Source organism: Fringilla coelebs (genome assembly GCF_963513975.1).
Source record: "Fringilla coelebs genome assembly, chromosome: 19".
NCBI lineage: Eukaryota > Metazoa > Chordata > Aves > Passeriformes > Fringillidae > Fringilla > Fringilla coelebs.
Window position 1 is genome coordinate 13,593,231 of NC_140045.1, and position 241,069 is coordinate 13,834,299.

Here is a 241,069-nt window from a genome sequence, read left to right on the forward strand (position 1 = left end):
AATTCACTAAGGAGGAGCTGACTCCTTTCTTCCAGGAGCTGAAACTCTTCCTGAACAAAGAGCCATGGTGGGATGTGATGGGCCTCCCTGGGCAGTGGGTGGCCTTTGTGCAGAGCTGGGGGCTGCAGGCTGTGCCAGGATGAGATTAGGGACCCTGGGCAGGGAAAGGGAGCTCCTGCAGGTGTTCTTACAGCTGGGTTTGCACGGTGCTGTCCTTGCCCCTCTGCTCTCAGCCCCTCTCACCTCTCCAGTGCTCTGCTCAGCTCAGCCCTGGAGATGGGCACTGGGCTTTGGGAGCTCCTCTATTCCAGCCCAGCATCCTGTGGTGCTGCTGTGACCGTGACTGGTGCTCAGTGAGAGCCAGGACAGTGACATCCATGGCCTGGCTGAGGAAATGCCCCTGGAGCTGTGGTCAGTGAGAGCAGGACAGTGACATCCATGGCTGAGCAAATGCTCCAGGAGCTGGTGGTCAGTGAGAGCAGGACAGTGCCCAAAGGTCCTGCTTGTCCCCTTGACACAGCCTGTGCTGGAGCCCAGAAATCCCCCGGGAAGGAGAAAGCAGCAGAGTGTTTCTGTCTTTATTCACAGAGAGCCAATATCAGTGAAACCTGCTTGACAAACTGCCCCCTCAGGACTGCAGAAATACCTTTTCCATCTGCAAATGGGCTGTTAATGGGAGAAGATTTAGAGGCTCCAAATGCACTCCTGGAGCATTTGATAAAAGTGTGTGGGAGCCAAGTCCAGAGCCTGAGCTAATGCTGCTCTGCCGGATCAGAAACACTGTCTGGGCTCTGCAGGATGCAGAGAGTGCCAGAGCTGCTGCTGGGGAGGCTCAGGGAGCTGCTGGCCACTGCCCCAGAGCTGCTGCCTCTGTTGTGGGGCTCTTTCTACCCACTGGGGGCTTCTCTGAAGCTTGGGGATTCATAAGACAAAAATATGGTCTAGAGGAGAGATGGTGTTTCTTCAGCGCTGGAAAATCTAAGATAAAGGCCAGAAATATTTTAAACTGAACTCCAGCAAGTGCAGAGATAGGGAAGGACATCAGGGCTCCTTGCATGTGCCAAAAATAGAGCACATCAAGGAAAACAGCCTGGAACAATGGTGCAGGAAAGGCTTATCTCCAGGAGCAAAGTAGCACAGGTTTCTTTAGAGGGCCTGAAAAAAGCCCAACAAAACAAAACAAAACGATGGCCTTGTTCTTGATCCTGATTCTCAGCTTTCCCAACTCTCTCCCAGACCCAGCAGAGCTGGGGGATGCAAAGCACTGAGGGTGGAGGTGGCTCACCTCACCTGGCCAGGCAGGGCTGGCCCACACTCAGGGCTGGCGTAGCTCAGTAGTGAACAGTGGAAATGCAGAATTTAATCTTCATTACAGCCACAGCTCCATAAACGGGAGCAAGCTGAGGAGCCCCGTGGTGAAATCTGTCCTGGGGCCAGAGCAGGCAGCTCCCAGCTGCCAGGGAGGTGCCAGGGCTGGTGCCAGGGCAGGGTGAGGTGTGTGAGTGTCAGCACAGGCAAAGCAAGGCGCTGGTCCAGCCTCAGAGTCTGCCAGGGGCTCCTGGGAGATCTCTGGTCACATCTCCCTGCTCGCCGTGATGTCCCTCTGCAGGGTGCTGCAGGAGCCCCCCTTGCTCACTGCCCTGGCTGGGGGTGAGCTCTGCCATCACTTGTGTCTGTCAGAGTGGGCAGAGGAGGGAGGGACAGGCAGGCACTGCCAGGGGACACTGCCAGGGGACACTGCCAGGGGACACTGCCAGGGGACACTGCCAGGGGACACTGCCCAGCTCCACCCCCGGCTAGGTGCCACTGCAGGGCACCCACAGCCCTGGGCCAGGTGACCCAGGGAGCCTCTGGCTCTGGGGTGTGCAGGAGCAGGTCCAGCCCCCCCTGGGGCCCCCAGCACCATGCTGGGCACTGCAGGGTCCAGCAGGCTCTGTCCTGTCCAGTGCTGACAGGGCTGCAGGCTGGAACCTGCCTGGCCTTTAGCTGCTCTGGCCCAGACAGGCGAGTGAGAGCTCTCCCTCCCAACCCCAACTCCATGGGTGTACAAATTTCCATGGGTGTACAAAACTCCACGGGTGTACAAACTTCCACGGGTGTACAAGGGTTCCATGGGTGTACAAGGGTTCCATGGGTGTACAAGGGTTCCATGGGTGTACAAACTTCCACTTGTGTACAAATCTTCCATGGGTGTACAAAGTTCCATGGGTGTACAGACTTCCATGGGTGTACAAATGTCCATGGATGCACAAAACTTCCAGGGATATACAAACTTCCATGGGTGTACAAGGGTTCTATGGGTGTACAAACTTCCAGGGATGTACAAACTTCCATGGGTGTACAAAGCTCCATGGATGTACAAAACTCCATGGGTGTACAAAACTCCATGGGTGTACAAAACTTCCAGGGATATATAAATTTCTATGGGTGTACAAAACTCCACGGGTGTACAAGGGTTCCATGGGTGTACAAACTTCTAGGGATGTACAAACTTCCATGGGTGTACAAAGCTCCATGGGTGTACAGACTTCCATGGGTGTACAAAACTTCCAGGGATGTACAAACTTCTATGAGTGTACAAACTTCCATGGGTGTACAAAACTTCCATGGGTGTACAAAACTCCATGGGTGTACAAAGCTCCACGGGTGTACAAAACTCCATGGGTGTACAAAACTCCATGGGTGTACAAACTTCCATGGGTGTACAAAGCTCCATGGGTGTACAAAGCTCCATGGGTGTACAAATTTCCCATGGGTGTACAAATTTCCCATGGGTGTACAAAGCCTCCATGGGTGTACAGAAGGCACACAGGTGCAATGCATGCACATCAGGGGTGTAGCAGGCTGGGCTAAAGAGGAAGAAGTGCAGCTACTTGCAGCCCTCAGAAGTGATGTGGTGCTGCTCTGTAGGGGTTGAAGCTTTCTGAAATTGCGTGGTGACACTCTGGTACCGTGGCTGTCTCAGCTGTGGCGTGTGCTGTGACACCCCTGGGCACCAGGGCTGCAGACACAAGCTCAGGATTTGCTCCCCTGGGCTGGGGTGATGCTCCAGGGGCACCTGCTGCAATCAGGACACCACCAAAACCCTGGTGAGTGCACTATGGTGAGGATTGTGTAAATATTTTGATTAACTTCACCTTGAATCTACATGAAGGGCAGATTTTTATCACATTTACTGACAAAACAGCTTTTTTTTTTTTTTTTCAGGAGGGAGGAGGAGGATGAGTAAGTGCTAGAAGAGAATTCCTGCAGTGATTTCACAGCAGATGAAAGCAGCCAGACAGGAGCTGCTGCTGCCTGGAGCAAGGGGACAGCCACCCCCAGAGCACGGGGGCTCACAGTTCCTGGTGATGGGACACGTTTGGCATTCCTGTCTGTCTGACAGGAGCGTGCCCAGCCCCATGGGCAGCTCCAGGCTCTGGCTGGCTCCTCCAGCAGCCCCTGCCCTGTTGCAGGACTCTGCTGATTGCCACACTGGGAACCCCCCACCCTCACCTCGGGGCTCCCTGCTCCCACCCTGGCACAGGTGATGTGCTCTGGGGGGCACAACCAGCACCCCAGGCTCAGCTGTGCCCCAGCCCTGGCCCTGCACCCCCTCAGAGCCTGGCTGCTCCCCAGTTCTGCTGCACAGCAGCTCCAGAGGCCAGCCCTGCTCCCCTGCCCTGCTCCCAGAGCATCCCTCACTCTGTCCCCCCTGCACCCCCAAGGAAAGAATGCAGCTCTGCAAAAGCAAGGCAGGAACAAAGCAGAAAAAGAGCAGTTTGGTATTATTTTCTTTTCTGGGCCATTTTGAATTAATTAAGGAATGTGATCTAAACTATAAATACCCTCCTTCACGTATGATTTATGGCCTGTTTGTTCTGGATTGGTATGTGCTTAATCTCTAATTGTGAGCCCACCATCTGTTTTTATTGATCTGCTTGCCAGGAGAGTTATTGCTCTCCTTGGCCTTATATGGGAAAATTAGGTATGAGCTGAGGGAGGAGAGCCAGGGCTGCCCTGACGTCAGCCCTGGAGCCGCTCGCTCAGGGCTGCGCTTCCCAGCTTCGCCCCAGCCTCCTGCTCCTGCCAGGCTCCCTCCCCGTGTGAAACTGCAGCCCAGGGCCCCCAGAGCCCCCTTATCTGCAGCTCAGGGCCCCCAGAGCCCCCTTATCTGCAGCTCAGGGCCCCCAGAGCCCCGTTATCTGCACAGCCCCCCAGCCCATCCCAGCCCCCTCGGCATCCATCCCCTCGCTGCCCACGCTGGGTTTGCTCTTCAGGGGAAAAAAATGGTGAGAAGAAGAGGCTGGCGTGGCTTTGGTGTTTTTGGCCGTCAGTCAGGATCCTGCCAGCCCAGCCTGAGTGCTCTCAGTGGTGGGAGTGTCTCCATGGGAAAAGAGGGTTTGTCCATGGGACCTGGAGGGCCCGGCTGTGTTATTGAGTGCAGAGATAACAGAGCCCAGCCCGTGTGCCCTGCTTGGCCAGAGCAGGGAGGGGAGGACAAGAGCTCTCAGGAAGGTTTGGAGGTTTAAATGAACCTTTGGAGGCCTGAAGAAAGCCCGTGGATTTGAAGGAAATGTCGTTTATCTGCCAAGCTGGGAAGCAGAGAAAGGCAGTGCCGGTGCCACTTCCCCAAAGGGAAGGGGTCTCTGTCCCCTCCACCCACCGCTCCCAGCGGGGCCAGGGGATCCCTCTGGCTCCCAGACCTGCCTGGAGTGTGGTGGGAGCCCCTGGGAGGGGTGGGGTGAGGCTCCCTGGGGCACTGCAGGCACCCAGAGCTGCTGTGGCACAGCTGGTGGGGATGTGGTGATGCCCAGGACCCCCAGTCCCTGCCTGGGGTCTGCGGGGACATCCAGGAGATTCAGGGGCAGAATGGGGACCCTTCCTCCCCATCCCCTGGCTTGTGTGGGTGAGACCCTTCCCCTCCTGGGGAGCCCCAGGGATGGGGGTGACACCGAGCCCCTGGCTCTGCATTCGTGTATGCACCACAAAATGCCTCAAATGCATTTGCAGCCAGGAAGGAGCTGCTGTAATTTGCTCAGTCTCCCACATCCTCCTGTGGTTATTATTTTAAGCCATTTCCCTGATTTCTGGGCCCGGTCTGGAGATCCCCATTCCCAGACTGACTGATGCCTGCGATGACAGCATTTCTGCTCTTGGGCAAATTAATTTCCCATGGGATTGTGGCCTAATATATAAATATAAAACTGACACATTTTTACTGGGTTGAAAGGAAAATAGCTCCAGCTCGCATGAGATAAGGCTTGCAGGAGATAAGGCAGCAGTTGGAGTGTGAATTGCCATGAGGATCCCACTTTTCCCACAGATCCCTGGTGATGTTTGCTGGCCTGGCCGTGCAAGCCCTTGATAAACGTCAGCAGCGTTAATGCAACCTTTGGTTCTGCTCCATCTCACCCTCACCTGCCTTCTCCTGGGCACAGCCAAGAGCTGCAGGGTGGGAAGGGGGAGCTCTGCGCCCTGGGTGCTCAGGATTCACCCAGGGATCTGCCTGGGGCTGGGGATGAGGGGCAGCCCCAGCCCTGGATGGACAAACAGCCAAGGTCCAGCTGGACAGGAGGGATGGGGATGTCCTGTGCCCTCCTCCAGGAGGGAGCCACGGTGAAAGCACCTGGGAGTGGAATTCCCATGGCTCTGGGCAGGGCTGTGCTCTGGGCACTGGAGCTGCTCTGAGCCAGCACTGCCCACCTTGTACGGGAGCAGGAGGAGCAGAACCCGGGCTGGGGGCTCCTGGGGACCAGGGACCAGGCTGTGGGACCAGGGACCAGGCTGTGGGACCAGGCTGTGGGACCAGGCTGCATGTCCAGGCTGTGGGACCAGGCTGTTTGTCCAGTCTGTATGTCCAGGCTGTGGGACCAGGCTGTTTGTCCAGGCTGTATGTCCAGGCTGTGGGACCAGGCTGTATGTCCAGGCTGTTTGTCCAGGCTGCATGTCCAGGCTGTTTGTCCAGGCTGTATGTCCAGGCTGTTTGTCCAGGCTGCATGTCCAGGCTGTATGTCCAGGCTGTATGTCCAGGCTGTGGGACCAGGCTGCATGTCCAGGCTGTATGTCCAGGCTGTATGTCCAGGCTGTTTGTCCAGGCTGCATGTCCAGGCTGTATGTCCTGGCTGTATGTCCAGGCTGTTTGTCCAGGCTGCATGTCCTGGCTGTATGTCCTGGCTGCATGTCCAGGCTGCATGTCCAGGCTGCATGTCCAGGCTGTATGTCCAGGCTGTTTGTCCAGGCTGCATGTCCAGGCTGTATGTCCTGGCTGTATGTCCAGGCTGCATGTCCAGGCTGTTTGTCCTGGCTGTTTGTCCAGGCTGTATGTCCAGGCTGTATGTCCAGCTGTGGGTCCAGGCTGTATTTGGAGGTTGATCTCAGAGCCCTGGAGCCGTTTGCTCACGCAGCAGAGCTGAGGGTGTTTGCTCCTGACCTCAGCCCTTATAAATAACCCAGCTGAGGCCATGCAGGCACCCAAAACAATTTGTCCCTCTCCTTTCCCCTCCTCTCTTCCCAGCTCCCTCGCTGCCCCGGGAATGTCCCCTCACCCCCAGGATGATTAAATCCCAAAGAAAGTGCTGGGAGCTCTGCAGGGGCACACACACAGGGTGTGGGGGCTGGAATAAGCAGGAGGATTTACCTGCCCTCTGTGACCCAGGCATGGCCAGAGCCCTTGGCCAGCTCCTGTGCCCCGGCAGAGCCATCCCATCCATGCATGGATGCAGTGTGCTGGGAAATGGGGCTGTGGGCAGGCAGCTCCTGAAAAGCAGATCTGAGCAGAAAACGCCAGACCTGGAAGGATTTGTGCTTTTCCTGCCTGCCAAGCACGAGCAATACTTAGAAAGAGCTCTGGAGTGGATTGCAAAGTCTACCCCGTTAGGAGTGGGTCTGAACACTTCAATCCCTCTTTAATGACACTGCCCAGGAAATGACAAAGCTTTGGGAAAACAGCCGGGCTGGATTCTGGATTCTGCCTTGGGACATTTCAAATCCTTGCACACATTTTTTTTGTGTGGCTCAGCAAAACCCTACAACATCCTGCCCCAGCTTTCCTTGTTTCCCTGACACTTCTGGCACCACAACTGGACACTGCAGCAGATTCCAAGGCTCAGTGCCATGCAGGTTTGTCCTGTGCTGATTTGGATCACTCTACTTTCAGGTTTGTGGGAGACAGCTCGGTGGTGATTTCAGAAAGGAGCTGCCCTGACAGCTGCTTGGTGTTTTCTCCCCTGCTGCCCCTGCAGTGGTGCCTGTGCATGGATACTGCCAGGGATGCTGCAGGGAAAAGATTTGCCTAAATCCCACAGCCCCGTGCAGTGGCACTGCCCAGGGAGTGCCTGGCAGGAATTTCTGGGTGCCCAGTGTTCCACGGGGACCCTCCCAGCTGTGAGCTCAGGGCAGGGAACTCTCAGACCTGAGCAGACTGCACTGGGGAAAGGAAATAAAATAAAATAAAACATTGGTGTTCTTCCAGTGGTTAATGAGTAAATATTAAGCTGTTTTGAGGTTTTGTTACAGGAGATGTTTATGGGGTTATAGCTTTTAAAGCAGAACATTGTGCTGAGTCCAGGTCATTCACAAGAGGAGGTCACACTCGAAAAAATCCACATTCGATGTAATAGTGTTTGCTTGAGGCCACAGCAAGAAGGGAGACCCAGGGAGAGAATCAGAGGCATCTCCAGAGATCACTTTGGTCCAGCTAAAGTGGAAACAGTGCAAACAACGAAATGCCAGCTTTGGGCTTGGGTAGGGTTTTTGTGACCATCTCCACTGTGACATGGGCTGTGACAATCCAGCTCAGCCTGAGGGCAGCTGGGGTGGGCAGGGTCCTGCTCTGAGCCAGCCCAGCCCAGCCCAGGCCTCACTGCCCTGCCCTGGGCACTTCCCTGGGATGTCACAGCTCCTGCAGGGCTGGGGCAGGGTTTGAGTGCTGCCCCTCTGCACAGAGCCAGGGAGCTGCTGCACATCCCCACAGCTGGCTGCAGCTTCCTTTGCTCTTTCCTTGTGGATTTCACCCAAAAATGCTGCCATGCTTTGTCCCCCCATCACCTGATGGAAAAGAACTGTCATTCCTCATCCCTGGAATCAGTGGTGCAGCAGCAGAGCTTTGGGCTCAGGAGCCTTCAGTGGGCTTAGAAACCTGTGTGCAGAAAACTGGAGGCACAAATGTGGGAATTCCTCCCTGGGAGGCAGGTGGGAAGGGGCTGCCAGTTCCTATCAGCCATCAGCTGTCAGGGCCATGAGCAGCAGATTCTGATTTCCTCCAGGACCTTCAGACATCAGCCTGAGTGAAGCAGCTCATTAAGAGCAGCTAATTGCTGCAGTCATTTGTGAAATGAATTTTTCAAGGTTAATTTAGTTTAGCACTGAGAGGCCTCCATTTGGCTCTGGAGAGGGTGAGCTGCATGTGCCACACACCCCTCCCTCCTCTATGGCCAGAGCATCCAGGCTGGGGAGCTCAGATCTGGGGCATCCTCAGGGCTGGCTGAGGGAGAGTCCTGAGCTGGGACGGGGGAGCCCAGGGGATGCCAACACTGGTCCCAGCATGGCAAGGTGAGCAGCAGGGCCTGTGCTTGCTGCAGACACCAGCTTTGCTTTGTCAGGAGATGAGCAGTCCCTTCAAAAGCTATCCCGTGGAAGGAGTCAGCTGCAGAGCCCAAACTTGCCCAGAGCTGCTCCAGAGCTGCTGGGGCTGGGGAGGAGCTGGGGAGGAGCTGATGGAGCTGGAGAGGAACTGATGGAGCTGGAGAGGAACTGATGGAGCTGGAGAGGAGCTGATGGAGCTGGAGAGGAGCTGATGGAGCTGGAGCAGAGCTGGTGGAGCTGGGGAGGAGCTGATGGAGCTGGGGAGGAGCTGATGGAGCTGGAGAGGAGCTGATGGAGCTGGAGCAGAGCTGGTGGAGCTGGGGAGGAGCTGATGGAGCTGGAGAGGAGCTGATGGAGCTGGAGAGGAGCTGATGGAGCTGGAGAGGAGCTGGTGGAGCTGGAGAGGAGCTGATGGAGCTGGGGAGGAGCTGATGGAGCTGGAGAGGAGCTGATGGAGCTGGAGCAGAGCTGGTGGAGCTGGGGAGGAGCTGATGGAGCTGGAGAGGAGCTGATGGAGCTGGAGCAGAGCTGATGGAGCTGGAGCAGAGCTGGTGGAGCTGGAGAGGAGCTGGAGCAGCTGGAGCAGAGCTGGTGGAGCTGCACAGCTCCCACCTGAGCACAGCCCACCTCGGCACCGGCCTGGGGAAATCGGCTGTTTAAGGGTCACATCCTGTGTTTGCAGAGCACCCGGCAGCTGTGACAATGCAGAGGTTTCCTGTCTCCCTGGAGCTGCTGAGAGCCTTTTCCCAGCTGGGAGCCGTTCCTGCATTCGGGCTGGTCTGGGGGATCACACAGGCCTGGCCTCGGGCAGCGGGACGTGCCCGGCAGTGCCTGGCAGCGCCTGGCAGCGCCCGTCCCCCCTGCCCGCTCAGCCCCAGCTCCAGGAGCCAAGCCCAGCTCCAAGGGCAGTGCAGGGATGCTGCCCCAGCCCCCCGGAGAGGAGCAGGACGTGGGGTCTGCAGGTGGGCAGGAAGATCCCACGTGTGAGCAGGATGGAGGATGTGACTCTATTGACTGTCCTGCCTTGTTGAGTCTCCGTCTTTTCCTCGTCTGGACCCCTGGAGCTGAGTCTTGCCACATCCTGTGGCTTGAGACTGCATTTGGGAAGCAGATAAAGCCAGGTTCACCCCCTTTTCTGCTGGGGCAGACTGCAGCTGGTGCAGCCCTCACAGGCAGCTTTTGCTTTCCAGAGGGATGGAGCCAGCCTGCCTCTCCTCCCTGCACAGCTTTTGGGGCTCCACAGCTGGACCAGCCTGCCTCTCCTCCCTGCACAGCTTTTGGGGCTCCACAGCTGGACCAGCCTGCCTCTCCTCCCTGCACAGCTTTTGGGGCTCCACAGCTGGACCAGCCTGCCTCTCCCCCCTGCACAGCTTTTGGGGTTCCACAGCTGGACCAGCCTGCCTCTCCCCCCTGCACAGCTTTTGGGGTTCCACAGCTGGACCAGCCTGCCTCTCCTCCCTGCACAGCTTTTGGGGCTCCACGGCAGAGCTGAGCTGAGCTGAGCTGAGCTGAGCTGAGCTGAGCTGAGCTGAGGGGGTTTAGCTCTGAGTTTTCCTCCGGAGCTGCAGCGAGCCCTGTCCTGACTCTGGTTTCCCTCCCCAAGGCCTGGAGCTGCAGTGCCTGGGCATGACCACGGCCTCACCCGGGCTGACCTGAGCGCTTTTCCTGTTTCCTGGGCTCTCATGCACGCAGAGCTGGGACAGGCCCTGGGTGAGGATGCCACCCTCCGTGAGGATTTCTACCTGCACCGTTCCCGATGCATTCCCTTCCTCCCAGCACGGAACGTGCGGCGAATTCCTTCCCGTCAGCCTGCAGCTGTTCGTGGAGCAGGGATGCTCCCTGTCGGAGCAGCCGGGCCAGGCTGTCCGGGCACGGGGACAGCTGCGTTGGCACCGCTGTCACCTCAGACAGCCCCTCCCCTCCTCTTTGCCTGCCTTCTGCAGCCCCCGCGTTCAGAGCAGGGCGCATCCCCCCAGCAGTCCCGGGGGAGGCACGGGGGTGCTTGGGGACAGGTTCGAGCTGTGCCTGAGCTCAGGGGAGCTCCTTGTCCTTGCAGGGCACGCAGGACCCTGGACAGGGATGCAGGAGCACGGGCTGCTCCGTCCCTCGGTGTCCTGCGGTGACACAGCCCCGGGATCCTTCCCGCCGAGCGGCTCCGGGACAGCTGTGGGGCATCTGCGGCTCTGGAGCTGCAAACTCTGCCTGGATGCTGCACGGAGGGGGCAGGAATTGTGTCCCAAATCATTCCTTTTCCTACCAAGCTGCGGGGCAGGCTCGCTGAGCTGCAGCCCTCCCTGCCTGCCCCCCATCCTCCGGAGCAGCGCTGGGGGCAGAGCCCTCACCCTGCCTGGGGCTGGAGCAGCCACGGGAGCCCAGAGGGTTCCCAAAGGCCTCCAAACCACAGGAGGTGAAAAACCCGCGGGAATTGCAGCCAAAACGGGACAATTCCACTGCTGTTGCTGGAAATGCCACGTCAGAGGCAGAGCACTCGGCACCCACCTGCATTTCCCAGCCTCGGCGTGCAGTCCATGGGATGTGCACTCCATCCCACACAATGCAGCCCTGGGATGTGCAGTCCATGGGATGTGCACTCCATCCCACACAATGCAGTCCTGGGATGTGCCCTCCATCCCAGCCAGGGACGGGAGCAGGGCAGAGGGGGCTCTGCGAGGGCGCTGCTGACGCACCCCTGACCAAACCGGGCTGAATTCCCGGCAAAGGCCGCGGGGAAGCGAAGGGGAGAGGAGGAACGGGACGCAAAAGCACAAGCAGAGCGCCTCGGTCTGGCAGCCGCAGTGCCGTGCTGGGAAAACCCTCTGCTCTACTGCGAGAGTTCTGGCAGACGAGGAAAGAAGGGAGCAGAGTTTCTAACAAGTCACAGCTCCCTGAGTCTTTTCCTTTCTTCCCTGGCCAGCTCCGCAAAGCTGCTTTGGACATTCAGCGGGTTTGGGGGTAACTGCTGGGTCCTGGTGCCCATCCCGGCAGGTCTGCAGGGCTTTCCACCCGAGCTGTTACCCGGTCTCCACCCCAGGAAGCCCATGCGGGAGGAGCAGCTGTGTGTAAATCCCAGCGGGAATTGGTGTCCGGCGGGAATTCCCACGAGGATCAGGACGGGAGGCCTTGGGAAGGGTCTGAGCTGCACCCGGCGCACTGCTGCGTGCGGCACAGCCCTGCCCAGGGCAAACCCGCTGCTGTTTCTCCCGGCGCCGGGGGATGGCATCAGCTCCTCACTGCTCGGGATGCCAGGTGAGGAGCCGGAGGCTTTCCCCATCCCCTGCGCCCTGCCGGGCGTGGGTGAGGCTGGGCTGGGTGGAAAACTGAGATGCCACATTAAAAGCCGAGCTCTTCACGCAGTTCCAGCCTCAGGTCCCCGGAGCTCCTGTCCCCAGGGCCGTGTCCTGCTGCCACCCGGCTGCCGCGGGGACACGGGCAGGGCTGGCCCGGCCCCGGCTCGTTCTCGGTGGGCAACGGCAGCTCCCGCCCGAGCCCAGCGGTTCCTGCTGGTATTTCCCTGAGCAGGAGCTGGGGGTTCCACAAAAGGCTCCCTGCTCATCATAGCTTGGCACTATTTACACATTTTAACAAACAAGGACATCAGCCTCCACTAACTGCCGATCACATCGCTTTATTAATGTTTACTTTTTATTAATTGGCACCCCAGCCCTGTTTGCTGGGTGTATCCTGATCAGTCACAGGAGCACTTCCCACTGCTGGAATTCCTTTCCCCAGCTATTTCTCATTCCTGCTGATCCCTCTCCTGGTGGCTCTGGCTCAGACACCCCATTCCTGGTGTGCCTGGATACCCTGTGGAAGCTCTGAGCCATTCCTGGTGTGCCTGGATACCCTGTGGAGGCTCCCAGCCATTCCTGGTGTGCCCATGCCCAGCCCCCTGGGAGCTCTGCCATTCCTGCTCCTGCTGTGCCCTCCTGCCAGTGCTGGCACAGCCCCGGGGCAGCCACAGCTCCTGCCCCGAGCAGCTGCAGGGCTGGGATGGATGGGAGGTGACCCCACCTGGGAAAGCATGTTTGGGGCGGGAGAGGTTCTCCTGCTGCAGCCAGAGGGTTCCCTGTGGCCTCCAACCCTGCCGTGTCTGACAGAGAACAACAAACGTTGCCATTCCACATTAAAATGGCCCATCCTGGTGATCCCATTGGGGATCTCCTCTGTGTCCAGCCCTGCAGTCCCATGCCAGCCCTGGGCTGGGGACAGAGCAAAGGGCTCAGCCCCAAACGTGGGGTCCCCCCGGGGCTGTCACTGCGCCCACAAACTGCGGCAGGCTTTGCCATCCGATCCAATCCGGTCTGATCCGATCCAATCCGGTCTGATCCGATCTGATCCAGGCTGATCCGTTCTGCTCTGCTCTGCTCCGTTCTGCTCTGCTCTGCTCCGTTCTGGCCGTGGAGGGACCACGGAGAGCGGAGCAGCCGCCCAGGCAGCCCCAGCCCGGCCGGGGGTGCCAGCGCGGGGAGGGCCCCGTGCCCGTGCCCGTGCCGGGGGTGGCACACGGCGGTGTCCCCACGGCACCTACGCTCTTTGAAAGCCCCACACCTCCAAGAGCTGCACCTGGAAGTTCTCCCGGCAGAGCGGCGGGTTGTCGAAGGTCTCGCAGTGCTCCGTGCGTCCCCGCAGCAGGCTGGCGTCCAGGGACAGCGCTTGGCCTCCGCCTCCGCCTGCAAGGGCAGCGCGGCTCGGGCCGGCCCTGCCGGGCCGGTGCCACCCTCGGCCCCGGGGCCCCGCACGGAGGGAGGGAAGGGCTGGGCAGGGGCGCTCCCGCCCCGGGCAGCGAGCCCCGGCAGGGTTCGGGCTGTGGGGCCCTCCTGGGGCTCTCGGGAGGAGCTCCCTGGGCTGGGGAAGGGGAGCTGCCCTCGCCTGCCCGGACTTCAACCCGATAGCCCCAACCGGAGCTCCTGGGAGCCGATAGGGATCCCCCCTTATCGATAGGGATCCGCCCTTAATGATAGGGATCCCCCCTTATCGATAGGGATCCCCCCTTACTGATAGGGATCCCCCCTTATCGATAGGGATCCCCCCTTAATGATAGGGATCCCCCCTTATCCATATCAATCCTCCCTTATCCATAGGGATCCCCCCCTCACCGATATCGATCCCCCCTCACCAATATCGATCCCCCCTCACCGATATCGATCCCCCCTCACCGATATTGACCCCCCCTCACCGATATCAATCCCCCCTCACCGATATCGACCCCCCCCTCACTGATATCGATCCCCCTTCACCGATATCAATCCCCCCTCACCGATACCGACCCCCCCTCACCGATATCGATCCTCCCCTCACCGATATCGATCCCCCTTACCGATATCAATCCCCCCTCACCGATACAGACCCCCCCTCACCGATAACGATGCCGTCCCGGGAGCCGGACATGAACATGGAGGCCGTTTTGGAGGGCAGCAGGAAGTGCCTGATGGCCAGGAACGGGGACAGGCGGCCTCTGCCCTGCGGCGAGGGCACGGCCAGGTGGTTGGGGCTGGAGCTGCGGCCGTCCCGGGAGGAGCCCAGCAGGGATTCGGCAGCGGGGGAAGGCGAGCGCTGCCGGGAGCGCGGCACGGCCTTGGCCAGCTCCGGCTTCTTGATGAGCACCCACTCGTACCTCTCTGCCTCGGGGCGCACCTGGGCAGCGGGACACACCTGTGACCCCTGGGGCACCGCGCCACCCTGGGGGAAGGCGCCGCTGCTGCTCCGCCTCTGCACCCGGGGCAGGGAAGGGACGGCGTGTCCTGGCAGGACAGCAACGAAGGGACAGAGCCGGCCACAAAGCGGGACTTACAGTGAACACAAAGCACTCCCCCGTCCCAAAAAAGCCCGATGTGGCTCCGCTCTTCTTCCTTTCGGCCCAGTCGGAGGAGAGGAAGGCCCCACACACCTTGGGAGAGAGCCCAGGGAGCCCCGGGGATGGATCAGTCTCACCCGTGGCCCCTCTCCCCCTCACCCTCTCCTCCTGGTTCCCCGGCACCCCCGGCTGAGGGGCGTCCTGGCGGCCAAGGCGCAGTTTGTTCTGCTCTGGAAGCTGGGACAGACCCAGGGCGGGGCAGGACAGGAACCACACAGCCCCTGGCTGCTCCCAGAAGTGCCAGGGGGGTCACCCAGCCCGTCCCCTTCCCCAGCCCTGCCTGGAAACGCTCACCTCCCCCTCGGTGGTTTTGATGAGCAGCACCGTGGGCTCGTAGCCTTCACAGCACGTGTAGAACCTGCAGAGATGGACGAGGGTGGGCTCGGGGGCAGCTGGAGCCCTGGGCAGGGTGTGCTGGCCGTCCCTGGCCGCTCACAGCATGCCTGGCACAGCGTGGCACTCGGGGACATCCCTGCCTGGCACAGCCACAGGGCTCCCTGTGCCCCGGGCGGTGTCCAGGCGTCGGTGGCCATCTGGGCCAGCCTCTGCCCTGTGCCCTAAGCCACCCTCAGGACCCCGAATCGAGCCCGGGAGGGTCCCCAGCAGCCCCAGAGGTGGCCCAGGTCACTTGTGCTGCTCCTCCCTCCAGCACCCAGCCCTGCCCAGGTTTCCCCCGTGCCCGGCCCCGGGGCAGGCGAGGCTTCACCTCTGCAGGCTGCAGCCGTCCTCGGAGGTGGAGAAGAGCAGCAGCGGGGGGAAGAGCGAGAAGCGCTCGGGGAGCCAGGACCAGACGAGGCGCATCTCCTGCGCCGTGACAGTGCTGGAGCTGAACTTCTGCATGTCCACGGCCAGGTGGAAGGACGGCCTGGGGGGAGGGACATCAGGCCGGGCTGGGCCCTCTGCTTCTCGGGGCACAGCCCCTGCAGCAGGTTCTGCCCTGCCCTGAGCACCGTGAGCTCTGTGCCAACACACGCAGGCCTGGCTGTGCCTTGTCCCTGACTCTGGCTGTGCCGTGTCCCCTGACAGGGTCCCCCAGGGGCTGCGAGGGCCCAGCACAGCCACAGCTGTGGGAGGCTCCTGCAGCTCCCCCGAGGGCTCTCCACAGGAGCTCCCATTTTGCCAGCTCAGCCCCAGAGCTGGGGAACGCAGAGCTCTGCTCACCTCCTCTGCACCACGGTGATGCCCCTCTCCACCAAGGCCTTCCTGTTGGCCATGTGGAGCAGCCAGATCTCCTTGCGGGAGAAGAGGCGGATGCCGAAGGCTCTCTCCAGGAGTTTGTCCACGCTGACGTGCTCGGCGATGTTCCTGACGAAAGCCTGCAGCTCGGCCTTGACGTCGGAGCCCTGCGGGGCCGCCGAGAGCCTGAACTGCTTCAGCAGGGCCAGGGCGATGCGGTACAGGACCTTCTGGCCCTCCAGCAGGAACACGTCCAGCACGCGCACGGCGTAGCCGAAGGGCAGCCCGGGGAAGAGCCACGACAGCCACTCCGAGTAGACCTCGAGGACGTTGTCGGCGGCGCCGGCGATGAGCTTGTGAGCCGCCGGGCAGTGCTTGCTGGCCAGGTCCCCGAAGGTCATGCAGGAGGCCTGGTGGGCCAGGAAGGACTGGTCGATGTAGGCGGCGTGGGGAGCGTTGCTGGCGATGAGGCGCGAGAGGCTCTCGAAGCACTGCGCCTCGTCCTCGCTGTAGTGCAGCAGCAGCGCCGCCAGCGCCGGCAGCAGCGGGCTGTGCGTGATGTCGGGGAACAGGGCGCCCACGCAGATGAGGATCTTCTTCAGGGCCGTGACCCCGTGCGGGCTCAGGCAGTAGGTGGGCACGGGGCAGCCCTCCAGGAACTCGGGCAGGGGGTGCGAGCTCACGCTGGGCTTCCCGAAGAGCCGGCCGGCCACGTCCCGGTACACGAGCGCGTCGGGGGTGACGAGGCGGCAGGAGACGCGCTGGATGAGCCGCGGGTAGAGCCGGGCCCGGCCCGCGTGGCTCCCGGCCCAGCAGCCTTCCCTCGCCAGCCGCTTCAGCTCCTTCGGGGGCCGGCCCAGCACGTCCCGCGGCACCTGCGCCGGCCCCTGCGGCTCCGGCATCCTGTCCCAGTCCACGAAGGGCCCGCAGCCCCGGCCCGCCGAGGTGTCGATGTCCCAGGTGTCGGCCTCGGACGTGACCACGATGGTGACCGGGGATGAGCCGAGCGCCTCTGCGGGACAAAGAGCTTTTACTGATCGCCGCTCACCGCCCCGCCAGCAGCGCTCCACCCGCCTCGGGGCGCTCTCAATCTCACAGCCACGTCCTGCCTTTCTCTGCTCTACCCCGCAAAGGGAAGCGTTTCGGGCTTTGTCCTCTCCCGCTCCCATCAGCTCAAGGCCCCGGAGAAGTGTGGGGCCAGGTCCCAGCTGGGTGTCAGGGCTGCTTCTCACACCGTGAGGGGCTTTTCGCCGCTCCCAACGCTCCCGGCCCCGGGACAGGGCTCGGGCAGCCGCCGGCCCGGCGCTGGGCAGAGCAGGCTCCGAGCTCCGCCGGGGGAGACGGGAGCGGCATTTCCCCGGGGCTCGGGAGAGCTGAGCCGAGCCCTGCCGGGGCGGGGAGCTGTCCCCGCGTGGGTGAGCTCCGCTGGGCACTCACCAACGGCCGGGGACACCGCCAATTAGCGCACTCATTAACTCTCGGATGTCTGTACCGCGCCTGTGCTCGGCTGCTGGGGGTCAGGGATGGATTCGCACTGAGCCAAGGGGACGCGGGGGACAGCCCGTGGCGGCACATCGGGAGGGTCCCGGGCCGGGCCCGGCTCCGGCTCTCTCTCTCCAGCTCAGTTTGGCGCTTGCCCGAGGCCAGCAGGAGCAGCGGGCCGGGCTCAGCCCGGTTCAGGGCAGGAGCTGCTGGATCCGGAGCCGCTCGGGCCGACTCCTGTCCCGGACACAGCCTGAGCCCGGCACAGTCACGGGGGCTCCTGGCCACAGAAGCCAGGCTGAGACATCACCGGGGGTCGGTCAGGGGCGGTTTGCAGCCCAAATTCACCCCAGATTCCTCTCTCGGGGCGCTGCCCTGCCCGGGCACCGAGGAGCATCAGCCCGAGCCCACCCGAGCGCCGGTGCCCCGGCCCCGGGCGCTGAACGGAGGCTCCGGCTCTGCCCGGCCCGGGAGGAGCCGGGGGGCTCGGGGCAGGAACCCGGCCGTGCCCCGGCCCCCGCGCCCCCCGGCCGTGGCCCGGCACGGGCGGGTCCCGCTCGGCGCACTCACCTGGCCCGGTGCCCGGCTCCTCGCCCGCGGCCGCCTCGGCCATGGCCAAGGCGGCGGCCGCGCCCCCGGGGCAGCGGGGCGGGCTGAGCCCCACCTGCAGCATGTGCCAGCTCGGCCACCCCTGCCGGGTCCCCTCTGGCCCCGCACCTGCCCGCGATTTTAAGGTGCGGGCCGGCCCCGGCCCCGCGGTTTATTTGGGGTAAACACGGCGAGGGGTGGAGCAGCTCCGCGCCCGCATCGCCCCTTCCTGCCCCGATTCCGCGCCGGGCCCGGCCGGGGGCTGTAAACACCCCGTGGGCCGAGATAGCATCAAACAGCAACACGGGCAGTAAATGAGCCCTTCATTTTCCCAGCACAAAGAACCTTCGTGCTCCCGCTCGGGCTGCGGCTGCTGCGGCCCGGCCGCGGGGCTCCAGCGTTCCCGGTGCCCCCGGGAAATGCCCGGTACCGATCGGTTCCAGCCTCTGAACGCGCTGCAGAGCTGCAGAATGAGCGCTGTGCTCTCGGGCAGAGGAGCTGGGCTGGAGGAAAAGCGGCCTCCAGCAGCTGGGAGAGGCTCCCGGGACACCGCCCCGGTCCCGCAGCGCTGCTCTCAGCTCGGGCTGCACTTAGCGGGCACTTTTATAGGCACCCTAACCTTTGAAAGGATGTTTATTTGCCTTTAGAATCCGATTGTTTCTGCTGCGATAAGAGCAGCTCCAGGTTGTTCCTGACTTGCCTCCCTGTCTGCGAAATATGAATATGCGGGGCTCGGGCTGAACAGCGCAGCCCAAGGCCATGAATGTTTGATGGCCGCGGCTGCGGGAGCATCTCCGGCCGTGCGGAGAGCCGGACCAGGGGACAGAGCCCACCCCGGGGCCAGCGGGGGGCTCAGCTGGCCCTGGGCACTCCTGGGCAGGAGCGGGACGTGTCCCCAGCCCTGCCCGGCCTGAGGGACAGCCCCGGGGGAATCCCGGGAGCAGAGCGGGGAGCAGCCCCGGGAATGCGAAGGTGCTGACGAGATGCGCTGTTTCTCGTTATCAATATCGTTATCACCATTGTTGTGATTGTCCTTATCGCTGCCGTCATCGCTGCCGTTATCAGCAGGCCCAGCAGCCCCGTAACGAGGGCGATAAAGCCTCGCTGGCAGCGCCCCGACGCTGCTCCTCAGGTTTGCGCCCGACTTGCGTCACCGATCGCATCCAAAAACAAAGGGAGAGGCCAAATCCCGGCGGATCAGGGCCGGGAAGGGCTTGGAGCGAGGGGCTGAGCCCACCGCGGCCAAAACAGCGCCAGCAGCGCCAGTGTCACCGGGACCGGGGCGGGGACAGGGAGAGCAGCGCTGTCACTACGGAGGGGCAGGGACAGGCACAGGGCTGGGGTTTGGAGAAGGGAACCGCTGCCACCGCTCAGCGTTGGGTTCATGCGGCAGCAGGGAGGGGTGCGGACAGCTCTGGTTCTGTGCTGTGCACATCTGCACACATCTGCACCTTGTACCACGCACCTCTACACCCGAACACTGCACCTCTGCCCCTTGTACCGCACAGCTCCGTGCCCGCCCTCCGTGCACCGAACATCTGCCCCTCTACACCCCGAACACTGCATCTGCCCCGCACATCTGCCCCTCTACACCCCGAACACTGCATCTGCCCCGCACATCTGCCCCGCTACACCCCGAACACTGCATCTGTCCCTGCGCCCCGCACATCTGCCCCTCTGCCCCCAACAGCCCGTGCTCCCCTCTGCCCCCCAACACCTGATCCTGCCCCTCTGTCCCCCAACACCTGCCCCTGCCCCCTGCCCCGCACAGCACAGCCGCTGCGCCATCGGCCCCGCTCCCCGCACTGCCGCGCCCCTGGGGCCGGCTGCGCTCCCCCGGGCCCGTACCCGGTACGTCTCTCCATCTCTCTCCCCTCTCTCCTCTCCCTTCTCCATCTCCCCTTTCCCAGCTCCTCTCCCATTTCCCTTTCCCCTCCGTCCCCTCCCGGCGCCTGCGCGCGGCGCGTCCGGGCGGATCCGGCGGAAGCACCGCGAAGGTTCCGGGGCCGCGATGGCTCCGGACCCCTGGTGAGCGCTGCCGGGCCGGGCCGGGCCGGGCCGGGCCGGGCCGGGGGCTGCGGGTCGGGGCCGGGCCGGGACCGGCCCTGCCGGGGCTGCACAGCGTGCGGAGCCTGCGGGGCCCGGCACGGGCGGGAGCGGGGCCGGGCGGGCCGGGCTGTGCGGGGTGTGCCTTCCCAAAGCCCGGTGTGTGCGTGTGTGTTTGGGGATGTCCGTGTGTTTGGGGGTGCTGTGTGTCCTTTTCCAAAACCTATCCCAGGTTTTGGGGCTGTGTGTTTGGGGCTGTTGTGCCTTCCCCTCCCGAGGTTTATACCGGTGGGTCCCATCAGATCCCATCCCATCCCATCCCCATCCCCATCCCCGCGGCCCCGGGCTCAGCCGCTGGCTCCCGCAGGCTCCCGCTGCTCGCCGCCGCTCGCCAGCTCGCCCAGGACATCGCCGAGAAGCTGCAGGAGCGGAGCCGCTGCCAGCGGAGCGGGGAGAGCTCGGCCAAGGTGCCCCGGCAGGGACGGGCTCGGGGGCTGGGGCCGGCTGCGGTGTGCCGGAGGGCGGAACCCGGGATAAGGGCGGAACTCCCGGGATATGGGGTGGAACTCCGGGATAAGGGCGGAATTCCCGGGATGCGGGGCGGAACCCCGGGATAAGGGCGGAACTCCCGGGATAAGGGCGGGATTCCCGGGATGCGGGGCGGAACCCGGGATAAGGGCGGGATTCCCGGGATATGGGGCGGGATTGCGGGGATGCGGGGCGGAACCCCGGGATAAGGGCGGAATTCCCGGGATGCGGGGCGGGATTGCGGGGATGCGGGGCGGGATTGCGGGGATGCGGGACCGAACTCCCGGTATAGGAAGCGGAATTCCCCGGATGCGGGGACGGAATTCCGGGGATGCGGGGCGGGATTGCGGGGATGCGGGGCGGGATTCCGGGGATGCGGGACCGAACTCCCGGTATAGGAAGCGGAATTCCCGGGATGCGGGACGGAATTCCCGGGATGCGGGGCGGGATTCCGGGGATGCGGGACGGAACTCCCGGTAGAGGAAGCGGAATTCCCGGGATGCGGGCGGAAGGAGGAGCGGATCGGGGCCGGGGCTGTGCCGCTGCCGCTGCCCGCAGGGGGAAGGCTGTGTTCCATGAAGGTGTCTGTCCATGAAGGGCTCTGTACGGGGAACGAGAAGGGAGTTCGGGAATGAGCCGCGGCTCCCCGGGGTCACCGAGGGTTGGGTCGGCGGCGGTGAATCCGCCTGCAGCAGCGCTGGTTCGGGGAGGAGCGGCGGCCGGGCTGGGCACGCCCCGCTGCCCGCTCCGGGTGTCCCGGCGGGATGGAGCCGCTCCAGAGAGTCAGGGATGCTGGGATGGAGCTGTCCCTGCGGCTCAGGGATTCTCAGGGATGGAGCTGTCCCTGCGGCTCAGGGATTCTCAGGGATGGAGCTGTCCCTGAGGCTCAGGGATTCTCGGAGATGCTGGGATGGAGCTGTCCATGAGGCTCAGGGATGCTGGGATGGAGCTGTCCCTGAGGCCCAGGGATTCTCAGGGATGGAGCTGTCCCTGAGGCCCAGGGATTCTCAGGGATGGAGCTGTCCCTGAGGTTCAGGGATTCTCAGGGATGCTGGGATGGAGCTGTCCCTGAGGCCCAGGGATTCTCAGGGATGGAGCTGTCCCTGCGGCTCAGGGATTCTCAGGGATGCTGGGATGGAGCTGTCCCTGAGGCTCAAGGATTCTCAAGGATGCTGGGCTGGAGCTGTCAATTCAAATGTCATTTTTGAAACGTTTCCTTGCAAGAAGTTCTGAGGAAGAGTGTGTAGGTGCACAATAATCAGTGCTGCTGAATGGCTGCCTCAGTTCAGCAGCAGTTGAGAAGGGGTCTCAGAAACCCCAAATAAGTGGGGCTTGAGCAGTATTTTCTCTGCCTTTGTAGTGTTTGGAGGTGCAGATTAAATTCCTGCTTTCAGGATGGTGAAGTATCAGAATTGCACAGATACACCTCAACAACAGCAGACCAATAAAAAGATTGCTGCTCAATCTGTCTGTATTTATAAGGGCAAAGTTCTCTGCTGCCATCAGTGCCACCTCTGAGGAGCCCAAAGCCCAGTGAAACGTGGGGCTGCTGCTGTTTGGAGCCTTCTGGGGCTGGAACTCTCCGGGCTTGTGTTTTATGGAAACATTGCTCACGTGGCTGACATCTCCATAAAACCATTTGTCCCATGCCCTGTGTTTTCCAGCTTCCCTTAATCCATTAACAGGTAAAGGGGAATATTTGGCAGCGTTTGATTCTACTCTAAACAAGGTTCCCACAAGGAGAGAGGTGTTTCCATAACAGAAATGCCTGTTGAGAAACCCACGGCCGAGCAGTCGCGTGTCCTGTGCCTCCTGAGTGCTGAAATGCAGGGAAATGTCTTTGTGCAGTGCTGGCCTTTCAGGGAGAATGTAAACAGGGTTTTATTTTTGTAGTATTTTGCAATTAGCACGGCTGACAAACTTCTTGCTTGTTGCTGAGCCAAAAATAGAGCACAAAATCTAAAATGGAAAAAGAAACTGAGGAAGGATTTTAATCCAGCACTTACCATCCGTGAACTCTGCTCTGTTCAGCTGATCATAAAACTTCCATTGGTCTTTTGGTTTTTTTTCTCCCTACTTTTCTTCTACCTTAGTTTTCTGTACAGGAGGGGAAATTTTTTGTTCTCTCACTGCAGTTTCTGGCCAGGCTGCTGCATTTGGTGACTTTTTTGTCTGTGTCACCTTTGTGCTCTGTTGCTGTTCTGGGTCAGTCAAATGCAGCATTCTCCACCTGGAGCTGAGAACAAACGAAATTAATTACCTTTAATTACCTGTCTGCAGAGCTGGAGGCCATGCAGAGGCTTCAGCACTCCCCAAATCCCTGATCCCCTGTGCTGGTTTGGATCTGCTGCCGTGGTGGTGTTGGGTGCTTTGGTCCAGAGGTGGATTTTGGCTGCATCTGCTGTGTCTGGTGGTGTTTGAGGGCAAACCCCAGCCAGTCAGGCAGGTTCAGTCTCCTGAGGCTCTCCTGCTCCATCCCAGACAGGTTCAGTCTCTCCTGCTCCATCCCAGACAGGTTCAGTCTCCTGAGGCTCCCCTGCTCCATCCCAGACAGGTTCAGGCTCTCCTGCTCCATCCCAGGCAGGTTCACTCTCCCAGGCTCTCCTGCTCCATCCCAGACAGGTTCAGTCTCTCCTGTTCCATCCCAGACAGGTTCAGTCTCCCAGGCTCTTGTGCTCCATCCCAGGCAGGTTCAGTCTCCTAGGCTCTCCTGCTCCATCCCAGACAGGTTCAGTCTCTCCTGCTCCATCCCAGACAGGTTCAGGCTCTCCTGCTCCATCCCAGGCAGGTTCAGCCTCCCAGGCTCTCCTGTTCCATCCCAGACAGGTTCAGTCTCTCCTGCTCCATCCCAGACAGGTTCAGTCTCTCCTGTTCCATCCCAGACAGGTTCAGGCTCTCCTGTTCCATCCCAGGCAGGTTCAGGCTCTCCTGCTCCATCCCAGGCAGGTTCACTCTCCCAGGCTCTCCTGCTCCATCCCAGGCAGGTTCAGTCTCTCCTGCTCCATCCCAGGCAGGTTCAGTCTCTCCTGCTCCATCCCAGACAGGTTCAGTCTCTCCTGCTCCATCCCAGGCAGATTCAGGCTCTCAGGCTCTCCTGCTCCATCCCAGACAGGTTCAGTCTCTCCTGCTCCATCCCAGGCAGGTTCAGTCTCTCCTGCTCCATCCCAGGCAGGTTCAGTCTCTCCTGCTCCATCCCAGGCAGGTTCAGTCTCTCCTGCTCCATCCCAGGCAGGTTCAGTCTCTCCTGCTCCATCCCAGGCAGGTTCAGCCTCCCAGGCTCTCCTGCTCCATCCTAGGCTGGTTCAGGCTCTCAGGCTCCCCTGCTCCATCCTTAAGAGGTTCAGCCTCCCAGGCTCTCGTGCTCCATCCCAGGCAGGTTCAGTCTCTCCTGCTCCATCCCAGGCAGGTTCAGCCTCCCAGGCTCTCCTGCTCCATCCCAGACAGGTTCAGTCTCTCCTGCTCCATCCCAGGCAGGTTCAGCCTCCCAGGCTCTCCTGCTCCATCCCTGAGCACTCAGGCAGGGTCTGCAGCACTGTCCCTGCAGAGGGCTGCTGCTGCTGCTGCCTCTGGGGCTCCAGGAGGGCAGGGCTGAGAGTGAGAGCAGATTTTCCTCTCTGGTTCCAGTTCCCCACAGAGCAGCTGGGGTTGCTGCCCGTTGTAAGCCACAGCTTCCAAACAAGAGGCACAGCGAGTCTTAATTAGCATGACTTGCATTGTTAATTGCAAGTCATTGCAGAAAAAACTGTTAATTTTTTCTGCATAATTGGAATGAAAAGAAATAATATCTGAGGAAGAAAAGCTCAGAGGATAATGTGAGTTTGAGTTGGGAAGGGGGGGAAAGCAGGAGGGTTCTTGCAAGCCTGGGGTTTGCTTGCAGCAGGGAAGAATGGCTGAATTACATTTTTACTGAGAGCAGACACATCTGGGGCTTGGGTCAGTGGTGAGAAAGGACTGGGGAGCTGAGAAGGGAAATGGAACAGTCTGGATTTCTTTGGGGTCTGGAGGAGTTCAGTGCAGGGAATGTGTGAGCCTATAGCAGCCTTCTCTCTGGTCCTGCTAGCTGGGGAAGAAACCCAGTGGCAAAAGAAGCTGGTGCCTGTATTTTTACTGAAGATCAGAGGAAAGAGCTGGAAATTTATCTGGAAAATATTAAAATGTGCTGAAATGTTTTGCCCATATAAAGAAGTGTGTTTATAGAGACTTGAAAGACAGCTTTCCATATTCATCAGCATTAATGCTTTAGAGTTGTTTGTGAAACTGTTCCATTGTTTTGTAAGCAGCGACTCCTGGCTCTGAAAGGGCTCTCTGGGCTTGCAGTGGAGCCCTTCACACCTGTGCAGTGAAAGTTAAATATATATGTCAGATCCCAGGACGTTCCTCTGACTACCCTGGAGGACTCCAGACCCTGGCAGGGGGCTCAGAGAGCTTGGCACAGAGTCAAACACACCTGAGCCTTGGATTTCAGCCCATGGAAACAATTCCCAACTTTGTGTGAGGAGTTACAAGCCACAAGGGTCTGAGTAGAATGACAGTGAATTTGTCACAGGGTGAAAATGTAGAATTTTGGGGATTTAGAATGGGGGTTCAGGAGGGAAGATGGAGGAATCTGGGCATGTCCTGTCCTTCTTCTTGCCCTCCATCTTCTGCTGTGATGGTGGCACTGCTGGGTTGGTTTAGAGTAGGGACAGACTGTCTAACATAGGTGAGAGGTATTGGGAAATTATTGTCAATAAAGCACACGTAGCTGTACTTTAGCATACCGTTAGTATAAAAAGCCAACACCACCCCAAGGGTGGTCAGTGTGCCACAGCCCGACCTGCTGGACAGATCTCAGCAGGCCAGAGAAATAATGGAATAGATGAGAGAAAATAAACAGCCTTGAGAAGCAGAGCTGAGGAATCCTGACTGCTTCTTCTGTCACGGGGCTGGGAAAAAAGAGACTTTGTAATAGCTGGGGAGCCATTTCAGCAACAAACCCGAGATACATCTACATGAAATGTGGTGCAATGTGCCAGAGCAGGCCAGTGACCATGTCTGTGTTCCCCCAGGTCAACGTGGCCATCAGGTCCTCGCTGCAGAGCCTCAGGGAGAAGATTGAGCAGCTGAGGGAGCAGCTGCTGCGGGCGGTGTCCACACGGCAGATGTATCTGTGCCCAGCAGCTGCCCCTGCACCGGGGCATCTGTGAAGGGCAAAGTGGGCAGGACGTGCTGTGCAGAGTGTGCTGGGCAAAGTATGTGCAAAGTGTGCAGGACGTGCTGTGCAAAGTGTGCTGGGCAAAGTGTGTGCAAAGTGTGCAGGACGTGCTGTGCAGAGTGTGCTGGGCAAAATGTGTGCAGAGTGTGCTGGGCAAAGTGTGCTGTGCAAAGTGTGCTGTGTAAAATGTGTGCAAAGTGTGCTGTGCAAAGTGTGCTGTGTAAAATGTGTGCAGAGTGTGCAGGACGTGCTGTGCAAAGTGTGCTGGGCAAAATGTGTGCAGAGTGTGCTGGGCAAAATGTGTGCAAAGTGTGCAGGACGTGCTGTGCAAAGTGTGCTGTGTAAAATGTGTGCAGAGTGTGCTGGGCAAACTGTGTGCAAAGTGTGCAGGATGTGCTGGGCAAAGTGTTCTGTGTAAAATGTGTGCAAAGTGTTCTGTGTAAAATGTGTGCAAAGTGTGCTGTGCAAAGTGTGCTGGGCAAAATGTTCTGTGTAAAATGTGTGCAATGTGTGCTGGGCAAAGTCTGCTGGGCAAAATGTTCTGTGCAGGATGTTCTGTGCTAAGTGTGCTGGGCAAAGTGTGCTGGGAGAATGTGCTGTGTAAAATGTGTGCAAGACGTGCTGTGCAAAATGTTCTGTGTAAAATGTGTGCAAAGTTTGCTGGGCAAAGTGTGCTGTGCAAAATGTGTGCTGTGCAGAATGTGCTGTGTAAAATGTGTGCCGTGCAGAATGTGTGCTGTGCAGAATATGTGCAGAATGTGTGCTGTGCAGGGTGTGCTGTGCAGAATGTGTGCAGAATGTGTGCTGTGCAGAATGTGCTGTGTAAAATGTGTGCTGTGCAGGATGTGCTGTGCAGGATGTGCTGTGCAGGATGTGCTGTCCCCCCTGCCACACACTCTGGCTCTCCCTCGTTCCCCCTGCAGCACACTTGGGCACAGAAGGGTCTCTGGGCTGCTGGGACAGAGCCTGTCTCTGGTCACCTCCGTGTCCCCATCCTTGACAGGATGGGCTGAGAGGAGCTTGAGGAGAGTTCTGAGCCTTGTGAGTTTGGTCCTTAACCCAGAGCCGCCAGCACGCAGCTGGAGGGGGACAGGAGGCAGAACTTGGTGGACGAGCTCCTGACGCGGCACAGGCAGCTGGAGGCATCCTACAGGAATGAGGGCCCCGAGGCAGACGTGAGCAGGTATGGCCCTGTGCCCTGACATCCCGGGGATCTGGGCTTTGGGGGCACCTGGGGTGACACGGACTCCTCTGCCCCTGCAGGTGCTGGAGGGAGGCATTGCTCAGAAATGGGGGGGTTTGTCAGTGACAGCACATTCCTGGCAGCTCTCTGGATGCCTGGAGAGGCTCCTGGAGCAGAGGCTGGGCAGAGTTAATGGAATAAAGTTTATTAAATTCATTAAAAGGCCCCAAAGGATCCAGCTGGGGCAGTGCAGGAGCCCAGCCAGGGCTGCACCCAGCACGGAGCCAGGATGGACTCAGGCTCAGGAGTTCTCAGCCTTTGCTGAGTTCTGCTCCATTTCCATCCTGGGGCTCAGTGTCCAGTCCCACTGCAGGGGATGCAGTCCCACCCTGCCAGGCTGCTCTCCTCCATTCCCTGCTGTTGGCACTTTGTGGGGCTGGAGCTGCAGCGGTGTCCTTGGTTCTGGGGCTGGGGAAGGATTGTTCTGTGTGCCTGAGCTGTGAGCAGACCTTGCTGACCCTGCCTGGGGAGCTCAGAGTTATTTACCAGTGCACTGCACAGTCTGGGAAATATGAAAGATAAAACTTAAGGCAAACAAGAGGAAAATACCAAAATCCCTTGATAATTTCAAGCCCCATTAGAAATGCTCAGGGATTCCAGTATTTTCCAGCAGAAGATAACATCAGAGAGTATTTATTTGCTAGTGCTACAAGGCTTGATGTTTTATAGTTCTCTTTTAACTTCTTTTATAAAAAATGGATAAAATTTTGCCAGCTATTCCGTCTGGTGAATTCCCACCCGTTCCCAAATGTCCCTGTGGCTCTGGTTTTCAGGGCTGCAGGCAGAGACACCTCAGGGCCTGGATCTTGGGCCAGCAAATCCAACTTTGCTCTCCTGCCTGAGCCTGGGCTGGGAGTGGGTCTGTAGGGAAGGGGCTTGGAGAGAGCTTGGAAGGAGTTTGGAAGGAGTTTGGGGGGATCTCGGAAGGAATTTGGAAGGAGCTTGGGGGGATCTTGGAAGGAGCTTGGGGGGATCTCAGAAGGAATTTGGAAGGAGCTTGGGGGGATCTTGGAAGGAGCTTGGAAGGAGCTTGGGGGGATCTCAGAAGAATCTTGGGGGGATCTTGGAAGGTCTTTGGAGGGATCTCGGCAGGATCTCAGGAGGATCTTGGCAGGATCTCAGGAGGATCTTGGCAGGATCTCAGGAGGATCTTGGCAGGATTTCAGGAGGATCTTGACAGGATCTCAGCAGGATCTTGGCAGGATCTTGGCAGGATCTCAGGAGGATCTTGGCAGGATCTTGGCAGGATCTCAGGAGGATCTTGGCAGGATCTCAGGAGGATCTTGGCAGGAGCTGGTGCCAGGCACGGAGCCCTGGGCTCTGCAGGGCTCAGCTGCCGTTCCCAGCTCGGGGTCCCTCTGCAATCCTGGCAGATCCTGGCCCAGCTTTGGGATCCTGGAGGTGGCAGAGCCCCCTGGGATGTGCCTGGGGCTGGCACTCAGCTCTCCCCTGCATTAGAACAATCAGCACCTGGGGTTTGATGGGGCTGAGCGCTGACACTTGCCTGGCTTGTGCTGCTTTTCCAGATCTAATCCAGGCCTGATGTGACAGCCCACGGTGCCCAGGCCCTGCTCTTGCCAGCAGCCCTTCCTTTCATTAACCTTCCTGCACCACTGATCACATGTTTGCTGTCCGGGGCCTGGGCTGGGAGCTCTGCCCTGGAATTAAGCTGCTTTACGTCTGCTCAGCACTCAGGGAGTTCCACATCCTGTGGGAGCTGCTCTGAAGCTGTTTCTGGGCTGCAGGGCTGGGCTTTAACGCTCCCAGGGCTGATCCCAAGTGACAACTGCTGCAGGACTCTCCCTGGCCGGGGACAGCACTCCTGCCCCTCCGGCCCCAATTAAGGAGCCCCTGGAATTGCCAGGGCAGGGCTGGGCTGTTTGTGTGCCCCCCTGGAGCAGGGCCAGCTCCATTTCCTTTGGGGGCATTTCCTGGCAATTTCAGTGTCTCCTGCCCCTTCTCCTCCTCGGGAGGATCTGTGCAGGCTGGCAGAGCAGGGGCTGCAGGGGGGCAGAATTCCCAGGGTCTGGCTCTGTTCCCAGGGCAGGAGAAAGCAGCCAGGAATGGTGACTCTGGGTGCCACAGGTCAGACTTTTAGAGTGTTTAAACATTTGTGGAGACAGAGGGATGGGAATAGTCCCACTCCTGTCTGGCCAGGCTGGAGAAGTCCGTGTCAGCCACCAGAAAATCAGGGAATTACCTGCCCTTCCTTGGTGTCTCTTGGAATTCCTCAAAAGCAGAGACAACTCCTGGTGCCTGTGGGGCACCAAGCCCCTTCAGTCAGAGCCACCCCAGGTACGTTTACAAGAGTCCATGATCTTGTTTCTCCTCAGTGTGGGTCTCCATTTTCCTGGTTGAACCCTCTCCTGGCAGATGGAAGGGATTTCAGCCTGCATCCAGACAGGAATTTCACTTCAGTCCATGAGTGCCCAGCTTCAGGTGTCAGATCCTTTGGGAGTCTGGCTCTTGTTTGTGGGGGGCAAATAAGAAAAGAAGGAAATAAGGAAATGAGGCCAGCAGGAGTTGTTTAGGTGCCTGGAAGCCCTTCCTGTGTCCTCCCTCCCAGTTGTGCTGGAGCCTCCTGGCTGTAGCATCGTGGCGTGGGGATGGCTCAGGTGGGTGGAACAGAGGGAATTGTCCCCCCAGGAGAGCCCCTGAGTGCCAGGATCAGAGCTGGGCTGGGGCTTCCCAGGGCTGGAGTGGCTCTGTGGCCAGGGGTGCCCAGCACCTGCAGCTCCCAGGCCTTGGGGCAGTGGGAGCAGAGAACCCCAGGGAGATGCTGGCCAGGGATTCCCTGGGATGGGAGCAGCAGCTCTGGTGCTGCTGGGCTGGAAATCCTCTGCCAGCTGCAGGACTGCTGCAGGCTCCCATCAGGAAAGGTTCTTGTGAGGAGATCTCCACCTGGATGGTGCCTGGAGGGCACTGGGAGCTGCCTGTGCTCGTGTGGCCTCTCAGGGGTTTTTGGAGAGATGGAGAGGGTTTCTGTTTCATCCAGAACATTTGTTTTTATTAGGAAATTGTTATATAGAAAATTTGTATAGTTTTTTGTTTTTTACAGATTTCTGTATTACTCATTAGCTTGGAGCTTCCTAAAAATACAGAGTGAGCACTGTAAGTGAGAGCATGCCCCAGCCCTGCTGCTCCCCTGTGGAGGGTGACCCCTGAAGCCAGGCTGGGGTGCCCTGGGCGCTTCAAAGAGCCCCTCTGTAGTTCAGGGAATGTTCAAGTGATCATCCACCCAGCTGTCAGATGACCCAGGTTTTGTTTAAGACTCAGTCTTGCAAAGCCCTAAGCCTCGATGTGTGGCCTGAAGTAAGTGCTGGTTGAGTAATCTAAGTTACTTGGGAGGTGTTCTCAGAATTATCAGTGAAACAAAAGACAAGCCCTCCCTTGTTAGGCAGTGGCGGAGCTCCCTGATTTTACACCCCATCACCTTTTGATGCTGGGGCACATCGCTGAGCCCTGTAATTAGTTAAATCTGCTCCCCTCATCAAAAGCCATCCCCACACTGCGTGCTCTGTGAGGCTCCCCAGATTTGCCTGATTAACTCGTGGAGGCAGTGGGTGGCTAATTGGATAAGCTTTAATCTTCACACCAGGCAGGCCGGGAGGAAGTGGGGCTGTGTGCAGGGGAAGGCAGTTACCAAACATGTCACAAAGATTACTGTGAGCAGCACACCCTGGGCATGACCCAGCTCCAGGAGCGGGGCAGGCGCTGCTGGCAGGGACAGAGCCACAAATTATTGCAGATTTGCTTGCCTTGGCTGGTTTTGAGCAGGCAGGAAGGGCTGTGCTGGTTTTAGCAGGCAGAGAGTTTCTGCTCCCTTTGCTTTGGTTAAACACCTCTGGCAGAAGTTGTTACCTGGGGTGTGTGTCCCTCTGGCTGGGGGGAATTGGCTGAGCTGCAGTGCTGGTTCCACCTTGAGCAGAGCAGTGTTTCTGTCCTGCTCACAAACTGCTGGGCCTGGGAGATAAAGGAGCCCCTTTAACCCCCCAGAGCAGGGAGGAGAGCTGGACAGTGTGGAAACTGCATCCCAGGTGTGGGATCCAGCCTGTGAGATCCAGCCTGACTGATCCAGCCTGACTGCAGCCCTGAGAAATGCACAGGGATTTCATGGAGGGCATGGCTGGGATGCAGAATTCAATGCCAGCTCCTCTCTGGGGCTGCCCTCAACACCCAGCTGGTCCTGGCACAGCAGGGCTGCCTCTGCTTTGGGCTTCAGCAGTGCTGGGCTGGGGAAGGGAGATGCTGAGATTCAGAAAAAGTGCTCTTTAGCCACTTGCACCAAAAAAGGGATTTTCTGTATTTTTTCCATATTTCTTTCCTTTTTTTTTCATATTTTTCCATATTTTTTCAATATTTATTTTTTCTTTATTTTCCCCTATATTTGGTTTTTTTCTATATTTGTTTTTTTTTCTATTTTTCCCCCCACATTTGCTTGTTTCCCCCCACATTTGCTTGTTTCATTTCCCCCCACATTTGTTTATTTCCCCCCATATTTGTTTATTTCTCTATATTTATTCCCCCATATTTGTTTGTTTCCCCCATATTTGGTTTGTTATTTCCCCCCCCCCCATATTTGGTTTATTATTATTTCCCCCACCCCACATTTGGTTATTTATTCCCCCCCCCATTTGGTTATTTATTCCCCCCCCCCCCCATATTTGGGCTTTTCCCCCCCCCATATTTGGGCTTTTTCCCCCCCCATATTTGGTATTTTCCCCCCCCATATTTGTTTTTTCCTATTTATTTTCCTATTTATTTTCCTGTTTATTTTCCCCGTTCCTGGCTCTGCCTTGCCCGGAGCCGGAGCGCAGTGCCCGCGCTGCCGCGGCCAGGGAGAGGAGCTGCAGGCTCTGCTCTGGGTGGTTCCCGCAGCGCTGCTCCATCCCACGGCCAGGAGATGTCCCCAGCGTCCCGGGATTGCTGCAGGAGCCCCGGCCGGGCCGGGCCGGGCTGGGCTCGGAGCCCCTGCGGTGCCCCCAGGGCCCCCTTGGCCACAGAGGGGTGCCCAGCACAGATCAGAGCAGCTCCATAAAACTCCATTGGAAACACCAAAACACCTGCAGTGGGCTCACCTAGCTCTGGGTGGGACTGAAATCATCACCAAGGGGTAATAATGGGGCACTGGAGAGATCCTAAAGCCCTCCCTGTTCTGGGGCTGTTTGTGGAAGTGCTTTGGAAGAGCAGGGAGAAGGTGAAATGGGGATGAGGTACAGAGTGATAGAGATGCAGGTGAAAGAAAGGAAAGCAGAAGGCAGAAGCTCCAACTTGTGAACATTTGGGGGAAGCAGCCTCCCCATGCCTCCCCCCAAAGCTGAGCTGCAGTTCAGGGCTCAGGGACTCTCAGTCTGCTCTGAGGTTTGTCCTGTAGGAGAAACCCGTGAAGAGCTGAAGGCAGAAAGCAGGAATCTGCTGCTGAGGAAATATTTGAGTGGGGTTTCGTTTTACTGCTTGGATTTATGTGCCCTGGACGTGGAAATCTTGTTTTCTCTGGTCACCAGGGAGGTGTCTGTAATGTGAACAATCTCGAGTCATAATTCTTTGCAAAGAAAACCCATTATTTAATTACTCTTTCATTTAGGAGTGTGTGCTCCTGACTTCTGGTTCAGGTTGATGCCAGACTAGGAAATGCAGGAAGGGAGCTGTATCCATCTGCAGCTCCCAAAATCCAGGGATGTTCCTGCTTAGGTTTGGTCAGGATTGCAGGGGGTTCAGTCTCACCTGATTTGCATCTCTATTAGCAAGTGCATCCTTTTGCTGTTTGGGGCTGTAGCAGTGTTTCCATGTGCTTTGGTCAGGTAGCAAATCCAGGAATAATGTGTACTCCCAGGAATGCTGTGTGCTCTACATGCAAACAGCATTTTGTATGGATTTATTATCCAACCTGTGGGGATTTACACAGTCTGTTTGTCCCTGTAAGATCAATTCTGGCCTTCCTTGCCATTTCTAGCCTGTGGGGTGGGATTGTTTTGGCTGGGCTGCACGGAGGGCTCAGCCTGGGGTGCTGCTGTGTGCCGGGGCAGAGCAGGGCTGGGGATCACCCTCTGGGACCCTGGGTGCTGTGTGCCAGGGGATGGATGGACAGACACCCAGCCAGGGGACAGACAGACAGACACCCAGCCAGGGTGGGAATCACTCACTGGGGCCCTGTGTGCCAGGGGACAGACAGACACCCAGCCGGGGTGGGAATCACCCACTGGGACCCTGGGTGCTGTGTGCCAGGGGACAGACGGACAGACACCCAGCCAGGGTGGGAATCACTCACTGGGACCCTGTGTGCCAGGGGACAGACGGACAGACACCCAGCCAGGGGTGGGAATCACCCTCTGGGACCCTGGGTGCCAGGGGACAGACAGACACCCAGCTGGGGTGGGAATCACTCACTGGGACCCTGTGTGCTGTGTGCCAGGGGACAGACAGACAGACACCCATCCAGGGTGGGGATCACTGACTGGGGCCCTGTGTGCCATGGGATGGACAGACACCCAGCCAGGGGATAGACAGACAGACAGACACCCAGCCAGGGTGGGAATCACCCACTGGGACCCTGTGTGCTGTGTGCCAGGGGATGGACAGACACCCAGCCAGGGGACAGACACCCAGCCGGGGTGGGAATCACTCACTGGGACCCTGTGTGCTGTGTGCCAGGGGATGGACAGACACCCAGCCAGGGGACAGACACCCAGCCGGGGTGGGAATCACTCACTGGGACCCTGTGTGCTGTGTGCCAGGGGACAGATGGACAGACACCCAGCCAGGGGACAGACAGACACCATCCAGGGTGGGGATCACTGACTGGTACCCTGTGTGCCAGGGGACAGACAGACAGACACCATCCAGGGTGGGGATCACTGACTGGTACCCTGTGTGCCAGGGGACAGACAGACAGACACCATCCAGGGTGGGGATCACTGACTGGTACCCTGTGTGCCAGGGGACAGACAGACAGACACCATCCAGGGTGGGGATCACTCACTGGTACCCTGTGTGCCAGGGGACAGACAGACAGACACCATCCAGGCTGGGGATCACTCCCTGGGGCCCTGTGTGCCAGGGGACGGACAGACACCATCCAGGGGACAGACGGACAGACACCATCCAGGGGACAGGCGGACAGACACCATCCAGGGGACAGACAGACAGACACCGTCCAGGCTGGGGATCACTCCCTGGGGCCCTGTGTGCCAGGGGACAGACAGACAGACAGACACCATCCAGGCTGGGGATCACTCCCTGGGACCCTGTGTGCCAGGGGACAGACAGACAGACAGACACCATCCAGGCTGGGGATCACTCCCTGGTACCCTGTGTGCCAGGGGACAGACAGACAGACACCATGCAGGCTGGGGATCACTCCCTGGTACCCTGTGTGCCAGGGGACAGACAGACAGACACCATCCAGGGGACAGACAGACAGACACCATGCAGGCTGGGGATCACTCCCGGGCTCTTTCCAGGTCCAGCCTGATGGCAGGAGGCGCCCGGCGGGGCGTGCCCAACCCCTGGCTCCTGGAGGAATCGGAGCAGACCCGAGGACTCGGCTTCGAAGAGCTCCGGCAGCAGCAGAGGAGGATCCTGGAAGGTACAGGAGCCTTTCTGGTTGCTCTGAGCATCTCTGGGTCTCTGAGAGCAGCCTTGGTTTGAGCCTCAGTGCACCAGCCTGGGCTGAAGTTGTATTCTTCACAGATGTCAAGCCCAGCGGCTCCAGGCAGCTGCTCTCTGTGTTTGCAGGGGCAGCCCTGTGCTTGCAGTGCTCTTTCCTGCATGCTACTTCTTAAATTAAATTTTGGAAGTCCTGATTTTGCCCGTATTCCTGGTTTTGGTGTGCAGTGTGATCACAGAACTGCACTGGCTGGAGGGGTCTTGCTGGGTGCGTTAAATGTCCTGTTGAACTGGGACAAGGCAAGAATTAACTCGTCCACAAAGGGTCCCAGATTTTGGCCCTCGGCAGCCCTGAGGAGTCCCTGACTTTGGGAGTGCTGGGAGAGCTCAGCCTGGGGAGGTCAGGTGCTGCATGAGGTCACTGCCAGGCAGTTCAGGTCCTGGAAGTGATGCAGTGAAATCAGTCTCAGGAAAAGCCTGGGAACAACGGCTGTGCAGCTCAGGAGGGTGTCTGATGGTCCAGGAGGGGCCTCAGCTGCCTTTTTAATTACACTGTGGGTAATTAAGCTGCAGCAGGGTGTCCTGGGCAGCCCTTCTGGGCATCACTGCTGTGCCCTGGGCACTGACCCTCTGCAGCTCCTCCTGTGCCACCCTGGCAGCTCTGGGCAGGGGGAGCCCCTCGTTTTTGTGAGGGGCTCAGGGGATGGGGCTCTTCCCCCAGGAGCTCTGGGAGCACCTCACACTGTCCCTGCCCTCATCCCCTCAGCTCTCCCCACCCTCTGTGTCCTCTCGCAGCTCTCAAAATCTCTTTGAATTCTTTGGTGTTTGCATCACCTGTTTTCTTTTATTCATATTAGAAGTTGCTTGGAAAATTTAAAAAGGCTAATCTGGAGCTCGCTGTGTGTGCCAGAAAATCCCCTGCATTTATGATTGAGTAACAGCTAAATGTTAAATTCTTGGATTTTTTTTTTTTTTTTTGGATCCTCAGCAAAACGTCCCAGCCAGAGCAGAGAAATTATTTACCCATCATTCACGTTATTTCAAGGGTACTGTTGCCATAAGGATTCATTTTCATGTTGTGTTCATGTGTTTTTCTTAATACATTTTAGCCCTTTAAGCACAGAGTAGATTTTTTCCCTTCACTTCTACCTATTTTATGTAGCCTGGCATTTCAGCAGCTTTTGGAAGTAATTTAATATATTTTCCTGGTGCAGAACAAGATGCTGGACTCGATGCTCTTTCTTCAATCATATCCAGGCAGAAACAAATGGGGCAGGAAATTGGGAACGAGCTGGACGAGCAGAACGGTAAGGACAAGGTCGTGCCTCACTTTTCTGTAAATCTGGGATTTGCAGAGAAATTTGCAGTTTTCTCTCCTCACACAGCTGCTCCCCTGCCCACAGAGCAGGCAGCTGGCACTAAGGTTGGTGTCCAGGCTGTGCCCTCTCCTCTCCTGGTGTTACTGTGGCACTGAGGTTGGTGTGCAGGCTGTGCCCTCTCCTCTCCTGGTGTTACTGTGGCACTAAGGTTGGTGTCCAGGCTGTGCCCACTCCCCTCCTGGTGTTTCTGTGGCACTGAGGTTGGTGTGCAGGCTGTGCCCACTCCTCTCCTGGTGTTTCTGTGGCACTGAGGTTTGTGTCCAGGCATTCAGGCTGTGCCCTCTCCTCTCCTGGTGTTTCTGAGCACTCAGGATGTTTCCCCCAGCCTGGACAGAGGCATTGCTGATTGCTGCTCCAGAGCACAGTGTGGATTTTTGCTCCATCCTCTGCCTTTTTCTGGTTTGTGACGGTTTTTGTGTGTTGCAGGGCTCCGCTGGAGCCTTCTCATTCTGTGTCTTTCCTGATTAGAGAATGGAGAAGTCTTGAGGCAGCAATTAAAGGAGCAGCAGTGCATTGTTTGCTGCAGTGACTGGCTTGGGGAGGGATTGTGGCAGGGAGTGGAGCTCAGATTCGGTGTCACACTGAACCAGGAGAGCTCCTGGCTCAGTATCACCCTGGCCCAGTGCAGTTGCTCTCCTGCAATAACAAATAAACAAAAGTGCTTCGTTACTCACCTCACCGAGGCATGGGCTGGCTCTGGCAGAGCGGATCCTCCAGGGCTCCCCATTCCTGCCCCCTCAACATCCATCCCTGGGCAGGGCAGTGTCCTTTTCCTGGCTGGGAGCCTGGAGCCAGCCCTGATTGCTGCTCCTCCTGGGGTGCTGTTTGCCCTCTGCAGCCTCGGGGAGTTTGTGTCCCCTCTGCTGAGAGCGAGGGGCTCCAGAGCCCCATCTGTGCCAGGGGTGCTGCAGGGCAGCTCTGCTCCCTGCACAGGAGGGGGATTGCTCCTGTCTGCCAGCTGAACCCAGGAGGGATGGGAAGTGCCTGGAATAGCAGGGGAAGTGCCCAGAGTGTGTCTCTGTTTATTACTCTCAGGGTTGTTAAGGGAGGGTTTGTGCAGCTGGGGCAGACCATGCTCGGTGCTCTTGTCACGTTTGGATCCTCTCCCTCCTGTGAGGAAAGGCATTTTCAATTAGGGGTCTCATCTCATAGGTTCCTTTATTAATTGTTGCTTTAAAAAAGTCATATTAATTGGTTTGGTTTTTTTTTTTTTGTTCTAAATAGGAAACAGGTGGGAAGCATGAGCATGTTTATGGGTTCTCTGTGAAACTTTGGTTTCTCCTCAGGAAAAGACACAACCTGTGTCCCATTTCCCTGTTGGGGGTTGGGGATGGTTCCCCAAATTCTTGCATTTTTGGGACCCTGAAGGTTCTGTGTTTTGTGCCACTGCAATTTCGCCAAACTTTTAGCAATGAGACCTGGAAATACCTGCGAAATGGAATGTATTTAACCCTTCTTTTTACAAACACTGCAGATAGTGCTGGTGCTGTTTGTCTTAGAGGCAGTTACGAAGCCTTGAGCAAATTCCTGTGTCTCCTTGGAGCTCTGCCTTGAGCTAAGGCAGCTCTTCCAGCAGAGGGGAGCTTTGTGGGTGCTCTGAGCAGGGAGAGGTGAGGATGTGTGCTGCTCCTGGGGCTGCTCAGAGCTGCCAGCCCTGCAGGCAGTGTCAGCAGCAGAGGCTGCAGCTGCCCAGAGGAGCTGGGAGCAGCCCGACTCTCCAGATGTGGGGCAGATCACTCAGCACTTCCTCCATCCCTGCCAGGCCGGTGGAACTCCCCTGTTTCCTCTGACTCGCTGCAATCCCCTTTTCTGGGCTTTCTTGGCAGATATGGGGGGGATAAGGTCAGACACTGTGTTGCCACTGGCACCCTGGAAAGGCTGGAGTCCTTAGCAATATTTTCCAGGGGCTGTTTTCCCTGTGCACATCTTACTTCATGCCCCTGCCTAACCAAGAGCAGACTTTGCTCAGGCTCTGTGCCAAGCTCTGTCACTGCTGCTGGCCCAGGTTGATGAGGATAACTGCCCTGCAATTTCCCCTTCCCCGGAATCCCTTTCCTTCCTGGTGCTGAGTGATAATGGCATCGTCTGCCTTGTGGGGAGGCAGGGGAAGTTCATCTTCATTAAGTGCTGCTTCAACATTTCTCTTTCCTGCAGTCAGACTTTCCATCAGAGAGCCCCTTTCTGCGGGAAGCTTCGCTTCCCCTGCCCTGGCTGCTGGGGATGTTCCCACCTTCTGCAGCTCGTGCTGCTGTGAAAGTGAAGCCTGGCTTCGTTCAGGAGCAGCTGATAATGTGCATTAATTAATGAATTAGCCTCTGGGGAGCTGGGCACCGCTTTTCCAGGCTGGTTCCTCAGGTCTGTTCTTTCTGCAGGGCTCCCTGGAGGTGTTTGCAGCCCTGGCTCTCCGGGGTGCCCGGAGGCATTTGGGCACTGTCCCCTGGTGCCAGCTGGTGCCAGCTGTGCCCCTGCAGATGAGGCATTCCTTGTGCAAAGTTTGCTCCTCACTGCAGGCTGCTTTGTGGCTGTTCAGTGACTGCAAGGTGGCTAAAGCCCTTGGGGAGGGAGGAAGGTGCCTGGTGCTGCTCAGGGGCAGGGCTGGGGCTTTGCCCCGGGCATCCCTGGGGCAGCTGTGCCCACGCACCCGGGTGACACCAGGTGACACCAGCCTGCCCGAGCCCCACCTGTCTCTGCAGGAACCCCTGGAGGCAGCAGGGGCTGCTCAGGTGGGATCCCTGCATCACAGAATGTTCTGGAAGAGCCCGTTCCCCCGGGGTGCAGCCGGGGTGGATGCTGGGGTGGCTGAGCCCCATCCTTGGCTCTTGCTGTGCAGCACCCACAGTTTAGTGGGGGTCTCGTGTGGTTCTGTGCTCAGGTTTGCACTGCAGCCCTGTCCTGCAGGTTTTATGGCTCTGCTGGAGGCTGATTTTGGGCCTTTGCAAACCTCCTGAGCCGGGCATGTTGCACTGATGAGCAGAAGAGGAGCTGGGTACCAGGAGACATTGTTTTTTTTCCAGCCTCAGGAGTCTGCTAGCAGTGGGGATTAGCAAAAGAATTTTCCCATCATTAGCTCCAAATTTGGCCCCAGAAAACTTTCTGTAATCCTTTCATCTGTTCCATAAAAAAAATAAAAAAGAAAGAAAATAGTGTAAATGGCCTCTGGCCCTGGTGATGAGGCAATCTAATCTAGTGCAATAATTGTGGAAGAATGCTTTCAGAAATTGTGAATGCTGTTTGTTTTACCCTTATAGAGATGTTGTTTTCTCATTGTGACATGCTTGCATGAGAATGGAGTACTCTGGGATGGATGGTAAATATTGGGAGCTTGCAAAACTCGCCCTGGTTGGCATTTTTCCCTGCCAGGGTCATTCCTTTGCTCTTTTGAGGAGGGGCTCTTGTGCTTCCGGCTCCTCTGAGCCTCATGGCAGAGCATAAATAAATTCATGGATAGATAAGCTGCAGAATCAGACCCTTCATGTCCTTCTCCTGGTCAGGGGAGTGCTGTGCCCAGTCAGGATGCTCCTGCCTAGAATGGATCATTTTAAGTAAACTACCCCTCATCATAACCCTTTAATTATATGGTTATGTAACATTTTGAATTTCTTGTCAAAATCAAGTTTCTGAAACCGACCAGAAATTGTGGCATGATGTTTTTGTTTACAATAGCTTTGCAAAGCAAGGTTGCAGTGTCACCTCTGGCCACAGTGGGTGGCACAAAATCCTGCAGGGGGGCTCAGCCCAGCCTGTGGGAGCTTTTGGATCCCCTGATCCCCGTGGTATTTGCTGCCATCCAAGTGTGTGAGCCTGCAGCCTGCTCTGAGCACACCTGGAGAATTGTCCTGGCACCATCAGTAAAGGAGTGAGAGCATCCCTGGTGCTGCTGGAGGAGTGAGAGCATCCCTGGTGCTGCTGAAGGAGTGAGGGCATCCCTGGTGCTGCAGAAGGAGTGAGAGCATCCCTGGTGCTGCTGGAGGAGTGAGAGCATCCCTGGTGCTGCTGAAGGAGTGAGGGCATCCCTGGTGCTGCAGAAGGAGTGAGAGCATCCCTGGTGCTGCTGGAGGAGTGAGAGCATCCCTGGTGCTGCTGAGGGAGTGAGAGCATCCCTGGTGCTGCTGGAGGAGTGAGAGCATCCCTGGTGCTGCTGAGGGAGTGAGAGCATCCCTGGTGCTGCTGAGGGAGTGAGAGCATCCCTGGTGCTGCTGAGGGAGTGAGAGCATCCCTGGTGCTGCTGCAGGAGTGAGAGCATCCCTGGTGCTGCTGCAGGAGTGAGAGCATCCCTGGTGCTGCAGAAGGAGTGAGGGCATCCCTGGTGCTGCAGAAGGAGTGAGAGCATCCCTGGTGCTGCTGGAGGAGTGAGAGCATCCCTGGTGCTGCTGGAGGAGTGAGAGCATCCCTGGTGCTGCTGAGGGAGTGAGAGCACCCCTGGTGCTGCTGGAGGAGTGAGAGCATCCCTGGTGCTGCTGAGGGAGTGAGAGCATCCCTGGTGCTGCTGAGGGAGTGAGAGCATCCCTGGTGCTGCTGCAGGAGTGAGAGCATCCCTGGTGCTGCAGAAGGAGTGAGGGCATCCCTGGTGCTGCAGAAGGAGTGAGGGCATCCCTGGTGCTGCTGAGGGAGTGAGAGCATCCCTGGTGCTGCTGGAGGAGTGAGAGCATCCCTGGTGCTGCTGAAGGAGTGAGGGCATCCCTGGTGCTGCAGAAGGAGTGGGAGCATCCCTGGTGCTGCTGGAGGAGTGAGAGCATCCCTGGTGCTGCTGAAGGAGTGAGGGCATCCCTGGTGCTGCAGAAGGAGTGGGAGCATCCCTGGTGCTGCCAGCGCTCACTGAGGCAGCAGCAGAGGGAGATTCCCCTCCCCAGGGCAGAGCTCAGCCCCTGGGGCAGCCCAGGCAGGGCATGGGCAGCAAAGGGCTTCCCCTGAAGATTCTTTACGTGGCTGTTGCAGAATGCTGAGGCCCTTTCCCATTTCTGTTTATTGAGTGTTTCTGCTGTCATACAAACGAACCAGCGCTGTGTAGGGGCTGTGCTGCAGTGATCAGCCTCGAGCAGGGGCTGGGCTGCATTGCATCATTGTTAGGATTAGCTTGTAAATCAGGGATGATTAAAGATCGGAGTTTCAGAAATGTTCATCATCTTGTCCAAACAATATCTGTTTCCAGCCCATGGAGTGGCAGCCCTGCCTGCTGGGACCCCTTGGAGGTGGCTCCCTCCTGCCTGCTGGGCTCTGGAGGGGTTCAGCATTCCCTGGAAAGGCTGAGCACCAGCAGGTTCAGCTTTGCTGGGAGCCTCGTGGAGGGCCATGTGTTTCTAATATTCAGATTTAAAGTAACCATCCCTAGCCCCGGTGACCTCAGAGCGTGCAGATAGATTTTAATTTTGCTTCCTGAGCTTATTGTATGGAATAGAAACAAGTTCAGTGTTGCTGGGGCACGGCTCTGTCTTTATTGCGCATTGTAAGTGGATTTAACCCTTCCTAGGGGAAAAATTAACTTTGCTTTTGTCTTGAGTAGTCTGAATAGTGCAATACTTGGGCTGGATGTGAGCACTGAGGAGCTGGGAGGTGCCAAACCTGGGGTTCCACGGCACTTCTTGGGTCTGGTTTTAGTCCTAAAGCCCTTGCATTCTGTTTTCTTGCCTCATTTTCTGCATGGGACTCGATCTCTTCTGGGGCTGAGCTGTGCATTTGTGGTGACAAGGACTGTTTGTAAGGTCCCTGCCTGGCTCCTTCCAGGTGTGGGAAAGCGTTTAGAGAGTGAGGCCAGGCTTGTGAGAGGGTTTGTGGCAGCAGCAGCAGATAAATGTGGCCCCAGAGCACAAAACCGTCTGTGCTGCTGCCCAGGGGCTGGGGCTGAGGGGTTTTACCCATCCTGAGCTCTCCAGGAGCTGGGCTGCAGGGAGTCAGGGAATGGCTGGGCTGGGCAGGAGCTCTGGGGATCCCCTGGGTCACCCCAGGAGGGACTGGGGATGTGGAATCATTTCCTGGTGAAAGATCTTTAACACCACCGAGTCCAGCTGTAAACCTGGCACTGCCAGCTCCACCATGAACCCATGGCCCTGGAATAGATCAGAATACCTTGGAAAGGCAGATGAGGTTTGGTTTGCATGGGGTCTTGAAAAAGAGAGCTTCAAAACTCTCTTTGACATCCAAACGAAACCTTCACTCTCAGTTTTCCCGTTTTCCATCTGAGTGTTTATCTCCCAGGGAAGCTGCCAGGGTCAGAGCACACTCAGACCTGCTGTCAGGAGGGCCATGGTGGGAAGGTCTGTGGGGAGCTCCAGCTCCAGAGCAGAGCTGGAGCTGTGTGCAGTCCGTGAGGAATGCAGCCTCGTGCTGGGTGATGAGGATAAAACAAATTATTTGCTATCTGTCAAGGAAGTAACCCTGCCTGGGCTGCCTGCTGGGTGATGGAAACCAAGGTTACACTGAATTTGCATTGCTTTGAGAAAGGTAGCTGCACAAAAAAGTGTTTCTAGTGTTTCCTAACCTTTAAACTGCGAGACTTTGCTGCTCCAGTATTTCCAGTGTTTATTTGCCTGTGAAATTTCCTGGTATTCTTAAAAGGAAGGTGGAAAAAGCAGGGAAGGCACTGCATAATGGATCTGTCTCCAAGCCTGGCCCAGCAGCCAGATGGGAACCTGCACAGGGAGCTCTGGAGCTCAGGCTCAGGCAATTTCAGCAGTGTTGGATGATTGGAGCAGCAGGAGGAGGTGTGAGGTGTCCTGGCCATGGCTTCACAGAGGGCTGCTGACAGCACGGGGAGGAACTGGGAGCAATCATCCCTGTGCAGCCTGTCAGGCTCTGCTAGGCTGGGTTTGCATCCCTGTGCAGCCTGTCAGGCTCAGCTGGGCTGGGTTTGCATCCCTGTGCAGCCTGTCAGGCTCAGCTGGGCTGGGTCTGCATCCCTGTGCAGCCTGTCAGGCTCTGCTGGGCTGGGTTTGCATCCCTGTGCAGCCTGTCAGGCTCTGCTAGGCTGGGTTTCCATCCCTGTGCTGCCTCTCAGGCTCTGCTAGGCTGGGTCTGCATCCCTGTGCAGCCTGTCAGGCTCTGCTGGGCTGGGTTTCCATCCCTGTGCTGCCTCTCAGGCTCTGCTAGGCTGGGTCTGCATCCCTGTGCAGCCTGTCAGGCTCTGCTGGGCTGGGTTTGCATCCCTGTGCAGCCTGTCAGGCTCTGCTGGGCTGGGTCTGCATCCCTGTGCAGCCTGTCAGGCTCTGCTAGGCTGGGTTTGCATCCTGCAGCCTGTCAGGCTCTGCTGGGCTGGGCTTCCATCCCTGTGCAGCCTGTCAGGCTCAGCTGGGCTGGGCTTCCATCCCTGTGCAGCCTGTCAGGCTCTGCTAGGCTGGGTCTGCATCCCTGTGCAGCCTGTCAGGCTCTGCTGGGCTGGGTTTGCATCCCTGTGCAGCCTGTCAGGCTCTGCTAGGCTGGGTCTGCATCCCTGTGCAGCGTGTCAGGCTCTGCTGAGCTGGGTTTGCATCCCTGTGCAGCCTGTCCGGCTCTGCTGAGCTGGGTTTGCATCCCTGTGCAGCCTGTCAGGCTCTGCTAGGCTGGGTTTCCATCCCTGTGCAGCCTGTCAGGCTCTGCTAGGCTGGGTTTCCATCCCTGTGCTGCCTCTCAGGCTCTGCTAGGCTGGGTTTGCCTCCTTGTGCAGCCTGTCCGGCTCTGCTGGGCTGGGTTTCCATCCCTGTGCAGCGTGTCAGGCTCTGCTGAGCTGGGTCTGCATCCCTGTGCAGCCTGTCAGGCTCTGCTAGGCTGGGTTTGCATCCTGCAGCCTGTCAGGCTCTGCTAGGCTGGGTCTGCATCCCTGTGCAGCCTGTCAGGCTCTGCTGGGCTGGGTTTGCATCCCTGTGCAGCCTGTCAGGCTCAGCTGGGCTGGGCTTCCATCCCTGTGCAGCCTGTCAGGCTCAGCTGGGCTGGGTTTGCATCCCTGTGCAGCCTGTCAGGCTCTGCTAGGCTGGGTTTGCATCCTACAGCCTGTCAGGCTCTGCTAGGCTGGGCTTCCATCCCTGTGCAGCCTGTCAGGCTCTGCTGAGCTGGGTTTGCATCCCTGTGCAGCCTGTCAGGCTCTGCTAGGCTGGGTTTGCATCCCTGTGCAGCCTGTCAGGCTCTGCTGGGCTGGGTTTACATCCCTGTGCAGCCTGTCAGGCTCTGCTGCTGCTGCTCCCAGGGGTGTTTTTTTGCTGCTGCTGCTCCCAGGGGTGTTTTTTTGCTGCTGCTGCTCCCAGGGGTGTTTTTTTGCTGCTGCTGCTCCCAGGGGTGTTTTTTTGCTGCTGCTCCCAGGGGTGTTTTTTTTCTGCTGCTCCCAGGGGTGTTTTTTTTCTGCTGCTCCCAGGGGTGTTTTTTGCTGCTCCCAGGGGTGTTTTTTTGCTGCTCCCAGGGGTGTTTTTTTGCTGCTCCCAGGGGTGTTTTTTTGCTGCTCCCAGGGGTGTTGTGGGTGTTTGCAGCCCTGCAGCTGCACCTGGCAGGGATGAAAGCGCCGCTGCTGCCCGGGGCTGCTCACACACAATGAGCCTGGCTGGCCCCTTGGCACGGGCAGCCTTTTTCCTTGAATAGTTCAGGCTGTAAAATAACTGTTCAACATTTGTCTTCTCAATTATGTGGATTTTTCCACAGTTAGTCAATCCCTACCTCACCCAGCCCGTGCTGGGGAGGGGGAAGCTGTCTCCCTCCATCTGTCTGACCAGGGACCAGAGCTGCTGGGGAAATGAGCTTCCAACGGTTTTAAGCCTTTCAGGATTTTTTGATAAGAATTATGATCTCAAACATCTTCTTTGTTAAGCCTTGTCTTTAGTTGCCTAATGGAGAGCTCTGGTAGAAGCCTCAGCTCGTAGCACACGAGAGTTTCCCATCTGCTTCTTCAGGCATTTGATTTAAACTGTTTAAAAAGAAAACAAAACCTAGCTGTAATTGTAGATATTTCAAAACGCTGATGATTTTTTTCCATGTTAATTTAGCTTTTCCTCCGTTCAAGAAAATCTCCAGTTGGGACTGGGGAAGGGGATTTATTTTCCCAGCCTGCTTTCTCAGGATGTCTGTCATGTGTCAGAGAGGAGCAGGGAGGGACAGGCCTGGTCTGTTCTCCTTTCCAGCCCCTTTTTGGCCGGTCCCCACCTGTGTGGGAGCAGCTGGAATCCCACATCCTGCCCTTCCACCCTGCTTGTGGCAGGGGATGGGGTGCCCTGTGCAGGGCAGCCTTTGCTGGAGGGTCTGAGTGAGTTTCTGTGGGATTGTATTTATTTTACCTTGTACATACACTGAGGTGTTGTACCTGACTCATCCTTCTCTGCTTTTGGCTGAGTTGGGAAGGTCTGGCTGGATCAGGGAGGGTTTTAGGTCTGAGCCAGGATCCTGATGCTTTCTGTGTGCCCTGAGCTGGTGCTCAGCAGCAGGACAGGGCTGCTTCAGCCTTTTCCCATGATGGCATTTCCCTGTCTCTGGGCAATGTTTTATTCTCCAGTCCTTAAGCACCACTTAGGCTAAAAATAATGTTTTATTTTTAAATATTTGCTATTTGTGGCAGTGAAATACAGCTTGATGGTTTCTACCTCAGTGTGTACATTAAAGACTCTGACTCCAGCGCTTCCTCTGTGCCTTGCCCTTCTCAGAGGGATTTTGGGGGGTTTATGGGGGAGGTTTTAGGGTGGCTGCTCTGTCCCACACCCCTGGCTGTGGGACACCCACAGGAGGAGCTGGAGAGGAGGTGATCTCCAGCCCTTGGAGGGGAGGCAGGTGCTCCTGTGTGGTGGTGATTTCACTCAGGGCTGCTGGGCACTTCAGGGGCTTTAATAGATTTCCCAGAAAACCTGCAGGGCTGGAGGTTTGCTGCACAGTCACAGCTCAGGAGAGGAGGAGAAACCACGTTCCTGGGCACGCTGTGCTCCCGAGGTATTGCTGGAATCTGAGGAGTGCTTTCAACTGGCCTCACTCAGCCCGAGCTGCTCAGGGCTCTCCAGAACATTCTCCTGCTTTTCCCATTACCTCCAGGAGCTCATCCCTCCTCCCATCTCCTCTGCCACCTCTCCTCTTCTCCTGGGCACAATTTATTGCTTCTCTGGCTCTTGTGTGCAGTGCCTGGAGATGCTGCCCTGACTCTTGGGGTGCCTGGAGTGCCCAGCTCAGCCCCAGTCTGTCCTTCCCAGGAGCTGGGAGTCTGTCCTTCCCAGGAGCTGGGAGTCTGTCCTTCCCAGGCAGCAGAACCATCCATGGTACAGCACTGGGCTGGATGTGCCATGCAATTTTAAGTGTTAAGTTGAAGGGTCAGGTTGTGCCCGCAGTGCTGGTGGGAGCTGATTTTTCAGGGAGGTTTTGGCCTGTGCTGTGTCAGATTTTCCTGCTGGATGCCAGGGTGGTTTGATGGAGGCAGAGGGAAGGCTGGGAGCAGTTGCTTCCTCAGAGCTGTGTGTCAGTCAGAAACAAACTTCATGTGACATAAAGGTGGCATTCTGCTAAAATGGTGACATTGGTGTCTTAGAGCATCCCTCTAGCTCTTAAAAACTGATCAAATGATGATGCTGGAACTGTTTCTATAAATTAAAGTAACTGCCCTGCAGCTTGGGTGTAACCTCTTTGCTGGAATGGCCGGTGTATTAAATGTGTTTCACCCCTGTGCATCCCAAACCAGGCTGGTGTGGGTGTTCTCCTGTTTGTGCCATGGATTGTGAAAAACTCTGCCTGCTGCCTGCCTCCAGCCTTCCCTGTGAGCCCTGGAGCTCTGGGAGCCAGGGGCTGTACTTGTTGTTCCCACTGAACTGCTCTTTCCAGACATCAATAACTGGAATAATCCTGCAGCACAACAGTAGTACAACTCTTGGATGTGGAGGCAGACAAAATTCCACTTTCCTTTCTCCCAGCAGTTTTACAAGGAACGCTTCAGCGTGAGGGGAATAAATCACACGAGGTACACGAGGTCCCATGCCATGAAGTGTCTGGCATCAAAGTGCAGGGGCACAATCAAATCTGGCTTTTGGCTCCTGGATCACTGTGCTGAAACAGCTCCAGGGCTGTTTGATCTCAGAATTTTGTTGGAAATTCCCTTACAGGACCAAGTTTGCTGAAAAATGCTGGTTTGGGGCCAGTCCTTAGCGTGAAACATGTGTGCCTGACAGCCTTTTTCCAAGCTCAGGGTAGGAATTCAAGGGATACCTTTGTGATAAAAACTGATGGCCTGGGCTCTGAGACACCGAGGCCACAGGTCCCAGTTTGGGCCAGTACAGCCTGGGCTGAGCTGGGGTTCCCAGTTTGAGCAGGACAGCCTGGGCTGAGCTGGGGTTCTCAGTTTCTCTGCCCTCCAGGTGCATGCACAGGGTGCCCAGGAGCTTTCTCTGCCCTCCAGGTGCCTGCACAGAGTGCCCAGGAGCTTTCTCTGCCCTCCAGGTGCATGCACAGAGTGCCCAGGCGCTTTCTCTGCCCTCCAGGTGCATGCACAGGATGCCCAGGAGCTTTCTCTGCCCTCCAGGTCCCTGCACTGAGTGCCCAGGAGCTTTCTCTGCCCTCCAGGTGCAAGCACAGAGTGCCCAGGAGCTTTCTCTGCCCTCCAGGTGCAAGCACAGAGTGCCCAGGAGCTTTCTCTGCCCTCCAGGTGCCTGCACAGGGTGCCCAGGAGCTTTCTCTGCCCTCCAGGTGCAAGCACAGAGTGCCCAGGAGCTTTTTCTGCCCTCCAGGTGCATGCACAGGATGCCCAGGAGCTTTCTCTGCCCTCCAGGTGCATGCACAGAGTGCCCAGGCGCTTTCTCTGCCCTCCAGGTCCCTGCACAGGATGCCCAGGAGCTTTCTCTGCCCTCCAGGTGCCTGCACAGAGTGCCCAGGCGCTTTCTCTGCCCTCCAGGTCCCTGCACTGAGTGCCCAGGAGCTTTCTCTGCCCTCCAGGTGCAAGCACAGAGTGCCCAGGAGCTTTTTCTGCCCTCCAGGTGCCTGCACAGAGTGCCCAGGAGCTTTTTCTGCCCTCCAGGTGCCTGCACAGAGTGCCCAGGAGCTTTTTCTGCCCTCCAGGTCCTGCTGCTCACTTGGTGCCATCCCCCTCCTGGTGAGGAAGGACCCTAATTAGCAGATCTCAGTCTGTGTGCTGGAAGGTGCTTGGCTCTCCTGCAGGACCTGGGGACCCCTGCTCTGTCAGAGCTCCTCAGGTGACCTTGCTGGGGTGAGGGCAGAGGGAACTGGAGTGGGACTCTGGGGTTTCTGTGGCCTGGCTGCTCCTCCAGCCCGTGAGCATCTCCCACACTGGGACATGGTGACAGCTGAGCAGTTTATCCCCTGAAGTTAGCAGGGATATTAAGGAAAACTCTCATTTCAGAGTTGCCAGGAGCCTTTACAAGGGATGTGTTTTAAACAAGCCTCCCAGCAGTGTTTAAAGAAATTGGAAGGGGAAAACCAGTTTTAACAGGGATTAAATAGAGCAGCTGGGCATTAAAGGCAGCAGATGTTGTCTGCCTAAAATCATCCCAAAGTGCAGACACTGCCAGGCACAAACACAGCCAAACCCCATCCCTCAGCCCGGGATAAAAACATCTCATAAACGGGCGGGCACCGCTGGCCTCAGAGAGAGGTTTGGGCTTTGGAAGGGGAAGCTCTCCAGAAGTTCTCACCAACAGGAATTGTGTGAAAGTCAGCCACAGCCACAGCTCCGTCCTGCCCCGGGCTCCTTGGCTGCCCAGGGCTGCTGCAGCGAAGCTCCAGCACATCCTCTGGTGTTCTGCATCAAAGCAATGGTGACAAACACCGAATCCTCCAGATTTAGCTTTGCTCAGGAGATCCTGGGTAAAATGTGTCATCGCTGGCAGCAGCTCTTCCTGCCCAAAGCTGCGAGCTGAGGAGCTGCTGACGCAGCCAGAGCTGTCCCCGGGGCTGCAGGGCCACTGGCTCTGTGCTCCCTCCTGCAGAGGATGCTCTTCCCCTTGCTGCCAAGGCAGAAATGGTTTGAGCACCAGCTGAGGGTGGGAGTCGAGCTGGTGCTGGCTGCTGTGAGGGTGAGGTGGCTCCTGTGTGGTGCTCACAGGGTTTGGTCCGTGGTTTGGTGCTGCTCTTCCCTTGCACTCTGCTCTTCTGGGCTGTCCTAGGGGTTGGAAGACTCCCTTCTTCTGGGAGGAGTGGGGGGAAGAGAAATTCAGCAGTTTAATCTGTCTCAGTGTTCCTGCGTGTCCTTCCCCACATCCTAAACATGAAAAATGTCAGAGAGCTTCCCTCTGGCCCTGGGGGAAGAAAAAGGAGTCTCCAGCTGGAACTGATGAAGGTCTGCTGGAGGAAGGAGCAGAGTCCTGGGCCTGGGGTGATCCCACAAGTGCTGTGCTGGGAGCGAGCAGCCGGCTCATGCACACTTAAACTGTCCTCAGCCACCACCTCCCCAGCATTGCTTCATCCCTTCCACGTGGGAGAGCAGCACAGGAAAAAAAACCACAGAACACTGAGAAAGGAGAGCTAGAAACCCCAAGGTACATTTTGTCCTTCCTAAAAAGAGGGCACTGCTCTTCTTGCTTCAGCACTGCCTGAAATAATGGCTGTATTTTATTTTCAAGGTGCTTTTTAAGCACGGGGTCAGCAGCAAGGCTGCATGGTGCTGCAGCCCTAGGCCTGGCAGTGATGCTGTTTCACAGGAATGTGTTTTTCCCCTCTTACACTTCTCCAGACAATTGCCCAACTGTTGGAAGACAAGGTAGTGCTGCTGAGGGGAGGAGGAGGAGGAGGAGGTGCTGCTGCCCAGCCTGGTGCTGCATGCCAGGGGAGCTCAGCAGGTCCAGCACACCCAGCTCCTCGGGGAGGAAGGGTCCCTGTCCTGTCCTGGGAGAGGATCTGGCTCCTGCTGTTTCTCCATGCCAGCCCTGAGGTGCCCTGGTGCCCTGGGGTGGCTCTGCCAGGTGCTGAGCCCACGTTGGGATCATCCCATCCCTGCCCATCCCTGGGGCTCTGCTCTCTGCCTGCTCCTGCTCCTGCAGCAGCCCTGAGTGTTTGGGTCACTCCTCAGCTCCTGACAGTCACTGGGAGCATGCAGGGAGGTAAATCAGGGCAGGACTTGGGTTCTGCTCCCTCTTCTGAGCTGCTCAGCTCCAGGTGCTGCTGGGCAGGAGGGGCTGCTGGCCATGGCATTCCCCTTGTTCCTGCCCCTTTCAGGCAGGACCCTGAGCTCCTGGGGGCTGTGCCTCAGTTTCCCTGGGGAAGCTGTCCTGAAGCTCTTCCTGTGCTCCCTTTGTGCTGAGGTCCCAGGACAGCTTTGACCCATCTGGCTCCTCACTGTGCCTCCTGCCCCATGTCTCTGGCATTTCTCTAATTTATTTTAGTTGTCTCCAGTTGTGCTGAATTCCTAGGTGAATGGGAGGGAAGTTAGTGTTTTAATTTTCCCTGGGAATAAGTTCCTCTTGTGGCACTTGTGCAGTAATAAAACATGTGTATATCACCTCCATTTCTCTTGGAGAACAAGAGAAAATATTTCCTGTGGGTTTCTGCACTGAGTGACCAAACAGCTCTGGCTCTTGGGTTTGCTATTTTCAGCTGTTGAATTCCTTGCAGGAGCACTACAGGCAGGGTCTGTGAGGGCTCCAGGACCCTGCTCTGGTCAGGGCACTGAGCAGCCCCTGGTGCCTGCAGGGAGGCAGCTCCTTTGGGGCTGCTGAGCCCTGGCCAGGCTGGAAGTGATGCCTCAAGTCTGAGCTTTCATTTTTCAGGTCTCTGCTGCCTTAGTGTGTGACTCTGAACTGCCCAGGAAGGGTCAGCAAGGTCTGCTCACAGCTCAGGCACACAGAACAATCCTTCCCCAGCCCCAGAACCAAGGACACCGCTGCAGCTCCAGCCCCACAAAGTGCCAACAGCAGGGAATGGAGGAGAGCAGCCTGGCAGGGTGGGACTGCATCCCCTGCAGTGGGACTGGACACTGAGCCCCAGGATGGAAATGGAGCAGAACTCAGCAAAGGCTGAGAACTCCTGAGCCTGAGTCCATCCTGGCTCCGTGCTGGGTGCAGCCCTGGCTGGGCTCCTGCACTGCCCCAGCTGGATCCTTTGGGGCCTTTTAATGAATTTAATAAACTTTATTCCATTAACTCTGCCCAGCCTCTGCTCCAGGAGCCTCTGCAGGCAGCAGCAGAGGTGAACTCCTCTCTGAGGGCTCTGCTGTGCACAGGAAGGGAGGCTGCCCTGGGCCGGTGCATTCCTGCAGCTGCTCCCCAAGGGCCTGGGGGATGATGGATATCTCAGCATCTTTGTTCCTTGTTTTCCTCCTGACACTGGCAGAGCTTAAATCACAGCAGAGAGGGCCTGACAGGTCTCCAGTTACACAAACAAGTGCTGCAGAGACAGGAGTGTGAGGGTGCTGCTCCTCCAAGGCTCTCTCAGAGTCAGGGCTGTGAGCCTTGGAGGCACTGCAGGATGGGGATGTGAGTGCAGGGCTGGGATGCTGTCCAGGAGCAGCTCCCCAGGAGCTTATCGCTGTGTGCCTGTGGGATGGATCCTGACACGTGTGCTCTGTGTTGTCAGACGCCTCACTGAAAGAAAATAGAAGTGCTGGCTTACCTTTGTGCTTCTGCTGCTGCTTTCTCTTAAAATAATAATTCTCAGGGCAGTATGAATTTGTTCCAGCTTCCACGGAGCAATCCCCTGTCTCCCCAAACCTCAACAGGAGTAAATACGAGTGTGTAGGTGCAGCTTCAGCACAGGAGCAGATCTCAAGTTGCACATTAATGTCAGTTCTCAGCAGCAGCTTGTGAATGCAGAGGAATCAGGCTGTGCTGTGGAAGGTGCTCTCTCCTGTTTGTGGGAATCCATACAATCAGAGGGTTTGGGAAAGCTGCAAAAGGCCTCAGAGGCAGCAGAACTGTGGTTAGAGCTCAGCAGCAGCCATGAGATTGGTCAGCAGAAAAATTGTGTAAGAAGGAGAAAAGTAAGGACAACTGGAACAATGGTCTGTGCATTAATGCTTGTCTGGAATAACTCCCTGAGCTGCAGGAAAGTTTATCTAGGGAGATATTGGGGAGTTCTGCCCTTAATAATGGAGCTGTGTGCATTGTGTTTGAAGGCTCACAGGCAGGGATTGTGTTTGAAATGAGCAGGGATTGTTTAACCAAAGGTACCTGTGCTCACAGTGCTTGGATGGAACTGCTGTCAATATAGAATATATACTGTACTGACATAAATACTGTCAATACAGAATATATACTGTACTGATAGAAATACTGTCAATACAGAATATATACTGTACTGATAGAAATACTGTCAATACAGAATATATACTGTACTGATATAAATACTGTCAATACAGAATATATACTGTACTGATAGAAATACTGTCAATATAGAATATACACTGTACTGATAGAAATACTGTCAATATAGAATATATACTGTAGTGATATAAATACTGTCAATATAGAATATATACTGTAGTGATAGAAATACTGTCAATATAGAATATATACTGTACTGATAGAAATACTGTCAATACAGAATATATACTGTACTGATAGAAATACTGTCAATACAGAATATATACTGTACTGATATAAATACTGTCAATATAGAATATATACTGTACTGATATAAATACTGTCAATACAGAATATATACTGTAGTGATATAAATACTGTCAATATAGAATATATACTGTACTGATATAAATACTGTCAATATAGAATATATACTGTACTGATATCAATACAGAATATATACTGTACTGATAGAAATACTGTCAATACAGAATATATACTGTACTGATAGAAATACTGTCAATACAGAATATATACTGTACTGATATAAATACTGTCAATATAGAATATATTCTATACTGATATAAATACTGCCAATGTGCTTCTGCTTGGTGTGATTGGGCAGAAAGCTTTTAAAGTGAGCTGTAACACTGAGTTCTGTGTCTGCTGCCTGGGATGTGAGCTGCTGGCACCTTCCCATTGCCATGCCCATGGAATGAGGCTGGTGCTGGAGAATGAACCAGCTCCAGGCACGCTCCCAGCAGCCCTGTCCTGTTGGTGATTTGCCCACCCAGGAGCCTCTGCTGTGCTCTGCTCTGCTGCTCCCATTCCTGGCTTGCCCAGGGACTCCCTGGCTGGCTTTGGGCAGGGTTTTCACCTTGCCCTTTGTTTCTGGCCCCCCAAAAGGTATTTATTTCCCCTGGGGTGGTGCTGGTGAGCCCGAGCTGCTCTTTGAAAGCTGGTTTGCTGGCAGCTGAGGATCTCAGGTGTGCCATGAGGTTCCTCTTGCCAGATCCTTCCTTCTTTCCTCAGGGTGGGGCTCCTGACATGCTGTGAGGATGGAGCTTTGAGTTTGCTCTTGCTCCTCTGAGCTGCAGCAATGGCCTGGCCAGTCCTGAGCTCGTCCCAGACCTTTGCTGGTTTGATGGGGAGGGAGGATGAGGTGGAGCAGGTGGCACTTGTGCCTGGGGCCAGGACAAACCACAGCACCTGGACACAGCTTTGGGAAAAATGCTCTCTGAACCTTCTGCTGCTGCTTTCAGAAGAACAAACTGGAGGAGAGGTGAGGCTGTGGAGGTCAGTGGGAAAGCACAGAGAGGGCTCTGATGGCTCTGTGCAGGCTGGCCAGCTGGGGATGGATTGCAGATAATGGTTTGCTTTCTGTTCGTGTTTTGGCAGTAAAACATTGGGGAGGGAAAAAACTAGTGAGGCTGAAGAGGGATATTGGTTCAAGAAAAAATGGGATTGAATTGACCATAAATAGTACAGATGAGAAAATTACTTTTCTTTTTTCTTTTTTTAACTGAGAGATGAAAAATTCCAAAGGAGCTTCCAGAAAAAATGGGCAAAAAAATGATCAGTTTTTCAAGTGGAGTTCAGATGAGTTAAAAGTTTGTGATAGGGAGGGAACTGGCCTGGATCTGCAGATCTTTCTGGGGTTTCTATCTGTGAATATGTGCTGCTATTTCAGAGTCATAAAACCAGCTAAACCATGTTTGAAACTGATTGTTTAACGTATAATACACCAGCAATGAAAAGCCAGCTGTATTTGGAATCTAGAGAGTGGCAAACCCAAGTATCAATTATTTTCATTCTTTCATTTGTGGAAAGATCTTATTGTCAAAAAATCATCAGAAAAATCTCGGTGTATTCTGAGCAAGCCACTGGATTGTGTGAGGCACAAAGATGCAGCAGGGAAGGGACCTGCAGTCCAGGAGAAGGAAGAAATCTGCTCAGGCTGGTCACCAGCCCTGGGAGAGTGAGGGAGATTACCATTAATAATTTCTAACCTTTGTGAGCATACATTATGCTGCTAATTTTTTCCTGCTGCTGAATTCATGTCAATGTTGAAAGTATAAACAATCCCCTGAATAAAATTGTGTTTGGTTTGCCTTGTCCCACGGATTAACAAATCTGATTACTGCATTTAAATTTAATGCCCCAAAAATTCCCTAAATGAATGATTCAGTGTGGGGCCATGAGCAGATGTAATTATCTATGAAAACTAATGAATCATGTCGTTAGGAGAGTTCTCCTTGCAGCTGTCTCCAATTAATCCGTCCGTCAGAGCCGGATAACGAGGCTGTACCCAGGGCAAGGTGCTGCCCCTGCTCTGCCCAGCCACAGCCCCTCTGGGCAGGAGCACTCTTCCCCCTCTTCTGGGGCTGGTTTTGGGGAGTGCAAGCCCTGAGCCTGTGTTCTGCCAGTCCTCTGTGGTGGGCTGGTGGTGGATGTGTCTGCGTCCCTTTCCTCTCTCCCTGAACAGGGAAGTGTGTGCAGAGGTGGCTTTTGGGGAGGATTCAAAGCTTTTCCCTGCTGATTTTGTCTGGCAGTGTTCTGAGCTGGGGTCAGGGTGTCTTCTTCTGCTGGGCAGCCCCTTTTTCTGAGGAAGGCCAGTCTCAGTTTGCTCAGGGAGCCCTGGTGCTGCAGGAGCGGATCCAGGAGCTTCTCCCCTCTCCAGACGAGTGGCACAGGATGCTGAGTCTTCAACAAACAGCTCAAATGTCCTGGAAACAGCTGAGTGAAAGGAGTTTGGTATTCAAGGAGGCTTCCAAAGGCCTGGGGAGGAAGGACTTCCTCCTGCCCAAGTTTCAGTGTTTGGTGCCCCTGTGGCAGCTGGCGGGTGCCTCTCCCCCAGGTTGGTGTGCTCAATAATAATGTCCACGTTCATCATTTTCTTTGTCAGTAGTCACAGTTTTCCCAGGCTGGGGTAACCCAAGGAGAGGCTCCGTGCCAGCTGTAGGTGTGGAGCAGTGGTCAGTCAGGATCCCGGGTTCCTGAGGAGCTGGGTGTGCTCACAGGGTTTGCTCACAAGGTTTGCTGTGTGTTCCTGGGGTTCCTGGGGTGCAGGGTTTGCTCACAGGGTTTGCTGTGTGTTCCTGGGGTGCAGGGTTTGCTCACAGGGTTTGCTGTGTGTTCCTGGGGTTCCTGGGGTGCAGGGTTTGCTCACACAGTTTGCTCACAGGGTTTGCTCACAGGGTTTCCTGTGTGTTTCTGGGGTTCAGGGTTTGCTCACACAGTTTGCTCACAAGGTTTGCTGTGTGTTCCTGGGGTGCAGGGTTTGCTCACACAGTTTTCTCACAGGGTTTGCTGTGTGTTCCTGGGGTTCAGGGTTTGCTCACACAGTTTGCTGTGTGTTCCTGGGGTTCAGGGTTTGCTCACACAGTTTGCTCACAGGGTTTGCTCACAGGGTTTGCTGTGTGTTCCTGGGGTTCCTGGGGTTCAGGGTTTGCTCACAGGGTTTGCTGTATGTTCCTGGGGTTCCTGGGGTGCAGGGTTTGCTCACACAGTTTTGTCACAGGGTTTGCTCACAGGGTTTCCTGTGTGTTTCTGGGGTTCAGGGTTTGCTCACACAGTTTGCTCACAAGGTTTGCTATGTGTTCCTGGGGTGCAGGGTTTGCTCACACAGTTTGCTCACAGGGTTTGCTATGTGTTCCTGGGGTTCAGGGTTTGCTCACAGAGTTTGCTGTGTGTTCCTGGGGTTCCTGAGGAGCTGGGTGTGCTCACAGGGTTTGCTCACAAGGTTTGCTATGTGTTCCTGGGGTGCAGGGTTTGCTCACACAGTTTGCTCACAGGGTTTGCTCACAGGGTTTCCTGTGTGTTTCTGGGGTTCAGGGTTTGCTCACACAGTTTGCTCACAGGGTTTGCTATGTGTTCCTGGGGTTCAGGGTTTGCTCACAGAGTTTGCTGTGTGTTCCTGGGGTTCCTGAGGAGCTGGGTGTGCTCACAGGGTTTGCTCACAAGGTTTGCTGTGTGTTCCTGGGGTGCAGGGTTTGCTCACACAGTTTGCTCACAGGGTTTGCTCACAGGGTTTGCTGTGTGTTCCTGGGGTTCAGGGTTTGCTCACACAGTTTGCTCACACAGTTTTCTCACAGGGTTTGCTCCTGGGCACGCACAGCCCCAGCACAGCGCTGCCATTTCACACGTGAGATCTGTCGGCCTTTGGGACACCTGTAATTGCAATTAGCAGCCAGGAAACACAAAGCCACGGGGCTGGAGGAAGGGGGAGAGCTGGAGGGGATGTTCTGGAGCGGGGAGGTGGCTGTGAGCAGCGTGGCCTCTCCTCAGCACAGCAGCAGCCTTGTACAAACAGCCCGGCGTCCTGCGCCTGTCCTGCTGATCAAAGGCAGGCAAAAGGGGATTTTCCTCCTCACTTGGGGGCACTTCCTATCAAGGGCTGCCTGAGGTTTGTTTGTGAAGGTGCAGGCGTTGCAGAGAGCAGGAGCTGACAGGGAGAAGCAGCTCCTGCTTTTCCCAGTGCGAGTGCGCTGGCGGATCCACGCACGGCGTGACCCCAAAGCAGCGCAGGGAGAGGAGCTGCTGTGCTCTGCCACCTGTACTGCACTCTGCTCTCCCAGCTATTTTAATAGCTAATTAATCTTGATTTGCTGGGATTTAAGAGGGTTTTTTTTTTCACTTTTGGCACATATGTGCAACCTATTATGTCATAAATCCCCCACGTTTCAGCAAATGTCATCCTGATTGTTCCCTCCAGCACAGCGTCCTGCTAGGGAAACATTCAGGGTCAGGAACTTGGATTCTTTACCCACTGTATTCGAGGAAGCCGATTTATTGTTCTTTCCCAGCAGAACAGGGTGATTTCTTTTGGACCTATATCACATTGGCAGCCAATCTGGAGAGGTCACAGTTGCCTTACGGCTGGAGGGTCTGTGGGCACATTAATCTGTCCTCATAAATTAACTGTTGCACCCCACAGATGCCAGCACAGGGCACTCCTGAGTGTTTAGTGCCTTTCTGTTCCTCTAGAAGCAGGAATTATTTTTGTGCACTCGCTGTTTGACCCGTATCTCCTATCCCAAAATCGATACAAGTGCTCCTTGTCCTTTTTCTTTGTGTCTTTTAAAGGCTTTGAAGGAGTTTCTTCGGGGCTGGAGGAAGTGACCTTCATATCAAATAATCCTGACTTGGCGAGTTGGGGCTCTGGGTGGCTTTCTTGTGGCTATTTGTGCTGTGAAAGCTGAATAAAAAATTTGCAACTGGAACTCTTAAAAAGTGAATTAGGGGAGTGTTGAGTGGGAAGGGCCATTAGCGTGTCCTGGGCGTGGGATGTGCCTTGTTTTCCTTGCTGCTTCGTGTAGAGCTGTGTCTGACCTTTCCCCCGGCTTGTTTTGGTGGGCCTGTGAAGGAGATGTCAGAAGGAAAATGTGAATTAAAACATCTTGTGTAAGGAAATGACTTTCCTGCTCTTCTCCAAAAGGGAAAAACCTCTGAAAATAAAAGAGGAGGGAGAGTCTCTCTTAGTGTGCCATCTCTAACACTTTCAGTTCTGTTTCCCCTCGCTGTGCTGGCAGTGTTGGATGTTTTCAGGGTGTGCTGCTGGGGGCAGTGTGTCCGTGTGTCCGTGTGTCCTGCAGGAGCCCTGGGGGTGCTGCCACTGCCCAGCTGCTCTGAGCAGCATCACACCAGGGCTGGGTTCTCTGAAAACTCCTTCAGCCCCGCAGCTGCGTGTTCCCTGAGGTGGCACTCCCTTCCCAGGTAGAACACAGCTTATTTCACATTTTGTAGCCATTCCAGTTCTCCAATCTCTCCCTGTGGCTGGAGCTCTGGGGTTTGGTTTTTTTTTCTTTTTCAGCAATCTCTGGAGTGTTCTCCCTTCCTGCTGCTCTGTATCAGGTTTTTGAGAGCACAATGCTGCTCAGTGCTTTCCTGCCCAGCACTGCTGGGTTTGGGGCTCCTGGCTGCAGAGGCTCTCCCAGCCCAGCCCTTTCACAACCAGAGTGGGCTTGTGGTCATGTTGACAGCCTGACACTGTCACAGCAGTGATTTGCTGAATTTCCCTGCTGTGTCAGAGCAGCCCTGTGAGCAGGGCAGACAAAGGGGAGGCATGGGCAGGACCTCCCAGAACGAATGGGGGTCTGAGGGAGGCTGGGCTGGGGGATCCCCAGGCTCTGGGCTGAGGGAGGCGTGCTTGGCACAGCCCCATGTGCAACAGGGACACGGATCCAGCTTGGCTCTGGGCTGCAAAACAAACTGGGGAGGCTGGGTTTGTCCTGGAGAGAGGAATCCTGGCGGGACAGGGCAGAGAGCAGCCGGACTGTGGGCTGGCAGGAGGCTTAGGGAAGAGTCCCTGTCCCCAGGCAGAGGGACAGGATGAGCCCAGAGGGACGGGATCCTTCCCCAGGGTGGGCTGAGCTGCTGGGGCAGCACCTGGGGCTGGCTCACCTGGGGCCACGGGGTGGGGAATGCCCCAGCTGAAACCTGAAATGCTGAAATGTGTCAGTGCTGCTCTGGAGCTGCAGGCAGGAGCCCTGCAGGAGCTGTGCAGGGGGGTCAGGGCTGTCCCAGGGCATTCCTCCAGCAGGGATCCTCGGGGGTCTGTGAGCTCCAGGGAAATGCCAGCCCTGCAGGAAGGAGCAGCTTGGTGCTCTGTGTTCTGCAGGGCAGGCGGTGCTCTCAGGGCTCTGCCCTGGTTCACTGCTCCCTTGGGGGCAGAGAAGCTTTGGGGTGAGCTGATGGCAGTTTACAGCACCTGAAGGGAACCCACAGGAAGGATGGGGAGTGATGGAGGGACAGGACCAGGGATGGCTTCAGTGACCCAGGGCAGGGCTGGACGGGATCTTGGGAATTGGGAATTGCTCCTGGCAGGGTGGGCAGGCCCTGGCACAGGGTGCCCAGAGCAGCTGGGGCTGCCCCTGGATCCCTGGCAGTGCCCAAAGCCAGGCTGGACACTGGGGCTGGGAGCACCTGGGGCAGGGGAAGGGGTCCCTGGGGCAGGGGAAGGTGTCCCTGGGGCAGGGCGAGGGGTCCCTGGGGCAGGGGAAGGGGTCCCTGGGGCAGGGGAAGGTGTCCCTGGCATGGCAGGGGTGGCACTGGAGGGGCTCTGAGGTCCTTTCCAGCCCAAACCATTCTGGGATTCTCCTTCCCATCAAATGCCCACCCTGTGCTTTCTGCTGCTCCCCAAAGTGAGCACTCCAGGATCTCTCCCATCCCTGGTTTCAATCAGGAGGAGAGGCAGAGAGCGCCTGAGGAATAAATTCTACCTCAGATGAAACTTAATCTGTTTTTAAAGAACTCCCTCCCACTGAAATAGAGGATTTCTTTCCTTGCTTTTTAACAGTCCTCCCCTGAAAAGCTTCTCTTGGGGTGTCTCTCATCCTCACTCAATGATGTTGAGGTTTTTTCCTTTTTTATTCCGAGTTTCTGGAAGCTCTGTGGTTTTCCCTGTTACACGTTTTTAATTCAGAATGCCTCAGTGAGCCTTTCCTGTTCTGAATCTCCAGAGTACTCCATGGGGGAAAATTTAAAAAATAACATGTAAGCTTTACATAATTTACTATGAGAGTAATTGGGTTTATACAGCAGTTCATAAACCTTTAGCTGGTAAAAATCAAAGTACCTTAATCTCAAAAGCAGATGGGGGGATGTCACGGTGAAGGCTTAGAGAGTTTTCAAAGACAAATTGTTTAATTCCATCACTGCTAGGAAAATAAATAGTTCTGCTGCTGGATTGAAAACAGAAACATCCCAGAAATGAGACTTTCCTCGCTTTCAAGCATTGTTAGCTTGACGACAAAGAAATCCAAAGGAGCTCGGTGGAGAGATGTGCTGGGGTTCCAGTTTATGAGAAATGAAAGGCAAGAGCCTCTAAACCTCATTTTATCATTCTTGGGGAATTCTCAAGTGCCTTTCCTGGCTGCTCTCAGGCCCTGCCCCGTGTCCCAGGCAGTGTTTGGTGGGAATCAGGCAGGCATGTGATGTCTGCAGGTCATTTCCTTCTATCCTGGGAGGTGGCAGGGCCGGCCCTGCTCCGTGCCTGTGCTGGGAGCTGCTCCCAAACCCACTTTTCAATGTGTGTGCGGGGCTGGATTGAAAGCTGGGAGCCATGCCTTGCCTGTGTAATGAAGGCTGCATTTGTGGCCCCACAGAAATGCTGCTCGCAGGCCAATCAGGGCTATCTGGCCAGCACATCCCCTCCAAGTGATGGTCTTGCTTTAGTCCTAATGGCCTGATGAGATCACCTCTAATTTGTGTATCAAGCTGGTTTGTATCACATCGTTCAGAAAAAAAAAAAGAAAGGGGGTAAAAAACCCCACGCAAGCCCAACAAAACCCTCTTTATTTTATTTTCCTCTTGCTGGACTTCAAAAGGTTGCATTGTACCCAGTGTGCAGCGCCTGTGAAAGCTCAGAGCCATTACCTCAGCCCCCAGCCAGCAGCAGACCAGCTCCCCTGTCGTTGGGGCTGCTCTGCTCAGGATGGTGACAGTGCTGTCACCCCTGGGGGAGATGCTGCTCTGGTGGCTCCCTGGGCTGGGGCTCAGCTGGCCCTGATTCCTCCTGCATCCTCCTCCTCCTGGGGCCAAGGGATGGGGCAGCCTTGGAGAGGGGAGCGTGAGAGGCTGGTGGTGCAGAGAAGGAGCAGAGGAAGGTGCTGATGGCAGAGTGGGGGGACTGAAGGTGCTCCCACCCGGCGGTTTGTCTGTCCAGGTGCAGACACACAGCCTGGAGAGAGCCTTGCTGTGCCCTCCTGCTCGCCGAGGAAGCAGCCAGGAGGGGCTGGGGGAGGACTGAGCGCCCCTGTGCCAGCAGGCTGGGTGCCAGGTGTGCCCCTGCCAGGTGAGGGCACCTCCTGCAGCAGCAGGGCCTGCTGGTGATGCTGTGAGCTCGGCAGAGCTGCTCGTGAAGGGGTTCTGCAGCTTGGGAATCCTGGATGGACCAGCTGTGATGGATCCTGGTGGGCTGAGAGCGGGGAGACCCCGGGAGGCAGAGCTGGGGGAGCCCAGCGATGCTCAGAGCCCTGCACGGCGTGTTCGGGAGGAGGAGAGGTTTCATAAAGGGCTCTGGTAGAAACCAGAGTATGAGAAATAAAGGAGCTGGGCTGTTGGGTGTTTGGGATTGAGTGCTGACAGGGCAGTGAACCAAGCACAGCCTGGTGCTCTGCATCTCCTGAGCACCAGCCAGGCCTTTCTTCCAGCTTCTTCCAGGGCTGGATTAACCTCAGCTTGTCTTCTTCCAAAACTGCCCTCCCTCTAAAGGAAACAAATTATTGGCAGAAATTGATTTCTTCTTAGCAGCTAACTTCTAAATCTAAAAGCCTAACAAATATATGCTGCAATAATCAAAAAATGTTACATTCACACCTTTGCTGAGACACTTGGTAACGTGCTGTGGTCCTGGGTGATTTTGTTACTTTTATTTTTTGTTATTTTCACTGTTCTGCACCCTTTTGTCTCTGAATCAGTTTTGCATATTGCAGCACTGGCATTTGGATTTCTCTTGCAATCTGGCTGGAGGAATGGAAGCCTTTGGAGCTCAGCTTGTTGCTTTCTGCCTCCCTGCTTGTGTCCTTTGTCCCCACACTGGTACACGGCAGGGTGGGAGCGCAGGGGAGCTGACAGCACTCAGCTCTCACGTTTGGAAACTTCACTCTGCTCACCAAATCAGGGGCTGGCTGTAGAAAATGGGGCAAAATTCCACTGTGTGGGCTGCCCTCAGTGGGCTCTAGGTGTCTGTTTGGGGTGCAGCCCAGGTGGGTGAGCTGCTGCAGCCTGAGGTGCTGGGTGAGGCTGGTGGATCCATTTCCTCAGCTGTCTCAGGGCTGCCTGCATTGCTCTGGCTTTCTGAGCTGGCCTTCTGGCTGAGCTGGGCCCACAGTTAATGCTTGCTGAGGTTCCATTTCCATGACAAGTTCTCTGCTGGGAGATTTACAGCTCAGCTGCTTTGGTTTGCCAGGCTAATGCTCTGGAATGCAGGTTGACAGTCCAGATGTGAAACCTTTCTCCTCGGAAAGAAAACAAAGGATTAAATGCGTTTTAAGAGGGTTTGAAAAAAATAATTTAAGGCTGAGGCCCCAAACCCAACATCTGAAGTCTTGAAATACTGCTGGGGATGTGAGACTTCAAAATCAGGACACTTGGAAGAGCAGGCAGGCTGTGAGTTCCCTGTGGCTTTTGGAGCACCTGGCACTGCCTGTGCTGGGGCTTCCTAAGGTTTTACAGGATTTCAATAATCAAATTCTGCTTTTCCCTGCCAGCAGTGCAGGGTAGAGCCTGGTTTGGGTCTTGCTCCTGCTGGAACCTGGGGAGCTGGGCACAGCTGCAGGCCCTCCTGGGAGGTGAGCACGTTTCCCAGATGTTCACAGCTGAGGATGGAGGCTCCTGCTTTCTGACCTGGCAAACTGACAGTTTTCCTGGAATGATCCCAGTTCCCAGGGGGATGCAGGAAGGCCCAGGTGGGGCAGGTTTGTTCAGCAGCATCCCCATTGCAGGGGGAAAGGTCTGAGCAGGCTCCAAGGTCATGACTGGCCTGGAGAAGGGTTTAATAGTGGTGTTTAATGTCCAAGCCATCATTTTAACGAGAGAAGCACAATGGCCCCAGCCAGGCCATTGAATGTGATCCTTTGTGCTGGTGAGGGTTTGTACAATGCATCTAGCCCTGAATGCCCATTTGGGTTTCAGAATTACTTGGGTTGGAAACAATGCAGCAAGAGTTCATTGTCCTCTCAGAGAAATGATGGAAACATCCAGAACTTTCTCCCTGCCCATTTGGGAAGAGCAAACATGAGGAGTCTGTACTACCAGATGTCCTAAAGGTGAGACCACATCCCCAAAGGTAGGAAGGGCAGACCTTGCAGGGCAGGTCATTCTCAAGCTGCCTTGGGAAATATCGTGGGGTTTGTTGGATTTATTAAAACTGGGGTTGCAAAAAGCTTGTGGCTCTTCATTTGGGACTGACAATCCTGGTGGTGTTCTGTGATCAGGCTCAGGGAGCCTCTGCAGAGCAGTGACTTTGCTGGAGCACAGGCACGTTCTGTACACTCAGATATTTGGAATTTGTTCTGTTCAGAAAGGTCTCTGCCTTTATTCCAGGTTGTGGAACAACAGATGAGTACAAGTGTGCTAAAAAAGCAGGTTTGACAAATGACAAAATGGCTATGTTTTTCCTAGGTAAAAAGCAGGAAAAAAAAATAAAACCTTTGGGCTAAAGCTGCCCTTTGTAGTATCAGTGTATCTTTTTTTAAAGCAGGATGCCCTAAACTGAGTCATCAGAACAAACAACTTTAAGATTACACTCCCAGAACGAGGAGTTAATTTTTTGCCATGTATATATTCATTTTCAAACTAATTTCTCCCTGGAAGCCATGTCTTTTGTGCAGTAAGGTGTTGGTTGGTGTTGCATCTGCTGCTGCAGCCGGGTGCTGTGCTCAGTGCTTCCCAAGCACGGAGAGCCACGGAGGCAGCCCTGGCAGCAGAGGCACAAGGAGCCCCAGCAATCTCTGCCTTTGATAAACCCCATGTTTGTGCAGCTCGATAAAGGCAGGGTTCCTTCCTGCCCTGGGCTGTGTCACAGCGCAGCTCAGGACGGCAGGGTGGGGATCAGAGCAGGGCTCAGGCACACGGGTGTCCAAGCCCTGGGCTGGGTCATTCACCCTGGGCTGGGTAATTAATTCACCCTGGGCTGGGTCATTAATTCACCCTCTGCTGGGTGATTAATTCACCCTCAGCCCTGAATCCCTCGGGGTCTTTGCCCTGCAGGAAGGGGAAGATCGCAGAGCAGCCGTGGCAGGGTCCTCTCTGTGCAGCATGCTGCCTCCTCCTGCCCTGCAGAACCCACGGGCACACAGCCACCCCAAACAGCCCGTGTTCAGCCACCTCTGCAGAAAATCCGTGGGAGGGCATGTGGAAAGTTGGCCCAGCTCGTGGTGGAAGGAAGTGGGAAGAAAGAAAATCATTAGCTAAGGCTGCCGGGGATGCGTGGACTCGAGGTCGTGTTATCTGTGGAAGTTCTCCTCGCACCCTTTCTGTTGTTTTAGCCACTTCCCCGAGCAATCAGGACTTTTTCCGTGCCTGCAGACTGGGAATGGAACATTTCTGAGCTGTATTTTTGAGCTCTGGAGACGTGCCTCTCTGCTTTTGGCCTGCCAGTCTCCCGGGCAGGTGGCTGGGCAGGCAGGACACTGATGGCAGCGAGATCCGAGGAGTGCCATCCCTGCAGGGCATCCAGCTCCCGCTGCGTGCCCAGCTCTGAGCGTGCTGGAAGGTGATCTATTCCTCTTGCTAATTTACTCAATTTATCACTGATTCCAGCAGGGCTTGATGAGGGATGTCAGCTGGAGATTAGTCCCAGATGCCTGGGCTGACCTTAGCTTTATCAGCTGCTTTCAATACTGTAACCATGAAGCACTTGCAAGTTTTCTGGTTCCTCCCATGATTGATAGCCCAATTCTGAAGTGGCTTTCCTCCTCCTCTGTGATCCAAGAGGATAATGCCCTGCAGCTGTCCACAGCGTGAAGCTCTTGTGCTGAGCACTCTGCTGCTCTGCTGGCTCCTTCCCAAGGCCAGTGTTTATTAAAATGGCACTTGTGTTCTGCAGGCCTGCCCTCCCACTGCTCCAGAGCAGAGTGGGGCAGCCCCTTGGTGCCCAGGTGAGGCTGAGGTGTTTGAGGTTTAGCCCTGGGTGTGCAGGGAGGATGGGCAGAGCTGCAGGGCTGTCCGGGCTGGCTGTCTGTCTGTCTCTGCCCAGACAAGGGTGAGATGGGTTTGCTCCTATCGGGCTCCAAAGGACCAGGCTGGACTCTCAGGTTTGGTCTTCAAGGTTGTTTATTATTTCTTATCCACAAAGTTTTCTTTCTGACCAGCAAGGCAGCCAAAGGCACTCTGACCACCTGCAGGGCGGTTGCATCCTTTTATAACAAAGACTATGTAAACCATATTTACCTTTTGTCCCCAATACTTATTCTTATTAGCAAGTGTACCTTCACCAAGAACCTATCAAAAATATCTGTGTCACACAGAAAATGGAAGACATGAAGAAGGAAGAAGAACCACGAGGCAGCCCCAACTCCCTCCATCTTGTCTCCATAACCCCCCTGTACCAAAATCTTAAAACCTGTGTTTTACCCTGTAATTATACTATTTCTATACCATTTAAACCCCAGTGATTCTCATATCCCCATATACAGGTGGCACATCTCTCGAAGGGTCAACTCAAGCCACCAGCTTAGGGTGTTTAGTAGCCTAAACTGCTACAAATAGTGTTTGATGGGGTATAACACAGCTCTTTTGGACTTTCTGTTGTTTTTGTTTTGGTGTTAGTTGTCTTGCTTTTAGGTTTTTTTCTTTTGTGTTTTTGTTTCGGTGTTGGTTGTTTTGGTTGTAGGTTTTTTGGTATTTTTGTGGGGCTTTGTTGGTTTCTTTCTCTGTGAAATGGACTGGAAACCTCAGCTTGAGGTGCTCAGCAGCCAAAACAGTTTTTTTTATGGGGATTTGCTAAACCACCTTAGGAAATTGTGGCAACTGATGTGTATTGGTGATGAGCGCTGTTGATATCTATGGAAAAGGGTTGCAATGGTGTAAAAACTTGGGAAAAATGAGACTTGCTAGAGGAAAGCAGGGGTAAGTGCTACCAGCAGTTTCTGAAGGCAGTGTTTTAAAGAATCTGCTTAGATTTTGGATAAAGGGAAAACAAACAAATGTGGAGTCTGAAACAGCTTCTGTCCTTTCATTTTGTGCTGTAAGTTTGCAGAGCACAAGCACATTGTAGCAGGAGAAGTGTTTGGCTTGGCAGGGATTTGTTAGAGCCATGGAAGTGGCCTTGCAGCCTCCCAGTGCTCCAGGCTTTCCTAGACATGCAGATTTTATGGGCATTTTATCTATTAGCAGGATTTCCTTGCTTTTTCCCAGAGCCACATCTGTAGGAAAATAATTTGATGACATTGTCCCTATAAGTTGAAGATTTTGCTGGGAGTTTGGGTTGTGCGGCCCCAAAATCTTTGTTTGCGTTGCTGGGGCACTTGGGTTTGGGGTTTGAATGGAAATAAATGTTAATTATTGCAGAGAGCCCCGTGAGCTTGGGGAGCCCAGAGCAGTGCCCTGGTGTGTGGCACTGGGGACTTGAGCAAATCTGTAATTCCCACAGGAACATTTCTGTTCCAAAGCTCTGCTTGGTCTCAGGTGACTGCCCTGCTGTGCCTCACACACGGTGGGTGACAGGAGGGGTCACTTTTGGGGAGCAAAGGGGAGGAACAAACGGCTTCACACTCCAATACTTCCAGGGAAGGAGGCTTTTATCTCCTGGCAGATAGCTGGGAGAGGAGAGCCGTGCCATATCATGTGAATATAGTTCTTGCCTGCCTTGTATCACTGCGAGTTCTCAACACATCTGGGCTGAGAGCAGTTCCAGTAACATCCAAAAGTGCTGTTTTGGTTGGCACACTGGGGCTGTGCTCGATGCCAATTGGTAATGGCTCTTGGAAGCAGCCTGCCTTGAAACTGTCCCCGAGCCACTCCCCAGAGAAATTATTCAATTAAGTACAGCTAAAATTAATGGCCGTGGGTTTTGTTCGAATCAAACAAAATAAGCAGCTGGAGAAGGGGAAACTTCTCAGTGTGTGCTTTTAAAATAACAACTCTTAACTAATAACTGTGTGAGCTGGAATCGATAGCAGCGTTTGTTTTGCCAGTGTTGCTCGGGATGAGCTGAGGCTCCCGCAGCTGACGCCCTGGGACGGTTCTGTGTCACCTGCAGGCGTTCCCCAGGCACCACCTGCTGCTCCTGGGCCTGCCTGCCAGGGGGTGAAGTGTCCTGGGCTGCCTGGGGGCGTCACAGCGGGACCAGATACAGCCAGGTGTTTTAGGATGGGTGAATGCAGGGTGGGAGGGGGCGTGGGGTGGGAGCGGTGAGCCTAAGGTGTCCTGGAGCAGGTGGGGTGGGAGCAGGTGGGGTGGGAGCAGTGAGCCTGGAGGTGTCCTGGAGCAGGTGGGGTGGAAGCAGTGTTCCTGGAAGTGTCCTGGAGCAGGTGGGGTGGGAGCAGTGTTCCTGCAGGTGTCCTGGAGCAGGTGGGATGGAAGCAGTGTTCCTGGAGGTGTCCTGGAGCAGGTGGGGTGGGAGCAGTGTTCCTGGAGGTGTCCTGGAGCAGGTGGGGTGGGAGCAGTGAGCCTGGAGATATCCTTGGAGCAGGTGGGGTGGAAGCAGTGAGCCTGGAGATATCCTTGGAGCAGGTGGGGTGGAAGCAGTGAGCCTGGAGATATCCTTGGAGCAGGTGGGGTGGAAGCAGTGAGCCTAAGGTGTCCTGGAGCAGGTGGGGTGGGAGCAGGTGGGGTGGGAGCAGTGAGCCTAAGGTGTCCTGGAGCAGGTGGGGTGGGAGCAGTGTTCCTGGAGGTGTCCTGGAGCAGGTGGGGTGGGAGCAGTGAGCCTGGAGGTGTCCTGGAGCAGGTGGGGTGGGAGCAGGTGGGGTGGAAGCAGTGTTCCTGCAGGTGTCCTTGGGGCAGGTGGGGTGGAAGCAGTGTTCCTGCAGGTGTCCTTGGGGCAGGTGGGGGGGAAGCAGTGTTCCTGCAGGTGTCCTTGGGGCAGGTGGGGGGGAAGCAGTGAGTCTGGAGGTGTCCTGGAGCAGGTGGGGTGGAAGCAGTGTGCCTGGAGGTGTCCTGGAGCAGGTGGGATGGAAGCAGTGAGCCTGGAGATATCCTTGGAGCAGGTGGGGTGGGAGCAGTGAGTCTGGAGGTGTCCTGGAGCAGGTGGTGAGATTCTCTGCGGCAGAACAAACGGGTTCCTCTGTTTTGGCAGGTGTGAGCCCTGAGGGTTTGGCTGGGGAAGGTGTGGGATGCTCCTGGTTCTGAGCTGGGTGCTGGGGCTGCTCCTCACCTCCCAAGGAAGGCAGAGGGCACAGGGCCATCCCATCCCATCCCACCAACACACTAAAACTATACCAAAGAACAGAAGAAAGGGCTAGCAAGGAAAGGAATGAGTAATAAAATCTTGTGACTGACCAGAGTCCCAACACAGCTGGACCGTGATTGGCCATTAATTAAAAACAACCACATGAGACCAGTCAAAGATGCACCTGTTGCATCCCACAGCAGCAGACAATCATTGTTTGCATTTCATTTCTGAGGCCTCTCAGCTCATCAGGAGGAAAAATCCTGGCAAAAGGATTTTTCATAAAATATGTCTGTGACAGAGCCCCCTGTCCAGCAGGGCAGGGAGGCTGGGACGTGTACTGGTGCCACCTGGAGCCCTGGGAGCTGCAGGGGAGCTCTGGGGTGAGATCCCCTCCGGCCTCCCTGCAGCTCTGGCATTGCTGTGTTCTCCTCTGTAACAGGAATATTCCTGCAGGAATGACAAAATTCCCAACAGAAATTGTGACAGAAATATTCCTGCAGGGATTACAAAATTCCTAACAAAAATTGTGACAGGAATATTCCTGCAGGAATTCCAATTCACACCCTGACACCTGCCCAGCAGGAGCCCAAGCAGAGCCTCTGGACCCTCCAGGGGCCCTCAGGAGGGCTGATGTTAATTGACCCTGTTAATTGGAAGAGCTGAAGAGTGAGACAGCTGGAACGTGGAGGAGCGAGTTGGTGTGACCCTTTGGAGAAGTTTGTGTTTTTGGGGTTTTTAATGCTGACAGGAGGTTCTGCCAAGGAGGAGATTAAATGTCCTCAGTTAAATTTGGGACGGTGGAGGGAGGATCCTGGTGTCTGCTGGGAATGCAGAGCCCGTCGGAGCAGGGAGTGCTGTGGGGCAGGCAGCACCGGGGGATTTGGGCTGCAGCTGGAGGAGGAGAAGCCCAGGAGGGCTCTCCTGTGTTGCCCTTGGCTCAGGGAGCTGCAGAAACCTGCCATGGCTGCAGCCAGGAGACAAATCAGGATTCCTGGCTTGGTGTTTTTTCTGCATTTTTTCTCTTTTCGCTCTGCCCTGACATTACAGCTGGCACACGTTGCTGAGGTTCTTCGGGTTTCTGATGTGCTTACATCAGTTGCAATCTTCATTTCACAGCCCTGGCACCTGGAACAATGCTCTGCTTTCTTATTACCATGCAGTTATGGGGTTTGGACATATAGAGGTTGGCATTCCCTGTGTGATTCACTTCTTTGGTATCCAGCTCTTCTCCTGAGGCACCAGGGACCTGAGGGAGGGAGGGAAAGCCTGCCTGGCCTCTCCTCTGAGTTCAGCCTCGCTGTAATTGGGTTTGGGTCAGGGCTTTAGCTCTCTGTGTTTTCCCAAGGCTGACTGGAGTCTCCCATGGCTCAGGGGGGCAGGCCTGGAGGTGCATCACTCATCAATAAATGCCATTGAGTGATCCATACATTTCAATCCCTGGAAAACCCAAACAGTTCTAAGGAAATGTCTGGTCAGCAGCTGCTCTGTGAACTGATCAGACCCCAGGTCTGCTTCTCTCTGCCAATGCTGAATTTCACGTGGCCACCTCTGCTTGGCTTTTGGGCTTCTCACTCCCCAGACAGAACGGGTGCAGGTCAAAGATGGAGTTGCCAAAACCAACTGTGGCTTTCTATGCATTTTAAAGAAAACAAGCAAAAAAAAAAAATCAATTAGTGTAAAGCCATGTATGCAGAACTCTAAAACCTGTTCCACTCCATGGGAGGAGATGGTCACCCTTCCCAAGGAATTCCTGAGTTAAGGAGAGGGATTTAAAAAAGAAAATAACCTGGCCTGGCAGAAGGAGGAGACCTGGAAGTGCCTCTGGCTTCCTACAGGGCCTGGCCACTTCCAGGGGGAGTGCTGGGCTGCCTCAGCTCCTGCTGAGCTCCAGCACCTCCTACCTGGCCCTGCAGCCCGGGGACAGGCTGGGGACTGAGTGCAGGGATGGGCACAGCTGTGCCTGCCCTTGGGCAGTCCCTGCTGCTGGAGCAGCTCCTGGCCCAACTCACCCCCAGCCCTGACCTTCAAACCCACTCGAGCTCAGTGCTGGGCTGGGTTTTATCTTCTGCTGGGAGATCCTGCCTCCCTGGGAGGAGAGCCTGGCTGAAGGTGCTCCTGGCGGAGTTGTGGCTGCAGTGCTGTGTTACAGGAGTCCTTTGGAAGGTCACCAGCAGCCAGCCTGCCTTCCCCGTCTGCTCCCTCCCTCTGCCAGCTCCTCTCCACCTTGCTTTAGCCTGTTCCCTGCATAGCCAGCTGAATGGGGGGGATGGAACGTGGGATTGCCAGCTTGAAGGGCAGGGGGGCTGCAGGGGGGTCAGCAAAGGTGGGAGCCTGAGCAGTGCCAGTGCTCTGAGAAATTCCTTGGCCATGGATTCCTCGGTGCCCACCTTAGAGATCCAGCGCGAGTTTTCAACTCTGCCTTATCCCACACGGATTTCCTTTGGAGTGGGGAGGAATATCTCATTTTCAGGGAGATTGGGCACTGCCCTGTGCTTGGGTGTCACCACAACAGGGGCTCTGTGGGTGCAGGGATGGAGGGATGGATGGATGGGTGCATGGATGGATGTTTCTTTTCTGAGGAACCTGCTGGGCTGGACTTCTGGTTCAGCTGGGAATGGGGTCAGAACCTCCTTGTGCTTCCTCCCTGTTCCAGCTGCTCACACCTCCAGGTGCTGCCGTGAGCCCTCCAGAATTCTCCAGGTCCCAGCTGAGACATCAAAGGTCTGGGTGCTCACTGGGCTGGGGTGAAGTGCCCTGCTCCCCTGGGACCTGCCTGTGTCACCAGACACGTTTATATAGATATATATCTGGAGAAATGCTTCTTCCAGGATGTCCAGGGCAGCCCTTTGGTTCAGCAGTGAGTCCTGGCAGGGGGATGGGGAAGGAGAGGCTCCACCCAGAATCCCAATTGCAGTGCCTTGGGCTTTGAAATGATGACAGAAAATTTTCCTGCTCGCATTTGTTCTCATTTAGCCACAGCTTGTTCACCAGGATGTTTTTCAAGGAGGGTCTGGTCTGTGCTGGCAGAGGAAAGTCTCCAATTTCCCAAGCATGCTTATCACTTTGTCCTTGACAACGATGGGAACTTGCAGCGCTTTTTTTCGTGGAGAGGCAAACATGAGCAGTCCTGCCCTTGCAGGCAGCATTGTCCTGCTCTTCCTGTGTGCTGAATCACGCAGGACAGATAAAGTTTCCCCAAAATATTGTTGGCTTTGCAGATGTCAGACCTGGGAAAATTGGGTGGAAGGGGGAGGAGGGTGGGTGAATATCTGAACTGCAAACTGAGCAAACCTTGTAGCTCAAACAAAATGCCTCCCATCCCTTGGGAGAACATGGGTTGGTGTAGGATGGACGACGCTGACTGTCATAATATTGATGAACAATAATTTTACATGTTGCAAACAACTTCAGAAATAAGGAGGGCTTGTGTCTGGCATAGAGCAGTGTGGGTGGGGTGGATGGGTGAGATGCAGAGGGTAAAACACAGGGGAGGGGCTGATGTTTGGTAGAACAGTGGCTGATGGTTGGTGGAACCATGGTTGATGTTTGGTAAAACACAGGGGAGTGGCTGATGTTTGGTAGAACAGTGGCTGATGTTTGGTAGGACACAGGTTGATGTTTGGTAGAACACAGGAGAGTGGCTGATGTTTGGTAAAACACAGGTTGATGTTTGGTAAAACAGTGGCTGATGTTTGGTAGGACACAGGTTGATGTCTGCCCTCTGCCCTCCCTTGGTGGGGATTCAGGGGTGGTTTGGGCTGCAGGACAGGGCTCAGGAGCTCAGGCTTTAGGAGGGCTGTGTGTTTTCAAAGTCCAGGGTTTTGTAGATGCTGATATCATTTTACACGGGGATTCCCTGGAGATGACAGAGTGTTGGTGGAGCAGATGGAAACATGCACTGCAAGGATGGTGCTCAAATGTCTCAGCTCTCCGGGAGAGCAAAACCTGCGTGCTCCCTGTGCCTTGGACATTTCCTTTGTGCTGCAGAACTTTGATCATTTTATGTGGTTTTTGTTATCTCAGTGTACAATCAGCCTGGTTTTATCTCTGTTTGATACAGTGTTTGTTCCTTGATAAGACTGAGGACATAAACACCCTCCATAATGAACATCTGGGACCTGAGGAACAGCTGGGGCTGGGCCAGGGAGGGTCAGGGTGGATTTCAGGGAAAGGTTCTTCCCCCAGAGGGTGCTGGCACTGCCCAGGCTCCCCAGGAACAGGCACGGCCCCGAGGCTGCCAGAGCTCCAGGAGCCTTTGGGCAGGGTGGGCTTACAGAGACCAGGATCAGCCACTGTCCCCAGGCCTGGCTCAAGGGCAGGGTGGGCTTACAGAGACCAGGATCAGTATGGGGAGGGTGCTGAAGTGGAACCAGAGGGAGAGGCTGTGCAGCAGCACTCAGGGCTTGGCTGCTGTCCTCTCCTGATCTGTCGTGCACAGGGGAAGCCTCTCCTACCTGCAGGGCTGAGGGCAGCCAGGCACTGGCTGTGTGTTCCAGGGAAATCAGAGCGTGACAGGCAGTGAGAGGGAAATTTACTGCCTGAATGTGGCTTTTCACTTCGAGCCATCCCACCAGCCACTCTCAGTGTAAGCCTTGTACCAGCTCTGCTTTCCATGACAAAATTAAAGCCATCTTTACAGGAGGGTGAGGGTGGCTTGGCTTCAAGTTTTCCTTTCTCTTCTGTTAAGATTTGATGTAGGGGAAACTCTGCCTGCTTTCCTTTTCCCAGAGAACCTTCTGGGCTGCAGGGAGGGCTGCCAGACCCACAGCTCCAGGAGGGAGCCCAGGCAGCATTTGTGACCTCGGTGGGTGCTGGTCAGGGCTGCCCTGGGTGCCCCTGAAGTGTTTTTGAAGCTGGTGGCTGTGCTTTAGTGAGGGTGTTGTGACCAAGTGTGAGATGCTGTTCAGGGACTGGAACTCCAGATTTCCTATAGCTCAGGCACTAACTCCCTCACTTTGAATCAGTGAGGCAATCCACCTCAGCGCTGTGGCTGCCACCAACCATCCTGTACTCCCTGACCTCCCAGGCTGGTGCTGCTGTTTCAGGCTGTATTTTCTCCTCCATTTCAAGCTGTACTGTCCCCTCCATTCTAGCAGTGGGGCACTGCACTGAGTCTGGCGTGGCACCTCGCAGGATTTGGACCTTCCAGCGATGTGAGCCCTGGTGTGTCCCGCTGGGGGAGGCAGCTGGTGCCACTCTGGGGCTCTCAGCAGGAGGGTGGCTGGGCAGGGCTGCTGTGGGCTCAGATTTGATGTGCCTGTTCCTCTTTCCCCAGAGATCATCGATGACCTGACGAGCCTGGTGGAGAGCACGGACGGGCGGCTGCGCAGCCAGACACGGCACGTGCAGGCGGTGGAGAGGAAATCCACGTCCTGTGGTAGGAGGGGGCTGCGGGACAGACGGCCAGGGCTGCGGGACAGACGGCCAGGGCTGCGGGACAGACGGCCAGGGCTGCGGGACAGACGGCCAGGGCTGCAGGAGGGACACCCAGCCAGGGCTGCGGGACAGACGGCCAGGGCTGCGGGACAGACGGCCAGGGCTGCGGGACAGACGGCCAGGGCTGCAGGACAGACGGCCAGGGCTGCAGGAGAGACACCCAGCCAGGGCTGCCTTGGGAGGCTGAGCTGAAGCAGGGGCTGGGCAGAATCACAGAATAAAGCAGGGATTTATTCAAAGGATCTCCTCCATGGATCCACCTTGGGCAGCACCAGAGCCCAGCCAGGTGAACCAAAGGTGAACCAAACTGGCCCCAAAATCCCCAAGCACTGCCGGGGTCTCTCCCTGGGATCAGCTCTGCTCCATTTGCACCTTGCAGTTCATTGTCCCATCCCAGCTTTAGCCCCTGCAGCCCCACCCTGCTTGTTTTTCTCTCTCCAGCCCACGGGGTTTGTGCTCCTGGGCTGGGATTGGGATCATTTGTCCTTGGTGCCCAGCTGGAGCCGGGATTGTTTTGTCTCCCTGCTCTGTGCACAGAGCTCACCATCCCATAATGTGAAGCTCAGAGTTGCACACCTAGGCAGCACAGAATCTGAAAAATAGGAAAGCTGAACCTGAGGCATCACCAGGGCAGTTTTCACTGCTGATGTGCAGTCATTAACTGTTGCTAATTGCTGTGCAGTGCTCCCCCCGGAACAGCTTCTTTCAGAGGCCCAAACCCCAGCACCCCACACACCTCCAGCAGCTCTGACTGCCTGGGCTGCAGTGCTGCTGCAGTTAATTTCCTTCAGCCATTTGACTCCAGCCTTGCACAATGTCCCGATTGTGAGAAACGGTTTGAAATTAGAGCGGTGCATGTTAATCAGCTTTACACAAACTTGCTACCAGCTCTCACAAAGCTGGCCCAGCAGGGAGTGGGGCTGCAGGGGCATTGCTGGGCTGTCCTGCAGGAATGAGCTCCTAACCCAGCAGCACTCAGAGCCTGCCAGGCACGAAATCCTTCCTGGTGACCCTGCAGGGATGTGCAAGCTGCTGGAGCCAAGCTGGCCTCCCTGTGCAGGGAGCCAAGGCTGGGTGATGGCACAGGCAGGTCTGGGTGAAGGCACAGGCAGCTCTGGGTGATGGCACAGGCAGCTCTGGGTGATGGCACAGGCAGCTCTGGGTGATGGCACAGGCAGCTCTGGCAGGACAGGATGTGTGCACGGTGGCAGAAGATGTCTTTGTGTGGGGACAGGGACTGACTGAGGGATGCAGTCCCGGGCAGGGGGTGGCAGCTCAGTTCTGGATCAGCATGTCTGGTTCTGGTCTCCCTGGGTTTTATCGTGCCAGAAGGCTCACAGTGCTCTGCAGAACTCTGACTCAGAGGCAGAAGTTGCTGCAGTTGGGTTGATGTAGTTCAGGAAGGAGAAATCCAGGGGCTGGGGTGGTCCCAGCCTGGCTGTGGCTGGTGGGAGATTTCCCTCTGTGCAGCGAGGCTCTGCCTGCAGAGCTCCCCGGCTCACGCTGGCACTGACGCATCTTTGCAGCACTGACAGTTCAGGGATTTATTTGGCTCCCCATCCGTGATAAGGTTTTGAAAGCTTGGTGGATGGAGGTTGATGAAAACCTGTGGCTTCTTCTGGAGGTTAAAGTTGACGTGTCAGAGTCATTTGTCTCCGAGTTCTCCCGCACCAACTGCAGATGGAATTAAAGGCGTGACTGCGGAGTTCATGACTGACTCTTTTATTTTAGATCTTGGATGTTGATGCAAGATGGATTTAATTTAAAACTGAGTGCACTTGAATGATGCTGAGTGCCCCTGTGTGCCTTTGGAGGCTCCCCTTAATTCCTGTGGCTTCGTTTTCCTCACGAGTGCAGGGCGGCTCAGCTTGGAATGGGGGTGAGCAGGGAGTCCGTCCCCCAGGTCCAGGGGGGATTTCTCCCCATTTTTAGGTTCCTCGTGCAGGTGCAGCCCCAGACGTGTTGCATGATGATGAGGCTGTCTCTTTAACTCGGGAAGCCCATCCTGGCTGCCTGGGGAATTTCACAGGAGGAGGAGGATGGGAGAAGCGAAGGCTGGGAGGATCCTGGCCTGGATTCCTTGGGGGTGACCTCTCTCACCCTTTGCACATTGAAAAACATTTGGCTTTGGTGAGAAGTGCAGCCTCCGGTGCCTGTTCCCTCTGCTCCCATAGGTCTTCCTGTGTTTGCATAACAATTTGGGCATAAGCAAACAGCACATTGCCTCAGCTGGCTGCTTCCTCCTGCCCAGGCACGAGCTTTGGAGCAGCCGTGCTGAGGACTCCAGCAGCATTCCTCCCATCCCCTTCCACCCTTCTCCCCGGCACTGGGAGGAACTGGTGCACTGGGATCAGAAATGCCCTCCCTGTAGGTGTGATTGGCACCTGCCAGGGGACCGTGTCAGAGTGCCTGTTTCTCGTTTAAATTGATCCAATTCAGTGGATCAAATTCAGCCACTCTGGGTTTGCTGCCTTGCTTTGGATCTAAAGCAGGGTGGGTGCTCAGCCCTCGCCCTTGCTCCCCCAGACCCAGTCTCCCCTCTGCTCCAGCTGTGCCTGCTAATGTGTTTTTCCCTCCTTTTTGAAATGGGGATGTCTTTTTCTTTTGCTGCTGAGTGCCCGTGCTGGAGCCAGGGGCTGTGGGTGCGAGCAGAGCACGCTGGCTGCAGTGATGGAATAATCCCTGTTTTACAAGCAGGAATGTCATGCATTAGTGGGTGTGTCTTTGTTAGCAGCCAGTATCATCAGAGGATCAAAGGATTGCTGGTGAAGCCCAGCTTTAATCAATATTTCCCCATCTCCCCCTCGTGCAGACCCCGTTTCCAGCTGTGGGGCTGTTCCCAGTGCCCTCTGGAGAGCCCAGTGCTGTGCCCCTGGCGTGGCTGCCTGGCCCAGGGGCTGCCTCAGCCTGGCACAGCCCTCAGCCTGTCCTGGGGGGTTGTTTCATTCACAGCTTGTTTGCAGAGCCATTTTTCTGGCTGTCCCAGAGCTGCTGACAGTGCCAGCCCCTGCCCTGCCCAGGGAAGGCTGTCCTGTCCCCCAGTGGCCTCGGGCAGCCCCACACTGGTGGCACTGGGCACTCCCAGGATTGCAGCGCAGGGATAACCACGGCGTGGACTCCAGGCTCTGCATTTATGAAATTATTGCTGAAAACCATCAGTCATCCGCAGGCAAATGTTTGCACACTGCCTGGCATTGTGTTCTCCCTTCCAGAGGGTGCTGGGCATTAGCAGGGCTGCTGGGACAGACAAGTTTGGTGGATTTCAGAAATGTGCTTTCAGCAGGGTGTTCACACAGCTCAGCAGTCAGGGGTCAGCTTTGCTCCAGGGGTGGCTGCTGTGTGCACAGTCCTGCCTTCTCAGCCTCACCCCTGCTGCTCTCGGGCTGCTGTGTGCTCTCTCTCCCAGGCTGGGCACCTTTAGGGCTTTTTGCAGGGTCATGCTCACTAACCATTCCTCAATAAATGTTTTTATTAATCCTTACAACGTCCTCTTAAGAACTGCATTTAAAAATTTGCAGATAAATGGAAGTATAAATAATGTAGAGATGCTGGGGGAAACGGGGTTGGTGCTCTTGGGTAACTTTTCCCCATCCTTGAGGTTTGTAGTGGGGTTTTTTCTTTGGTCACTTCCTTGAAGACCATGAGTAGAGAGGATGGTTAAGCCAGGCTTTGGCTGTGATCAGAACATCCTCAGGTGTTCGTGTCTGGAGCAGCCAAGGGGATTTTGGTAGCTCAGGCCACGGCTGGAGCCCCTGTTGGCAGATGTGACCTGTGCAGAGCTGGTTGCACCTCAGCTGTGCCCTGTGTGGAGCCAGAAATGCCTTCAGGTCCTGCTGCAGGATGAATTTTGGGGAGGGGAGCTGGGCACTGCTGCTCTGCCCCTGCTCCCACCCCGGTCCCTCTCCGGTGTTCTCCTGCAGCCAGGGGGAAAAGCTGCTCCTGTTTCCTGGGGGAGCACACAGAACACCATGGCTTTGTCACAGTAAGAACAAGCAGGAAAAAACGAGGGAGCTTTTGTTTCTGATGGGTGAGTCCGTGTGCATCCCCTCCCAGCAGCCTGAGGGCAGCAGACCCTGCTCCTCTGTGTGCATCCTCTGCCCTGCAGCCCCAGCAGACCCCTCGGGGCAGGAGCTGTGTCCTGGAGGGCACAGCACCTCGTCCCTTCCCTTTCCTCCTGTTCCACCAGGTGGCAATGCAATCCAGGCACTCCCTGGGCCAGGTGAGGGCTCAGCTCCCCTTGCTGCCGGGGAGGGGCTGGGGGTGCCCAGGGCAGGGTGGGAACTGCAGCAGGTTAATCTCTTCCAGGTGGGTTACTGGTTTTAATCTCACCAAAACACCTGGATTAAAACCAGAGCTTTGCTGGACGCTTTCATTGGAGTTTTTGGAAGGTTTGGTTTGTTTTAAAACAGGGTAGCTTGGATTATACAAGGTTTCCTCTAGAAAATAATGATTCATGCAGGCTGGGGCCTTTTCCTGCCAGGTTCTGTGATCTCCCTGTTCTGTGTTTTGCTTATTTTTGCCATGGATTTAATTTGTTTTATAAATTACGACGGCAGCTGCTCAGGTTTGTTCCTCTGACGTTTCCTGTGTGTTGGGATGAGCAAGTCTCATCCATTTGTTTTTTGCTCAGTGGAGAGGAGGAGTGGTTCTGTTGCCATGAAATCAGCCTTTCCTGCAATCTGACTCTCGCAGAAGTTACTCTGATGTTCCTCCCAGGGCTGCCCTGACAGCTGCCCTGCTCTGAGTCACCTGTGCAGCCTCTGATGGGATGACATTTCTTGGCCTGGCAGTTTCATTGTTTCCCTGAGATGGGGCTGTGCTGGTGGCAGTGTCCCCAGCCTGGTGGCAGTGTCCCCAGCCTGGTGGCAGTGACAGTGTCCCCAGCCTGGTGGCACTGGCAGTGTCCCAGCCTGGTGGCAGTGGCAGTGTCCCAGCCTGGTGGCACTGGCAGTGTCCCCAGCCTGGTGCCCACTCCTGCAGTGCCCTTGTGCCCTCAGCCAGCTCCTGGCCTTGCTCTGCCTCCTCTTCCTCCTCCCTCCTCTTCCTCCTCCTCCTCACACTCACTGTATTCACTTCTCAAATATTTGCTGGTGCTGAGCTGTTGGAATGGATTCAGCTGATGAACAAGGATGGACCTAAGCAGTCATAAAAAGGGTTTTTTGTAGAAGAAGTGGTTTGGATTTGCTCTGTGAGTCCCAGGTGGGAAGCACAGCATGTCCTGGTGCCGTCAGTGTGTGTTGAGCAGGAAAAGCTGGGACCTTCTGGGTCAGAGGATCCCTTCAAGATCAGCTTCTGAGAACAAGCTTGTTTCTTCCCCCCCATTACTCCTATTGGGAGGCTGAAATGGCCATAAACTTATTTCCAGCCTGGACCTGTCAGGGATACTTCATGATGCCCACGTGCAGCCCCTGTTCTGCTGTCCTGAATAGTTCTTTCCTCTTTTTTATTCTTTCCCTCAAATGTGTGTGTCCAAGAGATCACTCAGTGTGCCCTCCCAGCTTTGTTTTGCAGGGCTGAACAAGTGTCTTTACATTTTAATCTCCTAAATTAATCTGGTTTCTGCCAAGTCCTTTTTTTTTACACTTCTTCCTACTTAAACCTTTTGGATGTTTAAGCACAGGAGCCAAGTGCAGCATCCCTGGGGCTGCTCAGTGCTCTGGGTTTCTGTAAATCCTGTCACCTGCCTTGTCCAGCAGCTCCAGCTCTTCTCTGGCTGTTGGAAATACTGCAAGTCCAGCACGTTGATGCCTCAGTCGTTTTGGCTTTGAGCTGTTTGCTTGGGCCTTTCTCACTCTTGAACATTTTCCACTCAAGTTCATTTTCTTTCCAGCTCCCAGCAAAAACTATTGTTCATCCCCAGAGCGTGGCTCCCTCTCCCATCCCGTGGAATTTCACCCTTCCTCCATTCATCTTCACAGTTTCCCATTTTCCCCCCTTCCAGTCCCAGCTTTCCTGTGTGCTGCTGCTGCTTTCCAGCTTTGTGTCAGCAGCAGGCTTCATTAGCACACTCACTTCTTGTGCCAAGGTCATTAATAAACACGTTTAATAAGCTCAGCCTGCTGACCATTCCTGGAGGAGCTCTGCCAGTGACCTCCATCCATTCTGGTCCTTCTTTCAACGCCACTTCCCCTCTCACCAGTTTCCTGCCCTTCCAGCTCTGCTAATCCCCAGGTTTTCATTTCAGCCTTTCCCATCTGGGGCTGCATGGCTTTGCTGGAGTCTGTGGGTAGGATCTGTCACTTCCTTTGGCCAGGAAATTCACTGTCTGACCAGCTAACCTGCTTAGCTCTGTGGGATCTGATTTCCCCTCAGTGCACTCCCAGTGTTTTCTCCCCTCTCTACTTTTTGGTTTCCCGTTCTGATTAGCCTTGGTTTGCTCTGAGCCTCCATCCTGCCCGGGCTGGTCAGACCTGGGGATGCTCACAGCTGTTTCTTCCCTACATTCTGTGGGTGGCAGCTGTGTGGGTGCTGCAGTTCCCCTCTGGCTCTGGAGGGACCCCAGATGTTGGGGTACCTGTCCAGGTGAGGGGAAGGGCCTGGTGCATCACTCCTGACTTCAGGGACAGCCCGAGAGTGGCATTTCTGGGCCTGGGCTGTGAGAGATCAGTCAGGCAGAGGCTGAAGCCTGGAGCAGTGAAAAGCCATCCCTCCCCATCAGGAGCCAGGGAGAGGGGGATCAAAAGGCAATCGAGATCTTGTTAATTACATTTGCATATGCAGCTGTTCAAACAGACTGAACTTCATCAGAGCCTGCTCATACCTATCAGGAGATTTAGAGCAGCTGTTGTCAGCCCACGTAGTGGGATCCTGCAAATCTGGTGCTGAAATGAGCCCCTGGGCACCCTGCTCACCCAAGCTGTCCATCACTGCAAAAGGCCAAGCAATTAATTGGATTTCAATATTGAAAACACGGAATTGTGTGAAACATCCGAGCGCGACTGCTTACAGCTCGGTTTCCAAGGATACGTGTTGCAGAATTAAATCATTAATTTATATTTCTGAAAACAGTGATGAAATGTGTTAATTTGTACATTACCAAAGAGGCTCAAACTTGCCTCCTTCTGCCTTTTCTTTCCTAATATGCTCAATGACAAAATAATTGCTCTCCCTGATCTGGAGCTGAAATCCAACGGTGTTCAGGCTCGGGGATTTCGTGCCACGTTCAAACCCAAATTAGGGGGGAAATCATCTGGGTCAAAGGTTTGTAGTAACTCCTGCAGACTGAAATTCTGCCTTCATCTTTGGCTCCCGAATGCTGAGCCTTTTGCAGCCTCCCCTGGGGGTGTCACCCTGGATCCCCCGAGCCAGAGCTGTGCTGAGCACGCAGTGCCCGGGCAGGGCATTCCAGCATCTGGAATTTCATGCTTGCCAGGGCAGAGTGAGGGGCACATCTGGAATTTTGTGCTTGCCAAGGCCAGGGCAGAGCGAGGGGCACATCTGGAATTTTGTGCTTGCCAAGGCCAGGGCAGAGCGAGGGGCACATCTGGAATTGTGCTTGCCCAGCCCCGGGCACTGCAGGGCCACAACAATGCACGGAGGATGTGGTCAGGGGGAAATGAGGCTGCTGGGGACAAGTGGTGGTGTTGTCTCTTCAGGGCTCTGTGAGATGTGTGGAGGATGCTGATCCCAGCAGAACCCGGGGATATAAATCAGCAGGGGCCGGGATCTCAAATTCTTCTTGTTTTGCAGAAGTGCAGTGGGACTCCTGCCATTGTGCCAGTGGACTGGAGGAGCAGTGTCCTCACGGGGACAGCAGCAGGAAAGCCCTGCCCTTGTGGGGGATTGGTCAGCTCTGGTGTTGCTTTAGGAAATGTCCTGACTTAAGGTGAAAATCAGATCTTTGTGCAGCCCTGGGGAAGATCCCTTCAATGTCACTGTCACCCGGGCTGCCTGTCCCTGTGTGGGCTCTGCACCCCTGGCTCGGTGTCACACACAGGGGATGGGTGCTGGATGTCACAGGGGTGGCAGGGCTCACGCTGAAGCTGTTGTGCCATCCTGGAGCTGCTGTGTGCAGTGCCTTGCCTGGGGGAGCGGAGCAGGGACCCTGGAATGTCACAGCTGTTTGTGAGCCCGGCTGGGTGCTGGTGGCAGGAGCCCTCCTGCCCAGCTCTGGGCTGGAATGTGCAGCCTGGCTGCTCCAGAAACCTCTGCTGCAGGATGACCAGCCTGTGGCCTTGGGGTGACATTCTGGGGGGCTCTGCAGGTGTGGGGCTGTGGCTCGTGGGGCGCTGGCTGCGCTGAGGTTGTGCCACAGGTGGATTGTGACACACAGTAGCTCCTGTGTAATCCTTACCTCCCAAACATTCAAAACTCCTGCCCCAGAACATCTCTCTTTTGGCAAGGACGGCAGTGCCGCTGGCTCTGTTTCAGGGGAAGCTTCATTTTGCAAGCCACGCTTTCCGAATCCAGCTGGTTATTGCATTTATCTGCGAGGTGCATTGGGAAAACTTGGAAAACCTGGCTCCAGTTTGCAGCAGCCTTTTCAGGGAGGTGCTGTGGGCTTGCAGCTCACCCCGGGGTCGTTGTGTGCCTGATAATTGATGATGTTTGTCGCTGTGGCTCCCGGGGCAGAGGGAAGCAGGGGATGGTGCAGGGTGTCCCCAGCCTCTCCTTCCCACCCCTCCTCTGTAAACATCTCCCCTCGATGCTTTCTTTTGTCAGGAGCTGAAAGAATACTCTTATTTTAAACTGCTATCTGCTTCCACAGAGGGACAGTTTTATAGGATACAGACAGTGCCTGCTGGGATTTTTATGGCCTATAGTGTTCTCAGCAAATGGTTTTGAGCACAAGTTGGCTGGGCTGGAGTGACCTTCTCTTGTTCATTAACTGTCTGTTGAAAAATCTGCGTGTGGTGGTAGCCAGAGAGCCCTGGCTGGGGTTATTTTAGGTGGTGCAGGGAGGTCTGGGCCTTTCCTTCCCTCCTCATTATCAGGCAGCAGAGGCTGCTTAGGGCCTGGTTTATTTACCTAATAAACTGCCTCTTTATCGTCTAGGAAATGCTCACATTTTTCAGCCAAGAAATCCTAGTAACAGGCAAACAGAGGTCTAGCAGTCAGGTCTGGGGAAACAACAAGATGAAGGTCAGCTAATATTGCTGTTATTCTCTTTCCTGGTGGCCATGACAGCAGGGGTGGTTTATTTGAGGATCCCAGACTCGGAGTCATTGTTGGTCCCCCGAGCACGGGAGGCTGTGCCAACACTTGGGATATTAATGCATTCTACAGATCAGTGAATGAGGAATTCCTCCACACTCCTTTCTTTGCAAGAAAAGGGAAAAAATCCCCTCCTCCCCCCTTCCCCCTTCTCCCCACACTTTGTTTGCTGTGGCTTTGTCTGCAGGGTGTTGCTGGGCATCCCTAATGAGGCTGGCAGGGATGGGATTGGGGATGGGATGGGATTGGGGATGGGATGGGATTGGGGATGGGATTGGGGATGGGGATGGGGATGGGATTGGGGATGGGATGGGATTGGGGATGGGGATGCTATTGGGAATGGGGATGGGATTGGGGATGGGATTGGGGATGGGGATGCTATTGGGAATGGGGATGGGGATGGGATTGGGAATGGGGATGGGGATGGGATTGGGGATGGGGTGGGATGGGATTGGGAATGGGGGTGGGATTGGGGATGGGATTGGGGATGGGATGGGGATGGGATTGGGGATGGGGTGGGATTGGGGATGGGATGGGGATGGGATGGGACGGGACGGGATGGGGATGGGATGAGATTGGGGATAGGACGGGATGAGGATGGGGATGGGATGGGGATGGGACGGGATTGGGGATGGGGATGGGGACGGGCTGGGCATGGGGCCAGCTCTGGGTCCTGCTCAGGGGACACAGCCCCGGCTGTGGCAGCTCCTGCAGGTGGGGACACCTGAGCAGGAGGAAGGAAAGGCTCACTGGGGCACACAGGGCTCCCTGGTTTGCTTCCTCCCAGGAGAAAACCCTGCCTGCCCCCACATGCCTCAGGGCTCCCTTAGTGTTCATCCCAGCTCCCAGCCCAGCCCAGGGCTCCATGAAAGCCATTCCTGCTCTGGGACTGCCAGGGAAGGGCTGGGACCTGTCTGGGGGGAACATGGGGCAGCTCAGCCCTGGTGGTGGCAGAAGTGCCAGGAGAGGGGGCTTGGTGGGGTGGGTGTGCCCAGACTTTTGGGGGAATAAAAGCTGGGCTCCTGAGGAGACAATTATCCAACAGTAATGCCAGGGATCAGGGAAAGGCATCTGGGCAGGTTTTTATGTATTCCTGTTCCATAGCAGGAATTGTACTTAGATATTTTTAATATATTCTTTGATCGCTGATGGAAATGTTAATGAGACAAAAACTCCTAAAGAGCTCTCCAGACACTGCCCTGCTTTGGGGAAGGGTGGACTGGAACACGGCCCCTGCAAAGGCTCCTGACACACAAGCAGCCCCTTTGTTCCCTCCTCTCTGTCCCAGAGACAGTCTGAAAGTGCAGGGGAAGGAGAGGAGAGGGGGCTGAGAGGGCCGGGATTGCCACCGAGGGCAGGAGAATCCCAGAGCAGCCTTTGGGGCAGGGGGGCTGTTTGAGGTGCAGGCACAGCTCTGGGAGGGCTGCTGGCCTTAGTGAGCAAAGTGCCAGCCTGTGTCCCCAGGGGCTGCTCACGGGGACAGCTCGGCCCCCAGCACGGGGCTGGGCTGGAGGGGACAGCCCAGGGACAGGGACAGGCACTGGGACAGGGACAGAGCACAGGGACACAGCACAAGGGCTGGGCTGGAGGGGACAGCACAGGCACAGGGACAGGCACTGGGACAGGGACAGGGACAGAGCACAGGGCTGGGCTGGAGGGGACAGCACAGGGACACACAAAGGGACATGGCACAGGGACAGACACAGGGACATGGCACAGGGACAGACATGGGGACATGGCACAGGGACATGGCACTGGGTTTGTGCACTTTGTCCCTTTGGATACCAGGGCTGAAACCATCCCTGCTGGAGGAGTTTCTTTTGATGGAGCTAGACTGCACTTGAGGAGTCTTGAGCTAACTTCTTGCATAAGAGACTTTCTTTGAGAAGTATTTTTAAAGAGATTTCTGATAAAAATACCCCAGGTAGGAGGGAGAGCTCTTCCACACTCACCTTCTCTAGTGTGAGGGGGTTACACCCTTTCCTTTCTCTAGATCCAGAAAAGGGGGGTTTGTAATGCTCCAGATAATGGGGGCTGCTGAATAGTGCAGTGCAATAATAGTGCAGTGCAATAATAGTGCTGTGCAGTAATGATCCTGTTCAATAATAGTGCTGTGCAGTAATGATCCTGTTCAATAATAGTGCTGTGCAGTAATGATCCTGTTCAATAATAGTGCTGTGCAGTAATGATCCTGTTCAACTTGGAGCCCTTTGTTCCACCAAGTGTCACAAAGCCCTGTCTGGAACAGCCTCTCCCAGAACCTGTCACTCCTCACGGTGCCATGAGTTGGCAAAAAGTCAGGATTGCTGCCAGTTCTGCAGACAGGGAATGCCACCCTCAGTCCCTGTGCCACCTCTGCAGGCAGGGAATGCCACCCTCAGTCCCTGTGCCACCTCTGCCAGCAGGGAATGCCACCCTCAGTGCCTGTGCCACCTCTGCAGGCAGGGAATGCCACCCTCAGTCCCTGTGCCACCTCTGCAGGCAGGGAATGCCACCCTCAGTCCCTGTGCCACCTCTGCAGGCAGGGAATGCCACCCTCAGTGCTCTGCCAGCCATGCTGAGGGCAGAGAGGGGCATCACCCCTGTGCCATGGGGCAGCCAGATCCTGCTGGGGTCTCAGAGCCCAGGTGCCAGAGCTGCTGGCTCTGCTGCCCCAGAGGGAGCTGTGTGTGTGTGCTGGGTTTGTTCAGTGCCCAGGGCAGGGCATTGCTGCCCTCCCTGCAGCCCCAGGTGCCCAGGGGCTCTGGGTGACACTGCTGGTGCCAGCCTCTCTCCAAAAGCACTGGTGATTTTCTGAGCAGTTGTAGCATGTGCTGCTGCCTTGCTAAACGCTGCTGCAGCTCTCCCCCTGCACAGTTCCTAGCAGGATCTCCCTTTCTGGCTGGGAAGAGCTGGTGGAAGGTCACTGGGAAGGGAATGTTTGATGCTGCCCCGGCTGAGGTGGATCCTGGAGCTGGGGATGAATGTGCTCTATCGGGGCCGGGGGATTGGGGTGTGAATTTCCCAGGGTCTAATCATCTCATAAAGCTGCCGAGTGTGACTCCTTCCCCAGTAATCTACTTAACTCAGCCATTTACCCTCCTCTGCAGAATGCAGCTCCCAGGTTGTTTGCATGACAAGCAGCCCGGGATTGTCTGGGCTCTGGGAAGGTGCTGGGAGTTAATTGGAGCAGCTGGAGCTGCTGGTTTCCCATGTTCACTGGCAGGCTGGCTGAGGAGCACAGCTTTTATGGGCAGCTCTACTCCAGGCTGCACCGTGTGTTCTGATAGCTAAAATACGGGAAATGTAAAAAAAAAAAATAAATTGGTTTGCCTTCCAAAGGATGTTTTTCTCCACCAAAACTAATCTCGAGAGAAAATGATGTTTGGTAGCTCTAGAATTATTGGATTTGCAGATAGAAACTGCTGTGTTAATGGCAGCTCCTGACTGATGACCAAAGCAGCTAACTAGCTAACTGGGAGATGTTCTTGGCAGCTGGTCCTGCTAAAAAGCTCCTCTCAAAGCCATGAAAACCACAGTGAACAATATCAAAATTACAACAAAAAAAAAAGCTTCTAGTAAGCAGAAACTAATCACTGCATCCACCTCTTCATTATAAAATTAAGGATGCTCCATTAGAAGTGTTCCCTTTTAAATTTTATTAGGATTCCCTCCCACCAGACCTTGATTGTTCTAAAAATAAAAGGAAAAGCATCCCCTCATCTCTGTTTTTAATTTGCCTGCTCCTAAAGCCAAGCCCTGTGAGTGGAATTCCTGCTTGGAGATGGGCTCTGTGATACGTGGTCAGCCTGTGCTGCAGAGGCAGAAAGAGAGGCTGAAGCCCTGGATAAGCTGTGCAGGTTTTATTTCAGTCACTGTCCTGTTCTGTGCCTTGCTTGCAATCAGTCCCTGCAGTCCCTGTGTTTGCCCCTCAGATCATTCCAGAAGCTCTTGCAGGTGATTTTGTTCCTGCTCTAATGCTGGAATAAATTCCTGCAGCTTTTGAAGTGATCGAGGCAGGAGCTGATGAAACCTTTAAAAAAACAACTTTTAGCATGGCTTGAGAGTCATTCAGGCAGAGCCCTGGTGGGGTGGCACCAGGCAGCAGTCCTGGTGTCACTTGTCCCCTGCAGAGCTCATGCTGGCAGGGCAGGGAGTCTCTGTGAGAGTCTCGCCCTGCTCTGGTCCCCAGCTGCATAAATGGGGGTGCAGATCTTGGGGTTCAGCTCCATCCTCTTCAGACTGAGCTGGTTTGATTTTCCTGCTTCCCAGCCTGTTGTGGATTTGACAGATCACACAACCACAGACTGGTTTGGGCTGAAGGAGCCTGGAAGATTTCCTGTTCCACTCCTGCCACGGGCAGGGACAGGGACAGGGACAGCATCCCAGGGTGCTCCAAGCCCTGGCCTTGGGCACCTGCAGGGACCCAGGGCTGCCTGTGCCTCTGTCCTGTGCTGGACAGGTCAGGGCACCCAGGGGAGCTCAGAGCCCTTTGGAGTGGCTCCATCCATCCCTGGCCATGGCCCTGGGACAGGACAGATCCCCCAGGGGAGCTCAGAGCCCTTTGGAATGGCCCTGTCCATCCCTGGCCACTGTCCTGGGGCTCCTGGGACGGGTCAGGGCGCCATGGGGAGCTCAGAGCCCTTTGGAATGGCCCCATCCATCCCTGGCCCCTGTCCTGGGACAGGTCAGGGCACCCAGGGGAGCTCAGAGCCCTTTGGAATGGCTCCATCCATCCCTGGCCCCTGTCCTGGGACAGGTCAGGGCACCCAGGGGAGCTCAGAGCCCTTTGGAATGGCTCCATCCATCCCTGGCCCCTGTCCTGGGACAGCTCAGGGCGCCCAGGGGAGCTCAGAGCCCTTTGGAGTGGCTCCATCCATCCCTGGCCATGGTCCTGGAACAGGTCAGATCCCCCAGGGGAGCTCAGAGCCCTTTGGAATGGCCCTGTCCATCCCTGGCCACTGTCCTGGGGCTCCTGGGACAGGTCAGGGCACCCAGGGGAGCTCAGAGCCCTTTGGAATGGCCCCATCCATCCCTGGCCACTGTCCTGGGGCTCCTGGGACGGGTCAGGGCGCCCAGGGGAGCTCAGAGCCCTTTGGAGTAGCTCCATCCATCCCTGGCCACTGTCCCAGGGCTCCTGGGACAGGTCAGACCCCCCAAGGGAGCTGCTCTCCCTGCCCAGGATTCCCTCCCTGCCCTCCCTGCCCTCCATCCCAGCCCAGGATCCCCTCCATGCCCAGGATCCCCTCCCTGCCCTCCCTGCCCTCCCAGCCCAGGATCCCCTCCCTGCCCTCCACCCCAGCCCAGGATCCCCTCCCTGCCCAGGATCCCCCCTCTGCCCTCCCTGCCCTCCATCCCAGCCCAGGATCCCCTCCCTGCCCTCCATCCCAGCCCAGGATCCCCCCCCTGCCCTCCCTGCCCTCCACCCCAGCCCTCCTGGCCCCTCTCCCCGTTCCCGTGCCGGGCGCCGTGGGGGGCTGTGCTGGGCTAAACATTCCCTTTCTCCCTCAGCCCAGGGACTGCCCCTGCCTTAATTGGGGATTCTTCTGGTTAATTGGGAGCGTTTGGAAGGCCTTGCCCCTCAGCAGGGCTCGCTGCTGCGGGGTGCCAGGGCTTTGTTCCCCGGCCAGCAGAGCGCTCCAGCCTGGCTCTGCAGGCAGCTCGGTGGCTGCGGGGCTCTGAGGGCTTGGTCCAAAACCAAATCTCTTCCAACGATCCCAGCTCAAACAGTGACATCCAGGGAAGTGTTCAGGAGCAGTGCTCTGGGGGAGGTTCTTCTGGGAAGAGAGGAAAAGTCACGGTTAAAGGTGATTTTCCCTCTCTTCCCCCCTCGTTTTCCCTTCTGTTCTGTGGTAGCAGGGGTTTGCTTTAACTGTGGTCATCTTTTAATAAATGGAGAGGAAACTGGAAGAGTTTGGAAGAGTATGGGATAAGCCAACACTCCAGAGGGACCTGTAGTGGCAACATGATTAATAAGGGACAGTCCTGGTAATTCTATCAAAACAGGGCTATTGCAAAAGCATCTGGAGCATCCTGGCTTTGGGCAGAGCAGCACTCAGACTAATGATCCAGGGAAATTTAGGTGCCTCCCTGCTGGGGGGTTTCTTCTCCCCCTAGAAGTGTGAGGGGAAAAGCTCTGTAGATTTAACTGTAGGATTAGACTCCAGGAAAGAAAAAAAGAAATTAGTAAATCAGGCAAGTAATGGTTCCCAAGGATTTTTATGCTGTTTGTTTGTTTGACAGCAGGCTCCAATCCTTGCACAGATTTTTATTTTTCCTTCATTTTATATATTTATCTCTTTTCTCTGTCAGCCCCCACACATCTCTGGGAATAACCTTAGGGAGCTGAGAAGGGGCAATGTTCTCCAGAAGGAAAATGTGATGCAAAATATAAAATCCTAGAGTGGTTTGGTTGGGAAGGACCTTAAAGGAGGGACATCCAGAGCCACCCCTGCCATGGCAGGGACACCTCCCGCTGTCCCCTGCCCAGCCTGGCCTTGGGCACTGCCAGGGGGGGACACAGCAACATCAGAGGCACAGAGAAGGTTCCAGGCCACGCTGCTCCCTGCAGGCTCTGCCAGGGCTCTCCTGGGGCTGCCGGGCAGAAATCCCCACCGGGAGGGGGCAGAGATGGGACACGGTGACACAGCAGTGACACAGTGACACGGTGACAGGGTGACACAGCAGTGACACGGTGACACAGCAGTGACACAGTGACACGGTGACACAGCAGTGACACGGTGACACGGTGACATGGTGACACAGCAGTGACACAGTGGCACAGCAGTGACACAGTGACACGGTGACACAGCAGTGACATGGTGACAGTGACACGGTGACATGGCAGTGACACAGCAGTGACAGGGTGACACAGCAGTGGCACAGTGACACAGCAGTGACATAGCAGTGACATGGTGACACAGCAGTGACACGGTGACACAGGGACACAGCGGTGACATGGTGACACAGCAGTGACACAGTGACAGGGTGACACAGTGACAGGGTGACACAGCAGTGACACAGTGACACAGTGACATGGTGACACAGCAGTGACACGGTGACACGGTGACATGGTGACACAGCCGTGACACGGTGACACAGTGACACAGCAGTGACACAGTGACACAGTGACAGGGTGACACAGCAGTGACACAGTGACACAGCAGTGACACAGTGACACAGCAGAGACACGGTGACAGTGACACGGTGACATGGCAGTGACATGCAGTGACACAGTGACACGGTGACACAGCAGTGGCACAGTGACACAGCCGTGACATGGCAGTGACATGGTGACACAGCAGTGACACGGCAGTGACACAAGGACACAGCAGTGACACCGTGCTCCTGTCACCCTGCCCAGGGCTCCCAGCACATTGTTCCCAGAGCAGTGACACAGTGACAGTGGCAGAGTGACAAGAGTGACAGTGACACAGTGACACAGCAGTGCCACTGTGCTGCTGTCCCCCTGCCTAGGGCTCCCAACACGTTGTTCCCAGAGCGGTGACACAATGTCACAGTGACACAGCAGTGACACAGTGACAGAGCAGTGACACAGTGACACAGCAGTGCCACCGTGCTGCTGTCCCCCTGCCTAGGGCTCCCAACACGTTGTTCCCAGAGCAGTGACACAATGACACAGTGACACAGCAGTGACACAGTGACAGAGCAGTGCCACTGTGCTCCATAAACCTCTCAGGTTTTGGGAAGGTGCAGGGATGGAACCATGCCGTGCTTTCCCCTCCTCCTCTCCCTTCTTTTTTCTTTTTTTTTGTTTTTGACACAAAATGAGAGGGGACCTCTTGCACTGCACGTGCATAAATTGTGCAGGTTTGGCTCTGCTCGAGGCTGAAATGAAGGAATAAAAGAAAATCAAATAGTCATCCTGACACATGAGACAATGCAGTCGTCCAAAACCAAAATAGTTCTGTGTAGTGCTTGCATATAGGAGGCAGGGATCTGTGTGTGGGCTCCAAGGATGCCTTGCCTTCTTTCTTTGGAGAAGAAACTTCTGTTAACATCTAAATGATGTCAAGAATTCAGCAAGGATTGAATTCCCTACTTCATCTGCATGAAATTTTAGCATTGCTACTGAACTCTTATTTTATCAGCCTCCTGCTCTTCTGACTCCATTTTCCAAAAGCTTTTAAAGTGATTGTGCAAGTCAAACCTAATTCCTTATCACAATTCTTGTGTATATTGGCTCAGTGGTTTGCAAGGGATTGTTTCACCCACCCTGTTTCCCTTGGCATTTTTAGAAGGTTTTTGGAGTTGTTAGCAGCTGTAAATGGTATTAATAAGGAGGATTTGGTTGCTGCTTTTGTGCAGTTTTCTCTGCTGATTAGGCTGCATTGCCAAAGGTTGAGCAAGTTTCTAAAAGCAGGATTGTTCTTTGGGTTGTGAAAACACAATTCCCAACAAAACAACAGCTGTATCTGTGTCAAGAATTCTGCAGGAGGCTGCTGCACCCAGCAGGAACTGGGCTGGAGCACTCTCCATCCAAAGGGGTCAGGGAAGCTTCACCTGAATGTTCAGAGACCCAGCCAGGAGGACACCAAGGCTTTTCTCCTTTGTGCTTGAGGTGGAAAGCCCTTTCCCATTCCAGGGTGCTGTCCCTGCTGTGCTGGGCTTTGGTGGGCTGGGAAGAGCCTTCCTGAGAGCAGCTGGGGACAGGGGGCCCATCCCTGGGCTTCATCCAGGCTGTGGGATCCCTCAGCAGCTCCCTGGCCTTCCCAAGGGTTCCCAAGGCTCAGGACCTGAGCCTGGTGCTGGAACCATGGAATATCTCAGGTGGGAAGGGACCCACAAGGATCATCCAGCCCAGCTCCCTTACTTGACCCTGCTTGGAGCACTGAGTGGGACTAGAACCTTCCATGGTCCATTTCCTCCTGGTGTTTTTGTGAGTGATGACTCCAGGGGTCTGTGTTCCTCCAGAGCAGGTCCTTGCTGTGGTCACCAGATCCTGCTCTTGGAGCAGGAGACTCACCCAGATGAAATTCATGGAATGAGTCAACTGAAAATAAATGCTTGGAAAAGCCCTTGGTATCTTCCCATGTGGCTCTTTAAACATTCAGGTGCAACTGCATTGATTTTAACACCAACACCACTTTGGACAAATGGATTTGGGTGAAACTTCACTGATTTTAGCACCAACACCACTTTGGACAAATGGATTCGGGTGAAACTTCACTGATTTCAGCACCAACACCACTTTGGACAAATGGATTTGGGTGAAACTTCACTGATTTTAGCACCAACACCACTTGGACAAAGGTTCCAGCCCAGTTTCTGCAGCGCTCTGTCAGCCTGCCTGCAGAATTCCTGCCACAGACACAGCTGCTGTTTTGTGGACCCTAGTGGGGAAGGAAGGGCTCAGTGGGGTGAGATTCACCCAGAAGGGGAGGCTGATGCCCAGCACAGCCTGTTCCTGGCTGGATCCTGTGGCACAGGGAGCTGCCATCCCTGTGGCAGCAGTGATGGGGTTCCCAAGGTCAGGTTCACTCTGTCCTGGGGCTGTGCAGGTTCCCAAGGTCAGGTGCACTCTGTCCTGGGGCTGGGCAGGGTTTCCAAGGTCAGGTTCACTCTGTCCTGGGGCTGGGCAGGGTTCCCAAGGTCAGGGTCACTCTCCTGGGGCTGTGCAGGGTTCCCAAGGTCAGGTTCACTCTGTCCTGGGGCTGTGGAAGGGTTCCCAAGGTCAGGTTCACTCTGTGCTGGGGCTGTGCAGGGTTCCAAGGTCAGGGTCACTCTCCTGGGGCTGTGCAGGGTTCCAAGGTCAGGTTCACTCTCCTGGGTCTGTGCAGGGGTTCCAAGGTCAGGTTCACTCTGTGCTGGGGCTGTGCAGGTTCCCAAGGTTAGGTTCACTCTGTCCTGGGGCTGTGCAGGTTCCCAAGGTCAGGTTCACTCTCCTGGGACTGTGCAGGGTTCCAAGGTCAGGTTCACTCTCCTGGGGCTGTGCAGGTTCCCAAGGTCAGGTTCACTCTGCCCTGGGGCTGTGCAGGATTCCCAAGGTCAGGTTCACTCTGCCCTGGGGCTGTGCAGGTTCCCAAGGTCAGGTTCACTCTCCTGGGACTGTGCAGGGTTCCAAGGTCAGATTCACTCTCCTGGGGCTGTGGAAGCTCCTCAGCCCTGGCTCAGGCAGGAGCCTCCTTGTGTGTACCTGGAATTATCTCTGAGCTTCCTCCAAGCTCTGCAGCAGATGGAGAGACATCCTGAGCAGAGGGGAGAGCAGTTTGGGCTCCCAGTCTGCATGGGCTGGAGGAGCAAGAGGAGTTTTGGGTGTGTGGGAGCAGTTCAGGCGTGCAGTGTCATCAATCTTCATCTGTGGCTTTTAAAATCAGCAGCAGCCAGAGTGTCCCAGCCCTGAAAGCCGTGTTTGTTCGGGTGCAGTGGATGTGCAGGGGGGTTTTTCTGAGTTTTCTCACCCCACCAGGGTAGGTTTGTGTCAGGAGGATTGACTGGAGCAGCAGTGCAGTGTGGCTCTGACCATTGCAGCAGCCCTGGTTTGCAGGGTCAGCCCAGTGGTTTCATGTTTAAAGTTGTCACACATTTAATTTTTGTGCCCATTCTTAATTTCTAAAAAGAAAAAAAAAAAAGTCCATGCTGGTTTTGAGCTGGAGTTTCTCATACTTAAGTCTGTGTAAAGATGATTTATGGTGCTGGGAGGGCTCCACTGGAAATGCAAGATCTATTATGGAGGGGATTGAACGGCCCATGCTGAAATGTTTATTGCTGTCTTCAAAATAGAATACATCAGGGTTGATGGGGCCTGTCCAGGAAAGAGAGAGGCTGCAGTGCAGTGGGGCTAGTGGGGTATTTTTAGTATTTCAATAAAAGATGAGGCTTTTAGAGGAAATCACTTATTGCCATTTTGCAATCAAGAATGCAGGAGTGTTCCAGGGACTGCGAGAAATATGCTTCAAGAATGTGGGAGCCATAAGGAACTAATCATTAAATATTCTCCCGTTTCCACCCCCGGCCCTGTGCTGAGGAAGCCATTTAGGAGCTTTGCAATTTGTATGGAAATCTCAGCCCTGCTGAGCACTCAGCCAGGCATCCCGGGCACGGGGGAGCCCATTTCCAGAAGTTCCTGCAATTCCTGGGTGAGCAGGGCACTTGGGCAAATGGGAGACACATGGAGCAGCCTTCAGGAACACTTAATCCACCGTGAATGACTGACAGGAGCACGGTCTGATCTTTGGTGTGTGGGTTCTTCTTGGTCAGTGCCTTGTGGGGAGGTTGTCCCTGCAGGTTCAGCTGGATCAGCAGAACCCTAGGGCTGTTGCTGTTGCTGTTCTGCTCGTTTGACTGAGCTGGGATTGTTTTTATTTCTTGTTTATTTTTTTCACGGGATGCTGGAAACCCTTTGGAAGCATTCTGGTGCTGTAATGTGTCCATGTAAGCAGGGAGGGAGCCATCCCAGCCCTTGCCAGAGTGAAAAACAAAGGCAGAGGCAAAAGATAATCCTTTCCCAAGTGATTTAAGAGCCCGATGGGACAATTTAGTGATGCATCTGAGCAGAGCTGGTGGTTGCCTCCTCCTTCTCGCCACGTTCCCACCTTTTTCCCAGTCTGGCCCTGGTGTCCTGGGGAGGCAGTTCAGGCAGCCACAATGGCAGAAAAGTGACCCCACCAGAAACAAAGCCAGGGAGTGGGGCTGCTGGCAGATGGAGGTGGGCAGATGTCCCTTCTGTGCCAGGCCAGCAGAGCTGCCCTTTCATTTCAGTCTTTTTCTTTGCCCGTTTGTTCTTCCTGGGGAGAGTGGTGCAGGGACAGCAGTTCCCTGCTGAGATCATCTGTCACAGCTTCTGCCTGTCCCCAGCCTGCTGCAGGTACAGGGCTGGGCTCTGACCCTTCCTTTCAGGAAAAGCCTTTGGAGTTTGCCAGCTGGGCTGGGCTCCTGCATCCCCTGCTGGGGCTGGGGCTGGGGCTGGGCAGGGAGGCTGGGCTGGAGAAGGTCCATGCAGACACAGATCTGGGAGAGCCCCAGCCCTCAGACCCTGCCCAGCTCTGCATTAGCTGGGCCAGGGCTGGTGAATCCCCCAGGCTGGGAGGGTCCCCTCAGTGCCCTGGGACTGGTGCTGCCCAAGGTCCCACCTGGCTGGGCTTTCCATCACAAACCTTGGATGTCCTGGGGCCAGGGCAGCTTTCCCTGGCTGTCCTGCCCTCCCTGCTCCCAGCTCCTGAAGGTCCATGGCACAGGTCATGGCACACCCTGCTGTGCCTCATGGCCCATGGCCTGGGGGATATCTTCTGCTGGAGATGGGGATATCCCTGTTAAAGCTGTGCTTTCCCACCCTTCCTGCTGGTTTTTGCAGAGCAGAAGGGTTCAGGTGACACCTTTGGCTTGGCTGGGCTCACTGGAGTGAGCTGAGTGACCCTCACATGCCATGAGGGATTTTTGGAACCTCTGTGCTCTTCTTTGAGCTGTTTTGTTTCCTTTCTCCCAGGAAGCCCTCTGTGCACCCTGAGGTGTGTGGCACTTGCACAGGTGCCACTCCAGGCTGCAGCTCTGCTGCCCAGAAATGCTGAGCATCCCTCAGCTGCTCCTGCTCCTGGCTGTCCCTGATGGAAGGGAAAGGATGCCCAGGAGTCTGGAGGGAGGACAGCTGGAAACTCTGTGTGTGTGTGCTTGTTTAATTAAAAAAAGGGGGAAGAAAACCAAGCCACATGCAAAGAAATCCAGTAACCACATCTGCCAGTGACCTTTGGGGCTGGAAAGAGTCTGGTGATGGTGTGGGGCCAAGCAGGGAAAGTTGTGAAGTCACTGCAGAGGAACAAAAGGAAAATCCACGAGGATGTTTCCAGGTTGGGGCTGGGTGATGTGCACAGCTCTGCCCCAGCCCACCCTCAGAACAGGCAGAGGTGGGTTGGGGCTGCCAGTTTTGGTTGTTTGGGGCTTTTTGGGATGGGCAGGCTGCTGCCTCTCACACCTGCTGCTGATGCAGTGGTGAGTCCAGGAAATGATTTTATTTCCCGGTGTTTTTGCAGGGGGTGCTCAGGTGGGGATTCCTTTAAAGCTCTCTGCTTCAGTCATTGTGGCTCAGAGGTACCTGAACCATTTCTCCAGCATTGTCCTCTCCCAGCTACCTGCTGCTATTTAAAGGAGGCACAAATTTAGCTCCAAGTGTTCCCTTTCCCACAGACTCCTCTGAAAGTCGAAACTTGTGACAGTTTAGTTCTTGCCTCGTCTTCAGCTCTGAACAAATGTCTGTCTGAGCTTCACTTCTGGTGGCTCAGAAGGTAAAATAATTCAAATGTCCTCATTTCCATGGGGAACTCTCCTGCCTTTGAGCTGCCCTGGCTGACCTCTGTTCCCAGGGCAGAGCAGGAGCTCAGGAATGGTTCAGCAGACACACACTCAAAGGGGGCACCCCAAAGCCCTGGAGCTGAGCCCCCAAAGGCAGGAGGGGACCTCACCACGGAGCAGCACCGGGGCTGCTGGAGCCTGGGCAGCAGCTGGGGCTGGGAGCAGAGCCCTGGCTGGCCTTGGGGTGAGCTTGGGCTGGTGCCACTGCTGGAGGGGATCTGGGCTCTCGGGGCAGTTGTGCTTGGAAGCGGTTCAGGGCATGCCTGGCACGGGTCTGTCACCTGAAACATAGAGCAGCAAAGAAGCAAATTGAAGGATAACAATATGGATTACAGAAACACTTATCTCACTGCCTGCCCTCGGCCAGGCTGCACGTGGCGTTTGGGACCCGCAGTCTGGGGTTGTTTCAAGGTTTGGATGTAAACTCACCCCAGCTGCTGCTGGGGCTGCTCTGAGGTTTGTTTTCTGGCGGGGATGGTTCTCACCCTGCTGGGTTTTAGCCCCGCTTTGTTTGCCCACAGGCCCTTCTGTCAGTGACCTGAGGGATCTCCACACCCTGACCAGAACTTGTGTTAGCACCAGGCTCATCTGTGTGCCCCAGAGGGAATCCTAGCCCCAACCTGAGATGACCAAACCCCACAAAAATGCAATTTCTGGAGTGTGAAAGAATGTTGACTGAGGAGTTAAAGTGCACAAACAAAGCCTGCACCTTCCCCTCAGATAAATCGTTTTTTTGGGTTAATCTGGCACCGCATGAACGGCTCCAAATGTGCAATAACTCACGGACCCAGAGCCTTTTCATCTCACATAGGAACGACCTGGGCTGTTCTTTCTTCCAAATAAGGAATTAATAATGCAATAGTTGTTGTTTCCAAGGAGCTCAGCTTTTTTGAGGAGTGCCTTCTCCCCCTCCTCTAGACCCAAGGAAACACATGAACATTTGGAGCCTTTAATAACCTGGCGGAGCCTGCTCTTGATTTCTCTGAGACCTGCCAATGATTTTGATGTCAGGGCTGCGAGGTACAATTGTAGTGTTGGATTTCTCCAGGCAGAGCAGTTGAAAAGGAAGGTCAAAAGCAATAAGGGCCAGGTTCCTGGGGGTGAGCAGCGTTTCCCCGGCCCTCTCGCCCAAGAAAACGTTTGGCTGTCACAAAACTAATAAAGAAAAGCCTCCAGAGAGGTGGGCTCAGAGCTGCAGGTGGAGGAATGGGGCTGCACTTACACACCAGGCAGCTTAATAGCGTGGGATTCCTGCTCAAGTGCTTCTTAATGCAGCACAAATGGAATACCCAGCACGGGGAAAGTGTTGGAGGGAAAGGATTTTATGGCTTTTGGGGGAGAAAGCGCTTGGCCCTTTTGTAGGGAACATAAAGGACAGCAAGATGGATTTCTCGGGGTGCCTGCCATGTGAGAGTCGTGCTTTAGGTATGTGCAGAGGGGTCAGAGCCAGCCTGCAGGCTGGTTCTCTGCTGCCTCCCAAAGCAGGGCTTGCAGGGGATTTGGGCAGGGCTCCTGCCATATATCTGGCAACACGGCCTTAAAATTAACTTACTGAAACAGCAGATAAAGTCTGGGCTCTGTAAAACTGTGATATTAAATGGAAGTCCTGGAGGAAAGCAGCCAGGCCTCTTGCTGAAGGTCCCATCCTTGCCCTGCCTCTCTGCTGCCCTATAAAACAACAATTATGTGTTTAAAGTTACTGCTCCCTGTCCCTTATAAAAGAAGACTTATTCATAAACTCCTGGATAGACAGTTCTGTGGGAATATAACTTCCTTGGCCCAAACCAAGCTGCCTTTTCCAGATAATGCAATCCTATACAGGCTCTTTAAAGTCCAAGCATGCTATTCATTATTATTTTATCATCTATAAAAGACACCAGTGTTGAATGACACTACACTCAGATCAGCAGGAGAGATAGGGAAAACCCCAAGGAGAGCTGCTGTTCCCAGAAATGTTCACTGAAATATTCACTGCTGGGGATGCTCAGGGCTTGGTGCAGGGCTGCCTGGGCATTGCCATGGGCACATCTCAGTTTTGGGGTGGGATTTACCAGATGCAGGTTGGACATTGCTGACATGGACTTGGATGCAGCCCTGCAGCTTCTGCAGCCAGGGCACAGGAGTTAGCCCCACACACAGGCACATGCCTTGGAGGTTTTTAATGGGCTGAAAGAAAGTTTTTAATGGGCTTAGAAGTTTATAATGGGCTGAAAGCAGCATTTACTTCAGGACCCAACCACACTTGGCTGTGTTTGCTCTCTGAATATCCCCAGTGAGGGATCAGCACTGGGATCAGCAGTGAGGGATCAGCACTGGGATCAGCAGTGAGGGCTCAGCAGCTGGATCAGCAGTGGGATCAGCAGCTGGATCAGCACTGGGATCAGCAGTGAGGGATCAGCACTGGGATCAGCACTCGATCAGCAGCTGGATCAGCAGCTGGATCAGCAGCTGGAGCACTGCCCCAGAGCCTTCAGCACAGGGAGCTTCAGGAGCATGGCATTTCCTGCAGCCTGCCTTGATTACTTGCTCATAATTGCACAGAGATTTCTGCTTCCCACCTTGCCCTGGGATGCAGTTGGGATTTGTGTTCCTGGCGCTGTTTCCTTTTGCACGAGAATCTTTCCTTTGTTCTCTTCTGACTCCTGTTGACTTTAAGAAAGGCTTTGATTCCTGAACCTCTCTTTGAGGGTTTCTTGTCAAGGGGAATTTTTATATTTCATAGCATTTGAGCAAAAAAAGGCAAAGCAGGCAGGGAGCTGAGTGCAGAATTCCTGTCAGATCCTATCCGCAGCTTTTGTGGGGAAAGCATGCGAAACACCCAGGTTTGAATCCTCCAGACCCTTCTGATTTGCTGTTCTGAGGGGAAATGTGTGCAGCAGCTGCTCTGGGTGCTGAGGGTGCAGGGCTGTGTGTGCTGGGCAGCCCTGTGCTCCTGCCTGGTGCCCTGGGCTCAGCAGCGCTGCTGCTCCCACCTCAGCTGGGACAAGGACACACTTGGCCTTTGGGGCTGCAGGTTTTGCAGGTTTTTCTTGTTTGGTTTTCTTTTTTTTCCCCAGGGGTGGAAGGAGGTTTATTTCCCTTTGCTGTCCCCTCTCTCAGTGCCCTGACTGTGCCCTGCAGTTCCCTCACTCAGCACTGCCCTTTAGCAATCCTTTATTAGCCTCACCTTCCCTCTTCCTGCTGGGCATCATTTGGGGTTTATGTACAGTTTTTCTTGGGACTCGTCAAAGAATAATTACCCCCATTAAGTCCCCCCTGTATCATTAGTAATTCACACCTAGGGAGGATTTTCCAAGCAGCTGATCTCAGTTGTCTCTTAATTGCTGCAGTCCATAAACTCTGTTACACTGAAACTGTGTGAAGGATTTGCACCCTCTAAAACTTCTCCCTCCAGTGCAAAACATAACAGAGAATGGGAATGTGGCAGCTTTATCAGATCTTACTTCTTCCCTATTTAGGCAAATTATTTGCTCCTGGCTCTGTTGAAAACTCCAGAATGTATATTAAGGTGTAAAAAATTCGAGACTGAAAGGGTGAGGAAGTTGTGGCTGTTCAGCCTGGAGAGGAGAAGGCTCCAGGGAGAGCTCAGAGCCCTTCCAGAGCCTGAAGGGGCTCCAGGAGAGCTGGAGAGGGACTGGGGACAAGGGATGGAGGGACAGACCCAGGGAATGGCTCCCACTGCCAGAGGGCAGGCATGGATGGGATCACAAATGGTTTCAGCTGAGCATAAGAGAAAAAATATACTGTTGGTGGCAACTCTTATTTCCCTGGAAAAAAAAAAATCCTGGCCCCCTGGCAGAGGAACAGTTTCTGCACAGAAAACATGACAGTATTTACAAAAAGCAGTGTCTAATATCCTTTTCCAGCTTGGAAGGAGGAGTTTATTTCAATACATCCTTTTTTAATTGCCATGAGCTGGACTTGTAAATACTGTAAGTGGTTGAGTAATAGTCCTCAGTGAGCAGAGAGAGGAAGGGACAGGTTTTCCACTCTTGGAACCCTCTGCATTCCCTCAGCTCAGGCAGGGAGACTGCACACAGCAGATCCTGAACACAAATAAAAGCCTCTTAATTAAAAGATCATTTAAGCCCAGGGGATGCCCGTGGGTGTGATGCCAGTGCCCAGCACAGGGATCCAGCTGGGTGAGGAGTTTGTTTATTGGGGGTGGTTTGGGAGGTGGATCCAGGGTGTTCCCAGTAAAATATTTCTTCCTTTCCTCTAAAAAGTGGGAGAGAAAGGAGAGGATTCCTGCTGGGAAATGGGGAATTAGGGAGAGGGGAGGGATCCCATTTTGTAAGATCTCATTTGTCATTGACCTCTGCAGGGATCCAGTGGGTTTTGGGGCAGGATGGGGCACACAGACAGGGGTGGGGCAGGGCCCTGTGGGATTCTGGATGATCCCTGCTTCCCCAGGTCAGGTCCATGCCTGAGAGCCCAGCCCTGCGCAGAGTTCTGTCTGAAAGCAGGAGAACTTTGTGTTGGAAACAATTTCCTGCTGCAGTGTGGATTTCCTCCTGGATAATCCTTTGCCCCAGTGGGATGGTACAGAGGGATTCTAGCAAAGCTCAGCTGGCCTGGCTGTGAGTTAAACACATCCCTTGGTGTTTCTGTGGCAGATGTTCAGAGAGGGAGGTACCCCACAGGCCCTGCTGGGAAATTCTGATGTGTGGGGTCAGAAAGGGAAGGGATCGCTCTGCCAGAGTGGGGTTTGGGTCCAGGTCTCTGCTGGGGTCACCAGTGCGGGGCTGTTGGGGTGAGCAGGGGGAGAGGAGGAACTGGATCACAGGAATCCATCGGTAAGTGCTGGAGGCAGCAGCCTGAGCCTTGCTCTGTCCCTGAGCCCTGCTGTGTCCCTGAGCCCTGCTGTGTCCCTGAGCCTTGCTGTGTCCCCGCAGGGATGCTGGTGGTCATCGTGCTGCTGCTCATCGCCATCGCCGTGGTCGCGCTCTGGCCCACGGGTTAACCCCGACCCTGCCGGGGCAGCTGCTCCAGGGGGGCCCCAGGGCTCGGGCAGGGACTGCTGAGGGCAGGAATGAGCTCCATCCATCGTTGGGAACAACCTCCACGGCTGGGAGTGAACCCACTGCAGCAGCCTGGACAAACCCCACAGCTGGAAATGAACCCACTGCAGCAGCCTGGACAAACCCCACGGCTGGGAGTGAACCCACTGCAGCAGCCTGGACAAACCCCACAGCTGGGAATGAACCCACTGCAGCAGCCTGGACAAACCCCACGGCTGGGAGTGAACCCACTGCAGCAGCCTGGACAAACCCCACAGCTGGGAATGAACCCACTGCAGCAGCCTGGACAAACCCCACAGCTGGGAATGAACCCACTGCAGGAGCCTGGACAAACCCCACAGCTGGGAATGAACCCACTGCAGCAGCCTGGACAAACCCCACGGCTGGGAGTGAACCCACTGCAGCAGCCTGGACAAACCCCACAGCTGGGAGTGAACCCACTGCAGGAGCCTGAACAAACCCCACTGCAGCAGCCTGGACAAACCCCACAGCTGGAAATGAACCCACTGCAGCAGCCTGGACAAACCCCACTGCAGGAGCCTGGACAACCTCCACAGCTGGAAATGAACCCACTGCAGCCTGAATAACCTCCATGGCTGGGATTGAACCCACTGCAGCAGCCTAGACAAACTCCACAGCTGGGAATGAACCCACTGCAGCCTGAATAACCTCCACAGCTGGGAATGAACCCACTGCAGCAGCCTGAACAGCCTCCACAGCTGGGAATGAACCCACTGCAGCAGCCTCGACAAACCCCATGGCTGGGAATGAACCCACTGCAGCAGACTGAACAAACCCCACTGCAGCAGCCTCCACAGCCTCCACAGCTGGGAGTGAACCCACTGCAGCCTGAATAACCTCCACAGCTGGGAATGACCCCACTGCAGCAGCCTGAGCAACCTCCATGGCTGGGAATGACCCCACTGCAGCATTCTGTGGGTTCTGAGGCAGCCCCACTCTCCTTGGCCGAGGAGCTCGGTGGGATCTGCGGGATTTCAGTGGGAGAAGGATTTCATCCCACTGACAGGATTTCATCCCACTGACAGGATTTCATCCCACTGACAGGATTTCATCCCCCTGTTCCCACCTTCCCCGGCGCTCAGGCAGCCGCAGCTGCGGGATGGACGCGCCTCTCCTGCCCTGGGCACACGCTGGTGCTGCTGCTGGTGCTGGTGCTGGTGCTGGAGCTGGTGCTGCTGCTGCTGCTGCTGCTGCTGCCCTGCCCATCCCGCCGAGCTCAGACATCCCAGGGGCTGCAGGCACCAAAACCCAGGAGAGCTTTGGGAGCAGAGCGCTCCCTGCTCGGGACCCCTCCTGCGGAGAGGAGCTGCTCTGTTCCAGGGCTGCCCTGGCGATGGCTGCGCCTGGGCTCTGCCAGCCTGGGCAGGGACGGCCCTGCAGGAGCCCTGGGCTGCACAGAACCGCTGGGGACGGGGTCCTGCTCAGCCCCTGGGGGAGTCTGGGGGGTTATTGATGTGCAGGGGTGGTTATTGGTGGGTTATTGATCCCCAGGGGTGGGCATTGGGGGGTTATCGATCCCCAGGGATGGTTATTGGTGGGTTGTTGATGTGCAGGGGTGGTTATTGGTGGGTTATTGGTCTCCAGGGATGGTTATTGGTGGGTTATTGATCCCCAGGGATGGGCATTGGGGGGTTATTGATCCCCAGGGATGGGCATTGGGGGGTTACTGATCCCCAGGGATGGGCATTGGGGGGTTATTGGTCTCCAGGGACGGTTGTTGGTGGGTTATTGATGTGCAGGGATGGTTATTGGTGGGTTATTGGTCTCCAGGGATGGTTACTGGTGGGTTATTGATCCCCAGGGATGGTTATTGGTGGGTTATTGATCCCCAGGGACAGTTGCTGGTGGGTTATTGATCCCCAGGGATGGAGTCACTGGCGAGTTACTGATCCCCAGGGACAGTTGTTGGTGGGTTATTGATCTCCAGGGACAGTTGCTGGTGGGTTATTGATCTCCAGGGACAGTTGTTGGTGTGTTATTGATCTCCAGGGATAGTTGTTGGTGGGTTATTGATCCCCAGGGACGAAGTCACTGGTGAGTTACTGATCCCCAGGGATGGGAACTGAGCAGCAGCAGCAGGACTCAGCCCAGCCTGTGAGAGTGAGAGCTCTGCCCTCGTGGGCTCCCCAGGGGCCCTGCCAGCCTGGCCTCGGGAGATGCACCACAATTAACGTCCTCACTGAGCTCTGGCTCTTCTTTGACAGCTTCTCACACCCTTCTACAGCTGAGAGGAAGGATTACCTATTTCAAAACTAATGAAAAAGAAGTATTAAATGTTTGCTTCTGGCCAAGAGAATAATTATTTTGTTACACATGTCAGTTTGATTTCAGGATTAATAGAGCAAGCAATAAATACTGATTAAAGCTGATCCATTTCTATACAGTGTCTCTGCCCGGGGTTTTATTGTTTCCTCCTATCTTGTGTTGTCTGTGAATGATTTATCCAACGCTGCCATACCCTAAGAGCTGGTCTGGAGAAGGAAATAAGCAATTTCTGTCAGACTTCGTGTGCATTATGTCAGATCTCTCAGACTTGCAAGGGCTGGCCCTCACCTGCCCTGGTGGTGTCTCCTTTCACAGCTCTCACCTGGCTTTGGCCCTGGTTTCCCTCTGCCCCCAGCACATCCAGCACGGCTCTGGCAGGTGGGAACCAGGCTGTCCAGGTGCTGTCTGTCCCCTTTTGACTGGCACAAATCCCTTCTTCTCTTCTGGGCTCAGTTTCCCCCGGCTGGCACTTAGGCACTGCCCCTTTGCGAAGGTTTGGAGGCTGCAGGTCACCTTCAGGGTCTCCTTGCAGGGTGCAGCTGGAGCTTGGACCCCGTGGCTCCAGGCTCTGGGCATGAGAGCCATGGAAGAAGATGAAGAGGATGGAGTTCTGCAGGAAGCAGGGAGCTCCTGAGTACCCCGTGGGACCCGTGGAGTACCCGGAATCCCAGAGCGGTTTGGATGGGAAGGACCTGAAATCCCACAGAGTGCCGCCCTGCCCTGGGCAGGGACACCTGCACTGGCCCAGCTTGCTCCAAGCCCCAGTGTCCAACCTTGAACATTCCCAGGGATCCAGGGCTTCTCTCCTTCACCTGTGACAGGTGGGGCCGTGTCCTGCTGCTGTGGGAGCTGTGCCCTGGACCCAGAGAGCATTTCCCTGTCTTTGTGCTCCCAGGGAGGGCACAGGAGAGAGGAGCTTGGTGGAGGGAAAGGCCCAGAGATCCAGCTTCAGCCAGGGCTCTGTGCCCATCCTCAGTGCTCGGAGCTGGAGGAGAGGCTGGAGCCTGGGGCTCCTCCAGAGTTGTCCTTGTGCTCTGCTGGAGAAAGCCCTTGAAGCCTTTCCAAGGGCAGCCCAGGCTGTGCCTGCTCAGTTTTCTCAGAGAGATGTTTCACCCTGGGGCTGTCAGAGGGCAGGGGCAGGCAGGGCTGGGTTGATGTGCTCTGGTTTTCAAGAGGACACGGCAGGGGTTGTGAGTTATTGTTGATGTCAGATTAGCAATGGAGCTTTACCCTGGGCTGCTCCAGCTGGAGCCAGGGAAAGGTTTTGGAGAGGAGTTCCAAATCTGTGCATTCCTGCAGTTCTGTGGACACTGGGAATGCTCCTGGAGCTGTTCCTCAGCAGCAGCCTCCAGACCTGGAGCAGGATTTCCCTGCCAGCTCTGGAGCAGCCCCTGGATCTTCAGTGACAGCCAGAGAGCAACGTGGGCTTTGTTCAGACCACGGGCCCGGGCTGCTAATTAAAACTGCCACTTCTGGGCTCCTAATTAAAACTGCCACTTCTGGAGGGAATGAGGGCTTTGTTTGAATTCCCAGGACACGCAGGATGGCCGTGGAACTCATCCTGGTCAGCGTTCCACAGCGCTTTGTTCTGACCCAGGCATTCAGAGGCTGTTCTGACCCCTGGGCCCTCCACCACGTTTTTGCTGTGAGTGCCTGGGAAGGGGGGAAGCAGCAGGACTTGCTCACTGTGGCCAGCAAAGGGGTTCTCAGCCTTGCCCTTTGGGTAGCATTTAACGTGTCAGGAGGCATTTGATTGAAAAGCAGTGGGTTTGGCAGCGCTCTGCTGTGTGCAGGGAAGCTTTTCTGTCTCCCTGCCCCACTAAAGAAAAGGGAGGTTAAAATACGAGAGAGGCAGGGGTTTGGCTCCGAGCAGCAGCGGTGGAGGAGCCAACCTGGAGTGGCTTCTCCAAGCAAAGATCTTCCTGGAATGTGCCCAGAGACCTCCCTGCCACCTCCTCCATCTCTCTCCTGGAGGATGTGCTCAGGAGTTGTGACTTCCAGACCAACAATCCCAGTGCTGGGCAGGCTGGTGTGTGCCCCAGGCCCTCGGGTGTCCCAGTGCCCTGGGAGAAATCCCCACTCCTGCACAGAGCAGGGACCATCCTGGAATGCTGCTGGGCACTTTCCCATTCCCTGGTTCCTGGGCTGAGCTCGGGGTGTGGATGGCTCCTCTCCCACACTGCCTGCTGGGGCCAGCCTGGGAAAACCACTCCAGGTCCAGCCCTCCGTGGGAAAAGCCTCATCCCCCCTTTCCAGAGCCACTGTGTCACCTCTGGACGAGTGGCCACCTGCAGTCTGGGAAGCCCATTTGCCCCGGGAGCAGAGGGCTGGCACTTGGGACCCGTTTGGCTCTGCAATAAACATCTGACATTTCCGCCCCGCCGTGTTTTTGGGTTCATAAATCCCGGCCCTGCTGAGGGCTCGGGACAGCTGGGCTGACCCCAGCACTTGGCAGCACCTTTTGCCTGGAGTTTGGTCCCTGGAAGTGTTTTTGTGCCTCAGTTTTCCCCCACCTCCAGCTCTCTGTGCTGTCGGTGCCCCCAGCCCTTGCTGATCCTGGAAGGGGCTGGGGGAGCTGGGGGAGCCCTGCAGGGTGGGCAGGAGGGGCCAGCACTGCCCAACAGCCCCTGGATGGGGGATCTGGGGGAGCTGGGGGAGCCCTGCAGGGTGGGCAGGAAGGGCCAGCACTGCCCAGCAGCCCCTGGATGGGGCTGGGGGAGCTCTGAGCCCTGCAGGGTGGGCAGGAGGGGCCAGCACTGCCCAGCAGCCCCTGGATGGGGGAGCTGGGGGATCCCCCAGCCCTGCAGGGTGGGCAGGAGGGGCCAGCACTGCCCAGCAGCCCCTGGATGGGGGATCTGGGGGAGCTGGGGGAGCCCTGAGCCCTGCAGGGTGGGCAGGGAGGGCCAGCACTGCCCAGCAGCCCCTGGATGGGGGATCTGGGGGATCCCTGAGCCCTGCAGGGTGGGCAGGAAGCGCCAGCACTGCCCAGCAGCCCCTGGATGGGGGATCTGATGGATCCCCCAGCCCTGCAGGGTGGGCAGGAGGGGCCAGCACTGCCCAGCAGCCCCTGGTTGGGACAGAAACGGGGCCAGAGTGGGGCTGGCAGCTGTCCTGACTCCAGGCTTGGGCTGTCCCCAGCTGTCCCCCAGCTCTGGGTTTTGGCTCTGTCCCACTGCAGGGCACAGCTGAGCCCACAGGGGCTGCTAGGGACCCCCCTGCCACCCACCCACGCTGACCCCGTGTCCCCAAGGCCGCTGGCACTGCCTGGGGGTGCTGGGCAGGGACAGGGCTGGGAGTGCCAGTCCAAAATAGCTGTGCCACCTCAGCCCTGCCGAGGGGCCGCTGACGGAGCCGGGGTGGAGGGGACACCATCATTGCCTTGCCCAGGTCCTTGTCCCACAGGCTCACCGAGCAGTGGGGTGGGAAAAAGCAGAAATTCCTGGAGATTTTTACAGTTTACAAGAGTTTATTCAACTGGTTTCTGACTTTAGTTCTACCGAGGGGGTGCTGAACAGTTACAAGCTCCTTCGGGTCAATTACAGCCAATCTAACAAACAAACAAACAAACAAACAAAAGGAAAAAAAAAAAAAGGAAAAAAAAGAAACAACTTGGAAAAACAATAAGAAAATCCACAACTTTTTCACGTGTCATTAAATATATTCATATATAATAACCATAATATATTAGTATGCATTGTAAAGAAACATCGCCCAAAGCAGTCTGCCATGGTCATAACTAAACAACATTTACAGTTCAAGATATTAACAGAAATAATAAAAAAAAAAAAATCAACAAAATAAAACAACCCCAAAAGGAACACAGGTTTGTGAGGGGGTGAGGGTGAGGGCGGGAGGGGCACGGACACAAGGACGAACAGAAACGAGACCAAGCCACGTCTGTGGGCTGCTACGGTCGGTGATGATTGTTTTGGCATTTCAGCTGCTCTCCAAAGCCTCCCTGAAGGCACCACAGCCCCCTCCCCACTGGCCCGGGGGTGCCACTCCTGTCCCCAGGGCGGTGGGTGGCCCTGGCTGGCTCCCTGCTGGTCACAAGGGGCTCCAGAGGTGCTGAGGGGGCATCCTGTCCCTCTGGGGAGCAGCAGGGGTGTCCTGGGGGTCTCCTCCTGGGGGTGTCCTCCTGGGGTGTCCTCCTGGGGTGTCCTCCTGGGGGTCTCCTCCTTGGGGTCTTCTCCTCGGGGTCTCCTCCTGGGGGTCTCCTCCTGGGGTGTCCTCCTGGGGTGTCCTCCTGGGGGTCTCCTCCTGGGGTCTTCTCCTCGGGGTGTCCTCCTTGGGGTGTCCTCCTGGGGTTGTCCTCCTGGAGATGTCCCCCTTAGGGTGTCCCCCTTGGGCTGTCCCCCTTGGGGTGTCTCCTCCTGGGGGTGTCCCCCTTGGGGTGTCCCCCTTGGTGTCTCCTCCTGGGGGTGTCCTGGAGGGCTGGCAGCAGGGAGGAGCTGCCCCCCTGGACCCCAAAATGGGGCTGCTGTGCCCTCCCGGCAGAGGCTGCTCCAGCTGCACCAGTTCCAGCAGCAGCTCCTGCAGGGCAGCGTTACTGGGAGCGCAGGAAGGGCACTGGGGCCGTGGGTGGAGGGAGGGGTTGGTTTGCCTGGGCTGATGGAAAGCACGAAACTCACAGGGATGGAGGGACAGGCCTGGGGAGGTCCCTGCTGTGCCAGCACCCAGGCTGCTGTGCCAGCTCATTTGCCTCTGAGCCCCCAGGCTGTGCCAGTGCCTGGAGGGGTCTGGCCCTGGGATCAGGGGCTGGGGGCCTTCTGCAGCCCCCCGGAGCAGTGGGAGCAGGGAAGGGGCTGGAGGCTGTCCCTGGGGGTTTGGGGTGTCCAGGCTGTGCTTGACAGGGTGGAACAGGGCAGTGAGCCTTGGGTGTCCAGGTGTGCTGTGGGCAGTTCCCCAGGTGCCCTGGCCTTTCCCTCCTGCTCTGCACATGGAGAACTGGCTTTGGGGTGCATTCTGTTACCATCAGGCACCATCTGAAGGCTGGGGACATCCCAGCTGCCTGGGGATGTGCTGTCCCCAGCTTTGGAGTTCCCTGGCAGCAGCTGACGGTGACTGCAGCATCCGAGCCCCATTTTGGGGCTTTAAGTCTCCATTTGGACACCTGAGGTCAGATTTTATCCTGCAGAACATGGTGGCTTCACCTCCCATGGCTGCAAAACCCTCAGCTCTCCTTGAGCTCCCAGGTAAGGAAAACCAGGCCCAGTTTGGGAAAGGGGAGAAAACACAGACTTGGTGGGGGGAGTTGCTTATGTCCAGGGTGGGATTTTTCTCCTAATACCCAGATTAATTCTGGGGGCCTTGTGGTGGCAGGGGAGGCTCAGCAGAGCTGGGTCCCTCCGGGTGGTGTCTCCAGCAGCCCTGGGAGCCTCCTCTTTGCACCTATTTACATGGCTGCCCTGCTTTATGGTGGTTTATGTCATTATATAAATATTGTCAATTGCTATAAAACAAGGCAAAACCACTGGAAAATGTCATAAAAGAGATGTTTCCAAGTTTCCTAAAAGGAAAAATAGCAGGGAGGTTTTGCTTTTCATAGCGACTAATGTTTGCTTCTCCTCCAGGTACCGTCCTGCCCTCCCTGCCTTCCTGCCCAGCCGTTCCTGCTCTCCCTGGATGAGGTGGAACTGGAAATGCCCACTCCCCGGGGGCTGCAGCCTGGCACGGGGGGTCACAGCTCCCATCCAGTCCTGCCCCAGGGGAGGATGCTCCAGTCTGAGGTGAGGCAGCCTCCACTGTGCTCAGTGCATTAATGACTGGAAATTGGGAATTTTAAAGTGGCTGGTTGCCCCCCCAGCAGAGGGAGGAGAGCTCCAGGTGGGTCACACCTTGCTCCTGGCTGAGACCCCTTCCCTGTGTGGGCTCTGGCCTGGCCAGGCCCGAGCTCTGTACTGGCCCCATGCCCATGGGACAGTCCCTGGCACCCTCTGCTCCCCCCTTTGTCTCCAAGACCCTCCCGGGGATCTCAGGGGCTGCAGCTCCAGAGGGAGCGGGGCCAGAGCTGCTCTGGATTTGAAGTGAAACCAGTGACCAGCCAGGACCCTGGTGTCACCTGCAGGGATTTTCTACCGGCTGAGGGTTCCTGGTGGGCTGACAGCAGCACAGGGGACCAAGCCTATGGAGGAGGTTCAGGGCTGGCCACAGTGGAGATTCAGGGACTGAGACTGGCAGGACCTTCCAGGGCACTCTGTGGGAACTGGATGCCAACTCATTTTTTGTCATGTCTGGGTGTGTCCTTGGGGATCCTGGTTATCAACTCCCTGCCTGTAAATGGGTGGCCGGAGGGGGACAGGGCACCCTGTGGGCTCACACTCCTTCAGCGTGGTGGGGGCAGCATCCTCAGGGCCGGGGGCTGAGCACGGAGCCGTTCCCAGAGTTATGCACAGCAGGAAGTCACCCAGCAGCATTGTCCCCTCTTGGCTGTGCCTAAAGTGGACCCAGAGCCTCATCACAGCTGGAGACCTCGGCCACCCCAGGCACCCCAGGGTGTGTGGGGTACCAACGCCCCCCGTGCCGATCCCCAGGTCTGTCCTCAGCAAAAGTCTTGGTTTAGTTTCCTCTACAAGAACTCTCTCAGTCAGCCTAAGTTGCAAATACGTGGTTTGGGTTGGGGAGTTAATTTCCAGCGGTGCTGTTGATTAGTTTCTTACAGGGTGGATGTGCCCATGCCGTGCTTTGGAGGCAGCAGATGTTGGCAGCTGGAAGGCAGTTTGGTGTCTCTGAGTTCTTCAGCAACGGGGCAGGAGGGAGCTGGGGGGCCCCAGGTGCTGCACGCCTGCACCCCACTCGTGGGTTCTGTCTGTGTGTGCAGTCGGGTTTATGCTGACCCTGTTGGGTTCTGTTGGGTTCTGTTGGGTTCTGTTGGGTTCTGTTGGGTTCTGTTGGGTCCTGTTGGTCTTGTTGGGATCTGTTGGGTCCTGTTGGGTTCTGTTGAGTCCTGTTGGGTTCTGTTGGGTTTTGTTGGGTTCTGTTGGGTCGTGTTGGGTTCTCTCAGGTTTTGTTGGGTCCTGTTGTGTCTTGTTGGGTTCTCTTGGGTTCTGTTGGGTCCTGTTGGGTTCTCTCAGGTTTTGTTGGGTCCTGTTGTGTCTTGTTGGGTTCTCTTGGGTTCTGTTGGGTCATGTTGGGTTCTCTCAGGTTTTGTTGGGTCCTGTTTGGTGTTGTTGGGTCTTGTTGGGTCCTGTTGGGTCCTGTTGGGTTTTGTCTCCCCTGGAGTAGGAGGTGCAAGCCCAGCACCCCCAGCCGTGGTCGCTGCCCCCCGTCCCCCCAGCCCGCCCTGGCAGCCGGTCCCTGCCCGCCCCAGCTCTACACAAAGCAGCATGCACAGTCAGTCTCTCCCTCTCCTCCTCCTCCTTTAGGCTTTCTTACACTTCCCCTTCTTCTCCCGCTGCTGGAACTTCCGGAGCCGCCGGGCCCACGTGTCCCGCCACTGGATCACCAGGCTGGTTTTGTCGGCAATGATGCCGCTCTGGTCGGGAGAGTCCTCGTTGTTGCCCAGCAGCAAATACTTCTTCATGGGCTTGATTTTGGGGCACTTGCAGGCGATGTCCTTGGAGTGGATCCACAGGGTCTGGTCGCCGCGCCGGATGCGGTTGCTGCCCTGCTTGTAGACGGAGATGATGTTCACCGTGAACTTCCACCAGTCCGCGTTTTTCTCTGCTTTCAGGACGTGGATCTGGACAGCTGGAGAGAAACAACACAGGCAAGAGAGGAGAAGTGTTACTGCTTGGGCTGGTGAGGAGAACATGAGCTTCAAGCCTTACCTAATGGGCTGTGTGGGGAGGAGGGATTTTGCAGTAGCCAGGGGTCGTGGATGCCCCAAAACGCTGTCCCCAGGGCACCCCCTAGAACAGGAGTGGCCAGTGCTGCATCTGAGGGCCCAGCAGAGCTTCCAAGAGCACCACAGGCTTGGGGGATGCCCTCCAGCTCTGTGCCTGGCAGAGTCACTGAAACATCTCTGCAAGGGCTGGATGGCAGCTCTGGGCTCCAGGGAGATGTCCTGGTGTCCTGGCAGAGCACTGGGAGACAGCCAGAGGGAGGTGGGAGGACAGCCCTGATCCCTGCACAAGGTGGTGCTGGTGATGATGATGATGGTGATGGTGATGATGATGATGATGATGATGATGATGATGATGATGATATGATGTTTCCCAAGCCCATGGCTGATGCTGTGTAACCTCCTCTGTAGCCATGGACTGAGGAAACCTCAGCCCTTGCTCTTTCCTGGGACAGGGCTAAAGTCAGCTCCCAGGAAATCCCTTCCCCAGGCACAGCCCTCCTGGGTTGGTTTGCCAGCTGTGGGGGAGGAATCCCCACCAGCAGGGACCCAGGGAAGTCCCAGGTGAGGGTGGCCTGGCTGGGAGAGCAGGCAGGGGCCAGGCCCTGCCCAGGCTGGTGCAGCACCACCACAAAGAGCTTTTTTAGCCAAATCACTCAGCTTTTCCCTTTTCCCCACTGTTCCCTCCATGCCCTGGGAGCTGTAAACCCCTGCCCATTCACCTGCCTGTCTCAGCTGCCTGGCTGAGCCCCAGTGGGGCCAATCCTGCTTGTATAAATTAACAGAGGGAGAAGAAACTCCCAGAAACCTCAGGGAAAACTCTGCCACTTGCCTTGTAACAGTCCAGTTTTCCCCCCTGGGTTGATAGTGGAGGAGCATCCCCCTGTCTCTAAAACCAAGTGATTCCAGGCTCTGGGAGGAAGCAGAGCTCTGCAGCCCAGCACAGCTTTTTAACACGTTGCAAAATATATGGGGTATTTTTTTTCAGAGTGTGTCATGGAGGCCAGATGCTTTCATTAAAAAAAAAAAAAGGGAAAAGGAAAAAAAACAACCCTAAGCTCTGACCATGTATTTCCCTGTCTGGTGTGAAGGTAACAAAATGTGAAGAGTAGCCAATTTTTATTTTTTTGGAAACAAATCTTTCCAAAAAAGCTTAAACCTTTGACCTGCCTGGGTCCACACTGACAAAATGGAGAAAATGAATGAAAAGGAACTGGAGAGAGGTGGTTACAGGAAACTCTGCTCTAAAACACACAGTCTGTATTTTTTTTATGTCAAGGCCCCTGTCTCTTATTTTTTCCCTTTTTATTAATGAAGTGGAAGGAGTGAAAGCTTTGAGGAAGGCTTGGCTGGGGCAGGCACAGCTGCCTGCCCTGACAGCCGGATTTCTGCCCACAGCTTCACATCCAGGACGCTCAGTTCCTCCTGAGCTGGGGCTTGGAGCCCAGCTCCAGTGGTGTTTGCCTGGCTGAGGTGGGACCAGCATCTCCCAGGGGACACGGACATGCAGAGAGGCAGAAATGGGCCGGGATCAAAAATCAAAGGAGCTGCAGCTTCCATTGCTCCAGCTGGGGCTGGGGACACTGGTTTCAGTGAGGATGGGCTCTGGTCCAGACTGGTTTCAGCCTGGATGGGCTCAGCCTGGATGGGTTTCAGTGAGGATGGGCTCTGGCCCAGGCTGGTGACACTGGTTCCAGTGAGGATGGGCTCTAGTCCAGACTGGGGACACTGGTTTCAGTGAGGATGGGCTCTGGCCCAGGCTGGTGACACTGGTTCCAGTGAGGATGGGCTCTAGTCCAGACTGGGGACACTGGTTTCAGCAAAGAGGGGATCCAGTCCAGCTCCTGATCCCACCTGTGCTCCTCCCTGACCTTTGCAAACTGTGGGCAGCCAAACCCTGGGGGGAATCTGGGGCTCCTGCACCCCAGGCGCTCCCAGAGATGCAGAGATTTTTCTGCAGGTTCATTTCCCTGCAGCCTGCTCTGCTCCCCAGGGAGCTCTCAGGCAGCAAAGGGGAGCAGGGGCACAGCTGGGGCACAGCTGGGGCCTGGGGAGGGCAGGGGCTGCCCCAGGAACCACATCCCACCTGACCCTGGCACTCCTGAACCACAAATCCCACCCGGATGGTGCCTTCCAGCCCTCACCACATTTTGGTGCTTTGCCAGAAGAAGGTGACAGAGTGGTCCCCGGGCTGGGGGAGGGGAGGGAGGGTCCCTGGTCCCCTCCTGCATCCCCAGAGCTCAGGGATGCTGCTGGCTCCTGGAGGCTGGCTGGGAGCCTCCAGCCACAAGAAAGCCCCAAAGGCTGGAAGCTGGAGATGAAAGCCCAGGGGTGGATGGTTTGATGTTAATAAAAACAAAAGCCCAAAGCCTCCAAACAGCGTTTGAGGGCAGTTGCTGAAGGCTGAAAGCAAAGCAGTGCCTTGCAGCATTCAGAGATCGTGAGTCAGGCTCCTGAGGCTGCCATGAAAACAGGGAGGCTGGGGAAAACCTAATTATTGAATTACTTTTTAAATTTACGTTTGGGGTTTGCGATAAACCTCCCGAGTTCAAGGCTTCCCCTGCTGAGGCTGACTCAGGCTGGGCTGCAGGGCCAAAGCTGTGCAGGCTGCTGTGGAACCCTGGAGCACCCCACACACGCCATGCACAGACCTGCATGGGGAGCCTGGCTGGCCCCTGGCCGATCCCGAGGAGGGGCAGTGGGACAGACACCGGGAGGGTGTTCAGCCCCCACATGGCCAGGTGGGGCCGTGCTGGGGACAGCCCCAGATGTCCCAGTCCCAGGCAGGGCTCTCCCCAGGCCTGGCTCCCCCTCACTGCACAAGAGGAGTGGTGTCCATGTGGATCCTATTCCAACCGGCAGCAAAAGGTGACCCCGACACCATCTGGGTTTGGGAATGCAAAGGGCTGGCTCCTCGCTGGAGCAAAGTGTTAAAATGTGATTTCCCCCCCCCCCCCCCCTTTTTTCAGTTTTTAATTTATTTGGCGGCGGCTTTGCCTCGCTCCGGTTGCCAATTTCCTACTGGTTTAATATTGGAGATTTATGATCCCTAATCCCTGGGTGTGCCCTGCTGCTGGGGGACCCTCACTGCCCCGGCTCTCTCCCTCAGCACGTGGCTCCAGCAGGGATTGCTCAGCCCCAGGAATGGGATTTCTCCACCTTCCCAGCAGTGCAAAGGGCTCTGAGTTCTGGGGCTGGTGCTTCCCCCCTGCCCTGGGTTTTTTTGGGGATTCGGGTTTTTCTCCCCCTCCCTCCCTCTTTTCAAGCTGCCTTTTGAAAACACATTTTGCTTTTTTCCAGCAGCCCCTGCCAAGCTCCTCTCGACAAAGGGGGTGACTAAGAGAAGGCTCCGCTGAAGGAAGGATTTTTTTACTTTTTTTTTCCAAGAAAGGGCAGAGTGAGCAGATGATCTCACCTTTCGAATGAGGATTCTGTTCCTCAGCCCCACTCCCTGCCCCGTGCTGGGATGGGGATGCAGGGCCAGCATGGGACCACAGTGCTGGTACAAAACTGTTCCAGCATCCTCCGTGCAGGAGCGGCCCTGCTGCGGCACAGGCAGCTCAGCACCAGGGGCTAAATGGAGATTTAAAAGCTCCAGGTTTCCTTTACCACACTCACACCCCACAGAGAGCTGGAACCCCCCCAAAATCGGGCAGAAAATGTGGCACCCGAGGGAGCACAGGATGTTCACATCTCACCTGGATCGGCATCACCTGCTCTCATCAGATAACCCCCTCTCCTGGGAATCTCCATCCTTGGTGGGTTCAGCCTACCCCAGCAAACCCCTCTTCTCTCCCTGTTTTCTGGGAGCTGAGCGGCCCTGCGCTCCCCCACGCAGCCAAAAAATCCCAAAAGAAAAAGCTTTTCTGCTCCTGCCTCCCCCTCCCCGAATCTCCCGCCTGCCCTCCCCCCGTCCTGTTGCACTCCAAATATTTGCACCCAAACCCACCTCGCGGGGAAAAAGCCCAAATTAAAATAAAAAGGAAAAAAAACACAAACCCGACAAAAACAAACAGATACGAAAAATAAATAAGGGAAAATATCCCCTTTGAAAGGCTGAATGAAGCGGGGAGCTAAAAAGCCCCATTGAGGAGCGGGCGGATGATAGCTCCGATTGAGCCCGCGGGAGAAGGAACTCTGCTCAAGCTAATTAGGGCCTTTTAGGACATTCAGCCCAGCGATGCCAGCAGAACGGTGAGGAAAAGAGCCTCCTAATTGGCTTCCTGCTGGGGTGTCAGTCCCAAAGTCTTTATTATCCCTCCCTGCACCTTTTCAACCCTTTCTTCCCTCCCTCGCCCTGGTGAAAGCCTGGGCTGCCCCGGCATCGCTCACCCCGCTGCCTCTCCAGCAGGGTTTGTTCTCAAAAAAGCAAATTGCCGTGGCTGTGGGGCTGGCTGGGGCTGTGGGGGACCCTTCCACGGCCAGGAGCGTCGGGTGGGAGCACCCCAGTGCCAGCACTGGGACGGTGTCCCCGCACCCGGACCAGCCCCAGCACACGGCTCTGGATCACTGGTGAAGCTGCAGGAGCGATGCTGAGCAAGAAAAGAGAAGGGAAAAGCTGAGCTAATCCCTGCTCCAGGGGCACCTCGTCCCTATTCACTGGGATCTCCTGCCTGAGACACCTCTCGAGCCACCCACACCTCCCCAGGGTCTGCTGCAGCCCACACGGCAGCCCTAAACGGATCCGGGTGTGAGTGTCACCCAAAATTCCAACAGAACTGGGTGTGAGTGTCACCCAGAATTCCATCAGAACTGAGTGTGATTGTCACCCAAACCTCCATCAGAACTGGGTGTGAGTGTCACCCAAACCTCCAACAGATCCGGGTGTGAGTGTCACCCAAACCTCCAATAGAACTGGCTGTGAGTGTCACCCACAATTCCATCAGAACTGGGTGTGAGTGTCACCCAAACCTCCAACAGATCCGGGTGTGAGTGTCATCCAAACCTCCAACAGATCTGGGTGTGAGTGTCACCCACAATTCCATCAGAACTGGGTGTGAGTGTCACCCAAACCTCCAACAGATCCAAATGTGTGTGACCCAAATCTCCATCGCTCAAACCTCCAACAGATCCGAGCGTGAGCTGTCCCAGGGCTGCACCACCCTCTGAGGTTTCCCGGGAATTACAGGGGGATTGGATGCAGGTGACAGAGAACTGCTTGCTGTTAATCCCCACGGTAAAAAATATTTGAATATTTATAACTATTCAAAGGCTGTGGCACGTAAGCGCACGTGAGAGGGGACATGGTGTCATCCTAACCCCGAAGAACTGGGAAACACGTGGAGTAGAGGAGTCTCCTGCAGATGCTGGGACAAGCCCCGAATGAGGGCCCACACTTGGGTGTCCTCATCCCAGGTGACACAGGGCATCGCTGCCCCTGCACACCTGGCGAGGTGTGGCATTCCCAAACCTGCACCCAGCCAGCACGGGCTGTGCCTGGCTGGCCCTGGGACACCCCCGTGGGGCCGCTCCTGCCCCGGATCCCTGCGGCACCGCTCGTCCCTGCACGGGGGACACTCACCATAGTCCTTCTTACAGTACTTCTTCATGTTGATCTTCAGCTTCCCCTTGGAGGCTTTGCAGTACGAGTCACAATCTGCGCGGAGAGAGGGGGAGGGCAAGAAAACATTAACAAAACAAATTAGCCTGAAAATGCAGAAAGCGCTGGGGGCAGGGAGCGCTCCGAGCCGCGGGCAGCCGTGAATAAGCAGCGTGCCTGTGATATCCATCTGCCGGCCGGGCCATTGAGAAACCCTTCCTTTCTAAAGAAAGCTGCTCACAAAGGAGCCCGGCCTCCTCCGCCTCCCCCGGCCCGGCTTCCCCGGCCGCCTCTGTCTTCCTGGGAGACCCGGGGGCCTCCCTTATTGTGCCACCCAGAGCTTTTGAGAGCCACACAAATTCCCGCTGTTCTGCAGCTCCCACTGGAGCCCGCCCGGAGCCCACAGAGGCCCCATTGTCACCCCTAACCCGGGCCGGTGTCAGCCTTTGGCATTCATTGCCGAGAGATTCGGCCCGGGGTCACCCCGCCACAATGCGGGTCACGGAGGAAATTAGCAGCCCATGAAGCATTAGCAAAGCCTTTTGGTGTCCACTCTACTGAAGTGTGCAAATAAAATACCCCGGGAGGAACATTTCATTTCTAATGGGCCCCCACTGCTGGGACATGCTGGCCTGGCCCGGGCAGCCGGCAGGAGCCTGGCACAGCCCCATGGCACTGCCACCGCTGCTGGGCACGGCCCTATGGGACTGCCACCACTGCTGGGCACTGCCACCACTGCTGGATACAGTCCCACGACACTGCCACCGCTGCTGGGCACAGCCCTATGGGACTGCCACCATTGCTGGGCACTGCCACCACCCCTGGGCACAGCCCCACGGCACTGCCACCACTCCTGGGCACTGCCACCACTGCTGGGCACAGCCCCACAGCACTGCCACCACTGCTGAGCACAGCCCCATGGCACTGCCACCACTGCTGGGCACGGCCCCACGGCACTGCCACCACTGCTGGGCACTGCCACCACTGCTGGGTACAGCCCTATGGGACTGCCACCATTGCTGGGCACTGCCACCACCCCTGGGCACAGCCCCACGGCACTGCTACCACTGCTGGGCACTGCCACCACTCCTGGGCACAGCCCCACGGCACTGCCACCACTGCTGGGCACTGCCACCACTGCTGGGCACAGCCCCACGGCACTGCCACCACTGCTGGGCACTGCCACCACTCCTGGGCACTGCCACCACTGCTGGGCATGGCCCCACAGCACTGCCACCACTGCTGGGCACTGCCACCACTGCTGGGTACAGCCCTATGGGACTGCCACCATTGCTGGGCACTGCCACCACTGCTGGATACAGCCCCACGACACTGCCACCACTACTGGGCATGGCCCTATGGGACTGCCACCACTGCTGGGCACTGCCACCACTACTGGGCACAGCTCTATGGCACTGCCACCACTCCTGGGCATGGCCCTATGGGACTGCCACCACTGCTGGGCACAGCTCTATGGCACTGCCACCACTACTGGGCACAGCTCTATGGCACTGCCACCGCTGCTGGGCATGGCCCTATGGGACTGCCACCACTCCTGGGCACAGCCCCACAGCACTGCCACCACTGCTGGGCACTGCCACCACTGCTGGGCACAACCCCATGGCACTGCCACCACTGCTGGGCATGGCCCCACAGCACTGCCACCACTGCTGCTGTCACACCTCAGCGCTGGGCAGAACAAGAGGTGACACAAGGACAGGTGGGCAGGGACAAGCCTGGGAGCTCTGGCTGCGCGTCCCTCCTGCCCTGGCCAAACCCAGGAGATGCTGCAGCTCCCACCCGCACGTTCATGGCTCAGCCCTGAGGCATGTCCAGCAGCCAGGCTGGCAGAGCACGCCTGCAGCACATCCTCCTGCAGCTGCTGGGATCCAGTCCAAGAAACAGCAATCAGAGACACCAGCGCTCTGGACTCCAGGCCAGAAACCTCACAAGAGCAACCCCAAGTCACCTCAGCAACCTGTCCCCCCAGAAACACCCCTGACACAGCCCAGCTCCTCGTCCCTGCAGCACTGCCACGGTAATTCCCCTCTACCTGAGATTACAGAGCTGCTGGGGATCCACCCGGGGCTGTTTGGCAGCCAGGGGGCTGCGGGGTGGTGGGACAGCTGCCCCCACACCCTGCAGGACAGCACGCATGGGGCAGCACCCACAGCCTCTGCTCCTCCCAGGGTGACAGCCTGGGGCTCAGGACACCCAGCCCAGCCAGGGCTGACCTGCGTTGCCCGCACACCCTGCTGCCCTGTCCCTGCCCTGTCCCTGTCCCTCTCCTGGTTCCCCAGCCCCAGAGGCTGTGCCAGAGCCCCAGCTGGTTTGAATTGGACCAGCCTGGGCAGAGCCAGCCGCTGTAAATCTCCGGGAATCCCCAGATGCCAGTGCTGCTTTCCTGGGTGGGGGATCTGCTCCGCTTCATTTCCTTTGTCTCCCTCCTGGAGGGCTCCTCTGCCTCCTGGGTGACTTGGAGATCCTCTGGGGCCTCTTTGGGAGAGGAAATGGGATTTCCGAGCCAGGCATTGAGCTCTGTGGGTGTGTGTGGGTGGTGCTGCGAGGCCACTGCCTTCGGGACAGCGCACAGAGGGGATGCTGCAGGATGTGTCAGGGACAGACCCTGCTCTCCTCACCAGGGACAGACCCTGCTCTCCTCACCACACTCTGCAGCACTCTGGGCTCTGGGGAAGCTTTGCTGAGCTGCTGCTCCCCGCTGGGGAAGGGATGGGAGGAGCAGGTGGATGTGCAGCTCAGAGACTCGTGGGTGTGCACAGGAGACACAACGTGAGACTCTGGCACGATTTGTGTCCAGATGTTTATGTGACAGACCTCAGCAGTGCCTGTGCTGCCTGGCTGTGCCAGAGGCTCCTCGTCCTGCAGATCCTTCTCTCCCCTCTCCATGAGGCTGCAGAGGATCAGCCTGGGACAACCTGCCCGTGGGAGGTGATGCCAGAGCCCGGCCACAAACCAGGCTGAGAATTCCCAGAGCTGCCTGAGGGACACCCAAACCAGGCTGAGAATTCCCAGAGCTGCCTGAGGGACACCCAAGCCAGGCTGAGAATTCCCAGAGCTGCCTGAGGGACACCCTTCTGCTATGGGGGGGGTCAGTGTCCAGCAGGTCCTGCAGGAGTGACGAGAGGCAGTGGGGGCGGCCCAGCTCCGTGTCACACTCTGTGTCACAAGTGTCCCCTGCTCAGGGGGCAGAGCAGGGCTTGGTGCTCACCCTGCTGCTGTCCTGCCTGTCCTGCTGGCCGTGCCCTCACCAGACCCGGGACCTCCTGAGCCCCTCTCAGCCCGTGTCCAGCCCAGCCACCCTCGTGAAGCAGCCAGCCCCCGTGCAGGACAAACCCGCGGTGACATCCCAGCCCCTGCTCCCTGAGCTCGCTCAGCTCCACAGATATTCCAGCGCGAATCCCGGTTCCAGAGGCACGGCCCAAACCCAGCCAGCCCTGGGTGGGTTTGGGGTCAGCCCTGCAGCCCGCATGCCCCGGGGATGAGCAGAGCAGGAGGGGTCGGGAGAGGCCGCTGCAGCCGCTGGCTCGCAGGGCGAGCAGGTGGCGGGCGGCTGCTTCGTGTCGCTCGCAGCTCAGTAAAACGTGTCAGCACAGCCTTCAGCAGCTTTGCAGCTCAGCCCATCCCCTTGATAGAGCTAATTCTCTGGCTGGGCAGGGACTTTTCACAGCTAAACACCTTCTTTGTTTTCCTTAATTTCTCTCTTTCTTCTTTTTTTTTTTTCTTCTTTGCAGAAAGTTGAATTTTTTCTCTCTGAACTCTTTGGTTTGGGGGTTGTCGGGGGTTGCTGCGATGAGGCTGAGAGCTGCGGGACATGCTGAGTGCCCATCCCGTGATTTGTCATGGACCCCGCTCTGCCCGGGGCTGGGCAGGAGGGAGCTGCTGGCAGCAGAGCTGCGGGACACGCTGAGTGTTGCTGCAGGGGAGACCCTGCATGCACCAGGCGCCTCTTGCTGCACTCCAGCTCCAAGCTCAGCTCTGAGCCGCTGCGAGAGCCACATGTCGGGAGCGGAAATTAAAGGCCCCTAGATTCTGACATGATAGAGCGATTAAAGCCACATTTCTTGGCCTGGGTACCTAACTGGAAATGCAGATATAAGGCTTAGATCCCCAAGGGGATCCAGATCTCTAATCCGAATTTATGCAGCTAAATTCCTATTGATTTCCCCCAGGTAGGGCCCGAAATGCCTTTGTGGGCTGCCATCCAAAGTGGAGGTGGTGTGGTTTAGGAGGGAGCCTCAGCCCTGACAGCCTGAGCCCAGCACTGGGGGTGAGGGCATCTTCCTGCCCTCCCTGCCAGGGTTGTGCTCTCCGGGGGCTCTGCAGGTGGGGTGGGGGTGCCCCCATCTCCTGTTGCCACTGATGGGGATGTGCAGCCAGACTGAGCCACTCAATGAAGGTGCAGCCCCAAATATCAAGTCCTAAATCTGTGATTCCCTTACCAGAGAGAGCAGGACAGAGAACACGGGAGTGGGGTCTGCCTGGGGTCCCAGACACCCCCAGAGTGGGGCAGGGCAGGGCAGACAGCAGGGCTGGCTTGGTTTGCTGCAATGCAAGGGGAGGCTGTGGTGAGCAGCTTTTGGGTTCCTGCCCTTTTCTCTCCCTCCCCAGAGGTCAGAACTCCTCTGTGTATAGCTGCCCCTCATGATGGGGGTGAGCAGCAGTGACCGTGGGGGACACAGCAGCATCCAGCTCCCCTCTGGCTCTGGCCAAATCTGAGCTAAACTTCTCCACAGGCAGCCCTGAACCTGCACACTGATGCATCCTCCAGCCTGCAGCTAGGGCCTGGAGGAAAACTCCTGGAGCAAAAGGGGAGCGCCTGGGGGCTGCCCTTGGGGAGGGCAGGGGCAGCAATGTCCTGTGCCAGCTCTGGGGCTGAGTGTAGGCTCAGAGCTGGGTGCTCAGAATGTTCCCCTGGGCATGAAAACCTTTCTGTGGGGTACCCAGAGCAGCCCAAAGGCAGCTGGGAGCCACATTCCCAAGGGACACGGGGAATGCAGCGGTGGCAGGGATGCCTTTGGCTCTCAGAGCTCTGGAGATTTCCCCAGGTGATCGTGAACTCCTGCTTCACTTCCCACAGCACTGAGGCTGCCCCTTGCTTCCATCCCAAAGAATTCTTTTACCATGTCCGCCATCAGTCCCAGGAATGACTGCTGGAGTCATTTGGAGAGCTCCAGCCCTGCTCACTCCAGGCTGCTGGCTCTGGGCCTGTGCTGAGCACACGGCCTGGGGAAGGAGGGGGTGCTCTGCAGGAGCCCTCTGCTCTCCCAGGGAGCAAGGGTGGGCTCATCCCCGAGGGACAAGTGCAGGGACCGCAGCCTCTGGCTCACAGTGACCCTGAGGGATCACTGCTGTAATTTCATTTGTGCAGCACTCCACTGGGAGTCTTTGTCTCGGAGCTGGCTGCTTTGATGTAAAGAAGCTTTAATAGAATAGCAAAGCTAAGGCAGAGAATCCTTCCCAGGTTATTCATTTCAGCAGTGGCATCGCTTGTCCTGTGCTTGCTGCACCCTTGTCCGGCCACTGAGTGGACAGGGGTCTGTTATCACTAAACTGGGTCAGTTATCACTAATTGGCTCTTCTCCTCTCACCTGGCTGTGACCCTGCTGTCCTGCACGATGCCCTTTGCAATTATCATGTGCAAATTAATGCCCTGCGTGCCTGGGCAGCTGCAGGACAGCTGGTGTCCCCAGCAGGGTGGCCTTGGCCGTTCCTCCTGCGTGGCCAGGAGCTGGAGCAGGGAGCCACATCCCTTCCAGGCCATGGACCTGGGATCAGGCGGGGCTGGGCTGCTCCAGCCGTGCCTGCTGTGTTACCTGGGGCATGGTCCCCAGGTGTGAAGCAGTCTCAGCCTGCAGACCGGGTCTGTGCCAAGCCTTGGTGCCCAGCAAGCCTCTGGCACTGGCTGGTGTTTAACCAAGTGGCCGTGGTCTGTCCTTGGTCACCTCCCAGCAGGGAGCAGCAGTCCCCAGGAGCTGCCAGGGGCTTGTCCCACCAGCTGAGGGGGGGCTGTGACCAGTGTGCAAGGCAGAGGCACCTGCTGAGCATCAGAGCATCCTCTCCAAAGTGGGCTGAGGAGCCCTTGGCACCAGCACAGGAGTGCGGGGGCACCGAGGCCAGCCCTGCCCTGTGCCGGGCACAGCCCCCACGGCACTGAGCCGTGCCACTCCCCGGCAGGGCAGGGAAAGCGGGAGGAGTCATTTCCACTCGTATTCATTTGTTTGTTTTGGTGCTTTGCAGACCCAAACCTTCCCCTGGGATCCCGCTGCCATCCCTGGCAATGGATACACAAAAGCTTTCCTGCGGGACGCCACCTTGGGAGCACCTTGGGAGCATCCCGAGCCCTGCCTGCAGCGGCTCCTCACAGCCAGCTGTCCCCAAGATGCCCCGTGCCAGCCTGGGCCCTCGCTGCCCTGTGCTGCGGGGAGGATCCCGAGCTCCCGGGCAGGCAGGGCCGGGAGCGCCGATCCCAGCGGATAACGGCCATTAACCTCTCCCTTGGAACAAGAAGGTGCAAATGAGCCCACAGTAGCCTCCTTTCTTCTGGCTGAGCAAGATTGATTGAAAAACAAATTGGCGCAAATAAAGCATGTAATTAGATTAAAGCCTCTCGCCTGGAGCGGCTGGAAAGCGGCAGCGAGGGATTCCCGGGAGCCCGCAGCCACTTCCACCTCCGCAGCCCTGTCCCTTCTCGTCAGCCCCTTCCCACCTGTGCAGCCCCTTCCCACCTCCGCAGCCCTGTCCCACCTCCGCAGCCCTGTCCCAGCTCCGCAGCCCTGTCCCACCTCCTCAGCCCTGTCCCATCTCCTCAGCCCTGTCCCATCTCCGCAGCCCTGTCCCACCTCCTCAGCCCTGTCCCATCTCCTCAGCCCTGTCCCAGCTCCTCAGCCCTGTCCCACCTCCTCAGCCCTGTCCCATCTCCTCAGCCCTGTCCCATCTCCGCAGCCCTGTCCCACCTCCTCAGCCCTGTCCCACCTCCGCAGCCCTGTCCCAGCTCCGCAGCCCTGTCCCACCTCCTCAGCCCTGTCCCACCTCCTCAGCCCTGTCCCAGCTCCGCAGCCCTGTCCCAGCTCCTCAGCCCTGTCCCAGCTCCTCAGCCCTGTCCCAGCTCCGCAGCCCCAGCCGCGGTGGTCCAGCAGGACCAGCAGCTCCAGGATGTGACCGGGCTGTCCCCCACACCCCGGCCATGTCCTCGCAGGCCCCTCGGCCGCTCTGCTGCCGCTGGGGTGCCTTTGGTCCCCCCCTGGCAGCGCTGGGCACGGGCACCACCGCAGGCACCCCCAGCGCCAGCGCAGCTCCCTCCCCGCCTCCGGAGCTGCCTGGGCCGGTTTGGGGATGGGGATGAACGGCCCGAGGGGTTTTGGTGGTTGGGGATGGGGATGAACGGCCCGAGGGGGTTTTGGTGGTTGGGGATGGGGATGAACGGCCCGAGGGGTTCTTAGTGGTCCAGGACAGGCGTGGCCTCAGCAGCACATCCCAATGTTCCCGGACTCAACGGGAGCAGGAGATGGCTGCTGGGGACAGTCCAGCTGTGCCAGACACCCACTGGAAACGCTGCACTGGAAAAGCCTGCGCTGGAAAACAAACAGTCAACTGGAAAACACCTCACTGGAAAACTCTCCACCGACACGGGCTTTCACAGCTCTTCCACACCAGCCCGCTCCCTCCTCAGCCCTCTCCCGGGACTGGCTGCACATTTCCTATCCCTTCCCGCAGGATTTATCCGGTGCTGAACCCCAGGACACGCTGGGGACAGGGGGTACAGATCCAGGGGTGCCCTGCCGAGAGCCACTGCCAACACTGAAATTCATTCCCAGGAAAACGTCTGTCCTCGGGAGCCGAGCACCCCATCAATCCCTGCCTGACAGCAGCTCCAGCCCGGGGGAAAATCACAGTTTTCTCTTGGGGAGAGATGCAGAAACAGGGAGCTGGTGCTGGGACAAGAGCTTCGTGTCTCCCGGGGAATCAGCCTCTGGAAATGGCCCAGGATGGGGAGAGGGAGCTCATCAGTCCTGGCTCTGAAACTCGAGGCTCGCCTGTGGTGGGATGTGGGGATAAAGCGTTGCAGGGATTAAGGGATATGGGGATGGAAGGATAAGGGGTGGAGGAATGAAGGGGTTTGGGGTGGAGGGAGTGGGGTGCAGGGATTTGGGGGTGGAGGGATGCAGGGACGGAGGAATGGATGGATGTGGGGCTGCAGGAAGCCTGGCACTGGGATGATGAGAGCACGGTGCCGTTGTGTATTGAGTTTATCTGCATCTCAGCAGTTTTGGGGGGTTGTTTTAGGTTCGTTCCTTCAGACTTTCTGAGCTGTTTTGAAGCGACCAGGAGCTCCCTCTCTGGAAGCCCCTCTCCCCTATTGTGCTGCCAGCCATTCACCAGGATCACCGTGAGAAACCTTTCAGAGGGAGCTGGATGCTGCTGATCAATCAATCAATCAATCAGTCACTCACTCAATCAATCACGCAGCCAATCCATCACGTCGCTTACAGCTGGGACAAGGCAGAGAAAGCCCGGGCAGGGCTGAATGAAATCCTCCTTTGGATGGGCACAAAGCTGAGCCCAGATTTACCCCCGGGTGAATGAAATGAGGATTTCCCCTCCCGCCCGCGCCGCAGGGAGCTGGGCAGGGCTTTGTTCCCAGGCTCGGGATGCTCCTGGCTCTCGGCAGGGCTGTCACTTCCCCACAGCCACGGCTCGGGCTTTTCTCCCTGCCAGTGCTGAAGCAGGAGCTGCAGCTCATCAGGGAGGGCAGTTTTCCCTGTTCCTCGTTCTTGGGGGAGGATTCGGGCTAAAATTTGGATACCACAGCATACAGCCAGCTCTGCCCCGGGTCTCCTGTGCCCTCTGGGAAAGCTGCAACCTGCAGCCAGGGCTGCTCTGGGTCTGGGAGGGCCAGGGATCCCTCAGAGCTGGCTTTTCCCTTTCCTGCACTTACATCCAGCTTCTTCCCCACCAGCCAGGAACAAAAGAGCCCAAAATGACATTTGGAAGGGCCAGATCTGGTTTTGAAACTACAGAGGTTGATTTCCAGGGGAAAACCATGGGGAGCTGCATCAATCCAATCACCTGGTTTTATTTAAGGCCCCTGGCTGAAATCATCCACTTCAGATAATCATTCCCCAGAAAATCTGGATTTGATTCAGATAAGACAAGGACTGACTGGCAGGTTTGTAAACCTTTGTAAACCCCCCCACTGCTATTTTTGTTTGCCCTTTCACTGTGGTCTTTTCTGTCTGAGAGGGACCAAAAAAGCACCAGAAAACTCCTCTTGCCTGGCAGCAGAAATGAGGAGCAGCCCCTCCTCTTCCTCCAATCTCCCAGCATGGGAGAGCGTGGATGCATTTCATCTAAACAATCCACTTTTGGCCTGTTTTCCCAAACTGATTGGGACCCCTGAGAGTGAAGCAGAGCCAGGCAGGACCCCCCACACCAGAGCTGACGTTGTCCCACCCCTCGTTCCAAGGCCAGCTTGGCCCGTGCTCCTCTGCAGTGGGTGATGCTCCCTCAGCTCCTGGCCACAGGAAATGGGGCAGCGCCTCTCCCACAGCTGCCTGCACTCAAAGTCTCCCACTAATTGCTTTTCCCATCTTGTTTCCAAACCCTTTTTCTCCCATAGCATGGGAGCTCTGGCTCACAGACACTGATTTAGGGATTTGTGAAAAACCCCACAGGTTTCAGCAGGGTGGGGGTGGGAGCTGAGAGATGCCAAGGCACAGCACTGCTGGATGCTCCCTGTTGAGGAAAAGGGATGAAATATGGAGGGTTCAAGCTCCTTGGACAAAGCAGCGCTTAAAATCTCCAAAACAAAGTCCCAGTGAGAAGAATTATGATGGGATTCTGGGCCTGATGGATTGCTCAGCTTGGCTCAGCCTTCGCTGGGCTTTCACTGGGAGAAGGCTCCTGGTGGGATGCCCTGGTCCCTGTTCATCCCCCTGGGCAGGGAATGGGGACATCTGGCCCTCCAGGGACACAGGGATCCACAAGGCACTGTGCAGGCATTTCCCATCCCTCCCAGACCATGGATAACCCGCTCCAGCCTCCAGCCAGGGCTCCTGAGCTAAGGAAGGGCTCTGACCCTGCTGGGATGTGCGCAGTTATCAGCTTTATGGAGCTTTATGTTCTCAGTTATCACCTGGGCTTTAGATCCCAGAGCAGCCCCTCTCCCATGGCAGGCTGGTGCTGTGTTTGCACAGGGTAAAACCTGTCCCTTCAACCAGTCCCACACAGCCCCTGTGACAAACACTGGGGACTGAAGATTCCAGGACTGTCCCCTGCTCGAGCCTGGCTGACAACCCCTGCCACAGCAAGCAGCTCAGGGATCAATCCAAGGTGACATCTGTCACTTTTAGTCCATGCTCCTTAATTTATGAACCCTCCTGCACTGCTGAGACAAAAGTGAACAGCTTTTCCACCTCCTGTCCTTCAGAGCTGGGGCTCAAATACCCCGGGAAGCTCCAGGCAGCAGCACAGGACAAGTCGGCCTTTGTGGGACCCCCTGGCCCCTGCTGCCATCCCCTGGTCAGTGCCATCGGAGTCCCTCGGTGACACGGGGACAGCTGTGCTTCCACTTGGCTCCAACACTGGGTAAGCCCCCCGTGCTCACAGGTTCAGCAGGAAATCCTCCTGCACCTGCCCTGCACACCGGCGAACAGCAGGCGCTCAGGATGGGGCCCACGTGTTTCCAGCACGTTCGGGCATCAAAGGAAAGCGCTCGTCCCGGTACGAGCAGCAGGATTTATGGCTTTGGTGCCATTTATCTCGAGGGAAGCGATTGCAGAAGAGACGCTGAGCTCCGAGATGCTCCGAAGGAAGGGAACGTACCTGCGAAGGAAGGGAACGTACCTGCGGGCTCCTCGGCGCTGCTGGCGGCCGTGGTGGGCGGCGCAGCCGGGATCTCTGCGGGCCAGCCGGGCACACGGGACAGACAGGAGACAGAGGAGAAGGAGCGGTTATTGCCAAGCCCAGAGCCGCTCCCTGCCCGCGCTGCAGGCTCCCCTCCCAGCCGCGTCTGCCAGCGAGAGCCCCCGGCCCAGTACAGCGGGAGCTGGGGAGCCAGGCGTCCCTCAAAGGGGTTTTAACAAAAAAAATCTGGCTTTTGGCTGCGTGCCGCACTGTGCCAGCCCCTTGGCTGCTGTCACTGTGTCCCTGGGCTGTCCCCTCCAGCTGCTGTCACCAGCTCGGAGGCAGTGCTGGCGCTCCCCTGGTGAGAGGCAGGGTGCAGGTACAGCACTGCAGCTCTGCTGGGACGCAAGGGGTGCCTCCCACATTTAAAGGAAACACAAACACATCTGGTGCCAATTCCCTGGCCCCGGCTCTGATTTGGGGCCAGCTTTGCAGAGCTGAAAGCACATCGTGCTCTGGGGATTCGTTCCCAGGCCGGGCTGTGTTTGTTGGGAGCATGGACTGGGGATGGATGGAGGGAGCTGCACGGCCCCAGCTGTGCAGGATGCTCCCCTTGGATGTCCTTCCTGCATTCAGGGCACGGTGCTGGCGTTTCCCTGCATTCCTGGGAATCCTGGGGGGGAACACCCAGGAATGCACGGAACACCCACCAAGGCAGGGTTTGCTGGGGGTGTGGCAGCAGCTCGTAGGGTGATTTTTGGGGGGGCTCACCTTCGTGCCATTAAACACGGCACAAGGCACGGTGCATGGCCGAGCAGCACTGAGAGCCAGCACAGCCATGCCACAGCTGGGCTGGGGCTGCTCGTGCCAGGCCTGACACAGACCCAGGGTGTTCTTCCCATGGCTCCAAGTCCCTGGGAACAGGGAATTACCAGCAGTGGTAAATCAGAGAGTGACTGTGCCCAGCCCCAAACCCTGGATGGGCCGTGTTGAAATCCTGGGCCTGTCTTTATTCAGTGCCATGAATCCTGAGGGAGCTGATGCAAGGAACAATTTGCCCTCTGATTTCCCCTGGCCCTGGGGAATGATTCATGATAAACCTTTGTGCACACTTGCTGCAGAGCAGACTGGAGCCACGGCTGGAGGTCTTGGGGACAGCGAGCCGCTGCTTTGGGCTCTTGCTGTCCCATTGCAACACGGGGAAAAATGAATCTCAAGGGGCCCCAAACCACCCTGGAATGTATGTTTTCTTCAGCAGGAGAAGGTGGGAAAAGGGTCTCTGCCCCAGAATTTGGCAATGGCCACGCTTGTGGGGGGGGGCAGTGGTGTGGGAACAGACTGTGGGTCCCCAACAAAGGCTGGAATCTTTTAACCTTCACTTTTCTTGCTGGGCCCTTTTCTCCTTTTAGCAGCAGGGAATCACTCCTTAGGGGAGCAGTTCCTCCTTCCCATCCCATCCCATCCCATCCCATCCCATCCCATCCCATCCCATCCCAGGCACACTAATTTCGATGCTTTGTTTTGTTAGGGCAGATGATGTCCCACAGGGAGCATGAGCCACTGGAAGATCCAAGAGCAGCAAAGCCCCCAGGCAGCAGAGAGGGGCACAGGACTGAACCCCACCTTCCCAGGCAGTGAGAGCTCACAGGGGCTGAGGGGATCCAGGTGTTTGCAGGGCAGAGGCTGCAATGGAGGCGTTTTGGGAGCTGTTCCTGCCTTGGGAAGGCAAACTGAAAAGCAAACCCAAGGAAGCCCAGGGCAAACCCACCCACGGGAGGGCTGTGTGAGTGCAAGAGCCCCTTCAGCAACCCAGGGGTTCTCAGCTGTGACGGAAACGCCATCAAAGGAGCAGCTCCTGTGGTCTGAGCTCTGTGCCAGTGCAGCACAGCCTGATTTTGGAGAGAAGAACCTGTTTGTAGCGATCTGCTTTAGCATCCAGCCCTGATGTGGCGCCCCTAAATCAATGTGCTCTTGGGGCACCTCTGTTCCATGAAGCAAAATGGAATTCCCAGTGAACCTGGCTGTAGATGCACTCACAGAACCCCCCAAGGAGGCAGGAGAGCTGCTGGAAGCTGCTGTGGGTTTTTTGGACCACGTTTGGGCAGAGCAGAGGGGTCCCCAGGCAGCCCCACCCCCCGAGTGCTGTGGGGTTCAGCACCCCCCACCCTGGGCAGCAGTTCCGGCAGGTTTTTAAGGGTTAAAATCTCTACTCCACAGAAAGGAGGAAGATCCACCTACTTATGCAGGGGGCGATGGGGGAGCGGCTCTGCTGGTAGCCCTTGGCGCAGCGGTTGCAGGTGATGCCGGTGACGCCGTCCTTGCAGGGACACTGGCCCGTGGTCTGGTTGCAGGTCTGGCCGGCGGCACCCACGGGGTGACAGTCGCACTCTGCGGGGACACACGGCAGCAGGGTCAGGGAGGGCACAGCGGGCACGGCTGGCGGTGCGGCACCGCCGGGCAGCGGGGCAGCTTCCCCGGCTCCGCTCCATCCTCTCTGCCCTCCGGCAAACCCCCGGCATGAGCCGGACCAGAGCTGGAGTTTGGCACGGGGGCTGGGGACAGCGCTGGAGAGGGGGTGGCCCTGTCACAGCCCCGCTGCGGGGACAGAAATGCAGCCAGGATGACAGATGGGGGTGCGTCCCGCGGACACTAGTGCTCACCCCATCAGGGCTGAGATCAGGAGTCTGCAGGGTTTAAAGGCAGGGGAGCAGCGGCACTGCCCCCAGCCCGCAGCCCCAAACCCCCGGGGGCGGTCGCGGGGCCGGTACAGAGGTACAAACCCAGCAGGGTTCCAGCACCCCTGGGCTCAGGCAGGAAGCAATCGCTTGGGAATTCATTCCACGCGCACTCCAAGAGAAATCAAAGCAGTCCTTTCAGAGCCCTTCCCGCTGAGCAGCATCCCTGGCAGCTGGCACTGCGGGCACAGGAAGGAAATGCCCTTGTGGCATGCAGGAGGGCTGAGGACCCGCTGTTCCCGGCCAGATGGATGCAGCCTTGACGGCAGAGCCGGGCAGATGTGAGGGGTTTGGCAGGGGATGTAAATACTGCACTTGAAAACATTCACCGTCTCATTTCCCACAGTGGGACTTCATCGGCACAGCTGTTTGGGGGAAGAAGATATTTTTAAAAAGGCAAAAAGAAGAAAAGCCCAAAAAAAAGGCAAAAAAAAAAAAGAGAAAAGCATCAGGGCTTGTTATCATCACTGCTCCAAAAGGATTACGGCCCCGCACATTTGTTAACAGCCCTGATTTCTAAGAGCTGCAAGCGCCGTGCCAGACTGTGGGCTGCCCCTGCTGAGCCGTGGCAGGGACAGGCAGGCAGGCAGGAAACTTTCCTTTTCTTCTGCAGCATCCCCGGGAAGGAGCCGGCCAAATCCCTCCCTGGGGAGCGCTGATCCCGCTCTCCTCCTGCCCCTCAGGGGAGCTGCCTGCCAGGAACAGGGGCTGGGGGAAGCCTGTCCCGCTGCCTGGGCCCCGAGGTGGCTGCGCTGGGGTCAGGGTGGGCCGAGTGTCCCCAGGGGCACCAGGGGCTGCAAACCCCCCCAGCCCCCCAGACTGGGCACACCGCTCCCAAAAGGGCTTTTCCCGGCACCTGCACCCCCCTGCCCCCCAAACACCCTAAATATGCCTCATCTGGGGACACAGAGCGCACCCCGTGCTGGTTTGGGGTTCCCAAGCGTCGGTGTTTGGCTGGACGCTCCCTGCAGGCCAGCCCAGCGTGATCCTGCGGCAGCAGCCCCCAGGCTGCCCTCGCTGGGCACAGCTCCGGGCTGGCCCCTGCCCAGCAGGGTTGGGATGGTGCCTGGAGCACCCCTGGCCTGGCACGTCCAACTTCTCCCTGGGGACATCCAGAGCTCCAAACTGCCACCAGCCCTCACCCCACAGGTCCTGGGTGGGAAGAGACAGAGCCTTGCCAAAACCCGATGATTTTTCACGTGAGAGGGAAAGAAACCCCTCAAGTAAACATCAAAGCCTTTGCTCCTTTCCCCCTCTTTTCCTAACACTTCTGATTTGGGGTTTTTGATCAAAAGTCTCTCTCCCCCCTGCCCTGAGCTCCCACTGGGAAACGACTCCTTGCAAACTTGCCCACAGCAGAAATCTCCTTTTCTAAAGCTAATTTAGATTGGAAACGTTTTAACGGGAAGTCAGCGTGGCTGGTGATGAGCAGAGGGATGCTGAGGTGGGAAAACCCTCACGCTGCAGCCCCAAGGGACGGCTCGGGTAATGCTGGGGGAGAGGAAATAAAAACACATCGAGTGAAGGCTTGAAGGAGTCAAAGAAGAGCAGAGAGTCAGGAGTTAACACAAAAATAAGCAAATCAGGGAAGGGTTACCCAAGGAGAGGCAAAGGGCAGGACGATGGGGAGAGCAGCCTCATGTTCCAGGCATTCCCTGGGGCTGCTCCAGGCAGAGCCCGTCCTGTGAGGAGCCCCCGGGTGAGCAGATCACCCTCATTTCGGCAGGACCGCTCCAGGAAAAGAGGGAAAAGAGAGAAAAAGAGGGAAAGGAGGGCAGAAAGTCCTGGTGATGAGTAAGATCACCAGGCTCTTGAGGCCGGGCTGAGAGCACAGAGCACTCTTTGGACAGCGCAGAAACAATCAATAAATCGAATTTCTGCTTCCTTCCCTCATGAGGCAGTGGCTGGCCAGCTCGCCCAGAGCTGCCGGTTATTTTCAGAGCAGGATCTCCCTCTGTCCCCAGGCCAGCTCTGTGAGGGCTCTGATGTCCCCACGTGTGATGTGATGTGCCCAGGGCTGCAGAGGGCACGAGTGGCAGAGGGTCGGGGACCAGGATTTCACCGGAATGAGGTCCCGGCGATCTCTGCCACACCGAGGGGCAGATCCTCTCTGGGTGACGGGACGGGCTCTGTGTCACCTGTGTCACCTGTGTCACCTGTCCCAGCGTCCCCTGGCCCTAGCCCGCCGTGCCAGGTCTGTTCCCAAGCTGCGGGAAGCAGGGTGCTCAGCGCTGCCGGCGGGGGAGGCAGGAGGGGCTCTCGCCGTGTCTGCAGATGGGTTTTGCGTCCCTGTCCTCGAGAAACTGAACCAGCGCCAGCAATTAGGAGCAATTAAAGGTAATTTACAGTTCCCCGGCCAGTGCAAACACTTGCAGCCAGCAATTACAGGCTCTTCTCCTTCCCCAGCCATGGAGGGCCGGGCCTCTGGTGCTCGATGCTGATTTTCCCCATCCTGTGCAAATTCCTTTGGGCTGTAGCCCCGAACTGAGGGAAGCGCGCACCAGGATGCCAGCGGGGGGGTGATGGCTGCAAACGCCCCTTTGGCATCGCCGCCGCCTTTCCGATGGGCACCCTGGCACTCACAGAACACGTTTGCATTCCTGAACTTCCCTGGCTTTCATCCCTGACCTTCCCTGGGGGCGAGGATTTGTGGATTTGTTCACCGCCCACCGAGGTGCAGAAATTCAGCAGTGCCCTCGCTGAGCAGAGCCCTCGGGGCACCGGAGCTGAGGGCAGCTCTGTGAGCAGGACAGGAAAGTGTCCGGGACATCCCGGAGGTGATGAGGAGGACAACGCGGGATTTGCCTCATGCCTTGCTTGAAAGGATCACTCCACAGAGGGTACGGTGAGATGGGAGAGAAGCAAACGGGGATGATGCTGGAGCAAGAAAAATGCCCACAGAGCATCGGGGGAAGGGAAATAACTCTCAGGGTTTCGTTTTTTCAGAAAACCTTTAAGAAAAATTTATGCTGAGTGTCTGTGGCAGAGATGACCAGGAATTCCTAGTGAAAAATGAAGGTTTTTTTTGCTTGAGAACATGGCTGTGGAGGAGAAAACAAGGAGCAGGAATCTGTGGGGAGGCTTTAACGGGCAATGGGGGCAGCAGTGGGGGTGTCTCTGCTCCCAGAAGCCGAATTCCCTACGAAATAACCATCAGGAAAGCAGGGAGCTGAGAGCACTCCCGGTGAGCACCTTGAGCTCGGCTGCTCCAGATGTGAGGAGACCACGGCGCTCTGACAGAGCCAGAGCGGCCGAGTGGATGAGGGGACAGCAGCCAAAATCCGGAGAGCAGGAGGAGGCATAATGGGAAGAGGGAACAGGCTGGCTCATCCACTCTGAAGGGTCCCAATTAACTGCATCCACTCCAGGAAAAGATCTGGGAGTCAATGAAACATCTGGCTGATTGCAGCGGAGCTCAGAAGAGCCACAAGATGGGAGGCTGCGCTGTGAAAGGGGGAGAGAGAAACTCTGAATTCATATCAGGGCACTATAGAAATCAATAGCACGTCCTCAGCTGGGAGCCGCAGTGAAAGGCACGGAGAGCACCCACGGAAAAGATTCGGAATGCCTTGCCAAGAGACGGTGGAGGGCTGCCAAGCAATGCGCAGCGCCGGGAAGGTCAGACAGGTGCTCCTCTTCACTGCTCCTTCAGGCCCAGCAACAAAGGGACATTGAGGGCGTTGAAAAGGCAACCTTTTCAACCTTTTCAGCGATAAAAGGAAACGCTGCTTTGCACCGCACGTAATTAACTCGTAGAACTCCTGCTACGAGACACCATGGCAAGGGCCCAACAGGATTAGATAGGGCTCTGAATGAGAACATCTGTAGTTACATTAGCTGGGATTAATATATATACGGATATAAGCGCTGCCAGGCAGCTCCTCACCGCCTGCAGCCAGGAGATTTCCCCCGGGGCCAGGCTCTGCCCAACTGGCTGCCGTGGGCTTTTATAGCTCTGTCTGGAGCCTCCAAATCAGCCCCGATTTTCTGTACAAACCTGCTGAGGCAGAGCATCGCCCGCCCCAGCCCAGCCAGCGACGCCTTTCTGTGCTTCAGCTCAGGTTTGGGGCTAAAAAACACCTGGAAGGATCTTGGGGCCGTGCTTGGGATAAAAAAACCCCACGGTTTTTCAGTTCAGGTGGTTGAACTTTCTGAGACGGTTCTGCCCCACTGAAGGCTGACAAATAGCACGACAAAAATGCAAATATTTTCGCACCCCCGGTGTTCGGGCGGAGGTATTCCCAGCCGCTAATCCTGCCCCGCACACGTGTGGTGAAAGGTAAACAGAGGGATAAATCTCCAGGTTCAGCTCCCCTCAAGTGTGACCTTTATGGAGAAGGTGCCTGAAAAGATCTGCATTTTTGGAGAATTAGCATCTTCCTGTTTTCGGGGAAGCTGCTTCCTTGGGAGCTTTTCAGAGCGATGAAAAACCCTTTGCCCGGACGAGAAAAAAAGGCTGGATTTGCCAGGGTGTCCAGATTTCCTCTTGTCACCCTGGATGTGCCAGGATCACAAACCCCACAGGGCTCCAGATCCAGCCTCTGGACTGAGCAGGGACCCACCGATGCATGAAACTGGGAAAAAACCCTTAATTTGCAATAGTCAGTGGTGAAGGCTCCCGTGTTCAGAAATCACACTCAGTCTGAAGCACAAATTCAATCCCAGGTAGCCAATGCGCCTTAGGTGCACATTTATATTTAACCAGGCTTTAAAATGCTTTTCCAGAATCATGGCCAAAAATTGCTTCCCTTTCGTTGTTTCCCTTCTTTCCTCCAAAGACTTCAACAGGAGGAAAAAAAAGTGGCTACAGAAAACTTCTGCTGGAAAAAATCACAACAAACCCAGGTTTGTTGTCAAAATGTCAAAACAAACTCAATTTAAATTCTCCTGTTGCCTCAACAACGCATCCTGATGCAGCAAACATGTCTCACTGAACCTTGTGGTTTAGCATTTAGAGGGGTGGTTCTGGCATTATTACTTAAGTGAGGTTTTTTGTTGTAGAGTTGTTTTTTTCCTGCTCCACTGTCTTTAGGGGCTCAGGTACTTTAAATCCTGCTCCATCTGAACACATCTTCCCAGGGAACTCCAGGTGTGAGAATTCCTGGAGTGTTCCCTGTAGCTGAAATCCATCCCAGAGGTGACCCTGAAGCGGTCCCAAGGAGGACAGGATGTTTTCACAGCTTTTCTTTGGCTCCTGTCTTTGGGAAATCAATTCAAAACAAGCAGAGCTCCTTCCTTTGGGTACCCATCCCGGTCATTTCTCCGTGCATGAGGGAAGCCTGAGCCGAGCCCGTGCACCTGAGCGCCGAGGAGAGGTTTGTGCTGGCTCTGGGCACCTCCCGTGGGGATGGGAGAGCCCGCAGGCACTGCCAGAGCATCTCCAGCACGGGCAGCACGTCCTGCAAATCCCACGGATTTATGGGGAAGAGAGGCTGGAATTGGGTGTGCACCCACCCAGTCTGGCCCCAGCTGGTTTGCAAAGCACAAGCAGGGGTGGAAATGTCTCTGTGCTGACTCTGAATACCAATAATGACTTTAAATATTAACCACTAACTGCTCTGCCGTGAGCTCCTCCGCCTGTCTGCACACTGGGAGCTGCATTTAGCCCTCCAAAGGATCATGTTCGTGCTCGGTGTCCCTCAGCACATTCTCCTGGAGATTTAAAGGTTTCTTGCCAGCAGAACATGAATTCCTCCTTTTATCGGGCAGAGCCAAACAATCTCTGGGTGTCTCCTGCTGTCCCTGTCCCGCGCCACTTCTCAGGGCTCTCCCGTTTCCCCTCCTGGGCTGGCACTCGGGGGAGCCAAGGGCTTTGGTGCCCTGCAGTTTGGGCCAAATTTCACAGATCAGACCTTGGCTTTGTCTTCTCCATAACAAGGAACAGACGGGGCCACAAAGCCTCCACTGAGCCGGAGTCGCCGCTAATCCGGAGGGGCCTTGGAACCCCGGCTGTAAATCCACTTTTTGGGCAGGGGCACTGTGGGCAGGCATTAGTGACACACACAATGGGACAATTATGGCTGCACTCCCCCAAACGCTGGAAAATTCCCTTGTTCCAAAATTGTTAGAAGTTCCCCTGTCCACTGAGAGCTCCACTTCCCACGTGATTCCAGCGGGGCTGGAGAAGCTGACAAGGATGCTGAGATGAAGATTTGGGGTTTCCTTCACCCCACTTTGCTGGAAAATTTGGGTTTTATCGTGGAGATGTGATCCCTTTGATTTTTCCACCAAAAATGTTGGAGCTGCTGGGGCAGCTCTGGCCAGGCCAAGGGCAGCAGCTCAGTGGGGCACGGTGGCCTCATGGACCTAAAGCAGAGCCCAGCTCCCCCTGCCCTCCTGGGAGATGTTGCACGAGGAGGAGTGGGTTGGCAAGGCTGTTATTGAAGGGAAAAAAAGAGACGCAAAGTTTTTCTCTTCCTGATGTGTTTTTAGCCTGGCTCTGGAGGAAATGAGGTTCCTACAAGTGCATTCTCCCTCTAATAATAAAAATCAAATCTGGCAGCGGAGCTGAAGTCTCAGAGATAATGAGGTTGCCACAAGGCTCGGGAAAGGAGGCAGTGGGGAAGGTGAGGGAGAAGCTGGAAAAGCTCTGCAGAAAAGGATCCTTTGGTGTGCACAGCCCTCATGGGACACCAAAGCATCCACAGTGGGGAGAGTCCCCAGCACACCAAGAGCAGGGAGAAATCCCAGTGAGAGCTCCTGAGGCACAACTCCCAGCCCCTCATTAGTGATGCTCTGAGAAGCATCTGTTTAACTGGAAAAGAAATCCTTTCCTACCAGAAAAAAACCCCTTTTCACTTTAGTACGCTGAAAACCCGAGTGTGGGGATGAGCAGGGCTGAGCTTGGGTTTAATTCTCAGGATCTGAGAGCCTGAAGCACTTTCCACTCCTGAGAACTGTTCTGAAGCAGGAAATTATCTCCATTATTGGAAAACATTCATGGGGAAGGCAAATTATTCCTTTTCTTTCCTCTGTCTCGTGGATATGGAAAGGTCTGGCTTTGCAAGTGAATTTAGCAACTTTTGTCCTTAGTCTGAGACCAGCAATGGAGAGCTGGGGTTTATTCTGGTTTTATTTTCTTAATAGGGTGCAAATTCCCCTCTATTGTGTCACCACTTCTGACAAACCACATCCCAACCTGCCCTCCAGGATTGCTCCTGGATGTTTCTCTGCTGGAAATCCAAACCCAAACCCCAGTTTGGAAGGTGGCCGGCCCCCAGTTCATCCAGTAAACTCCTGCTGGGCACCAGCATTGCCAGGATGTGATTTTTCAGGAATGCAGGGCCGGCTCTCTCCGGGAATCAATGCTGTCTACATTTTCCTATTGAGCTGGGCCATCCACATGTCTGCCATGGGCTCAGGACTCAGCTGTGAGCTGTCTCTCTCCTCTGAAGGTGCTGAGGTGGTTTCCAGGTGGCAATGGAGATTCCAGCTCCTTCTGAGCAGCCTCCTCCATCTCCTCATGGGTTCAGCAGCGTCCTGCCCTGAATTCCACAACTCAGCAAACTCTGCCCACTCTGCCTCACACAGAGGCAGCTGCCTAATTTGATGTGTCTGCTCATCCATCATTAAAACGTGGATTTTAATGGATTTTTTAAGAGCTGGCATGGGCTGGGAGATACCTTGTGTTGAGCTTGAGTCTTACTTGAACAAAAAATCACTGCTTTTCCATGGTTTCATTCTACAAACTCAGAACAGTGTAAGAGTCTCAGTAATGCTCGTGTCCCTTCTTTTCTCTGGGATCCTTCCAGCCCAGGTGGGTGAATGGTGCAGCTCTGCCCTGGGTCGTGGCAGTGCCACGGAGGAGGTGACACTTGGTGGCACTTGAGCCACCCATGCTCCCAGGACATTCCCACAACGACCTGTGAGCACGGACAGCTTAAGGCTGCATTTCCAGAACCTTCTCTGATGGTCTGTGTGTGTCTGGGGCTGTGATGACGAGCTGTAGATGCAGAAGCCATAAATCAGCTCTCAGGGCTTGCAATAGCACTGATATCAGGAATTATGGGGCCGTGGGGAAGGGTGACTCAGGCACAGCCACTGACAAATGCAGGATGGAAATGCAACTAGAAAACCATTCTTGTGGCAGTGGAAGAGAATCTCCACAGTCCTGGGGAGAAATTGAAGTCTGTGCTTGGCAGATCAATGCCTGGAAAGTTTGGAATTTCTCCAGGGATGTGTTTCCTCAGAGGTGACCAAGCCCTGACTCAAAAGCCCAACCCAAGCCCTGCCAGCACCACGGGCTGGCTCCTCTCTCAACAGTAGCTCCAGCTGGAATCTAAAGAGGAGCAAAAGGAGGAAAGGAAGGGAAGGAGGTTTGACCATTAAGGACAAGTCCCAGGGGTGAATTCCTGGAAAGTATTCCCTTGGAGTTTGCCTTAAAACCACAACTGATCTAGACGAGGGATGGGCATCAAAATGAGGCAGCTCTGGAGAGGGGAGCATCTCCCTCAGGCTGCCCTTCAGCCCCTCCTGAGGGGACCCCAGGGACAGAGCTGTGCTGGTCCCAGGAAAGGCTGGGGACAGAGCCCTGCAGGAGCCACCACTGCTGGCCCTGGAGCCCTGGAGCCCTGGAGCCCTGGAGCAGGGATCCAGCCAGGCCACCCCAATGTCCATGGCACGCTTCAGCTGGGAGCTTGTCTGCCCCACCCAGGTGTGCACTGGGGACCGTGGGGACAGGGGACATCTCCAAGGCTGGAGGGACGCTGACCATGACTGGAACCAAGGGCAGACCGGTGTCCCTGTGCTACACCAGGACACCAGCAGTGGGACACCTCTGGTGGCCGTGGCACCATTCTCAGGCTCTGCTCTGGGGGCAGTGCCACCCTTCTCAGACTCTGCTGTCTGCCGTGGGTGTTCCCCCTGGCACCTCCTGTGCCCCAGCTTCCCAGCAGGACCCAGCAGCAGGAACAGAGAGGTTCCATCTCCCCTGGCCCAACCTCCAGGGAATGAGCTCTCAGCTCTAAGCTGGTCACGCAGCTCCCTCTATAGTCACTGGAGAGAGACTGGTGCCACTGTCCCTGTCACCGGGGGCTCTGCTCAGCTCTCCCAAAGCCAAAGGGGTTTGGGTTCTGCCTCACTCAATGTCTGCAACTGGGTGGGGAAAAACCCTTGGTGTGCACCCATGAAATCAAGGACGGGAGGCTGAGCCCGTGGGGACAGCTCTCACCTCCCTCTGCTCCAGCCCAAACTGCCTCCAAAATGCAAGTGTCAGCTCTTGACCCTGGGTGGGTGCAGGCCAGGACGGGCAGGGAGGCTGGGTGTGCTTTTAGGGGCTTGCACAAGGCATGAAATCCTGCAGCACGGCTGGAGAGCTCCCCAGGCTGCAGCAGCACCAGGCACACAGACAATCCCATTTCCTCCCAAAAGACTGGCCCTGATGAATGTGACCTCTCCAGGTGCCAAATCCTGCCCCTGCACGAGGGGTTTGTGCTGGCAGCCTCAGCACAAGTGCATTCAGAGCACGTCTCGTTTGTCATCTTTTCATCAAAAAGTGTGCAAAGCCTCTCCCCGAAGCGCAGAGCTGTTTTACAGCCAGGCTATAAAACCCTGCAGACTCTCCACTCCAATGGAATTACATTAGTGCCAATAATCTGGCAAATATCAGGAGGGAGTTTAATCAAAAGAACCAACAGCAGGGCCCTGATTTACAGCGGCCCATGACAGAGCGGGGTGGACGAGGTTTGCAGGACCCAGATGTGGAATTTCACTTGCAACATCATTTGGAGCAGAGGGAAAGCAGAAGGAGCTGGAAGCAGGGCTTCAGCGTGCTGGGAGCTCTCCGTGATTTCTCAAAAACCAGGGAGAAAAGAGGCACAATTCATCCTTGTCTGAATCTGAAAAATGAATATGGAAATTTCTTACACCCCGAGTTTTGCTGCTTCTCAGCACAGCCCCCAGACCAGGGGTGTGCCCAGGACCGGGGTGGGATGTGTCTGCCAGGACAAAGGGCATCCCTTTGTGCCCCCCTGCCTGCCAGGATGAGCCCACCCACCCCCTGGAGCAGGAGCAGTGGCACCATCGGGCTCCTCCAGCCCAGGACCCAGTGCTGGGGAGGGATCAGCTGCAGTCTGACCTCGGAATGCCAGGGCAGCCCTGGCTCGGTGTCCCAGGGACTGCCTGACCACCCACCCGGAGCAGCCACATCCTCCACGGGCAGCTCCATGCCCAGCTGCAGCCTGGCAGGCTCTGGCACGCACCCAGCATTGCCACTCCGTGCAATAGCCCTGCTCCATCTGTCATCAATTCCTTTGCCTGTGGTTTGCAGCCTCCTTGCCACGGCCTGCCTGCTGTGGCTCTGTCCCAGGGCATCTCTGGCCACTGACAACTTCCAGGCTTTTATCAGTTTTGGAAGGAAAGCCACTGGAAGCAAACACAGAGCGAAGCATGGCCGGATCACTGTTAGCCATCCACCCCAGCTCCTTGTGCCTTCACCTGCACTGCTCATCTCAACTTCAATCATTAGAAAAGTCTTTTATTCATCAATTATTAAAGGTTTGGCTGTTGGAAACACAACCAGCCCTGTGCTGGGCAGGGGCTGCTGCCCAGCTCTGCTTTCTGCTCACCTTTTGCTGCTTGAGCCTCATCCCTGCCCTGCAACACGTGCAAAAGTTTGTGGAATTCTCCTTTTCTCCAAGTTAAAAAGAAGGAGACATTGTGCAAGAATCTCTGCAATGTCATATTTTTGCATAATTACCCAAACCAACCATTTCAAACAATGCAACTCCAGCCTCTTTAATTTGCTGATGTTGGATGTGTTGTGAGTGGAGGCACCTCGTGCATGGGATGGAGTGGGAGATGAGGAATGCAAGGCACAGGAGAGGAGCTTGGCTGGATGTGTCATTTAGCTGAATAAATGGAGTTGAATTAATGAAAAAATGCCTCTGGCAGCTCTTTCACGGAGCCTTTGCTGCGAGATCACCCGAGACCTTGCTGGGGTGGGTGAGAGCCACGAGCTCCTCAGCAGCTCCCAAGGTACCAGGGCTCTCTGAGATGCTTTTATTTAAATTTATTATGTGTGGGACACGATCAGAGTGATGTGGTGGATTAAAGAACCAGGTTTTATAGAGGAAACATAGAGAAAATATGGTTCTGCTGGGTGCAGGCAGTGATGAGGGAGGTGGCAGGAGCTCAGGATGGTTAATTCCTTAATTTTAACCACGTCCAGTGGAGATGAGGCTCTGGGAGTGCTGGTTTGGTGAGATGGTTAAATGAATGTTGTTATCAATGGAGAGGTGGCTGGAGCTGTTAAATGGGAGGGCTGGGTTTAAACCTGCTCGTTTGCAACCATGATTTCAGCACAAGCCCCGAGTCAGGAGGGAAAAGCAGAGGGAACATAACCCCCACTGTGTGACAAACAGAGCTCAGGAAAAGGACTTTTCAAAGGGATGCTGAGGGGAGCTTCACTTCACTGCTGCTGTAGGGACCATGGATTTGCCCCCACAAAACTCCTCAGGGCTGGGAAATCACGCTCATGCCCAGCACAGTTACCACAAACCTTCGTTTGGCAGCTCTGATGGGCACAGGTTTGTCACAAACCCGCCCGGAGGAGAGCTGAGATTTGGCCATCTCCAGCTTCAAGCGAGGGAGAGGCTCCAGGAGGCAGAGCAGGAGAAGGGAGCAGTTGCAAAGAGGATTTGATAGAGAGAAGGATCCTGCAAGTGGGGAACTCAGCCTGAAAACCTCCAGAGGCCAGTGATGTCTTCTTGGTGCTCTCTTGGGGAAAGTGAGGCTCAGAGGTTTCCCACCTGCAGGTGCCACCCAGGCAGATTTTTGGGCAGGACTCAGTGGTGTCAGTGACACTGAAGGGCCAGGGGACAGCAAGGGAGGGACAGACAGGAGAGAGGAGCAGCTGCCAGAGGTGAGCTGGGAAAAGCAGGAATGAGCACCTGGGAAATATCAAAAAATATCTCATTGGAATCGTTTTTACAAGGTTCAAAAGGGGGAGTAGGACTGTCTGAAAAAGGGATTTCTTTTCTGCTATGGCAAAAGATGTCTGTTTTCAGTAAGGAACAGAAAACAAACAAAAAAATTGAAAATGCTGGAGACACAAAACTTCCCAGCCAAAAATACCGATCTGAAGCCAAAAAGCTTTCCGTTTCTTGTTGAAACGAGTCTTTAGAGAGAAAAGAGCGGAGCATTTCTGTGGGAAACCCCAGCAATTTCTAATCTGGCTTTTGAATGTTTGCTTGATTCCTTTCACTGCACCTCAGGTCCAGGATTTCCATCTCTTCCAGCAGCAGCTGAGAGTAAAAAGGGTTCATTTGCAGGATTTGCTCTTCTTGCTGCTCCCGCCCCAGCTGAATCCCAGCTCGCCTCCACGGCCACACGAGGAAACCTCAAAATACTCCGAGCTCAAAATAAACTCGTTTCCCCTTTTGCTGTTCTCTCCTCGTCCGGAGGAGTGACAAGTTCTGTGCGTGGGCTCAGCTCTGCCTGAAGGGTGGGAGCTGGAGACGGGGCTTGGGGGAGGCTGATTTAAATTCTACATCTCACCCATACCTGGGATTCTGTGCCCTTCTCTGCCCTCGCAGAGTGATGACCACGTAGGAGCAGAAGAAGCACCATTTGTAAGTGATAAACCCTGAAATAATTCAAAGTCCTCCTCAGCAGTGAGGGCCTCTATTTCCACAGGCTCGTCCCCAGCAGGAGGCTGGGGAGAGGGGGGAGAGGTGATGGCAGGGGACGTGGGTGGCCGTGTCCTCACCAGGAGGCTGCAGAGGTGACAGCAGGGAACATGGGGGCATGAGAAGCCATTCCAAACGGCAAAAAAAGCAATTTCAACGGGGTTTGGGAGAGGGAGGAGCGGGAGGAGCTGGGCCAGCGGCAGAGCTGCGGGAGCGGGGCGGCAGGAGGGGCTGGGGAAGGAGGAGCGGGGCATCCCCCCAGCCCTGGGGTGACCCCTACCTTTGCAGGCCTTGCGGTGGGAGATGGGCTTGCTGAGGTCGCGGTAGAAGCCCTCCTTGCAGTAGTGGCAGTGCCTGCCCGCCGTGTTGTGCCGGCAGTTGAGGCACACGCCGCCGCTCTTGCGCCCCGACAGCTTGAACAGCTCCATGTTGAAGCGGCAGCGCCGCGCGTGCAGGTTGCAGTTGCAGGCTGGGAGAGGCAAAGAGGGGACGCTGTCACCATCTGTGCCCAAACAGGGAGGTGCCGACCCCGGGGAGCTGCTGCCACCCCCTCGGGGATGCCCTGTCAGACCGGGGGGTCACGGCGAGGCCCTGGTGGCACCTTGGCTGTGGGACGCCAGCTGCTGAGAGGTGAGCCCACCGCCACGGGCCATTGCCCTCCCAGCTCTTTGGAGGGCAAAACCAGGTTGCCAAGGCCACATTTCACCGTTCTGACTGGCATTAACTGCGGCTTTGCCTGTCCCTGCTGGCAGTGGGGGTTACAGGGGGCTGTGAGGACAGGGGCCCGTCCATGGTCGGAGGACAGAGCACACAAACCCCTGTGGCACCTTCAGCTTTGTCACAAGCACTTTCCCCAAGGAAGCACCGCTCATCTCCCTTCTCATCCACTCTCACTTTGTGTTGCTACTGCTCAGTGCAAAGGCCCCCCAAACTGACCCCCATTCCCTGGCACCTCGGTCCCTGTGGGAAGGAATTTCCTCGGTCCCCGTGGGAAGGAATTTCCACCATCACCTGCCCACTCTTCCCAGTTTCCCACTCTGACCAGCTCTGACACACACGTTTGAGCTCTGGATACCGTTCCAAGACCTTCCTAGCTGCTTTCTCCCTCAGCTTTCCACACCACAGGCTCTGTCCATCACCTGCAGCCCTGACCATGCTGATAATTCCTCATTTCTGCCCCTGCATCCCCCATCCCACCTGGGACAGCCCGGCCTGACACCCAGTTAGCCAAATCCCAAAAGGTGCCCCCTGCTTTGATTGCTGTGGCTGAGCTGTCCAATTCCTCCACCATATGCAGCCTAAAGTCAACACCGAGCCTGTTTTAGCAGGGGGCCTTTGCAAAGGACAACTCCGGGACTTCAAAAGCTCGACCCCTCGCCCGCCTCTCCCCGGAGCTGTCACGGGGCCATCAGGACGCAGTTGCTGGGGCTCTGTGCTTTGCTGAGAATTTTATAGCTTGTTTTCTTTTCCCGTGGCTTTTATTTGCTCTTCACCCCTGAACAATGCAGCTGTGCCATGCCAGCCCGCAGCTGGGCCCCTCGCCCCGGCACGGAGGTGTCACAGCTCCGGCCTTGTCACCTTCCCTCAGAGCAGAGACGTCTTAATCCCTCATTCCTTCCTGTTTACCTTATGGTGCTCTCCCAACACAAAGCCACGCTGTATTTGCTTAATTATCAAATTTCAGCCCAGAGAACGCCCGCGCAGCCCCGGAGTGTTTCTCGGGAGCCAGCCCCGGCTGAGACACGCCGTGGCGGCTCGGGGAGAGCAGCACCCCCATCCCCGTGCCCCCCGCGGGACACAGCGCTGTCTCCGTGCTCTGCCATCAGAATTCCTCGGCTGACACGGACAGGCCCAGCCTCACGTCCCCAGCGGGGCTGGCAGGGCAGGAGCAGCGGCCACCGACGTGCTGATGGTGACAGGAGCGGCCCGGGAGCGCTTGGCCAGGCGTGAGGGACAGAGATTCCAGCCACGGAGCCGAGCCACGGCTTCGAGCCGCGGTTTGGCCGTCCTGGGATGAGCCCAGCAGGCTGCGGGAGCTTTTGTCATCTCCCCACCAGGACACAACTGTGAGGGAGCCCGGGACGGCGCTCCTGCCTCCGGAGGGAACGGCCGTGTCAGGTCTGGCCCGGTCCCACACGCGCTGGAGCTGCGCTTTTAGCGGCGAAAGCAGCACGGGAGCACGCACAGGCGCTCGTGTGTCCCCCCTCGAGGCATCCCCCCTCCATGGAAAGCTCAGGAAGAGCAGCCTGCCGTGCCCTGCTGGAGCAGCTGCTCAGCTCTGCTTTCTCCTCGTCCCACACGTGCTGAGCAGCCCCAGCCCACACCACGGATCCACCGCACAAAGGGTTTTAGAGGTGATTCCTGCCCTGCAGAGTGCACTGCAAAGCTTTTGGGAAGCACGTGGGGGTTTGAAATTCCCAGCCCTTGTTTTACAGAGGTGACCATGCAAGGTTGAACCCTTTCCCTAGAGGTGCAGGACTCAGGGCTGGTTCCTACCCTCAGGGCAGAGCCTTCCCAAGGGCACAGGGCTGGGACACAGGGGATGATCTCCTGGCCACACCTAACCCCCAAGGCAGCACCTGTACCCATGGCACAGCCTCTGGGCACGGCTCAAACAGAGGAAAAAAAATTTAAATCCCTCAGCCTGAGGGCTCTTGTAGGTCGTGACCACGTGGGCACAGCTCCATCATTCACAGCCTCGAGGCTCATGAGCAGCTCTGCCTTTGGTGCCACAACCCACAGGACTTGGTCCCTGCTGACCCACATGAAAGGACATTTCTCCAGGGAGTGGCATGGCCTCACAGAAGCCTTAGCTCTCCCTCAAATCTGTCAGAAATTCATGTTTTCCCAGGAGAATGAAAGCTCACCTCCTCCTAAAACTTGTATTTTCGGAGAGCTGGACTTGGCACTGGAGTATTTTGCAAGATTGCATTGGCAAATCCCTTTTTAAAATTCAAAGCTGAGCCCACACGAAGAGTGAGTGAAAATCTTCACATTTCTTTGGGTTGCTTGATAAGCAGAAATGTTTTTGCAAAGCCAGGAAAACAGAACTCTGGGGATTTTCTCGAGTTCTTTGCTAACGTTTCCACTGGTGCCACCAGAGCAGAGCTGCACAGGAATGTGGAGGAATAAGTGGAGTATGCAGAGCTCCTCCCAGCTCTGCTCCCAGGATCAGTTTTCCATTGGTGTCCCAGGGACAGGAAAATCCTGAAGAAGGGAAGAAGCTGAACCTCACAAGAAGCTGCAAGGAGCTCCCCAAAACAGCCAGCCCTGTCCTCATCCAGAGTCAACGACCTAAATACTGCGGATGCCTTGGGGGATAAACCCTCCAGGACCAGCACAGCCTCCATGACCAGCACAGCCTCCCTCCAGCTCCCCACAGGCATCCAGGGAGCCACAGCCACCCCTCCACGGGGACCTCTCAGCCTCTTTTGGCTCAGCAGCTCAGCCTTGGTTCTGTTGGCTGCTGCCACTCCCAGAGCACCAGCTGGAAACAGCTGGAAACAGCTGGGCACTGATTCCCTCCCTACCCCATACACCTGGCTGCTTTTCCAACATCCACCCCTCCCGATCCCCCTGTTTCTGCACTCAAAAGGGGCCAAACTTAGGGAGAACGGCTTTAATTGCAATTACTGTGTCCTGTGTCCACCCTGAGTGCCTGGGCTGGAGTGGCCAGTGCTGTGCACTGCGGGCCACCAGCCAGGGCAAGCTGGCAGCTCTGCCTGCAGGAAAATCCCCCTCCCATTTCTCCTGACAATGGCACACAGGCATGGAAGGACTGAAGGAAAATCCCCCTCCCATTTCTCCTGACAATGGCACATGGGGATGCAGGAACTGGGGCGATGTAAGAAATGTCCCAGCCAGGCGTCACGAAGCCCTCGTGGGGACAGGGCTGGGCCCTGCCGTGCTGGGATCTCTCTGGAGGTGCAGAGTGGGCTCTGCCTGGGCACATGGCTGGCCCCAGCAGCAGGTCGGGTGGTTTTGGATCCCGCTCAGGATCCGTGCGTGTCCCCGGGGCGTGTGGCTCCCCAGCCACGTTTTCCCTGGACAGAGGCGCTCAGGAAGCAGCTCCCGCCCTCCCTCTGCTCGGCCCGAGGTTAATCCCCTGCTGTGCTGGAGCCTTTTGCCTTGTTCCTAACATGACTTGGCCTGGCTTTAATTTTCTGCCACTGCTTCTTGGTTTGAATTTCCCTGAATTCAAGTGGCTCTTTAGCAACCCGTTTTTTCTTTCTATGAACGCCTTTGAGGGCTGTAATAAAAGTCACCTCCCAGGATTGGCATCATGTCTGCTCCTCAAGCTTTGCTTTGCACCTGGTGGAGAAGACACCCCTGCACCCCTGCAGACCCAGCTATGAGCAAAACGTGGCCAGGTGCTGAGGGCTCTGCGAGGAAAGGTTTTGGCTCCAGTTGCTCCGCTGAGCCCAGTCCTGCTGTCTCCCGCTCTCTTCCTTCCCTTACTCTGCCAAGGACCTCACAAGCCTTTTGTTCCCTGACTTTATTGTGCACAGATGTGCAGAGCTTCATCAGAGCATCCCTACCTGAGCTGCCAGGCCCGGCTCTGGCTAAGCAGATTTCATTTAAACACAGATGTTCCAAAACGTGGAAAGGTTGAAGAGGGAAAGAGGAAAGCTGCGGTTTGGAGCCGGGCGGAGAAAACACCGCGGAACCTTCTCCGTGTTAAACCAGCGACTTGGTCAAATGAATCCCTCAAGGAGGCCAAGGTGGGCAGGATTTTCCACGTGGGAGCAGGAAAGGAGGGACATGAATGGAGGCACAGGCTGGGGCTGTGCTCTGGGAGCTGTGGTTGTGGTCTTTGTGCTGCCACCACGTCCCCAGCGCCCTGCGTCTCCCAGGACGCATTCCTCTCCGTGGTTTTCATTCAGCAATGACAATGCTGCCCTTTCAAAAGACCCCACCCTCCCAAAGCTTATATTTTGGCAATTTTTAAAATGCAAATTGCTTTTTAAACAAACGAAAACCCCAAAACATTTTGTTTTAATTTTTGCAAACAATAATTCGGGGGAGGGGGGAAGGAAAAGGGGAGGATGGAAGAATCCAGAGACTGAAAGTAATCTCTAAATTTGACTTGAATTTATGAACAGTCTCAGTCTCCTTAAAATTATCCTTTTCCCAAACAAATTTTCTTTTCCCAGAAAATTGCTAGCTCAGCCTGAGCCACTATTTCTCTTTTGCAGGAGAAATCCTGACTTGCAGAGTCCCTGAGAGGGACCCCCTGCCTGTGCCCATCTTGGGGGGGACTCTGCTCCCAGAGAATCCCTAGAGATATCTTCAGGCATGTTATTTCTGGGGACCACAGTGTCAAGGGAACACCCTCAGGGACAACAGAGGTGAAGCAGCCAGAGCCAGTGGAGGTAGAGAGAAATCCAAGGAGACAGCAGGAGGTGTCCCTGCAGTGTCCCTTCAGGTGTCCTCAGCAGGAGCGTGTCCCTACAGCGTCCCTTCAAGCCACTGCCAACTGGTTTGGGTTTTGGAGCAGCTGGGCACAAACCTGGAGGTGGTGGATGAGCTCTCAGAGCCCCAGCAGTCCAGCACAGGCTGCCAGGGCTGTGCCCAGGAGTGATTCCAGGTGTGGCCTCACAGGGATCTCTCCTGGGGCTTTGGGTGACCCCAAGTTGGGAGAGGGTTTCTGTCCATGCCTGGTGGGCCTTACAGGGATCTCTCCCAGGGGTTTGGGTGACCTCAGACTGGGAGGGGGTTCCTGTCTGTGCCAAGCAAGGATGAACACCAGTGGTGAAGTCCTGAGTCACCACATGTGGCCCCAGGAGCTTGGAGCCACAGGGGCTGAGGGCTCAGATCCTGCTCTGCTCACAGGACAGGCATCCCCATGCCCTCCCAGCCACCCCAGCCCCAGCTGGCCAGCACCCAACAAAAAGGTTTGCTCAGGAAAATCCATCTGGGTGAGCAGCTGAGCGTTGAGTAAGAGGAGGCTGGAAGTGGGTTGGGGTGCCTCAGGCGAGGGGAAATCCGAGGGGCGCTGCGGCTGCCAGGGGCAGACACGAGGGCTGCGCCAGGCCCAGGTTTTCCTGCCAGTCAGAGCTCAGGGATGGAGGGAAGTGTGTGCACACACCACAAAAATGCAGCTGTGGCCAGCATCACCCCCAGGGCCAGAGCCACAGAGCTGCCCTGCAGAACAGCCAGTGGGGATGGGGGGAGGGAGGAAAGGCAGAGCCCCAGCCTTGCTGGCACCCCTGTTGGGCTGAGGGCTTCTGGGGAGCCCCTCACACTCCGATCACTCCTCATGAGGCCAAATGCCTCTGACCCCGCTCCACCTGAGAGCAGGGACAGCCACACTGCCAGTGCAGGAGAGGCAAGGGAGCGGGAGCCTGGGGAGGAGCGCTCTGAGGACATCTCCCCCTCGGCACAGAGAGGGCTTGGGGACCAGAGCTCTTCTCCGTGCCTGAAAATCCTCAGGAATGGCATTTCTGTGGAAAAGCTCTGGAGGAGATGTCATCAGAGTGACTCAGGACCTCCCTGGGGAGGCTGCACAGCCCAAGTGCCCTTCACTTCCCACTTTGCCAATTCCCAAATCCCCCGATGCCTTAGGGACAGAGAGGCCCTGGGCATGTCCCGCTGTCAGTGCTGCTTCTGCAAAGTGTAACAGCTCTCTGTGACACTGCATCTGGAAACAGAACATTGACACCCGCCTGGGATTCCCAAGGATAAGACCCTCATTCTCTTTTCCATAAAAAAAAGCCAGACTCAGTGTTTGGGTTGAAGTGTTTGAGACTGGGTGTCTGAGTCAGGCTGAGCGTTTCTAGAAAAGTCCCTGCTAAAATGATTCAGCTGGAAATGAGAAACAAGGCGAGTGAAAAATCCCGTGCTGTGCCAACCCTAACAAATTTGGGGATTTATTTCCTTAAAGAAAATCTATTGCCCTTATGTCTGAAGCCAAGGCTTAAAAAGAAAAACACTGCTCTCTGCTAGGGATGTGTCTGTTGCTGTCTCTAAGATGAGCTGCTCAACCTTGGCTGCATTTCTCAGTCACTGAAAAATGGGGGCACATTTGGTCCAAGCTGTCGGAGAGCTGCAGCTGAATTCCCTGGAAATCTGATTTTCACTGCCCAAACCAAGCCCAAAACCAGGCCTGTGGAGATGGGCCAGGGGATTGCTGTGCTGCTGGTGGATTCTCAGGTGCTGAGTGTGGCAGTGCCACCCTGATCCCTCCTGCCTGAGGTTCACTCCATCCCAGCACTGCAGTGGAGCCCTGCCCTGCCATGGCCATTGTCAGCCCCACCAGCAGGAGGAGAGAGCTCCGGCAGAGGCTGGCAGTGAGGAAGAGAAGCAAATGCAGAACAGCAGAGCTGGGCAGATTGAACCCATGAAGGTTTTGGGATTGCCCTCACCCCAGTGACAACAGGGGCAAACCAGGCATGCCCTGGTGAGCCATCAGCACCCGGAGCCAGATCAAACACTGCCCGTCCAAAGTGGGCAGCAGATGGACAGCCTGGCACAGCCAAATCCCAAAATGTGGTGTCTGCTTTTCAGAGCAGGTCCAGGGAGAAAGTCCAGAGCTGTTCACAGATCAGGCCCCAAAGAGGAAAGAACAAGTCCTGTCAGATCAGCTGCTGAGGGTTGATTATCAACACTCACAATTATCTGCAGTGTGGTGAGACCAAAACTCCTCCCAACAGCTCCAGATCCCTTTGGAGAGCGCCCAGCAGCCTCTGCCCACCAGGCACTGAGGCCGCCCCTCCATCCTCCAGCCCCACAAGCCACGGGAGCTGATCCCAACAACTGATCCCAACAGCCACAGACACCACTGGGAGCTTGACCTGCTGGACAAGGGTCTGACCTAGGCTTGGATTCATTTCATGGAGGGAGAGAGTTCCATAACTCTTTCCACATGTACTGGTTCCCCCCTGGGCTGGAGCACCAGCACCTCCCGAGCTATTTCCTGGCTGTTCTCATGGAGTTTCTGGCCCCCACAGGAAGCATCAGAGGGGCAAGAGCAAGACTTGTTCCTGGGAGATTTACAGCTCCCAGATATTCGGCTTTTGAGCCAGATTTGAACAATCTCTGGGCAGGGAAGCTCTCCCCACTGCCAGGCAGCACACGTGGCAAACAGCTGCTGGCAGCCCTCGAGGTCCAGCTGAGCTGTGTGTTCCCTGCTGGACTCCTCGGGGACATGTCCAGTGACCTGCAGTGGCTCCTCCAATGCAGCCGAGGGTCCATCAGCAGGCCGTGGGGTGGAGGAGGAACCTACGGGCCGTTGTGCTGCATTGAAATGCTGGGATTTGTGGCAGCCTCTCACCCAAGGCGTTTTCTCCCAAGACAAAAGCGCTCTTACTCAATACAGGATGGGAGCACAAAGCCGGCCTTGCCCTGGTGCAGCACACACGGTTGGACTCCAAGCGCCTGGAAATGGGCTGTAAATTGCTCTCGCTTCCTCCGCAGTGCTGCGACGGGACAGCGCTGCCCTGAGATGGAGCGGAGCCTTCTCCCGGCCGGAGCTCCTCTGGCAGCTGCCTCAGGATCAGCCTTCAGCCTCACCAGGAATCTGCCTCACCAGGAGCCAGCCTCACCAGGAGCCATCCTGACCGGGAACCATCCGCACCAGGAGCCAGCCTCACCAGGAATCTGCCTCACCAGGAGCCAGCCTGACCAGGAGCCAGCCTGACCAGGAACCAGCCTGACCAGGAGCCAGCTTGACCAGGAGCCAGCCTGACCAGGAGCCAGCTTGACCAGGAGCCAGCCTGACCAGGAGCCAGCCTGACCAGGAACCAGCCTGACCAGGAGCCAGCCTGACCAGGAGCCAGCTTGACCAGGAGCCAGCCTGACCAGGAGCCAGCCTGACCAGGAGCCAGCCTGACCAGGAACCAGCCTGACCAGGAGCCAGCCTGACCAGGAGCCAGCCTGACCAGGAGCCAGCTTGACCAGGAGCCAGCCTGACCAGGAGCCAGCCTGACCAGGAGCCTTCAGCCTCACCAGGAATCTGCCTCACCAGGAGCCATCCTGACCAGGAGCCCTCAGCCTCACCAGGAGCCATCCTGACCAGGAGGCTTTAGCCTCACCAGGAGCCTTCAGCCTCACCAGGAGCCAGTCTCAGGAGCTGGCTCTGAGCGCTGGGATGGAGCTCCAGGGACCTCACCTGTGGGCTGCTCTGTGGCATGGGCAGAGTCTGTCCTCTGTCTGTCCTGCACTGAGTGCCAGCTCCTCCCACAGCCAGGTCCTGCTGGGACAGTGAGGGAACAGTTTTCCAGAACCAACTGGACTGGAAAAGACCTTGGAGATCATCGAGTCCAGCCTCTGACCCAAGACCAGCTTGTCACTGCACCACGGCGCTGAGTGCCACATCCAGGCTTTTTTAACCTCCAGAGGTGGTGACTCCACCACTTCCATGTGCAGCCCAGTCCAATGCCCAAACACTCTTTTTGTAACAAAGTTTTTTCTAATATCTCACCTAAATTTCCCCTGGTGCAGCTTAAAACATGCAGCAAAATGTCCTTTGACCGGGATTTGATTTAGATTTGACCAGGAGATTTTCTGTGCAAACCAGGTGTTGTGCATGAAGTTTGCAGATAAATCTCCAATTGGAAAGAGCTTAATACTTTTTTTTTTTCCGTTTTTAAGAAGGGAAATGTCAAGAAGTGAACTCTTTATTTCACTCTGGGAGATGATACCAGCCTGTCATCAGCTTGCTTTGTTTAATTTCACCATCCAAGCCCAGTCTCCTGAGATTGTCAATCCTTTGAAATGAATTGTTTGCATCCCGTAACTCATCCAGATGCCATTCAAAGGCAGGAGCTGATGGGAGAGCTCGCCCTGCAGTCCCTGGGTTATCAGGGACAGCACAGAGCCCCCAGGCCCTGCTCTGCCCCCAGCCCAGCTCCAAGGTGCTCCTGAAGTGTCAGTGTTTATTTAGAGTGGAGGGGAATCCACTTGGGAACAATTTACCCACTTAGACTCTGCCCTTGTGGTTTCCCTCTTATCTGGTGCCGATCTCAGCAGCAGCTTCCCTCAGCTGCTCCGGGCTGGGGTGCTTTCCAAGACCTTTCTCCTCTCTCTGTCCCGCACCTTGCTGTTTCTTGTCCAGCCTGACGACCTCGGGACAGCTCTGAGCTGCTGCAGGTTGAGGGAACGCTTTTCAAATCCCCAAATCCTCATCCCAGCCCCCAAGTGCCTGCTCTCATCAGTACGTTTGTGTTTCTGTAAAACCAGAACCCTGCATCTCAAAAGGAGGGCAGTGGTGGGGCTGAGCACCCCAAAGCTCCAGGTGATCCTCCAGGACATTTTCCTGTAAGCCTCCTACATTTCTGCCCCGGGAGGGATCAGCCATTTCAGCGTTAAGGCCACAGCACAAGCAGATCTGAAAGAATTTGCTCATTGGGAGCAAAGGTTACCCAAAATGCACAAGGCTGATAACGCAACCAGCCTGGTGAAGAGTCAGAGGCTTTTCAAATCTGGATTAAAACTGTTCAGCCCAGAAGGGCCAGGGGTACAAACAGCCTCAGCTCTGCTTCCATCGGTGCCCCAGGGAGCTGGGAAACTTGGCCGTGCTTCCCACGGCAGGGTGAGAGCAAAGCCAGGCGGTTTTAAACCAGCTCAGGCTGTGCTTCCCCCAGAGCAGACCCAGCTCAAAGTGAAGCTGCTCCCGTGCCCGCTCCCTGCCAATTCAGCCTCCTGTGAGGTCGGGCCGTGCCGGGCTCCTCTTCACAAGCAGCCTTCAGGAACGTGATGTGTTGTTTTAACCCCAGATCATTTCCCAATCTCCTCTGGAGCAGGACCAGGGGAATTGTTAAACCAGCCCCAGCCAGCCCCACTTCCGAAGGGACCCTGTGTCAGCTGCCAGAGCCCAGCACGGAGCTGGGCACGACCCGGGGCTCATCATCCCTCCCCAAACGCAGCAGCATCCCCACCACGGTGCCACTGCACCGAAACCACTTCTCTGAAGGCCAGCTCCCACAGATTTCCCTCTGGAGTCTGCATCCCTCTCCTTTTGTCCTCTCCCCAGCCCTGGTTTGGTGCTGCCTTCCCTCCTCTCTGCAGGGCCCCACGGCTTCATCCTCCCAGGCAGTGCAGCTGTGGATCCACACCCCCAGACCCCATATCCAGGGGCAGCCAGAACAGGGGATCCCCAGCCAGAGGGTCACAGCACCTCATCCTGCAGGCAGACCCCAGAAATCCCAGCATGGACAGAAGCCCTGGGGAGGAGGCTCCAAGGGGACGGTCCCCCTGGTTTGTGACACATTTCTGGGAGCTGCTCCTGCCCGTGCCTCTCCCCGGGATGTGCTGCCGCTCCCGTGAGTGACAAACCTCAGCCTGGCCGCTCGAGGTGCCAGACAGTAAGCCAGGCTTGACAGATGAGGGCTCTCGGGAAGGGTTTTGGTTTCTCTCCGAGCCCAGCTGGCTCAGGGGAGCCGTTGGCAGCTCAGGGCTGGGGTGGAGAGCTCGGCCCGGGGCTGCCCCGGGAGCCCCATGGCCTGGGCTCAGCCACTGCTGCTCTGTGCTTGGAGAGGAGATGCTCCAAGGATGCAGGAAAGGCCCTGCCATGGCTTGGCCTAACGCCACTGTGCCTCAGTTTCCCTTTCTGGAAGTAGGGAGAGGGACCTTGGGAGGCTTTTGTTGACGCAAAGGCGGAGAGCTCTGGGGGACAGGAGTCAGAATTGTCTGGACCTGCAGAGTGATGTTGGATGACACAAAAACTCAGCTCCAGCTGGGAAAGCTCAGCAGAGGTGGATTTTAGTTCCCCTTCCAAGTTTTCCTAAACCTGAGCTAATCCTGCAACCCAGTCCAAGCACGGGTCATGGTGGAGGACAGGGTGAGCATCCAGCTCCCATCCCGCAGTCAGCTGGACCCGGGCAGCTTTGGGAAAGCCCCACAGGTGTGAAGAGCTGTGTTTGCTCAGGGATATTCGCACCTTCGGGGCTGTGGACAAAGCTCTGCTGCGTGCCCTGGGTAAACAGAGCTATCTTATCTCCGGGACACTATCGGGGCATCTGCGAGGGAAGGAAAACTCGGGCTGATGAGGCTGACATGCCCGTTGTTATCGGGTATTTCAGGGAGGTGTTGGGCCGAGCTGTCTGCCCCGCTGCCCCCTCGCCGCGGCTCTCTGCTCCGGCCAGGCTGGGCGGTCCAGGCACTCCCGACAAGGCACGGTGTGTTCTGTTTTCCTGGAGATTGGGGTTTTATCAAAAGCTGACAGGCTTATCCTGCCTTATCAGGGCAGCTGTGCTACTGTTAATGGTGTTCTGTAACAGGCTCTGGGCAGAATTGTGGATTGCGATTGTGCCGGGCTCGGCTAGCTCAGGGAGGCCGGGCAGCCCTGCTGGGCTCAGCATCCCCGGTGGGCTCTCCCTGGAATGCAGCACCACGAGCCCACGCAGGAACGGACGTCCTGCACTGCCCGTGTCCAACATCCTGACCCCAAATCCAGAATATCTGAGGCCTTATCCTCCCCTGGAGGGAGCAGCTGCCAGCCAGGGGTCCCACACCCATCTGGAACAGGGCACTTCCCCTCCTCGCTTTCCCTGGGACTGCCATGGGATTTCTGTGTTTCCCCTCATTTCTCTTAAGCGAGCGTTTGGAGGGAGAAATGCCTGGTGGTGCAGGCCAAGGGGAGTGGGTGGGTATGGACACGCTGCCAGCAGCAAGGACACCCCGGGAAGGACACAGCTCCTGCCTCCAGCCCCGAGGGGCTGTGGGGCACCGACCCAGGGCACCAAGGATGAAACAGGCAGACACCTACTCAATCCTGAGTCCAAATCTGACCCTAGAGCCTCCCTCGGGCAAGGCTGACACACCTGGAACTGCAGCAGCTCCTCCCTGCCCAGCCAAGAGCCTGCAGCTGCCTGCTCCCTTTTCAGGGTCGCTCAGGGCAAACTTTGATGGCTTCAAGTCAAAACACACAGCCCCAGGAAGGCTGTGGCTGTTTGTCTCTGAGGGATTTAATCCAGATCAAAGCTGGTCAAACACAGGGATTTCCCGGCTTTTCTGCTGGGATCAGCCTCCTGCACATGCCTGGGACACTGCCTTGGCCAGCCCGGCCCTCGCTGCTGTTCTCTCCCAGCCAGGGGGGCCGGGGAGGAGCAGGACTGCTTGGAGAGGATGGGAAATCCCTGGATGGGGCAGCATTCCTGGAAACCGGGCAGGTCTGTGGAGAGGGGCTCGGCAGGAACACTCAGAGACATAAACCTGCCCAGTCTGCAGGGCAGCAAAGGCTGCTTCAGCGGTGGGAAGTCTTTGCTTTTCATTTTGGCCAAACTTGAGGAACGGGAATGCCTGGGAGTATGTTTCCTGGGGGGAGAGGAGGATTCTGTGCCCCCTTTCCCAACACCCCATCACCCACATTTCCTGAGCCCCATGCTCTCCATGGGGCTGTGGCCCTGCAGCCACTGCCACCAACCCAGGTCCCAGCTGTCCCCAGGGTCGCTGCCAACACCCACCTGCAGCAGAGAGACCGGCCCAGCCCCAGGCAAAGGTGTTGACAACCCCTGAGGGCAGGGGAGGAGGAAGGGCGTGATGGAGCCCTGGGGGTCCCAGCAGCCACCTTCTCCCTTGCCCTGGGGGACACTGGGGCCACCACACCTCCCGTGCCTGGCAGGCAGATTTTATCGGGACCCTTTAATTAGCGGATCACGGGCAATTAGCTCTGACTGCCGGCACAGGCTGCAGACCTGGCTGGTCTCAAAGGGGCCTGCTGAGCTGCAGACATTCCCGGGAATCGGGGTGGGAGCACCGCTGGCCACGGTGAGGAGGATGCTCAGAGATGTGCTCAGTGAGGAGGATGCTCAGAGATGTGCTCGTGCTGCTCAGACCCTGGGCTGTGCCACCCTAGAACTGCCCTAGGCAGTCCCACCACCATGAGGGGAGGCTTCATCCTGTCCTAGGACCGTGCTGGTCCCTGGTCACCCTGCAGGAGGGATCGGGCTGGGGCTTGCAGGGCCATGGCACAGCTGGGCACGGGCAGGACCTGAGCCACGTGCCCACCAATCCTGGCACCAGCCAGGAACAGATTCCCATCCCAAAATACGCCCAGAGCTTAAACCTGACCTGCCAGGGATGCTGCAGGGACTGACTCCTGTCCAGAGCGTCCTCCCTCCTGTCCCTCCCGTGGGAACAGTCTGTGTGACCCTGCAGAGTGGCTGGCAGCAGGGACAGCTGGGCCAGGCCTGCCCTGTGCCAGTGCCCACGTGGTGCTGAAGAGTGACCTGGCTCTCGTGGGACACTGCCATGAGGTGTGGCTGCTGCTCGGGTGACCCCTCAGGTGACATCTCACTGCTGCAGGACAGGGCTGGACAAGCTGCTGGGAGATTCACGGCGTGGGGCAGGGTGACAGCCCAATCCCTTCATCCCAGAGGGTTTTGCTCCTCTCTGTAGGTGATCCCCCCTTTCCTGCAGTCCAGCTGCTGCTCCAGGCTCACACGGAGTCTGTCTCAGTGGGAGACTGCTCCGGGCTTCAGCTGCAGTTCCTGAATTTTGCCCAAAAGTTACAGAGAGGAGATTGCATTTCTCTGAAGGAAACTGCATTTCCTCCAGTTCCAGCAACGGCCTGGGAGCAGTCCTGGGTTTTCATCTGGCTTTTGAGTCTGGGATGCAGCTCTGAGCCAAACCTCTGATCCTGCTGTGGTTCATTTTCAGGCGCGTGTGCCCCAGAAACTTTTTTTTTTTTTTTCTAAATTAATTTTTCATACAGAATTCTTTCGTTTGATGGATGCAGTGAGAAACTATTTCCCAAACAGGAAAGAGGACCTCCCTCCCCCTCCTCTGTGCCGTGGATGTTTTTAATAACAACATCAATTGTCTGCAAACAACTTATTCCTTTCTGACCTCAAAACAACTCCTGGTTAGTGCATTCCAGCGTGGCCACAGAGCGAGGCTCAGTGACTTCACAGGGCCTTCAGGAGCTTTTCCATCACAATGCCTGCTCAGGGAAGGGCCTGATCTGGCACAGGGAACCTGGGCTTGCCGGGATGAGGGTGCTGAGCAGCTCAGACACACACCCGAGCACTGGTGCTGCTGTGCCAGCGCTTTCCCTGGTGCTCCTCATTCCAGCTGCCCCCTCCCACCCCAGGTCTCCAGCCAGGGGGACATCCCTGCTTGTCCTTTGTCCTGGAGGGCCACAAGGGTTTCTGCTGCGGGCTCCTCGTGCCTGAGCCAGCTGGGCACGGCAGGAGCAGCAGGAGGCACCTCCCAGGACTTGCTGATCCCCGTGCAGATTCAGGAGGGGTTTTGAGGGGGGTCAAAGAGAAGGGGAGCCCCCTCCTTGCTGCAGGCTGTGCCACCCACCTTGGCAGAGGTTGAATGGGACAGTGCAGACACAGAGCAGCATTTAAACCCAGGTCTGACCTGGCAAATGGCATCATCTTCCAATTCCATCCCCAGCTCCCGCAGGGATCACCCTGCAGGGGTCAGGTGGTCAGCACAGATGATTCCCCCACAGCCACCTCCCAGGTGGCACCTCAGGTCCTGCCCTTGGCCAGGGCAGATGATCTGCTGTGCCTGGAGCAGTTCAGAGGCTCCTCTCTGGACACTGCACACTCACAGCTCTTACACCCAATTGTCACATTTGTGATGCTGCACAGCTGGACCACAGGATCACAGCTGGACCCCAGGGACCACAGCTGGACCGCAGGGATCACCCCAGGACCCAGACCCACTGGCCCCAGGACTGTGGGATCCCAACCTGTCTGGGGACACTTCCAGCCAAATAAATTATTGATTATTAAAGCAGCTTGGGACCAGCTGGAGCTGCTCACAGAGCCGGGGTGGTGGAGCTGTGAAGAACCACTCCTTTTCCTGTGAGCTCATTGGAAATACCCGTCTGGGCAATTCTGAAATGCAATATTTTGGTTTTCCGGTGCGAAAGGGCACTGCAAAGCCAAGGTCACCTCCAGGCAGCCAGAGGAGGGATGTCAAACCACAGAGAATCCAACCACAGGGAGCTGTGCTGGGGGGATCACATCAAACATTTCCATGGCCTGAAACGCTGCAGGGAAGGGGGAAGGGAAGTGTGCAGGACAGCAGATGCTTTGGCAGGGAAAAGGAAGCAGGCTTGAGCTCCAGCCCACCTCCGGACAGAAAAGCTTATGCAGTTCCCAGCTTGGCCAGAGCCGCCGGCACTCGCCCACTCCTGGCTCCCCTGGGGCCACCGAGCTGTGTCCTGGGATAGGAGACCCCTCCAGACTGAAGGTGACCACCCCACACCCCCCTTCCCACCCAGAGCTGCCTGAAGCACAGCCCTGCCGCTGCCTTTGCTGGCCCCAAAACCGACCTGCAGCTCTGGGAGAGAGCAGACTGTGAACTCCAGAAGGCCTGGCTGCAGCAGGGGCTGATGTGCAAAACCTCTCCCACAGAAGCTTTCCTGGCTGCTTTGCAGCCCTGCTGCTCTGCAGAACAGCAGCAGCTCCGTGGGGAGGCCCAGCTGTGCCCCCAGAGGTGTGGGTGTCTCTGTCCCTCATGTCCCTCTGTCCCTCTGTCCCAAAGCCAAGCTTTGGAGCTGAGTAGGACAAGCATCCCCAGCCCCCCCAGAGGGGTGGCCTGTCCCAGCCGCTTCCCTCACACCCTCCTCGGGGTGACCCTTCCCAAGCCAAAGCCCTGAGATGTCCCTGGTTTGCCCAGTGCTGAGCACTGTCTGTGAATCCTGACAAGCAGCCCCGTGCTCCAGCTGATGGCTCAGCTCAGCTCGGCTGGGCTCGGCTTGGCTCGGCTCAGCTCAGCTCAGCTCAGCTCAGCTCAGCTCAGCTCAGCTCAGCTCAGCTCAGCTCAGTTTGGCTCAGCTCAGCTCACCTCGGCTCAGCTCAGCTCAGTTCCACCCGGGTCGTATTTATTGTTTTTAGCCTTGCCCAGCTCGGGCTGGCAGAGCTGCTCGGCTCGGCTCGGCTCGGCTCGGCTCGGCTCGGCTCAGCTCAGCTCGGCTCGGCTCGGCTCGGCTCGGCTCGGCTCGGCTCGGCTCGGCTCGGATCGGCTCGGCTCGGCTCGGCTCGGCTCGGCTCGGCTCGGCTCGGCTCGGCTCTGCTTGGTTCGGCTCGGCTCAGCTTGGCTCAGCTCACCTCGGCTCAGCTCACCTCGGCTCAGCTCGGCTCGGCTCGGCTCGGCTCGGCTCGGCTCGGCTCGGCTCAGCTCGGCTCGGCTCGGCTCGGCTCGGCAGGCAGCCGGCTCCAGCGGCGCTGCCTTGTGCTCGCCTCTCGGGGTGGCCGGGGCTGACAGCGCCTCTAATGCCCCGAGCGAGTCCCGAGCACACACACAGGGGTAGGAAAGGTTCACCGGGCCCTGCCGTGGGTTGTTGGCAGAGCTGCTGCTGCTCTTGCCACCCTTTTTTTACTACATCGAGGAAAAAATTCTCCTGGCCCATCTCCTGCCACAGCTCGTGCCTTTCACCGCATTTTTGGCAAAGCTCAGTCTGGTTTTTTCTGCAGCCTTATGAGGCTCCCCGTTTGACCAGAAAAGCTCCTTTTAGGGCGTCATGGCTTTAAATGGGAGGCACAGGTTCAGCTGAAAGACATCAGCCCGTGGGCTCAGCTGACCCCTGAGACAGCTCTGCAATCCCAAGGTCAATGATGAACCTCTTGAAAGAGTTCACTCAGCAGGGACTGCAAAACCTTCCCCACGCCAAGCATCACATTTCTGTCTCGTTTCTTCAGGTCAGCTTCAGGTCTTCTGCAAAGACCGTGGACAGGAAACTCTGGATAATCCCTGGCTGGTTCAGTTTGTGGATCTGCTGCTCTGCTCCCTGACCCCTGGCATGACCAGAGGGATGGGATTTGTGCCCAGAGGCTGCCCTGACCCTGCTCAGAGCAGGCTGAGGATGCAAAGGCAGAGCTCAGCCCAGCCCCAGAGCTGCATTTCAGCTGCCTCGTGGAAAGGTGGTGCAGAGTCTGGAGGTGGCCACACACCGAACCCAGCCCCTGCTTTTCCTGCACAGAAACTGCTCAGGGTGGCAGCCAAAAGTGAGCTCTGTGCCCCCTCCTCGGGGCAATCCCTCCCTGCTGCCTGTGGCAGCAGCACTGTCCCATCCCAGCTGGTCCCACTGTGCTCTTGGTGCTGCACAGCCGAGCCAGGGGTGCTCCCCACCTCCCTGTCCAGCTCCTGCTCGTTCCCAGCCGAGCCAGGGGTCCTCCACACCTCCCTGTCCAGTCCCTGCTCGTTCCCAGCCGAGCCAGGGGTGCTCCACACCTCCCTGTCCAGCTCCTGCTTGTTCCCAACCAAGCCAGGGGTGCTCCACACCTCCCTGTCCAGCTCCCGCTCATCCCCAGCTAAGGCAGGGGTGCTCCACATCTCCTTGTCCAGCTCCCAGCAGCCCCAGGTGCTGAGAGCCCTGGTTCAGTAAAATTGGCTCTGTGCTGGAGCTCAGCTCCTGCCCCAGCTCCATCCAGGGCAGTGCTGGGAATGCTCCCACTGGGATCCTGAGCTCCCAAGCTGGGAGTGACTGGGACTGGGAGGGAGCTCAGGGCAGCTGCTGGACCCACCCCTGGCTGGGAGCTGGAGCCTGTGCTGGAGCTCAGGGCCGGCAGGGGCTGTGCCTGACCCCAGTTCCCAGCTCCAGGCAGGACATGGGCTGCCCTGTGCTGCCCTTTGCACCTCTCCCATCCCACGGAGGAGCCACAGCTTTGCCTCCCTGACCTGGAGCTGCTCAGGCCAAGATGAACAAGAGCTCAGCGAGGAAGCAGCCGTGAGCTGGGCTCTGCTAGAGTGAAAACAACTGCCCTCTGCCAGTGCAAACACGGCTCCCCTTGCCTTACTTGTATAACATGGGAACCTTCTTGCCACAAACTCCCTTTATTCCTGGCCCAACAAAGCATTACAAGCCTTTAGGTTTCTTGGCCACCACGGCCGAGACCCTCGGAGCAAAGGTGGAGCCAGGGCCGGGCACACCTCGCTGGTGCCTGGCCAGGCTGAGGTGAAAGCCTGAGTGAGGAGGGGCTGGATGTTTGCTGAGGGCAGGGGCAGCTGCCAGGGAGAGGGAATTTCTGAATTTCTGCTGCTGGATCTCTGCCTGGTGTCACCGCAGAGCTGGATGTGAGCGCAGAAACATCAGCACCGCTCAGGCACCTTGGCACCTCCTCAGCGGGGTCTGCCTTCCATCCAGCACACCTTGGGTGGCCCCAGGCAGGTCCCTGACCCGGCCTGGGAACACCCCTGTTCCTCCTGCCGCCAGCTGCACCGCTGGGGCTGTCCAACAGCATGGAGCAGGACAGGCTTTTCACTTTGGGTTCTCACAGCTTTTAAACTGGTGCTGCACCCCAGCACCTTCACCACAAGGCAGGTCTGGCTTGTCAGGAAGGAGGTGAAGGATCTGGTAAAGGTGGAGTTTGCAGGGCTGACCCAGGCAGTGCTGGGGACAGGGAGTGGCAGATGCAGGAGATCCACCTCGGTGCTGTCTGCTGGGAGCTGTGCCTGCCGAGCCAATGGCTGGGCAGTCCCTTAATCCGCTCTTGTTTGGGAAGGTGTCTCCTCAGCCCAGGGCTGTCCAAGAACATCAGAGCCTTGGCAGGGCCAGGCTGCAGCCTGAGGTTAGCAAAACAGCCTGGTGCAGGCAGGAGCTCTGGGAGGAGCCCTCAGCCAGCACTGCTCCTTGCCCCGGGATCCGTGGGAGCACCTGGGATGCGCCCCCTCACCTTCCCTCTCTGCCCTCCACAGCCTGGGAGCAGCTGGTGCTCCTGGGGAGACAGCCCAGGGCATGGCCAGGAGAGCCAGCCCTGCCCGTCCTGCTGGGGACACAGCCCAGGAGAGCCAGCCCTGCCTGTCCTGCTGGGGACACAGCCCAGGAGAGCCAGCCCTGCCTGTCCTGCTGGGGACACAGCCCAGGAGAGCCAGCCCTGCCTGTCCTGCTGGGGACACAGCCCAGGAGAGCCAGCCCTGCCTGTCCTGCTGGGGACACAGCCCAGGAGAGCCAGCCCTGCCTGTCCTGCTGGGGACACAGCCCAGGAGAGCCAGCCCTGCCCGTCCTGCTGGGGACACAGCCCAGGAGAGCCAACCCTGCCCGTCCTGCTGGGGAGACAGCCCTCGCCTGGCTCCTCAGGCATTCCTCCACCACAAACGAGCAGCGGAGCCAAGAGCAACCTCGGCACCGTCCAAGGCGTCTGCTCGGTCCCAGGGGACAGCCCGGCTGGAAATGCCATCAGCCTGTGTCACCTCTGCCTGCCCGGAGGGGTTCATGGGGCCAGGAGCTGGCGTTTAACGAGCCGTTTCACGGTGCCTGAGCAGGGAGCAAAGAAATGCACCAGCACCACCCCCTCCCCCAAGAGAAACAGATCTTCCAATAAAATTTATAGAGCATGGAAAGGGCTTCTGGCACTGGGGTTCAGAGGTGGCCGGCCCCGAGCGTGCGGAGGCACCACCCTCCTCCTCCTCCTCCCCAGGGGATGAAAACAAAACAAACAAGCTGAGAAATTCCGGGAGCAGATAAGTGAAGGCACGTCTGTCCTTCGGTCTGTCCTTCGCTGGAGAGACCGAGGTGCTCCGGTGGTGGTAGGTGACCCTGGGATGGACAAACGGAGCCTCTGAGGCTGCTGGGCTCTACAGGACAGGCCCACACCCACCGCCCTGTGCTCAGCTCCTCAGGAGCCCCGGGGACAGCCCTGGACACCAGGAGCAGGCTCAGAGGCTCTCCCTGCCTCAGGAACCTCCCCCAGGCTGTGCCAGGGCCAGGGGTGCAGGGGATGCTCCTCGTGGACATCGGACAGAGCTGCACAAGGTGCACTCAGAGGGTGAGCCAAGCGTGGCCATGGGGGATCCCACAGGCTGCTTCAGTAGCCACACGGCCACCCTGGGGCCAGACACCCCAATTCCCTTCCAGAGCCTCGGGGAGCAGCTGGCACCTCTCAGTGCTGCTCTCAGCCCTGGGCACGTTCTGCGATGTGCAGGGAGCTGCTGGCAGCGTCCCCCGCTCTGGGTGACACTCAGCGTCCCCTCCCAGCCCTGGGCCACGGGCAGGAGCGTGCCCAGGCTGTCAGCGGCTCTGTGAGGGGACAGGACCCCCCTGTGGCAGGGCAGGACCGTGGGGGTCGGTGTCCCCCGTGGGTGAGGCTGGGGGCCGGAGCTGGGCAGGGGGAGCAGGATCTCCGTGCCCAGCCAAGAGAACAAATCGTTCTGCACAGCCCACCCTTGCCTCCAGTGGCGAGTAATCCTTGCAACCATGACAGCCACTTCTCCTGGCCCCAGAGAATTGTATAAATCAGAGCAGAACAAAAGTCCTTTGCTGGGAGCTGGGCATGTGCGCTGCCTTTCAAAGGGGAGGCACATTTCTCTGGAGATCTGCATTCTCGGGGGACTGCCACTCTGACAGCGCAGAGATTAACAAAACAACCCGCTCAGCCTTCCCTGCTCCAGCATCTCCATGGGTGGAACAGACCCATCACAGGCAAACCACAGGGCAGGGCCATAATTCACACTTGTTACTCTGCTCCTTGCTTCTTTAATGGCCTATTTGTCCTCCTTTAAGTTTGCAAAGTTTTGAGTAATAATTACATCGAATACAGCCTCCTTTGGCGCTGGGGCCGGAAAACTGGGAAATAATGAGGCCCAGCAAAGCAAATGGAGCAATGATGGAGTGCTGGGGGAGGCTGCAGGGCTGCAGGGAGCTGGGTGCAGATGCTCAGTGTGGCTGCATTCCTGGCTGCAGCGGGGCACCCGCACGGCCCTCGCCCTCACAGCCCAGAGAAAAGCTCCAAATCAGCCCCACGACCCCAGGAACAGCTCCAAAGTCAGAGCATTGCTCTGTCACCAGCAGGGCCACGGGCTGCAGGTCCCTCTCGGGGCTGCTGGGGGTGTTTGTCACTGCCAGCCCTGGGACAGGTGATGGAGAGAGCCCCGGATGCCTCCTGTGCCAGGCCAGGGGTGGCTCTGGGAGCTCTTCTGAGCAGCCAGGGCAGCAAACTCATCCCTTGTGCGCCTGTGTTTGCACCAGGTCCCCCTGGCCTGGCCCCACTGACTGAGGGGGCAGTTCAGGCCCTGCAGCTCCTCGGGGTGTCTCGGGAAGGGGATGTTTTCCCAATCACACACCTGTTTCTGTGGGTAAATTTGGGATTCTGGCTCATGCCCTGGTGCCTGCTCCAAGGCCTGGACACTGGGGAGAGTGGGATTGTGACTCTGTCACCTCCTGCGTCTCCCCACTGCTCCTAGGCTGGCAGGAGCAGATTCTGGTGCTCTCTGTGACCCCCAGCCCCGAGGTCCCTCACCCACATCTCCTGCAGAGCCTGTCCTGGCTCTGGGGACCGTCCCCACCCTGCTGGCATTGCTGGGCAGGGAGGAGTGCTCCTGAGCTCTCTGCAGAGGGGACACGGCACAGGGGGCACGGGACACTCCGAATGTCCCCTGAGCCACCCTGGAGCCACCCGGGCCCTGCACAGCCTCCAGGGACAGCAGAACCAGGGACAGCAGCTGCTCTGATGAGCCAAACTGCAAACCTGGCCAGGAAGAGCTTTGGAGGGAAAGGAAGCACTAAAGAGCAAGGAATGAACAACAACCACATGTGAACGTCGTTGGTCAGAGGAAGAAGTGCCACCCCCAAAGGTGAGCCAGGAAACCTCTTCCTGTGCTGCTCCTCCGCAGGAGGAGTCCCAGGGAATTGTGCAGCTGCTCAGAGCGCTGAGCCCGGGCTGGGGAGCTGGGCTTGGCCTCTGCCAGCCTGCCTGGCTGTCAGACCTGGAGCTGATCTCAGGGAGAGCCTCCGGCAGAAATCACCGGGGCTTGGAGGCTGGGGCAGCAAGAATTTTCATTTTGCCAAGGAAAAACATCGAAACGTAGTAGAAACATGTTTGGGTGTGTTTCAGATTTCAATGATTTCATTTGGGGTTTTGAACGCCAAGCCAAAAGTTTGGGTTTCAAACAGAAAAGAAAGGGAAATATCCCTGTCCTGTTTCGAATTGCCTTCCATCAGATAATCAGAAACTTCATGCAAAGGGAAGAGTTTCCTCCAAACATTCACATCAAATCTGAGACACTAAATGAAGAGGAGCTGGATGGTTTTGAGCTGTTCCTTTCTCAGTCCTTCCTTCCCTAGAGGACACAGCCTCCCTGCCCTGCCCCTCCTGACCCTGGGTCAGTTTTAGGGAGCCTGGTTTGCAGCTGGGCTGTGCCCAGATGGCTCTGGGGGGCTGAGCTCCCCCTGCCCTGCCTGCCCTGCCCATGGCTCCAGAATCCCTGCCACTGCAGCACCCGAGCTGGCACTTGCCTGGCAGGGCTTTGTTCCCCTTCCCGGGGCTCAGGGCCTGGATCCCTCCAAAATCTGGGCATGCACACAAAGAGTAAAATCCATCCTGCTCCACAGCGGCCCCAGCTTGCTAAATCCGACCAAATATTATTTACTCTCAGTGAGCTCCACATGAAAAATGCTAAAATGAGGATAAATATCTGTTTTCCTTTCCCCCCCTCTGTTTCATGCAGGGAAGGTAACACTCCCGAGCCCTGGGGATCGCCTTTATTTTCTCTTTTCTGATATTTACTAAAGACTTAAAGATGCGAAGAGGCAGAAGCCTCTGGAGTGCACGGCTGAGATGAAAAGGTCCCGGATCCCCAGCGGGATAGGAAGGCTTCCAACAGGAGGCACAAGCTGCTCAGCTTTGTTTCCCAATTCAAACACGGCCCGGGCACAAAAGGAGAGGAATAATATCGCTCTCCCAGGGGCGAGCCCACGCCTTGCTGCTGCCCACAACCACCATCGTTCCCAACAGAAAACGGATGCCAGCAAGAAGAATGATTTGGGATTGGGGGTTCCGTGTCCCACCTGCCGGCCCGGCTATTCTTGTGCCGAAGGCGGCTCCGCCGGAGCTCGGGCACCCCGCGGCACAGCCCGGCCCTTTCCGGGCACCGCTGACAACGGCGGCACCAGAGCGCTCGGGAAAGGTTCCTGGGGAGCCCCTGGTGTGCGTGAAAGGGCAGCCTGTCACTGAGCCTGTGACAGCACGAGGGGCTGAAAGGGCAGCCTGTCACTGACCCTGTGACAGCACGAGGGGCTGAAAGGGCAGCCTGTCACTGAGCCTGTGACAGCACGGGGGCTGCGGGCGCGGCCAGCTCGGCTTTTCCCGCGGCACAGCCCGGGCCAGCGGGCAGCGCAATGAATGTCAGTGCCTGCCTGGGGCGGCTCAATGCCACCCCGGGAGCTCCCTGTAATCTGCCCTTAGATCCCGGCTTTGACACGGCTTCCCCCTGCTGAACGGCAAACCCTGTCTGGGCTCTGCTCCCGAGGAACAAGGCTGAGCCTGCCCCTCTTCCAGTGCCTTCCCAATGCCTTCTAGTGCCTTCCAATGCCTTCCAATGCCTTCCCAATGCCTTCTAGTGCCTTCCAATGCCTTCCCTATCCCTTCCAATGCCTTCCCAATGCCTTCCAGTGCCTTCCAATGCCTTCTAGTGCCTTCCAATGCCTTCCCGATCCCTTCCAATGCCTTCCAGTGCCTTCCCAATGCCTTCTAGTGCCTTCCAATGCCTTCCAATGCCTTCCAGTGCCTTCCCAATGCCTTCCAATGCCTTCCCGATCCCTTCCAATGCCTTCAAGTGCCTTCCAGTGCCTTCCCAATGCCTTCCAATGCCTTCCAGTCCCTTCCCAATGCCTTTCCAATCCCTTCCAATGCCTTCCCAATGCCTTTCCAATCCCTTCCAGTCCCTTCCCAGTCCCTTCCAACCCCTTCCCACCCTGGCTGGGCTGGAGGGGCATGCCTGCCCTCCTTGTCAGCCCCAGAGCACCCTGGCAGGCTCTGGGTGAAGGTCCTGGGCAGCCCTGCTGAGCCAGGAGGTGTTGGGTGCTCAGCACGGCAGTACTGAGAGGCAAAGCTGGAGTGGAGCTGGAGGGAGCTGAGCCTGACTGTGGCTTCTCTGGAGAATAACCCCACTGTGGTTGGAAGCCTCCCGAGCCCCCTGTGCCCTTTGCAGCTGGTGCAGCAGGAGCTGCCGGGGTTCATTCCCAGCACGAGGGAGCAGCACAGGCGTCCCAGCCCTGGCGTTTCCCCTGGAGCTCTGCCCCGCTCCCACTGGGATCAGTGGGATGTCCCTAGGAACGCCAGAGGAGCAGCTGCCACCAGCCCCTCCACAGGCTTTATCCTGCATGAAACGAGCTCTTGGAATCCCATAAATAAATAAATAACAGCATTCCCCTCCTGTTACAGATGCAAGTGACGATTTGTAACTCAGTAAGAGCCACCGAGCCGTGCCCTTTGCCTGCCCTGGGCGTTGTGTGGGCACCCAGCATCCCTGGCAAAGAACTGCACTGATACCCCCAGCTCACCTGGGCATCTGCCCCAAGGTCTAATGGAACAGAGGTGTCAGAAATGAATACACCTCGCCTGCCTCAGGATGGGATGAAGGCGGAGCAGCCTCAACACCACAGGCACTTTCCTGGTGTTTGCCAAGACTTTCCTGGTCATCCCTTCACAGGGAAAGGATCTGCCCCTGTCCTTTGAAGAGGGACATCAAAAGGCATTGCCAAAGAGGACAATGTGGGGACGCTGCAGGCGCAACAACCATTGCATCATCCATCAATTACTCGTCAAAGCCCAGCTGAAACGCAGCTTTCAGTACCAGACGGTGATGAAGTGACAATCTCACCACATCTGGGACAAAGGTCTGTCCCACGCCGATCTCAGGGAGAGCCCGGAGCCTCCAGGAATTTTGCTTAATCTTTTCTATGAGGTTCTGAGTTTACAAGAGTTTCAGTCGGGGTGTCTGGCCAGGAAGGGAAGCCCTGGCATGGCCGGGGCCCTGGTGTCCCGTGTACTGTGACAATCCCCGCAGCATCTCCCTGGCCTGGCTGCCCCGTGCCCATCAGGCTGCTGGATTTGGAATTGTCTCCGAGGTTTGTCTCTCTGTCTGGCGTTGCTCCTTTTTGCAGGGCTGGGAATTGCTGCGAATTTCATTTTGTTTTGAAAGAGGGGAGCCTTTGCCTCCTGCTTCCTGTGGCCTCCAGCTGCTCTGCTCATGGCTCCCGGCCCGTGAGTTCTCTGGGATTGTGGGACCAGACCCAGCAGCTGCTGGGGCTGCTCATGCCTGGCCACTGCACCCCCCAAGCCCAGCCTGGGAAGGAGAGCCCCGAGCAGAGCAGGGAGGGGGCAGGATGGCCCCTCACAGAACACCCTGCTCCTGCTCTCCAGGGTTTCTCCTCTCACAGGGCACCCGCACTGGAGGTTCTGCACTTCATCTTGTTCATAAAACTGATGCTAGGCAGGAGGTTTGGCTCAGCCTGAGCCTGACCCACGGCCATAAATCTGCCCTGCTGCGCCTGCTCACGCCCCCACGGAGCTGCTGTCACTGCCCATTTGGAGCTGCAAAACCAACCATGACATCTCCCAGGTGCAGCCCTGCTTGCCTCCCTCCCTCCCTCCCTGCCTGCCCTGGCTCCTCTCTCTCTGAAGAGGCAGAGATGGAGCAGCCTCTCCTCTCCCCCTGCCTGGGAAGGCTGGGGCCACGGCTGGGCTGGGGCACAGGGACAGCTCTGGCACCCCAGGGACACCGAGGGACACCGAGGGACACCGTGCCACCCTGCCAACCCCCAGGCTGAGGAGCAGGGCTCGGGTCCCACCTGGCCCAGGAGCACTCGGCAGGAAAGGTGTTTCCCCCAGCCCAGCAGTGGCAGGATGGGGAAGGGCTCCTGGTGTTCCCTGCCTGCAGGAGGAGCTTCATGGAGCAAAGAAACGGGTTCTGACAGGAGGATGGTGGGGAGGAGGTCGGACAAGGAGGAAGGCTGGTCTTGTGCAAGAAGCTAAACTGAGCTCTGGTGCTCCTGCCCTTCCTGCAGGCACCAGTAACCCCTGGGTTCCCTCCTGGGGGTGACAACAGGCTGGGGCCACAGCCCACGCAGAGTCCAGGGCCCCTTCTGACCTTTACACACAGGGACACAAATGCAGCACAGCTGAGAATCAGATTTCCCACCCTCTCTGAGCCCTTCTCCCGCAGCAGTTAATCCATTTAAACCCCTGGAAATGTCCTGGATGTGTGACCCGTGGAAGTGGGAGTCCCTAAACCACTCTTAGCACTGATACATCACTAAAATGAACTGCAAGGATCCCATCTGTGGTTCAGACCCCCTAAATGACAGAGAAACCTCAAATGACAGAGAAAGCGCCCCTGCTCCATACTCAAGCACCCCCAGGCAATCAGGTGCTGCTGGCACTGGAAGCAGATCCTGCACCCACAGGTGCCTTCTCTGTACCAGTATGGCCAGCACCAAGACCAGTTCCAGAGCTAGATCCCCATTATCACTGCCACTGTGCTTGGTGCCCCTTTTGGGCTGCTCTGCCTTCACTGGCAGCCACCAAGGCAGGGAGGATTTCCAGGAGGAAATTCAGAGTGCAAAGGGAAGCTCCTCTCCCCTTCTCAGCAAGGATCTCTGTGGTCCTGCAGCAGCATCCCCAGTCAGGTGAGTGTCACCTGGGGGGGCAGGCCCTGACCTCACCTCTGGGGCCTTTCTGCAAGAGCAGAAGCCAGGAGCTCCCAGCTGCAGCCTGGGACAGCAGGGCTGGGCCGAAGGCAGCAGAGTCACTGTCGCTGCCCATGTGCAGCCTGACCAACTCCCAGGGACAGAAAGATTCCCAAGTCCTGCTCCTGTGGCAGCCCTGGGTGGCTTTCAGAGCTCCTCGTCAGCTCCCGAGGCAGCTTTCCCCTCTCGGTGCTCCCTGGAGGTGGCTGTGCTCCACAGCTGGTGCTGGCAGCCTCCCCTGCAGATCCCACAGTGATAAGGGGGGACTGGGGCTCTTTATCAGGGTGCTTAACGAGCTGATGACATTTTTACGAATCAGGACAGTCCCAAGGAGATCAGACTTGGTGATTCTTCAGGGATGCCAAGACCCTCCCTGACTAACAAACCCCATTCCCATTCCTCTGGGCAGATGAGGTCTTTGCCTGTCCTCTCTTCCTTCGCCTGTCCCCTCCTCTCCACTCAGACCTGGGAATCTTGCCTTGCCTTCTGCTAGGAATCTGATTTCTCTCTTAAAGAACGGGAGGCTCCCAGATCCGAGGTGTCCATGGCACTGGGGGCTGGACTGGGCAGGGGGAACAAGGCTGGAGCTCGGAGGGGGATGTGGGATGAGGGGAGCACAAAGAGCCAGCCCTGCCTCCTCCAGGGATGGCTTTGGAAGAGCAGTTCAGTGTGCCAGGGTGCAGGGAAATGTGTGAGGGGCTTTTCTGAACCCCCCCAAGAGGCTGTTTGGGACCCCTGGAGAAGGGGGCACCTGACCAGGGGAGAAGAGGCGAGTTGCCATCCCAGCCCCAGGCCGGGGGAGCAGAGACAAAGGCTGGGAGCCCTGCAAGGCTCGGCAGGGAGGGGAGAGGCACCCGCGGCCGCTCAGAACGCCAAATAATAACACTGAGCACTCTCAAAGCACTCGGTAAACACGATTAACTAATTAGTCAGGTCTTTACTAATTAACCAGTCACAGGACTGGTGTTGCTCAATATGTTTAATGATCCGGAGAGAGGCTGAATAGCCGGGGGCAGCGTCTGGAGGGGCGGGAGCTGAGGAGGGGGCGGCTGGGGAGGCTCGGAGGGGCTCACCCAGGGCTGGGACGCGAGGGGACGGGCAGGGACACGGGATGGACCCTCTCATCCTGCCGAGGACAGCGCTGTCCACTGCTCCTCGGTCCTGGCACAGCCCTCCCCACCTCCTGCCAGGCCAGGGCACCCGCTGGGGCTGTCCCAGCCCGCCCGTGGTTCATGTGTGTCCCTGTTCAGGGCCAGCAGACCCAGATGGAGATGTCCAGGTACAGCTGAAACCAGCCCAGCCTGAATCGGGCCGAGCCGAGTGAGAATCCCCCAAAAGCCCACGGGTGAATGCTCCCCAGAACAGCCAGGATCTGGCTCCTCTCTTTCCTCCCAGTAAAGCAAGAATTGGAGTAAAAGCAGCGCAGGACTGGGCAAAGGGAGCGAGTCAGGACCAGGGAGCCTCTCTGGTGGCCACTGCCCTGCTCATTGCCTCAGTTTCCCCAGGACAGGGACTGCATGTCACACCAGATGTGGTGCTCAGACGCTCCACCATCAATTTGGTCTCTAACCAGGGCTGCAGTTGGAAACCCCCGCACAAAGTCAGCGCAAAGCCCCTCCCCAAAAGGCACACGGGGCCGCTTTCAGCCCCGCAGCTCGCGCTTGTCCCGCACCTCTCTCCCTCCAAGGGAGCCCGTCCTTTTCCTCTCACTAATCCCCACAGGCTGCTCCCAAGCTGCCTCTGGCGGCACCAGGCTGTCCCCGCTGCTGTCCCAGGTGTCACACGGAGGGAAGGCTGCTCCTGCCTGGCGGCTCCAGCACATCCCGGAGCCCGCGGGCACCTTCCTGCCCCGCCCTGATCGTGCCCGTGAAAGCCACTTTGGGGACTGGCTTCAGGCATTGCTCACGGAAATTGGGGCATTCACTCAGAGTCCAGGCCCCCGTGGAACTGAACTTGGGGTTTCACAGCAGCACAGGTGTCTCTAGAACACACCTGGATGCTGTGCCCAGGGCTGGGCCAAACCCTCTCATCACACAGATCCCTCCCCAGCACCAGGAGTTTATTCCCTGCAGGAGGGACCTGGGAGCACCAAGGAGTCACCACAGCGTGCCTGCAGCAGCATCCTCTTGTTTTCTGCCAGCTGGAGAGAAAACCGAGCACTGAGAGGGCAGGGCCACCACTGTCCCTGGGCACTGAGAGGGCAGGGCCACCACTGTCCCCTGGGCACTGAGAGGGCAGGGCCACCACTGGGAACTGCAATAAAAGGTGCATTTCTTTAGCAAGCCAGGCCTGACTCTGGGAAGGGTCCCTGGATCCATGCAGCTCCCTGCCCTCCCCTCCCCTGCTCGGTAATCTCACTTCTGGGCCTGAATTCATTCAGGCGCTCTGGAGGATTAGCTGACCTTTCTTTCAGGGCTTGGTAAGCTGGGGATGTTAAAGCTTCCCAAAAATTAAACTCTCAGGAGGCTGGGAGCCTGGAGAGTTGTTTAGAGGCTGTGGCTGCCTCCCCAGCATCCACCCTGGGGTGGGGACAGACCTTGGACTGTCCCTTTGTGTCCCCCAAAAGCGCTCAGGTCCGGCCCAGCCCCGGCCCCCGAGTGCACGGTGCTGCTGGGGGGTAAAACCAGAGGGGTTTTCTCTCCTCTCAGGGTTTGGGCATTTTTTTCTGTTTGCCACAGTGGGTTTCAGCTCCTGCTTTCCCTGAGAGGAAGGAGTGAGGGAAGATGGGAGCTGAGGTTTGGGAAGGCGGGGGAAGCTGTCTGGGAAGGGAAGGTGCTGCCCCAGCTAACGGGGCAAGGACGAGCTGCCCTCACCATTACCGGGTGTGCTCACTCTGAAATCAGATGACAAGCTGTGGCTCGAGGAGCACTTCTCTGCCTGGGATCTCACACTGCGACTGAGCACGAGGAGGTGACCTTAGGCTCCCAAGCACAGCTGTGATGGACTGACCTGCAGAGTGCTCCCCATGGATGGAAACGTTCCCCCAGCATGGCTGCACACCCCTGACCAAATTAGTCTGATTTGCAGAGCTGGATGCACAGGAGATTAAAAAAAAAAAAAAAAATCCCTTTTCCCCCAATTCTCTATTAATTTTCTCTTAAGAGTCGATCCCAGAGCAGGGAGCTATACCTGGACAGGGCACCCTCACAGAGCCCATTTTGTCTCCCCTGCCCTAGGAAGCAGCCAGGGAGGTGAAATCACTGCTCCCACAGCTCAAGGAGTTGAAGAGAGCAGCTGGAGCTGGGGGACGCTGGGGGCTGCATGCCCTGTGCCCACCGAGCTGCCGACCGGGGGGCTTTGGGGGTGCCCAGAGCAAAGGAGGGGCTGCAGGGGCTCTCCCAGCACGCAGGGCAGCCACTCTCCTGGAGGCAGCACCTTCCCCTCCGCTCTCTGTCCCGCTCTGGGCTGAGCTGTTGCCTGTGGCAGAACAGGAGCAAATCCATCAGCCAGGGCCGCCCTTCCACCCAAACCCAGAGGAGAGCAGGGCTCCGTCCCCCCGCGGAAAGCAGCGCTGAGGAGAGAAGTGGCTTCTCCTCCTCCTGCTCCCGCTGCTCCCCCGTCCCTCGGAGCCGGAGCCGATTGCACAGAAAGGATTCCGGCAGCAGCGTCCGAGCACACGGAGCCCGGCTCCAGCAAACCTCATCTGAGCCCGGCTCCAGCAAACCTCATCTGAGCCCGGCTCCAGCAAACCTCATCTGAGCCCGGCTCCAGCAAACCTCATCTGAGCCCGGTTCCAGCACAGGCCCGGCTCCAGCAAACCCCATCAGAGCCCGGCTCCATCAAACCCCATGTGAGCCCGGCTCCAGCAAACCCCATCTGAGCCCGGCTCCAACCCAGAGCCTGACTCCCACAGCCCTCCCTGGCTCTCCCTCCATCCCTCGGAGCTGGAGCCGATTGCACAGAAAGGATCACACAGCAGCAGCCTCCTAGCACGCAGAGCGCGGCTGCAGCGAACCCTCCGCCGCTCTCCTCCCCGTCCACACTTGTGTTGGAACAGAAGCTGCGAGGGGGGCGAGGGGCTGCCTTTGTTTTGCGTTTAAATGGCTCCTTTGGAAGGGCGGCCGGCTCCTAGCAGGGATAATTTTATGGCCCCATAACCCAGCACGAGGAGTCTCCTTCCCAACGCCGCACTCCCCCTGGTGAGGCAGCGGCGAGGCAGCGGCCGGAGCCCGCGGGGCTCTCTGGCACGGAATCCGGCGGTAATCCCGAAAATAAAACTGTCTTATGAGATATAAATTAGATTCCTGCCCGGGGGGGATGAGCGGCGCTGCTCCCCCGCGGGGCCGCCGCTGTCGGAGAGCATCTGTTGCAATTACAGGTTCCTGCTCGGCGGGGATGACCTCCCAAATATTCCAGCAGCAGCTGGAGCTCGCACAAACACTCCGAGCTCTCTTTACAGCCCAGCGGCAAGGGTTCGCTCTGTGCTGCACTGCTGCTCGGTGGCCCCATCTCCTCCCAGCACTCCGGGGGTGGCCGGGGTCCCCTTGCCGAGGGTCCCGATTGTCCCCCGGAGGCTGAGCTGGTCTCTCCTCGCAGGTTTGTGCGGGGCAAAGCGCACCTTTGGCACGAGATCGGCGCCATTCATTGCCCAGGAGAGGAAGCGGCCTTCAGTGCTGTCTAATTACACAGAAATTACCAGAAGAAATGAATTCCAAAAGGTGACCATCTGGGCTGTAAGGCTGAAGCCCAGGCTGGATTTTGCCTCTGGTTACTGCCACTCAGAGCTGAGGGCAGAATCCAGGCCAGAAGTGTGTTTCTAGCTCGTGATTTATTGCACCAAAGCGGAGCTGGTAATGAAAACCGTGTTCCACTTAATACTCAGGCGACTTCCAACAAAAATGCCAGCAGGAACTCTTTCTTCTGCTCCCTGCCTTGCAGCTGCCCGGCAGCAGAGGATGTGCGAGCTCAGCCCTCCTGCCGCGCCACGGGGAGGGCCCCGCATGTCCCACGTGTCCCCGAGCCCGGCTGGTGGCACCAGCCTCAGCACCAGCCCCGGACCCTGCCCTGCCTCATCTCCCCCATCCTGCAGCACTGACCCCCCCTCCAGTCCTGGGGATGCTGAGCCCCCCCTTGAGCACTGACCCCTCCCCAGCCCAGCCCAGCCCTGGGGGTGCTGAGCCCCCCCTAGAGCACCAACGCTGATGGAGCCGAACCCAGCCGCGCTTTAACCCTTCCCGCCCCAGCCTGCTGCTCCCTGGCTTTAAAAATGTCATTTTTCCCGGCATGCAGGGAAGAGCAGGAGCCCTCCCCTCTCCTCCCGGAGAGCAGCAGGTGGAGGAAGCCCCGAGGGAGCCTCAGAAAGGACCCTCGGGCCCCTCCGAGCCCCCCTTGTGACCTGTGGGAAACTCGGGAATGGCCGGGTGCCACGGCCGAGCCCCCGCGCTGCGAACGGCCCGGATTCATTTGCATGCCGGAGGGGTAGCCGGGCTCCTTCCACCGCCGTGCAGGCATAGAAATGCGTTCGAATGTTCAATATCGCCCAGCAGAGAGCTCCCCGGGCAGAAAATCCCCCGGGGGCCGCTGGAAGGAGCTCCCAAGTCAGAGATGCCCAAAGGAAGCCTCGGCCCCGAGGGCAGCGGAGTCGCCCCGGCCGGGCGTGCCAGGACAGCGGGGATCCCGGGCTGGGTGACAAGGCTGCGGGCTCTCTGGGTGACAAGCGCTGCTCAGTGGCTCCGCGGCCCGGGTCCCATTGAGGCCAGGAAGAGTCCGGTCCCGGGATGTGTGTCAGGCCAGCGCTTCCCGCTTCTCTTTCAGCCCGCGGACACCTATAAATTTTCCGGGGACACGGGGACAGGACATGCCTCGCTGCAGCCGCTGCCAAAAGCTCCCTGAAAGCAGCCCGGGACACGGAGGAATCCACGGAGCGATTATCGGGGATGAGCGGGAGTTCATGGAGCTGCTCCCTGCCAAGGACCCGAGCACAAAGTCCGTCACCCCCAGCCAAGGCAAGCGAGTCCAATTATCGGCGATAAATACATTTATTCCAAATGTCCACCCACTTTACATTCCTTTATTTATCACAGCCGCTCTGAACAGGGGCTGGGATAAATGGAAAATAAAGTCTGGGAGGCTTCATGGCTCCCTGCTTCTCCGGGCAGAGCTGCCTGGGCTCTGGTTGCTATTATTAGCGCAACGATTGTTGTTGTTATTATTATTGTTATGATTATATGCATTTCATTCTCTTCGGGGTAATGAATAATTTATGACTCTGTCTCGATCCCCTTTGAATGGATTCACTATCCAGGGAGACTCGCTGAATAATTTGGATCATTCGTTTTCAAGTGCAGGGGCTGCCGACAAATTGTTCGCTTTTCATTGCTGGGGACATTCATTGGTCACCCAAACCAGGGGATTTCTTTGGTGCCCCCAGCACGTGAGGCGCTGTCTGGGGTTTTGTTGGGATTTTTTTGTTGTTGTTGATTGGGTGAAACTTAGTGGAGACTGAGAAACAGCTCATCTGGGGGGCTGGATTTGTGCAGAAGTCAGTTTGCCAAATTTCTGTGAGCATTTGGTGGTTTTGCAGAGGCTTGTGAAAAGTAAATGCTACAGAGGATATTAAATGTTATTCAAATGTTTTAAAGGCAACGCTGCTCTTGCTCTTTGATTTGAGCTAAACTATTATGCAGCTGAATATTAAATTTTGCTTACTCAGCTGACACTAGAGAAATGTTGTGGTGTTAAACCTGCTTTGCCTAAAATCCGGAGGGAAAGGGAATTTTCAAGAGGCTTACACCGGGGATCTTCTAATCCTTACAATCAAACGAGCGCCTGTATCAACCTGGCTGTGTCCACTCTGCGATCCCTAATCCCGAATTCCCGCCGGAATCCATCCCACGGGATCAGCCCTGGGCAGGCTCTGAGCTCTGCAGGGATCCATCCCCGGCACGGTGGGGATGAGGGCTGCTCGAAGGGATGGGATGGAGAGGGCTAACACATCAGCGCTGGTACCCACGGTTTGCCCAGGGTGTCCCCACCGTTTGCCTGAGGTGTCCCCACTTTTGGACAAATCCCGGCAGATTTGCTGCCAGCTCCGTGAAAAATCACCAGGGCGTGCCCCGCTCAGCTGAGGAATGAGCTGCCAGCAGAGCTCTGCTGGTGCACAGACCCCCCGACACACCTTTGCTGGATGTTGAACTGCGCCCCAAACCGCGCCTGGCTGATTGCAGGAGCAGCTGGGGGTGAGCAGGGCTGAGCAGCCCGCTCGGGCCGAGACCTGCCCAGCTCAGCGCCGGGCCACTGCGGGTCCCAACTCCCGGACCAAGAGCTGCAGAGGACAATCCCTGGTCCTCAGGGCCGGGGCCGGAGCCGCTCGTTCCGTCGCTGTCCCGCATCTTGTTTCTCTCCCTCTCCCTCTTCCTGTCCCTGTCCCGCTGCTCCCTGTCCCGCTGGTGCCATCCCTGTCCCGCTGGTCCCATCCCTGTCCCGCTGGTGCCATCCCTGTCCCGCTGGTCCTATCCCTGTCCCGCTGGTCCCATCCCTGTCCCGCTGGTCCCATCCCTGCCCCGCTGGTCCCGTCCCTGTCCCCCTGGTCCCGTCCTTGTCCCGCTGGTCCCATCCCTGTCCTGCTGGTGCCATCCCTGCCCCGCTGGTCCCATCCCTGCCCCGCTGGTCCCATCCCTGTCCCACTGGTCTCGTCCCTCCCTCACCGCCCGCTGCCTGCGCCGCCCGCCCAGCCCCGATTTACGAGCAGCGTGTGAAGGACAGACACTGGGCCGCTGGGCTGAACAATGCGGGAATATTAGCCGAGTTACAAAAACAAACAAACCAAACCCTGCCGGGAGCCCGTTTCATTTATCTTCCTTTGTCCCGTTTTGCTTCAGCGTGAAAGTCGCCCTTTCAAGCGCAGCGGTTGCGTTCCAGCCCCGGCGGGCAGCTGATCCAAGGCGCTGCACCGCGAGCTTCCCAAAGGCTCTTTGCACACTTCAATTCATCCCTGAATATTCAGCCGCCTTTCCCTCCCTCCAACCCTCCCAGGACTTTTTGCCCGAGAGCCGAGGGTGTAGAGCCGGGGCCGGGGATGGCGGGGCACGGAGCCTTTGTGCGCAAACACAAGCTGCTGTTTGTATTTGCCGTGCCTCTGTCGGAGCCCGATTGTGCGCGGGGCAGCGCTGGCCGCCGCGCTGCTCTCAATATCCGCCCGGCCACCGCCGCTGCCGCGGGGACGCTCCCCTCCCTCCCCGGCCGCTTTGAAGAGAAGGGATTTAATTTCATGAGGCTTTCGGTAATCACGTTCCGATCTCCAACATTAACCAGAACTGACTCCCTCTTGCAGAAGGGGGAGGATGAGCCAGTCAACAGCCGCGGCTCGGGACGGGCCGCGCTGACGGAGGAAGGCAAAACGCGGGGCTGGTTCTGCGCCGCTTATCAGATGGGGCCGGAGAACAACAGGCTCTCGGCAGCGCCAGGAGGGAGCGGCTTTACCCATCCCGAGGACGCTCTTCGGGGCTCTCGTGCGCCGCAAACTCTGATTTTTAAACCCAGACATTTTCCTCCTGCCGCGGCACTTCCCGTCCTTTACCTTCCCTCTTCCCCGCATCTGCCGCACTCCCCAGGGCTCTCTTCTGCTGGAACAGGCTCCTTCTGCTCGGGCATCGCTACCTGCTGGGGCAGCCAGTGGGCAGGAAGAGCCAGGGCCACCCCTCCGGGGAAGGTTTTGCATGGAGAGGAAGCTGCGGACAGGGGGATTTAGGTCTCACCTGCACTGCCCCTCCCTCCCCTCTCCTCCCCTCCCTACACCAGGGCTCAGCTTTCCCCAGAGCGTCTCCTGACCAGGCAGAGATGACTCTCTAGACCCTGAAGGAAAGTCCTTTTGAGGCTGTGAGAGCAAAGCAAGCGCTGGGGCCGTCCCCCGTGCGTGCTAAAATTCCCTTTTCCAGTCAGATGTGCCGTCCATTCTCTCCTCACCCACTCTGGTCTGACTGCCTGAGCCTGCACCCTAAATACCCACAGAGCTGCCATTAAGGGGCCTTAATTGTTCCCACAGGGTAATTAATGATAATTCCAATGAAGATTGTTGGCCTTGGTCAAAGCTAAGCACGGATCGCAGTGATCCACCCAGCGCAGCCTGGCAGGGATCTGGATGATGGATGGCCCCGAAATGCCTCAGGGAAGGTGACGTGGACACCTCATCCATCTTTGCACGCCGGGCCCGAGCTCGGAACACACCGGCTGCGAGGATGGGATCGGGGGGAGCAGCTGGGCTGCTCCTGGCGGGGCCGGGAGCGCACGGACCCCGCACGGACGTGGCAGCGAGCCCGGAGCCGGGGCCTGCTGAGCCAGCAGCATTCCTGCCGTGCTCCGCCTCCAATTCCCACCTGGGACACGGACAGGACACCTCCCCTCCCTCCTTCCCTCCCTCCATGACAAACTGGCAGTGCTGTCCCCTCGCCATGAGGCACCATCATCAAATCCGGGCCTATTTCTCACTGGCAGAGGGAGTTTCCCACCCCAGCACATCAGAAAGGATAAATCTGCTGTAAAACAACTCCACAGAGCCGGGCTGCTCCCAGCCTGTCTCATGCACTGCCTGCTCCTGCCCCTCATGGCATTTTTGCCCTTTCTCAGGGGATATTTGGGGTACTGGCTCTAGGCTCTATTTCTCTCCATCCTCTCCCCAAACGGGAATGCAGCAGCTTTGATCCTCTAGCAGAGGTTCCCAAGGTTGCTCCCACCTGCCTGTGCTGGAATTCCCACTCACCTGCCCACACAATCTCTTTTTGCTGGTTATTTGTGGCAGAAGAGGGCCAAGGACTGCTGGCCTCATCCATTAGCAGCCCCTCCATCCCCAGGGGAACAGGACTTGGCCTCGGTGCTGGGATTGCCAGTGCAGCAGCTCCAAGTCCTGCCTCAGCCCGAGAGGGGACCCCTCTCCACCAGCAACCACAGCCTGGGTGACAACAGGCCTTGGGCAAAGCCAGAGGCCCCTTCCAGCCCTTGTGTGGAACACTTCAGGAAACCCCTGTAGCTCCAGGAGTGAAATAAAGGTTTGCTCCTTCCCTGCTCTCCAACCGTCTGTCCAGGTGGGGGATGCAGACACGATTTTCAGCCCTCCCATCACTCATGAGACACTTTGAAAGGGTTGGAAAGGAAAATTTCTGCCTGTGGAAACATCTGCTCAGGAAGATTTCTTCCACGGTCTCAGAGCTGTGTGTGGGACACGAACCCAGGCTCTTTCCCTGCCTGTTCCTTTCTCTCCCCCTGCCATCCCAGCGATGCAGGAGGTGCCTGTTGTGGGCAGCAGTTCTGTGCCCAGTTTGTGCTGTCAATGCCCCCCGTGCCAGCTGAGCCCCAGAACAAAATAATCTCTCTGCCCACATCACTCCATCAGTTTTTAAACTCCAGTCTCCACTAAAACCAGCGGTGCACAAGGCACTTCCATAAAGTCATCTCCCAGCAGAGCCGAGTGTCCCTTCCATTGCCGTGCCCTCCCGGGTCAGAATGTTCCTTTGGTATCTCCCAAAAGAAGACAGGACTTTCCCCTCCCCACCACGGATTCCCTGGTTTCTGCTGAGCCTAAATCTAACTCTGGCTCTGTGGGGTTGAGCCCCTCCGTGCCACCGGCCCCTCTGCTGCTGCCTGGGCCGGATCGGGAGCGGAGTCCCCGTTCCGCTCCCCCCCAGAGCCTCCGCGCTGCCCTGGCTGAGAGCAGGAAAAGCCTCCCCGTCTCCTTATCAGTCCCCAGGGCATCCTAATCCCTTTATAATCGCAATCCATTACACAGATATCTTTTTAAAAGCCTGCCTGTCACTCCAGCCAGCCCCGTCCCGGCTCTCCGGACTCTGGAGCGCGCTCAGCGGGGATGAGTCTGCGGCGGGCAGAGCCGGGATTGCCCCGGCTGCGGATGCGGCCTGTCCCTGTCCTGTCCCTGTCCCTGTCCCTGTCCTGCCCCTGTCCTGTCCTGTCCTGCCCCTGTCCCGTGCTTTGCTCCCTGCTCAGACACGGCTCCCGTCCCCGTCCCGCCGGGCAGCAGAGCCAGCCCGAGCCGTGCCAGCCCCGGCCGTGCCCGCTCCTGGGCAGCAGCGGGGATCTGGCAGGGCTGCCCGGGACGGGAGCTCGGCTCATGCAAAGCAAACGTTCCCTGCTGCTCGCAGCGGCAGAGGCCAAACGGCAGCGCGGCTCCGGAGGCACCCTGGGGACGGAGCAGATGTGGCTCTGCCACCGCCGAGCCCCGGCCCGGCTCTGAGCCCTCTGCACGGGCGGATCCTGCGGGATCCTCTCCTTTCTCGCCTCAAACCCGGCGGGGTCTGTTCGGTGCCACCGTGAACGTGCTGCAGCTAAATGATCCTGCCGAGGCTGAGCCCGTGATCCTCCCTGCGTGGGGACGCAGCCCTGCCGTGGGCTCCTGTGCCAGAGCTCTCCAGGAAAAGGTGGGTGTTGGATTTGGTGGGTCCTGGGGCTGCTTTGGGGTTTTTTCTGCTGTTTGACAGCAACAAGTGGCCAAATGCTCTGCGGGCACAATGCCAGGCAGGTACCCAGGCTGTTCCAGCCGTCCTCAGCCATGATCTCCTCGGCCCTGAATGTCCCCCAGCACAAAACTGGCGGGGGAAAAACTCAACACAGCACCCTGAAATCCTCCAGGAAGTCCTCAATGGAACTCTGCTTGCACAGCCCTACCACGGAAAGGTCGCAGACAGGATGGGAACTGTGAGGGCTTTTGAGGTGGGTGATCAATCAGGGTAGGGAAAAGGAATCACCTAAATCTAATAAGAGACACCAGGAACTCCCTGGAATGAAATCCTGCAGTCCCATAAAAAGCACGAGAGCCTCCAAAACCACTACCAAAAAGCTGGGTGTCACAAAAGGGAGGCAGGACAAATCTAGGGCCAAAAAGGCATTAACCCTCCGTGGCCACAAAAACCCATCTCCCATCCCTGAGGATGAAGGGGAGATAAATTAAGAATATAGAGACACATTCGTGCTCCCAGACAGAAATCCCAGAATCCTGGGAGAGCTGTTACAGGCAGTGGGGATTCCAGAGCCCTCGGGCGCTTTTTGCTCCATCCCTGGAGAGCAGCACGTCCCCCCGGGCAGGCGCAGGGGGTTTGCGAGGCGAGGACAGCAGAGGCTGAATAAGGATGACAAGATTTGGCCCAGAAAGAGGAGGGCAGAGATTAGCCGTGGACAAGCTCAAGGGAAGGCAAGTGTCCAACCCGGAGTGCCAAGCCTGGTTTTGTTTTAGCCTTAACTGCGCTTTTTTGTTTGTTTGTTTGTTGGTGTAAAAACCTTTCTGTTGGAAATCAGTTTAACTTTAAGCTTCCTGAGAATAAAAGCCTGTGAGAAAGCTCTGCCATGCGAGGCTCCCTTGGGAGGCTACAATGGGAGCCTCAGCAGCTCCTGGGCCCGAATTTCTATGGCTACAGCACCCATCTGCTCAGCAATACAGCCACCCCTTCTCTGCGCTTCCCCGTGCAGCACAGTCTGCTGGGAGCTGCCCCAGGCGGGCTGGAAAGGACCTGTGCTCCATGGATGATCCCTACAGGGTCTGCCCCAGGCGGGCTGGAAAGGACCTGTGCCCCATGGATGGCCCCTGCAGGGTCTGCCCCTGCTGGGAGCTGCCCCAGGCGGGCTGGAAAGGACCTGTGCTCCATGGATGGTCCCTGGGGGCACGAGGAGCCCGGCCCCTACAGGGTCTGCCCCTGCTGGAGCTGCCCCAGCTGCAGTTTCCTGAGTGCAAGGATGCTGCAGTAATACTTCATGTCCTTCTCAACCCAGATCCAAAGGGTTTGACAGAGCCTCCCTTTGCTTCCTAGACATGGGGAAATTGAGGCCCAAGGCAAAGCTGGGCATCAGAAATGATGAGCATTCCTGCTCTCATCGGCAGGTAACAGGCAGCACCAGCACAGAGCAGCTCCAAAATGCACCTGAGAGCCCTGGCCGGATCCAGCCACAGGCAGAGCCCGGCTGTGCTGCCAGATCCAGGCACCAGCGCCTGCCTCGGGTGGACAAAGGAGGTTACACTGTGGGGATCCTGCTTTGGCACCCTGGGGATGCTCTGTGGGACCCTGTGGATGCTCTGGTACCCTGGGGATCCTCTGTGGGACCCTGTGGATGCTCTGGCACCCTGGGCACCCTCTGTGGCACGCTGGGGACCCTCTGTGGGATCCTGGGGAGGCTCTGTGGGACCCTGGGGGTGCTCTGGTACCCTGGGGATGCTCTGTGGGATTCTGGGGACACTCTGTGGGACCCTGGGGATCCTGCAGGGGCAGCCTGGGGGTCCTGCTCAGAGCCTCTCTGCCCAGGCTGGGAGTGTGGCTGTTTCTCCAAGCAAGAAGGGATGGATGCTTGCAACCATCCCCATCCCTCTGGAGCAGCCGTGGCCTTGAGCAGGGGGGACACAGGGACACCCAGACTCCTTTTCTCCTCACAGAGGGATTTGTTCCTCTGCCTGACTCCCATCCCACCTGGGAACTGAGGGAGCAGTGGATGTGCCCCTGTGTCACCAGGTCCCTGCAGCTCTGCCAGTCCCACCCACACTCCCCTTCCCAGGGCTGCAGCCAGAGCCTCTGTCCCTCTGTCCCGCTCAGGATAAACCATCTGCAAAGCCCTGAGCCACCAGGGAGAGGAGCAGACAGAAGGGACATCTCCCACCAGCCCAGCCCTTCCTGGCTGGATGTGAGCCCTTCCTGGCCACTGGGAGCCACTGCCAGCCCCTGGTGGCCCAGGCCTCGCCCTGGCTCCCTGCTCTGCCCACTCGGGGGTGCCTGGACCCCGCAGACAGGCACCGGCTCACAAGCAGTTCCTGCAGGGCCTGTCCAGTGGGACAGAGCCAAAGTCACCACCAGCTTGACTCCTTTTTCCTTTTGGAGGCCAAGGAGAACAGGAAGGAATCCTCACGAGGCTCCCCAGTATCCCACTGTGCCGGTCTGGGGAAAATGGTTACGGACAGGATGGGAACTGGGACAGCTTTTGAGGTGGAGGTGATTAATGCAGGGTAAAGGAAAGGGACCACCTGAATTTAAAAAGGGACACCGGGAACTCCCTGCATGAAACCCCTCCCATCCCTCTGAGGGAGCAGAGCGAGAGGAGCGGGCTGTGGGGGAGGATCTCATTTCCCTGGCTGTGATGAGGGTGGAGGGGCCCCGTTTGCTGCTTTAGCAAGCGCTGCCCTGCAAACGCCTCCCTGGACCACCACGGAGGTGCCAAAGGCCCAGGTTTGGCTGGAAGGAAGCTTTTCACTGGGAGTGTTTGGGGGGCGCTTCTCTCAGAGCTCCTGGTCAGCTCCTTGTCTGAGGTGAAGTTTCCTTTCCGCTGAATAAGAACTTGCTGGAAATTGCTGTGACATGAGACACATCCCAGCCTGGGAACCCTTGGGCAGCGCAGCAGAGCCTGTCCAGCGCCAGGCTCCCGGTGCTGCCCGTGCCAAATCCCCTATCTGGGAACACAATGTGTTTCCTTTCTCCCCCTGCGCTCGCTCCCGCCTTTGTTCAACGCTCTCGAGGCACCGCCGAGGGCCAAAACCCGAGCGGCGCCCGGCACCTGCAGCCAGGCTGACGTCAGGAACACCTGCAGGCGCCGGGAGCATCTCCTGGCTCCGTGGGGAAAGGCGCTGGGGCTCCAGAGCCCGCGCTGGAATGGGGTCTGGAGTTCTCCAAGCGCCTGTCAGCGGGATGCAGCCTGGCCTCGGCCAGCGGGGCCTGATCCCGGCAGAGCAAAGGGGCTCTGTGCAGAGCGAAGGGAGGGCGCTGGTCCGGCCCATCCCCAGCACTCCGAACCACGCCGTGGTTCTGGAGGACCTGTGGAACGGTGCACGTTGCATTTTAGTGATGTTAAATCTGATCGAAGACCCTGCCTGCGTTTCCCTGTGTCCGCACGAGCTCACCAGCAGCTGAGCTCTGACAGCGTTTTCCTTCAGACGTTTCCCAGCTGCAATTCCTCTCCTGGGGGAGCTGGAAGCTGCATCAGGAAGAGCTGGGCTGGAGAAGGGGGCTTGGGCCGGACCAGTGCTGAGCAAAGAGGCAGCCCAGCAGCGCTGGAGAGAGGCAGGATGGAGAACAGACCTCCGAGCTCTTCTCCAAGCCGAGTCCTCCCTGGAGCCCTCCGGCTCCCAGGCGCCCGGCCAAAGCCGGACCGCAAGGCCAAGCTCTACGTGGAGGAGTTACTTGCCAGGTAAAGCTGATGGGAACCTGAAGCTGTGAAAGCTCTGCAGGAGCAGATCCCAGGAGAACATCTCCAGGGACAAGCCCTGTTCTCTCCACGTGCAGTGCTGGGATCTCGCAAGGAGCTCGAAAGAAAAATTCTATCTGGCTGGTGGAAAGCGTTCCCATGGGAAATTTTGACTTTCTGTCAGAAACTCCAGTGCATTTCTTTCTCAGCCCCAAAAAAGCATGAATAGGAACAAAGATTCAGTTTTGGCAGGGGGAATGGGCTTACCAAAGAAAACACCCAAATTTTTAAGCAAAGCAGACACATTCTATAATTTTTCTCTTTGGATGAAAAGAAAAAGAAAAAGAAAACTCCCAACGATTTTCCAGGAAGGAAAAAAGTAAATTCAGTGAAAAAAAAAAAAAAAATGCAGCCGGTTGTCCCAGCGCTACTCAATGCAAATTCAGCTGATTTGGCTGATGCCCCTTTCCCTCAGCACGGCCGCTCTGGTCCCCCGAGCAGCCTGGAAGGAGCCTCCAGCGAGCGCGGCTCCGGCAGCAGCTCCCGCTCGTCCCGGCCCTGCCCCGCGCAGGCGGCTCCACGACCCGGGGCCTGACTTTCTCTCGGGATTTGGGAGAGAAACCGGGGTGGGCCGACGGTCATGAGCGAGTGGGTGGGAGCTGAATGGGGTTATTGTGATCTTTATCTGGGGGGATTATTCCCGGCCGTGTGGGCTTGGCAGGGCAGCGCGGGTTTTTGGCCGTGCCGGCTTTTACAGACTGATAGGTGCGGCCCCAGGGAAGGAGCGGCGGGACTGGGCTGCGGAAAATTGTTTTACGGTAGCTTCATCCTTGCAAAACATTCACTTCCCAGCAAAGCCGGTGGAAAAGGAAAAAACAGAGCGATTTTCGTTTGCAGAAGTCTGACGCGGCTAGGAGCGCACATGGTCTGAAATGCAAAGCCTGGCATAAAAGTGACATATTTTACTGGAAACTGGGAACTTGCTTCCCTTTTATTGGAAATACATTGGAAAGGAGAAGGATGGTAGGAGCACGGCGCCAGCACAATAACTGAACAGAAGCGTTTTCAGGAGAGTTTGGGAACCCTGCAGAGGAGACCGGGGGTCCGATAGCGCCCGAGACCGCACCAAAACGTACGGCATCGCTGATAGCGGCGACTCTGCAGGCAGGGAGCGGGGCTGAGGCTGGGAGAGCCGGACCCCTCCTGCCCCCCGGCCTCGCTGCTGGGCAAGAGGCAGCGCTGGGACGGAAGCGGGATGCGGAGCTCGTCCCCGAGCGCTGCCGGGCAGCGGGGCCCGCGGGACGGCGGAAAAGCAAACCCGGAGATGACCCCGCCGCCCTCCCTCGGGACGCGGCATCTCCCGGCTGCTTCCCCCGTCCCGACGGGATCCGAGCATCGCCCCCAGGCTGCCGGGACCCCGGAGCCGCCACCTCGTGTGCCTCGGTGCCACCGGGCCGCTCTCCCCGCCAGATAACCCGGCTTGGCAGTGCCTTCCTGGTGAAGAGACGCCGGCGAAGAAATTGCGCTCTCTGCAAGGCACACATCTGATTGTGATTTGGGGAAAAAAAAAAAAAATGAAAAGAAGGGAAAGAAAACAAAATAAAAGAAAAAAAAAAAAAAACGGCGGCCAGCCCCGGCCGCTCGGCGAGGGTTTTTTCCTATAGTCGGAGCTGCAAATATTTTGGAAGACGGGGCCGTGTTTTCCGTGTAAACAAGGCGGCGGCGGCGGCGGCGGGCGGCGGGGCCGGGGCTGCGCTCCGCGGGGCCGGGGGGTCCCGGCGCGGGGAGCGGAGCCCGGTCTGGGTCATCCCAACACGGGGCCGGGTCCCCACGGGCACACGGCTGGGCACCGGCCCCGAAACCGCGAGGAGAGGAGCGGCGGCGCGCGGGGATCCCGCTGGGAAGCGGGGGTGGCAGATCGGAGGGAACGTTCGGCGGCATGTGTGGGGACTCACGGGGAAGAACTGCCCAAGCCCTTAACCCTTGTCCACCGCGGCAGAGGCCAGGGACACTCCGTCTCCGCCCGGGAGAGCCAACACGGCGCGTGTTTCTCGCTCCAGATGGAACGAACGGGCTGCTGCCCGGTTCTCATTTGGCCCTGGGGCTCCTTCAAGTCCCCGCCGCCGCCTCCCAGGGCCGCCCGCACCTCCCGAGGATGCAAGGACCAGAGCTGCCCTGCTCCCAGCCGCCTTCCCTCTCCGGAAAGGGCCAGAGCCCGTCCCTGTCCCGGTCCCGGTCCCTCCCGGACACGGAGCCTCTCGGGCTTGGGGCGGCTCTGAGCCCGTGTCCCGGGGAAGAGCGCGGGGCTGCTTCGAGCTCCGGGATCCCCGGGCCGGAGCCTGGCCGTGCGCTGCGGCACCCCGGCCGGAACCTTGCCGGGACGGGAGCCCCTGCCCGGCCGGCCAGGGCCCCTTCTCGCTTCTCCAGACACGAACGGCGTTTTCCCGGAATCCTGAACCCCCCTTAATCCCCTCTCCCGAGCTCCTTGGTTTTTCCTGCCTCGCGTTTCCGAGCTTCCCCTAGCTCTGCTCATCGGAGTCCCCCGCTAACTCGGTCCTGCGCCACCGGGTGCCTCCGGTGTCCCCGTCCCACGGCCCCGCGGCTCTCAGTATCCCCTGCCCCAAATTCCTGCGCCCTGCCCGGTGGTCGTTTTGCACCTGGAGGTCCCTCGGTGTTGTCACCATCGGGGTCCCGAGTACCTCAGTGTTCCCTGCCTTGAGCTGCCGGGCGCCTCGGTGTCCCGTGCCCTGCGCTCCCGAGTGCCTTCACGTCCCTGCTCTGCGCTCCGAGGTCCCTCGGTGTCCCGTCCTCATCCCTACGCTCTCCGGTACCTCACTGTCCTCCTCCTATCCCGTTCTCCGTGTCCCTGCTCGTCCCCGCGCTGCTCGGCGTGTCCCTGGATGTCCCCGTGCCGTTCGCTGCCGTCCCCCGCGGCTCCTCCGCTCTGCCCTCCCTCTTCCTCCCCTCCGGGGACCTCCGCGCCCCGTTCCCGTCCTCCTCCCGCCCGTGCCGCCGTGTCCGCGCCCGCGGCCGGGACTCACCCACGCACTCGTTGGCCTCCCGGGCCGTCGCTCGCTGCCAGGGCCGGTCGTAGTGGAAGGGCTTGCAGCGGTCGCACTCGGGGCCGGCCGTGTTGTGCTTGCAGTCGCACACCAAGCTGTCGTCGCGGTCCCGGACGCAGCGCGACGCGTGCCCGTTGCACTTGCAGCGCCCGCCGACCTGCAGGTCGGACACGGCGTAGAAGTAGGAGTCGCGGGCCAGCTCGGAGTCGTCCTCGCTCTCGTCGCCGAAGGTGTGCAGGCGGCTGAAGGTCACCCTGATGTCGGTGGCCGTCACCCAGTCCTGCAGCACGGGCGAGTTGTCGAAGTCGTGGGCGGTGGGGCGGCCGTCCAGGGTGCTGAAGGCGATGAGGCCGCCGGAGAGGGGCCGCACGTCGGTGTGCGAGTCGGTGCACACCGCCTCCTGCTCGTTCTGCTTCGTGATGGCGGCGCGGCTCGGCTTGTTGTACATCTTGCGGCACTGCGTGGAGTAGAACTGGAAAGGCACCCAGGTCTTGCCGTAGTCCATGGACTTGTGGATGGCCATGGACTCGGGGCGCGGCGAGCAGAACTGCAGGCTGACGTAGGTCACCTCGAATTTCTTGCCGAGGGACAGGGTGAGGGTGACGTTGTGGGGATACTGGACGTAGCTGTCGGACTGCCAGCAGGTCAGGTTGTGCGGGTTGTTGAGGTCGGTGAGGAAGGAGGGCGGGTGGGCGCGCTTGGGGTCGGAGGCGTTGCAGAGGTGGCAGGTGCGGACCTGCTCCTCGCCCTTCTCCGTCACCACGCAGTACCGCGACGGCGGCTTTCCGCAGGTGCTGGACACCTTCACCTCCTTCCCGAAGGCCGAGTTGACGAAGTCGGGGATGCAGCGGCGGGGCAGCCCGTGCTCGTCGTAGCAGGGGTCGGGCTGGGCGCTCTGCACGGCGAACATGCTCACGCCGTGGTAGCCGCCGCGCAGGGGCTGCGCCAGCCACGCCGCCGCCAGCAGCAGGGCCAGCGGCGCCTCCGCTCCCCTCCGCGGCATCCTGCGAGACCTCCGCGCGGCGTGGGGACAGCGGGGAGGGGGACACGGGGCGCGCCGGGGAGCCGCCGCTCGACCGCGCCGCTCCGCGGGGCACCTCGGCCGGGGACGCGGTGCGGCGGCTCAGGGAGCCCGGAGCATCGCCCGCCCCGCGGCCAGCCCCGCGGAGAAAGGGGAGACCGCGACGGCGGCGGCACCACAAAAGTGGGGCTGGCGGCGGGGCTGGGTCCCGCCTGCCTCCCGCCCCGGCCCTCGCACGGAGAATGACTGGCGGTCCCAGCCCCCGCCGCGTTTGAGGTCATGCTAAAGGAGTGACATCGCGCTCAAGGAACAGAACAACGACATCCACTGGCGGCTCAGCCGGAGACGCGCACAGGCCTCGGGGAGGGCGGGGAGGGGGGGGGGGCTGGGAGTGGGACGGAGCCCGCCTCGACACCGCGGTGATAGGCGCCGGCTCCGCCGCGATGGGCCCGAGCCGCCCCGAGGAGCGGAACGAGGGCCCTCGTGCTCTCCCCGTCCCCCTGTGTCCCCGACGGGGCTGGGGGAGCCGGGGCCGCCCGCGCCCTGCAGCTGGGGATGCTCCTTGGGCGTGGAGCGGCAAGGGGGGAAGGGGCCGGGAGGAGCCCCACGCCCACCTGTGGGGACGCCGGGGGGATCAGGACGGGGACCTCTCCCACCTGGTCCCTGTTGGCCTCCCCTGTCCACCGGGCCAGACAGGGACTGGCCCCTGAGCTGGATCGGAAGGGACACCGGGACGCCGGTCCGAGTGGGCTCCCGCAGCCCTCGGCCCTGGGACAGAAAAACCGGTGCCGGGGAAGTTTAACGGGGGGAAACAGCACGGGAACTGCTGGGCCTGGCGACCCCCGGCAGGTGGCTTTAGGGGCTGGTCTCGGGGAAGAGGGGCAGTCTCTCTATCGCAGCCCCGGGACACACCGGGCACAAGGGGCTGTCTGGCGCCTCTTGCCGCCCCCCACCTCGCTCTGCAGTTTGTCGGCTCTCCCCTAAAGGCGAGGAAGGGGTTAAAGGGCGGCACTTGTCCCGCACCGAGCCGTGGCCCAGCCCCGCTCTCCCCTTCCCACCCACCCGGCGGACCCCCGGTGCCGAGGGGCCGCCCCCGACGGCCGCTGCCCCCGGCCCCGCTCGGGCTCCGCTGCGATCCCAGCCGGGGGCAGAGCCCGGGGGGACGGTACCGACAGCCCGGAGAGAGTCCCGGGAGGGAGCGGAGTTTCCCTGCCTCGGCTCCCGGCCGCCGTGCTCGCCCCCCTTCCCTCCCTCTTTTATTAAAAGGGCACTTTTATTTTTCCAACGGAGGTGCCCTCTCTCGGAGCGCTGCCCACGCCGTGTCACTCAAGCGGCCGGGCCCTGGCACGGCGGCGCGGTGCCCTCCCCGGAGAGCCGCGGCGGGGCGGCCCGAGGGGACGGGGGCTGCCCGGGCAGCGGCGAGCCCCGGGCCGGCCTCCGCCCCCTCCTCTCCGCCCGCCCCTCTCCCGCTTTGAATTCCTTGCCACCGAGCTGAATAAAAGTGGTTGTTGTAAATTGAATTAGTGCCTGATTAATCTGCTCCCGGGCCTGCTAGCCCAGCGGGGCGTCTTTGGCAATGCAACCGCCTTCCCTGCAGGGCAGCGGGGCTCCGCAGCCTCCCTGCCCCCATCGCTCCCCCCGGACCCCCCCAGCCGCCCCCCCCCAGCCCCGCCGCTCCCGGGATTTGTTAACTTTTCCCCGGGAAACGGCCCCTCCGTCCCGCTCCCGGCGAGCTCCATCGCCGGGGGAAGAGGAGGGGAGTGCGTGGATGGGGATGCGGCCGGGCCGGGGCTGGGGGAGGTCCGGTGGTCCCTCTGGTCCCACCCGAGCCACCCAGGGACTCGGCCGCGGTTCGGCACACCGGGGACACCCACGGACAGTCCCGGGATCCCCCAGCCTCGGAAAAGGCTTTAACCCCACTCCTGAATCGCGCCCCTGCTTGCAGAATTGGGATGGGGGTGCGTGCTCCCGTCCAGCTCTGGGAGGGCACCTCAAGGAGGGAGTGGGATAATTTGGACTAAGCTGCCCCGGGCCGTGGGGGCCAGGCCGGGACAGAGGCCCGGGGAAGTCCCGGGACATCTCCGGCCGTGCGGGCTCTCCCAGCGCGGCGGCCGCGGCCGGGGGACAACGGGGATGGGAATTCCCAGCCCGTCGCCCCAGATTCGGGCCCGCAGATCCCTGCAAGTGCCCGCCATCAGCATCTCTCTCGGCGTTTGCCATCCCCGCTTTACTCGCCCGGCGCTTTTCCTTCGGCCACGCGTGTCCGGGAGCAGCTGCCGCCGTGGGCTCCCTGTCCGGCCGTGTCCCGGGCCGTGCCGGGGAGGCGGAGGGACAGGGACAGGGACAGGGACAGGGGGACGGCTCCTGTGCCCGGAGGGACTCGCGGGGCCCGCTCGGGACGCAGCAGGTGCCGCTGCCGGGACCCTCGGGGGAAAGGTGCGGGTTTGGCTCAGGTTGCTCCGGACGCTCCCGGACCCTCTCGCCGGCCCGACCACGGCCCGGGAATGTCCCCAGTGCGCAGGGCAGGGCTGAAATATCAGCGTTTCTTTAAAATCCGTGAGGGTTTCTAAAGGTCGCCCGGCGGCCCCTCAAAGCCCGCACGGTCCTTCACCGCCTCACAGCAAAAATTGGGGTGAATGTAAGGAAAGCTGGCCCCCGCGGAACTGCCCCGCAAAGCCGAGGTGCTGCCTAATCCCATTAACAGGGTGTTAATTTAACAACCTCCCGGCGCTGCCGAGCGCGGGGCTCCGCGCTGCCCGCCCGCGTTCTCGGGGCTGCGGCTCTCGCCTCCCTCCTGCCCTTCTCGCTGGGTTTATTCGGTGTTTCACAACCCCCGGGGTTTGTAATGGCTCTTGCGGTCATTAACGTGATTTACTGAGGCTTTCTCCTCTAATTACCTCGCCCTCGAGCTATTAAATGCATGTAAGCAGCTCCGCGGGGACCGGGGCGCAGCTCGCCGGGCTCGGGCCCGAGTCTGCCGGGCCCTTCGAGGCCGGGGCCAGGGGCCGTCCCGGGAGGACGGAACGAGGGATGCTCGTTCCAGCCGTGCCTTCCACAGATCGCTCCCCAGCTCGAACTTGATTTTCCTGTCATGAAGCACCAGCCAGCCCCGGCCCCGTCCTGCCTCGGGAGGGGACGGATCCTTGCCCAAGTCGGCCTCGGTGAGATGCCGAAGCATCTCCGGTACCAGCACCGGGGCCGGATCCTCGCTGCTACCAGCACCGGGGACAGAACACTGCTGGTACCAGCACCGGAGCATCTCCGGTGCCTACACCGGGAACGAAACACCGCTGGGACCGCACCGGGCCATCATCTCCGGTCCCTGCCCGGGAGTGCGGCCGGCCCCAGGTGCGGGCCCGGGGGCTGAGCGGCCGGGCCGAGCCGGCCTGGGTCGGGCCGGGCCGAGGCAGAGCGGAGCGTCCCCGTTCCTCCGCGTTTGGCCCGGGAGAAGCCCCCGAGACGCAGAACCGGGAAGGCCTTGATTTCTGCGGCACCGGGGACAGCGGGAAAGGCGGCCCCGGCGCTCGGAGCCTGTTTTAAAAGTCAAATGGCTTCGGGTGCCGGAGCTCGTCCTCCTCCCCGGGAACAATGCGCTGCTGCTCGCCCACCTCCCCCTGCACCGCCCGGGCTTGGGGAAGGGAGGGGGAGAGCCCGAGCGGCTCTTCTCCTCCTCGGCTCTCGGGGGGCCGTTCCCCGGCGGGACCGGGATCGGCTGGAAAAGCAGAGAAGACCCGGGTTGAAATAATCAGGAGCGATTTATTCCCCTGGAGTGACAGTTCTTTTGAGCAGTTGCCGAATGGCAGTTTCTGTCTTTCTGAAAGCTTTTCTTCCAGATTCTGTTCAGATTAGGCTGGGGAGATGAATGAGGCCATTATCCAGCCCAGTAGCTATTCTGAAATGCCAAATTAATTACCAAGGGCTAAATCAAGGCGATGGGGGCTGGAGGGGAGAGGGGGGCGGCGGTTTGAGGTGTGAAAATATCTCCGCGATCTTTTAAACACGGGCACGGCGGGCGGCCCGGGCTGCTCGCCCCAAACCCCCCAAACTTCGCTCCGCAAGCGCGGGGGCAGCGGCGGCCGGAGCCGGGCGGAGCGACCGAGGAGACGCCGCGGGTCCCGCTCCGGTTCCCCTGGCCCGGCTCCGGCACGACCCCGCCGCTGCCGCATCCCTCACCTCCGGCGGGGCCGCCGGGCAGCGCGGGGCTCCGCGCGGGGCTGAACCGGGCCGAGCCGGGGCCGAGGCCGCTGGTACCGCTCACGGCTCCGGCGGCCCCTCCGGCACTGCCCGGCACTCCCCGCTCACCATCACGGGACTCTCCGGCACCCCCGCGCCGGTCCCGCAGCGCAGGGAGGAGCAGCCCCGCTGTCCCAAACCCGCTTGCAGAGATTTATCGGCAGCTGAGCCGCCGCGGAGCGGGACCGGGGCGTCCCCGAATTCCCGCAGCTCCGAAGGGCCGCCTCGGGGATGCGAAAATGATCAGCGGGTCGCGTCCTTGCCATGAGAGAGGGAAGGGGAGGGCGAGGGATTGTGCAGGGATGCTGAGCCATAACTCGGTTCGCGTTGCTTGGCTTGGAGCGTCACAGAAACACCGCGGAGAAAGGGCAGAAAGACCGCTTCCAAGGGAATTAGGGAAGTCGGCACCGCTGGCTCTTCCCGGACTGATGTCTCTCTGCCAGCACAGATGACAACATTTGCACATGACATTTAATCCTCTACCCTAAAGCTCTGTGGCTCCCGGCAGGCAGTTATTGTTATTATTGTCGCTCTAATATTTACGCTTTGCTCCCAAACAAGTGTAATTTCCCCGATCGCTTTGTATCTCCTTGGCCCCTAATCCAGTTTTCTCTTCAGTTCCCGGGAGACCACACCTCTGGCTCCTCTCATTCATAGGAAAAAAAAAAAAAGAATGGAAGGAATTTTTCATTAAAAAGTAACCGTTTAGGAAACGGAGGGTCAAGCCTGACTCTCAGTTTTGAACATGGGGCTGATGCTGAGTCCCCTGCAAATGCCCACGGTCAGCGAGGGGCAGCCCGGCTCAGCCTGGGCAGCAGCGACAGCAGAGCCAGGCAAGACTTTTCCTCGCACTAGACAGTCCTTGCAAACGAGGAATAAGCACCGAGGAGATTTCCCAGGGGTTGAGAAGTGGGCTGGAGAAGGAATCAAGCCTTTAATGTAAATTGGCCGTGGCTGGCAGAGACCACTGAACACTGGGCTATTCAGCATCTCTGTGAACCTCTAATGATCAACTCGGTTTTCAATTATACACCCACAATTGCCACCAAGTGAGATAAGCCTCCGGAATACTATATTTCCTCTTGCAAAATGTTTTCTTTAGGGCAGGCGGGCTGGGAAGCTCAGTGAGTAATATTTGATTGATTTTCAGCGGAGCTGCGGGACACCCAGCAGCCAGGAGAGCTCCCGGCTGGCCCCAAGGGGAGCCAGGCTTGTCCGGAGCGGCCCCGGCACTGCCGGGAGCTCGCAGGTGGATCCAGATATCCCAGGAAAACAGGGGCGCTCCGGGGTGGCAACGCTGTCAAACCCTTGGATTTATTTGTGTGCTTCCCTACAGAAAGAACGCCTTCCTTTGGGTGGGTGCCGATGAAGCAGGCAGCTGAGGCTGGGAAATGCTGCCGGGGGCTCATCCAGGGAAAAACGGGTCCAGGACCAGAGCAGACCCTCCAGACCCCAGCTCCTCCTGCCCCTGATACAAGGGCACCCGAAGCCATTTGACTTTTAAAACAGGCTCCTACAGTTGGAAGCTGTTTCCAAGTCCAAATTACTTTTCTGAGCAATACATTACAGGGATGGGACAAGAGGGACTTGGTGACCTCACAACAACGTCCTGAGCTCCAGGGGAAAGGAACACCCGAATGGGGAGCCCGGGCGCTGGGAATGCTCCGGCACAGCTGGAGAAACCTCCCTGCACTGAATTGATGGAGGCCCCTTGCACCGATGGAGGGAATATCTCTGCGTGTTTCTGTAGCCCAGATTTCAGAGATCTGCAGGACTCTGCTGCCAGGCTGAGGTGTGGGAGATGGGGGGTGAAGGAAAGGGGTTTGGGGTTGGAGAAGGCAGATTTCTGTATAAATGTTGCTGGGATCTGTGTGGAGAGGAGGGGATGGGGACATCCAGTTTATCAGTAAAACGTTTAATTCGGAGAGGCTTCGCTGAGGTTTTGGTGCCGCTCTGCAGATCTTCTCTTAGATTATCAAAGCACCCGCCTGGATCTCAGGGGACCTGCAGCAACTCCACCCATTGCACCCAGTGCTTCCTGCTCCACTGTTTAGGACTATTCCCTTTAAATCCTGTATTTGTGGGTCTGACTGGCAGAGGGGCACCAGAGCAACTCACAAATCCCCACCACCGAGACCCCAGAGACCACCCAGCCCAGGTGACTTTTGGGGACTCAGAGTGAGCATCCCTGTCCCAAAGCTCTGACCCCTCACCACATCCTGCACCCCAGTTTGATGTCCCCACTCCGGCTGCCCCCTCTCACCCCCGGCACTGCCTTCTAGCAGGTCGAGAGTGCTGGGCACTGAGAGCTGCTCCTCCGGGAGAAAACCAGCCCTGATCGAGAACCATCCACAGCCGGGCCGTGCCGGGCGCGGGTAACAGCGAGCAAAGCCTTTCCCTTCTGATCTGAGCCCGGCGTTACTCAGAGGAAATCAATCCCTTCAGCCAGCGCCTTCAGCAAAGGGTGAGCAGCAGCTCCAGCGCAGGACTTGTCCCGAGCAGAGGGAGATCAGGCAGGACAGGGCACCCCAGCCGTGCTCAGAGCCGGGACAGTGACTGAGCAGCGCACCCCGACCCTTTAAAATAACGTATATTCCTTTAAAATAATTAAACAGAGCAGAGACTGTTCCTCACCTACATTTCGGAATTGTTTCTGGGCACAGTGAACGCCACTGGTGTCACTCCATGTGGGAGGTTTTTGGGCTCTGAAATAAGAAATTGGCCCATGCAGAGATTTTCTGTCTCAATCACAGTTTTATACGCGACCTGTGGAAGGTCGTGGAGCTGAGACCCCGATCTTAGCGGGAATGATCCTCCCTGTGAAAAGGAATTCGATCTCCTTAAGCTGGTGTAAGGTAAAGGTGGAACGTGGGCTGGGCTTCCAGAGGAGAGGGAGGGAGTGTGGCAGAGGCTGGGGCCAGGGCAGGCAGGACTGGGTGGATTTCAGCTACCTAAGGAGCAGGATTATTGAAACGCCGATCCCCAGAGCCTCTGGATTGCAGCTCTCGGGAACTCCCTTAGCCAGACAATTTCTTCTCCCGCATTCCCTCCGCAGTGACAAGAGGGCGCGTGGGACCCAGCTCGGACTGCAGCTGGGGCAGTCCCGGGGCAGGCTCTGCCTCAGCATTGCACACAGAGGAGGCGTTTTGTTGCTTTCTTTGTTTAGAAGTAATAAAAAGAAATATATTGCAGAAAGCATCCTGTTCCCTGAGGGGAGGAGGGGGGATCTGTAGGGCTTGAGCCAGCAAAGCTGGGACAGGGCAAAGGGGGTCATGCCCAGCCCCATCCAGGCTTGGGGTTTGCATCTTCCGTAGGGGAAGTGTCCTCTGGTTATCAGACAGGGCACGGCGACTGCTGGAGCCTTCCTGGCACCCCAAAATCAGGGTGCTGGGAGCGAGCCTGGCCCAGCCCTGAGCAGAGCCCTGCCATCTTTCCAGGATCTTCTGCAGGGCGCAGCGCAGCGTTCGGGCTCCTTTTGGCAGCCATCCTAACCTAATTATAATGAAGGATGTATTAAGCGGGGATGAAGTGGCCCTCGAGTGGCTCTAACCCTCTAACGGAGCGTGGGGAGAGGCGGCGGGAGCGGCTCCGGCCGGGCTTTGGGGATGGGGCCGCAGCTCCATGGAGGAACCTTCCCGTGCCCCCTCCCGGGACACGGAGCCCTCCTCCCGCCCCGTGCCAGGGCTGGGCTCACGCAGAGCCTCCCCTGCCGGTGCTGGGCCGAGCTCCGCGGCTCTGTCTCGGCGCTCTGTCCGTCCTTCCCGCCGTCACCGGCGCCATTCATTACCCGGCGCGGTGCCCGTGCCAGGCCGGGGGGCACGGCTGGATGTGAGCGAGCAGAGCCCAAAGCCCGGCCCGGCCCGGCCCGGCTGGATCCGAGCGAGCAGAGCCCAAAGGTCCGGCCCGGCCCGGCTGGATCCGAGCGAGCAGAGCCCAAAGCCCCGGCCCGGCCCGGCCCGGCTGGATCCGAGCGAGCAGAGCCCAAAGCCCGGCCCGGCCCATCCCCTGTGTGCCGGGGGGTCCGCACCGCCCCAGCCCGGCCGGGACCCCCGGCCCGCTCCGGCCCGGCCCCGCGGCTGCCGGCGGGCTGCACGGAGCGGCGGGCGGCGCTTGCTCCCCGGCCGAATTCCTCGCTGTCGCCCGCTGCTCAGCGGCACCGCCGCCTGCCTGGAAGCCGATCCCGGCGTGCCGAGCCGGGAATGCCGGAGGAGAGCGCACGGGAAGCACGAAGGGGCGGGGATGGAGGGCGGGTGGGAGAAGGCGAATGGAGCGCTCCGGGTCAGCCCCAGCTCCCCCGGACATCGAGCAGAGAGTGCTGCTCGCGCCCTTGGGAAAGATCCTCGTGTCCGCGGCAGGAAAGGCAGCTCCGAACTTCAGCCGGGGGCTGCAGGTCTCACCTGTGCCCACCTGGGCACCTCCCCGTGTCCTGCCTACCCTGCTGCCCCCGAAGCGGCATTGAGGACGGGCTGCTCCCGGCTCTGTCCAGCTTCCAGCCTCTTTTGCTTGGCTTGGGTGGGACTTTGTCCCATTTCTCCCATTTACCCGAGGGCGAGTAAACCCTGCCCACAAACCCCGTTTTCTCCTCACGGCTGATGTGGGCACAGCATCGGGTGCCTGCAGAGGACGCCGAGTTTGTCACCTCGGTAAGGAACAGGACAAATGTCCCTCTCCCGCTCCAGCTTATCCCAAGGCGCATCTGCAGTGGATTTGCACGGGGTGATTGCTCTCACTTAAAGCGAGCCGGGAAAAAAGGAAATTTTCGGAAGGAAGCGATCCACAGGAGCTCAGCCTGAGGCCCTGCTGCCATCTGCTGGGGTCCCAGCGGCGGGCCGGGATGGGGACGGGATGGGTCCTGTCCGGGGGCGGGACCCCTGCGCGGGGCTGGAACGGGACAGAATCCCCGTCCTTGTTTTTGCGGCCCTGGCCCTCTCCTGCTGCAGCCTCATTTGGGACCGAAACCCCAAACAGCCCCAAGTGTCCCAGCTGAGGATCTTGGCTGTCCCTTGCTCCTCTGGGATGTCCCTTGCTGAGGTATTTCAGCCCCTGAGGGGTGCAGGACTCTGGTTTCTTCTCAGATTTTCAGATTTACACCTGATTTACACCTTGGCCATCATAAAACGTGCAACAATGTGGAGGGGCGGTGGCAATGTCTCCAGCCGTCCCCAGGCCTGGGGGTAGCACAGCACGGGCCCAGCGTGCAGCCAGCTCCAGGGGTTGCCCAGATTTATTCTTTTTTGCCCAGATTTATTCGGTGCCATCAGGAGCTGGAGCGAGTTCTGGCAGTGCCCAGAGGGAGCTCCTGTGGGCACAGCTGAGCTGGCAGCGCCCAGAGGGAGCTCCCAGAGCCCGGTGGGATGGCTGAGGAGCTCACCAGGAGCTGTGCTGCTTTGGAAGTGAAGGTGCTGCCAGCTCTGGAGGCTCAGAGGTGTCTGAGACAGGGCTGAGGGTCACCACAGCCACAGACAGCACGGGACCCACGGAATTTCAGCCCTCACATCGTCCCTGCTCCGGGCTGACCCAGGGAGCAGAGCATTCCCGGCAGGTGTTTTCCAGGGATTCGTCGCCCGGCTGGGTGCACAGTGCCGGCCGAGCTGTCCCCCGGGGGATGCTGAGCCCGCTCCATCAGTGCAGTTCTCCGGCAGGACACAGGGTGGAAACCTCAGCCCGCGGGAAAGCCGCTCCCGGCCCGGCTCTTCCAGCGCTCTGCCCCTTCCCGGGGCTGCCTGCGCCCCGCCTGGTCCCGGCCGGGGATCCGGGCAGGAATCCCGGCTGTCAGGGCAGGCAGCTCTGAGCACTGAGGAGAGGGCTCCGGCCTCGGCTGAGTGCGGCCCGAAGGAGGAGCCGGGGCTGAGCGAAGAGCTGGGAATGCCGGCAGCCCCAGGGCAGGGCAGATCGGGCTCATCTGCCGAAAGTGGGACAGCTCTGGAGCCCTCCCAGCCCAGAACTGGCCACAAAACCTTCGACACCTCAACGGACTGGGTCATGTAAAGTTCTCTTGTCTCCTCCTCCGTGGCAGGTGGAAGGGGAAGGTTTGGTGTCAGAGCTGCCCACAGCAAGGGCTCTGCCCCAGTTTCATTTCTTAAGGGCTGCAGCAGAGTCTGTCAGGATCCTCTGAGTGTGCACTGAGAAATGAAAAACACAAGTTGTGGGGAAAACCAGAGACAAGAAGGTTCCCTTTTCAGTGATGCTGCTTCCCCTTCCCTCTGAGGGGCAGGAGGGGGAGGCTGAGAGCTGCTCTGCCGGGGCTGGGATCCCCACTCCTGGGGGAACTCGGGGACAGGGAAGCAGCGGGCTCACCTGGAGCCTGTGCAGCCCCACAGCCCACAGCAGCTCAGGGCTGTGTCAGGACAGGTCAGCATCCCAAAGCTGCTGGAAATCCCTGCTCTGGGCACCAGCAGCACCGCAGGGAGATGTGCTGGCTGCAGTCTGCAGAGCTCGGCCTGAGCGTAGAGCTGGTGACTCCATGGCACTTTTGGGGGGCTGAAATGCTCCATTCCCAGTGTGGGGCTGGGCTGGAGTTGCTGTTTCAGGGAGTGTGTCTGGGTGTGGAGCAGAGAGGAAGGGCAACGAGGCTGTGCTGAACTGAACTTCAGTGTAAGGTGTCCAAGGCCAGGCTGGACGGGACTTGGAGCACCTTGCTCACCTGAGGGTGTCTCTTCACCTGCCGGCAGTGTGGGACAAAATCACCTTTAAGGGCCTTTCAAACCCAACCCATTCTTGGTCGCTGGGCTGTTCAAAGAAAACCCAGAGGTCCAAATGAGCTCATCAGAGCACAGCCTCAGCTTCCTCCTCCTGCTGGGGCTGCTTGGCAGCTCCAGGGGCAGGAGCTGAGCTGGGGTGTGCTGGAGATGCTGGTGCTCCATGGCCCGCTCTGGCTGGAGCCCCAACAGCTTGGCATTGCTGTTGGTGTCACCACTGCCACACTCAGTGCTACCCCTCCTCCTGGTGGGGAGCTACTGAGGATGCCATTCCTGCTCTCTGTGTGGCCCCAAAAGCCACCTGGGATCACTTCCTGCTGCCTGCTGTCACCCTGGTGTGGCACTGGCATCCCCAGGCTCCCCTGAACTCAGACCAGCCAGCAATAAGGAGGAACACAGCTCCCTGCTCCAGGGAGCTCCCAGGAACATGCTGGTGTCGACATCCCTCGGAGGTGGCCCCGCTCCAGAGCCCTTTCCCCGAGCTGGCTGTGTCAGCCTGGTGGCCCCACGCGCTGTTTGTCACCGCTGCAGCTCTGGCACGGCCCCTCCCTGCCCTCCTCCGCTTCCTTCCGCCGCCACGAGCCCCCCCAGCCCATGTTTGGTAACTTCCTCAGCTGCCCCGGGCCCCCAGGAGCAAAACAAGGAGCTGCCAGTGCCTCAGGTGGGGAGGGAAGGGACAGGAGGGGACACGCTGCGGCCCCGGCAGCCAGAGGAGTTTGGCCTCTGCAGCTTTGGCCCTTCAGACACCTCCAGGTTCCCCCAGTTCAGGGATCTGCCTGAGAAGCTGGGTCTGAAATGAGGAGCTGGGAATGGGCAGGAGGGGTGGGACAGGTCAGATTGGCATCCCAGCCTGGCATCCAGTGAAGAGCACTGGCCAGGAGGAGCTGGGACACAAAGCCCTGCCGGAGCGCTCGGCTGTTTCCCAGGTCGGCGCTGGGGCAGGTGGCAGCGGGACATCGCCACCTGACCTTCCCTGTCCTGCTATTTTTGCTGCCTCAGGATTTCTTCCGAACTGCTGGTGGCCGCTCAGCTGGCCAGGGCCAGGCCCACGTCCCCCCGGGGGTTTCACCTGGCGCAGGTGACGCAGGCACTGCGTGTGTGTGCTTTGCACAGCGGCGTTTGTCTCCGCGGGCCGCCAATGAAAGGGGATTTCGGCTCTGACCGGGTTTGCTTTTTTAAAATTCACTGGAATTTCACTGCTGAACCCACAGCTATTTTGGCCCCCGAGCAGGTTTCGACTCTCGGAGCAGTAGTGGCAGCGGTCACTCTCTTCGACAAACCGAAATCCGCAGAGGAACCCGCCCGGGTTCCTGCCCCAGCACCGGCCGGGCGGGATCCTGCCCCGAGGGCAGGGGACAGGGACAGGGGGCAGGGGGCAGGGGACAGGTGTGGGGCCAGAAAACAGGCTGGGACCGGCCCTGTGGGGCCAGAAACCAGGCTGGGACAGGCCTTTGCTCAGGAGCAGCCGCCAGGGCAACAGCAAAAGGCCATTCCCAGGTGCCACCAGAGCAGCACATCCCAGCCTGGCGTCACCAGCCTGGGCTTGGCCTGGCACGGCGGGGCTGAGGGCTGGCCCTGCAAAGGTGAGACACAGGGCAGTGCAGGGAGGGAAGGACATCACCCACAGGATGGAGGAATGGAGAGAGGGAGGGAGAAATGGAGAGGTGGATGGGGGAGGGAGGGAGGGAGGGAGGGAGGGAGGGAGGGAGGGAGGGATGGATGGATGGATGGATGGATGGATGGATGGATGGATGGATGGATGGATGGATGGATGGAGGGAAGGACAGATGGATGAATAGCAGGATGGTGGATGGATGCACGGATGGATGAGGGGCAGAGTGGCAGGAGCAAGGGATAGAAGGATGGGCGGATGAAAGGAAGAGTGGGGGTGGTGTCACGATAGATAGGTCCATGGATGGATAGACGAGGGGATCCATGGATGGCTGGCTGGGTGAACGGCCGGGTGCTGGCAGCGAGGCAGGAACAGAGGGGTGGCTGGATGGAGGGAGGGAAGGACGGAAGGCAGGGCGGGCGGAGGAAGCGGGGGGCGGGGGGCAGGTGCCGGGGCACGGCCGAGGCGGGGCGGGCCGCGCACATGTGCGGGGCGGACCCGCCGCCAGCCCCGCCTGCCCCGGTGCTGCCGGTGTCGCCTGGCGCGGAGCGGAGCCCGGGGAGAGCCCGGCGGGGCCGGCCGAGGATGGGCACGGAGCCCCGGCGGCAGCCGCCGCGCAGGTGGGAGAGCCGGGGGGGACCGGGGCGGGGGAACCGTGCATGCACCGAGCCCGGGGTCACCCTGTGACCGGGACGGGGGGACCGTGCGCGCACCGAGCCCGGGGTCACCCTGTGACCGGGACGGGGGGACTGTGCGCGCACCGAACCCGGGGTGACCGGGGCGGGGGGCTCCGTACCCCCCGCGCACGTGGAGGAAGAGCTCCCTTGTGTTCCCGGGTGCCCGTGAAAGCCGCGGGCTGGGACTCGGTGCGCAGGGCACTGCCGTGCCCGGAGGGGGCAGTCCGCTGGCGGGGGCTCGCTGTAAATGGGGGGACAGAAAGCGGCGGCATGCGGGGCTCGAGTGTATCTGGGGGCTTCCTCTCAAACCCACCAGCGGGGTGTCACTGCCGGGGTGGGGTTTCTCTGGCACCCTTGGGGGGGCTCCCCGCAGCGCGCCTCCCTCGGGTGCCCCTGCAGCCCGAGGCCGGTGTCGCCCCGGGTGGGGACGGCGCGGCTGCTGTGACTCATTTCGGGACTCTGTGTTTGTTTTCCTCCGCGTGGTCCCACGGAGCTGCTGCTCGGGGCCAGGTGTGGGGCCCTGCCCGCCCCAGGGGACCCCCGTGCCGCGGCGGGGTCCCCGGGAAATGCCGGGGGCTCTCCGGTCCCCGCGCGGGGTTTTGGCAGGGCGGGGCGGCGGTGACTCAGCCCGGTCACTGCAGCGGGAGCCCTTCCCTGAAGGGACCCAAAGGTCACCAGTCGCTGTCGCTCCCCCAGCCTGCTCTGGGCAGCCCGAGGGGCTGAGGTGCAGCCCCAGGGAAGGCTCTGCTTTGGCAACAGGATGTGGTTTGGGATGTGACAAGCTCAGCAGCGTCACCCCTCCAGCATCGGGGGGTGGATGGACACGCGCCAGCCCCGGGCTGTGCCCGCGCCGCCTCTCGCAGCAGCCCGTGCTGCTTGCGGTGCCTGCCGAGAGCGTCTCCCATCAGATGCTCCGGTGGCCTCCCAGTGCCACCAGTGCCACCCGAGCAGTGCCCGGCCCGGCTCCCCCAGAGCGCGTCGAGCTGCTTTGGAGGTGTGAGCCCTGAGGGAGAAAAAGGCTCTGCTGATTCAAATCACTAACGAAAGCGGGAGAAAAGAGCTTTCAGCCCTTTGTTTTGATGCTTGTGACAAGCTGGCTGCTGTCCCCAGCACCCGTAGCTGTGCTGAGGGCTGGTTTCGGGCCCTGCTGCTCCCGGGGCAGCGAAACTGCTCAGGCAGCTGCAGGCTGGTGCTGCTCCTGCTGCTTGCCCTGATGCTGAACGGCTGCAATTTGTTTTGTTCGCCCATTCAGGTCAATTTTCTAAATCTCGGCCCGCTGCAGACTCCAGGGATTATGCAGGATGTGAAGGCTTTGATTTTCCTGCTGTCAGAAAGGTTTCTTGGTTTGGTGTTTGGGTTTTTCATTTGTTCAAAGCACACACTCGGATGGAGTTGTGAAGTGTTTCCGAAACCTGGTTGCAAAGCGGTTTGGAGCTCTGGGTGCTGCTCAGATTAGAGCTCAAACATAGAAAGGTGAGAAGATAAGGAGGCAGAGGCTGGCTGTGGTGGTGGCAGTGGTTCTGTCCCACAGTCACGGTGACTGTGTGAGGCTGGAGGGCTCAGGTGATGCCGGGGGTGCTCCGCAGCTTTCCGAGGGAAGCAGCTGGGCAGAGCCAGGTGTGCTGGGATGTGAGCTCAGTGCTCTGCCTTCCCTGGCCCCGTGTGGCCACCCCTGTCCTGCTCCCCCAGCTCTGCAGCTGCTCAGGGCAGGGGAAAGGGCGTGGGACGTGCTGGAGGTGCTTCTCCAGAGGGAGCAAGTGGGGTTCTGCTGTGCCTTGGCTGGGTGAGGGGCAGCCCCACACCTCCGGCTGTGGCATGGTGCCGCTGGCTTCTCCCTCCTCCCCTTGGAGATGAGAGCATCCAGCTGGGACAGAAACCAGCCAGAAGTGGCCCCGAGCGCCTTCTTGCTGAATGTGAAAATGAAGATGTGGGGTTTGTGCTGAGAAAGAAGAACCGAGAGCAGTGGGAAGTGCTGGCAGAGAGGAGCGGCGGCTGCTCCAGCAGGATGAGCTGCTCTGGCAGGGCGAGCTGCCCGTGCTGCAGCAGCCCCGGCGCTGAGGGCTGCCAGCATCAGGGCTCTGCCTCTGCTGGGGACCAGGGACAGCCCAGCACGGCATGGGGACCTTGCCATGCTGCTGCTCACCCTGGAGTAGTTTCCACTTCTCTTTCCTGGGTGCCTGCTGAGCGCTGCAGCGCTGCCCAATTTTGCGTTATTATTCTGCAAGGGGAAAATTGTGCCTGAGGGTGTGACTCAGGTGAGTGCCCCGGGTGCTTTTGAGCAGCGAGAGACTCCTTTTTGTCTGAGCTCTGCTCCCAGCAGCGGTTTGAACTTCCAGGTGAGAGGATGGGGAGGGAGGATGAGGTTCATATGGAAACTGCGACCCCCAGCTCCCTGGGCATTGCACGGCTGCCCACGTTGCAGAGAGCACAGAGCTTTGCTGGTTCGGGCAGGAAATGTCACTGCCTAGAGGAAATGGGAGCTGTGGGTGCAATCCAGGCCCTGCAGCTCTCTCCCTTCCCTCTCCTTTGCTCCGCTTCCCTCCGAGGCTCGGGACTCCCCGGCCCTGTCCCGTCCCTCATGTCCGGTGTGAGGGCAGGGTCCCTCCCTGTCCCTCCCAGGGTCCCTCCCATCCAAAGCCATCGCCGGGGGCTCCAGGTGACACCTTCAACCCGCGCAGGGCTGCGTCAGCCGGGCTTGGGTCAGGGCTCCTTGGTGACGGGGGGTGTGACCCAAGGACAGTCCCGGGGATCCGGAGAGCATCTCCCGGTGCCGCAGCCGGGGGGGGGACAGGACCTGTCCCCAGCGCTCCCCGCTGGCACCGAGCCCCGTCCGCGGCTCCTGGGGGGAGCCCGGGGAGCGGCCGCAGCTCCCGAGCGCCTTTCCCAGCACGGAGACCAAACCCCGCCGTTCCCGTCCTTCTGATCCGGCTCTGGCCGCCAATTAGCACGACGTGAGAACTTGTCTCCCTGCTGACGCGCCCGTGTGACTCCTCAGATGCTTTAATTGCGGTGTTTTCGGCGGCCGGGTGCAATGAAATGGTAATTGTTGTGATTGTGCGCCGGGCGGGAACTGAGAGATGCAGCTCTTTGGCGCAGCCTAATTAGGAAATAGGGACACTGTTGGGAATGGCTCTGCGATGTGATTTTCCTAATGAAAGCCGCTGAATAGGCAGCCTTGTAATGAAGAACAGCCTCGCGAGGGCACTGCCAATTGCTCTTCTCTAGTGTTAATTTTGTATTTCCTCCCCATTGTTTCTAATACCCTCTTGGAAAAGCTTGAAGATAAAATGCTTTATTTCCTTGCGCCTCGTATCCTGTTTGGCAAGCGGCGATTGGAGCATGTGCATCTGGAATACATGAGAGGCCAGGCAGGAGCTCCTTCAGACTTGTTCATCTCTGATTTCAAGCTCTGCCACTGGAAAAAAACAAAAAAAAAGAAAAAAAGGAAGAAAAATAAGGCAACTTCAGCTTGCGGCTGCTGGGCTCCCGGCGGCTGGCGCAGCGGGAAGGCCCGGCCGGGATGGCAGATGTGCGGCTGGGCGGGAGCTGGGGCCGGGAATGCCCGGCCGGGATGGCAGATGTGCGGCTGGACGGGAGCTGGGGCCGTGCAGCCGCAGCGCAGCGATGCTCCGGGAGCCTGCGGGAGTTTGGATCCCGGAGCTGGGGCCGTGCAGCCGCAGCGCAGCGATGCTCCGGGAGCCTGCGGGAGTTTGGAGCCTGGGGCTGGGCTGGTTTCACTTCAGTTCAGTGCTGAACCTGCAGCGCCTGAGAGCTCACCCAGATTCAGTCTCTGGCTTGGTAAAGCCGAGCCTGGAGGCCGGACCGGCCCGGGCAGCTGTGGCTGAGCGCTCCCACCTGGGCTGCTCCTTCCCGGAACGGGGCTGGAGCCCTCGGGGTGCCCGGGGCTGCCTCCCCACCTGTGCCGGCGGGGAAAGGCCCGCACGTGGCAGAGCGCGGAGGGGAACAGGAAAGCGCTCCCTGGCTGCGCGGGGCTGTGACAATTCTCGGTGACAATTGTCAATGGCTGTGCCGCAGGGGCTCTCTCTGTGTTTGTCCCAGAGGTGGGGCTGGGCCTTGGCTCCCCCTCAAATGCTCTGTCTCACTGCTCAAAACCCCCACAGGGCTTGGGCTGGGAGCAGCTTGGTGCCCCCAAAACGCTGCAGGCGCTGGTTTTGGGGTTGGGTGAAGCAGAAGTGAGCGGAGCTGGCAGGAGCAGCCCATGTGATGGGTGCCAGCACGGAGGACACGGGCACTGTCCCTGGGCACGCCGCTGGCGGCTGCTGCGTCTGAGCAGGAAGGGCTCGGCTCGCCCCGACCTTGTGACTGCCCCAGCAGCTGCCGGGGCAGGGGCTTTGCCGTGCCCGTGAGCCCTGCTGTGGGCTCTGCGTTTTCCCTGCCTGTGAGCTCTGCTGCGGGCTCTGCCTGTTTTCCCTGCCCGTGAGCCCTGCTGCAGGCTCTGCGTGTTTTCCCTGCCTGTGAGCTCTGCTGCGGGCTCTGCGTTTTCCCTGCCTGTGAGCTCTGCTGCGGGCTCTGTGTGTTTTCCCTGCCTGTGAGCTCTGCTGCAGGCTCTGCCTGTTTTCCCTGCCTGTGAGCCCTGCTGCGGGCTCTGCCTGTTTTCCCTGCCTGTGAGCCCTGCTGCGGGCTCTGCGTGTTTTCCCTGCCTGTGAGCCCTGCTGCGGGCTCTGCGTGTTTTCCCTGCCCGTGAGCTCTGCTGCGGGCTCTGCGTGTTTTCCCTGCCTGTGAGCCCTGCTGCGGGCTCTGCGTGTTTTCCCTGCCTGTGAGCCCTGCTGCGGGCTCTGCATGTTTTCCCTGCCTGTGAGCCCTGCTGCGGGCTCTGTGTGTTTTCCCTGCCGTGCTGGCCCGTTCCAGGCGGGGCTGTGCGGATGGGGCACGACTGCTGCGGCTGCTTCGGGAAAAGCGCCGTAGCTCTGGGCCTGCAGAAGTGTTTTTCATCCCTTCCACAAAGGCCCATTCTTTGTTGTCTCAAATTAGGATGAAACGCTTCCCCTTTCAGCTGCTTCCCCCGTGCTCTGTGTCTATTTAAACCCTCAGCCCAGAGGCTTCTCGGCAAACAAGCTCCCATCCTTTCAGGTGGCATTTCCCTTTTCTCATTGTTTCTGGCAGTCTGTGCATGTGAAACCCCGCCAATGTTTCTTCATTCTCGGTGTCTTTGTGTTGATAGAGCTTCTAAAAGGGTGCACAGGGGTGTGCAGCTGCCTGGGGGACTCACAGCATCTCTCAGGTGTGAGGGTTTTGCAGTGGGAATGAGGGAATTCCAGCCCGGGAGAGATCCCTGCTGCTCCTCGTCCAGCTGTGGAGTCCTGCCTGAGGCCTCCCTGGATCAATTAGCTGCGTTGCAATCAAAGCCACCAAGGTCAGTGTTCCCCGAGGGGAAGTGGAGCAATGGCTGCAGACCCACTTGTATGGCCCAGAGCCTGGGAACTCCCTGTCCCAGAGCTGCCAGATCCCAGGGCTGGGTTTAGATGTGATGGAGGATATGGAGTGTTAAAAGACATCCCACCTGCCCCAGGTGAGGGTTAACCACCGTCCCACCTGCCCCAGGTGAGGGTTAACCACCACCCCACCTGCCCCAGGTGAGGGTTAAACACCACCCCACCTGCCCCAGGTGAGGGTTAAACACCACCCCACCTGCCCCAGGTGAGGGTTAAACACCATCCCACCTGCCCCAGGTGAGGGTTAAACACCATCCCACCTGCCCCAGGTGAGGGTTAACACCACCCCACCTGCCCCAGGTGAGGGTTAACACCACCCCACCTGCCCCAGGTGAGGGTTAACCACCATCCCACCTGCCCCAGGTGAGGGTTAAACACCATCCCACCTGCCCCAGGTGAGGGTTAACACCACCCCACCTGCCCCAGGTGAGGGTTAACACCACCCCACCTGCTCCAGGTGGGCTCCAAGCAGGGGTCACCATGAGGGTGGTGCTTTAGGCTGAAGGGGGGCAGCCTTTGGAGATGGGGTGTTCACAGTCACTGTCAGCTCAGCTCCCAGAGCAGGGCTGGGATGAGGGACTGCTCCCAGGAGGGATGGAGCAGGGCTGGGATGGAGCAGGGCTGGGATGGAGCAGGGCTGGGATGAGGGACTGCTCCCAGCAGGGATGAAGCAGGGCTGGATGAAGCAGGGCTGGGATGAGGGACTGCTCCCAGGAGGGATGGAGCAGGGCTGGATGAAGCAGGGCTGGGATGAGGGACTGCTCCCAGGAGGGATGAAGCAGGGCTGGATGAAGCAGGGCTGGGATGAAGGACTGCTCCCAGGAGGGATGAAGCAGGGCTGGATGGAGCAGGGCTGGGATGAAGGACTGCTCCCAGGAGGGATGGAGCAGGGCTGGATGAAGCAGGGCTGGGATGAAGGTGCCCTTTTTCTGCCTCTTTTGGGGAAAAGCCCCTGGGCCAGGAAGCTCCAGCCTGTCCTGGGAAAGGACCTGGGGCTGGAAGTTCCTGTGCTGAACTCTGGCTCCTGTGGTGGGTGCCTGGGGCGTTGGGAGCTTGCTCTGAGGTCAGGGCTGTGCCAGCCCAGCTGGAGGCTCGTCAGAGCTGGGGCGTCACTTGTGGCTGTGGTGTCACATCCAGATCAGTCCCTGAGCTGGGGAGAGGGGACAGAGTCCCAGACAGGTTCTTCACATGGAGAAGGGTCACCTCTTGCCTTGTGCCCTCCATGGATTCTTGGCCTTCTGGGGGTGCAGCTGTGGCTGTACAAGGCCAGCCCAAAGGAGGGTGCAGCTCAGGGCCCTGTGCCCAGGCACAGCCAGTCCAGGGCTGGGAGCTGGCTCACCGTGCTGGGGCTGCCCCAAGGTCCCCAGTGCCAGCCCCTGCCCTTTGTGCTGCTGTCCCCCTGCAGCTCTGGGACACAGGAGCGGCCTCCAGCGCTGAGCCTGCAGCCCCCCAGGGTGACCTTTGGAGAGGTCTCAGGCTCTGGGCTGCTTGCTGTCCCTCCCAGGAGGGGTGGGTGCTGTTTGAGGGTGCTCAGGGGGTGCAGCCTGCTGGCCTTGGCCGCTGCTGGATGGGTGCCCCTGTCCTTGGGCTGTCCCCCCTTTGCTGATCTCCTTCCTCCCTTCCTTGCCCTGGCTGGCACGGGGGTGCTGTGGCTGTGCCCCCCCGTGGGGCTCACACCCTCCTGTCACATTTGTGACTTCCAGCCCTGCCTGCCCCTGGCCTGAGGGCAATGGGGACAGAAACGTCCCTGCCATCATCTCCTCGTGGTGCTGCAGCCAGAGGTGCTGGGAGCAATCTGAAGGGTTTGGGCAACCAAGCCAGGGACTGAAAAGGCTCCTGAGTTCCCAGCAGGGCCTCCACAATGGCAGGAAGCAACTTCTAAAGCTTCCTTTGGATACACAGGGCCTTGGGGGAAAGATTTACTTGCTTGTTTATGCTGGAAGTTAATCTGTTTAGTGGGTTTGGCATTGGAGCTCACAAAAAGCCCTCAGAAATGGTCACGCTGCTTGTTTGTAGGGTTTGTCTCTCACTTACTCGGCGTCACAGCTGGAGGAGTTAAGCAGAGCCAGAGCCAATTGAAATCTCACATGTAAACTTGTTTTTGCAGATAGCCAGAAGGAATTAGGGTCAGCTCCTGCACGTGAGGGAGCTGCAAGGGGGAGGCAGTGGGGCAGGGGTTGGGGTCCCCTCTGGAGGGACCCCTGTGCCACCTGGGACGGCCCCTGGCCCCGTTCAGGCTGGGGATGTTTGTTCTATAGAAAAACCCCCAGACCCAGCCCCTGAGCAGGGTGGCAGAGTCAGGAGCCACAGGACCTCTGTGGGGCAGGAACCCTGGAAGGGTTTGGAGAGGCAGGGGCAGCTCAGGGGAGCACAGAATGGTGAAGAGCTGCTCTCCTGGTGTGGCACACCGGCGTGTCCCTGTGTTCTGAAGGTGACAATGCCACCCACACGTGACCTCGCACACTGGAAAGGGATTTTCCCAGGGAAGGGCCCTGTGTGGGGCAGCTGCTGTGGGGATGTGGGACACGGGGCTGTGCTGGGACCCTCCTGATCCAAACCCTTCCTTGGGGCACCTTCAGGGGCTCTCGGGAGGAGCTCAGTGCCTGCTCCCCGTGGCCATGGACCCCAGGTGTCCCACAGGCTTTGGGAGGGTCTCCTGCCACACCGGGGTTTTACCAGCTCTGCCCTGTGAGTGGGCACAGACCCCCTCCCAGCAGGGATGTGCCCTCCTGTGTGTCCCTGGGGGTGTTGGCAGGGGTCACTGGCCACTGCTGAGCCCCTCAGTTCCTCCTCAGCAGGGACAGCTCGGGCTGCTGCCCTTTGGGAAACACCTTTTTTCCCTCTCTGGATGATGCACTTGCTGAATGTTTTATTTTGCCCCCTGTGACACACAGGAACTCCTGTGCTGAGCTTCCACGTCCCCTAGAGAGGAGCCCTGGGGTTCCATCCCGCCCTGCTGGTGACACCCAGCTCCTGCCAGGCTGGGAGCACAGCAGGCTGTCCCCAGCCTCAGTGCTCCTGGGATCTCACCTGGAGCCAGAGCTGCCTGTGAGGTTGGGTGGAATTTCAGCCCCCCCTGCGGTGACAATGACTGGTAGAGGCTAAAATTAACTCTTGCATCATGTGGCCAGGGGTTTTCAGAATTGCTGCCAGGAACAAGAGCATTTCCTCTCTGAAAACCGAGCTATAAAGCTGGGCAGCTCTTACTCACATCAGATCTGTGTCATTTCTGTTGGCCTTGGGGTTTTTGAGGAGGAAAACAGGGTTGGCTGAGTTTTGCCAAACTCCCAGAGCCCGGTCAGTGGGGTGGGGGTGGTGATGTCCTGGGTGGCCTCTGCACCCCCACCCACCCCAGGCTGTCAGTGACTCCTGTTCCTGGACAGACCCCGAGTCCCCACGGAGCTCCACAGCCCAGCAGAGAGATGATGGGGCACTCCAAAGTCACTGCATGCTTTATTGGTTTCCCTCTTGCTTGCACTCCATCATTTCTTGGGGCTCAGGACGATACTCCTGGAGTTTTGGTGCTGTAAGGAACAGGACGCCAGGAGTGCTGGCTGCTGTGCCTGTGGGTTCCAGGCTGGGCAGAAGTTCGCAAGGATTTCAGGCTGGAGAGGGTCCCTGCCGACCCCAGCCAGGAGTAAACTCTCAGGGAGTGCCTGGCCAGCCACAGCCAGCTCTAGACAGCTTCATTCAGCTGCATCCCTGTGGAGATCAATATTCTGTGGGGCAGCAGTGGCAGTTTCCTTCTTCAGCTGCTGCTGAGTGTGGACTTTAATCCCCCAGCGGTTTCTCCCTCTCAGCAGCTGTGCTCTGGGGATTTTTTGGAGGGGAACTGGGTTTTCCTGCTGAATGCACTGCTCTGTGAGCCCTGAGGACTCGGGCCTCTGAGAAAGTCGATTTCCCCCCTTGTTCAGGGGGGATGGGAGCCCTTGGCGGTGGCAGATCGTGTGTGCTGCTCCCCCAGTGACTCCCGACGAGGTGCGAACTCTGGGCGTGGTGCTCTGAGCCTGTGGCTGTTGGGATGCTCTCCCTGCTAATTAATGCGCTGTAATTGCAGCGCTCACGGAGAGTCCCTCTGGGATCACCTCGGGTGCCTCTCCGGGGATGAGCTCCGGAAGGAATTTGTAAAGAGTGAATGCGTTGAGGCCGGAGCCACTTCTGGTGTGCTGGAGAAAGCTTCTGCCGACGGGGCTTAACCCCCTGGGGAAGGGATGCAGGAGACCTTTCCCTCTAAAAAGGGATGGGATTTCCATCGCGGCAGCAGAAATCCAGGCTTTGGTGGCTGCAGGGACAGGAGTGATGACTGAGTCCCCTCCAGACTGGAGAGCAGAGCCCTGCTGCTGAGCAAAGGGAGAGGATCTGGTGATGGATGGTGGGAAAAGCATTTCCTTCAGGTCTGGCAGCAGCTGCTGAGGATGGAGCTGCGCTTTCAGTCCAGGTGGGCACACACAGGGAGGGAGGGAGGGAGGGAGGGGGGCTCTCTTGGCTCTGCTGCTGCTGCCTGGGGGGAGCTGACCCCTCAAACGAGGGGAGGAGGCCCAGGACTGCCCAGCTTGCCCACCCCTGCCATCCTTTAGGGGAGCCCAAAGTCCTTGCTTGGCCCTGGAGCTGCTTTCCTGCGCCTCCCTGCCCAGCCCTCTGTGCCCGTGTGCCCCGCTGGGGCACCTGGTGAGTGCTGGGGCAGCCTGCTCCTTTCTGCCCAGATCCCTTGTGTGTGGGCTTTATTTCAAGGGCAGCCTGGTCCTTTCTGACCAGATCCCTTGTGTGTGTGCTTTATTTCAGGGGCAGCCTGCTCCTTTCTGCCCAGATGTGTGTGGGCTTTATTTCAGGGGCAGCCTGCTCCTTTCTGCCCACACCGTTTGTGTGTGGGCTCTATTTCAGTGCTTTCTTGCTCTCGACTGTTGATGTTCCTGGAACTGCTTGCCCCAAAGCAGGGCCCTGTGCAATGCCAGCCCTGCAGGGTGGCCAGAGCTGCCCCTCGGATGTGGCAGGAGCCTGAAATCCTCTCCAGGATAGGAAAGGGTGCCACAGCTTCCCCCTGGCCCCGGGCACTTCTCCTTTTGGCGCAGCACACGGAAGGTGGGGTAAGAAGATCTCCGAAATTGCAGAAGTGTGGGTTGCTCTTGGAAACGGCTGGGGAGGGGGATCTGGGCAGGGATGGATTTGGGATCCAGCTCCTGGCCTGGGGCTTCCTCCTCAGCTGGGAAGTGTTGGAATGGCGGGAGAGCAGAGCGTGGGGGCTGCAGGCTCTGGGGAGTTCCCTTCTCCCGTTTTTCCACCCTCGGGAAGCACCACCCCATGTCCCTGCTCGCCCGTGGGCCGTTTAGGAGCTCGTGCAATGCTCTGGTTTCCTCAGGAGTATTCCCACCTTGGGATGGTTCTCTGGTGCTGCTCAGCCCTCAGCCAGGCTGGGCTCTGCTCCTGGGGATGCTCTTGGCCGCTCCCACTGAGGCTGCCGGGCTTTTGGCTGGAATTTCCTTTGACCTCATTTGGTTACCGAGCCCTACGTGCTCAGCGCTAGGGCAAAACATCCCAGGGAAAGGAGCTTATGCAAAAACACCCAGAGCCAGAGCATTTCCAGAGACACAAAGGACTTTCCAAGGTCACACCGCAGATTCTGAGCCTGGGAACAACTCCCCAGGGCAGCCGAGGGGGGAGAGGAGGAGCTGGACCCGTGGGGGAGAGCAGCAGCAGTTTGGGACATGCTGTGGATGACTGGGGGGGGTCACCTTGTCCCTGTGGGCTCTGAGGTCCCACAGCAGCCCTTCCCTGAGCCTGGGCTGGGGCTCCTGCTGCAGCTGCTGGGGCTTAGGGGGCTGGGAGAAGGAGCATCCCCGGTGAAGGGAGCAGCCTGAGCCCCCAGCTCTGCCCCTGCCCCCGGCTCTGCCCCAGCCCCAGCCCCAGCCAGGTGTTCTCCAGCTGCTCAGAGATGCTGGGAGGGGCTGCAGGGAAAGCTGGGAGTGTGTGAGGAGAGGAGGTGCCACCACAGGGAAGTGTCTGTGGGGGCTGGCAGCGGGCACGGGCAGAGGGGAGCCGTCCTGAGGGGCACAAGAGCTGCTGCAGCCCCTCTGTGCTCTGCCCACATCTCAGGGGTGGCCCTGGCACCTTGGGTGAGTTTCCTTTTCTCTCAGCTCTTCTCAGCCCTTTCTCCTGCCAGGGGCACAGGGGAGCAGCAGATCCATGCTTGGGGCCAGAGCCACGAGGACATGATGGGATGGGCTGGAGGATCAGGGTCAGCAGCAGTAAGGGACAGATGCTGGATCCCTTGGATGCAGATTCAACCCCAGATCTCTTGGTCCTGCCTGGGCCCCTCAGGGCTGAGTCCTTCTCTGCCAGGTGATGCCTTGTTCTGGGGGTGAGGAGCTCTTCCAGCCTGGGGGTATCCTAAAGCCCCCTGTTCCAAAGAGTTTGTTGGGATTTTCCCTCCCCCAGCTCCATCTGTAACGGCCGTGCTCTAACCAGCCCTTTGAAGCCTTAATTGCAATTATGAATCTTCCTCTGTTCCCAGGTCTCCCCTAATTGGCTTCTGTGCAAACTTCAGAGCTGGGGAGAGCAGGGCTGAGTTCTGTGAGGGGGCTGCTGCTCTGTGAGGGGGCTGCTGGTCCGTCAGGGGACTGCTGGTCTGTGAGGGGTCTGCTGGTCCGTCAGGGGGCTCCTGGTCCGTCAGGGGGCTCCTGGCTGGGGCTCTGAGCCCCACTCAGGGCAGGCCCTGCCCGCTGCTGTGCCCAGATGCTCACAAGGGTGGCATTATGGCCAACCTAAGCTGATTTACATGCTTGCATTTGCAAAGGGCTAATCTAGTGGGATGTTTTTTTCTTTCCCTCTCCTCTCCTTTTCTTTTCAGCCCCCTCTAATCTCCTGCTCTCCCTGCCAGGTTCCCAGCTCCTTTGGCTGGAATGGGCCCCAGCTAAATCCTTTATCTGTCTGTTTGGCAGCCCGGAGCAGTAGTTAGCAAACGAGTGACACTTTTCCTGGCTCATTAATTAGATTTACTGAGCCGAGTGCTTGCTGCAGCAGCAAGGCTCTGGACAAGGCAGTTCTGTATTTTGTTTCTGAGAAATTTGGGATTTGAAAAAAAAAAACAAAACAAAACAACAAACCAGCTCCAGGGCAGTTCTGGTCCCAGTGGTCAAATCCACAGCTCCCCTGCTTGCAGCGCTGCTGGGAACACGTGGTGTCCTCGTGTGCAGCTTTATTTCTGCAATTTGCTGCTGCACGGGCAGTTCTGGCTGTGTGTCATTGTTCTGCTGCTCACAGAGGTTGAGGATGGGTGGCTGGGTGCCCGTGGCAGGATATCTTGGTTAAGGCAAGTGGTTCCTGCGGGTTAGAAATAACCTCGGTGAAGAATTAGGATGTTTTATTACAAAAACGCTTTTTTGACATGTCCTGCTCTGCCAGCTTTGCCTACCAGGTTTACGAGTGGGACTGGGAAGGTTACAGTAGGGGATAAAAGTGAGAGGATGTAAGAAAGTTCTGGTTCACCTTTACCTTTGCAGCTGAGGGGCTGTGCTGAGCAGGAGCCTCCGCTGCTCCTACTGGAGGGGAAACTGAGGCACAGAGAGGTCTCACCCAACTCTGGCCTTCGCTCCTGGACTCGTGGGTCCCTCTGGGAGCGCTGGGCAGCAGCAGCTTGTGTTGCATTCCTTTAGGGGTGAGCAGCCTGGGAGGTGACGAGTGCTGGGTCCTTGTCCCCCTCCCAGGCACTGGGACACCCGGGGAGCCTGGGGGTGCTCCCGGTGCTGCCGAGACACAGATGGAGCTGGGGCAGGGAAAAACCCAACAGCTCTTTGGAACACGGAGCTTTAGCATGCCCCCCAAGCTGGAAGGGCTCCTCACCCCCAGAACACCGCGGGCAGGTCGCTGATTTCAGTTTTGGATGTTTGTGCCAGGGAGTGAAGTGCCCGGCACAGGAGGAGCTCCAGCGCTGCCCCGGGTGTGCTGACAGAGCTGCCGCGGCTCGGGAAGAGTTTTGGGAGCACAGAGCTGGGGAGGAGAGCAGAAACACCAGTGAGGTGTCAGGGCTGGGGAGGAGGGCACAGACACCGGCGAGGTGTCAGGGCTGAGGAGGAGGGCACAAACCCCGGTGAGGTGTCTCAGGGCTGGGGAGGAGGGCACAAACACCGGTGAGGTGTCAGGGCTGGGGAGGAGTGCACAGACACCGGCGAGGTCTCAGAGCTGGGGAGGAGGGCACAGACACCGGCGAGGTGTCAGGGCTGGGGAGGAGGGCACAAACACCGGTGAGGTGTCAGAGCTGGGGAGGAGGGCACAGACACCGGCGAGGTGTCAGAGCTGGGGAGGAGAGCACAAACACCGGCGAAGTGTCAGGGCTGAGGAGGAGGGCACAAACACCGGCGGGGTGTCAGAGCTGGGGAGGAGAGCACAAACACCGGCGAGGTGTCTCGGAGCTGTCACCGAGAGCACTTTTCGCTTCTCCCCGTGGGAGCTGCCCTCCGGAGCAGCAGCGAGTGTTCATCCAGCGCGGAGCCACCGCCGGGACGGCGAATTGCCGCTAATTGGCTGTCCCTAATAGCGCAGGGGCCGGGCGGGCTAATTAGCCGTGTCCTTACACCTCCCGTGCTAATTTGGAGGGTGCGGGACATTCCCGAGGGGCCGGGACCCCCGTCAGTGCCGGGTGCTTTGATCCCCGCCGGGGGCCGGCCGGGAGCTGCCGCCGGGAGCCACCAGCCTGAGCTCTGGTAAAATAACCCCGCAGCTACTTCCAGTCGGCGTTCTGAAGTTAAAAAGCACAGAAATAACGCGAGGCCTCCCCGGAGGTGAGTGAGAAGGGGAATGAGCTGCTGCCAGCCCGGCAGGGCTGAGGTGGGAGGTCGGGATGTGTCTTGAGCACATCTGGGCTGGCAGTCACCTCCCTCGGCTCAGCCTGGGCTGCTTCTGTTTGAAATAATTAAATGTGTAAAAAAGCTCATCCAGGCACCTCGCAGAACCAGTCCCCAGTGCCCAGGTGAGACCTGAGCTGTGAGTGCTGTGGTTAAAATAGACAAGGTGGAAAAGCTGAGACAAGCACGGGATGGTTCTGGTGATGGATTTCATGGCAGCTCGGAGGGGGGAAGTGCTCAGGGTTTGAGGTGCCCTCGGATCCCAGAATCCCAGGGTGGGCCGGGCTGGAAGGGATCCCAGGGGCTCCCAGGGCTGTGTCCAGGCACCTCTGGAATATCCCAGTGTGGAGACTCCAGCCCCTGTCTGGTCTCTGCCTGGGGCAGGAGCTCTGCCTCCTGTGCAGGGGAGTTGCTGAGGCTCCCCACTCTGAGCCAGGTGTTTCACCTGCCCTCACACGGGCTTGGAGCCTGTCCCTGGTCCCAGGGAGCGCCGGTGTTTCCACAGGGAGTGGAACTGAGGGACTGGGAGCTCTGGAGACACAGGAGTGCAGCTGGAGCTCCAGGTTTGGGATGCCTCAGGGATGCTGCAGGAGGGCAAAGCCGCACAGGAGCCTCCTTGGGGGCAGGTGGAACACCTGGGTCGCGCTGCTCCCAGAGGGCTGGCCTGCTGGGGGCTTGCTCTTTGCCATGTGACTCTAAACTGGTGTGTGGAGCAAAACGTCTCTGTTGATCAGGGACAAAAAGTTTCATTTTTTTCTGGCTCAGTTTTTGCTTTTTGAATCACAGGCAGATGGAGGGCAAACACTGTTTTGAAATGATGATTTGTAAGGTTTTGTTCTGACTCCTTGTGACTCTCCATGTCTCTCCTTGTGCACCCTCTGGGCAGATTGATTTTTTTGACATCCTCTCCATTCACTGAGGAATTCCCTCACCTCAGAACGATTTCTTGGATTATTTTGTTCTTTTTGCGGAGTCTCTTGCAGCCCTGGTTTTGCTCCTCCTGTGGTTCAGTTTGCAGCTTTGGTTGCACACCCTTGGGACAGCGCAATCCTAAATTTGGGCTCAAGCATCTCCGTTATCACCAGGGCTGTTCCTGTGGAGGGACGTGGCAGAGGTGCCCCCTTGGCAGCTGGTTGGTGATGCTGGGAGCCCCCACGGCCTCGTTTCACCCTGGGAGTGCTGTGAGTCCTGCTCCTGATGCTCCAGCAGCCTCTCTGTGCCTTCATCAGCTGGAGGACAGCACATCCCAGAGCCGAGGGCAGCTGAGGTGGGCAGTGCTGGGACCCCGCTCCCGGTATTTTGGATTTTTTCCTTTCTTTCAGTGGAGCCTTTATCTCCAAACCTCCCAGACAAAGGCGGTTGCACTTTGGAGCGTTGTTGTTTGTTTGCACCTCTCGGGTTTGTTTTTCTGGCGTTCACAGATCCTTCACCTCCCGAGCCCGGCCTTAAGCTGTGGCTGCACACGCGGGTAATCCTGCGGCTGGGATTTGGGAAATGCCATTGAATAACCCCTGTGCAGCGACCCAGGGCTGGGATGGAGGGCTCCGAGTGGGGCTGACTCGTCTTAGGCCGTTCTGAGCCCCCTGCGTGTTTCCTGCTCTGACCCCGGGGCCGGGGCCGGGCTGTGCCGGGAGGGGCCGGCGGTGAAACCGCGGGTGCTGAGCGGGCACGGCGCTGCCGCTGCGGGCTCGGGGCCGAGCCCGAGCCCCTCCTCTCCTCCCCTCTCTGCACAGCAGGGTCAGCCCTGCCCTGCTGGGGATCTGGGGCTCGCCGGGTGCCGTTGCTCGGGGTTACACCGTGCTGGGGCTGCTGCTGGCACGGGGGGAGCAGGCAGGCAGCCCTGGGTGTAAAACCGGCGCTGCTGTGCCCCTGATGCGTCACGTTCTGCAAGTGCTGTTTGACACTCGGAGCACCCCGAAACTGCTTTGCAGTTAGGTGCTTTCCCCGGCCCGCGGTGGGAGCCCCTGCTGCAGCCCAGCTCTCAGGGCAGCGAGAGCCGGCGCTGATCTCTGCCTCTGGGGCAGCTCTGCGCTGGGGGCTCTTTGAGAGCTCCCCGCTTCTCACGTTCCTGCTGTAAAGGAGGCGCTGCAGCTCGGGAAGCTGCCTGGGTAGCGCTTGCTCCTGTTCCTTCTCCTAAGGCCGGTACCCCTGCTCTTCCAGAACTCCATCTCCCACTGATAACTCCGGAGTTCGTTTCCTCCTGGGAGCAGGGGGATGTCCCGTGTCGTTCCTGCCCCTCAGCACCGTCATCCTGCAGGCACAGGCGCTCTTGTTATTCCAGAAGTAGATTTTCTTCTTGTGCCAGGAGTTTTAGTTGTGCTTTGAGATGAAATCACTGCCTCAGGCGCTCTCTGGGAGCGATTCTCTGTGCTCCTCCGCTGCTGCCTCTGCCCCCGTGGGCTCAGGGAGCGGGGACTCGCTGGAGTGAGGGTTCAGAGCCCAGGGAGGGATTGTCCCTCATGGTCCCTGCCGTGCGTCCTCACCCTCAGTGTCACAGCAGCCTCTGCCCCGGCCCTGTTTGAGCTTTGGCTGGCACGGCCTCCTCTGCAGGCGCCCTGGGAGGATGTTTGTCAAACCAGCTGCCTCCCGGATCCCCTGGTACCCTGCCTTGCTGTGGTTTGAGCGAACCTCTTATCAGCCCCATCTCCTGCTCCGTGCAGAGCTCTCGCTCGCTGACAAACACCGAGGTGCAGCTTTTCTTGAAAATCGCAGCTTTCTCCCCGCACTGCCCCGTGCCCCACAAAGGCTTCCTCCAGCTGCTCCCTCCCTCGCTCCGGCTTTCTATCTTTGGCTCCTCTGCGAGGTGGAGGGGAGGCAGTAAAATCTTGCAAGCAAACAGCTGAAACCCAAGATTTTCTTCTGTAATCTAAGAAAAACAGTTTCACTGGAGGAGCAGGCAGCAGGCACGCGCTGCTGCAGCGCGGGGCCGGCTCGGTGTCCAGCTCTTCCTCTGCAGTGAGGATCTCCCAGAGCTCCTGTCCTGCCCCCCAGATGAGCTGGAGGAGGCAGAGAGCTGAGGTGGAGCTCAGAGGAGCTGGTGACCCTCCTTTCTGCGGATCTCACCTTGGAAACAGCTCTGGGGAGGCTCCCTTTGCTTTAAACCAAGCGAAGTGATTTCCCATCTGCTGCAGTATCAGCCCAAGCTCCTGCTTCCTTCAGCCTCATCGGGCTTCTTGTTCTGGTTCCCCTGGTGCCCAGAGCCCTCCGGGTGCTGAGCCACGTCCAGGCACCAACCCAGGCGAGGCATCCGTGTCCCTGCACCCGCTGCCACCGTCCCCACACCTGGGCAGTGCGTTCAGAGCCGCTCCCGCCGGCCAAGGGCTTTGTTTTTCCTCTCCTGTTTCCTGCCCAGGATGCTCAGCCCCAGAACAATCGGAGCAGGAAAGGGCGTCGTCCTGGCCCGAGGGCTCCCGCGGGTTTCCAGGTGCCGGTGGAGCTGCAGGATCCCCTCTGGCAGCTCCTTGGCAGCTCCTTGGCAGCTCCTTTCCGTCCCCGGGAGATGCTGCTGGGATTGGCAGCCTCGGCTCTCTCCGTGTCTGCCTGGCCCCGCTCTCCTTTCCTGCCTGGGGTGGTGGAGCCCCCGGGCTGGGGGTGAGAGGTGTCCTGCAGGGGGGTCTGATCCCCTTCACTGCTTCATTTTGGATCTTTGAGCTCTCCCCTCTGGCCCTGGGCTCCAGTGCTGCAGAGGGAGCTCAGAGGAGTCCCTGGCTGCCGGAGATGGGGCTCGGCTGGACCTCAAGCCAAGAGAAGGGATTTTCCTTGCTGGAAAGGCAGCTCTGTGCCCTGTCCCAGCCCTGCACAGCTGCTGGTGTCGCCTTGGCTGCTGAGGGACCTTCTGCTCGTGGGCCTGGAGCAGATCCTGAGCAGCAGCAGAGCCCTGGGAGGGAAAGGTGCCGGGCCATGGAGGCACGGGGGAGCCCCGGTGGGTCCCAGCTGAGTGGAAAGTCCTTGTCAGGGAGCTGTGATGCCCCAAGGCTTTCCCGTGACCTCTGGTGGCTTCACAGCTCAGCAGGAAAAGATGGTTTGGGTTGATAATTCTTTTTCATACTGTTTCAATGCTATTTTTTTTCCTTTTCACAAACTTTCTGCCTCAAGCAGGACAAGGGAAAATCCAAAAACAGTGGGTCAGCAGGTTCCCGTTTCCCACCAAAGGGTAAATGTTTACTAAGTTGGTGGTAATTAACAGAAATATTTAATTTGTCTGTTCACCTTTGTGTCCCACAGAGATGAATGAAGCTTCTTAACTAAGCAATCCTGGATGGAAATTCCCCAAGGGTCTGGTACCCGTGCAAGGACAGCTTCACACATAATCTTAGAATACTTCCCAAGCTGAATTTTCTCTCACTCACTTTAATCAGTGGTTTTTAAGAAAATAATTCGTTAGAAATTTATGATAACAATTAATACTAAATAATTTAAAAAAATAAATAATTTATAATAATTAGTCACTATAAATTGCCCTTTTGGATGCTCACACCCTCAGAGGGGATGGGTTCAACCTTGCCCTGAGCCCTGACACTGGGAATTGTTGGGCATCTGTTGGCAATGGGGCAAAGCCTTGAGGCAGGTGGGTTTCTCTGAGGGCTTGGGGCTCTCAGACCCCGGTGCTGTCCCTGCTGTGAGGAGGGGGCTGGGCCATCACCGGGGCCGTGCCACGCGGAGCTGCTCAACACCCTCACAAAGAGCAAAGCATTTTCCAAACCCTTGACCTCAGCACTTGCTTTTCTTGGTGTTCTCAAGATGCTTAACAGGGCTCCTGAAAGTCAGCTTGTGTTCTCCAGAGCTGTCCCCTGTCATAGTGCTCAGCGTGGGTGGCGAGGAGGGGACAGCAGAAAAGTTCCTGCTGGGCTGTGGTGGACGAAGGCAGGCCTTTCCCACGGGAAATGCTTCCATAAGCACTGCCCTGGGACAGGAGGTTCAGGCTCCTGTGTGGTCCGTGGCCCAGCAGGAAAAAGCCACCCCAGGAGCGGTTCTGTGGTCTGAAGGTGACAGCAATATCTCGGGTGTGCTTTATTTCACATTCCCCCCGCTGTGGGCCAAGGCGTGCAGGAAGGGATGCTGGGGTGGGTGAGGAGCCCGTTCCCCCCGAGGACTGAGCTGCTTGTCGAGCTGGCTGTTGCAGGGGTGGCTGTGAGTCACCCTGGGCTCTTTCTCACTCACTGCCTGTCTCCTGCCAGCAGCCTGGCCGAGGCGCTGGGCTCGATTTCCTCGCGGCCCCGCGGCGCTCCTGGCCCCAGGCACAGGTGAAGGTTCTGCTGCAGCGCCCAGGTCGGGCTCTGGCAGTCAGGAGGAGCCCAGGAGCCCCTCTGGGGTGAGGGGAGCAGGGACACTGGGCAGGTCAGTGGTGCTCGGGGTGTTTGCTCTCACCTCCGGGGAGCTGCTGGTGGCTGCTCTCTGGGGCAGGGCTGAGGTGGCTCCCTGAGTCCCAGGGAGCTCCAGCAGCCAGGCTCAGCTTTCCTGAGCCCTTCCAGGCAGTGGAGGCCGGGTGGAGGTAGCCCTGCCAGGGACATGGGGCAGGGAGGGCCCTGGAGCCTCTGCCAGGTCACGGTGACTCTGGGACAGGGGTGGGTGGTGCTGTGATGGGCATGACCACTGCTGGGTGCTGGCCCCAAATCCTGGCCAAATGGGAAGAGAACTGAGTGCTGTAGGATCTCTGGGACTGATGGGGTTGTGTGGCATGGGTGCTGTCCAGGGTGAGAGCAAGGGCTGCCTTGAAGGTTGTTTTGTAGCGCTGGCAGCTTTTATTTCTTCTTACTTGATTATTTTTGTGCGTTTGTGTTGCTTCTAAACAAGAGGCAAAGGATGTGTGGGATGGAGCCATCTCTGTGCCTTGGGAGAGGGGGACAGCTGCCCCAGGGTGCTGCAGGGGAGGAGGCAGTGGCCACCTGGGCACCTCTGGTTGCTCAGGTCAGGAATGTCCCCAGTACTGCTCCTGGTGTCCCAGACATGGACGTGGACTCGCTGGGCTAGAACCTTCCTGGGCAGCACAGGCTCTGCCAGCCAAGGCTCGGGGGCAGCCCGGGCCCCGGAGCAGAGGTGGGAGGTGGCAGGGCTGCAGGCACAATTTCACAATGTCCCCGTGTGCTGGGCTCACATCCCCTGGTGTTTTCCACCATTGCCCCAAGGGCACGTGGACCTTTCCTTCAGGGTGGCTGTGCGGCCGCACGGGGACAGTTCTGCAGCCTTCCTCGCCACTTGGGGTGGGTTTGTGACCATGGCCAGTGAGCCTTTATTAACTCTCCTCCTTCTTTCCCCTTCCATTCAGGAGATGAGTTAAAATGCAGCACACCACGTGCACGGAGGACAGGATCCACCACGCGCTGGAGCGGTGTCTGCACGGGCTGGGCAGGGACGCTGTGGCCAGCAGATGGGCTGGTAGGTGATTTACCCATGGCCTTCTGTCTCTGGGGTCCTGGGCCCCTCTGGGGGTCTCACCCAGGGCTCTCTCTGGGTCAGACAGAGCTGCTGGTGCTGCTGCAGGCCCTTCCAGGGGTCAGTCAGAGGTGGCGTCCAGCCTGGCCAGTGCTCCTGGGCGTTTTGCTGGGGCAGGAGGGTGTTGCAGGGCCCCGAACAGGTCACGGCGGGTCTGGCCGTGTAAGGGTCAGCAGAGCCCCCCGAGGGGCTGCCCCTCCCTGTCCCCTGCTGCCTTTCGGAGCCAGAGCAGAGATGCTGCCACATCCTTCCCCAAGCTGCAAATGACAGTTTCATTATTGCTGTCCAGGCTGTTGTTTATGGCAGGGTTGATCCTCAGAAGTCAGTGAATCCTTTCCTCTTGCTCTTGGCTGAGCTGGAGCCTTCACCTTCCTCATTTTTCACTTCTATTTCCCAGTTCCTTTGCTTTCCCCTCTTTTTTTACCCTTTCCATACACCAAAATAACACACGCCACGTCACAGCTTTTTGGGCTGAGATCTTGCTGAATGTTGTTAATCATTTAAAGCTTTATTTTTCTGTGCTAACTTTCACACAAGGTTGCTCCAGAGAGGGTGAGCAATCCTTTCCAACGTGTTGTTCCCCCTGAGTAAGGGAGGAGGAGCTGAGGGCTTTGAAGCCAGCAAGGAGGAGTTGTGAGGGTTTGGCCATCCCAGATTTACAGCCCGTGGTGGTGTGTAAACAGAAGATCTTTCTGCAGAACTTATTGCAGAAACCAAGTCAAAATGAATTGTCTGTGACTCACAAAAATCCCCCTTAGAAAAGTGCCTGGGAGGAAAACCTTTTCCTTGTGGAGGAACCTCTTCAGGGCTGGCCTTGCTTTGTGCTGCAGGAGGGACACCATGGTCAAATTAGAGTGTGAAGAGCAAGAAAAATGTTTGTTTGCTTGCTGGTGGGCAGAAAAAAAACCAAAAAAAAGAGTTTTGGTGAAGGAGAGCCCTGGGCCTGGCTCTGGTGGTGCTGGGCACCTGGCAGATTTTACCCTGTGAGCTGATTTCTCCTGGTTTGTGCTGGGTTTTCCTGTGGAAATCTCTGCCCAGGCTGGGTGGCAGTGCCAGGAGGTGCCCTGTGCTGGACATCCCCGTCCACCTCCCGTGTCTCAGCAGCTGCAGGCTGGCTTGCTGCCCTCCTCAAGGGGGGCTGTGCCAGCTGTGGCTGTGCCAGTCCTTTGGCACCTCCCTGACCCACGCTGGCCCTTCCTTGGGGCAGTCCCCAGGAGAGCCCACCTCCCCCTGGTGAGGAGATGGTGCTCTGGGGGAGGAGGAAATGGAGTTTTCTGCTTTCCACCCACCCCGTGGGAGTCACTTCTGGTGGCACCAGGGGCCCGTGCCCAGCGCCGTGGGCGAGGGCAGCTGGGGGTGCATTTCTGCTGTGGTGCTTCTGGATTTCCGACCTGCCCGGTGCCCACTCTGAGGGGAAACGCCGCCCCCGAGGCCAGGAAGGAGCTGCTCCGGGAGGCGGAGGAGGAAGAGGGCATTTGGGGCACTTCTCAGAAAAGAAATGGCAAAGCCTCATCCTCCTGAGGCCGCCCACTCTGGGTATTGCCGTGCCTGCTCTCAGTGCTGCCCTGTGCCGTGCCCGCTCTGGGCGCTGCTGTGCCCGCTCTGGGCATTGCCGTGCCCGCTCTGGGCATTGCTGTGTGCCCTGCCTGCTCCTGGCACCTTTGGTGCTGCTGATGGCCAAAGCCCAGCCCAGGCTCCCTGGGCAGCCCTGCCCAGCCCCTGCTGCTGCTCTGGGGCTTTGCTGGGCTCTGCTCCCCAGGCAGAATCCCTTGGGCTCCGCAGAGGCTTTGCCCTCCCAAAGGAGGCTTTGCTTTGGGTCATGGTCATGCTGGGCTTAGTCCAGTCACGCTCTGTGGGGCGCTGGGATAAGCCCAGCTTAGTCCTGCCTTTTCCCCAGCCCCCAGGGTGTGCCCTGGGCTGCCTGTGCTGCTGGCTGGGGTCAGGAGTGACTGCGGGGTCAGGAGTGACCATGGTGCCATGAGTGACCATGGCTCTGTGAGTGACCATGGGACCATCAGTGACCATGGCTCTGAGAATGACCATGGGGCCATGAGTGACCGTGGGGCCATGAGTGACCGTGGGGCCATGAGTGACCGTGTCTCTGTCCCCACAGCCGGGCTGTGCCTGAACTGCTGGAGCCTGCAGGAGCTGGTGAGCCGGGATGCCAGTAACTACCTCATCCTGGTGGAGAAGATTCTGGGCAAGACCAAGGAGGTGAGTGGGCTGCTCTCAGGCCTCTTGCCCACACAAGGGAAGGAGCATTTACCCCTCACAGGAATCCCAGCCGTGGGGATTCAGGGGACTGGAACATATCCCTGTTTCCTGCCACACCAAGGGGCTCCTCCCAGGATGCCCCTGCCCGAGCAGTGGTGCCTCCAGCCCCCAAGATTGATTCCACCCCCTGGATGGATTCCACCCCTGGATGGATTCCACCCCTGGATCGATTCCATCCCCAGATTCCCCCCTGGATTCCACCGCCCTGCCCAGCTCCCCAGCTGCCTGCAGTGCCTGGGCTGCCTGCTCAGAGCCACCTCCATGGAATTTCAGGCACCAGGAGCCCCAGAGGGTTGGGTGCCTGGCCAGGAGAAGACAGAGCAGGAGGCTCTGCCTGTCCCACTCTGGTTTCTGGTGCTTTGGGGGCGGTTTTCCCTCGGGGGGGAGGGAATCTCCCGGGTGTGGTGATGGGATGGTGGGGCTGGAGTCTCCCGGCAGCCCCAGGGATATTTTGGGCAGTGCTCGAGGCCAGCAGCTCATCCTGTGCCCTCGGGCTGTTCCCACAGGTGCAGGAGAGGTGTGACTACGACCTGGTGACGCCCTTGGCCCTGCTCTTCTACTCGGCTGTGCTCTATGTAAGTGCTAAGGCTGCTGCACCAGTCCCAAAACCAGGCTGGCTTTGGCTGGAACTTCCCAGCCTGCTCTCATCAGCTCACCCCAAAAAGAAAGGTTCTGCGTGAATCCAGAGGGATCGGGATCGAGCCACCATTGCACAAGCTGAGAGACAAAGAAAATGAGCTCCAGGGGTTTGGAAGCTATTTTTTTAAATCAGAAAGGGAGATGGACAATAAAGGGGAATTCTTTTCTTTACCCTTTATAGCTGGGCAAAACACACGGGCAACGTGAATGAAAAGGAGCAGAGCCTTCCCAGGAAATACTTTTTTTAATGATTATTATTCCCAGCACAATGCATCATTATCCCAAGGAAGTCATTGCTGCCAGGTCCTGCACAAGCACAGCCTGTGTGGAATTCATCTCTGCGGCTTGTGGGGCTTACAAAGGAATTTATATTTAGGCTTGGGCACGTGAGCCCCGCTTGGGGAGGTTGGGAAGGAGCTCCCTGGAGCTGTGGCCCTTCCTTGGGAGGAGTTGGGGTGGCACAGGGGCACCCTCTGCTTTGCTTCTCCTCCTGCCCCTGCCAGCCCACACCCGGAGTTCTCACACAGCACTCGGGGTCTCTCTCCCCTCCCTGTCCCTGTCCCCACAGGCTCCTCACTTCCCCCCCGGCTCCGAGCTGCTGCTGAGAGCTGCCAGCGTCTACCACGGCTTCCTGACGTGGCCCGTGCCCTACTGTGACACCTCCCGGGAGCTGCTCACCTTCATCAGCAACGAGCTCAAGGCGCCAGGTGAGCGCCCTGCCCAGGGGTCTGCCCTGGCACCAAACCCAGCCCTGCCCAGGGGTCTGCCCTGGCACCAAACCCAGCACCAAACCCAGCACCAAACCCAGCCCTGGCAGCACTGAACCCAGCACCAAACCCAGCCCTGCCCTGGCACCAAACCCAGCCCTGGCAGCACCGAACCCAGCACCAAACCCAGCCCTGGCCACTCTAAACCCGGCACCAAACCCAGCCTTGCCCTGGCACCAAACCCAGCCTTGCCCTGGCACCAAACCCAGCCTTGCCCCAGGGTTTGTCCCCTGCCGCTCCTGTCTCGCTCCCCCCTCACCTCCTGAGCCTGGGAGCGCGCTCTCCATCCCAAAGCTCAGCTTTTCCAGGGGTCAGGACCCTGCTCCCCTCCTTCAGGATGGTGCTCCCGGGTGGTCCAGCACAAGGTGGGCCCGGGTTCCTCTGGAGGAGCGGGGCAGGCTGCTGGTTTTGGTGGGTGCCCTGTGTGCAAGGAGCATGCCAGGCTCCCCCAGCTGTGGAGCAGAGGCAATTAGCCACATGGTTAACGATTTCCTGGCTGGGTTTCAGTCTGGAGGGCCTTTCCCCCCAGAGCACGTGCTGGCTGCTCCCCCAGCCTGCCCTTTGTGTGGGGGACGGGGGGGACAGCAGCGGGGCCGTTCATGGCCATCAGGGTGGCTGGAGCCTGCTCTTGCATGGAGATTTGCTCCGGGCTGAGGCCCTCCCTGGATTGTTCTTTCCTGCCCAGACACCCCTTGTGACCCAGCTCTGGGCACAGGCACGGGCAGCACCAGTGCTCCTCTTAATTAAGGGCTCCTTGAGGATGTCCTGGGGTTCCCAGTGGAGCAGCTCTTCCAATTATTTCTCAAAGCCTTTTTGCCTGATCTCTCTGCCTTTTGGGGGCTTTTGAAGAGCTGTTATCACACAGAGCACATTGCAGCCCGGGTTTAATCCTGGGCAGGCTTTGGGAGGCCCGGCAGGGGCTGTGCCTGCGGCTGGGGGTGGTCCCACCCCCTCAAACTGGGAAGGTGCTCTGGGGAGCCCTGGGGGATGGGAAATGCAAGGTCTCTGTCAGGGCAGCAGCTTCTGTGAGATGGGAACCAGGGGATGGGATCAAAGGTGCTTCCAAAGGAACAAAAAGATGCAAAAATCCCAACCTGATCCCTGGACTGGCTGCTGTACCCCCAGCACGACTGGCCATGGCACCAGGCAGGGTCTGGCTGTGTCCAGCCACATCTCTGAGCTGCAGGGACATGGGGACACTTGCGGGACCGTGCCCTGCTCAGGGCTGAGCTTGCCCCACCTCTGGAGAGCTCTGGTGCCAGGTGGGGGCTGCTGCCCCGTTCCTGTGCCACCCCCCGTGCCCCAGGCCGTGAGTGGGGACCTTGGCCCCCAAGCTGTCCCCTCCCAGCAGAGCGGGTGTGCTCCCCTGTGGCAGGGCTGCCTGCTGCCTTGGGAGTCCTCAGCGAGGGTGTGTCCTCTGCTGCTCAGCTGTCAGGACCTTCCAGCCTGCTCCAGCCTTGCTTCACATCCCCCTGACCCGCTGGGGGCCGAGGGCAAAGCTCTTTATTGCCATGAGGGCAAAGATTAACAGAGAATGAGCCGCTGTCAGTATTTGCCGGAGCGCAGCAGCTTTGATCTGCGCCCCGGGGCTGATGGCCCTGCAGGAGGGCCAGCGCTGTGTCCCCTGGGGGGTCAGGGTGGCCCCGTGGCCGCTGGGCTGGGGGACGTGGCTCCCTGCATGGATAAGGGCTGGGTCCTGCTGATGCCACGAGGGTTTCCTGTCCTGCTGATGGGGGGACAGGGCTCTGCTGATGTCACCCCGTGCCCTGGGGACAGTCCCAGGGGATCCCCAGGCTGTGGCTGCCCACAGCGGCCTCTGTCCTGCTGCACCACTCTGGGCTCTGTCCCTGCAGGAGGGGAGGTGGCAGCGACCTGCTGGCCCTGTGTGACAGCCTGGGGGCTGGAGCAGGTGGCAGCAGCTGGCAGACACCGTCCTGGAGTCCCAGTCCTACCTGAGCAGTGGGGCTGCAGGGGCTGGAGCAGGTGGGAGCAGGTGGCAGACGCCGTCCTGGAGTCCCCATTCCCCCTGAGCAGTGGGGCTGCAGGGGCTGGAGCAGGTGGGAGCAGGTGGCAGATGCCATCCTGGAGTCCCCATCCCACCTGAGCAGTGGGGCAGCAGGGGCTGGGGCTGGTGGGAGCAGCTGGCAGATGCCATCCTGGAGTCCCCATCCCACCTGAGCAGTGGGGCAGCAGGGGCTGGGGCTGGAGCAGGTCCTGCCCCATCCTGTGGGTGATCTCCCATCGCTGCAGGGGCTGGAGCAGGTCCTGCCCCATCCTGTGGGTGGTCTCCCATCGCTCTGGGTTTGACCCTCCCTGCTCCTGCACTGGGGCTGTGCCTTGTCCCCACGAGGACTCTGGGTGCTGCCGTTCCTGTTCCTGCTCCAGGCAAGGGTCTGCCAGTTCAGGAGTGCCCCGGGGGCAGAGGCAGCTGGTGCTGCTGGGCAGAGCAGCCTGCAGGGGTTCTGTGCCTCATTGCTCTGCTCCCTCCCCAGGAATCACCTTCCAGAGGCTGGTGAGGACGGAGCAGGGGCTGCCTGTGAAGAACTACCAGAGCTCCACGGTGTAAGTGTGGCCAGGGGCACTGCTGGGGCTCCCTGGGGCATCCCCTGGGGCTGGCACTGCTGCAGCATCTCCCAGGGGCCGGGCAGGAGGGCTGGGCTGAGCCTGGGTTGGGAGGGCTGAGGAGAGCGCCTGGGGCATTTCCAGAGGCCTGGGACAGGGTCTGTGGGCTCCCTGCAGACGTGGGGAAGGCAAAGTCTCCTCCCCAGGGAGCTGCACGTGTTGGAGAGCAGTGGGACATGCTGTAATCCTTGATTTTGGGAGCCACCACCCCAACAGGAGGCAGAACTGAGTCCCTCCCAGTCCCCCTGCAGCTCTGAGCGGGCAGACTCTGCTCCTTTTTCGGGGTCTGAACCTTTCCCTGCCGCCCTCATTTGCAAGTAGGGAAATGAGGCTGGGAACAGACCTGGGCCATCCTTAGGGCTTCTCCTCAGAGCCGCACCTTCAGGAGGGAGATGTTCCGGGCTCCCTCGTGTCCCTGTGGGCTCCAGGGCTGGCTGCGTGCCCTGGCCTGAGCCGTGTCCCTGTCCCCAGGACGGTGCTGCTGCTGAACCGCTCGGAGGTGCAGAGCGAGTTCCTGTCCATCGCCCGCAGGCTGAGCTCCAGCGAGCCCGCCCAGCACGCCACGCTGCTGCTGCTGCTCCAGCACCTCTACCAGGCCACCTTCGGCACCCGCTGCGACCTGGACGGGCTGGGCCAGCTGCTCCAGGTGGGCAGGGCAGCGCCAGCTGCTCAGGGGGGGCTGGGGCAGCTGCTCCAGGTGGGCAGGGCAGCGCCAGCTGCTCAGGGGGGCTGGGGCAGCTGCTCAGGGTGGGCAGGGGCAGCTGGTCCAGGTGGGCAGGGGCAGCTGGTCCAGGTGGGCAGGGGCAGCAGCTCCAGGTGGGCAGGGGCAGTGCCCACCCTGGGCTGCCATGGAAGCAGCTCCGTGCAGGGCAGGGGCTGCTGCATTTCCTACCCAAAGCACCGCAGGCTTGGCAAAGGAAAAGAGTTTGGGTAACGCTTCTTGGAGGAAGGATGCATGTTTTCCCCTCCTCAGGTTAGACCTGCTGCCTGAAGGGTTTTGTGAGGTGTGTGCAGAGGGCTCTCTGCCCTTTCACCCTGCCACTCCTTTCCCATCCCATTGTGGAGAGAGGAAGGGCCCCCAGATATGAAAATCAGCAAAAGTGTTTGTTTGACCAGAGAAACACCTGGGGGAGAGGCAAAAAAGAAATAATGAAGAAAACCCCTGAGGTGTTTTCAAAATCATTTTAACTTTCATTGGAAAAGTTTGGGGGGACTTGAGGGGGGCGGGGGCAGAGCCCCCCGTTAGTGATGCTGCTCGGTGGAGGGACCCCCTGACCGTGTCTCCCGGCTCTGCTCCGCAGTCCAAGCCCCTGGAGGAGCTCTCGGAGCTCTACGCCAGCGCTGCCGATGCTCAGGAGGCGGCGGCCGCCAGCCCCGACCCCGCACTGGCCCGGGAGCGGCTCCAGACCGCGCTGCGCGACATCGCCGGCGCCGCCTCCTTCCCTGCCATCGCAGGTGAGCGTCCCGCACCTCCCCCTCTCCCTCTCCTCCCCGGGGCTTTCTGCCGGCTCAGCCCCGCAGCAGCAGCAGCGGGAGAGGTTTGGCAGAGTCTCAGCCGAGTGCAACGACTGCGATAAAAAAGCACCGCCCCAGGTCCTGTTTAATAACCACACCTGAGCCACAAACGGTTTCATTTAAACAGCAGCCAAATGAGTTGTCCAGCCCTTGAACATCGAGGGGTGAGGTGAAAGCATTAAATCAGAAACCAGGGCTGGCTGTGACATCTGCTGGCTGTGGAGGTGTGAGGTGTCCCCGTGTCCAGAGCTGAGGACAGCAGCGTGCCCTGGGCTGCCCAAAGCACAGGCCAGGGGGGTGGGTGGCACCTCCCGGGCCAGGAGAGCTGGCAGGGGTGGCCCTGGGGGACCCTGCAAACCAGCTGCTGTCCCTCCTCTCTCCGCAGGCGAGGCCCAGCCCCGCAAGCTGCGCCCCTTCCCCATCCCCCCCGCCCGCTGCTACACCTACAGCTGGGACCAGGACAACTTCGGTGAGTCAGGCCCTGGCCAGCTCTCCGCTGGGCCCCGGAGCACTTTTGCAGAAGTAGAAGGTTCCCCTTGTGCGGAGCTGGTGCTTCCCCATTCCTGGAAGGACCTCGTCAGTTCTTGGGAAGGCTCCCTGCTCTTCCCTGCTGGCCCCACGGGCGGGAGCGGAGCTCTGGGGAAGGGCAGCCCTGGCAGGGAGCCAGGCTGGGTCAGGGGGGTCAGCCGGGCCAAAGGCTCGGCTTTGCTCCAGTTAAACCTGGATCGGACGTGAGGATGGGGTGAAAGCTGGGTGGGAAGGAAGCAAAAGCCCAGCTGGGGTTTGCCTCTTGAGAACCCAGCCAGAACTCCGAGGAGAGAAACACAATTTTCTTTGCATTGCATCCGAGCCTTTTGTGGAAATCTAAAACCATTGGGGAGGAGGTTTCCAGCTCCTCGCTTGACACCAGGGTGGAGGAGAGCTTTGGCCAGGGGCAGTGGCAGAGGTGTCTGGGGTCACCACGTCTGCAGTGGCTCTGCTGGAGCCCGTGGCAGACACCTCCTCCCTCCGGATGCTTGCAGACATCCTCAACGATGTCCTCAGCAAGGAGTGCAGCATCGCTGAGCCCCTGGCCTCGGAGAACGAGGAGGAGGATGAGGAGGAAGAGGAGGAGGAGGAGGACGTGGAGACGGACGGCGGCTCCCCTGGGCAGGACTCGCTGCTGGCCCCGCTCTGCGCCATCCCCAGTGACTCCGTGTACTCCGTGCTGGCCGAGGAGGGCTCCAAGCCCCCGCGGCTGTCCCTCTTCGCCTCCCCCAAGGAGTCCCTCTCGGAGCTGACGGTGGTCTCCAGGAAGTCCCTCAAGTCCTTCGTGTCCAGCCTGAAGGACTGCATGGACAGCGGCTACGCCGAAGACAGCGACGAGAGCTCGCTGGACGCGGCGGGCCGGCCCGAGCTGCCCAAGCACCGGCAGTCGCTGACCAACCGGCTCTACAGACTGCTCAAGAGCAAGGGCCAGCAGCTGGTGCAGCGCCGGGACTGCCCGGGGCCGTGCTCGCTCCCGCTGCGCCGCGCCGAGAGCCTGTGCGCGTCCCCGGCGCAGCCGCGCGTCCCCGCGCGCTCCCGCCGCGCGCTCTCGCTGCCGCAGCACGGCCCGGGCCGGCGCGGGCCCGCCCCGCTCGCCCCCCGGCCCCTGGGGCTGCCCCGCCGCCCCTTCCTCAGCTGCGACGAGGAGGCCAAGGCGGGCACGCTGCGCGTGGTGGTGTTCGGCTCGGACCGCATCTCGGGCAAGGTGGCCCGAGCCTACAGCCGCCTCAGGTGAGCCCCAGGTGAGCCCCGGTGAGCCCCGGTGAGCCAGGGGGCCGCCGTGCCCGCCCCGCCCCGGCCGCTCTGCTCAGCCGGCCCTGCTGCTCCCCAGGCTGCAGGAGAGCTCCTGCCCCTCCCTGACACGGTACTTCAGGCTGCAGTTCTTCTACGTGCCCGTCAAGAGGAGCTGCGTGGCTCCATCGACCCCGCAGATGCATCATCATCATCATCACCATCACCACCCCTCGGCGTCCCCGGGGGAGCCCCCGCCCCGGGCACAGGTGGGTGCGCCCTGCCCGGTGTCCCGGGGGTGCTGTGGGGCTGGGGGCCCGCGGGGTGACCCCGGTGTCCGGTTCCAGGAGCCCTCCCCAGCTGGGACGGAGAGCAGCACCAATGACATCTCCCACTACCTCGGCCTGCTGGACCCCTGGTACGAGCGCAACGTCCTGGGGCTGATGAGCCTGCCCATGGGCGTCCTGTGCCAGGTGTGTGTGCCAGGGGCAGGGCAGGGTGTGCCAGGGGCGGGGCAGGGTGTGCCGGGGCAGGCAGGGTGTGCCGGGGCAGGGCAGGGTGTGCCAGGGGCAGGGCAGGGCGTCCTGTGCCAGGTGCGTGTGCCAGGGGCAGGGCAGGGTGTGCCAGGGGCAGGGCAGGGTGTTCAGGGGCAGGACAGGGTGTGCCAGGGTGTGGCAGGGCGGGGCGTGCCCCTTTTCCAGGCAGCTGAGAGCCTTCTGCTGCACCACATGGACACGGGATGGAGCTGGGGCTCCTGGTGGTCAGCAGGAGGTTCCCATCCCCAGCGGGGTGGGTGGGAGGTGTGGTGGAGGTGCCACCTACCCCACCACCCCTCTGACCCATTGTGCCCCACCACCCCTGTGACCCGTTGTGCCACCCCAGTGTGCCAAGCCCGAGGCTGAGCCCCAGGAGGACGCCCAGGAGCAGCTGCCCATCCTGGCAGACATGATCCTCTACTACTGCCGCTTCGCCTCGCGCCCCGTGCTGCTGCAGCTCTACCAGACCGAGGTGGGCGCAGGGAAGGGAGGGGGGCTCTGGCACAGCCACCACGCTGCTGAGGAAGAGCTCGGTCCCCTCTGGTCCCCTCTGGTCCCCTGGGTGTCCTGGCTGATGCTCCTGGCTCAGGACTGAGGGCAGCTCCTGCCCTGACCACGAGCAGTTTTCCACCCCAGCACGTTTCCCCTGGCACAAAGCAGTGCCTGGCAGTGCTGCCAGCTTTTCCACGTCACTGGCATCTCTCCAGAGCTCTGCTTCCCAAAGGAAGCCCCTCCATGAGGCGACTTTTCCACACCCTGCCGTGTGCCCTGGGCAGGTGTGGTGGGGAGGGCTGAATTTGGGCTGCAGCCCCCACTTTGGGGCTGTGCCTGGGGACCAAACAGGGCTCCGTGGGCAGAGCCACATGGGATTTGTGCTCTCAAAGCAGTTCCCAGACCCTGCTGCTGGCTCACTGGGGGCTCTCTCCAGTGGAGTTTTAAGTGAAAACGAGGGGTTTGCGTTGTTTTGGGGTCCAGCTAAAGGCAGGCACCACCCCAGGCTGCTGGAAGGTGCTTTGAGAACATGGAAGGACTTTCCCAGGCTGACTGAGTGGGGTGAAGGCTGCCTGGACAGGCTGGGTTCCCTCACCCCCACGTGTCCCCTCTTGTCCCCTGGCAGCTCACCTTCATCGGGGGGGAGAAGAGGACCGAGGTCTTCATCCACTCCCTGGAGCTGGGGCACTCAGCAGCCACGAGGGCCATCAAGGCCTCAGGTCTGTAGCTGCTCCTGCACCCCCTCCTGCCCTGGGGGGCTGAATCCAGGGCTGGGAAGGGCAGGGAAGGAGGGGCTGGGGAGCCTGGGCTGTAGGAGGTGTCTGAGCCGGGCTGAGCAAGGATCCAGACAGCTCTTCACTACTTTGGGAGAGAAACATCCCAGTTTTGTATTCCCTCCAGGAGTGAAACCATGGCAATGCCTGATTGTTTGTGCTGCTCTGAACTCCAGAATGGATTTGCAATAAAACACCTCCAAGCCCGCTTCCTTCCTCTCATCAGCACCTGCCAAATGCGGCTCTTTATCGTTCCTTGTTACTGCTTGCTCTTTGTGCTTTGTCCAGAAGTGTCACTGATAAAATCCCTCTTTTCACCTCCTTGTTTTACTGGGCAAAGCCAGGTTTGTGCGTGCTCTTGGAGCCCTCCGGGTGCCATTTGTTGTGCTTTTATGTTAGGAATTTGTAACGTTAGTGCTGTTGAGAGAGCAGGAGCGGCGGCAGGGACATCTGGCTGCAGTTCCTCCGGGGCCCAGCCCGGGATGCTCTGCTGAAGTGCAGCTCGCACAGACGCCTCATGGCCAGCCCCCAGCACTGCACCTGAGCGAGTGTCTGACGGCTTTAACCGGCTGCTTCGGTGCGAGCTCTGCTTGTCCTTGGAAGCAGAGCCCATAGAATTCCCCCACTATGCAGTGTGCCCCCCCTGCTCCCCCAAAACCAGGCTCGGGCAAAGGGCTTTTTCCCCCAACCCATGAAACACCACCAGTGCTGTTTCCCCTTGGCTTGTCTGGCACCACTTCTCAGCTGCAAAAACTTATCCAGGGGGAAAAGAGCAGTTAGGAAGTGTCAGGCCCAGTGTTTCAGGCCAATGCCAAGTGGGCAGAAATCTGCCTGAGCAAACAGGAGCAGGGAGAACTCCGTGGCCTTCATTGCTCTTTGTCTTCCCTGAGCTCTGACCCCTCTGCTCTGGCTCAGCCAGAGCCACTTTCAGTTCTGCAGAGTGGTTTGGTGTTGTAATTCCTCTCTGGATTCTTTGCTTTCTGCAGCTTTTAAGCCACCTTTTCTCTGTTTGCCCTTTTGGCCCACGGCTGTGCTCAGCACGCCCTTTTCCCCTCCCTGCAGTCCTGGCTGTGCTCTGTGCCAGCAGCCAGGGGGGCTGGGCTGAGAAGCCCCCGTGTGATGTTTGCTCCTTGCTCCTGCAGGTCCAGGCAGCAAAAGGCTGGGAATAGATGGAGACAGGGAAGCAATCCCACTGACACTACAGATTGCATACAGCAAGGTCAGTGCTGGCACTGCTGGGGCACCTCCAGAGCTGAGGACAGCTCTGGGACACTCATGGCAGGACATGGAGGGGCTGCAGCGTGTCCAGGGAAGGGAACAGAGCTGGGGAAGGGGCTGGAGCCCCAGGAGAGGCTGAGGGAGCTGGGGAGGGGCTCAGCCTGGAGAACAGGAGCCTCAGGGGGAACTTCTGGCTCTGCACAGCTCCTGCCAGGAGGGGACAGCCAGGGAGGGGGTGTCAGGCTGTGCTCCCAGGGAACAGGGACAGGAGGAGAGGGGGCGGCCTCAGGCTGGGCCACAGGAAGTTTATACTGGATATTGGGGAATATTTCTTCACTGAAAGGGCTTTCCAGCCCTGGCACAGGTGCGCAGGGCAGCGGTGGAGTCACCATCCCTGGGGATGCTTCAAAGATGTGGGATTGGTGCTGAAGGATGTGGCAGGGTTAGATTCAGGGGTGGGTGTGACCTGAAAGGCCTTTTCCAAGCTGAATGGTGGCGTGTTTCTCTCTGCCGGGCGCTGGCCGCTCCCTGCAGACAGCTGCCAGCGGCAGGAGCCACTGGAACGACGTGGAGAAGGTCTGCACGTCCGTCAAGCTCAGCAAGGCCTGCAGGAGGCACGAGGAGCTCGGTGGGTACGGGGGCAGTGCCAGGGGAGGCTGGGGGCACTGGGGGAGCCAGGGCACCCTGTGGATCTCCCGACTGGACAACAAGGGGGGGAGAATGCAGGAGACACGTGGGAGTCCCTGCTGTTCCCTCAGCTGTGCTGGAGTCCTTGGGTGTGTGCCAGTCCTCAGCACTGCATCAGGGACAAAGGACGCGTCCTGTCCCACGGTCCCAAAGGTTCCAGCTGGAAGAACATCCACTAGGGATGGGGCTGGGATGGCAGGATGGTCCCTGGGCAGTGATGCTCTCCAGAACAGCACTTTCTCAGCAAGGAGGAGCAGCAGGTAAAACTCTCCAGGTGAAGCAGGACCAAGGGCCAGGTGCTGGTCCTGCCTCCAGGGCAGCCTGCCTCACATGCCTCCCTCAGCACGCCTTCCTGAGCTGCTGCTGCAGCCTGGTGCCCTTCCTGCAGCTCAGACACAGCTCCCAGCCACTGGCCTGGCCTCAGAAGCCTTTGTTCTAATCAGGTTTCCAATTAATCAGGCTCTGAGCCTTTGAAAAGCTCCAGGGCTCTGGCTCTGTGTGTGTATTTGGTTTGTTCTTGTTGAAGAGCTGCTGCTTTGGCCATCAGGCATGGCCAGTTCTGAGACAGCTCAGGGGGTTTAGGTCCCTTTTCCTCGTGTGCCTGGGGCCTGGCAGGTGTTTGTCAGCAGGATAATCAGGGTGTTGCACCAACCAGGAGACATCCTGATGCTCCACGGAGCTCCCCACTGTCCCTCCTGCCCCTCCCCATCCCTGGAGCCAATCCTGGGAGAAAAGCATCAGCAATGGGCTTCTCACCCCCTCTGAATGCTGCGTTGGATGTTCCTGCTCTAGTTCAGGGCTGGCATCAGGGGTGCCCTCAGCTCCTCTCTGGGGGGAGCCCTCTGTGAGTCTCCCTCCTTCCAAGAGGAACCCGATCCCCCTGGCCCCGGCGGTGCTCCCGTTCCGCAGTTTGACCGCGGGATGTCACCGTCCCTCCAGGCACCAGGAGGCGCCTCCGGGTGGGCTCAGGAGAGGCCACGGGGGGAGAGTCAGCCTTTCCTCTCGGCGGTGGGCGATGGATTTCCTCCCGTTTGCAGCCCAGCGTGGTCAAATGTTCTCTCCCGCTGCGTTTGGAAAGCAGCTGGAATTGCAGAGCACATTCAGGAGGAGGGAGGAAAGCTGGGGCTGCTCTGCATTCCCCCAGCAGTGGGGTCCTGCTGCAGCTCCAGTTCTGGGATGCCCTGAGAGGTGCAGGGACCTCTTGGGTCCCAGCAGAGCCCCAGGCCATGGCAGCTTCCTTCTGTTGCAGCCTCGAAGACAGAATGTCTCAACCTGACCATGACCGAGGTGGTCAAGAGGCAGAACTCCAAATCCAAGAAGAGTTTCAATCAGGTAACTGCAACCCTGGAGCTTTTACATCAGGGGAGGTGGGAGGGGAGCAGGGCTGGAGAGAGCAGCTCCTGGGGGATCCCTTTGCTGCTGCCCTGCCCAGCCCAGCCCAGGGAAGGCGCTGAGGCAGCAGCTCCCTCACTCCAGCCTTTCCTCTCAGCAGATCAGCGTGTCCCAGATCAAGGTGGACAAGGTCCAGATCATCGGGGTGCAGTCCTCCTTCGCCGTGTGCCTGGACCAGGATGAGCAGAAGATCCTGCAGAGCGTCACCAGGTGGGAGCTGCAGCCAGAGCTGCTGGGATGGGGCACCTGAGCCACCATCCGAGCCCCAGGCTCTGAGCTCAGCTGGGATGGATGCTCCTGCTCAGATCCCAGCAGCCGCGTTCCTGCTTGGCTCCCAGCCCTGTTCCCATTCCCACTGGGCTCTCAGCCCTGTTCCCATTCCCACTGGGCTCTCAGCCCCGTTCCCATTCCTGCTCAGTTCTCAGCCCCATTCCCACTGGATTCTCAGTCCCATTCCCATTCCTGCTCAGTTCTCAGCCCCGTTCCCATTCCTGCTCAGTTCTCAGCCCCGTTCCCATTCCTGCTCAGTTCTCAGCCCCACTCCCACTGCCCCTGAGGGTTCTCAGCCCCATTCCCACTAGGTTCTCAGCCCCGTTCCCATTCCTGCTCAGTTCTCAGCCCCATTCCTGCTCAGTTCTCAGCCCCATTCCTGCTTCCCTGAGGGTTCTCAGCCCCGTTCCCATTCCTGCTCAGTTCTCAGCCCCGTTCCCATTCCTGTTCAGTTCTCAGCCCCATTCCCGCTGGGTTCTCAGCCCCATTCCCGCTGCCCCTGGGGGTTCTCAGCCCCCACCTCACTCAGGGGCTGTTTCCTGCTGTTGCCCTGCAGGTGTGAGATCTCCGTGTGCTACAAGCCCCGTGACTGTGACCCCCTGGCACCGAGGGTGTCCCCTGTGTCTCCCCAGGACCCCTCTGAGTTCCCCTCCCTGCTGTGTTTGCCCATTGCCACCTTCAGCGGGGCGCTGCCGTAGCGGAGCCGTGTCCCTCCAGAGCAGGCTCCGTCCCACAGCAGCCCAGGCTCAGGAGAAGGAAGAGGACACCCAGCCAGCCCTGCTTGTCCCCGAGCTGCTGCAGCCACAGAGTCACCGTGGGGGCTGAGCTGCTGCTCCAGGCTCAGCCCCTCCTCGGGAAATGGATCCTTGTGCTCTGGTGTCCCTGGGGGCTCCTCAGGAGGTTCCTGGCTATCTCCTGTGGGTCAGCACCTGGTGGGAGGGCAGGGCAAGGACAGGGGTGATCCCTGCTGGGAAATGGGGCAGGTGGGGTGTGGGGAAGGGTGAGCTCATGGGGATGTTTGGGGAAGGAACGCCCTCGGCTCAGTGGTGTCTGTCAGTGCAGGGTGATTACAGACCCTGGGACGGTGAAATGCCAGCCCTGTCCTGCTGCTGTTTCACCTGTCACCATCGAGGATGCTCAGGACAGTTTTCTGGTTCCTCAAGGTTTCCCTTCCCCTCTGGAGGTCGGGTGTCCTGCAGGGAAGCAGAGCAGGGACCCTGCAGTGTGGTATCCCAGGGAGCTGAGTGCAGCAGGCCATGCCAGGGCAAGGACAGCTGCTGGGGGATCCATGTGTTTCCTGTGCACCCAGGGGAGGAATTCCCAGTTCCTGCAGGGTTCCAGCACTGAGCTGCACTCCCAGTCCAGCCCCTGGTCGTGCATCCTGCTCCCAGCACTGCCAGAGCCAGCCCAGGGCTGAGCCCTCAGGAAATGCATCAGGATCTGTGCTGAACTCCAGCAGGGAGGGAAGGACTGGGGAAAGCACCAGGATTGCCTTAGGGCCACTGCAGGGTGGCATTTGCTGGAGAGGGACCCAGCTCCAGACCCACCGAGTGACAGCAGGATTTGGGATCCTCCCCCCACAAACATTCCCACCCCTTCCCCCTCTCTGCGAGGCCGTAGGTACAGAAAGGTGCAATATTTGAGGATATTTAGGGGTGATCTGACCCTATGAGTGAAGAAATAAGAGTGGAAAGGCCTTGGGCCGTTTCTGGATGGATTTTGGGGATTGTGGCAGTGCTGGCAGCACGAGAGCTGCTGCAGGCTCCAGGGAGCCAGATCCCAGGGTGTTCCCTGGATGTGTCTGGAAGGGACCCCTGGCACTGCTGGGGGCTGCAGGGCTCAGCCACAGCGGGGCCAGTCCAGGGGGCTCAGCAGGGAGCAGGACCTGGTGAGCTCCTGGCAGTGTCCCCAAGCCTGGGGGCACAGCAGCAGTGTCACCTGAGGTTCAGCCTGCCAGGGCAGGGGCCAGAGCTCCTGGGGGCTCAGGTGTCTCCAAGGAGAGGGGCTCAGGTGTGTCTGCTGGGCTGCCCAGCCCTGCTGGAGCCCTCCTGTGCCCTGGCTCTGCTCCTGGCTCTGCTCCCACTGTGCCATGGCTGGGGACAGCCTGGCCTGGCCCAGGGCTGAGCCCCGAGGTCCCCAAGGGGTTTTCTCTCTGCCTTTGCCTTCTGCAGGCAGGTTTGAGGTGTGCTCTCTCCAGTGGGGCTGGAGTCTGGCAGCTGGTTGTTCTTGTTCAGGGCTTCAAACCAGCTCCTTGTCCTGTCAAACGCTGCTCCTTGGGATCCTGGGATCCAAATCTGTGCCGCGGACCAAATGAACCCCAGGGTCACAAATCCCTCAGGGTTTAGCTGGCCCTATAGCAGGCCTGGAGAAGAGAATTCCCACCCCACAGAGAAAACCAAGCACAAACTCCAGGGACTCATAATCCTGGCGAAGGGTCTGACCTCTGATGCTGTCTGGAAATGAGAGAATTCCAGGGTTCTTTGGGGTGGTTTTTGTACATTTGTGTAGCCTCAGCAAATCTGTATAAAGGCTGTGCTGATCTGTAAAATACTGTGCAGAGAACTTTTAAAGTAATTGTAAAATATTAAAAGTTGATTTATTTCCAGTACAGGAGCAGTATTTGGGTCAAGGGATCCCTGGGTGGGTGGGAGGCAGGGGAGGAGGCTCCAAAACTCCCCCGAGGAGCTGTCCTGGGAGCAGGAAAAGGCTCAGAGTCATTGGCAGAGACAATTCCAGGACCCACCACAGCACCAGGATTTTTCCTTCAGGTGCTCCAAAGTGTCCTGCTCAGGTGGGTGACCTGGATTAGTGTGCAGGTAGAATAGAACCTGCACAGTCTTTATCAGCTGAATGGTGCTTTCCTCCCTCACAGGACACCCTGAGGTGCTGCCCGGACTTGAACACTCCAAGGTTTATTACTATCATCTTTTTATCCCCTTAGTATGATTTTTTTTCAAGACAGGAAAAAAAAAAAAAAGAAGGTGTATTGGAGATGACTCAGTTTAGAGAAATGAAAAAGGCAACTTCATTGGCACCACGCTGTCAGCTTGGCTCTCCTCTCAGATCCCCTCATCTTCTATATTTGCTGGAGCTGCACTAGAAATAGAACTGGGCTGCAGGCCAGGGTAGGAAATAGAGCCACAGCATCAGGAGTGTTTGGTTTGTGACCTGTTCCCTTCAAAGTGTATGGAAATCCCCTGGGGCTGGGGCTGGGGCCAGGAGAGGGGCTGGAGATGGCATTGGGGTTG

The 241,069-nt window shown here is 58.1% G+C and overlaps 4 protein-coding genes across 6 annotated transcripts; 2 read left to right on the forward strand and 2 right to left on the reverse strand.

Moving 5' to 3' along the window:
- Positions 1-13,089: 13,089 nt before the first annotated feature.
- Positions 13,090-17,750, reverse strand: LOC311161017 (TBC1 domain family member 24-like; the record flags this gene model as incomplete). Its single annotated transcript, XM_084218264.1, has 7 exons — positions 13,090-13,235; positions 13,923-14,199; positions 14,357-14,452; positions 14,714-14,777; positions 15,126-15,284; positions 15,581-16,607; positions 17,648-17,750. 7 exons carry the CDS (start codon positions 17,748-17,750, stop codon positions 13,090-13,092), a joined length of 1,872 nt encoding a protein of 623 aa, XP_084074390.1.
- Positions 17,751-19,657: 1,907 nt separating this feature from the next.
- Positions 19,658-103,507, forward strand: STX8 (syntaxin 8). 3 transcript variants are annotated; one of them, XM_084218256.1, is made up of 10 exons: positions 19,658-19,693; positions 20,079-20,178; positions 25,288-25,382; positions 26,506-26,616; positions 34,137-34,261; positions 35,496-35,588; positions 72,937-73,038; positions 100,430-102,103; positions 102,415-102,573; positions 102,616-102,926. In XM_084218256.1, the coding sequence occupies exons 1-8, from the start codon at positions 19,677-19,679 to the stop codon at positions 100,495-100,497; spliced, it is 711 nt and encodes a 236-aa protein (XP_084074382.1). In that variant the 5' UTR covers positions 19,658-19,676; the 3' UTR covers positions 100,498-102,103; positions 102,415-102,573; positions 102,616-102,926. The 3 variants fall into 3 exon arrangements, with proteins under 3 accessions (XP_084074382.1, XP_084074381.1, XP_084074383.1); XM_084218255.1 differs by having other exon boundaries at positions 102,415-102,926; XM_084218257.1 differs by lacking the exons at positions 100,430-102,103; positions 102,415-102,573; positions 102,616-102,926 and adding an exon at positions 103,374-103,507.
- A 6,694-nt stretch (positions 103,508-110,201) lies between these two features.
- NTN1 (netrin 1) lies at positions 110,202-188,926 on the reverse strand (the record flags this gene model as incomplete). Its single annotated transcript, XM_084218484.1, has 6 exons — positions 187,895-188,926; positions 142,668-142,856; positions 129,265-129,414; positions 127,027-127,080; positions 116,146-116,220; positions 110,202-110,530 (listed from the first exon to the last, which is right to left on the reverse strand). Exons 1-6 carry the CDS (start codon positions 188,916-188,918, stop codon positions 110,202-110,204), a joined length of 1,821 nt encoding a protein of 606 aa, XP_084074610.1. The 5' UTR covers positions 188,919-188,926.
- A 33,798-nt stretch (positions 188,927-222,724) lies between these two features.
- Positions 222,725-238,519, forward strand: PIK3R5 (phosphoinositide-3-kinase regulatory subunit 5; the record flags this gene model as incomplete). The annotated part of the gene is made up of 18 exons (XM_084218629.1): positions 222,725-222,821; positions 224,992-225,092; positions 225,659-225,727; positions 226,360-226,498; positions 229,051-229,120; positions 229,652-229,826; positions 230,482-230,635; positions 231,081-231,164; positions 231,718-232,453; positions 232,554-232,722; positions 232,801-232,926; positions 233,336-233,461; positions 234,107-234,200; positions 235,397-235,473; positions 236,007-236,100; positions 237,409-237,491; positions 237,649-237,761; positions 238,378-238,519. The coding sequence occupies 18 exons, from the start codon at positions 222,725-222,727 to the stop codon at positions 238,517-238,519; spliced, it is 2,649 nt and encodes an 882-aa protein (XP_084074755.1).
- Positions 238,520-241,069: the final 2,550 nt, after the last annotated feature.

Bases quoted from the DNA above. Each gene is read 5' to 3' on its own strand.
- STX8 (XM_084218255.1), top strand. The intron at 34,262-35,495 runs GTACAGGAGCCT...TTCCTGGTGCAG, and splicing joins GCAGAGGAGGATCCTGGAAG to AACAAGATGCTGGACTCGAT. The intron at 35,589-72,936 runs GTAAGGACAAGG...CTCTTTCCCCAG, and splicing joins CGAGCTGGACGAGCAGAACG to AGATCATCGATGACCTGACG.